This window comes from Sebastes umbrosus, chromosome 1, assembly GCF_015220745.1.
Source record: "Sebastes umbrosus isolate fSebUmb1 chromosome 1, fSebUmb1.pri, whole genome shotgun sequence".
In the NCBI taxonomy this organism is placed as follows: domain Eukaryota; kingdom Metazoa; phylum Chordata; class Actinopteri; order Perciformes; family Sebastidae; genus Sebastes; species Sebastes umbrosus.
In genome coordinates, this window is record NC_051269.1 from 11,704,197 (window position 1) to 11,990,734 (window position 286,538).

General features: G+C 40.4%; 14 protein-coding genes and 3 long non-coding RNA genes across 30 annotated transcripts in view; 6 read left to right on the forward strand and 11 right to left on the reverse strand.

Annotated features, from left to right (window-relative positions):
• Positions 1 to 2,832, reverse strand: part of tnfrsf1b (tumor necrosis factor receptor superfamily, member 1B) — a 7,593-nt gene extending 4,761 nt beyond the window's left edge. Inside the window, exons 1-2 of the mRNA XM_037785831.1 lie at positions 2,648 to 2,832; positions 1,217 to 1,322 (exon numbers count right to left, since the gene is read on the reverse strand). Of these exons, the coding sequence (XP_037641759.1) occupies positions 1,217 to 1,322; positions 2,648 to 2,698 (157 nt within the window). The 5' untranslated portion in view covers positions 2,699 to 2,832. The remainder of the gene's footprint in view (positions 1 to 1,216; positions 1,323 to 2,647) is intronic.
• A 2,822-nt stretch (positions 2,833 to 5,654) lies between these two features.
• LOC119497500 (migration and invasion inhibitory protein) lies at positions 5,655 to 24,915 on the reverse strand. 2 transcript variants are annotated; one of them, XM_037785682.1, is made up of 10 exons: positions 24,835 to 24,915; positions 13,065 to 13,340; positions 10,405 to 10,598; positions 9,603 to 9,708; positions 9,395 to 9,506; positions 9,209 to 9,288; positions 8,986 to 9,112; positions 7,613 to 7,709; positions 7,338 to 7,457; positions 5,655 to 7,096 (listed from the first exon to the last, which is right to left on the reverse strand). In XM_037785682.1, the coding sequence occupies exons 2-10, from the start codon at positions 13,306 to 13,308 to the stop codon at positions 6,965 to 6,967; spliced, it is 1,212 nt and encodes a 403-aa protein (XP_037641610.1). In that variant the 5' UTR covers positions 13,309 to 13,340; positions 24,835 to 24,915; the 3' UTR covers positions 5,655 to 6,964. The 2 variants fall into 2 exon arrangements, with proteins under 2 accessions (XP_037641610.1, XP_037641602.1); XM_037785674.1 differs by lacking the exon at positions 24,835 to 24,915 and having other exon boundaries at positions 13,065 to 13,434.
• Positions 24,916 to 26,715: 1,800 nt separating this feature from the next.
• mmel1 (membrane metallo-endopeptidase-like 1) lies at positions 26,716 to 51,577 on the forward strand. The gene is made up of 24 exons (XM_037780086.1): positions 26,716 to 26,892; positions 32,641 to 32,817; positions 34,048 to 34,092; positions 34,387 to 34,446; positions 34,582 to 34,743; positions 34,849 to 34,929; positions 36,752 to 36,847; positions 37,326 to 37,444; positions 38,566 to 38,631; positions 38,953 to 39,087; positions 39,371 to 39,460; positions 41,596 to 41,732; positions 41,833 to 41,926; positions 42,002 to 42,130; positions 43,526 to 43,624; positions 43,715 to 43,798; positions 43,888 to 43,991; positions 44,335 to 44,393; positions 44,501 to 44,620; positions 44,779 to 44,912; positions 45,044 to 45,109; positions 45,238 to 45,333; positions 45,871 to 45,947; positions 47,119 to 51,577. Exons 2-24 carry the CDS (start codon positions 32,661 to 32,663, stop codon positions 47,216 to 47,218), a joined length of 2,310 nt encoding a protein of 769 aa, XP_037636014.1. The 5' UTR covers positions 26,716 to 26,892; positions 32,641 to 32,660; the 3' UTR covers positions 47,219 to 51,577.
• Positions 32,694 to 41,604, reverse strand: LOC119494312. Its single transcript, XR_005208168.1, has 3 exons — positions 40,528 to 41,604; positions 36,746 to 36,841; positions 32,694 to 32,829 (listed from the first exon to the last, which is right to left on the reverse strand). It is a non-coding gene; the product is annotated as an uncharacterized LOC119494312 (long non-coding RNA).
• A 1,346-nt stretch (positions 51,578 to 52,923) lies between the features above and the next one.
• On the reverse strand, positions 52,924 to 61,424 carry prxl2b (peroxiredoxin like 2B). The gene is made up of 7 exons (XM_037768873.1): positions 61,224 to 61,424; positions 60,112 to 60,316; positions 58,855 to 58,906; positions 58,344 to 58,407; positions 58,135 to 58,210; positions 56,423 to 56,541; positions 52,924 to 53,288 (listed from the first exon to the last, which is right to left on the reverse strand). Exons 1-7 carry the CDS (start codon positions 61,284 to 61,286, stop codon positions 53,262 to 53,264), a joined length of 606 nt encoding a protein of 201 aa, XP_037624801.1. The 5' UTR covers positions 61,287 to 61,424; the 3' UTR covers positions 52,924 to 53,261.
• Positions 61,425 to 64,230: 2,806 nt separating this feature from the next.
• slc45a1 (solute carrier family 45 member 1) lies at positions 64,231 to 73,274 on the forward strand. Of its 2 annotated transcripts, XM_037774898.1 has the most exons (10): positions 64,232 to 64,428; positions 65,355 to 65,799; positions 65,918 to 66,010; positions 67,060 to 67,284; positions 68,086 to 68,957; positions 69,060 to 69,213; positions 69,698 to 69,874; positions 70,009 to 70,214; positions 71,532 to 71,757; positions 72,900 to 73,274. In XM_037774898.1, the coding sequence occupies exons 2-10, from the start codon at positions 65,379 to 65,381 to the stop codon at positions 72,926 to 72,928; spliced, it is 2,403 nt and encodes an 800-aa protein (XP_037630826.1). In that variant the 5' UTR covers positions 64,232 to 64,428; positions 65,355 to 65,378; the 3' UTR covers positions 72,929 to 73,274. The 2 variants fall into 2 exon arrangements, with proteins under 2 accessions (XP_037630818.1, XP_037630826.1); XM_037774890.1 differs by lacking the exon at positions 72,900 to 73,274 and having other exon boundaries at positions 64,231 to 64,428; positions 71,532 to 72,384.
• A 721-nt stretch (positions 73,275 to 73,995) lies between these two features.
• On the reverse strand, positions 73,996 to 76,652 carry si:ch211-222l21.1 (parathymosin). 2 transcript variants are annotated; one of them, XM_037774919.1, is made up of 5 exons: positions 76,455 to 76,652; positions 75,764 to 75,904; positions 75,294 to 75,351; positions 75,010 to 75,081; positions 73,996 to 74,893 (listed from the first exon to the last, which is right to left on the reverse strand). In XM_037774919.1, exons 1-5 carry the CDS (start codon positions 76,503 to 76,505, stop codon positions 74,889 to 74,891), a joined length of 327 nt encoding a protein of 108 aa, XP_037630847.1. In that variant the 5' UTR covers positions 76,506 to 76,652; the 3' UTR covers positions 73,996 to 74,888. The 2 variants fall into 2 exon arrangements, with proteins under 2 accessions (XP_037630847.1, XP_037630838.1); XM_037774910.1 differs by having other exon boundaries at positions 73,996 to 74,888; positions 75,008 to 75,081.
• Positions 76,653 to 76,678: 26 nt separating this feature from the next.
• LOC119491193 lies at positions 76,679 to 78,691 on the forward strand. The gene is made up of 2 exons (XR_005207559.1): positions 76,679 to 76,819; positions 76,991 to 78,691. It is a non-coding gene; the product is annotated as an uncharacterized LOC119491193 (long non-coding RNA).
• A 10,488-nt stretch (positions 78,692 to 89,179) lies between these two features.
• On the reverse strand, positions 89,180 to 96,557 carry odad1 (outer dynein arm docking complex subunit 1). Of its 5 annotated transcripts, none has more exons than XM_037764950.1 (15): positions 96,445 to 96,557; positions 94,569 to 94,641; positions 94,365 to 94,464; positions 94,081 to 94,270; positions 93,866 to 93,991; positions 93,640 to 93,753; positions 93,482 to 93,549; positions 93,194 to 93,381; positions 92,432 to 92,566; positions 92,018 to 92,100; positions 91,499 to 91,667; positions 90,797 to 90,960; positions 90,592 to 90,695; positions 90,381 to 90,471; positions 89,180 to 89,411 (listed from the first exon to the last, which is right to left on the reverse strand). In XM_037764950.1, exons 2-15 carry the CDS (start codon positions 94,627 to 94,629, stop codon positions 89,307 to 89,309), a joined length of 1,698 nt encoding a protein of 565 aa, XP_037620878.1. In that variant the 5' UTR covers positions 94,630 to 94,641; positions 96,445 to 96,557; the 3' UTR covers positions 89,180 to 89,306. The 5 variants fall into 5 exon arrangements, with proteins under 5 accessions (XP_037620878.1, XP_037620629.1, XP_037620962.1 ...); XM_037764701.1 differs by having other exon boundaries at positions 94,563 to 94,641; XM_037765034.1 differs by having other exon boundaries at positions 94,365 to 94,461; positions 96,445 to 96,556.
• Positions 96,558 to 97,257: 700 nt separating this feature from the next.
• On the forward strand, positions 97,258 to 102,517 carry LOC119491491. The gene is made up of 3 exons (XR_005207622.1): positions 97,258 to 97,418; positions 102,138 to 102,244; positions 102,379 to 102,517. It is a non-coding gene; the product is annotated as an uncharacterized LOC119491491 (long non-coding RNA).
• LOC119491478 (taste receptor type 1 member 3) lies at positions 101,391 to 106,453 on the reverse strand. Its single transcript, XM_037775570.1, has 8 exons — positions 106,171 to 106,453; positions 105,757 to 106,057; positions 104,996 to 105,352; positions 104,502 to 104,921; positions 104,191 to 104,394; positions 103,911 to 104,031; positions 102,373 to 102,743; positions 101,391 to 102,286 (listed from the first exon to the last, which is right to left on the reverse strand). Exons 1-8 carry the CDS (start codon positions 106,371 to 106,373, stop codon positions 101,690 to 101,692), a joined length of 2,574 nt encoding a protein of 857 aa, XP_037631498.1. The 5' UTR covers positions 106,374 to 106,453; the 3' UTR covers positions 101,391 to 101,689.
• errfi1a (ERBB receptor feedback inhibitor 1a) lies at positions 102,556 to 148,377 on the forward strand. Of its 4 annotated transcripts, XM_037775596.1 has the most exons (6): positions 102,556 to 102,670; positions 125,507 to 125,616; positions 129,034 to 129,199; positions 144,738 to 144,945; positions 145,125 to 145,216; positions 145,458 to 148,377. In XM_037775596.1, the coding sequence occupies exons 4-6, from the start codon at positions 144,794 to 144,796 to the stop codon at positions 146,576 to 146,578; spliced, it is 1,365 nt and encodes a 454-aa protein (XP_037631524.1). In that variant the 5' UTR covers positions 102,556 to 102,670; positions 125,507 to 125,616; positions 129,034 to 129,199; positions 144,738 to 144,793; the 3' UTR covers positions 146,579 to 148,377. The 4 variants fall into 4 exon arrangements, with proteins under 4 accessions (XP_037631524.1, XP_037631533.1, XP_037631514.1 ...); XM_037775605.1 differs by lacking the exon at positions 129,034 to 129,199; XM_037775586.1 differs by lacking the exons at positions 102,556 to 102,670; positions 125,507 to 125,616; positions 129,034 to 129,199 and adding an exon at positions 140,225 to 140,627.
• A 4,894-nt stretch (positions 148,378 to 153,271) lies between these two features.
• LOC119493170 lies at positions 153,272 to 156,472 on the reverse strand. Its single transcript, XM_037778307.1, has 8 exons — positions 156,015 to 156,472; positions 155,668 to 155,792; positions 155,356 to 155,420; positions 155,053 to 155,255; positions 154,734 to 154,899; positions 154,259 to 154,329; positions 154,088 to 154,153; positions 153,272 to 153,958 (listed from the first exon to the last, which is right to left on the reverse strand). The coding sequence occupies exons 1-7, from the start codon at positions 156,466 to 156,468 to the stop codon at positions 154,116 to 154,118; spliced, it is 1,122 nt and encodes a 373-aa protein (XP_037634235.1). The 5' UTR covers positions 156,469 to 156,472; the 3' UTR covers positions 153,272 to 153,958; positions 154,088 to 154,115.
• Positions 156,473 to 169,051: 12,579 nt separating this feature from the next.
• On the reverse strand, positions 169,052 to 171,345 carry LOC119484856 (mucin-3A-like). Its single transcript, XM_037764002.1, has 7 exons — positions 171,036 to 171,345; positions 170,691 to 170,815; positions 170,380 to 170,444; positions 170,077 to 170,279; positions 169,758 to 169,923; positions 169,529 to 169,642; positions 169,052 to 169,310 (listed from the first exon to the last, which is right to left on the reverse strand). The coding sequence occupies exons 1-7, from the start codon at positions 171,343 to 171,345 to the stop codon at positions 169,052 to 169,054; spliced, it is 1,242 nt and encodes a 413-aa protein (XP_037619930.1).
• Positions 171,346 to 178,243: 6,898 nt separating this feature from the next.
• On the reverse strand, positions 178,244 to 180,537 carry LOC119484863 (mucin-3A-like). Its single transcript, XM_037764013.1, has 7 exons — positions 180,228 to 180,537; positions 179,883 to 180,007; positions 179,572 to 179,636; positions 179,269 to 179,471; positions 178,950 to 179,115; positions 178,721 to 178,834; positions 178,244 to 178,502 (listed from the first exon to the last, which is right to left on the reverse strand). The coding sequence occupies exons 1-7, from the start codon at positions 180,535 to 180,537 to the stop codon at positions 178,244 to 178,246; spliced, it is 1,242 nt and encodes a 413-aa protein (XP_037619941.1).
• Positions 180,538 to 191,388: 10,851 nt separating this feature from the next.
• mrps16 (mitochondrial ribosomal protein S16) lies at positions 191,389 to 197,482 on the reverse strand. Its single transcript, XM_037781800.1, has 4 exons — positions 197,284 to 197,482; positions 195,388 to 195,418; positions 193,840 to 194,106; positions 191,389 to 192,353 (listed from the first exon to the last, which is right to left on the reverse strand). Exons 1-4 carry the CDS (start codon positions 197,464 to 197,466, stop codon positions 192,223 to 192,225), a joined length of 612 nt encoding a protein of 203 aa, XP_037637728.1. The 5' UTR covers positions 197,467 to 197,482; the 3' UTR covers positions 191,389 to 192,222.
• A 15,930-nt stretch (positions 197,483 to 213,412) lies between these two features.
• Positions 213,413 to 264,762, forward strand: pax7a (paired box 7a). Of its 4 annotated transcripts, none has more exons than XM_037780734.1 (9): positions 213,415 to 213,922; positions 215,460 to 215,695; positions 216,526 to 216,655; positions 217,065 to 217,193; positions 238,055 to 238,254; positions 247,330 to 247,495; positions 247,885 to 248,078; positions 260,076 to 260,319; positions 262,034 to 264,762. In XM_037780734.1, exons 1-9 carry the CDS (start codon positions 213,835 to 213,837, stop codon positions 262,147 to 262,149), a joined length of 1,503 nt encoding a protein of 500 aa, XP_037636662.1. In that variant the 5' UTR covers positions 213,415 to 213,834; the 3' UTR covers positions 262,150 to 264,762. The 4 variants fall into 4 exon arrangements, with proteins under 4 accessions (XP_037636669.1, XP_037636676.1, XP_037636662.1 ...); XM_037780726.1 differs by having other exon boundaries at positions 213,416 to 213,922; positions 216,526 to 216,670; XM_037780741.1 differs by lacking the exon at positions 217,065 to 217,193 and having other exon boundaries at positions 213,413 to 213,922; positions 216,526 to 216,670.
• Positions 264,763 to 286,538: the final 21,776 nt, after the last annotated feature.

Sequence of the window (286,538 nt, forward strand, 5' to 3'; positions counted from 1 at the left end):
AGCAGTTTTCTGCCCTGTAAGCTAATCATTAGCATGTGACTAGCTTACCTACTTACTAACCGAGGAACGTTACTTCCAAGGAGCACATCTTTAAATAACTACAATAGTTTGTGGGGTTACAGGTTATGTTAAAAAATCCCTGTTCATGATTAGCACTATACAGTAGCTCAGTGGTTCCCTACCTTTTTTCTTAAGGGACCCCTTTTCTATCAAACTAAGTGACATTTGATGGATTTTCATATAATATTCAGTGCATAACATTAACAGTACAGAAAAATGGATAAACTGATCCAAATAGTGAACGCAATAACTGCAGGAAGTTTGTGTAAAACGAGCGATTTGAATGAATTTTGAGCAGATTATTTCCTGTGAATATTGCATCAGAGATGAGTTTTGCTGTTATTTTCTCTCTATTTATTTTTTATTTTTAACAATCATACCTACTTAATAGGCTTCTTATTTGACAAATTCATTGTTTTTTACTCCCTGACGCTTGGCCATTGCTCTATTATTTCTTCGGCGGTTTTAACTGCGTACTTTTCTCATTTTTAAGTTTATATCTTTAATAATAATCCAAATTTAAAAAAATAACAAATTCATTTAATTTTCTTCACAGGAGTGACTGAAATGCAGAGATATAGGCCAACTGTATATTTTTTTAAAAAGTTGCCTTACACCCTTTAAAATCAACGAGGCCTCTGTATCATGTATGTAGCCATTAAATACATATTTAAAGGGTAACTTTGGTATTTTTCAACCTGGACCCGATTTCCCCATGTTTTTGTGCCTAATGTTAAGTGACTAACAATTTAACAGTTAAACATTTTTAACTTTTCATGTATCTCTAGACTGCACTTTCTCATTACTTATCTGCACAAATACCAATTATGTATGAAATAAGCTAATATCAGAGGATATATTGGCCTGGCTAATTTATCGGCCTACTGTAGCTCTACTTTAAACAAATAATTTTCCTCAAGTGAATAGTGTACATAATAAACACTTCTTGTTATCTCTGAGTATGAAACAAGGAAGCTGATAAATGTCTTGAGCTATTGTAGGTGCTGTTGCTTTCACAGCTTTTACCAACAGGTTTCACGGCTTTGTCTTTCAGTACAGTGTGTACTGTACCTGAGCATTGGTATGAGTCACTTATTATTCATTTTAGAAACTTTACAAATTGCAGTCCTTGCTGTGTTTACAGGTCATCACTTACCAGGGAGGCATTTCTTGCAGCACAGGTCAGAATCACTTAACAGGTACTCTGTTGTTGAGTTGCGACAGTTTCCATCTGAGTCCGCCCGATAGGGCTGAGAGTCGACCTGTGGGAAAGAGAGACAATACTCAAGAGCAACTCATCTTGTGCTGTTCAGATGAGGAGAGCGAAGAACTTAAAAGTCTTTCTCGTAATGCTCTGACACAAATGAGCTGCATTGGGACTGCTGGGGGGCCTTGAGCTTCAGTTGGAAATATTTGCAGCCCACTTTTGTGTCAGCCAGACATTTTTCTTAGTAGTAATTATAAAGTCAACAATGTAGTCATTTGGGGACAGAGAAAACAAGAACAGGAGCTTAAAGTAGTGCTAGCCCACACCTGCGCCCACCTTTTCCTTTCTGGTAATACTGCCAGCCTGAGCTGCAGACGGTCAAACAGGCAGCCATTGTTCTGAATTTGTATTCACCTCTACCGTATCTGTTCCTCTCTGTGGGGCCCTCTAAAATATTCAGGCTTAGGGCACTGTACCCATGCACCCATGCAGTAACTGGTGCAACCTCACACATACCAAAATATCATAAATACAGCTACCAGAACTACAGTATTGGTTTGACACAGTGCACATTATGCTGATACACCTGTTCTGTGCACAATAGAGTTGAAAGTGTCTCACCACAGTGCCCTCCAATGACAAGTAGAAGTTAGAATATGCTGACAGTGGCAGTGTGTTTCTCGTATTACAGGAAACGGAGGCGGCGAGCCCTCGGTTCCGAAGCACACAGACTGCTTCTGTGGTGAGACCACTGGTAGCACGGGATGTGATGATAAAGTTCTGAGGAGCTGCGCATTGTTAATTACTAGCAGCTTATCAAAGAGAACATCCTGTTTTTGTCCTTTTCGTCCAGGCTGCATTCCTAAACTAACTCATCCTCTTTAACAGAAATGCACAGTGGTAAGACAGTAGAGAGAGAGAGATTTAGTCTGAAACTGCATCAGATGCCAAGCAATCGAAACTGAATATTCATGCATGTTCACACCACCACAGTGACACTTTCTACTGTAATTGTCAAACACAGGGCAAAACTGGCATTGATAGGAAAAAGAAATGTTTTTAAAAAAAAAAAGAAATTCTTCTTTTGTTGACTCCATGACAGGTGGCAAAGTTTGACTAGAAACATATTTAAAAGATAAAATGCAGAATTTCATAATCATGACACAAACTTACACGTTTTCAAATACTCTGCCTGCTTAACTTCACACTCCCTTGAGTTAATCCAAGAAAGGGAAACTTGATCTAACAGTTCACATAATGTTTAAGCAGTATGTTGGACATTGGAAGAATCCGGACGCTGGCTGATATCCAGCCTGTCCAGAGTCCCTGATAAACACCGCAAACATGCATGACAGACTTACAGACAGACACAAAGCTTACCTTGGAAGTGTGGGCATTCAGCAGAACCAGCAGTACAAGTATGTCCTTCATTGCCTCTTTAAAGCTAATTGTAGACTATAGAGGATACAGCCACCAGCCTGTGCACTGTACTGAACATTTTAGAAAGGCGGGCCAGCAGTCTGTGCGAGCAGCAGCAATTTCCTTGAAGTGAGCCGAGTGTTTGGAGGAAGGAAACCAGCAGGCAGGCTCTAACCTACATTCTCTGTGAAGCAGCATTATGAGGTTAGGCAGGGTTTAGATGAGGTTAAACAAGATACTGTACTAACACACTTCACACAATTGACACAGGTACACTATTGTGTATACACAACATAAAAATACAATTAATTCATATTTTTCTTGCCCTGCAGCTAATTATAGGAAAAAAATATATAAAAGGTCTTCACACTCTTGGAAGTTTTCATTTTATGTTAATTTTATTGTTTTACAACATGAATCAAAGCAGATTTAATGTGACTTTTTTTGAAAAATCCAATCTCCACAAAGGGATTTTAATTAATTACCTGTTTGCACAAGTATTCACCCGCTTTAACAGGATACACCTACATTTACTAGTTACATAATTAAATAGTTAAAGTGGTCCTATTATGCTTGTGTGCTTTTACCCTTTCCTTTAGTGTGTTATATAGTTATTTGTGCATATATAAGGTCAGCAGAGTTACAAAGTCTTCACATAAGGGAGTTACTCTCTGCCACAGAAACACTGCTCCTGAAACGCCTTTTCTTCCGTAACAATAGTTACGGGACAGGAAACGCAAACAGAGGGTTTATTAGAACAGTAAAGTGTTTTTTGAACATTAAAGCATTTTTTAAAAGGATTTCTATCTGGAAGGTCCAACTTTTGGTGAGTCGGTATTGCAAAACCTATAGTATACAGAAATCCTTTTAATCCAAGGCCAATGACCTGGTCCCACTACTGGAATTAAGAAGCCCTTACATGACAAGTTGTTATCTCATGCCATCATTCAGAAATTTACTTGAATAGTATGAAGGTTGCAGAAAAACGAAACTGTGTGAAAAGGAGTTAACTCTCTATGCTGCTCCCAGTGTGATTCATGCCATTAGTATGAATCGGCGGGAAATGAGTTATGAGACTTTTTGCCAAAGAAAATCAAGTCACGACCAAAACAGGAAGTGGACTTGCTTAGATTTTCTCTCCTTGTTTATGAGATGGAGTTCAGTTCTACAAAGCCCAGCTCGGTGTGCAGCATCAACTGTAATAGCAGTTGTTTTAGTTATGGCAGAATTTTATTCACAATATCAATATAATTCACAAAGTGTTCTTAAGAATCTGTGCTGCTGGGTTTCTAAGCTGTGGCCTGATATTGTAGTTAATAGTTATATAATAAAGGTATCTTCATTCTACATGCATGATTACAGAAATCATCTTTCAACCAGCAGCCCAGGTTAAAGGTCCAGTGTGTAGGATTTGGCGACATTTAATGGTGTGGTTGCAGATTGCAACCAACTGAGTACCCCTCCACTCACTCCTTCCTTTCTAAGACTGAGGTAATGTTAACCACTGAGTGCAAAACCGTGGTAACGCCGTTCGCCTCGCTCAAAGGTCATCCTTACCATAATAACACTACTTTAGGAGCAACAGAACTCAGACGGCGGCTGGTTGTACCACGGTTTTGCGCACTGCATCTCACGTTGCCACAGTTTCACAATCATGTTGTACAACTACGGTGGCCTTCAGGTAACATAAAAACGTGAAAAGCTCTCTCAAGAGCCACTGTTTGGTTTGTCCGTTCTGGGCTACTGTAGAAACATGGCGGACTCCATGAAGAGGATCCGCTCCCTATGTAGATATGAAGGGCTCATTCTTAGCTAACAAAAACACAACGATTCTTAGTTTCAGGTGATTATACACTAATGAAAACGTAGTTATGGATATTGTATTACATTTCTGCTAATCCCTTGAAAACACTGTTCCTCTAAGTTCTCTGTATTTGGCATTGCTGAAGTGTCACTGAGCAAGGCACTGAATCTTAACTCTTTGACCTCCCTTTGAACACATGTCAAAGGCAAAAAGGTTTACTTTACTGTACTCTACCCCCACTACTGACTGCTTTACTGTAGTCAAAACCTGTCTTCTCATAATTCAGCCGCAGTGCTTTAGGCGTGCCTGGTTTAATGCCCCTATGCCTCACTCTGTTTGTTCCTGTGCGAGACGTTGACATTTCATAATAAAGTTTCCCCTCCCACATCCTCAGCATTTCTCTGGTACTCAAGCACACCAGGAACAGCCCTGTTGTCCATTGTGGTCTTGTTATGTTTTGTTTATAATAAATTACTTTCATCATGTAATTCTGAGGAGTTTTTTGAATGTCATACTTTCAGTGTTTAACTGGATAAAGCATAAAACGTGACCAGCAGAAGTGAAACCTTTTATTTATTTAGTTTCATGTTTGACCTACTTGTGGGTTTTGGTGCACCGATCTTGTATACTGTATGCTACTGCTGACTAATCCCCAAAAGTACAGTATAACAGTTAAAGGTACTATTGATAACATTGATAACATTCAGCCACTGGATGCCACGTTCTCCCTCCTCCGTTCCATTTCATTCACGTCACAAACCTGCATATTTTATGGTTGAGGGATTGAGACACAGTGTCAAGTGATGAATCTTTCGTGGTGGAGTAATGAAGTAATTTTGCAACATGCAGCCATAGGCCTATATTAGGTGTATCTGCATTTTTTTTTTTTTTTTGCTGAAGTCACATCCTGAAATTTGTGGTGATGTAGTGCAGATTTTTCACATCACTCCGATGATATCTGTACTGAGCAGGCACAATGTTCGCAGTGATTGATGGATCTTATTGATCTCAAGTAAGCAAGTTTCAGATCCTGTTAATTTCTATGCTGTGTGAAAAGGAAACCAGTGGCTGCCTGAAGGTAGAAACATTTTAATGTAAAATAGTACAGCATGCTTTGAAAAGGGGTTGTTAGTATTCATGATTTGAAAGAAGTGGGCTAAAACATGAAAAAGACTCATTTATTTACCAATGAAGTAAATCACCTGTTTAATCTCCCTTTGATAAATACCAATCATCTGGTACCTTTCTTCAAAATACCATTGCTGTCTGAAAAGTTCATGTAAGCCCTACTTCAACATCTGAAGTGTTGGATTATTGATCTATGACCTAAGTAGGATGTTGTAGTTTCAAGTCAACTAGCGTTGCTGCAGCTCATAATAGCTGTCTAAAGTAAATGAGCAGCAGAGCATAAAAAAAAAACATGCATGCCATATGAGGATTTGAAGATATGATGATATAATTTCCCTTCACAACTGCTTGCGGTAAAAATCAAAGCTTCATCTCACACAAAGCTCCGCTCTCATGTCACGGCCTCCCAGTTCTAAGATGACGATCAACAGTCTGCCTCCCAGATAACGGCACACGGCTGACGCTTTGCTTTGAACAAGCTGTTTGTGCTACAACATCAAAGTATTGCAGCTTCAACACTCAACAGGAGGAAATCATAAATATATTCCAGTTGAACTTGAATCAACACAACCTTTACTTTGAGTTCATTCCATTGGTGTTTTTGGTTGATTTCATTGAATGTGTCCTGACACGTTTTGTTTAAACTATCTAATTTATTCAAATATGTTAGCGTGCAAGACACTATGTGGAAACACTGAGGTGTTATGGCTGGGATTGCTTGCTTTGACATTAAGTATAGGTGGTTGTGGTTTCCTGTGAACCCTCTGTACTGTAGAGCCTCAGTGTTTCTACACGGTTTTCTGTCCCACAGTCAAAAGTGTTAAAGGAAGTTAAAAACAGAAGTATGCGTGAACCTAAGAGCCAAAGCAAACAGCTGACGAGGACAGCCGAGGTGATTCAAAATGACTTCCTTAAGGTTGTGAAATTCACAAAGCAAACTCAAATTTAAACTTCGCTATGTGATTCTAAAAGAGTCTCCAGTGTGGCGTAACGTTATGAGGTCTTGCTTCACGTCTGTGAGGCTGCTGACAGTCACATGTGGAGTCTAAATCTATCCTAACTTTTTTTCAGATCAGAACAAATAAAATGCAACATGAAATATGCTTCTCTGTCATGTAAACTATTCCCATTTCATTAAGCTGGCATGTTATTAATCACATTATTTATATAACATAACATGTGGCATTTAATTCTCTAAGTCATTACATTCTTGACAATTTCCATTTACAAAATTAAAATACAATACAGAGACTTAAAACACGAGCATATAAAAGGAAATCATTTTGGGTGGCGTTATATGGCTCAGGAACTGCAATCATCACTTCAAAATAGACTTTGATTGTTTGTCAGTGCAAAGGGTAAAATGTGCTTCCTAGTTTTCTTTTGGAAGAGAAGTGTTGGAAGTTGTGACGAGCCAAGCGAGACACATCTGAGATCTGGTCAGAGATTTTACCAGACACTCTGGCTGCAGCGAGATCCTGAAAAATATTAAAATCACCATGTGAGAATTGTGGCGTGTTTTGTCCTCACAAGATTCAACATTGATCTTTTTCGTTGACATTGTTCAATAATACTTATTGGGACACTTTATGGAACTGAGCCATCCTTAATATTATTACTTTAACATGTGCTTTTCCTACAATGACGAATCTAAATGTCTGTGAAAAAGGTCTAGAATATTTTAGTTGGAGATACGTTAGGAAGCCTGCAGTGCGTCACCTCCAGTTCCTGGTTCTGTGATTCGGTGGAGCTCTTCATATTCAGACTGCTCCGCAGATCGAGGCTGCTGGGCGGCGGCAGTGTGCTCTGACCTGTGTTCGACCAGCCTGACAGACAGTGCTGGACAAGACCAGGGATTTACATGGAAGATGAAAAATGACTTTAGTGCACTGATTAACTAAACATATAGGTTTACACAATATGTAAAGATCTCAGAGGGGAAGTGGCACAGCTTAGAAGTCATAACTTGTCATGCAGCGGGGTCCCTTACTCACCGATGGTAACCCCAAACTATCAGAGGGGTCAAAACTGCATCGCCGATGAGCTTTGTACTTGTGAGGTGGCAAGAGGGTGGAGCGAGGGATGCTGACCCTTACAAATAAAACAAAAATAAAACTCATGAGACAAAAGATATGCTCTATATATATATATTATATATAACTTAAACTTGACAAAAACATGAAGGAAAAAAAAATTTGTAAAAGGCTTTGCATTGATTTTAAAGTCCTACCCAACCTCTTTCTGCAGGGATTGTTAAACATTTTCATGACCCACAAATAGACAAATTTTAGGCCACAGACTCACGATTTATCCTCATCAATCACTCAGGATTTTTGATGTTTTCAAAGTGTTATACAATGGCTGATAATAAATCCTCAAAAAGGGAAAAGGTGACTCGTATGGTTAGTTACAGCCCTAAAGTAAAGCCAGGAACAAGACTTATTTCAGACTGTAATACATAAACGACAAGGAAAATAACACAGTATAAAAAAAGGTCTCAGCTGCACCCAAGGGTTAAGTGCTCTGTAATCTCAAGAAACAGATTCTGCAATCAAATTTAGAATCTGTAGGCAACGGGATTTTGGTATCGAAAACATTCTGGTTTCCGTTTGTAGTCAGAGTAGTATTGACCAATCACATTTGAGCAGGCTTTGGTTGAATGCAGGTAAACAGTCCATGTGGAGAGCAAAAGAGGCAGAACGCATTGGCTGAAATGCAATCTGGAAACCCGCCGGCTATCGTCTGACGATGATTACGCTTTTTATTGGTTTAAAATTAGCTTGTAAACTGGCTACTTGTGAAACAATCCGGTCGTACACGTCGTCTCTCAACTCCAGTCTCGCATCTCAAGTTGCTCCATCAGCTGACTACGGGCGTTTCACTCTTAGTTGATTCTGCTACAATCTCCCTGAGCCAATCATATCGTTGCTATCAAATTTTAAAACTGTTCTCCTCTCTGCTGCTGTCAGTTGTCATTGCAGTACAAACCGATGCAACCTGCCTCCACCCCATCACCTCCAGTCCTCATCATATTCAGTGCCCAGTCCTGCTCCACATCCCTTCATTGGATCTTCAGCAACGCCCTTCACCACCGTCACCATCAGTGTCTATACTCCGAGGGGAATATTCCTAATCTCACCATGGCGTCACTACTCCCTTTAGTATACTACGTCACGATGGCGTCTGATCGCCAAAGACTTTGCACTCTTCATCTTATCATGCACCATATAATAAATGGTTGTTCAATCGAAATGGGAGTCTCTCCTGATTGAAATATATCCGCTTGCCCGACTGATAGCTGATGGGTTCGAAGAATGAGTGCTCTGTTGTGGTCATAAAAGGCGGTTAAAGTTCACATGATCATTACCTGATGAGAGCCGGTTCAGCAATAGTGTGAGGCCGGGAGGATTTGTGCTCTTTGCACACCGGGCAGCACTCCTGAGAGTGAAGTGGGACGGGGAACAGTCTGCTGTTAATCCTGTAAGAGAACGTACCTGAACAAAAAGGTGAGCAAGCAGAGATGAGAAATATTTCAGCCATCATGAAAAGACAAAGGAGACTAAGCTATTCAAACAAATAACCCCTCTTACATTGATGAGTATCCTTGTTAGCCTCTGGACCGTCCTTGTCAGATAGCAGCGGCAGGACTGAACGGTTCTCCTTAGGAAGTCTATGAGGAAAGCAAATTAATAGTCATTTCATGAAGCCATCATCTATCACAGGTAAACCTGACATACACAATCAGCTGCAAGCGCAATCAAAGGTGAAGCACTCACTCCGCTTGTGGGCCGTGGACACACTCATCTTTATTGAGCGATCGAAACGTGCGCAGGTCATTGAAGAACTCGTCAGAGCGCTCTATCAAGGAGTCTTCAGCATCCAGGACTCCTTGGAGGGTAAAAAATATCACCTGTTAGGGCTCTGTTAGATGATTGTATGTCAATAAGAAAGAGGCATGCAGACAGAGAGAGCAATAAGGCGTACCTGCTATCCAGTCATACCCGAGTAAAGGATGCAAATGATGCCTGTCTGAGGCAGATGTCTCTTCGCATTCATCAGACTGAAATGTGACTCGACTCCGTGCCTCCCTCTGCAAAAATCAAACAAGTGGTGCAGCGTATTAGTGGTCAGCATGTTCTACTTCAATTCTTTTCAGCAAATCTGCTGTTAAAAGAAATAATTCATCCTACTGTAAAACCAACACACAGCGTAACATTGCATGAGTGTTGGCCTTGTTGTTCCACCTGTGCCTTCTCCCAAATTTAAAGGGTCGTAGGTTAACAGCTTGAAAAAAAAAAAAGCTTCAGAATATCATTATTTTTTTCTGAGCAGCTCAACCATGCTTTAACAAATGACTACTGTAGTCCGTGGGAGTGACTAGAGCAGAAAATATAGGATATAACAATAATATTGGACTTTTGAACCCACAGTGCAAATGTTTGGTTTCAAATAAACTGAATTATGTTGAAAAAGTTGTTCCGAGACAACTGCTGAACATTTTATTCTTCCTTCAAGGTGTAAAACATGACGAAGACTGAGCTATAGAAACCATCTCACAGCCAGGTCCTGTGAGTTTCCAGCGACATGGGGGTGAGTACCTTTTTCAGTTTGGGATGAATTATTCCTTTAAGCCAACCAGTTTTGACGATGCTGCTTACTTTAGGAGATAACTGAGATTTAGGGAACATAGTCCGGGTCGTGCTGATGATCTACTTAACATCGTACAGCTAGTTTTAGAAAACAGAGACAAACTTGAGTAGACTGTCCTCTGTTCTTTTTTTCTTACCTGTTCTTTGCTGTGATTTACTAGAAAGGACTTGGTGGTGGCTGGCCTCATATCCTGGATCCTGCTGTGGACAAGAGGATATCTGCTGCTGTCTTTGAACAGGTCTGATGGTGTTGTACGTTCAGCAGTCCCTCCTCTGTGCTTGCAGGTCAAAGACGGTGTTGAAGATGTGCTCTGGATGCCTGTACATGTATCTGATGGAGACACACAGGAACAGATTTCTCCATCAATGCTTTTTTTATTTGTCACATGCACACGACAGACTTGCAGTGAAATTTAACGTGATAAGCAACACAAAGCAACCAAAACTTAATATGCAACATGAAAAGACAGTAAAAAAGGTCAAAGTACAAGAAATATCATTAAAAATAAAAAATATAAAAATCACATATTAGTAGTGTAGTACATTATTATGTCAAGTAGTTTGACAAAAAAAGCTTTTTCCAGACCTTTCAACAGCATTCACCACCTTAACCCTCATCCTACCAACCCATTTAACATACAAGGACCCCAACAATAAACTGCTGTAAGTAACAACCATCACAGCAAAATGTTAACTTATTTCTTCTCAAAACAGTATTAGTTATGTAATTAATGTCATATGAAAAAATGATTACTGATTATTACTTTAGGAAGGTTATAGTTAATTTCCATTTTGTGTAACATGAAAGTAGACACGGCACATCAAGAAATCTGTGTTTGCTGCATCTGTGTGGGACTCCTTCAAAATGACTGACAGACTACCCCTACCCCCCATGATAGTGTGTGATGCTTTAAATTAGGACCCACGGCAAACATCTATCTACAATATCTATCTATTCTATTTTACCTATTAAAATTGCATAGGCTGCAATTGTGTGCTTTGGATTGGGGTCCCCCAGGACCTTCCTTGGTCTTTTTTAAAAAGCACTAATTAAAAAGAAAACAATGATATGAAGTCATTAGGAACAAACTGATTTACAAAGTCATGAAAAGTTTGAATGATAGAATAAATCACCTGTGAGATATGACAAACAGTAGTATACCTCTGGGGTCTGCAGGGACCCCCAGTTGGTAAGATGAGGGTTAATATGTGTCCAAAAAAGTTGTATACTTTACATCTGTGCTATCTCCAATGTTAAGCATTACTCCATCCGCTGAGATACAGCTGACAGGAAAAAGCTGTAAATGTACCTTGAGTTAACTAGTTACCGCTTACAAAGTACTTTACAATGAATTACATTTAGCTATTTGTTTAGTAGTTTTTAAAATACATTTTAGGGAGTTAAACTTGGGTATGGCACTTGGGTTAAACAAAACGTTGCCAAAATATCTCTACGCTTTGAGTTTAATGCACTGAGTGAGTGCATTGAACAAGTCAATAATTGGATGTGCCAGAATTTTCTTTAGCTGAACAAAGACAAAACTGAGGTCGTAGTTTTTGGAGCCAAAAAGGAAAGATTAAAAGTTAGTGCTCGGCTACAATCTGTAATGTTAAAAAGCTCGGAGCAAGCCAGAAATCTTGGTGTAGTCATGGACTCTGACCTGAGCTTTAACAGCCATATTAAGACAATTACAAAGACAGCCTTCTATCACCTGAAGAATATAGCAAGAATTAGAGGACTGATGTCTCAGCAGGATTTGGAAAAACTAGTCCATGCATTTATCTTCAGCTGACTTGACTACTGTAACGGCGTCTTTACTGGTCTTCCTAAAAAATGGATCAGACAGCTGCAGCTGATTCAGGACGCTGCTGCTGCTAGAGTCCTCACTAAGACCAAGAAAGTGGATCATATCAGTCCAGTTCTGAGGTCTCTACACTGGCTCCCTGTCTCTCAGAGAATTGATTTCTAAATACTGCTGCTGGTTTACAAAGCACTAAATGGTTTAAGGCCAAAATACATGTCTGATCTTCTGCTGTGTTCTGAACCATCCAGACCTCTCAGGTCATCTGGATCAGGTCTGCTTAGTGTCCCCAGAGTCACAACTAAACATGCAGAAGAAGCAGCGTTCAGTTTTTATGCACCAAATATCTGGAACAAGCTCCCAGAAACCTGCAGGACCAACTCCAACTCTGAGTTCTTTTAAATCAAAGCTTTAAACTTTCCTGTTTGCTGATGCCTTTTATTAACCCAGATAATGATCTTATACTGCACTAGAGCTTCTACTCTTGTGTGTTGTACTCTATTTTAGCTTCTATCCTAGCTTTTATTTTTAGCTTGTTTTTATTTTCTAATCTTTAATGTTTTATAACTGTTTTAATTATGTCTTAATGTTCTTTTGCACTTTGTCTTAATGTTCTTGAATGTTAATGTAAAGCACTTTGAATTGCCCTGTTGCTGAAATGTGCTCTACAAATAAAGCTGCCTTACCTTGCCTAATGTGATGTGAAGTGAAGTGAAGTGAAGTGAAGTGAAGTGAAGTGAAGTGAAGTGAAGTGAAGTGAAGTGAAGTGTCTGGGTCAAGCTCAAGCATGCCAAAATAGTTTTACCTAGTTACAGAATGTAGTGCAGAGATTTAAAAATAATACAAATGAGGACATCTTGGACGAAACACCAGTGTTGTAAGGTAGGCTTACTCAGCTACCTTTAGCTACCTTTAGCTACCTTTAGCTACCTTTAGCTACCTCATATAAATGTCTCTGGTGTCTTTAGCTTCATGTAAACAAACAGTTTAATTACCTGCAAATCTCACGGAGGGTTTGGAGCGGGCGAACCGGGCAGGACCTCTGTCCCCGTCGCTCAGGGTGAGCATCTCTGTCCTCTCTGTTGTCCTCTCCTCAGCCTGGTCCTCGTCCTCTCTCTCCCTCTTGCGGCTCTGCCTGCAGCCGTCCTGTCGCTCCTCTTCCTCTCTCTTCTTCTGCTTCAGCTGGTTCAGCAGCTCTTTGTTCCGCTCCCGTAAAACGTCCAGTCGGTCCACAGACATGTTTATTTAAATGTATATATATATTTATGTCTCTACAGGGACAAACAGGGACAGACAGGGACAGACAGGGACAGCTTCCTGCTTCTCTTGTGTGATTTAAACCAGACTCCTCCTGCAGCTAGGCTACATCTCCATGACAACGAGCTAGCAACAATGATCTGATTGGCTGAGAGCCGTCTAACCAGCATGCCTTGCAAACGTCCGAGGTTTTCTCTTAAAGGGCCAGACACACATTTAACCTGCAGCACATGGTGTTGACCAACAGGGGGAGCTGTTTACTTAACTAGTGACTCTGGACAGAGGTGATGCTGGTCAGCAGGCTAATACACATAATGCACATTAGTTAATAACATGCTTTAATGGAGTATGATTGTGGTATTTCTTCAACCATAAGTGTGCTAGCCTACATTTACCTTATTGTCTTCAAATCCCAACATTGAATTGAAGTATTGCCTGTGAGGCCAAAGCCTGATATTGAACACGTGCAATGTAAATGTGCAATAACACATTGGTCACTTTTGCAATGTAAATACTGTAAATCTACTTTAACGAATATGTGCAATAACATGCTGATCACTCTGTGCAATAATTATATGATTATCTGATGGGGACTTTGTGCAATAATCTGGCAAAACTGTAATCTGGCAAAACTGTAATCTGGCAAAACTGTCATCTCATCAATATACATATTGTATTTTTATATTTTATATTGTATTATATTTTATATTACACTATCTCTTTTTTTATTGTATTATCTTTTTTAGCACCTATGGGATTGTAACAATCTAATTTCGTTGTACTAGACCATGACAATTAAGAGCTTGAATCTTGAAGCACATTAGTTAATAACATGCTTTAATGGAGTATGATTTACATTGTGATATTTCTTCAACCATGAGTGTGCTAGCCTATATTTTCCTTATTGTCTTCAAATCCCAACATTGAATTGAAGTATTGCCTGTGAGGCCAAAGCCTGATATAGTTTAGTTGTTCATGAAAAGGTGAAACACTGGCTGAAACTAAACCAAACCTGTGATCACTGATTATTGATTGGGAACATACAGTACATATGTAAATTGATTGTAATGTACGATGTACGATTTTTTAAAATGTATTTTCTTTTTCTTAAAAGCCTGACCAGGGACAAGGTCTGCAAATTAGCTATGGCTAGAAGTCCTATATACCTTGCATCGGTTGCACTTTAATTAAGTGTAAGAATCCCTATGCATTGTCCCTGTCAAATAAACTAATAAATACATTTTAAAAAAACCCATTAAAAACGTGGCAATGAGATTTACGTTTCAGTAGGATCCAATGGGCATTGGGACTGAGTGCCACAGACAGGGACAAGGACCAAACCAATGTTGGTTTTGGTCTTTTAATTGGATTTGTTGACAATAACAAAAATATAGGCTAGTATATTGACGGCCTTATATCCTTAAATACTGTACGTAAAGTCCTGCATTCAAACAAAGTTGTCAGATATACATAGAAAACATAAACATAGTATATCAGAAGATCATACATTTTGTTGTGGCATCTGAATCTGCAGAGTAAAATACAGCTGTTAAGGAAAAACAGTGGAGTAAATAGTAGGGAACAATATTTTCCTCTGAAATGTAGTGGAGTCGAGAGGATTAAGTACCTCAAAATCGTACTTAGTATATCTTGATTAAATGTCAATTACTACTATCGGTTAAGGAATGCCACTGTTACCAATAAGAGTCTATCCACAAAATCACGTTGTTTATTTCTATTGTCAGGTCAAATTACTTCATAAAGCCCTTCATAAGGCATCTTTCAAAGAATTTGACAGAAACTGAGCCTAACTAAATATAACTGAAGAAAAATGTCTAAATACTGTAATTTACATTAAAACCAAAGATCAAGATAGTGTGTTGAAGACATAACAAGCCTTCAAAGCCTAGTTGAGCCTAAACAGTACCACTACAGCTGCAGCGAGAACAGGGGCAAAATAGAAAACCATATTAGGTAGAAAGAAGGAATAAACTTCAGGCCAAGAGATTCAAAGAGGAAACTCCTACATGGACATCTACAAGATGTGCCAGGACAAAATAATGAGCCCAGGAGTAACATAAAAGTACGAGTAGATGTCAGCAAGGTTTACAACAACAACCTGTACGCCATATCTTCATAATTCAAGCTCACTCATTTCATGATCAGTTAAGGTTAAAATTGTGAGAACAAGTATCTAAAATCATATTTACTCAGAGATACAGCAATAACAACAAACTCTATATTATCCACTTTTGCACCATATCAGGAGCCAATTGCAACTGTGCCTGCACATTGCCAGAAAGCAACTAAAATCCACTTCAGGGTCTGACGTCGTCCTCATCGGGAGGGAGGACAAATGTCATGTGAGAAGGAACTCAAACTTGAACATCTTGAAATGTCAGATGAGGACCGTTCCCCTACATGCACAAACCTTTAAATGACAGCAGGTCATAGACAGAGGCATTGAAATTATATTTTAACTTTTATCAGAGTAGCCTTTTGAATTTTACACTCAGTGTAAAAATCTAATAATAATAATACGAAAGCTCAGCCATAAACTTCACCGATACAAAGATTATAATGTTCAGTTTTGATTGACACCGTCAGAGAGGTGTTAATTATCAGCAGTGACAGCATGTGGTTACTGTTTTCACATTGTGAGTCTGTGTGTGAGTCATCATGGTCAAATGTGGTCCCGGATACACCTACTGTAGCGGGGAACTACCACAGAGGAGGTTTTGAGTACTTTGTCAGGTGTTTATATGTCTGTGGAAACATTTTGTCACTGTGATAGCGCCATAACAGTGTAAGATGCAATCATGAAACTTTACAGGTGTGTAGTTGAGATCAAAATGAAGGTTGAGTTTTAAGATGGGCATGGTCTGAGCAAGGGGGGCGACTGGTGTGATCCCATTGCAAGATGGTCTCTAGTCTAACTATATGTTTATTGTGGAGGTTGAATTGGACTACATTATATTGGGAGCTCTTGATATTTTGCTCACCCCATTTGCTACACCCCATTTTACCATATACTACCATACTATTTAGTATGCCAGAAAAAAATATTTGGTATGTCCTAATACATAGTATGTCAAATGCAGATATATAAATATTAATGAATGCGGATATACAGTATGAGTAAATGGTAAATGGACTTGCATTTATACAGCGCTTTTTTAGTCTTCCGACCACTCAAAGCGCTTTACACTACATGTCAGCATTCACCCATTCACACACACATTCATACACTGATAGCAGACGCTGCTAAGGTGCCAACTTTGCCCATCAGGATCTAATCTAAATACTCATTCACACACTGCCACATCAGCCTTCGGGAGCAATTTGGGGTTAAGTGTCTTGCTCAAGGACACATCGAAATGTGACCTGGAGCAGCCAAGGATCGAACCACCGACGGTAGAGCCGTCCCAATTGTATGTATACTGCATGCAGCAGTACGTACTTTGTAAGGGCAGCTGCAGTATGTACTAAAAGTAAAAAGTAAAAGTATTGGATTTGGAACGTAGCCATAATTTCTTGCTGATTTCCCTTGTACAGTAGTTATTTGTTGGTAGGTAGGTTATATGTTGGCTGATAGTTGAAGGATCAACATGTTGATTCTCTCCACTGTATCACTCTCAGAGGACAACCTGTGCTTGTAAAAATGTCAACAGTAGAACGTATTCAGCCTCTGCTGGGTGGCCTGATGACATTAGTTTATTTACATTAAACCTGTCCATCCGTGGTGGCACTAATGACAGTGTTGCAGGTGGTGCAGGGTCACAGCCATAATCATATGCCTGGTCCCCCGTGGAGCGAATGGCGTGGAACCGCGTGGGCGAGCTGCTGTTCAGTATTCCAGTCACGGCTCGTTTGCATTGAGAGCCGTCCAGGCCAGTCCGGTATGATTAGTTGACCACAGTAGTGTGGAGTTGCACCCCATTATCATTAAACGGTGGCAGTCATGAAGTCATATACTCCTCCCTGTCTCTCTAATTACACCCCCACTGTTGGGCTCCAAGCAATTACTGCCTGCCGCCAGAACGCTTCATCGTTCATTAGGCACACATAACGGACACATCAACAACAAAAACACAAGAAAAAGCTCATATTTCTGATTAACAACAAACCATCACCTTAGAAAAAATATTTTGAGGAAACGAAAAGATGTGTTTTGGAGAAAGGTGCCAAAAATAATTGAAAAATGAATCACATTGATGATTATTTTTTGTCTTGATATATTGAGGAGGGACATGTCTTTTGTCCTCATGTCCTGATTTGTGACCTGTCTTGTTCAGTGTAATGATATTGTATTGTATTGTACATTTAGGAGGCGAACTGCATCCTCATTTGAAAAAATTGTTAAATAGAGAAAGTATGCTTGATCTGTAGTTTAGGTAGACCTACAGCTGACTTTTCAAATCTACATGCAGTCTGACAGCACAATGTACCGACTGATTAATCCCAACTTTCTTTAATCACATTTTATTTTAACATCCGCAGCCATTTAGAAGAACAATGGCTTAAATATTACTAGAACGAACCATAATCATCTACACCCATGAAGAAGGAAAGTAATTTACACATCATATTGCCTTAAATAAAACTCTTTCTTTGAAATAATTAGGCCTTTTTTTTAACAGTTGAACTCACTAAGTATTTCCCTCTAACTAAATAAGCAACAATCAAAGTTAAAGTTCAGGGGAAAAAAATTCATGTGTATTTTTATTAGGAAATTATTACTTTATCCCTTAAAGTGGCAGTAGGCAGTATATTTTTGGCATCATTTGGGCAAAAATTCCATAATAACCGTTCAGCATATTGTAATACAAGTGTTCTGAGAGACTAGACTTCTGCACCTCAACATGGCTCTGTTTTCAGGCTTTACAAAAGCTAGCCCGTGACGGGAGACTTTGGCCAATCACAGGTCATTTCAAAGAGAGAGAGAGTGTTCCTATTGGCTGTGCTCCGGTCATGTGACTGGAACTTGGCATTCCTTCACCAGATTTCACAATGGCGGCAGCGTCACAAACTTTCTAATTTTACAGCTGAACAATACACTACAAGATGATTCTGAAAACATTTGAGGAGAGAAATAGTCATTACAGTAACATAATATTGATTCATATTTGATCGGCGCTGCCTAGTTTGACCGTTTGGTCGGAGTTCAGAGTGATTGACAGCCGGCTTGACAGTAGATCTCAGATCAGCTCTTACTGCTTGTTTTCCTCCTGTCTGTGAAATCTTGCAGATGCCGTTAGGAGCACCGGAGGACACAGAGGCACATGATTTTTTTCAGGTTACCTGTCCAATCTCGCCTACTTAGGCTTTAATCACAAATCTAATCTGCTTCATCAGAACTGTGCAACTCCACAGCTGCCATCAGATTTGCTTGACTTCACCTTTTTCTAACTGAAACCCAACCACTTCAAAACAAGTGAGAAGAGTTCAGACAGACTGGCAGAAGACAACAAACACAAGGCTTTCATCCAGGAGACCGCTGTTTGTGTCCCGTGTATCACGTTACAATCAGCTGTTTGATCATGTCCCATGTTTACAACGTTCAGCGTCTTTTTCCCTGTACAAACATAGTAGTTTTAAACCCAATCGTGTTGTTCTTTCCTAAACCTAACTATGGTGGTTTTGTTGTCTAATCCTAAAGTGACACCAAGTGGCCGTGACAAAGCGTTGGTATGTGACAAGTTGGCATGAGAATGTGTTGGAAAACATAGGTGAGATTCTCAGATCTCAGATATTCACATGACCATGGTTGTTCTCAGTATAGTATAGTAGTATATTCCAGTGAGAGAAGTTTTCTAAATGTCTGATATTGGAGTAATTTATTATGATTTGAATAAACCGTTAGTGATGAATGGTGTTCAATAGGAAATGATGTTCATGCCGTCAGTTGAAATGTTGTTTTGTCAGTCTGCAGGTGAGTTTGAAAAGTCTTGTCTGACTGTTCACTGTAAATCAATGAGCTTCATTTACAACATTTTTAAGTGGCAATTCATTTAGTAAAGTGTAAATAAGAGCGCTGCTTGAATAAAAGTTGTTTGCCCTGAATGCACCCAAAGATTTTCTTTTAAAAAAGACTATTTAGCTTCCTCATGACACTAAATTACACACAGAAAAACACTAAAACACTGCACGGAACTGGACACCAAATGATCTCCTGAAGAGTTGAGTAACATTTGGGATTTGTATCAAATCATATCTCAATCATCAGTAGTTATTTTAACAGCCATGACACAATGTTTTTGGATCCTGAGGTTTTTCCATTAGACAATGGAATATTTCACCAGTTTCCAGTGGAGGACAAAGACAAAGACATTCTGAGAATTATAAGATAAATCAGTGAAATTGTATTCAGGCAGGTTTATTTGACCTCCGGTTAAGCAACGGTTGAGATTCCTCTGAGTACACAGAGTCTCATTGTACATGTTGACTTTGAAAAGTGCAGTATGCCTGTGAAAACACAATTTCTACACTTCTCTTGAGTTGAGCAATTGTTCGGTGAAACCAGAGTTAGTGGTTATGCAGACCGCGCTGTGTGAGGGCTTAGAAAAGAAAACTTGGTATAACCACATGGTCAGCTGCTTGCAGCTATCTCTGCTTTTTTATCTCATCTGAAGTGTCTCTGTTGCCTCCCCGGTTGCAGAGCGGCCGATGTCGCAGTGGGAATATGAAGAGGCAAAAGGATAATAACCCGGAGCCAAGGTGCACATCCACCCTGTGTTTGTGCATGTGTGTGTGAGATTGTGGTTCAGTGGAAAAACACGGTCCATTAGTCCTTTTCAACAGCAGCCACGTCTCCCAACAAGCTCTTTATATTTTCCTGGAACCAGGCATCTCCAAATAAATACTAGTTAGGTGAGACAGTGACAAAGCACAACGAGATGAGGTAATATCAAGAGAGAAAGAGTCTGATGGAGAGGGAGGGGGGTCTGACGGAGGGGGGTGACCAACAGGATTGGTGAGGGAAGTGGTTTTCGCTGATAAAGAAAGGGAAAGGGTCGATTGTCCCCACCACTCTAGTGATAGAGGTGGATGCCATTAAGATAAGGAGGATTAGACCTGCCACCGTGCTGTCCTAGCTGCTACAACCTGAGGGACAGGTGGAGAGTAAAAGAACCCATCCGGGGGGGTTGATGTCACCTTTCAGTGACCAAAGAGACAGATGCATGCGGAGGTAATAGAATGTTGTTTGGATTAAGAGCAACTCCGTCACAAGCTTGAAAAACAGAGGAAGAAGCATTCAGATCCATCACTTCAGTAAAATAAGCAAAACCACGATGTAGCAATACTCCATTTCAAATAAAGGTTTGGCATTCAAAGTGTTACTGAAGTCAAAGACTGATTTGGGGTTCATGCACATTTTTTTTTCAAGAGTTATTATAGTCGTGCTGAAATATATATTATGCTGCTCTCATCGCTCCCCCTTTTGTTATTATTTTCAGATTATTTCTGAGTAGTTTTTACAAAATAATTTCAGAAAAAAAAATCTTGTTAGTGTCTCTGGGACGCTACAGATAATATCCACAAATGGAGAGCAGCCTTTTTTACACAGCAGTATGTTCCATCTACAATGTGCTTTTCTATTTTGTTGCAAAAACACCAAGTTAATTGAGTAGGCCTAGTAAGCTACAACACATATGCATATAACAAACATGCACTGAAAGAAACACTGACACTAACACAAACTTAAAGCAGCAGTGGGTAGAAATGGAGAAAATATGATTTAAAAAAGGTTATTTTTATAAAACAGTCACTATATCCTGACAGTAGTGCATGAGACAGGTAATCTGAAAAAAATCATGTGCCTCTGTGTCCTCCGGTGGCATCTGTAAGATTTCACAGACCGGAGGAAAACAACTAATCAGAGCCGAGCTGGAGCCTGCCGTCTCCGAGCAGCTGTCAATCACTCGCGAACTCCGATGAAATGGTCAAACTAGGCAGCGCTGATCAAATATTAATCAATATTCTGTTACTGTAATGCCTATTTCTCTCCTCAAATGTTTTCAGAAACATCTTGTAGTGTACTGTTTAGCTGTAAAATGAGAAAGTTAGTGACCCAGCAGCCATGTTGAGAACAGTTGAGGAAATACCAAACACCGCCCACCAGCCGGAGCAAACTTTTTCATTTGGAGGAGAGAAATAGGCATTACAGTAACAGAATATTGATTCATATCTGATATTTGCCTCCGTTGAATGAACAGCAAATAGGAACGCTCTCTCTCTGAAATGACCTGTGTGGACCTGTTTGGCCAAAGTAGATTTTCTTAAGCCTGAAAACAGAGCCATGAGGAGGTGCAGAAGTCTAGTTATCTCTCAGAACTCTTGAATTACAATATGCTGATAGGTTATTATGTTTTTTTTCCCCAATGATGTCAAAAACATTCTGCCTACTGCAGCTTTAACATTTCCCTATAAAAGGCCCTGCATAAGTAGATAAGTCTCTCTTTAAATGGCCTGTTTTTAACTTGTTACAGAGAATTATGCTCGGCCACGCTCGGGTTTGAGCAGGAGTGAGAGTGACATTGTGAAAATGTCCACAGTGACCCTCACGGTCTGCTGCGGTTGCCCGTATTTCAACACATCACAACCTGGAAACGGTGATCTAATGGAGGCTGATTGATGAGACGAGGACAGAGACCATGAGGTTTGCTTCAGGTCCGGTTCCTCGGAGTTAGTCAGCAGCGAGACCTCACATTGGGGCTTTTATGTCATTGCTGTGCTTAATGACCCGTGTGCTTCTCTGAGGCCGATTAAACACATGCAGTAAATCAACAGAGGAAGAACATACCAGTTTATCACAGCCTTTGTTTCGGGGCTGAGGGACGACTATGAATCTAACAGAACGCCACCGAGCTGACGGGGAGCGTGTAAGGACGACTAACTCCGACGTGTCAGACAGACGGACTGTCTCAGCAGCCACCTGTGTGTCAAACAACAATCAATGCCTCTATTTCACCCAGCAAAGCAGCCTTATATAAGCAAGACTAGAACATTGTTAGTGTTTGCAAGAAAGGACAGATGGAAGATAGTATCACCTCATCACAATAAATGAGCTTCTCGCTCGAAGACAGCTTTGCAATTAAAAACCCAAATATTCTGGGCTGGTTAATCTCGTGCTGACTGCTGGTCTAATCCCAGACATAATTAACAGGGAGAGGAGAATGTAAAGCAGTGATTACTACTATTGTCAAGCTAAAAAAATAGTGATTTCAGGCAAAAGCAAAAAGAGTAGAAATGAAAAACTGTAAGTTAAATGCTGAATAGTTAATCTGGCTACGAATAAAAACACTTTCGTATCTAGGTCTCCGATTGGAATCAAAAGAACCATTTGGTCCGTGTTGCGTAACCTGTAATTTGATGTCATTTTTTAGTTATGACACGTTTTTTTTTTTTTTTTACCAAAATATATAACCTGTCATCCAACAACAACATCCTTCTCTTCATTTTCCAAGCACACATTAGGTTTTCTGCCACAGGCTTTTAGCCAAGTTGAGCAGCCTTCTCCATCAAATACGTACAGTAGCATTCATCAACAATAGCCTAATTAAAAAGCTTTCAAGCTTGTTTTTCAGATCCACTAATCACACAGAGACAGTCCAGTGTTTGTTTATGGGCTGTGTGAGAACAAACATACGCTGCCTTAGGGCAAATAAATCTCCAATAATCGAATTTGAAGTTCCCTACTTAAACATAATCAGACTTATTCTTGCAAAAGAAACAGAGGATAATGTCTGCACTCTGCAATATCCACACTGGAAACCGCAGCAAAGTACAGATTTGATGTTTACCAGCCAGCAGCTTGTTTGAAGTTCAGTAATGATCATGACAAAATGAAACAAGCAACACATTAGCTGACAATGCTGCAACACCGAGCAGAAAGCCCCAAACACAGCTGGCAGAAAGCAAAAGGTTGTGACTCCTGGAAATGGGAGAAAAATCTTACCAGCACAGCATCGCTCTGAAAAGGAGAGAGGGGAAGAAAAAACACCACGGCGACCAGCCCTTTGAAAGCACTGATGTTCATTTACTGTGAATGAAATTAGTATAAATATGTTAGTCAGAACCGGTTATCTCCTGCAGACTGGGACAAAGATAAGGCAGCTTTCAGAAGCATAAATCTGACTTTTTATTTTAGTTTATGGCTCTCTGCAGTAGTCACATGGGTCTCCTGTTTGCACTCCATGCTTGCAGAGTGTCTTCATAATTCAGAGGGACAGAAAGATGACCTAACACCGTTATGCTTGATTACATGCTCTCTCTTGGCCTTTTCTGATTCATGTGAGTAAGAGAGGTACATCGCTTTACTTCCCTGCAGGAATAACATCATAGACCTTGACCAGACAGTGCTCACGTGTGAGACAATATGCCGCCTTACCTTAGAAGATGAATGAGTCCACATCATGAAGAGAGAGGAATATGATTCACACTATATTCAAAACCTATATCGCTAAAGCTTTGGCGGAGTATTTCAATTTATTTTGGGACCTTTTGTCAGCTGCAGGATTACAGTAGCCTAATAATCAAAGTTCTTATCCTTTTTAGGCAAAACAGGGCTTGTCCCCAAGATTGCAAAATTGTCAGATGTATGTTTTTGATTGATGTATTTAAGATATTTGTCACAGTTCAGGGAATTAAAGGTTTAGACTGTCAAAGCAAACGCGATAATAATGCGTTAACGCAAATTTGTTTTAACGGCACTAATTTCTTTAAGGCACTGACGCAATCGATCTTTCGGAGGTTGTAGCGGGCTAAATTATTATGATGACATTGGTCTTCATGCCTGTCGTAATAATATGGATAACAGTCTAAGAAATTAAATAAATGATGTGTGTGCTAGAGTGAATACTGGTACAACATGAAACTAGAAAACCTAAGGAATCCATTTGTTCCAACCATGTCATAATAGCTTGTCACGAAAGAGGTTAAATAACGCTCCAAACTTAAGCTACATTTTGGTGAGGAAAAACTGTCATGGCCATTTTCAAAGGGGTCCCTTGACCTCTGACCTCAATATATGTGAATGTAAATGGGTTCTATGGGTACCCACGAGTCTCCCCTTTACAGACATGCCCACTTTATGATAATCACATGCAGTTTGGGGCAAGTCATAGTCAAGTCAGCACACTGACAGCTGTTGTTGCCTGTTGGGCTGCAGTTTGACATGTTATGATTTGAGTATATTTTTTATACTAAATGCAGTACCTGTGAGGGTTTCTGGACAATATTTGTCATTGTTTTGTGTTGTTAATTTCCAATAATAAATATAAACATACATTTGCATAAAGCAAGCATATTTGCCACTCCCATGTTGATAAGAGTATTACATACTTGACAAATCTTCCTTTAAGGTACATTTTGAAGAGATAAAAAATGTGCGATTAATTTGCGATTAATCGCAATTAAATATTTTAATTGATTGACAGCCCTAGTTTAGATAAAGTGATGAGGAGGCAGCAGGGAGCGTTTCAATGAGTTAATGAAAAGATGACTTACAGCTGAGAGTCCAAAAACACCAGGAACACTGAACACTGGAAGAAACAAAACACTAACCAAAGCTGGAACGTTGATACAAGCTACTAAGGCAGATAACAGGAAAACAAAACTCCATATAGCAACGACGAATGAACCATCAAAAAAGAAAGGAACCGGGTTAGTATAAATAATGAGGCTAATGGGGAGGTGGGAACAGGTGAGTACAGAGCTAACGAGGGACAGGTGAACCTAATCAGGGCGGGAAAACCAACACATTCTCATCCCAACTCATCACATACTGACACTTTTCAGTCGCATGTGCTTAATGTCGTGAATTAAACAAAAACACTTGCTCAGGTTTAGGCAACAAAACCACTGGTTGGGTTTAAAACTACTACGTTTGTACAATGAAAATATGACGTGAACACGGGACACGAACGAACAGCTGATTGTAACATGAAAGTGAAACGTAACACACGGGACACGAACAGAGGTAACTACGTCACCGCAGCACTTCCTCTGAGCGTTTACTGTTGGATGGGTTTCCAACGTAGTTGATGGAAAGCCGTCTCATGCGACGCTAAAGGATTGCCTTCTGCATCGGTATCGAACGCTGATGGCCGTGACAGAGCGCCAGTTGCCTATTTGACGTCCTGGGAATGAGAACGGGTGAGTAACAAAACAAAACAGGAAACACAAAACATGAATGAGTAAAACAACAAAGCATAACCTGAGGGAAGGGCAGATTATGACAATATTGTAGGTATAAAATATAAAGAATGACCCTAAAAAGAACAATATATTTGGTTATTTTAAGTAGATTTTTCACCTGAATATTTACTCCAATTATAAACCTTAAAGAATTGAACTTCTCAATGTCCGTGACCCCGAACATCAAGATTCAAGATATGGTGGAAATCAATTATGCAGCACTTCACACAATGACTACATGAGAGGAAACATCCTCTCTGCTAAATAAAATCTATGAATAAATTATTAACTCAGTTGCAAACCTCAACTCCCCGCCGTGTTGCACTCCATCAGTCACATTGTTGTTGTTGTTGTTAAATGACTGCAAGCTCCTTCACTTAGAAACATTTCTGCGACATTAAATCTTCAATCATTTAAATGTTGCTGCATGTGAGCAACAAAGGGGATCTTTAACGCTGTTAAATGCACGCTCTATTCTGGGTTCGATCCACTAAAGTTGTTTACTCCCATCTTGTCCTGGGCAGCAGCAGCAGCCACCTGAGCAACTGGGAGTCTATACGAGCATCAGCCAAACCCACTCTTCCTTTTTATTATCAGCTAATTAGTGTGGTTAATCAGGCTGATAATGAGCCTGGGCGCCGTGCCATTTCAATCTGACACCAGGCCAGGGTTCAGATCCCCACCAAGAAACACCTCGGGCATCCCAGATCTCATAGTCTTCCTGGACGCGAGAGGAGAGAGAGATGACAAGGGCGACAGGGATGAGTGGCGTTTGTTTTGATGATAACAGGAGGGCATAAATCCACACTTTTATGGCTGCAGGGATAATAAAAACAGCCAAAATAGGTTTAGAAACTCTGTGTTAGTGGATGATCTGTCTGCAGAGCGCCTTAAAAACACGTCTGTCTTATCTCTCTGCAAGATTTTCAGATTTTTCTGCCCTTTCCTCTGAGCAGCTGTGGACTCTCCACAGGGAGAAAAAAAGGGAAATTGATGCTCGTAACTGTAACACATCATGTTGACCCTTCAGATACACACACACATCATAATCCACCTAAACACACACATCCCCAACACCTTATCACAGTACTTTAATGGAAAACAATCCAGTCCTATCACCTCCCATCTCCCTCCTCTTCCTCCCTCCCTCCCTCCCTCCCTCCCTCCGTCTCCTTCTCTCCCTCTCTCTCTGCTGCCTCACTCATTCCCTGAGCAGCACACTGAGCTGGATAACGTCTCCCTCAACCCGCAGCACAGACTCATTTCTCCACACACCAGCTCTGAGTGGATGCTCAGCAGGGGTGTTTGAGATATTAGCGCGCTGTGAGGGGAACTCAGCTCAGGGACTTCTACCATCCACATACAAAGGTAAGCCTCTGGATCCTCATAGGTTAGATTCCTGTTTGCTGTCCAGCACCAAAGTGAAGGTGGTTAAAGTTATAGCCACCTGAAACTGCAGCCTTCAGATTCTCAGCAGTCCCAAGACAGATCTGTGAAACATTTTGTGCTGTTTGGACATTTTTTTACATGTGGAAATGTGCTGCTGTCATTCTAATAGACTTGAAGGTACTGTATATATGGTCAGCAGCAGAGCGCTGAACCAGAGAAAGTGTGTTGGCAGTGTGACCTGCGAGGTAATCCTTGTTTTGTTTGGAGCAGTAAGTTTAGAGAAGAACAGTACCAGTCACTGAATGTAATCTTAATGGGCTTAAAACAAGGAGACCTGAAAACAGTGAGTACAGTTTAGTCTCACTTTCAGAGATTTTATTTTGACACTTTTGAACCTCTGACCTGTTAGATTACACCACGCCACTGCTATGTTTGTTTCAGGCATCAGAGACATATTCAGAAAATTGTTATTTGAGTCTCTCAGTACGTGAAGAACCACATTTGACCTGAACTGAATCATCAGTATCACTGAATTAGTAGCTTTTTTTTTGCATTGATGCTCTTCTCACTGTTGATAGATTGTGTTTTTTCTATATAAATCTGTCATAGAAATCAGAAGCAATATGGCCTGTTCTACAGATGTCGTACAGATGTTTGTTCTCAGAGTTAAGACAGAGTCTCCTTTCTCCTGGGGACTTGACATTGTCAGATATGATTACTGTTGGTGAAGTCAATCTGAAAGGATCTGGAAAATACTACTTTTGGTCAATGTGTTTGCTTTTAAATTTCTCATTTTTGCTTTAGATCATTTATGCATCTTAACTGTAGCAGTTGTCTTAGTCTGCTAATGTTGGTATTTATTGTTGTAACAGTGTTTTAACGCTGCCCTCTTGGTCAGACCCCTCGCTGGTTGGACGCATCATCTGCAGAGGCCTCGCTGTGGTGCACCAGCATAAAGCTGGAGGATGTTATGTGTAGTTACAGCTAGAGGACGAGAAGCAGATTCTCTCTGTCACTCACTGCAGCTTCTTATTCTGTTGTCGGCCACTGAGTGGTACCTTGTGCTCACAGCAATGAGCAGCATGGAGATGTTTTTTTGTTTTGGCCCTGCATGGGTTTTGGTTCTCAGTCTACACAGAGGCGTTCCTAACTATAGATATAAAACATATATTCTATTATATCTATGGTCCTAACCATCTGGTTGGTGGACCTCTTCAGGACAATCTGCAAAATCTATTCGAGAAAAGTACCACTCCAGCCAATATTTCTTTAAATTAAATAAATAAATGAATAATTATATACTCTATATTTGTAGCCTATAGCTAGCAAGGTTACAAAGATAAAAAATTGTCAGGTAAAAGAACAAAAAAGAATAAAACATAGAGTATCATCAGGTAATCAGACAGTAAAGGACAGTACTAACGAAGCGGGAAAAACATTTATATTTCAGTTTGCAATCCTTTGTATTCTATTTGTTGTCTTATCTCCTTCAACTAATAAAATAACATGATATTCAGTAAAGGGTTATTGCATTAATGATACAGAAACGAACACACACAATTTATTTAATTACTTCAACTGCCATTATTATTACAACAGACACAAAGACCAGTGTCATCATAATAGTGAAGCCTGAATAATTGCAAGAAATAGCATTAACAAAGACGTGCTCCATGCTTTGATTATTGGCAAACTACTGCAGTTTTGGTCAGAACAACCGACACATTTAGCCAGATTTTGATTCAGTTTGACTAAATTCTAAATAAATAAAAAATAAATAAAATAATAATTCGAATGTGTCTGAAAATCTGTTTAAAATGCTTAAAACTGTTGGCTGAGGTAATGTTTTTCCATTTACCAAAGGCTGATTTATTGTCTGATTTATTGCTTACTTATTTATTTACCAAAGCTTAAAATACTAAGATATTTTAACCACATTGTCATTATTGTCATTTTATTGTTTTGAAATGGAAAGACTTGAAACAAATACATTCACACACCAAATAGCTCCCGTTAGAAGAATTTTAATGCAGTGTAACGTTTCAACTCTGCTTGATATTTCTTTAAACCAGTGCCCACCTTATTTGGTGCCGTGATGTGCGTGTCTTTTTTTATCGTTTTGAATTGTTTCTTCTTGAAATGGAAAAGACTTAATATGAATGGGTTTTGTGGTTGCTTATAGATATAATTTGAAATGCATGTTTCTAACAAAAAACTGCTAAATTTCTCCAGTGTCCTGAAAACAGGGATAAATGGAATAGAAATGCAGCAGAGCTTAACATCTGAGGACATTTAAAGACGTAAATATGTCTTCCCATTGGACAACAGACTTTGTACTGACACAGTAGACCGCACATTATTGCTCAGTTCTCCATAAAGGGATGCAGCATAACAGGATTTTAGCTCGGAGACCGTTCCAGTCTGATGCTGAGGATGTCAGTGGAGCTCTAACAAGCCCCTGCCTGCTCTTCATCACTGTAGTGCCAGCTATGTGCCCATGAGTATTCATCAGGAAAGGCTAATGGGGCACAGCAGTGTGAACCTCTGATTTACAGCCCGTCCCCTGTCAGGCCTAATGATAGGGCAATGGGGCTGGTTATGGAGAAACAGGTGCTGCTGCAGAGTGAATAGATGCAAAGCAATGCTGCTGAAAGCCACGGGTGATTGTCGTTTTGTCCCCTGCACAAATGCTCATTTGCAATATTGTGTTCACACGTACATAATTATTGTGCATAGAAATTAGCTCTCTTGAAGTAGGCTTATGGCTAGAGGTCTGGTGCGTGTGTGTGTGTGTGTGTGTGTGTGTGTGTGCGTGCGCGTGTGAGTGTGTGAGCGGCAAATATATCAAACAACAATAGGCAGTGAAAGTTTCCCAAATGGTTTCCAGAATAAATGTCACATTCAATATACACAACGACCCTCTATCCATATTAACTCCAGATGGAGCTCGATGATGAAGTTAGAAATAATAACGCCCTAAATGAACTTATACACTGAACTAAATGTATTGACTGTGGTCAGGTTATTAAAGCCCCTGGAGAACATTATTATAGTAAACTAATCACTTTAACAACCAAGGCATTATGTGGCATTAGGGCTGGGCCATATGGAGGGAAATAAATATGAGTACAACAGGGAGAACTCACTCTGATATCTGTTTCAAATACAGGATGGAAATAATCTAGAACATCCAGTAGTGTTGAGTGAGTGATTGAACTCACATATTGTTAACTTAGATAACAAATATATAAAGACAGCTGCCAAACTATACCTTTACAAAATGGACAATACATTGTTTGTTCATATTGGTCTACAGCACAGGTCTTCTTGCAGTTGTCTCAGTGACATAATCTACTTATGTAAAGATCAGAAACAGTTTTTACTTGAGGTGTCTTTAAAGTGAGGGAATGACTGAAATGTCTCCAACTAAAACATGTGCATATATTTCAGGATCTGGTGCATCCTTGGGAATAATCATTTTGAATTTAAAATAAGCAGTTTTCAAAAAATGACTGAAAAAAGTGGTCTCTTGGCTCAACTTGCCCCTGATGAGGGGTAAATTGAGCAGTACAGTACACCCATCTGTCAAGAGGAGTGCGGCAAATGTGAACCAATCACGTCCTAGAAAAGGTTAAGGTTGATTAGCCTATATAATCTTTTTATTTATCTTTTATTGAATCATTGCAGTTTACATTGAGATTTACATAACAAGTTAAAACTATAATCTATAAGTAAATGGCTCAACTTCCCCTAGGGCTTTTGGCTTTTTTTATTAACTTAAATGTGCTTACCACTTGTCGTATGGTCCTCGCTCCATCACAGGGTCAGTAAAATGGATGACTCTTCCAAAAAGTGCAGTCACATGACCAGTTTTGTCTATGGTTGCCTAGAAACAAGGGGTAGCTCAACTTCCCCACAGGCTCAAATCACCCCACTACTGTACATCTCCAACCCTCATAACACAAAGATGTGTTCCTTACGTCTGAGGTTCCCAATTTTTTTGGCTTGTGGCCCGCGAAAATAAAAGAATATCTCCTGGTGATGCCAGATGTGAGCAGTGTTTTTATCTTTCTCAGACTGTTTCATTTGAAGGATTTTGAGAAGACTGAGGAGCTAAAAGTGTCCAATATTTCCAGCCCGTTCTCATTCACAGTTCGTCCAACAAACACAAGGCTTCCATCCAGGAGACAGCTGTCCGTGTCCTGTGCATTAAAGTTTCACTTTCATGTTACAATCAGCTGTTCATTCATGTCCCCTGTTCACAACATTCAGTGTCATTTTCACTGTACAAACGTAGTAGTTTTAAGCCCAACCATGTTGTTTATTCCTAACCCTAACTATGGTGGTTTTGTTGCCTGAAACTAAGCAAGTGTTTTTGTTTAATTCACAACATTAAACTGCAGTAGGCAGCATATTTTTTTATCATCATTGGGCAAAAAATCCATAATAACCTTTCAGCACATTGTAACTCAAGTGCTCTGAGAGAAAACTAGACTTCTGCACCTCCTCATGGCTCTACTTTCAGGCTTTAGAAAATCTAGCCCGTGACGGGAGACTTTGACTAATCACAGGTCATTTCAGAGAGAGCATTCCTATTGGCTGTGCTCCGGCTGGTGCTTGGTATTTCCTCAACTGATCTCAACATGGCTGCCGGGTCACAAACTTTCTCATTTTACAGCTAAACAGTACACTACAAGATGTTTTTGAAAACATTTGAGGTGGGAAATATGCATTACAGTAACAAAATATTGATTCATATTTGATCAGCGCTGCCTAGTTTGACCGTTTAATCGGAGTTCGCGAGTGATTGACAGCTGCTCAGAGACGGCTGATTGGTTGTTTCCCTCCGGTCTGTGAAATCTCGCAGATGTCATTAGGAGAACCGGAGGACACAGAGGCACATGATTTTTTTCAGATTACTTGTCTCATGCACTACTGTCATGATATAGTTACCATTTTATAAAAATAACTTTTTTTAATCATATTTGCTTCATTTCTACCCACTGCTGCTTTAAACATGTGTTTACTGCGACCGGAAAGTGACGCCAAGGTGTCTGACAAAATGTCAGTATATGACGAGTTAGGGTGAGAACACGTTGATAAAGCACATGACAAAGGCAAAAGTCAGAAAAAAGTAACATTTTGTATCATAGTAATTTTATTTGTATTTCTTATCCCTGTAATCATCTTGTGAGCCTTCTAAATTATTGTTGGATCCCTTTTTTTGGGGTCCTGCACACCACGTTGGGAACCATCTATTATCTTATCTAAAGCTAAGCAAGACAAAGCAATCATTGTGTCATCTCCCACTGAATCTCCCACTTCCTTTTGAATTCCTGTCACATTAAGATAGCAGAATGTAGGCCCACTTTGTTTTTATCACAGCTATCGTGACTTTTAAAGGTGAGAAGGGAACGACCAAAAGGCTCAGAAAAATAGCAATGTAAGGATTATAAAAAGTAAACCTAGGCTGAAATGTTTTACATCACTTCAGAAAAGAAAAACATGCAGAGTGACATACTGTATGTGCAACGAGACCAGAACAGTTTCACAACTCCTGTCAGTGAAGTTGTTGTAGGTGTTCAGCAGCTGAAGCTCACTCACTGCAGGTCAGCTGGCACCGTTTACTGATGGATCACTGCACAGCCCACACACACACACACACACACACACACAGTAGCTCTCTGCCTGGACCATCCCACACTCCAACGGTGTCTTTTCCCACAGAGCTGGCAGTCAGGAGGAATATGGGCAAATCCGAAAGCCAAATGGATATCATGGAGAAATCAAGTAAACCTGGGAAGCGTCGTTGGACTGCTGCAGAGATCGGTCTGTCCGTGCTGCTGCTGTTGGTCAGCTGTGCCTTGGCCGGGCTGGTAGTCCTCTACACATCGATGGTGAAAGGTAATGGGCTCACTGTGGAAAGATCCAGATATTACAGATGGCAGCAGTAACAACAAGTGTCTCCCTGCTCTGTTTTTGACTGATTGGAATCTGGCATTGACACAGGAAATGATCCTGACTCTATAAATGCTACCAGATATGACTTTGCTTTATGCAACACTGATGCACATATGGTAACCTTTTTACAGATTGTTAAAGGTTAATGTCACTAACCAGAATAAGCACAATACATTTTTATTTTTAAAGAAAAGATCTTTTGTGGACACAAATACAACTCTGCATAAGACATAAGACACAACAGACCAGTTTTTGTCTTTTTTAGGAGGGTACAGGGGTCTTTAGGGGGAGATAGCAGGTCAACAGAAGATATCACATAGAAGGGGCAGCTCAGCACTATGTGACAAGTTGTTCTAGTCATACATCTGTAATAAACATGAATGAATGAATGAATTATTTAAAATAAATTGTAAAAGTGTATAAGGGCTTAGAACATGGTGATAGAAGTATATGATGACCATTTCCATGCTCGTTTATGTCTCACAAGTTGAATAGAACACATTTTCATTCACATATCTTGAGGTCAGAGGTCAAGGGACCCCTTGAAAATGACCATGCCAATTTTTCCACGCCAAAATGTATCCCAAATTTGGAGCGTTATTTAGACTCCTTCCCGACAAGCTACCATGACATGGTTACCAGTGGATTCCTTAGGTTGCTTAGTTTCATATGATATCTGTATCTTCACTCTAGCTCCAAAACTGAACCTGCCAGAGCCTCTAAAAGACAGAAAAGTCGGTCGAGATCGCCCACGATCCCCAGGAATTGCTTGTTAACAGTGACACCTGTGGCCGTTAAGTCAATGACAGTCAGCGTCCTGTTGCCCGTGCTTCTACTCCCAACACACACCAGAACATGATTGACAGGCATCATGTTGGTTAACGTTAGCGACATTAGCCAGCTAAAACCACAATATCACTCTCTGCTTGGCAGTAATGTTAGCTTACCAAACGAAGGTCTGTACGAGGCAGTCTACAGGCTGATAGAGGAAACACAGAAAGTCGCGGAAAGGTCTAATTTTTTTAGGTTACAACCTGTTCCCTCATTTGCAATAAAAAACTATTCATACATGTAAAAAGTTACAGAGTCCCTTTAAATGGTCTGTGATTATTATAATTTAGAATAAAGTCATCCTGACTGTGTCTAAAGATCTGTTTCTTCCAACCATTTCAGAAAAATCTAACAAGACGAGCGTGTCGAGGAGCTCAACAAGTGAAGGTGAGTGATGAACACTGGAAGCAGCGTGTGATGAGTGGGTCGGCATGTGTCATATTGGAGCCTGCACATCTATTGATAGTCCCTGTAATTCCCTTTACTGCCTGATCAGCAGTGGCACACAAAGGTGAAAGAACAGAGTCACTGCTGACATAAACACTTCCCGTCAGACACACAGACTACACCGTAGATCTAGACTATTTACAACAAGCTTTTTCATACAACATCCTCCTCGTCTCAGTCGGGGTGTAGTTTGTCAAATGCTTTCTCATGAATGTTGTCACTGATTTTTTCCAGGCCAGCTGTTTCGCTCCAGCCACAACAGTGTGTGCACAACAGCGGACTGTGTTACTGCAGGTGAGAGGAACTGTTTGTTTCTTTTTGCTCTCCTGTTGTTTCATTTTACAAACAAAGTCAACCCCCCATCCCTGCAAAAAGCTGTTTCCTAACCACATGTGGATCTTGTCCCATCCTGTCCCTCTTTCCCCAAAGCTGCTCGGCTCTTGCAGAACATGGACAAGTCAGTGAAGCCTTGTGATAATTTCTACCAGTATGCCTGCGGGGGTTGGCTGGAGAGGCACGTTATCCCGGAGACGAGCTCCCGCCACAGCGTCTTTGACATTCTGAGGGACAAGCTGGAGATTGTCCTCAAAGGTCAGCTGGGTTTAATCTTTTAGTGGTCAGTGGGCTGCAGCATTCAGAGCCGTGCGTGGGCTTCATTCAGAGATGAAAATGTCTGCGTGTGTTTTGTTGTTGCAGGTGTTCTTGAGATGGAGAATGAGCAGGACAGAAAGGCCATCAAGAAGGCCAAAGTGCTTTACAACTCCTGCATGAATGAGAGTAAGGCTCTCTGTACACCTCATCTAAACATGAGTGCTTTACTTCTAAAAGGAGGCATAAAACACAGTTTTTGTTTCTGGAGCTGTTTATTGTTTCCACCTCAGCCAAGATTTCTGCTGGGTTCACCAAGTTACATTTAAGACTTTTTAAGCTCTATTTAATGCCATATATAGAATGCAATTTAAAACCTAATCACCGTGATCCTACTGGCCAAAGTATGAAGGTATGATAGAAAACCAGTAGAGACGATGTGGCCTAGACTTATTTATTATTATATGATATTTTCAGTACTTACCAGAATAGCAATATCCATCCATATCTATAACCGCTTATCCTGTTCAGGGTCGCGGGTGGGCTGGAGTCAATTCCAGCTGACATTGGGCGAAGGCGGATTACACCCTGGACAGGTTGACAGACTATCACAGGATGTGATATGCTGACAGATATAGACAGACAACCATCTACGCTCACATTCACACCTACGGGCAATTTACAGTCAACAGTTAACCTGCATGTCTTTGGACTGTGGGAGGAAGCCGGAGAACCCAAAGAAAATCCACGCTAACATGGGGAGAACATGCAAACCCCACGCAGAAGGGCCCCAAGCCAGGTTCAACCCTCTTGCTGTGAGGCGGCAATGCTAACCACTGCACCACCGAGCAGCCCAGTATAGCAGTATACAAAATTAATTTCTAATCATACAATATATGTAATTAATGCAGCCTGGACATAATGTGTAACATTTAGGGGGATCTATGGGCAGAATTGGAATATAATATTAATAAGTATGTTTTCTTTAGTGTATAATCACCTGAAAATAAGAATCACTGTGTTTTTATTACCTTAGACTGAGCTGTTTATATCTACATAGGGAGCGGGTCTTCTTCACAGAGCCGCCGTGTTTCTACAGTAGCCCAGAATGGACAAACCACTGTGTTAACTTTTCCTGCTTAGGCCGGAGTCGATAATGTTACTGCGCAAACTGCAACTTCCACTGAACATTCACTTTATTCTCAGAGCTAAACTCTGATTTCTGCTCCACTAGCTCTCTTGTTCGCTCACACACATTCGCTGCCGTTCCCTCTATCTCGCTTCGCCTCCACTTCCCACGTACACACACACTCTACACTCTGCTATTCTCCAAATGACCTACGCTACTCTTACAACAACTCTACATAGAGCCATTCACGTTTTCATGTCGGCCACCGTAGTTTTCCTACATGCTTGGCACACGGGAGAGGCTTCAATCTGCAACCTTACCGCTAGATACTGCCAGATGTTACACACTTGACTTTTAAGTTAATTGAAGTTTTTGCTAAAATGAACACTTGCCTTTTATAAGACAAGGAGCTTCCTATAGCTACTGTAGTAGTGACAGTGTTGGCTAAAGGTCTGATGTTGCAGACTGAAACTCCACAAATAAGGACTGAAGTGCCTCCTGCATCACAATCCACTGTCGAAACAATCCCAGTTTTAGGTGTGTAATGTCTCCTGACAGATACAAGGATATTTTATAACTAACATTACTGCCTACAGCAGAAAAGACGAAATGTTTAAGAGCTATGTAAATTCAAATTTGAGGACTTAAAATAAGACCTGCAGAAACCCTGCTCAGCAGATGGAGATGCTCAGTTTTCATGAAAATTTAGATGTTCAAATTTCCATTTTTTTTCTGAACCCTTTAAGGACTTCTCGTTCATCTTGCTTCAAAAGTAGGGATTGGAAGTTCATTGTTGTGGTGAGACTGATTTTGTCAAGTGCTGTTTCCAAGATAAAAAAAAAAAGTTCAATCTCTTTGTTTTATGTGGTATTTTACCTGCAGGCCTCATAGAGCAGCGTGACTCTCAGCCCCTCCTGAAGCTCATCGAGAGTATCGGAGACTGGCCCGTGGCGTCAGATGAGTGGAACAGCACTACAGGTAGAAACACACTCTGATCAATGTCTACAGCTTAACATGCAAATGTGCACGTGCAATGCATCCACACAAACAACACACTCGTGTTCCTACTCAAATCCATGTGCTCACGCAGAGCTTGTGTAGCTATATTTGAAGCTCAGTGAATTGCTGAGTGTGAGCTTTGTTGTCCGAGGCTCTTCAGCTGGGAGCGTGATGATGAGTGGGTAGAGGAGCAGGTCCTCACTCAGGACTGTGAAGGATGCTTTAAATAGTCCACGCTGCTCTTCCCCAAGCTCTCGCCACTTTAATTAAATGTAATCATGGACGGTGGCTCAAACTGAATTAGCCACACATAGCTGCATCTGCACACAGCCCAGTTATAATGGGCAAGCAGAAGCACAGAGGGAGCCTCATTTTTGCATCCTGCTACATTGAATAGTTCTTTACAGCTAGATAACTGTGTTTAAATGAAGTGCCATTTCGTTTCCTGTCCTCGCAGAGGAAGCATGGAGCCTCGAGGACACGTTGGCAAAGCTTAACGCTCGTTTCCACAAGAAGGTTCTGCTGGATATGTACGTGTGGACGGACGACCGGGACTCTCGGCGCCATATCATTTATGTAAGACCACAGACAACAGATTACAGTCGTAACGTCATTATACAGTCATTATGTATTAGTCTGTCTCTTAATAGCCTACTTTCCAACTTCCCTGCCCTGTCTGTGGCAGTCAGCTCAGGCCCATTCATTTCTAGAAGATGTAATTCAATACGAGTCACAAATATATAGTTTCATTTTAATAAAAGGCTAAATAAGTTCCAACTAGTAGTAGTTTATAGCAAACAGGAGTAAATAGTGTATTTGTTAGGGACTATTTTCAGCGGTGGATTAATACACATTTTGTGTGCTTGGGAGTTTTTAGGACTGTGTAAGTGTGATGGACTCAATATAAACTGCTGTGCCCGTGTTCATGGTAATGAAGGAACATGTCAGCCAGTGTAACATCAATTTGTTTTTAATGGTTGTGTCTGGAAGGTAACCTGCAAATTGCAAAAACTTGCAAAAACTCTCGCGAGACTCGCTGCCCGAGGACCTATCTTAACCTTAACCATTCAAGGTCAATGCCCAACCTTAAAGGAGCTAAATACGGGATTGGGGGCATTACTATTGCCTCTCAACAGCTCTCAACATGGCGGCGGCGAGCCGGCCGCAGTGCGGCGGCAGTAAGCTAGCCAGTGGAGCACGCTGTTTTAAAGGCATGCGAGGCCGGCCCGGCGATGTCAACAAAGCACTGAGAAGCTCAGATTACAGCACACAGAGGGAGTAACTTCATTCTCTGCTCAGGTAGACATTACTCCTCTATATCTTTACATAGACAATAGATGTTTGATGCTATATTAATGCTCTGGATATCGAATTAAGCACCTTTAATCATTCAAGGTCAATGCCTAACCTTACCCATCTCCTGAGAGTATTCCAAATTGTGGGTTATCTTCTATTTTCTTAATTTTTAGTGTTTTTTAGACAACAATGGAGGTGTGTTGCACAAAGGAATAAACTATATTAAGCTTTAGCTACGCAGATAACACTTGTTAGTATGATCAGTTCATTGTTAGTTTTGGTCATTTCACAGGATTTATTGACAATAAGAAAAATATAGAATATTGCCAGCCGTAACCTTTAATTATTCTGTTAAATACACACTAAAATGCTTAATTATTATTCTTGGTTATTCTGGTTAGATTGACCAACCGGGACTTGGGATGCCATCAAGAGACTATTACTTCAATGATGGAAACTACAAAAAGGTGAGGCCTTAAAGGATCAGGTCACCCAAATCACAAAAAAACAACATATTTCAATGCAGATAATTTGGGTTTTATTTGTCAAGATTTTGAGATATCTTCCTCTTGGATTTCTGCTGAAACTGTCCACAGTCATGTCTTAATTATCTCTGGTTTTATTAGTCTCTGGATTATCCTAAATGGACATTTTGAAAAAATAACTTATTCGTTTTCTAATATCCTTTTATTTGAGTGGTACAAATATAATTCATTCATTCCGTTGTCCTGACACAACCTTGATTTTGTTGTGGAAACAAAATGTTACAGCTTGTGATTGCACCATAGGTTCGGGAGGCCTACCTACATTTCATGGTTTCTATTGCGAAGATAACCCGAGAGGACAGGAACTTGACTCAGGATGACGACCGTGTGTGGGAGGAAATGATGCAAGTGCTGGAGCTGGAGACAGACATCGCCAATGTGAGTGCCAGCCACAACAGGAAATGGAATTGTGGGACGAGGGCTTAAGGACAATTAATAATGACAAGATGAAAAATGAGTACCTCCTCTCTGCTTCCAGTAAATGAAAGAACTGGGCTACATTTAGTGTGGAAATCGGAGATCAGCCAGGCTTGTAACCAGTTTTTATTTGTTGGTGTCTGCATGACGAATGAGACTTTGCTGATGAAAGGAGAGCAAAATGTGAATATATATAACCAAGCATCAGTTTATAGGTGGCATCTTCCTTCCTGTTGCTGGACAGGCCACATCACCGGCAGAGGAGCGCCAGGATGTCACCGTTCTCTACAATAAGATGACACTCGGAGAGCTACAGAGCACATTCAGCTTTAATGTATGTATTTCACGTCTTTCTTCTTGTGTGTTACGTAAAGTGCGAGCAGGTCGCTGTACTGTAGAGGCCATCTTTGACTGTCCTGAGTGGAGACACTAAATGACTGAATGAGGATGTTTCCACTTAATAGACAAGTACTGTTGAGGTGCCTTTGAGCAGGGCAGTTGACGGCTGTCCACTTCGTAGTGAACCATGTAAATATTACATTTATACTGTGACCATGGGAAATACTAATTTCCGATTAGCTTACACATGTCCATTTAAAGAAATAGTTCTGGAAAATACACTTATTTGAAGTGTACCTATAGGGGTTGCATGCAATATATCATGTTTATTAGTGAGCTCTAGAGGTGCTTGTAGATTGCTATCTGGTTAGCTCTGGACAGAGCCAGGCTAGCTGTTTCCCCCCATTTCCAGTCTTTGTGCTAAGCTAAGCTAACTGGCTGCTGGCTCTTGCTACATATTTAGCGTACAGACGTGAGAGTGGTATCAATCTTTGTTTCTAATCTAACTCTCGGCAAGAAGGCAAATAAACCTATTTCCCAAAATGTCAAACTATTCCTTTAAAGCTATATAACAGAAATCTTAAAGCGTAGCTAACTACTAGACTGCAGGTAACCGTAGCAACAGTAGTTCTATGTACGTAACTTATGGTGCCGTCAAATGAAGCCCGTGAGCTCGTGTTTACAACATGGGAAGTCGTGTACTCTGGCGTTCAAGTGGGTAAGTCGTGAGGACACCGCTGCTAAGCAACGGCAATATTAACGTTACTTTCGGCGTCCAGAAGCCACAGAGGCTAACAATTTATCAAACTAGCAAGCGAGTAACATAATGCAGGAAATGCAAAGGCATAATGAAAGAGGAACAAGATGAGGCCGTTGGGAATATCAACACTTTCCTCAGACATGTTATAAAATTACGAAGAAAAACAATATACGACTAAAATTACAATATATTTACTTATTGTGCACCGAAAAATTAACTTCCATGGCCTCTGCCATTTCTGATAATGTCAACAAACACGTCACAACTCGTGAACTCTGAGCTTTCAGAAACTTTGCACTTACTATGTCGTGAATACCACACTTTGTATTTCCTGTTGCAATGTTTGTCAATGCAGCAGCTGACAGGAAGTAAACTTGGACCAAAGCTGTTGCCGTAGCAACAGAATGGAAATGACATGGTCGATAGCCTGTGTAAGTTGCCATGCTATTGGTATAGCAGTATTGAGAATAATATAGGAAGTATAATAGGAAACGCCACAGTGTGAAGTGGACTATTATTTGCCTCGGCCCTGCCTGTTATTTTTGTACACAATGACACCTTGTGTGTTATTGTTTGCGTCTTCTTACAGATGGTAATTCAAGGTGCCACTAAGAAGGCTCACTGTACGTGCAAGCTCAATGTGTGAACGTGTTGTTGCTAAAACACACACTAAATGCTGATAATATTCTAATATATTTATGATACACAGCATGTCACACTTTGAGACCATTGTTGTTCCTGGTGTTTTCACAGTTCACCACCCTTTATTAAGACAGAAAAATATTAGAAAATAGGAACTAAACAAACAAAAGAAAATGTAATTGTATATACAACGAATATTTTGTTTAGGAAGCAGACAAGGTCAAAAAAATCATAGACACCCCCCATGATAGTGTTCAAGATGCAAATATCAATGAAATAAAAAGTAAAACATAAAAAGAGCACCTTTACCGTAAAGATCCTACCTTACCTTAATTAAAAGAGCGTATTCTATTCAGTGGCACAGATATACAGAAACTTGTAGAAACTTCTGAGAATCCAAAATGCCGGCAGGTAACAGCACACAGGTAACAAACAAACAAACAAAACTCCATGCACGACAAAATACAAACTGACAGAGTACAAAGGAAGTGAGGTGGTGTGAGCAGTGACTGACTAACTGGGGAAGTGAGAACAGGTGAGGTGAGTGCAGAACTAATTAGGGACAGGTGAGACTGATCAGGGCGGGGCAGACAATCTCAAAGGCAGGAAGTAAAACAAAACATGACACATGAGGAGGGAAGCTACAAAATAAAACAGGAAACAAACTGCAACCAAAACCAAAAGACCATGACACATATTTAACCTGCATCCTACCTTTTGTTTTCCAGGGTTTTAACTGGACACAGTATATTCAAGGTGTGCTGTCCAGTGTGTCCGTTGAGCTGCAGCTGGAGGAGGAGGTGGTGGTGTACAGCTCTCCCTATCTTGAGAAGATGCATGACGTTCTCTCCAAACACAGTGTCAGGTCAGTCCAAGAGTGTTATGCTAACAGGAGTCCGTGAAAATTAAATTGTTACAGAACGGCGACAATTCAACACTTTAACAAAAACAATTTATGTTTGCAGAACTATGCAGAATTACCTCACCTGGCAGCTCATCATCGACAGAGTGAATAGCTTGAGCCGCCGTTTCAAGGATGCCAGAGCCCGTTACAGAAAGGTTCGTTGAGCATGACATAACAGAACAGCACGTATTAACTGAATTACAACGTGTTGACTGTCTGTGTATGGTCAGACTCTCTATGGGACCACTGTGGAGGACGCTTGGTGGCGAGAATGTGTCCGTTACGTCCAGGGCAGCATGGAGAACGCAGTTGGAGCTATGTATGTGCGTGAGACGTTTGCTGGAGAAAGCAAACGAATGGTAAGTCCTTTTGGTCTGTAAACCCCCCTGAACATCACAGAAACAATCAGTTACCACCTCATAGGCAGTCTACGTCAAACAATGAATGCAAACTGTAACTGTCCAATGTATTCTCATACAGAGTCAGCTCAACAGTTCGTATGATATCTTATGAAACCACATGCTGCATTGTTGTTAGAAATTCATGGAGTGATGTGCAGAAAAAATAAAAATGAGGGGCCAAGTGTCACCTCTCAATGTGCCACTAAATCAAGAAAATGGATTTTGAATATTTCTTTCTCTGCCATATTGATTGTTAATACTTCTGGGACTCTTGGACATGAAGTGCACTTTTGTAGCATCAAATGCATTTTCTGCTTTTCACACCCAACTGTTCGTTATGACATGATAGCGTATGTAATGACATCGTAATTCTAATTATTCCAAATTCATTGTCTTCACCGGGTGCATTTTGTGCACATACAGTATTCATTAATAGGGGTGTGAATCACCAGAAGCCCCACGATACGATATTATCATGATACTTACTGTAAGTCACAATACGATTACTGCGATTTTAAACATTTTTGCGATATGCTGAGTATTGCGATAAGATATATTGCGATATAAGTAAGGGATAATGTACAGCGAGCCGGCCATTGTTGTGAAATAAACCCTGACAGGGCGATGTGCCACCCTGACCCGAAGCTGTACATTACCACACGGCTACTTACTTAAGAAATCAATAATTTGACACAGAAATGATCCTCCAGAGTCTGACATCAGAACTACGTCCATAGCAACGGTCTGTTATACATAGCAACGGTCTGCTATAAAGAAATAACAGACCGCAGAACGCCATGATTGACCAATCAGAATCGAGTATTCAACAAACAAAAAAACAAAAAAACAACAAAAACCCCCCCCAAAAATAATGCGATTTATTACCTTTTTCAACTGCAAATTATGCAGTTTGTCAACATCTGTTTTATCTAATAAGATACAGTTTTCACTTTGTTCATCTCAGAGTTTTCATTCACATATCTTGAGGTCAGAGGTCAAGAGACCATTTTGAAAATGGCCATGCTACTTTTTCCTCACCAAAGTTTTGCATAAATTTGGAGCGTTATTAAGCATTCGACAGGCTAACATGACATGGTTGGTAGAAATCGATCCCTTAGGTTTTTCTAGTTTCATATGATGGCCTTCAGATTGTTAAGAGGTTAATAGTTTATATAATAAAAGATCAATACTTGACATCCGTCTATCGATACAATATTGCCACGCAAAATATCGCAATTTATATGCTGTATCGATTTTTCCCTCACCCCTATTCATTATGTGCCATGATTAAAATCTAGGGCCTGATATATGACAGTTTGTTTCTGTATGGGATTGTGACTTTGCTGTTCTCAGGTCAGTGATCTTATTGGTAAGATCCAGAAAGCGTATGTGGAAACACTGGAGGAGTTAAGCTGGATGGATCCTCCCTCAAAGGAGAAGGCAAGAGAGAAGGTAAAGTAAACAGCCAAGCTGAGAAAAATAAGGTTGTATCTTCTCTCCATGTTCTGTGTTTTCACACTATTTGTTCTGCATGTCGTGTAGGCCATGGCAATCAAGGAGCATATCGGCTATCCGGATCATATTCTGCAGGAAAGCAACCAGAAGCTTGATCAGGAGTACGCTCATGTAAGTAAGAACAGAGTCTGTTTCTGAGCCACGCTGGTAATAACTGACATATGTCACTGATCTCTGATTTGTCCTGATTCTCGTTCCAGCTGAATTTTAGTGAGGAACACTACTTTGAGAACATCCTCGAGAACCTCAAGTCTGAAGCGCACAAGAGTCTGAAGAAGCTCAGAGAACCAGTTGACCCGGACTTGTAAGCTTGTTGATACATCTGACAGTAATATCTGTCCCTATCAGTAAAACACAAGCTCTTTATAATCACCATGTGTTCTCAGCACATGACATAAAACGTCATCGAGGGTGACAGCTGACAGTCACACATTTTTGCTCCTCTTTCCAAGATAGTAAACAGGGTCAAAAACATAACAAAAAGGATTTTCTAAAATTGTGCATTGAATGTTCTACAGTAAAAGTAAGAAATATTCTCTGTCTTCATCAAGTAATCTACAAAGAACATTGAAAATGACGGTTTAAATATTGTTGTTTCGTGGTGCAAAATATGCTCTTTTATGAATTATAAACCACCCACTCCTCAGGTGGATCATTGGTGCTGCTGTGGTGAATGCATTCTACTCACCCAACAGAAACCAGATCGGTAAGAGCTTTGCATCTGAGCACAAATAAGAGATGTTTACTAAAGTTCCTCAGTGTAATCCTGTTTAGTGTTGCCTCAACTTATTGTGTTTCTTTTTGTCTGTCCAGTGTTTCCAGCAGGAATCCTGCAGCCGCCTTTCTTCAGTAAACATCAGCACCAGGCCCTTAACTTCGGAGGAATAGGAATGGTTATCGGACATGAGATCACTCATGGATTTGATGACAACGGTGAGACACAAATGACTCATCATGGATATTTTGGGAATAAGAATATTATAATAAACTGTCATTTGATTTTAAGCTTGCTGGTTACACAGGTCACTGCTTTTAAGATGCATCGTGTGTGGCAAACAGTACTTTGCTTAATGCGTTGTGTTTCCTCACAGGGCGTAATTTTGACAAGGATGGTAACATGCTAAACTGGTGGAGTAATTACTCTGCGGAGCATTTTAAAGATCAGTCACAGTGCATGGTGCAACAATATGGCAACTTCAACTGGAAGCTAGCGGGTGGACAAAACGTAAGCACCCGGTGGCATGTATGAAATGAGATGTTTTGTCTTTGGCTATAATCCCCGACAATGTAAACCAAGTATTAAGTGACCACCAGAATGAGTGTTTTCATGTCGGTGTGTGTTTGTGGTTTTGTCAGGTCAGTGGAATCAGCACTTTGGGGGAGAATATTGCCGACAATGGAGGGGTTCGTCAAGCATATAAGGTTGGATGTTAGCCGCACAAAACCACATGTTACTATTTCAGCAACAATGACAAAGCACAAAATGTTTATAATAAACGTTCTGCACACCTGAAATCTGTTTTTAAGTGTGTGTGTGTTTGTGTTTACAGGCTTATCTGAAGTGGGTGGAGATGGAGGGCGAGGAGCCTCATCTACCTGGTCTAGACATGGATCACAAGCAACTTTTCTTTCTTAACTTTGCCCAAGTAAGTAAAAATAATGAGAGAACACTTTGTTTCTGAATGTATTACTTCAGCAGACGAGAGGGCGGATTTCCCCGTCTGGAGTCAAGAGCCAAAGCTCAGAGCTCAGTAGGTGCATTTTTCAGTGTGTGTTTGGTGCTGAGAAGTAAACACTGGGACAAAGGGGGTGAGACGCTGAAGCAATCCCAGAGCAAACCAGTGTTCAGCTACACACACATAGGGGAGGAAGGGAATGTAAAGCATAACCAGAAAACTGTTAAACAGGTCAAAGGTTACAAATGTTTTTCAAGATTCCCCATTTTGATGATGAATTTTACAAGTCAGTTGATACATGAGTAAAATAACGTGTGCCAAACATGCACTATAAAAGCTGTGAATTAGAAGAAGATGCAAAGTGCTGTAAATATATCGTATAAACAGGACTTATATATGAGGTAAAATGCATTTTTAATACAAACAGTGTGCACAGAAACCTTCTTTTAGGGATTGCTTTTGAAAGTAGATTACTCTCCACTCATGTCATCAGTTTTTTTCTTCTAGGTATGGTGTGGTGCTTATCGGCCTGAGTATGCCAGCCAGTCCATCAAGACTGACTCACACAGTCCCTTAGAGTACAGGTAAGGAGCCTCGGTATGCTCAGATATATAGTATATATGTCGTTTGATGGATTTTTGATTAAACTACCACTATATTGATATGTACATTATTGTAAATCAATTTATGCTTGTGCATTTTTGATCCAAATATGCAGTATTATTATCAAACCTCTACATCAAAAACAGAATAAGTAGAATACTATGTTTCACATTCATTAATAAAAAACAAACAGGAACTCTGTTTATGAAGCTATATGATCAGCTTGTTGCTAAATTTACTCACTCTGGTTTAAAACTGTGGTCTGTGGGAAACTTTTATTTTACCAGCATTTATAAACTCAAAGAAGCTCCTGTAGCTTTCATCGTGTGTTTCAGTTTCAAAATAAGATCCATATTGATAGATGTGGTGGTTTCAAAATAAGATCCATATTGATAGATGTGGTGGTTTCAAAATAAGATCCATATTGATAGATGTGGTGGTTTCAAAATAAGTCAAATAAAATAATTATCACCCGACTGCAGATCCTCTGAGCTTGTTTTTGGGTGCAGCAGCAGGCAGCTGTTTTAAGCATATAAAGCTCCAAAAAATATTTTATACACTACCTGCTCAACGCCAAACGACAGCCAGACACAGTTGGTGACTAGCTGGTGAACATAGTGGAGCATTTAGAAGCTAAAGAATCAGATATCTTTGTCATGAGTTGGTAATATTGGACTTATATTCACCAGGTGCCCATAAACACTACAAATGAATGCTAATGTTGCTCTGTAACTGCTGGATGTGTAAGTAAGCAACTGTTTGTTAACAAGTGCATCATATCACCTTTAAAGGTGACAATATGTCAGTGTTGTGTTCACCCTGTTTTCTATTGCCCCCCAAAAAATCAGTTATTGTAGGTTTAACTAGCGTCTTTTCCAAAAGTAACAAGCTAATAATTTTAGATTTTTATTCGTAAGTCGAATTCACCTTTCCTCCAGTCTCAGCGCAGCCAAACACTTCAGCTGGACACAGCTGGCACTTTGCCTCATTAGATTTTAAGATTCACCACACTGTAAATAATAAGCCTAATAAAAAGCAGAACTTGGAATCAGTGCAGCTCCATTCACTGATCCAAATACAAGGACTCACACTAAGCAGCCAAAACATACTTTAGCTTTTATCACTCCGATAACATTTTTCTTTTGTCTTCAGGGTGCTCGGATCTCTCCAGAACTTTGGAGCGTTCTCAGAAGCTTTCCAGTGCCAGAAAGGCAGTCGAATGAACCCCGAGCAGAAGTGTCGCGTCTGGTAGAAAGTTTTACTCTTGAGAAATGTATTTCTTGACTTGGGCAACTCAAATCAAAAGAACAAGTTGTACTCCTTAAACCCACAGAGACATCCTGCTTATTTCCAATTTATTTGGGGCCGAGCGGTGACACAGATATTTGCATAAAATGTAGATTTATTTAAAATGGATGACATCCTGAACTACACCCAACCTGAAGCACATATACTATAAAACAGAAACTTGCTAGAGTTTGTCTCTGGATGAGTAGGTCACTTGTGTTGTTTTTTTTGCTGTGTCCCACGGCAGACGACGAGTGGGTCCATGAATAAAAAGGCCACATAGAAAACAAAGACCTTGTGAAAAAGGTTAAAGCGTATATGGCCGGCTTTAAATGCTTGGCCAGCCTTTCTTGAATTAATCCTTAAAAAAAATCTCTTGTGTAGATCTTTGTGATTTATCATTTGGCGCTGAGTTGCCCCGGTGTCTTTCCTCTGATGTATTAGTTTCAGGACATTGTGCCACTTCAGGAGAAACAATAGTGAACAAATCTAACTCTGACTGAAGGGTATGAAATAAATGAAAGCTCGGGGCTTTGCCGAAGTAAAGCTACAATAGAATTAGTCACACTCAGAGAGTTCAGAGTCATTCACTGTTACATGAAACAAATTACCTAAAGACTTTAAGACTGTTAAATCTTTGCAGCTTTAACCTTAAATTAACATTCTGAGAGAGCCGCGGCTTTCAACATTTTTACACTTGCAGAGTGGATAAATATTAAAAATTTACAAAGCTATTTAGTACTTTTTTGGAGATTATTTTTTAAGTTTCTTTATCACGTCCTGCAAATGATTGTTGCTCACTGCAGAAATGTATGTCATATACATAAACCATATTCCAGATGTTTTGAAAAATCCCGGCGGCCTGCTAATTTTCTAGCTAGTGAGAAAACACCTGTTGGAGATAGAGTGATGTGATAATGATAAAAAAAAAAAAAAAAAGATTATGTATATCACTGTTGCATTATTATTGGTTACTTCCAAGTTTAGATGCAGGTTTGGATCTACAGTAGGTTGCTTATCACAGCTGTGTTGTGTGTTTGAAGCTCGCTCCCTCTCTTGTTTCTGCTTCCAACTGTTACATGGTTTTGACTGAGAGGTTATATAGCTATCAAAACACCTGTTCGATGGCACTTACCTACATTTATACAAAATTATAATGTCTGCTTGTATGATATCTGTACGTTTGCATTGAACTCGACATGGTGAACTGTTATTTCTCCTTGAACACACAGTGATAACAAGACTTTTAGCCTCTGGGCAGAGCCGATTACATGCTAAGGTGAAGGGAGAAGAAACCCACCCTCACACACACTCACACACACACACACACACACACGCACACACACACACACACACACACGCAAACACACACTCACACATGGACAGGCAGCAGATGAAGTGGTTTGCCCTCTGATCTCGCATTGATCAGCGCTGTGTAAGATTAAAGGATGAGGAACTGTGTGCTGAAGCGTTGCGACCGCTGTAGCCGAACCACGAGGCCGCAGGCAGACACACACTGAAGAATGGGGCTTGTCATTAAAGAGATGGCTGGGGCCAGGACTGTTATTTTCTACCTTTATTAACAAGTAATGACCGGAGAATCAAAGCAAAGCCGAGCTCATAAGAGAGGCAGCTACCGGCTGCAGGAAGCTGAGGAGAGCTTTCAAACAAACGCACACATCCAGTTTTTGAATGTTTGCTTGTCATTGGTCTCATTCAGTATGCCTTGGTGAACTGACTGCGACTTTTAGGTCTCCAAAGAGGCCGCCGAATTGAATGTCCATATTGAAGCTTTACGCTGTCTCTCAGTCTTCACATATTGGCAAATACTGTTGTGTTGAGCAAAGGGAGAGGACACATTGATATAAAAAAAGACTGTTTTACTCAGACTGTAAGTGATAGTGAGCATGCATCTTAAAGCAAAAGTTTGACCTTTTGAGAGTTGATAGACTTGGATGAAAACATTTATACCACTCTCATAACTGCTGGTTAAATATGAAGCTACAGCCAGCAGATGGTGTAGATTAGATTAGCATTAAAACAGGAAATGGGGGGAAACAGTAAATCTATGGAGCCAGAACAGTGACTTTACATTTTTGGCATTGAAAATACATGTTGGCATTGAAAACAAAGCCTGAAGTGAAAAATGAAACATTGGCATTGAAACACTTAATATACGTTCCAGTGGCATAACCATCATAACATCAGTTAACAGTAAAGTAACAGTAAGCGTAAAAAAAAAAAAATGTCACTGAAAATGACCGTCATGAGGGAAAAAAATCTGATATTGTCATTGAAAAATCAGAATATCAAAAATACATTAAGATAATAAGATTGTAAAAAATTGGAAGCTTGGATTTGTTTTTTAATGCCTGTGTTTTATTTTTCAGTGGAACTTTTTTCTGTGCCAATACAACTTATTTTCAATGCCAAAATCTAAAGTCACTGTCCTGACTCCATATAGGTCTGGCTCTTTTCAACAGTAACGAAATCTGCCTTTCAGCACCTCTAAAACTGACAAAAACACTCAGCGCTCACCTCCCTTGGCTGTCTAAGGTCCCAGAAAAAGTTTTCTATCAAATTACATTAAGGAGAGCAGAGCGTCCGAGAAATGAAAGCATATCAGTGCAAACAGAAGTCAGGTCTTTGCACACCTGTGAGTATTTTTCGTATGCATTTTTTAAATCCGTCATCCGATAAAAAACCTTATGCACAGAAACCTTGCACACTGAGTCCGATGCATTTTTTATTCCATTTGTGGTGAAAATTCGCATTACTAGACAAAACTGAAGTAATTACACGGGTGCAATGGATAATGCTATTCCTGAACGAGGCTAATGAATGTATAACATTAGCAAGAATCTAGAAATAATGACAAAAGAAAGTTTCGAAGTTGTTGTCTAAACGTGATTGACACAACGTGAGGTATATATTTTTAAACGTCCGACAATTTTGGACGAAAAATATGGACTTGGTGTGCAAAGGCCTTTAGACGGAGTCCGAACGAAAGCAAAAAGGTTATAAAACATCTGGAAAACGTTCTGAAAATTCCTGTTATCCAAGTGTCTTCTGTCCATTCTGGCTCATGGAAATCCAAACGCAACTATTTCCGCTAAACTGCTCAACAAAGCATTTCCCATGAAGGAATTTGTTGTGCATGAAAATGTTATGTGTGGCAATAGCGAAAATAGTTGTTCTTGGATTACCAGGAGGATAATGTTGCAAAAGAATTTTCTAAACGTTTTTCAGATGTTTTATAACCGTTTTTGCCGCCTTTCTTTTGCTCTCCATAATATGGCGGCATATTTGAGAAATTGTAGGTAAAAAAAGGAAATAAATTACGGAACTGGGGGAGGGGGGTAATACTCTGGGAAAAAACTCAGAATTTACGAGATTAAAGTCGTAAATTTACGAGAAAAATGTAATATTCTCTGAGATTATAAATCATAAATGTGTGAGAAAGCAAATCTGAAAAAATTGTGTTTTTTGATTGAAGACTTTTTCTGGGATCATAGTGAGGCTAGGGAGGTGAGTACTATATACAATTTATATTGTTCCTGGGTGAACTATTCCTTTAATATGTTGTATCTCAATTGTTTAATCTGTACAACAAATAGTGTAAAAACAAGAATTTGCCATTCATGCTGGACTGATATAAATGTTACACTTGTGACACCTTCTATTTAACAGACCAACATTCTTTGGAGAGTGGTATCGATCCTCTCATCTCATTCTCCTCCAGAAAGCGATGAAGCATCTCAACCTAAATGTCAAACTATTCCTTGAAACAACGAGGCATATTTATCATGTCTGGTTCAAAGAAATGCTGGAGGATAAATTATACGGTATGGATTTATCCTGCTCTGCCGTTTGAAGGCCAACAGCTCAGACTCCTGAATATTTTGTCTGGTTTTCCTCAAGAAGTTCTTCAAGAGTAAAGCAGTACAAAAAAATGTTAAGTGAACACTAAAAGGTACATAATATACAATGTGCTATTGTAGATACTTGATGTTCTATACTGCAGTATTTACTTGTAAAGGATTCCAATCAGGTAAGAAAGGAAGCGTACGTTTCTTACCTTCGTTCTAACTTCACATTTATGTACATGGTGAAATTGTGTCGTTTTGAAATTACCAGCCAAGTACAACAACCTTTTTGTTATATATGAACATCTTATACTCATCAGAAGAGTTTATTTATCTACATAAATATTTATGAAATAACATTGTTGCTTTGCAAGAATTTAGACGTTAAAGATGTTTTATGAATGTCTCTGCTGCTATGTAATTATCTAGATTGCTATTAAAGTGACTGTCTCAACTGGTACGTTCTCAAGTCTCTACTTTATATGAGTCATTTTAATTATATATAGAAAAAATATTATTAACATTCTGATATATATATATATATATATATAGTCTCTTGAGAATTAGACCCAGTGTCTCAATGAGATTACCTTTCTAACAGTTTAAATAAAGGTTAAATATATATATTATAAAAAAATTAAAAAAAAGATTAAATTCAATCGCATCTGTGCAGAAGTGTTTTTTTTAAATTCTTCTTGACTTTTTAGATCAGTATTAATTCTATTTTGCATTTGTGATACTGTAACTAGGGCTGCAACTAACAATTTTTTTCATTTTCGATTAATCTGCTGATTATTTTCTCAATTAATTGATTAGTTATTTGGTCTATAAAATGTCATAAAATGGTGAAAAATGTCGATCAGTGTTTCCCAAAGCCCAAGATGACGTCCTCAAATGACTTGTTTTGTCCACAACTCAAAGATATTCAGTTTACTGTCATAAAGGAGTAAAGAAACCAGAAAATATTCACATTTAAGAAGCTGGGATCAGAGAACTTTTTCTTTAAAAATGTCTCAATCCTATTTATTGATTATCAAAACAGTTATCAGAATATATTAGCAAAATAGTATAGTAATAATTTAATAGTTGACAACTAATCGATTAATCATTGCAGCTCTATACTGTAAAGCCCTAAAAACACTCAGTCAAAGGCATTATGTTCATCTTCATCTATACAAGTCATCAAGGCTCAGGCTACTTCAGTTTATAGTCAGTAAATGAGAACCATGGTGGCTCAGTGGTTCCAGTACAGTACGGCCCGTAGTCCTGCTTACGTTACTGTGTCAACAGCCTCCATAGACAGAGTCATTATTAGGCTATCTTTCATTAATAACATGCTCCGTCGGGAGTACTTTAGGTACATTTCTAGTTCTAACAGGAAGGATTTTGAGTTCTGATGACACATAGGGATCACTTTCACGTTTCGGGAAATTTGTCTAAAGTTCAATTGCAGAAGTATAATACATTTCAAGCAAATGCGAGGCACCAAAAATTAAAAATGTTATCTTTGAAAACAGAGACACTGGAGGTGACAAAATCCTCCAAAATTTTACGTCTCAGGTCAACACATTGATGGAGAGTAAACAAGGCAGTGGACATAAAGTGAAGACGATTTGTTGAAGGCAAGTAAAAGAAAACACTATGTATAATCCTGTGATGGAGCCATCAGAGTTTTGAATCATTAATGTAGTAAACAAACAAGTGATCTTGCATATAGTCAGTATACCGTAGGTTAGATACCTCCTCATCTTTTATTCAAACTCCTCTCATGTCTGCATGAAACTGCTCATTGACTGTAGCCAAGTACTGATTTCAAACTTTTATTATAATTAGATACATATAAATCATTTATTTTAAAAAGTGATAAGAGTGTTATAAATGCAAATTCACAAACAGACAATTTCAGGTAGGTTCATAATTCACATTAATTACAATGAAAGGAATTGATTACAAAAGGAATGCCACTGTTGCTTTCAGGTGTAGACAATAAAATAATATATTATGTGACTGTCACAAAGAAATTACAAACAATTATGAATATTGGCAGTAGTGTTATGTTCACGTTAGCATTTTGCTCACATTCCACTTCTTTTAGCTTCCCGACGTGTTGATATTCACCTGGTGCGATGGGCAGATCTGTCATCATCGTGTACAAACATCATCATTGCACTGCAAGAGAAGGTACAAGAGAAGTCAAGTCAGTTTTATTTATAAAGCCCGATATCACAATCACAAATTTGCCTCAGGGGGGGGTTTATAATCTGTTCATCTTGTGACACCCTCTGCCCGTTGATCTTCGCTTCAGATAGGGAAAAAATCGTTTAAAGGGTGAGACAGATAACCTTTACTTAATCAGAAGAAACCAATTGAGAGCAAAGTTCTCTCTCACAATGGTGCCCTACATAATCAAAAATAAAAGTTATACAATAAAAAGTGTGAAATCTAATAGCTGACGCAAATGCTTCGAAGCTTCAATAATTGCCATGTTGATCGACCTCCAAATCAGTATTTGAATGCTTAATTGTTGTTGTTTTTGTAAATAAATCCCAAAATAGCCCATGAAATAAGGAATAATCCCACAACAAACATTATTCATTATTCATATTCAACATGAATTGGAAACATGGTGTGAAAGAGGAGGATGGCATGAAATGGAGCTGCAATAATTAAATTGATTAATCGGGTTAGTTGTCAACTATTACATTTATCACCAACTTTTTATATAATAATAATATCTCGGAGGTGTGGAGAAAACAAGACATTTGAGGACGTCATCTTGGGCTTTGGGAAACACTGATGGACATCTTTCACCATTTTCTATAGACCAAACAACTAATCAATTAATCAAGAAAATAATCAACAGATTAATTGACAATGAAAATAATCATTAGTTGCAGCCCAAGGATGAAACAGGATCATTCTGAGGATGTGTCGACTAGGCCTCCATGAAGCCCAATGTTGCTGACTTTCACTACTTATCTGTGAGTTACTTACAGATAAGGTGATGGGTGAGTAGCACTCCAATTACAGGATAAAGGCCCATCTCTAGGTAACTTTGTTTGTCTAGACTGAGTGTCTTGTTTATGGGGCCTCAGAATCGTTGTGCTGAAGTTAAGACAGTGTGTTCTTCTTCAGGGAAATCTAGTGCGAGGGTTTCCATCTCTAGACACAGATAAGAGAAGTAAACACCGTCTATCAGCTGTTTGAACAGGAAGACATTACTTTGTTTTATCCGGATGAGCCAGTGTCTTCACTCAACAACAGCAACGTTTTCAGGGCCTCTCTCACACAATCATGTCATATAGCTCGTGACTCGCACTTGTTTCCGCCACCTTTTGACCCCTCGGAAATAAACAAGGTCGATTCTGTCCCGGGGCTGCAGCTATGACTTATGTTGGTCTTCAGACAGGTCATGGGGAAGCCATACTGTACATGTTGTAAAAGCTCTGACACGCTGGGTTTTGTGGGAAGCATGCAACAGAGCCAGGGGGAGTGGGAGCTTGAAGACCATGTGCTGGATGTCGTCATGCCGAAAGCTCTGATGATCACAGGACAAAAAACCCCTGGTGCTCTGGACATAAGATATCATGTCCATGACCTCTGTGCAATTTGTCTCTAAATGTGGTTTTGTGGTATAGAACAGGGACTACATTTTAAAAGGATAGTTTGGGTGTTTTGAAGTGGGGTTGTATGAGGTACTTATCCATAGTTGTGTATTACCTACAGTAGATGACGGTAAAAAGATTTTAGCCAAACGGCAACCTCCGGTGTGGAGAGGTGAAGCCGCACGGTCACCCGGTCAGAACGTACATAGAAGTGCACAGACTTTTGCGGGTATGTTGGCCGTGCGCTGCGGCATGGTGTGAGACCAGGCTCCGTCCATTTAGGCTACTGTTGGTGCTGCAGTGCTGGGTTAACCTTTAGCCGGCTAAACAGAGTAGCATGTAGCTTGTAGCTCGTTCTCTTCCATGATATAGCCTAGTTTCTTAGCGTGGTAGCTTCGAGCTAAATAGGCGTGTTTCAGTAACCAGACTTCAGGCCACCTATAAGAAAGGCCCAAATGTGAAACTTAACCATACAGTTTTGTCATCTGAACCTGCTGCTTTGAAGAGAGCATGGATGAATTTCACTTTCAGTTACCCGTGGAAAAGGGCTGTCTGACGGCAAGGTAAAGCGGTGACAATTCTAAATCAAGGGTACACTTGAACTGATAATTGATATTGACATTTTTAGGAGGGCATTCCTTTTAGAGGGCTAAAATGTGTTTTGCTGCTGGCCCCGTCCACAGCAGCATACTACTCCTTTCTGTTTCTCCAAACTGTTGGCATGCCGACCGTCATCTATAAATAATGCACCGACTATGGATAAGTACCTCATAAAACGCCAGTTCAAAACACCTGAACTCAACGAATCAACGTGGCTCAGTCTCTCTTCTTAAAGATGGAAAATATAGTATTTATTTATACAGTATGTTGCAGTTTCTAAGTGGTAATCACTTTTTAACATTAGCATGACAATACTTAAAATCCTGCTGTGCACATTAAGTTGTTAAGTTCAGCATAGCTACTACCATAATGTTAAAAACATGGTAAAGGCACAAAACGTGTGCTGACATCTGTATTCTATCCAAATGCCAAAATCATTTTTCTAACTACCTAGCTCTTATGTGTTATGTGCAAAGACTTTCCAATGATATAATAATAACAGTAATCAGCGACACATTGAACCTATTAATTTCTCCATGATACACTTGACATTTAATTCTGTAGAGCACTGCTGAAGCTGCTGCTGACGGTCTTTGTGAGAGAAATGAGAATATATATTTCATAAATCTTGTGTTAGGCTGCCAACACTGATTTTACTGTTTTTTGCTAGACTGCTTCTATGGTATTTGAATAATGACATCTCGGTTTGTGTTTGCAGAGCATTTCTAAGTGCAATTAAGTACAGACAGAGATCATAACTCTAGTTTAAAAGGCTTTTGGGGCCTTTGGCACAGACACAGACAGACCATGAAGATGGAGTAATAAGTGTGAAATTGTCTATGAAAAGGCGACTCTGATGCGCGTGTTGCTGCTGACGTAAAACAGAGTCTGTGGGAAAATAAGTGACGAACTGACATCGGTCCAGTGTGCCTTAGTAAACACAATGATACCATTATATTTAACCCTTCACTATGCAGCTTAAAGTTCATTCAAAGTTGAAGAGGGGGAGCAAAGAAAATAGAGGAAGGAAATGAAAAATGGAACATGGTGATAGTGTGAATCTCATATCTTTTCATGTATATTGATGGGATGTCTTACCACTGGCATCTGTCCTGCTTCTGCTTTGGCTGAGATGCCCAAAGCCTTAGAAATTTCCTCCAGAGGTAGGTGGTCTCCTGGTGAATCCTGGATAAAGTGCACTAGGACCTTTTCTCCACCTTTGCAGAGCAAAATCAGAAGAATCAGAAGAATCAGAGGGATCATCGAGTACGCAGCTTGTCAACTTTATCCATTACAATCAAAGATTGTTGTGAATCTGCTTCAGGGAACTCATGACTCATGAAAAGCAGTAATGAAACGCAGCACAGAGTACTATGACAATGAAAATAATCATTAGTTGCAACCCTAGTGACCTTGACCTTTGACTACCAAAATCTAATCAGTTCATCCTTGAGTCCAGGTGGACGTTTGTGCCAAATTTGAAGATTCTTCTATTTAATAACATTGAGTCGTAAGGAACTAAATAGCCTCTTAAAGGGAGAGTGTGTAGGATTTGGTGCTCTCTTGTGGTGTGGTTGCAGATTGCAACTAACTGAGTACCCCTCCGCTCACTCCTCCCTTTCTAAGACTGCGGTAACTTGAGCTGCTGAGTGCAAAACCATGGTAACGCCATTCGCCTCGCTCAGAGCCCATCCTTACCATAATAACACTACTTTAGGAGCAACGGAAGTCAGACGGCGGCAGGCGGTACCGCGGTTTTGCACTCTGCAGCTCACATTACCGCAGTTTCACAAACGTGTCGGAGAACTATGGTGGCCTTCAGGTAACGTAAAAACGTGAAAGTCTCTCTCTAGAGCCAGTGTTTGGTTTGTCCGTTCTGGGCTACTGTAGAAACATGGCGGAGCAACATGGCGGACTCCGTGAAGAGGACCCGCTCCCAATGTAGATATGAATGGCTCATTCTAAGCTAACGAAAACACAACGATTCTTAGTTTCAGGTGATTCTACTCTAATGAAAACAGTTATGAATATTATATTACATTTCTGCTAAAAGATCCCCCGAATTGTTACACACTGTTCCTTTAAAACATTCAGATTTATGCCTGAACCTCCTTCAAGTGGATAGGTGTCCAAAGAGGAGTAATGCTGGGAGAGAAGTGTGTCCGAAAAGTACTTTTGGTGGAGCCAAGATTTTTTAATTTGAGGAGTGAGACAGGACAGGATGACCTGTAATCTACTTCCTACAGCTGATTCCTTTCCATAAGAACAAGCGGCCCATACCACACCATAAAAGAGAGTATCAGCACACTAATATATATTGTTGACTCTCGTCTTAGTTGTCCTAGAGTTGTGCTGTAAATCATTTTTGGACAGACTGTACCTCTCCACTCCACGTTAAAAAACCTCTCTCCTGTATGCTGATTAATTTCACAGAATTATCAACGCAACACACTATTGTAAATTTGAATAGTTTAATTGAATAGTTTAACCCTTGTGCTTGTGTGTATACACGAAATAAAGAAGTGAGGAAAGTCAGCAGCCCTGGAGAGCACTGACATGGAGGGTTTGGAGAGCTCACTATGAGCATCCAACTTCACTACAATGATGTGGAGCAGCATTGCCCTCTAGAGGAGAGGCTGTAAGAATGCACTTCTTTGACCAGTTATTTACCTTCATTTACATAACAGGACAAACTCCACCGTTATCAATGCAATGCTACAAGCTTATTTACGTGTTCACATCCACGGTTCATTAGGAGTTCACAACACAGACCCTTACTAATCCCCCCTCTGGGTGTATACTGATCGTACCTTTGGCCACAATGAGCATGCCTCCGCTCTGGAGTAGATCTCCTGAGAAGTTTCCCTGGATGCCTTCAGCGTTGGCCTGAAAACATCAGAGAAAAACAGGCTATCAGAGGTGAGTGTGTCAATCTGGGTCCAAGCAACTTCACTCCTGCTCCAGTGACCATGATAGGACCCATGAAGTAATCATATAACCATGAAGCGCTATAGTATACCTTTGAAGCTGCAGCTCGTACTTTCTTCCCCAAAGCAGCAGGTACCACACTTATGGCTGTGTATCTGAGTGTGAAGAAAAACAGTTTCTCAATTAGAGATCATCAAAAGGCATCTAATCTTTTGTAAAGGAGTGAAGATTAATGAGCGGTGAAACCTAATAACCTTATAATTCCCCACAGCCCAAGGAGATGTATCCAAATGTCTTAATGTATTTCAACGACAGTCTAAAACCCAAAGATATTCAGTTTACTATCATATAAAAAAAGCATCACATTTGAAAACTGGAACCAGTGAATATTTGGCTTTTTTTGCTTGAAAAATGACTAAAACAATTAACTGATTGTCAAAATAGTTGCTGATTAATCATTGTGGCTCTTAAGTGAATAATTAAAGTTAAGATCATCCTTGACAATCGAAAACCATGCACATCGAGGTCAAAGCAAACCATCAGTCATATAAACCAAACAGCTTCTCTATTACACGAAGGGAATGTGGATTTACTGAACTCACCTCTTGAAGCCCAAATCCTTGTAGCTTTTCTTCTGTTCGTCAACGTAAATGGCTAAAAGAAGAAGATGATAGATGATTATTTGAACTGTTTATACTGTTGAAAGTGATGGGTTAATAAGCATGTATCCTCGAAACCTTGTGACACACACAATGTTTCTGTTACATAAGTTTTGTTGTGCAAAGGTGACAAAGAGGCTATTACCAAGTTACAATGAAGCTTGTTGCAGCAAAGTTGATGTAAAAATTGTGGCCAGGTGACAGCAAAGTGAAACACACCGTCAGATCCTGTTTCACAGGATTATCTTATTTGTTTGAACCTAACGCAACAACTGGGGAGACGCTTCCATTTAAACAAAAAAACAGAGACAAATGGCTACAAAAGGGACAGATGTCATTAACAAGTATTTGACCTTCATTCCAGTCCAGCGGTGGAAGAAGTATTCTGATCCTTTAGTGAAGTAAAAGTAGAAATATCATAGTCTGAAAATACTCCATTACAACTAAAAGTCCTGAATTCAAAATGTTACTTAAGTAAACGTACAGGATCATCAGATAAATTTACTTAAAGTATCAAAAGAAAGTGCTCTTTATGCAGAATGGTTCCTTTTAAAGTGGAATATTAGTATAAAATATTATATTATTATATTTTTAATCACTAGTGAAGACATGCAAAAGTGTTTTAATGTTGTAGTTCTTCAATGTGGAGACAATTTTAGATACTGTGTATACTACTGGGTAGATTAGCAGTGTAGTATTGTATTATATCATAAAAGCATTTCATATTTTTTTAATGTACAACTGAACATGTAACTATAAGAGACAAATAAATGTGGTGGAGTAAGAAGTACAATTTTTCCCGTTTAAATGTAATGGAGTAGAAGTACCGCACTAAAATGAAAATACTCAAGCAAAGTACAAGTATGTTATATATGTTATTACTAAGTACAGTACTTGAGTAAAGAATAGAAGTATTGGCCCAAAACAGCTGTTAAACTTTGGTCTTTTGATGTTTATCTATGCAATTGGATCATTTTACATCCTAAAATCTTTGGTCACATTCAAAAAAGAATGAAAAGACGGACAGAAAGAAAAGTAATTAGGGCTGTAGTGTAAAAATAGTTTTAGTTGAGCAGATATAAACCTTGTGTCAATATGTGTTTTCCATAACAGTTAAAGCACCATATATTGCCATGTTGTTGTGTCAGCGCAACACAAATATGCTCTTTTGTCTTGGATGAGTAGGTACTGCTTGCTTACATCCTTTAAAAAACCCTCCTTCCTTGAACTCCTTCAGCCCGAACTCCTCTGGTGCGACCCCCACCAGCGCCACACCGCTGGCTCTCAGGTCCGGCTCTAGTTTGCTGACCTCTGTTGCCATCCAGCGACACACCTGACAGCCAAACCTGCGCAGGAAGAACAAGACCACTGGCTGGTCCTGCCACAGAGAATGGAGCTCCACACTCTGAAACACACACACAGAGAGAGGGAAACACTCACAGTGAAACCAGGTGACACACACTCAGTGGGCGGCTCTGGCTCAGAAGGTGGAACAGGTCGTCCACCAATCGTAAGGTCTGTGGTTCGATCCCTTTGCTCCGGTCACATGTCGATGTGTCCTTGAGCAAGACACTTAACCCCAAATTGCTCCCAAAGGCTGAGCCATCAGTGTGTGAATGAGTATTTAGATTAGATCCTGATGGGCAACATTGGCACCTTAGCAGCCTCTGCCATCAGTGTATGAATGGGTGAATGCTGACATGTAGTGTAGAGCGCTTTGAGTGGTCAGAAGACTAGAAAAGCGCCATATAAATGCAAGTCCATTTACCATTTACTAATACTGTATATCCGTATATACTGTATATTCATATTTATATATCTGAATTTGACATACTATGTATTGGGACATACCAAATCATTTTTCTGGCATACTAAATAGTATGGTAGTACATGGTAAAATGGGGTGTAGTAAATGAGGTTGGGGTGAGCAAAATATCCATTTACCATTTACCATATGGGAAATGGGTGTAGGTGGATTCTACTAATCTGTTTTTACTGTGAAATCACACATCATAGATTCAAACTGTGCAATATCATGATTCACAGTCACACGTGTGTTTCCCTTCAGATCCTCATTATGTCACCCTGAAGGCCTCATTTGACACCTATTATATGAATGCTGTGAGGTAATGACAGGGTTAATACAGCAGGTCTCAGCAGGGAGGCTCTAAAGGGAACAAAGCAACCTAACAACACGGCTTTATATGAAACAAAAAGCACATTTAAACACAAACCAGTCAACTGAATAGACATGAAATAGGATGAAAGCTCAAAGGTGCACATGTAGCTTTCTAGCTTTATCTTTATCTTACCTCTCCAGTTTCTCCACTCTTTAACAAGTTCTTTCCAATTTGAACAAGGTCGAGTTTTGCCATTTTCTACGATTGGACCTACACGGACTGTACCGACTGAAAAAAAGTGACAATAAATGTAGTTTTCTACCGCAGTTAGTGTTTGAGTAACACCCGAGCAGCAGCACCACAACAGTTGCAAAACATCTGCATCCTGATACGCCCACTGACCCCTGACGTCCAATCAGATTCCGTTGGTGCTGAAGCGTCATCCAATCACAGGGCGCGGTGTGTGGAAAGGGGGCGGGGCTTCGCAAGGGTCAGCATGTGTATTTTACCTCTAAAGTCAATAAATACAGGATGTATTTAACTTAAAGTGCCTACAGCTATTTGCTCTCACATTTAGTCATTGTTCACACCTTGCACACAACATTAAAAAAAAACGGTTTAAACATGAACTCAAAGAAGTGATGACTGAATATGTTCAGTTTTTCATAATGCAGGGTGCACTAGTGCAGTAAGCTACAGGTGAGCTCAAAGGTAACCCAGATTTATTGCCTGGACTTTGTTTGCTTTTTTTATAGCTGTTAGTTTGGTCCCATCTGTCTGTTTACTATTAACCAGGAACTGACCTGTTTGGCAACAAGTGTTGGAGAATTTACTCAACCACTATAGGTGTACTAATTCAGCATCTTCATCTTCTGCCACTTTATGCTTTTACTCCATTTCAAAAAGGAATCATGTACTTCTTTTTTACTGCACTACATTCATCAAACATATATTGTTAGTTATTTTGATGATCAAGATTTTAGCCTACATTTTAAAAAAGCATATGTTTCCATATCTGTCCATAGCCCAAAACAGAATTCATTTCATACAATTTTGATGAGAAAAGTATTATACCTGTGGTTCAGAGACAATTAATTCAATACATCAGTGCCTCAGCTGTTGTTGCCATCCCTCCAGTATCAAGCTGGACAACCTGCAGGCCAGATCGTACTACGAGTCAATTAGATATAATGAGCCTGCTGTCAAAGGTGGACCTAAAATCACGTTAGTATTTCTATAGGGACCGGTACATCCTGTTAAAGTTTATGAAATAAAATAAGATATCCAGAAGTTTTTTTTATGTTATTAGGCTATTTTTAATGGGATAGAAAAACATTATTATTGTTAGTATGATTACTATCTATCTATCTATCTATCTATCTATCTATCTATCTATCTACTCTGCTGACCAGTGACTGGCCACTTCCCCTTCTCAGCCTCGCCTAACTGGAACCTGCCATCTGCTCAGGTTACCATAAGGTGAGTCAGACTGATTTAACCCATTCAAATAATATAGAATAACAAAGTAGTAATTTAAGATTCCTTTGTTACAGCTGACATTCACAAATTCTGTATTTCTGCACAAACTCACACCCATGAGTGCATTTACTGCATGTCGTAGCAGGACGAGCACAGGTTAAAAACGACTGTACTCTATATTTAGGTGAGCTAGTTCCAGGGTCGTGGTATTTTGCATGCTGGCTCACTGTCAGGGCTTATTGGGACACTTGATGGAGCTGACACCTCGTTAATGACATTTGTTTCACCTGTGCTTTTCCTGCCATGACAAGTCACAAGGTGTATTTGACTCTCACTTCTGCACATTATTGACAGTCACTCACCGCTAATCATGGACCTTATCATGCACACCACTGTCACTGATTGAGCAAAAGATGCACAAATTAAACACGCTTGTATTCTGTTAACCTCATCGGTAAATTACCAGATTCACCAAAACACTAGACTGAAAAATACTGAGACAGGGCCTTGTGAAATATCTTTTTATTCCTCTACAAGCTGAATTAGAAGTGTATTATTACAGTCTGGGATCCTTTCATCTTATTTTACACTTCAAGTTCAGATGTATTTCACTGATCTAGCATGACTTGCACTTTTTGTGTTGTTATAATTTTTATTTATTGAGTGACCTTATCTTTTCTAAAAAAATAATAAAAAAAAGATCACAAATTTAACATTTACAAATTATTTAACAATCCATTGTTTCAGTAAAAAACAGCAAGACAGTGACATAAGTATAAGTGAGAAATGCATGCATAATTTGCATATAGTTATACACATAAAACGAAAAAGAAAAGGCAACTGCAATTTATTCAACCCAGTTTTCCCTTTTAGATCCCTTAAATAGCTACAAGGTTGTAAAAATTCCAATTTTAAATTCTTTGACAATTTTATATTCTATATGCAGCTTTTTTTTGCCATTTCATTGAAGCTCTATGATGTTTAGACAGTGAAATATTCAAACCCAAGACAACATTTTAATGAATATTTGGTATCTTTGAAAACTTAAGGATTGATTGGAGTTATTTTTTATTTTTTTAATATTATTATAAATATAATATATATATAAATTATACTAAATTTACATTTGCTAACATCACAACTTATATAATTTCTACAATGTTTATATATTTTATATTGAAAAAGTAAAATTGATTGAAAATTAGAAAAAAAATATAAAGGAATGGAGAAAGTAATAACAGAGGGGAACAAAATAAAGAATGATAAAAAACAATAACAAAAAATAAGTAAAATTAAATACAAAATATTAATAATAATAGTAAAGTAGGCACATATACATTTTATATAGTCATTGCATGAATGTCCTTTCTGTAACTTAATGTCGTATTGCTGTTGTGTCTTAATCAGGTCTTAATCAGGTTAAATTAAAAAAATATTAAAAAAATATTAAAATGGTGTTCTTGAGGCGTTTCCCCCAACAAGTGAAACATGTGTTATAAAACCTAACATCTAACAAACAGATTGCAACAAAGTGCTTGAAAAAGAATATCTGTGTACCTCGATTAACAAATCATTCACTGACTATTATCATCTGAGGTACACTGTATACTGTACTGTGTAGTATAAACAGACAGATGTGTGTGTTTGTGTCAGTGGTGCTGATGTTGCAGGGAGGGGCGTGACGTCACGGGAGAGACCGGGAGGAAGAGGCGAAGGGGGAGAGGATGGAGAGGAGAGGGGGAAGGAGAAGGGACGGAGGAGAGAGAGGAGAGAGAGCGGGGGGATGACTGCATGAAAAAGGGAAAGAAAAAAAAACACCAAAACAACAATCATGACTCCTGTAATCCATCCTAGGTTCTTTTATAATAATCATAATGCTCGGTGTGTGCCGCAATAAATGACGAGCCTCCCAGATCAGGTAATTATCATCTTTCACTTTGCACGCCTGCCTCATCCTCTTCTAACGCAGCTATAAGTCGATGGTGTGGTCTTCAACCTTAACACCCAAATGTCACGTCGGAGGATAATACCGAGGATCATTAGAAGAGAAAACACTAAACAAAGAGAATCGGTCGTGGCTCCAGAGAGGATCTATATTATATCTATATGTTTGGTTTCAATCTGAGCGATGATGAAACGGCATCCTTGTAACTGCGTTGAAAGCCATCAGTATAACCCTCCATTGTGTCCGATCTGAGCTTCCTTCATGAAATATTAAAATGGAAACAGGTTTTCATGATGCCGCATACTACACACTGCTGTAGTCAGCCACGCCGAGCACATGGGCTTTTGCGCACAACACTAACATGCGCATTGGTTGCAGTGCCTCGTGCCCATCGGTGCTGTCTGCTGATGACTGCAGTGTCCTCCTCCTCCTGGTAGCTCTGTACAGAACCATCAGCACAGCACTAACTTAACTCACATGACCACTATGCTATGATGATCTTGAATGACCTCTAATGTGGAAAATTAACTAGTTTTAACTAATCAGTTAGTCAATTTACTTAAGAAACCCAGGTGGTGTAGTGCAAGCAAGCTGTTCTGTAATGCAGGTGTCAACACTTTCCAGGCTCTGTTGAGAAACCTGATGTATAAATTTATATGTCGGCTAAATGATTCTCAGAACGCCATCATCATGCTAACTGTCAAATCCTTGTTTTAGTGTTATAGGATACCAGTCACCCCTGTGGAAACACTGGTATAACTGTCTTTTATAAAAGTTTCTATTTTAATGTATGTATTGTTGTTTGTGTTGTATGTTTTTTAATGGACTTCGAGTCTGTCAATAAAGATGAATTGAATTGAATTGAATTGAATAATCCCCCCTGTTATGTGCTGCTACAGTGTACACTGGCTTGAGAGAGAGAGATGTCATCTCCGGGCATGGGCACCCCCAGTGACCCCCTTCTGGCCAGTCCAGGAGGGAGGTTACCCACCGCTCAGGAAGGTCTCTGGAGGAGCTCACTCTCCAAAACAGCCAGCTTCCCGACATCCACCACTCGGCACCTCAGTCACCGAGCCAACAACTTCCAAAGACAGCCAAAGCGCCGTAAGCTGATAAGACCCTCGCCGCCTCCGCCGCCCAACACGCCCTGTCCCCTGGACCAGCTGGACCTCAGTGAGATTCCCCCGAGGCGTACCTTCCAAGAGCTGCTCTTCAATGGCTGCGTCCTGTTTGGTATTGAATTTAGCTACGCCATGGAAACGGCTTACGTGACTCCTGTGCTACTACAGATGGGCCTGCCTGATCAGTTCTACAGCTTGGTGTGGTTTATTAGCCCCATACTGGGTAAGTGAGTTGACCACCATGGTGGACAGGGATATGATGTGATCATCACGTGATTGTGAGTAGCAATAATTTTGTGGCAGCACTTTAATAACTCTGTCCTCTGTCTTTGGCCTTGAAGGATTCCTCGTTCAGCCTCTCCTCGGAGCGTGGAGTGATCGTTGTACATCCCGGTTCGGACGAAGGAGACCCTTTATTTTTGCCTTGGCTATAGGTAAGAAATGTGTTGTGCTTAGTAAGTACAATACTAAATGTAAGTATGTTTGTAAGTCTTCTTATTTAAAGTTGGGGGACTTAAAGGGATAGTTTGGGTGTTTTGCAGTGGGGTTGTATGAGGTACTTATCCATAGTAGGTTTATTACTTACAGTAGATGACAGATTCCCAGTTTGGAGAAACAGACAGGAGTACCGACACCGGAGCAAAGCAATACAGTGCTGTAGATGTGGACGGCAGAAAAATGTATTTTAGCCACCTAAAAGAAAGGCCCACCTAAGAAAATTGATATCCATTTAAGTATACGCTATATTTAGAATATTTTCCAATGCGGAACTGAACTAAAAGTGAAACTTATCTATACTATTTTTTTGTCATCTGAGCCTGCTGGCTTTGGAGAGAGCATACATAGATAAGTTTCACTTTCAGTTCAGTTCCCCGTCGGAAAGGAGAAAGAAAGGGCCATCTGACAGCAAGATAAAGCGATGAAAGTATTCTAAATATAGCGTACACTTAAATGGATATCAATTTTTTTTAGACGAGCCTTTATTTTAGGTGTCTAAAATATGTTTTTCTGCCGTCCCCGTCCACAGCATATTGTATTGCTTTGCTCCGGTGTCGGTACTCCTGACTGTTTCTCCAAGCTGTGGGCACACCGACGGCCATTTACTGCAAGTAATACACCTACCATGGATGAGTACCTCATACAACCCCACGTCAAAACACCCAAAAATATCACTTTAAGAGAAACATATTAATGGTCAAAACTGGTGAAACAGAGGCTGAGATATCCTGACTTTAAGTCCATAATATGATGCTACACTACGCTTCCCATAATGCAACTCAATACACATCTTTTGTTAGACCCTTCCTGGTAAAAGTGGATGTCTCTCAAACTCCACAGCCCAGTTGTAAACAGGTCATTTGTAGTCTCCAAGCCCACACTGAGATACCTTAAACCAGTGGAGTGCCTCTTTAATGATTAATACATGCATGTTTTTTTCCCACTTAGCAAGATTTCGGTTGAAGTCTACTGTTCTCCTTCATAGGGGCTCTGTTTGGTCTAACGCTGGTGCTGAACGGGCGGGACATCGGAAGTGCGATGGCTGACACTGCATCAAATCACAAGTGGGGAATTATCCTGACGGTGTGCGGTGTGGTTCTGATGGACTTCAGCGCTGATTCAGCCGACAACCCTAGCCATGCCTACATGATGGATGTGTGCAGCCCAGAGGACCAGGATCGGGGGCTGAACATCCACGCACTACTGGCAGGTAAGAAAACTCAGGGTTACTTTATCATTATACAGGAGTAGACGCTGTAACTTATATTCTTTAAAGCTTCAGTAGGCAGAATATTTTTGCCGTCATTGGGCAAAAATTCCATAATAACCTTTCAGCATATTGTAATTCAAGTGTTCTGAGAGAAAACTAGACTTCTGCACCTCCTCATGGCTCTGTTTTCAGGTTTTTAAAAATCTGGTCTGTGATGGGAGACTTTGGCCAATCACAGGTCATTTCAGAGAGAGAGAGCGTTCCTATTGGCTGTGCTCCGGCTGGTGGGCGGTGCTTGGTATTTACAACCGATCTCAACATGGCTGCCGGGTCACAAACTTTCTCATTTTACAGCTAAACAGTACACTACAAGATGTTTCTGAAAACATTTGAGGCGAGAAATAGGCATTACAGTAACAGAATATTGATTCATATTTGATCAGCGCTGCCTAGTTTGACCATTTGATCAGAGTTAGCGAGGGATTGACAGCTGCTCAAAGATGACAGGCTCCAGATTGGCTCTGACTGGTTGTTTACCTCCGGTCTGTGAAATGTTGCAGATGCCATTAGGAGCACCGGAGGACACAGAGGCACATGATTTTTTCAGATTACCTGTCTCGTGCACTACTGTCAGGATATAGGGACCGTTTTATAAAAATAACTTTTTTTTAATCATATTTGCTCTATTTCTACCCACTGCAGCTTTAAAGATAATTTGGAGAAAACAGACCTAAAATTAAGCTTTAAGACATTACCAGTCATTGCAAAATGCATTTTCTGCTTGTTAATCTTGCTCTGCAGGACTTGGAGGTGGATTCGGCTACATTGTGGGTGGCATCAACTGGGACCAGACACAATTTGGAAGGTCGATGGGAGGTCAACTGCGGGTCATATACATGTTCACGAGTATCACTTTGGTGTTCGCCACAGCCATGACTCTGATGAGTATCCCCGAGCGGCCCCTACCAAAGAACAAAAACTCCGGCAAAGCTCACCTAAAAAGTCCCAGCCTCCCTCTTCCTCCCTCTCCCCCTGTCAACCCAGGGTCAGCTTTTGGACTGGATGAGGAAGATGAGGACGGTCTTTACAGCTACAATTACTCAAAGTCTCACCCGTATAACTCTGACCATCTCGCCCATTCTTGCAGCGCCAACGCACGCCTCTGTGCCGGCCTCACTAGCCCCATATCGCCCCTGAGCCCCCTCACTCCGAAATACGGCAGCTTTATTAGCAGGGACAGCTCGCTCACTGGCATCAACGACTTTGCCTCTTCATTAGGAACCTCCTATATAGACAGTGTGCTCATAAACTGCTACACAGGTCAGCAGACACCACAGGGCCTGGCCGCCAACTCCACCACTGCACCCCTGCCTCCAGGAGACTCCCCTCCTCCTGATGAGTCCACACAGGGAGCAGGGAGCCATCCTGCAGGACAGACCCAGTCCAATGTGGCGCCTCATCCAGCCGGGGAAGCTCAGGATGCAGAAGCGCCACAGCCCGAGGGAGAATCTCAGGTCACAGCTGGGGCTCATCCTGGTGCGGGGTCACATCGGGGCTCTTCTGCTGGCATCCTGAAGCGACCCCAGAGTCTTGCACTAATAGAGGAGCCCATGGCAACCCAGATTGTCGCGCTGGAGAATGGACGCAGGAGAACAGTGACCTTCAGCCAGCAGGTCGGGACACATGTTTTGAAAATGACAAAAAGCTGTTTAGTCAGTAGCCACCACAGCATTTTTTAAACACAGTGTCTTTCTTTTTTTTTTCCTCTAATGAAGGTTGCAAATATTTTGCTGAATGGGGTGCGCTATGAGAGTGATCTGAGTGAGAATGCGGAGACGGGAGAGTCGCAGATGTCAATGAAGCTGCTGTGTATAGCCATCTACAGGATGCCTCCCTCTCTGAGGAGTTTATGCACTAATCATTTCCTGGGTGAGAACTTTGTTGCACATAAAACCCTGCAACACTGTAAAAACTGTGTGTTTTGTATTTAATAGTTGATACCTATTAACCAAAGCTGACCCCCATATGAGAACTATGAGGACTTTAAGAACTGTAAACATGCGCTATCTGCAACCATCTTGGACTCTAACCACTGGCGCACTTTACACTTACTTAACACTCTACATCCTATATACCACTTTATAGACTGCACATACTGTATGTACATATTATATTACATTTATTTATTGCACATACTACATTTATTTATTGACGGACTGCACACACTATGTTCACCCATTCACTCTGTATCTTTTATATCTCTATTATTGTTTTTATAATTTTTGTATACCTTTACCTCTCCTGTGTTTCACTCTGTTTGCTGATGTTGCTGCTTTGACACCTGAATTTCCCTCCGGGGATTAATAAAGGTTCATCTTATCTTATCTTATCTTATCTTATTGGTTCTCTCTAGGCTGGCTGTCCTTTGAAGGCATGCTGCTCTTCTACACTGACTTCATGGGGGAGGTTGTGTTTGAAGGAGACCCCAAAGCACCCCACGACTCTGAGGCTTACAAACGCTACAATGCTGGTGTCAGCATGGGCTGCTGGGGCATGTGCATCTATGCATTCAGTGCTGCTTTCTACTCAGGTAAGCTACAATCACAACATGTCTTAGATATTAGTTCAGCTCAGGACAGAGTCATTTTACCAGGAATTTGTCTTATCTTTCCTTGGCAAGCTTTACATGTGTTTCTTTTGTTTCTCTCTGGCTTCATCTTTCAGCCATATTGGAGAAACTGGAGGAGCGTTTCTCTCTTCGCACTCTATATTTTTTTGCCTACCTGGCGTTTGGTTTGGGCACAGGCCTGGCCACACTATCCACCAATCTCTACGTGGTACTGTCTCTGTGTGTCACCTACGGGGTGCTCTTCTCCTCTCTATGCACGCTGCCTTACTCTCTGCTGTGTGAATACTACCAGAGCCCTCAGGTCAGTATCTAGATATGTAACTTCATTTGTAGTTGCTTTAGGGTATTTTTTTTACCAGGATCAACTTAAAGGAATAATTAAAGGGGAATACCACCTACATTAAGGATTTCAATATGTTATTTTCATGTGTAGTGAAGTTCAATCTCTATGTGTGAACATGAGCTACACTCTCTCTCAAAGCCAGAAACCAGAGGAGTAAGTCTCAAATTTGTGATGTCATAGGGTATAAAGTCTGCAGCTGCTCCATAGGCAATGACAGGGAGACTGATTTTGTTTGTTTTCTTTTTTTATACCCAAATGAGCTTTATTCTACTGTAGTGTTGTCAGTTGTGAAACAGAAAATGTTCCCATATACTCAGAACATTCCCCTGAGAGCTCTCAGTGTCATCTTGAACATCTCTCCCCATTCATTGTCTATGGAGCAGTTAAACACTTTATACCCTATGACATCACAAGTTTGAGTTTTAGCACTCTGGATTTGGGAGAGTTGTTCATGTTTACTAATATTTTTAGACTGTCTTAGACTATAGGAATAACATGTATGAATTTGGAAAATGGGCATAGTTCCCCTTTAAAGATTTTGGAAAGCTAATTTTCTCTTTTGCTTAGTGTTAGATATGAAGATTTATATCACTGTCATGTTTATACAGTAAATATGAAGCCACAGCTGCTTAGCTTAGCTAGCAAGACTGGAAAGAAAATCCACCTATCAGCCCAACTAAAGCTCCCTACTTAGCACGTTATATTTAGTTTTTTCCATTTGTGCAAAAGTGTAACAGTGACACTTTTACGGGGGGTTACGTGTCTGACTATTTCTTGAGCTTTAAAGGTGCTGGTAGCCAGATTTTGTTTCCCTGTTTCAAGTCTTAATGCAAAGCTAAGTTAGCCAGATGCTAGCTGTAGCAAGTGGTATCAATCTTCTCATCTAACGCCAAATTCACACCAGAGCAGTGTTGAAGTGCGGCCTGCGGCGAGCTTCCATGCAACGTCTATGAAAAGCTGCGTGTTGAAAGTCGGGAAAAGTTTCACTTTTAGCGGCGAAGAGTGGCCAGATCAGGCAAACATATCCTGTGACACGTTGACCTATATGTTACAAAGAATTATTTCCCGCCTGAAACACACGAACACGCCTCCTGGCCACAAAAAAAAGAAGTAAATGTTGTGGCGTGCCGCACTTTGCCGCTGCCTGGTGTGAATTTGGCGTAACTTTCAGCAAGAAAAATTTCGAATTATTCCTTCAAAGCTGTCGTGATTTTATGGTGCACTACATACTAGATTATGATCATCATATATACTTGTGTTGCATATGTTCCTCAGTTCTGTGGCTCGTCAGAGGAAGGGACCAGACGAGGGATGGGGGTTGACATCTCTCTGCTCAGCTGCCAGTATTTCCTGGCTCAGATCCTTGTCTCTGTGGCGATGGGACCTCTGACCTCACTGGTGGGTGGGGCCCAGGGAGTGATGTACTTTGCAAGCCTGATGTCATTCGTGGGCTGCCTGTACTCCTCTCTCTTCGTGGTGTACCATCTGCCCCCACCTGAGGGTGAGCCCCCCGATAGCGAGACCCAGCCACTACTAGTGCACATTTAGAGAATCCTCTCGATTTACTTTACCTCACACGCACACACACACGCACACTCAAAGGGCAAACGCTCTCTCGCTGTCGCTTAGTGTCTTAGAGTGTGTTGACCTTCACAGACAGCACTGATAGGACACTGCACACCCTGCCGCACACTGTACAGCACAACTCCATATACTGTTTCACACTAATGGGCGCATGCTCTCCTCAGAGCTAGACAGACAGACAGACAGACATTGGCCACTGCTCTAATATGTGTATACATGACCAGTGTGTTCATACAGTGTGTGTGTGTGCCCATGCATTTTTTTCCTAACTTTTGCAAACAAACGTGTGAATGCCGTGTGGGACAAATGGTGTGTGAGAGAGTGTGTGTGAGTGACCTTTGCTGTAAAATCTTTGCATCATCTTTTCTTGCTTGTTGGTGTTTAGTTTAGAAATGTTTGATCACTACGTACAGGCTAACCACAGCTTTCCCCCTTTCTCTTTTTCTTCCTTTTATCAGTTGCCTAACGTCTGCATGAGCTGCAATGTAATCTCTCAAAGCCTTGTGTTAATGTTTTGTTTTGGTCACACGGCCAAGGGAATGTCTACCTGCCTGTTTCTCTGAGTTGGCATATTAGCATCACACCTTAAAGCAGGATTTATCTGACTAAATGATTGTGCTGCCAGTGTCCACTCACACTCACAAGCTCTTTAATTTAGCAAACACACACTTAGTATTCACTTGAAACGCTTGATCACAGTTACAGTCTTGAAGGGCTTCACATTTTAACAGCAAATAAAAACAACACTTTCCACACAGTCCAGTCATAATGAGACTTAGCGGTGTGCTTTCCCCATATTTCACACTTTGGTGCTGGGTGACTCTTAACGAGTCCCAAGTATGAGTACAAACAATGCCAATTGAGTACTTAATCAGCATAGAGCCATGACTGATAGGATGACACACACACACGCTCGTACACAAACTTTCAAAAACAGAGAAATGTGTGCTGGTGGCAAATTCTGTCTGGGCCCTCACTAAGCCGTGGTGCAGCCGTGAGCCGTCACCGTACTCCCGGCCATGCCATTGTAATAATGACAGTGATTCTTGTCATTATCAGGAAGAGGAGAAGTTGAAACTGGGGTGTGAAAGTCGGAAACCGAACAAAACAGAAGAGCAGCAAACAGGGAGAAGACTCATGTGAACTATGGGTAACCCTGAAGGTGGACGACTTTGAGAGGAAAGACTGTGGGGGTTCATAGAGCCAGCAGCAAGTGCTTATTGTCATCATTAGGGCGCATGCTTAAGGTAGTAGGCTTCTGCTCCACCACGCTCGGACCATCAACTCAGTATAACCTTACTTTTGTTAGCCAGTTTCCTCACGGGAAGTCTCAAACTTCCATTTCCATCCTAAAGAAGCCATCTCCAGCAGCAAAATGGTACATATAATTTATTTTGTACATCTTGTTGTGCCATGGCAACCACTATGCTTTGTCTGTTCAGCCTCAAACACAGGCTCCAAGCCTGACTTCAGGGCTTTAAACGAAATGTTAGCTTTAGTATATAACCGGTTTTAAGTCTACCATTGTGATGGTTTCATTGACTGGCACTGAATACACACACATTACGGCGCCAGTCTTAATTGCTGCCTCAGCAGAATGTCATTAATTGCCTACTATTTAAGCCTCCTGGACTGACTGGATGCACGCCATGCTAACGTTTCTGAGGAAACAGTAACTGTATGGATCATGCTGTTGCAGCTTGCTTGAGAAAAAAAAAAAACACACACACTGAGTTTTTGTGTTATATGGTACCACCTATTGCTCAATATTAGCAGTGTTACTGTAAAAGCTACTTTTATTCAGGGTTCAGTTTAAACTAAAATGATCATTTTGCCATTTTGGACTCCTGTGTCAATTATTGTTGAACTATTGTGGCTTATACCAGTTATCACCCCAGCTGACTTCAGAAATCATGATCTGCAATCTTTAAAGACACCACAAGGGGGAGCCAGGAGACACAAAAAAAGCAATCCCATTGATTCTGTGCACCCTTTTCCATTACCCAGTGAATGAGATTATTCCTGTTCCTTCCTGAATCTTAGCCAGCCATTTTCCATGTTTAGAAAAATTGGGTCAAATGACATCATCTACTTATAAAGCCATGCTTTTAAGAAGCACTAAAACCGGTAACATGCACACACAAAATAGATGTACTTAAGTAAAAAGACAATTTATTTGTTAATCAGAATATACAAAGCAGTGGCTGAAGTAACCGAATGTCATTCTGGTTCTGAAAAAGGCAGTCTTGGACACCAAACTGGGCTACCCAGCCATAACATAAAACTTGTTGAAAATGTAGGAAAAACAAAGTATAAATGGTACAAACTTGCGTGGAATGCATACAGAACAAATGACCAAAGCTTTAAGATTTAAGAGGGGTTAATTAACATTGCAAAATCCTGCCACCATAAAACAAGGTCAAGCAATCTTATCATGGAGGCGCAAGACAGAGCCCCTTTATTTATTTGCACCATCTGTCAACAGGGCAGCCAAGCGAAGGATTAACTAGCAGCTCAACACAAAAAAAATGATGCCTCAACTAATAATGCTAACAACTGTCCATTAGCCCCTGCTTAAAACTTATCTTTGGTCCTTTAAGTGAATCTGAGAGGTCAACATGAGCCTTGGAGGAGGTGAGCAGCTGCCTGTATGTATGAATCATCTGGTCAGCACTGACATCATAGAGATTGTGCTTCTAACATACTGATATAAAACCTCAAGAAATGAAAACAAACTGATCTCATGGTGTGGCCCAATTTGTACAAGTAGAAAAAAAGCTCATTTTAAAGACCAATAAATAACATTTCATAAAAAAAGGATGCAGGGCCACTATGTTTCAGGACTCCAGTGCAATGTGATAAACATGGGAGCAAACGAAAAAGAAATATTCCTCAAAAGGTACAGAAAGCACAAGCTCTACAACACGATGTTGACCAGGCTGGTAGGACGGTGCTGCAAACAAGTAGCAGAGCAGACTAAGCCTTCACTTCTGCCTCTTTTGAATCTCCATTCTCCTCTGTCTTCTGCTTTTTTGTCTCCGCCTTCTCCTATTTCAAAAAAAAAAAAAAAGGAAAACATTTAATGCATTAGCAAAGACTGAAGTTCACCAGATTAGTCAACAAACACATTTAAAAACACTTGATTATAATTGTATATCTCAACCCACCTCCTCCTCTTCAGCTGCACGCTTCACAGGCTGTGCATCAGTCTCCTCAGCAGGGGGCGCCTCCTCTGCTTCTCCTGTAAGCACAGTTTGTCACTTCACAAAATACATCCTTCACATGGAGGAGTGTAATTAAAGACAAGATTCATGGGAAAAAAACAAGGCTTGTCGAAATGGAATTTTGAACTAAAGGCCACACAGGGTGACGGCATTTACGAGGAACGTAGAGACTTTTTTTTTTTTTTTTTTTTAAACACAGTTGTTGGAAGTCTTTCTTTTATGAACGTACCATCTCCATTCTTGTGTTTCTCCTCTTTTTCCACTTTGTCACTGTGATCAGCACCATTCTGAATTAAAAGAGAGAAATGTCAGTCCAGCAACACATCAACATTCAAGATAGTTTTTTTTAAGAGCAATGTTGCACTGAGAGGAAAAATCCCCAAGCATATCTGAAATAACTCTGCCATAGTTGTACATGTCCAGACTCCTCTGGGGACACTTAAAACAAAAGGGCATATGTGTGGAGGAGCTCTTTGCTCCCCAGAGGATTACCCACACACAACCTAGACTGAAGACACCAATGGAAACAAGCAAAGGCTTGCTAGCTAACATCTGTGCCCATTTCACAACCCAAACAAAGCACTGTGAGGAGAGAGAGCAGCTGAGCAGGAGGAGAGGGGGAGGCGACACCTGCATGATGAGAGGGCTGCTAAAGACAAAAGGGCCATGAGGAAGGCTGATCCTCGGCTTCAAACTCACTGTGCCATTGGCAGGTGCGTCCCCGGTGTCGGTCTTCTTCTTCACCACCAACACCTCCTCCTCCTCCTCCTCCTCTTCCTCCTTCTTCTCCTCCTTCTTCTCCTCCTTCTTTGCTTCTACTTCTTTCTTCTCTTTCAGCTCCTACAAAATAAAAGCATGTCTCTTTGATTTTCAGCAGTTTTATTCTGAAGTGTAGTCTGGCTTTAATTAGTTTATCTGGGATAATTACATTGAGACTATGTTATTAGATATAGTTATTTAACGTGTTTAACGCCAGCCCGTAACGTGACTGTGTCTTCCCGCCCACAGCAGCAGCAGCTCTGCCGTTTCCTACGTTACCGCTTTGTCTGCTCTGCTAGACGTGTTTAACTAACCACATCACACACGTTAGTTTCCACACCCACTACACTGCTAAATACGTCTCTGTTGTACGGTGCACGGTTGTCCACAAGTTACATTTCACGGTAAGTCATTTAGGTAATTCACATTTTCAACTTAACATGAAGTAACGTTAACGGTAACGGCTGTTTTAACCCGAGATAACTGAACCAGTTAACACCAATAACTTTAAAACTAAAGTTCCCAACGTCTTTAAACACGACAGTTAAAAACCGTTTAAAAAAACAAGCCGTTAGTTCAACCGTTTAAAAAACTAACCGTCAGTTCAAACCGTTAAAAGAATGTAACGCACCTTGGCTGTAACCTCTGCAGGAGCGGTCTTGTCAACAGCTGTGTCGGCCATGGCTTAATTTTTAATTAATTTAGATAATTATAGTCCTGTTCAGAAATTATTTTTTTGTTTAAATGTTTCTTGTCTCTTTGAGCTTCGTGTGGTGATAGTCCAGAAGCCGCTGAGAGAGAAATGATGTCTGCTTGTCTCCGCTTTACTGTCGAGCTCGTTGAAAATCCACTCACAACGGGGTCGATCTCGCACCTGATTGGACAATGTGAGCCACCGGAGTGTTTGATTGGAGGGGATAGCCTGTCAATCAAGACTAGATGTCCCGCCTACTGGCTATCTCGTCGCTGATTGGCCGGTTGTTTTAAAGCACTGAGGTACCACACTTCTTCTTTCTCTACTACATATCACTTTATGATTTTTATACCTTAATCTTGAACAAATGGATGTAAGTGGTTCAATTTTATAGTAATACACGAGAGTCTGCTGATATTGTGTTGAGTATATGGAGTGTAAAAGTTTCTAAACATATGTTTCTTTTGTCTGAGCGCCCTTTCTCTGTCTGCAGAGCAGAGATGGAGGGGATCAAATTACAAGCAAAAAAAAAAGGAATAATGTGACGATTTGAAAACACTGCAGCCACTCCTCCTTTTCTATATTTAACACTTGAAACAAAATGTGTTCCTGCTTAAGAGTGCTTGCACTTTCACTGTTTTACAAACCTGGTAAATGGAGTCATATACACACTGCAATTTGCACATTAAAACAAGCATAATTAAGCAATTCATTATTCTATTACAAGATAACTTAAAGACACAACATACCTACATATAGCCTCAGAGCTATACATCCCCTTTACAAATTAAAATGTATTCACATATTAAAATTGGCAATTGATAATAGTTTGATATCAATGTACATTAATTAATAAATGTCAATTATACTTATATATTATATTTTTCTTAATGTATAGTCATTGGAGAACAGTCAGTTAGTGAACTATAGTTGTCTGTTTCATTTGATACAAAGAAAAGGAAAAAAATCATGTGCCACACTGGCTGAGGATAGGCTATAGCAATAAATGTGTTGCTTTGTGATTTGTGAGTATCAGAGATAGTAATGGGGTGTGGTGTGTGTGGTACAGTAAGTGTGTGTGTGTAACTACAGTACTGTGTGTAAACCTTTACAGCATGCACTGAATTACAGCTATTGTCATAATACTATTAAATGTGATTTTTTTCCCCCTGGAAAAGTACAAAGTGAGCAAAAATTATAACATGCACCCTATGAATGATGTTTCTGGGGGTATTTGATGACAGATGGAAGTGCTTTTCCAGACCTCATAGACGCTTCTGAAATATATTTCAAGTGTAACTGATAAAACATGATTTAAATGTTATATTTCTCCAAATATTGTTCCCTTTTCCTGTTAATTAAGAATCCCTTTATCTTGTTGATATAGTGTTTTGTCTGATTTCCCTAACCGGCTGTTTCTGTTCTCCTTCGGAAGTTCTTTGAGGTGAACTTTCTTTGCCGTCACTCATCCACTGTAAAACCAGAGGAAGTGGCAACACACAACTTTGCGGGCCCTGAACTCTGTTATTTAAGCCTGCACATGGTCAGAGCCTCAGTTAGAAAGAAGCCAAAAATATGTTTTTGCTTTATCACAGGTAAAATCTACACATTTTGTGCCATGACACTCTGACCTACAATGGAATCCCTCAACTTTCAACAAAACCATTGGAGCGGGAACGACCTTTTTTGCCACGCCTGTCATTGTTTGCGACCACACACAGCTATCATAAAACATTAACCTGCAGTTATCAGCTAGTTGTCAGAGCAACAGAGTAATTTCCACTTGCTTAACTTTAGATTACCTAAACATATTTGCGTGTGCTCTAGATAAAATGGATTTAAATATTTCTAGACTAATGTTTGTGTCCTTAACTTGCCCCAACACTCCCACGGAGGGTATCTTGACACAAGTATGCTTTCAGTCTCTAATTTTAGGGCCTCCGAGGGACATAATCCTACACCACCTCACTTATCTTCTCCATGCCATGAAGAGAAGAAGCCTCCAGGCCCTATTTAGTTATTCACCTCACATTCAGCGGAAATATAATTATAAAGACTGTAATTACTTGCAGAGATCAAAGGGTTGTGTGTCAGTGTAGTAGGTGGTTACTTTGAGTAATTTGAGATTTATTTTCTGTCTAGGTTTTTTTTTTCAACTTATGCTGAAAATAAGTAAAAAAAAAAAAACAAGAAAAAAACCTAGAGAGAAAATTAAGGCTGTCAATTGATTCAAATATTTAATCGCGATTAATCAAATGATTGTCCATTGTTAATTGCAATTTTATTTTCATTAAAAATGTACCTTAAAGGGAGATTTGTCAATTATTTAATACTCTTATCAACATGGGAGTGGGCAAATATGCTGCTTTATGCAAATGTATGTAAATATGTATTATTAGAAATCAATTAACAACACAAAACAATGACAAATATTGTCCAGAAACCGTCACACGTACTGCATTTAACATAAAATGTGCTCAAATCATAACATGGCAAACTCAAGACCAACAGGCAACAACAGCTGTCAGTGTGTCAGTGTGCTGACTTGACTATGACTTGCCTCAAACTGCATGTTATTATCATAAAGTGTGTGTGTTGTGTTGCTCTGGCTCTATCTACAGTATTTGGCGTGGAGATGAGGTTGTGTTGCTCTGGTTCTATCTATTTGGCATGGAGAGGAGGTCGTGTTGCTCTGGCTCTATCTATATGGCGTGGAGAGGAGGTCGTGTTGCTCTGGCTCTATCTATATGGCGTGGAGAGGAGGTCGTGTTGCTCTGGCTCTATCTATTTGGCGTGGAGAGGAGGTCGTGTTGCTCTGGCTCTATCTATTTGGCGTGGAGAGGAGGTCGTGTTGCTCTGGCTCTATCTATTTGGCGTGGAGAGGAGGTTGTGTTGCTCGGGCTCTGTTTGGCGACGCCGGGAAGCTGCTTGACATCCTCCTGGATCGACCTCCTCACATATGTTCACATTATATGTATTCATTTTTGTCATATGGATTGTCTATGTTGTATTTTCATTATGTTGCTACTCTGTACACACGACATCTATTGCACGTCTGTCCATCCTGGAAGGGGAATCCCTCCTCTTTTGCTCTTCCTGAGGTTTCTTCCATTTTTTCCTTTTTCCCAATTAAAAGTTTTTTTTTGGGGGGAGTTTTTCCTTCTCCGATGAGAGGGACGCACTGTAAAGGACAGAGGGTGTCATATCCTGTACACAAAATATAAAGCCCCCTGAAGCAAATTTGTGATTTGTGATTTTTGGCTATATTTTTGACATTGACACGGCACATCTTGTGGTTGAAAGTGAATACACAAAGCAGCAATGAAAGACATCATGTCACTGCACGTGAAGAGAAGGACTCATCTTGGCATTGCATAAAGTACCCTTTTATTTGGGAAATGAAGACGGTGTTGAGGCTGCAGAGCATTGAAGCAGACATCCACAATGTAATGGTCTTCAGTAGATCCACGGGCGGAGCAGACTAAAAGCAGCAGAAGGCATTAGTCACTCTTTTTCTGTAACTGGAAAATGGGAGCAATCAGAGAGAAGGGGAGTGTTTGTGAGATCATTTCCTGTCTTTTTTTTTTCTTATTTGCTACCTCAACATGTTTCCATGTGCCACCAATCTGTTGCAAAGGAAAAAAAATCCATCTATGGGCAGCCTGCTTCAGTCTGCAGGTAGAGAAGTGAACCACACTGTTGCAGCAAGTAGGGCAGTCAAGGAAAAGTTGAAAAAGAGATGCAATTTATGGTGATTTTTGCAAACCTCATATTTGCCAACAACTGGAGTGTTTACCGCACTTTCCACAAGTAAAAACTGGAAAACTTTTTGATGCTATTCAAAGTTATGGAAATTCAGAAGGCAATACTGTATAAAATAAAGACCTCTTTGTGTTCACAGTGACACATTTGTGTGAGAGTAATGTTTTGCATCAGTTCCTATAGCCTGGGGAAACATCTCTCTGAATGTTAAACTGTTCTCTTTGCTAACAGGTCAGAGGATATTGGATGGGAAGTGCAGCACCTTAATTTCACTTAATTTCTTCAGGACAAAGGACTGACCTGACTTGAGGAATGTCAGTGCTCAGAGCAAAGTGGGGCCCATCAAAGAGCAGAGGTCAGGATTAGGCGGGGGAAGGGTCCCGATAATTGGAAGAATCGGTGGGGGCAAACTGAGCTCTTTTGTTTTGAACAGCAGTGTCCTGCACGGTCGGCCTGGCTTTCCCTGGTTTACAGGCAAGTCCTGCAGAGTACAGGGACAACATGAAGTTGACTTCTCACTGGCACTTGAGTCGAATGCACAGAGAGGGAGAAGTTATTGATCTATAATTAACACAATTAAGTACAGTCATTATTGACAATAATGGAAACATGTACACTAGTAGTGCCGTCACAAGACCCCTCATACTGTATTTTCAAATAAAAACTGCAGGGGGATGTTCCTACTATATGGCCAAAAGTCACAGTACATATATAATAACTTTTTTCAAACGAAATTTGCAAATTAATATTGTTTTAAGATGTCTTTATGGTCGTGCAATTCTTTAAACTTTATTTGACATTATGATACAGTTTCTTAACAATAACAGTGTATCCCTATCAATTAATAACAACACAAAGACCCAATAAAATAAAATAAAACAACAGCAAAACTATAATAATAAAAAATAACAAATGAATCAATAAGTACATAAATACAGTATATGGATGGTATATGAAATTAAACAAAATAAGTTTACTTTCTGGGGGGCCGTTCTGTGTGGAGTTTCCATGTTCTCCCCGTGTTAGCATGGGTTTTCCCCGGGTTCTCCGGTTTCCTCCTACAATCCAAAGACATGCAGGTTACTTGTTGACTCGAAATTGCCCGCAGGTGTGAATGGTTGACTGTTTCTATGTGTCAGCCCTGTGATAGTCTGGCGACCTGTCCAGGGTGTACCCCGCCTTCGCCCAATGACAGTTGGAATCGGCTCCAGCCCCCCCGTGACCCTTACATTCCAGGGTTTAATAAAGTTTCCGCTTAAAAGTAAATAAATAGCAAAATGAATTGTTGTAGCATAAAATGTTTACATATTAAAGGTGCTAAATGCGAGATTGGGAGCATTTCTATTGCCTCTGCACAGCTCTCAACATGGCGACAGCTGAGCCGGCAGCTCGTAGCTAACGGTGCTGACAGTGAAAACTACGGTAACAATGCTGACAGAGCTAACCGCGTTAACCTGGGGGGAACCCGAGGATGGCGCCGTCGGTCGGAATGCCGTTATCAGCTGTAACCGCCTTATGAGAGCAGTGCAGAGCGGCAGCCATGAGCTAGCCAGTGGGGCACGCTCACACACACAAACATGCACTAAAAGCACGCACGGCCTGCTCGGCTATGTCAACAAAGCGAGGAGAGTGACTTCATTCTCTGCTCAGGTAGACATTACTCCTCTATATCTTTACATAGCAAATAGTTGTTTACTGTTTTATCGTATAGAGAACTCTTCAGTCTAATACAGAAGAAGAGCATAAACAATATTGAAAAAAAGTATTAATTGTAATGATATTTATTTATTGATCAATTTGGGACTATTATGTCACTGCAGCAGCCAAACTATAGGATTCAACTGATAATGAGAAGAGGAAAAAAAGAATAAATGTTAGCAATAAAAATATCAGCAGTGCATCAAATGTGTATGGATTGAATATTGAATGCAGTTTAAATAAATATATTCTACAAAACAGCAAAATTGAAAACACAAGTCAAGTAAGAAAACAGGAAATCAATTTATACTCAACATGAAAAAAGTAATATGAAAAACTGTATGTGAGTCTAGAGAAACACACATAATGTAAACCAAAGCTCCTCAGCAGCACGGTGCCAACAGATCCTTAAATCCTGCAGCTCTGGATCTTGTTGTGGTTGATATGTCTCTTTAGTGTTGCATGGATTAGTCTGTAGGTGCTTTGAGGATTTGGAAAATGCCAGCTAGTGTTTCCCAAAACCAAAGTCTACTGCTCTCTGTGCACTCGGATTTAACACAATGTTTGTCACTATCTCAAGCCTGTTCAAAATGGGTGTTATTCAAGGACGTGCTCCTTCCCTGTTTGTGTGCAGGATATCAAGGTGCAGCCATAGTCTGGGGAATGTTGCTCTGTTATACATTGGGTTATGAACTCTGTTGTTTCTGGCTCCATTTTTGATGCACAGGAGTCTGCTTCTCTTGGGTGTAAAGTAACTGGGAGGAGGATTACCACCTCCCAAACTGAATTCTCTCCATTAAAAAAGGTGTCTTATCCTATTCAGGTGAGGGTAAAGCACATCAGTAGAGGAGTTCAGATATTTCAGGCTCTCATTCACAAATGTGGGTAGAGTGGTATCAGTTGCAGTAATGTAGCCATTGTACTGGACCAAGGTGCTGAAGAGAAAGCCCGCTTCTTGGCTGTTCACCTATAAGTAGTGACCAAAAACATATAATGAGATTACAAGCAGCTGAAATCTTGGAAAACCTCAAACTCTACACTGAATGGCCTCCCGCTGAAGGACTGGAAAAAGAACCCAGAACAGACTCATGCCACAGGGACTACATCTCCCAGCTGGCCTTATTGATGGAGGTGTTGGAAAAACCTGCTGGGGAAAAGGTCACCTGGGTGACTGTGTTGCCACAGCGACCTTGACTCAGAAAAGCTGGTGGAAAATGAATAGATGGAGGAGCAGATGGATAAATGGATGACAAATATATGATGTGTAAATGTATTATGTACTGATTACAGAAGCCAAGATGCTGCATGTATTCTGTAAATTGTATATATAGGAAATGTAGGTTGAAATGTCAAAGAATGTATCAAAGATTTAAATACAACGGATGATGAAATGTGATCTAATGCCAAAGTGTGTAGATGTATAGAGTGTGTTTGTATTTATTGTTACAACACAGCAATACCAAACAGCAAGCATGTTACAGTCCTTGACCATAAATAGTGTCTGAGTGCAGTGCAACATATCGTCTGTCAGCAAGCACTCTGCCCTCCTAATTGAGAAATAATACATCATACACAGTATTAAAACCAATACCACACATGCATAATTCATTTCTCTGTACATAAAGAAGAAGAAAGAGTCCCATGTAAGCCAACATGCATGATATCTATCTATATTCATATCTGTTGTATCATCTTAACCTGAATTATTTATTGCTGATGAAACATCACTGTATCATCAGGGATCATTTGAGTTTTATCTTATTTTTCTTACACTTCAGATTGCAATGTATCCCACAGATCTTGCCTTTTGTGATGACTTTGGTCTATCCAAATCAGATAACCTGATTATTTTATGCCCACGTAAACACAACAGAACCTGAGAGAATACTACTGTTAATGTTTGCTCTATAATAGAAATGCAGGTGATTAGATGGATACAAGTGAGAAATTAATTTATAATTTGTAGTGTTGTCAAAGTTAACACAATAATAACACGTTAACACAAATTCGTTTTAACACCTAATTTCTTTAACGCATTAACACAACTTGCGATTTTTTGGTTGTAGCGGGCTCAGTTTTAAAGCTACAGTGAAGATACTTGTGTCACATGAAACTAGAAAACCTTAAGAATCCATGTCATACTAGCTTGTAGCGTGAAGGAGGCTGAATAATGTTCCAAAATTACGTTGAATTTTGGTGAGGAAAAACTGTCATGGCCATTTACAACGGGGTCCCTTGACCTCTGACCTCCAGATATGTGAATGTAAATGGGTTCTATGGGTACCCACGAGTCTCCCCTTTACAGACATGCCCACTTTATGATAATCACATGCAGTTTGGGGCAAGTCATAGTCAAGTCAGCACACTGACACACTGACAGCTGTTGTTGCCTCTTGGGCTTCAGTTTGCCATGTTATGATTGAAGAATGAATGAATGAAATCTCCCTTTAATGTACACTTTGAACTGATAAAAAATGTGTGATTGATTTGCGATTAAATATTTTAATCGTTTGACAGCCCTAATAATTTGTTACGGTGAATGAAACACATAAAGTGACTGTAATTAATCAAAGGTTATAATAACTGAGGGCACTGTTATACATATCATTTCCCAATGAGTTCATAACCCTTATAATCAACAAACAGAAGTTTGAATTGTAGCAAACGTTTTTCTTCTGCAGCTGCACTACCTTATTTATTTCACCTCTCATAGCTCCACCCCTGCAACTGTCTTGCCGGAGAAGTGGAAATTTCCAGTAATTCCTTCTGCTTTGCAAGAAACGCTCCTCCTCCTTCCAGTTTCCCGCCTTTCAGTCTACCTGCCCCTTCCTGCTGAAACTGATCCCAGAGCCCTCACGGCCCTCTGCTGCTGAACCGTGTGGTGCCCGGCAGATTTTAATTTGTACAATGAGAAGACTACTATTAGGAATACTTTTAGTAAGAGTGAGAGAGTACTATTAAAAAGAATACTATTTCTCACATACTGTAGACGAAACATAACATATTTTTTATGCTTCTGGCATAACCATTGGTCTATAAATGTATGTATAGTGACACAGAACTGTGATCCCTGCATTGAAGATGTGAAAGATTAGAGTGTTTAATCTCTATTTTATTGATCATGACAGCCACATTAGTAATTAAAAAGTGTTTTTTTTATGTGTGTATTTTGCATTTAGAGAGAGCTTGCCCCTTCTTTGTTTACTATTTTAATATGTTGTTACCCTCTGAATTACTGTGAAGGGTTAAGCTATGTGTAAGCATTGCATTAGCTCTTGAATGATGAACAAGGGTTGGTTGGGGATCACAGAACAGATGGTAGATTTGCATTTCTATTTCTCTGGCTGATCTGATATTCTGCTGTCTGGTTGTTGTTACAGAGATGCTCCAAAGCTTGTTTTCAACTGACACATCAAGAATTAAGAAATGTGATGAGAGCTAGGGGGATTACAAATGAAGGCCTATAAGTGTATGTGCAAAATTTTTGAAAACGAGATGTTTACAGCCTGTGAGGTCCCGGCTATCTCTACTCTACATCTGTGGTTTCATAACTTCCTCTTAATTCAGTGTAACCGTGTACACATGAGCAGCCCTGATGCTTGCTGGAGAATCATTTTGGATAAATAAAGCCACGAGACAGCTGCAGTGGAGAAGTTTGAGTGTGTTGATGGCATGAGGCACACTGACCTTAGACCCATTGTGAAGCACCAACAAAGAGCCATCTGCACAGCAACCAAAGCTGAGATGAGGGACTCGCACACAGGGGGACCGTGGAGGGGGAGGGACACACAGGGACCTGGAGAGTGTAAAAAAACAATACAAATCAGTGATAAAGAAACATTTCACTTGATCAGCTCGATCATGTCTGGAACATCAAAGCAGCCGGTGCTAATATCGCAGAGGTTTGTGCACGAAGAAAACAGGAAGCTGCACAACATATCAGCCCCAGAGAGAGTATGGATCTCTCCTCTGCTGGTGAAGTGGAAGACAAGGGCTGCAGGCCTAATCACTCAAGAGCACATTTCCTGCCTTGCATGATGAGATGAAGTCAACTGAAGGCTAATATTTAACCCAAACCTGCATCTCAAACATGGTGGGTATCTCATTCATTCTGCCAGTAGACACATACAGGCTTCGTCTCTGCACTGATCTGAATTTTAATATAATTTACAAGGTTAATCATTTTTGATGTGATTAGGTTTTTATAGTGCAACTAAAATAGTTTTTCTTTCGAATGCATTTCAAAATGGTGAAAAAAAAGACAAAATGGTGTCAGGGACATCTGTAAAAATCACAAATGTTTCACAGGTAAGACATGAGAGTCAGGATTGCTTAGCAACAGCAGTAAAAAAAAAAAAAGAAAGAATATTGCAGCCTGTGTGGTAACAAGAGAAACTGATCCTGCTGCCACCCAGTGGTGCATGCTGGGGATGGACCGGCACCGAAACCGATCGAAGGCTCACTTCTCTAAAGCGTTTAGCAAGATGAAAACTACCTGTGAGGTGTAGACCTCATAATTGAAGAAGGACTTGATAGGAAAAAAAAGGTGATATCTTCGTTCCTTCCTCAACACTGTTCGAAAAATATGTTCAGCAATCTGATTGGCTGGAAAACGCACCGGCTCTCATGTTGCTTAGCAACATTCATGGAAAGGGTGGGATGTGGGTGGGAGGGTGTGAGAGTTGGAGGGGCGTTCATAGAGGGGAGGGAGCACTGTGGGTGCAGGCAGAATGACTGGGGAAATACCTGGCAAAAGTCCCAAATAAACAAACAAGAGGGAGAGAGAGAGAGAGAGAGAGAGAGAGAGAGCGGGAGAAAGAGGACAGGGGTATTTTCTGGGTCCAGATAACAGTCATGTCTGAGATAATTTGGTGCTAAACACAGTTTGTTCCCAAAGCAGAACCACACTGGGGACAGGAAGTGGAGAGCGTTTAACTGAAAATAATAAACTGAAAACTTTGCCTTCAGTGAGATGAAAGTGAAAGTGAGAAGAACTTGACAATAGACACGAAACTGCTCGTTGCTTGAGAAAAAATGTACTCCAGTAATAGTTTTCGGAGAAATTGAGTGGAACCGGTGTTACACTGAAATCTGTGACCGCAGAGAGCTTTTGCCAGAAAATGTGACCCTACTGTATCTATCTTTTACTTTTCTTTTATTGTTTTGTGAATCTATCTTTAAATTAAAAATATTGAAATACATGTATGTGTGTGTTTTCAGTCACATATTTGCTTAATCTATTATACAGTTAACAGTGTGGTCACATTTTCTGACGAAAGCCATCAGAAAAGGTGACCTCACGTGTTGCTGGCTCTCTGTGGGCACAGATTTGGGTGTAACACCGGGACAAACACTATGATTATAACAAGAAGTTGATAAGGTGTAACCGTCTGACGAGGAACAGATGACTAGTCCAAAGACAGGCGTGTACTGTAGTCTCCAGCAGAGTAAGGAGAAACACTACCTGTGCTTGCATGTTTTTGCTAGTGCGGTTGGGTGTGAGGGTATTTCCAAGAAACTGTTAGGGTTATTACTTTTTTTTCATTAGGATGAGTGAGTTGAACTAAAAGCAACAAACTCAACAGCCTGCAGCGTATACAAAAGAATGAAAAGAAGGACTAAAATGACAAGAGATTATATGACGTGCGAAGCAGAAGGTGCTCTAGAAAATGGGGAAACTGTTAAGCTAAAGGAAGAGAAAAAAGGTGGAAAATGTGCTTATAAGGAGAAGGAAGGGTTCATAAGGCTGCTGCTGCTAGGTACAGCCCGCTGAAGGAGGCGGGCTTTGGAAATGGCTGATGCAGGCGGTCTCTTCAGGCAATGAGGACTCTTTGTCAGGAGTAGGAAATGAGGTTTCTGTTGTGATTAAAAGGAAGGTTTCTATGGCAATGCGGAGAGCCGTGTGCACAGAGAATTTGCTGGGAGTGGAGGGGGGCTAAGTGAGAGTAGAATTTCAAAGAAAGCAGCCTCCTCCATCTCATCTCCCACCGCCGCCACCCCTCTGCCTTTCCACAGCGCCCTTTTATCTCTGATAATCTGTTTTCATAGCCACACAGTTGAGACTGCGAGGGGGATTATACTGAGCAAACCAATGCACTGGTCGATCACTCATAAATGTTTACAGTGTAGCAGTTTCACTTCCCGAAATCGCTGCAGTCAAAACCTCGCTTAGAAAATAACCCTTTAGCAGATAAGCTAATTAAAACCACACAACTCAACTGAATGACCTACATGTCTCTTTCTCGCAAGCACACTTCTGTCAAACCTTTCCTTATGCTGATGAAAAAAAAAGAAGGTATGCTGGCATCAGTGTGACCTTTAAAACCTAAATATAGTAACACCCTTTGTTAATTGTTTCACTGCTAGTAAAAATATGTTTCTTAAAATAAGTTCCCCCGTCCCGATGCTCTCAGAGGAAGTTGCTCTCTGCAGCAGTGACTGCCATCTTTGCCCCAACACAGGCTCGCTCCAGGATGTTTGGATAAGATGACATTTGAAACTCCTGAGGATAAAAGGGAAGTTTATTTTTTATCCTCGCACATTACAAGCCACACTGATGATCCTAATAATACTGGTACATATGAAATGAATATGCTTACACTATGAATAGGTAACTGACTGAGCATGAATAGGGACTGATGTTAATAACTGTGGTGCATGTGAACAGAGAGCTAATTTAATGAAAAGGTCACAGTTTATTTAAATAATGAGACTGATTTGAATAATGAGTGTGATTCACCAAAAATACATCTGAGAAAAAGCTGTATTATTTCACCAACAAAAATGTGTTTCAAACCCAGTGTGTGTACAGTGGAGCGCTAAAAGCTCCTCACCTCTTTTTTGGAAACCCAGACTCGAGGTCTCAGCATGCCAATTAGAATTACAAAAGGTTCTGCTGCCCCCAACCTCTCCGTTTCAGCATAGCAGCAAGTATCATGTAATGAAGCGCTGCCAGTGCTGCGACCAGATTGTGTAGTCGAAGCCAGATGGCAAGTCACACATCAAAAGGACAGCTGGTTACCAGAAATCTGAAAAGGCATCTTTATAGCTCCAAACCTAATTAGTTTCCAACTAAACAAATCACACCAAGATACAGGCATGGAACAGGCCATGCCAATGATTCATCATAAAAGGTGACATACACATAATATAATTAAGCTTTAAATGTTTACATGTGCAAGCTACAGCATTTCAAAATCAGGCTTGTTCCATCAGCAGCTACTGATCTTTATTACGGTAAACAATGAAAGCAGGTCCTTCAACTGCAGAGGAGGAGAATCCCATTCTTAACATGTGCACATTAATAACTACACTGACCAGGTCAATGTGTCAGATTAGTGCGTCCTCCAGCGAGCGCCGTTTGCCATCAAACTGCTGACCGATCTTTGAGGCTTTGGTTGCTGCCTGTCGGGCTGAACTCTCTTTCCTCAGAACCTATAAATCATATCCAGAAAATATTAATAAAGTACTTAAAAATGTATGATGGTATTAAGCATAAATAATCACTTAAAAGGATAGTTTGGCAAGGTGTTCTGAAGAGGGGTTGTATGAGGTATTTATCCATAGTTAGTGTTTTACCTACAGTAAAGATGATGGTCGGCACGCCTCTAGTTTGGAGAAAGAGACAGGAGTTACCGCACAGAACCAAAGTAATGTAGTGCTGTGGACGGGGCCGGCAGCAAAACGTATTTTGGCCACCTAAAAAAATCAATATTAAATTCAGTCTACCTTGTATTTAGTATATTTTCACAGGTTTACCTTTCCGTCAGACAGCTATACACTCTATGTTTCTGACGGGGAACTGAAGCTATCTATGCTGTCTCCAAGGCCACCAGACTCCATTGTTAAAAACTGTAATTTTACTTCACAGAACACGAGAGTTGCTGGTCTACCGCTGCCTCGATCGGTTTGTTTGTTTGTGTTATTGTGTGACTTTGGTTAGTTTGGAGTCACCAAAGTAACACTATAACACAAACAAAATAATCGATCGACCCAGCGGTAGACCAGCAACTCCTGTGTTCTGCGAGGTAAAATTACTTTGTTTTTTCACTGGAGCCTGGTGACTTTGGCGAGAGCATAGATGGGTACAACGGCTTCAGTTCCTCGTCTGAAAGGACTGTCTGACGGAAAGGTAAATGAAAATATTCAAAATATAGCGTACAGTTAAACTGATATTGATTTTTTTAGGTAGGTCTTTCTTTTAGGTGTCTAAAATGTGTTTTGCTGCCGGCCTCGTCCACAGCAGTACATTATTTGGGTTCCGTGCGGTAACTCCTGTCTGCTTCTCCAAACTGGGGGTGTGCCGACCATCATTTACTGTAGGTAATACACTGACTGGATAAGTACTTCATACACCCAAACTATCCCTTTAAGTGTAGGATTGGCATTTTGTTTTGCACTAACCCCTTTCATTATTCTTCTGCGAAGTTCCCACTGTGAAAGTGGCCGTTCTTCCTCATCAGTGACAGGAGACTCTTCTGCATCATACTCCACACTGAGGAGTCCAACCAACACAGACACACTCATCAGCCTGATGTTCAAAGTATTTAAATGTATGTATATATTTACTAATTATAAACACATGGGTATCAAAATGAGCAGATAAAAGGCTGACCTGTTGATTGCAGGTTGGATGCTGACACTCTTCTGAAGCAGCTCTGGATTTTGACCCAAAAGAAATTTGGCTAGGTCTTTTGGATTGTAGTCCTTTTCCAGATCCTGTAAGAGTTACAAATACAGACATACAGACATTCTATTACAGGGCAGAAATACAAGACAGGAGTGTATGTAAGAAAAGGTCAGACAGGTTGACAGGTTACTTTAGAATTGAGGAAAGCTTGTATGGTGAGCAGCTCGTTGGTCTTCTGCTCTACCAGACCCAGGTAGGACATGATGTTGTTCTCACTGATCCCTGAAGAGGAGCCCAGTGTGTCCTCGATCACTGAGCGGTCGCACTCCACTTTAGAGAAGATGCTGTTCACTCCTGTGAGACGGGAGGAATCAGAGTGAGGACTAGCTGGAACTCTCTGTGTGATAAATATCCAGCCAACGCTGCAGCATGTTTGCATGCTTATACACGTGTATTTAAGAAAAATCTGTATTTTGATACTAACTTTAAGGAAAATAGGTTTCGATTGAAAGATCTGCTCAAATTAAACCCATATAAATATTCACTGATCACTCATTTAATATTGAACATTGTTCTTCATATGTGTTGAACAAATTTTACATTTTTGCATGTTCATCTGACCCGCTGTGCACTGATTAAAGGCAGGGTTGGTAAAGATTTTAGAAACATTTTTTGTTATATTAGTTGAAATTCTCTTTACATCCCGAAAGGAATCAATAAATCAAAGGCTCTGACAAAAAAAAATCTGGTATCTGTGGCTGTTGCAGGACTGTAATAAACCCGTCCAATCTATTTGAACACTGTCTCTAGTTCCTCTATAATTACTAATTATTACAACTTATTAGGCGATGATGAGGAAATTACAGACCCGTAAAATAAATTGTCGCCAAACCTGTTTTGACCTCGTCCAGGATTTTGCTCATGATGCCGGCTTGGTTTTCATAGTCCTCAGCTTGAGACTCGGTTTCCTTTTGTTGCTCAACGATATCTCTCAGCAGAGAGCGATGATCTTGCTCCTGCTGCAAACTTGCTACTCGAAACTGCTCAATCTCTGCTTGTGTCTGCAAATTCACACATTTCGGCATAGACATTGATCAAATATAGATAATTGATATTACAAACCAACAGAATTCTCCACACTGAATACACATGCTCCATTTCACTCGCTCTAACTGCTGTCAGACATTAGCTCAGTCTCCTTAGCTTTCATTTAATTTCCTAGAACTTACTAGAACTTTGTAAGAACTCTATGACCCTGGACTTTTGAGTCCTTAATACTGGTTGCTTGTAATCTTTGTGTACAAGGAATTAAGTGTTGTTCTATTGTTGCACTCAATAGGAGTATAAACACATTTTATAAAGGTGAAAATTGAATAAATTAATGACAGGTTAAAAGAGAAAACACACTCACATGGATGATTTGATCTCTTAGTGCCTCAGCCTCATTGTTTTGTTCATTTACAAAGTTGAAGAGTGCAAAGTTCCGGTCTTCAACTACACAGCGAAACAGCAATACAACAGTGAGACACATTTAAATCTGCTTAACTGAGACTGATTGTTCTTATTATCAAAGCGGGACCTTAAATTTATGTAGCTTTAGTGTTCCTCCAAAGGTAGAGGATTGTAAACTAAATTCAAATGCATCATATACATTTTTTTGTCAAAGGAAAGAGATGACTGCAATTATGGCGCCACTGTCTATAAATCAATACAAATAACATGTGATTTTGTAACACAGATCCTAATGAAGCCAAAACAACTGTAAGAAGCATTATCTTTGTGTATGGATGAGTCTGATGAATGAGGTTGTGTTGGTGAGACTTACCCTGGATGAACCTGGTGACCAGCATGTCCAGGTTGTCCTCCCCGGTCACAGTCTGGATCCTCTGGAACACCTCCTCTAGAGTGTCCAGCGACTCTTCCCCAGAGTCCATCCTCCTCTGCTCCTTCAGCTCTGACACTGGGACAGACAAGAACTATTACCAACACATCAGTATCATCACAACTGTAGAAGTCAGCATAATTATTATCATCTGTTACTGCTATAAATGATGTTAACAGACGTTTTTCTTATTCACATATTCCTCCTTTGACAAACTTAAATCAACAACGCCAAATCTGTACATCAGTCTTCTACTTCAGTAATTTATATAGACTTTTCCTTTTGTATCTGTGCTGCTACTAGAGGCTGAAACAAGTTAGTAAACACTGTGAAAAGGATCCTTTTATTTCTATTACAGCTGTGATGACCCCTGTGGTGACATCTAGTTTGCTGCCTGATTCACCTCAAGGAGGGTTAAAAGAGGCGATGTCACGGCTTCATATGGCGTCATATCATTGGGGTACAACACATGCGCAGTCAAATCTGGTCTGCACTTGCCGAAAGGCTCACTAGCCAGCGCATGATCATAGAACATGAGGATGATTGATTCATTGAGGCAGAAATTACATTTCTGAAATTATTGAAAAGGTCTACAATAAAATACAATGAACAAATGTTTTCTATTTGAAAACGTTCTACTGTATATCAGACCATTAATATGGTCAAAACAGCTATATTAGCTACAACACAGTGGCTGTGTCTTACGTTGTCTGTGTCCCATCTCGTGGCCCTCATCCTGCCCGCTCCTCTCGCTGCACTTGGTGGTCATAAACTCTTTCAGGCTGAACTCGTGTGCGATAACCCTCTCCAGCTCCTTCATCTCAGCGTTGTACTGGGCGAGGTCCTTCACAGCCTTCTCCCTCATCATGGTCATCTTGGACTGAGCCTCCACCCTGAGGTTGAAAGGTTTATAAAGAAAATATCCAAAAACCAAGATAATGACATCATGCTGATGATTTTTACACATTATTACACAACTGTCTCAAATCTGACCTGGCGTCGTAAGCAGCGGTGGACAGGCTGACAACTTCCCCGATCTTCTTGCGGCTATCGTAAAGTTCCTGCAACGCACGAGAATCAGTGCAGAGACGTGTTGGAAACCAGTGTAAAAAGTTGTCTCTGAATCATCTACTAATGGTGTGACCTCTGACCTTGTCCAGCCTGTTGTGTAGTTGCTGGAAACGGACGCGCTCAATATGAAGAGTCTGCAACTCCTCTCTCAGGTGGCTGTTTTTGGTCAGCTGCTCATTGAAGCGAGTCAAGGACTGGGCAGGACATAGAACACGAAGAAACAAAGAACAATATAACTTCTACAGGATCATATTTAAAGATCTGACTGTTTTTAGGTATTTTGTGGTGATAACTTTCACAACTCACTCTGTCCAGTTTGTATTCCAAAGTGCGTATGGCCTTCTGAGTCCGCCGTGCCTCAGACCTTTGTGTATCCCCAGTACTGACCTTCCCTTTTCTCAGCCCTGCCAGCTTCAACTCCATGTTTGCAATCTACAGACATAAACATGTGGTTTATCACCAAAAATATCAGTAAACATGACAAGTATAGTATCATATAGAGAGAAGGGGAATTAATTCACCTCCTTCTCTTGCTCTTTTTGACACTGCTTCTGTGTTCCCAGCTCCTCCTCTAGCATGTCCCTCTGCTCCAGCAGAGCACGAAGACTCTGGGTGTCCTCACTGTCCTGCTGTTGGCGTGACAAGCTCTTACATGCACCAAGGTTTCGATGCAGCTCTTCCTGCTCCTTCAGCAGCTTCTCAATCTCCTGCCTTCATCCACATCACACAAACAACCAATCAGGCGAATAACAAAACTCCACGCATACATTGTTGACAATGTGATGTAAGCGTAGTGCTTATTCACTGTTGTTTGCGGATCTGTTCCCGGGCCTGAATGCTGTAGGCCTGCCGATCTCCTTCCATGATCCTGAACTGTCTCTGCAGCTTGGCTATCTCTGATTCTGCTTTTAAAAAAAATCATATGCAAGTTATAACTGTTTCAACCATGTAACTGGAAAAATAACTTTACTCAACCTAATGATCGCAACATAACCAACATTACCTGTACCATCAATATCCATCTCACTGCTGTCTGAGCGGGCACTTGTGGTCGTTCTTCCTCGAGGCATGGTTACACGGGGCTTTACCGGATAAAAAGTAAAAGTTTACAGAAAATATTGAACTTTCTATACTAGTGTAAATGTCATTGTCCTCTGACTACTATGGTAAATCAAACCTAGTCTCATATTAAGCTTTGAAACCTAGATTGAAAGCTGAATATGAGACTAAATAAATTAGAAATGTTTGCTTTCAATTCAATTCAATTCAATTCAATTTGCTTTATTGACATGACTGTCAGGTGAATAATATTGCCAAAGCGTCAATTCAATAATAAATACAAATTAAAAAAAGAACACAATAAAAACAAAAACATATATATACATATATACATTCATTAATCAAATTACAATATATAGATATTTAAAAAGAACATACATGTAAATGGAAGAAAACAATAAAGAAGTAATTAATGTTTGTTGTGTCAATAAAACAAACAAACAAATAAAAAACAATTAATAACAATATATTGCAATATCAAAGGATAAATGTAAATGTAAATGCTTTCACTGATTGCCTGTAAGCAGCACTTGATTGTCATTGATCTTGTCTGCATATTACATCACTAGAGTAAGACTTAAAATAGGAGGGAAACATTAAATCATTTTTTCCACTTACATGGGTTTTGAAGTGGTAATTTATGTGAGATAAATTCTACATAGACATATTTGTCTCAATCATTTACTTGAAATTTGAAAATACAGTTTGATTATTGAATATCTTATGATGTTGCATCTTATAGAACAATAAAATAGTTTTACATTGAACACATTTATCTTCACAAACCTTTAAGTGTGCCCTGCTGCAGGTTGCTGTATTTACAGTAAAGCTGTGATTAATCAAACCTCTATAATCTAGGTTTAACATCATCTATCTAGTGTGGCGACCCCTGCTGTTGCTTGTATAGTAAGGTTAGAAGAACCTTGTCATTAGGGCCTTCTGGGAGCACCTGGGTCCATTGCTCCCAGACTATAAAGCCAAGGCTCATGACTCATTCATGTCTCTCTCTCTCTCTCTTTTACCCCCACAGACACCATCGCTGGGCATGTGGCAGCCTTAGGTTTTCCTTAGTTCATCTTTTGCTTGTTTTATACATCTTATACAACATGCACACACCATTTACACTCTCCATGCACACCTTAAACTACTAATAATACTGATATTCACACTCCATGCCTTGGGATCCTTTTGTTAAGCATAATTTACTTCATTTTTGTTAAATAAATTAATTGATTTAACCTTTATCACGGTGTATCTCTGTATTTGTCATTGCCCTGAGAGCCAGGTTGTGACACTAGCAAAACAGTTAATCCAAGGCATCATATGCTTCTATCTTCTGCACTTTTTAATAGTCCTGTATCACAGCTGTTACCCTGCACTACTTATATTCAGTTTCAACAGGTTTTCTTCATCTCCTTTTATTTTTACATCTGGTATATTTTTTTGTACTTTGCACTACTAACTTTTTTACTGCCTTTTTACTAACATGTTTTGCACTATGGAGCTGTGATGCTGGAAACTTGAATTTCCCTCGGGATCAATAAAGTTACTATCTATCTATTTATCTATCTATCTATCTATCTATCTATCTATCTATCTATCCATCTATCTAACTATCTATTTCTGCATTTAATGGACAGATAGGTCATCAAATCTAACACACCCACAACACGCATGAGTAAGTTAACGTTGCATTAGCTAGTTAAAACAGAGTTGCCATGGTTCTTGCTGGCTGTTATTGATATTTAGTTTGGTTATAGTTAGCTAACATATTAAAGGTATCGACAAAGTGTCTACTGTTAAGGAAAAATAAGAATTAATCTCACCAGTTTAAAGTTTAAAAAGTAAAAACAAACAAACAAAACAGTGTCAACTCCTCCCAGGACACACAGCAGGCTCAGAGCAGCCGGAGTTGTTAGCAACCGTTGCTAAGTACGTGTATATTCTAGGCATTACGGTAAGAGCGTGTAGGACTTCAAAATAAAAGCACCGTTCTGATGAACGTGATAGGCCTTCAAAATAAAAGCACCGTTATGATTAACGTGATGGACCATTCAGATTCCTTCAAGAGGTCAGTCAGTCTGTCAATAATAAATAAATGAATGAATAAATAATTAATTAAACAAATGAATAAATAAGTAAAACAAATAGATGAATGAAACAAATAAAATTAATACATATGAAATGAATGATAATGTAAAGGAAAAACAAAATGTAGTTCAGAGAATAATGTTATTCCAATTGTGTAAATACTTTAGTCAAACTTCATATCAAAGAATACATTTACAAAAGACTGATCTGACTTCTAAATTACAGTATACCACCTCACACTCAGCACCTCCATGTTACTACTAAGTGACTAATTTCACTTGCGATAGATAGAATTGATTAAAGGAAACTGTTCCCTATCAGAGACTAATTTCACTTCAGAATAATAGTAGACCACCTCAGAGTATCACTCAGACAGTATCAGGACATTCTGATGTAGAATTTCAAAATTAAAGCCTTTAAGAAATCTCATATATGGGCTATCTTCACTCTATATTCAGTTTGGAATTAAAATGAAATTGTCCACTATCACACACTAATCTCACTTCAGGTTGACAGTAGACAGCCTCAGAGTATCACTCAGAGAACATCAGGACAGTCTGATGTAGGATGTCAAGGTGCCCTGGGACCAGCAGTCCCTCAGTGTTGAGTAAAGAGGGCCCAGTCTGCTTCAACATGACCAGCACATACACACACCTGAGAGGAGGAGGAGCTGCCTGACCTGGTAGAGCTGCAGCTCTTTGGGACAAAGGTGAGCTGGATGGCAACAAGAGGGCGCATGGCTACCTTTAGTTAGCTGAACGAGTAGCGACAAGACTGGTAAGGTAGCTAGCTTTAGCTAAATTAGCTTTAGCTTTAGCTTTATTAGCTTTAGCTTTATTAGCTTTATTAGCTTTAGCTTTATTAGCTTTATTAGCTTTAGCTTTATTAGCTTTATTAGCTTTAGCTTTATTAGCTTTAGCTTTAGCTTTATTAGCTTTAGCTTTATAAGCTTTATTAGCTTTATTAGCTTTAGCTTTATTAGCTTTATTAGCTTTAGCTTTATTAGCTTTAGCTTTAGCTTTATTAGCTTTAGCTTTATAAGCTTTATTAGCTTTAGCTTTATTAGCTTTAGCTTTATTAGCTTTAGCTTTATAAGCTTTATTAGCTTTAGCTTTATTAGCTTTAGATTTATTAGCTTTAGCTTTATTAGATTTATTAGCTTTAGCTTTATTAGCTTTATTAGCTTTAGCTTTATTAGCTCTATTAGCTTTATAAGCTTTATTAGCTTTAGCATTATTAGATTTATTAGCTTTAGCTTTATAAGCTTTATTAGCTTTAGCTTTATTAGCTTTAGCTTTAGCTTTATTAGCTTTAGCTTTATTAGCTTTATTAGCTTTAGCTTTATTAGCTCTATTAGCTTTAGCTTTTTTAGCTTTAGCATTATTAGATTTATTAGCTTTAGCTTTATAAGCTTTATTAGCTTTAGCTTTATTAGCTTTAGCTTTAGCTTTATTAGCTTTAGCTTTATTAGCTTTAGCTTTATAAGCTTTATTAGCTTTAGCTTTATTATCTCTATTAGCTTTAGCTTTTTTAGCTTTAGCATTATTAGATTTATTAGCTTTAGCTTTAGCTTTATTAGCTTTAGCTTTATAAGCTTTATTAGCTTTAGCTTTATTAGCTTTAGATTTATTAGCTTTAGCTTTATTAGATTTATTAGCTTTAGCTTTATTAGCTTTATTAGCTTTAGCTTTATTAGCTCTATTAGCTTTAGCTTTATTAGCTCTATTAGCTTTAGCTTTTTTAGCTTTAGCATTATTAGATTTATTAGCTTTAGCTTTATAAGCTATATTAGCTTTAGCTTTATTAGCTTTAGCTTTAGCTTTATTAGCTTTAGCTTTATTAGCTCTAGCTTTAGTTTCCCTCTAGGCTAGCTAGGTAACGTTACTAGCTACTACTCCACTAACGTCAGTGGCGGAAGAAGTACAGTACCAATACCACAGTGCAGAAATACTTACAAGTTACAAGTAAAAGGTTTAAGTTTAACATTTTAAGTTTTTAAAAGTCAAACATTTAAATTTGTACTTAAAGGTCCCATATTGTGCTCATTTTCAGGTTCATACTTGTATTTTGTGTTTCTACTAAAATATGTTTACATGCTGTAATGTTTAAATTTCTTTGTTTTATTTTCTTCATACTGTCTGAATATACCTGTATTCACCGTTTGTCTGAAACGCTCCGTTTCAGTGCATTTCAACGGAATTGCAATGGAACTGTGTTGCTATGCCTAGCACAGCTTGGGTCCATGTTTACTTCCTGTCAGCTGAGGACATTCACATCCACTGCAACCAAGGCCTACAGGAAGGAGGCTGGGTCATGCGTCAAAAATCTGGTCTGCACTCGCCGAAATTGAGCCAATCAGAACGCACTACCGCAGCTTCAGTTACACTGTGCATGTGTTATACCCCATGTCCGCCCGTGACCCAGACTCCTTTCCATAGGCCTTGACTGCAACCAGGATATAAACTGGGACACATTTAGAATTTTTACGTTTAAAACCATGTAATGGCCTAAATATTGTATATTTGTGACATCACAAATGGACAGAGACCCGGCTTGTTTCAAACGCACAATTTGTGAATACAGGCTGTGTGTGTTTCTCTGTATATTGAGGGCTTCGATACTTTCACTGTATTTATAAAGCACTTAAACCTGCTTTATAATATAAAAGACAGGAAAATCGTACTTTTTACAATATGGGACTATTAAGTAAAAGTAGCCAAAAAGGAGCCTATTAGCATCAAAATATCAAAGTAAAAGTACTCATTCTTCAGATTAGCCCGTTTCCGAATAATTATCATTATATTATTGGATAATGGTTATATTTATTGATTATATTTTGTATTAATAAACAATAACTAATAACTCAAGTTACCAAGTAAATGTATTGGAGTAAAACGTAATTTTTTACCACTGAAATGTAGAGGATGAAGCAGCAGAAAATGAAAATACTCAAGTAAAGTACCTCAAAACTTTACTTAAGCACATCACCTGAGTAAATATACTTTGTTACTTTCCACTACTGACTTAAAGTATAGTAAAAAGTAGTCATTTTGCAGAATAGCCCATTTCAGAATAATAATCATTATATTATTGGATTATGGTTATTGTTGTATTAATGTGTACATCACTGCTGGGTAGCTTGATAATTCCCCCCTGGGGATCAATACATTCTTATTGATACAATAATATCATAGTATTTATTGATTATGTTTTGTATTATTAAATAATAACTAATAACTAAAGTTACCAAATAAATGTAGTGGAATGAAATGTAAAATATTTCCCTCTGAAATGTAGTGGAGTAGAAGTATAAAGCAGCAGAAAATGGAAATACTCAAGTCAGGTACAATTACCTCAAAGATACTTTGTTACTTTCCACTACTGACTTTAAGTATCAAAAGTAAAAGTACTCATTATGCAAAATGGCCTCTGTCAGTGTTAAATTATGCCTTAATGGTCCAGAAAGATATCTTTTTATTTTTATTTTATGCAACCAAGATAATAATTTGTACACACAAGTTATGATCTTGAGCAACACGATAAAAAAATTCTGGGGCTCTCCTTTTAGTTTTGTTCCGGGGCAATTTATAACTTTATCATTCTTATAAGTACACGATGACCTCACGTAAATCCCAGCATACAGTAACTAAGCACAACTCCAACCTGAGTAGGTCTAATCTAATGTGGGGCATAACATGATAACAATGCATCATATTTAATACGCTGATCACGTGTTTTGTATGTTAAATCAAAGTGACTAACTATAGCAGTTAAATACATGTAGTGAAGTAAAAATAGCCGACAATATTTCCTTCTTAAATGTTGAGGAGTAAAAGTATAGAGTAGCATGAATGGATATACTTAAGTAACGTACACGCACCTCAAAATTGTACATCAGTACAGTACTTGAGTACATGTACTTAGTTGCTTTCCACCACCGACTAACATTACATGTCAGAGGAAGATATTGGAGGCCTACTTTTTACTCTTTTACATTTTTCAGATGGCGCATATGAGGAGCTTAAAAATGCATTTTTGTTGATTAAACTACCTCATAGGATGTGTAGTTAAAATTGACCAGCCACATTAAAATGCTGTTTACATGTTGCAACATCAGTAATAACAAAACAATAGTAAAACATATGCCTGCATAAAGAGTGATTTCAAATTTTGAACTTTAAGTACATTTTGATAATAATACTTATTTTGAATGCAGGACATTTCTTTATTAATTTAAAGAATCTGAATACGTCTGCACCGCTGATAGATTGTGCAATTTCAGTGCTGCAACTAACAATTATTTTCATTGTTGATTAATCTGTAGTTTATTTTCTTGATTAGTTGTTTGGTCTATAAAATGTCAGAAAATGGAGAAAAATGTCGATCAGTGTTTCCTAAAGTCCAAGATGACGTCCTCAAATGTTTTGTTTAGTATAGAGGAGTAAAGAAACCAGAAAATATTCACATTTAAGAAGCTGGAATCAGAGAATTTAGAATTTTTTTTTCTTAAAGAATTACTCAAAACGATTGATTATCAAAATAGTTGTCGATTAATTTAATAGTATACAATTAATCGATTTATCGTTGCAGTTCAAGAATAAGCAGTGCCTTGCTGAATGATATAAGGGAAAATTTAAAGAAAACAAAATCTTACTTTTTTTTATTGCCCCTTTATTTTTATATGTTGCATAAATGTTAGCAATGTTAACAAGAAAATGTCTTATATTGAAAAATTACAAAATGCAAGTTTAAACTGTAAAATGTACTGTTTCTATACTTTGTACATGATAAATATATATGTGTTATGTTTTTCATGATTCGTATTACATTATAGAAGCCTGTACTGTAGGCCTAAACTAGTATATGACACTCACAAACATTCTTTGTTCACATATTAAGCATGCAAATGTACATTTTACAAGATATTTGATTGTTACAGATACTTTCTTTGAGTTTTTAATCAGAAAACGGCACTTTAGTTTATTTCTCTGATTCTTTCAGTGGCTGTGGTTCCTCCTGAGCTGGTGTTAGTGGGGCGCCCTCTAGGAAGGTACAGAAGTGCTCTGCTGTATTGATGAGCTCAGGTTTTCTCAACAGGAAGTAGCATTTTGGGAAGTAGTAGGCTACCACCAGTCCCGCGTTGCTTGCCAGGGTGAAAACCACATGGACAATAGACCTGTTCTTGATACTCAAGCCTATGTAGATGGGAATAAAGCTCACCCAAATCACACAGTAGATCAGGGAGGAAAAGGTGATGTCCCTGGCAAGGTTGTACTGGTGAAGAGGCTTTGCTGCCATGAAGGTACACATGAATGATACAAGGGCCAATGCACCGTTGAAACCTTGTATTATGGCAAATCCCATCAAGGGCAACACTGGACATGCTAGAAATGCTCTCACAAAGTTTATTTTCATTTTTGCCACATAGTCAGACAGCGAGGGCTGTTGCTGAACAAACCAGCCACAGAGACCAGCTTGCACGGCACAGCAGACCAGCACAAACAGCCAGCTTCCAAGGCCTCTCAGTATATGCAGGTGAGAGGCGGCCGTCTTTGGGAACTCTGTCACGTAGAGTATCTGTTTAAAAAGAAGGGTTTGCAGCCTGATCACAATGTGCGCTCTTTATTTTGTCCCACAGTACCGTAATGTATTTTATTTCTTACCTGTAGTGAGATGGAAGTGATAATGGAGAGGGCCACTGTTTGGAAAATGGAGGTGAGGGGAAGCTGAAGACGACACACCACTTCCCCTGGCTGCCCCAGGAAGAGCAGCAGACTGAGGCAACCTCCCATCAGGCTTAACAGAGCCGCAAAACTGAGGATTCCCCCCGAGGCCGCTACCAACAGGGTACCCCGATGTTTCAGGAAGACAACACCCACTGACACCTGAAATACCAGGAGCAGCACCCCGGCCAGCGTCATCTCCAGAGCCTCCGGCGTGTCCCAGGACAAAACGTCAAAGGTGGGTTCAGTGCAGTTAGTGCTGCGGTTCTGAGACCATTGATGATCCGGGCACTTAGTGCACTGGATGTCCTCTGTGAGTCAGAAAGCACAACAAGACATTTGGTTTGATTAACAAGCACACAATCTAGAAATCAAATCAAACCATGACTGTATGTGATGCATGTTTTGATTGCATTACCACTAAAGGAATATTGGTAGGTTGACTTTTTGGGAAATACGCTTATTCGGTGTCTTGCAGGAGGTTAGATGAGATCAATACCACTCTGTGCCAATGTCTGTGCATTAAATCTGGAGATACAACCAGCAGCTGGCTGGTTTAGTTTAGCTCTAAAGACTGGACTTGTTTTTAGGTGTTTTTTGTTACCTTTGGGCAGAGCCAGGCTAACTGTTTCTTCCCTTTTCCAGTCTTTATGCTGAGCTTAACAAACCGGCTGCTGGCTGCAGCCTTTATTTAAAGACATGAGAGTGATATGAATCTTCTCATTTAGCTCTCGGTAAAACGAATAAGCATATTTCCAAAAATGTTGCACTATCTAACTATAAAGTGAGGAATCTCTGTCTGTCTGGACTTCACACTTGGCGGGTGTATTGCTCAGGACCCAAGGGAGTGCAGTGTCGAATGAGGGGCAATTTGGCCATATGGTGGCGTTATAACTATGAACTTTATGTTTTGGCCTGTAACTTTTTAACCATAAGTCTCAGAAAACAAAATTCTAATACTAGATTGATTTTCCGGCATTTTATATTGTGTCCAAATCGGACTCCTTCTACACGTTTTGAGCAGTCATCACAAAATTGGAAATAGCTGGAAAAAGTTACTAGTTACTAGTTCTTTGGATTTTTGGTGTTCCACACAGTTTTGCTACAGCTGGCCCTCACAGTTTGCCCAAATGCTGTGGGCAAGGCTTATATTACAAAAAATGTCATATCTCCTGAACTCTTTGTGCTGTTGTGACCACATTTGGTGGACATGTGTAGGTATGATGTCTGAGTGACCATGCCAAACTTGGTGCCATTTGGCCCAAGGTGACGCTGTCGCAGCATCATCTAACTATAAAGGAAGGAATCTGTCTGTGTATGTATGACTGCCCTTTGCATATCTCAAGAACCGTTCATCCAATCAACTTCACACTTGGCGGGTACCAGCAGTCATATCGCCATGCAAACAAGCAGGACTTCTGGGGGCCACTAGTTACTTTAAATAAGGATCAAGTATTTGACAGATACCACCACATTACCCTCATTTTTCTGGTAAGTGCCTGCCAAACAGTCGATACAATCAAAACAGCAGGAGTGGAAGCCTTTGACTCTGCGGACTTGGCCTTCCTCACATGCTGCCGAACAGGTGGACTGAGGAACCTGCAAAAGTTGTGGCATTACAGTTAGGATGTTAGGTTATGGTAATAATGACAACATTTCAGGAACTGCTTTATGATCAGGTGGAATTTAACCACAAAGCTTTTAAAGTATACACGTTCAAAACTTGATATCAATTTCTGATTAAATTGCTGAAATTACCTCAGAGTTTTTGGTGTGCCATTTGAAGAGGGTTTTGTTGATGGATAGTTGTTTATAAAAGGCTCCGACAGTTGTGAATTCTAAATCCGAAGCTTTCCAGACCCACTCAATCATATCGTATCCCCTGTTTGGGTTGCCATTACTGTCAAACTCTAAATGTGTGCCATTTATATCTACAGAAGTATTCCTTAAAACCTCCAACAGCTGCAAAAAAAAGGTTGTATTCATCAATTAATCTCAATGTTAGTAAAAACATTTTAATTTCAAATCACAATCACCTATATAGCAGACAAAAAATGAAAATAAATCACCTTCCAGGGATAGATTTTGGTGTCAGATCCGTACATACAGGCTGTTGAATTGCACTCCAGCAGGTCGTGCAGTGCCTGTGCCACACTGTAGATGGCAGCATACACACTGAAAGCTTTGCGCTTCACTTCAGGGTCTGTCACCAAGCTTATATTAGCAGGTGACAAGTACCAGCATTGTGGGCACGGATTGTCATGATTGCCTTTGGACTTTGGTGCTGGAGCGGACGTCTTCTCCATCTCCTCACTGATTTTGGTGAAGAGCTCCTGTGTGTAGGCAGTGAGCAGATCCAGGGTCTGTGTCTTGTCGATGAATCCAATGATTGTGCCGATCGTTTGGATATTGGGGAGGGAAATCATTAGATTACTGAGGGTCCAACTTGTGCTGGCAATCCACACGGCTGTTACATTCCTCCTGATGACCTGGAGTAGATTGCATTGGATTATTGAATATAATCTATCCACCAATAACATGTTGTCTAAAGTGCTTCACTAACCTCTTTAAAAAGGATCTCAACTTGCTCTGGAAGAGAAAAGACCACTACCACTCCTACTTTGGTTGCTAGGATATTGTTGATGATGGTGTTGATCGCTTGTTCAGAGTCAGTGTAGACTGGAATCAGCCCCTGATAGGCCACACAGATAGACATATTTTCTGCTACTTTGGAGAATTCCTGCACACCTCGTTGTCCGTACTCCTCCTCACTGCCCACCACCGCCACCCAGTTCCAGTTGAACTCCTTCATCAGCAGTGCCATGACATCCACTTGCCATTTGTCACTGGGCACCGTACGGAAGAATGACGGGTAGAGAAGATTGTTGCTGAATTTGTCACTGGTGGCACTGTAGCTAACCTGAAGGGAGAAAAGTGATATTATACCACTGCTCCATTATTAACGCATAAGGCCTAATGCACATTTACTGAGGCTGCAGGATAATTTGCAATACAAGTGGGCAGTTGTTTTCTATGTTACTATACTGTAAAAAATTAAAGGCAAAGCAATTAATGATTGACAATAATTAATGAACAAATGAATACTTTTCTGTGATACAGCTTCCGTTGTAGGACAGCGAGTATTCATCTTTTTCTAACAATTTAAAAAGAATCAACTTCTTGTGGGACGCTGTAGAGGCGAATGTTTAGCCTCACTTTGAAGATTTACTCTCAACATTAGGAATATTTTTGGAGGAAATGTCAAATCAGGTCAGGACGTGAATGCATGCGGATGTATATGACTAGACATGTTTGTGACCAAACCTGTGGCATCAGAAAGAATCCCAGGAGTTTCCCTATGACCGACACCATTTCCGAGCTAGAAGGACCGATCACGGCTGATACGCTGGTCTCATAGTTGGTGTAATTACACTCCACAGATAGCGCTTTGTTGGATTTCGCAGTGAGGAAAGAGAGGGTGGGCTTCACGATGACGGCAGATTGTCTGCACGTGTCGTAGATTTCATAACCCAACTTGATGCCAGGGAGAATATTTTGGTTTCCGTTGATCTCATCCACTGCATATTTCATCACTATAGCGAGGCCCAGTCCACCCTCACTTAAACTGTGGGGCCACAGGCAGAAAAACAAAACAAAGTTAAAGCCTTGTTAACCAGGTTAAGCATACATATTGGTGCAGAATCTCAAATAATAGGGTCATTATTTCCCCAAAAATACCTTTCACAGCTGATGTTGTTAGGCTCCCTCCTCTGGCTGAAGTTGCTGGAGACCAGGTTAATGGGAAAAAGCCCTCCGAGCACGATGTCCCCAGACAAATTGAAGAGACTGGTAGAAATGTTGTGGAACCATTCAGGCGGATTCGCACCGCAGCTCAGTCTCAACGCCCAGCACAAAACCAGCAGGGTGAAAGGTGCAGCCATGATGCAGATAAGCCGGAGACTGAAGCTAGACTAATGAGAGCAGTGTGCATATGTGTCAGTGCATCAGTTGTTCTATGCAAACTCACCTGAAAGCCTCAGAGTGAAATTGGAGCAATTGGCACCTCCTTTTCCCGGCCACCTGAAGGTGTAATTCCAAGTAACTGCAAATCATGTTAAATGGTCCTTATAATATTCAGCCACATTTCCATTTGTGGTATAAATGGACTTGAAATGAAAGATCAGCAGCACCCTTTAACTTTTATAATGAAGATATTTGCTCTTTGTTATCAATAGCTGTAGTATTAATTGCACTAGTATTGTGATTTTGCCTAGATCAATAGAACCTGAAGGAACTGTGAATGGTGACATCTTATTTAATGGCATTGTCTTATTTGTAAGGCACTGCATGTAAGAAGGAAAGACTCACTGGTGTGTATGTACAGTATATGTGTGTGTCGTGCCAGTGGTGTTCATCCTTCCGGATCATTTTCCTGACATTTGCTTGTGGTTTGCTCTCAGATTCTCTTTGGTGTAACTATCTGTCGGGAGATGAGCACATCAAACGCAGTAGATTCCTTTTTGCCTGCTCACACTGATGTTGTTATCACTTTGCAAATGTTACCTTGTGTGGGTGGCTTATCATGTCGTCTTAGGGAAAATGTATACTACATTAACCCCGTCACTGCAACCAGTGTGCCGTAAAGAAACCAGTAATAAGTCATAAATCAACCTCAATACTGCTAATGCTCCTCATACGATATGTGTTAAGCTCTTTTCTATTGAATGTTTTTTTTTTTTGTTGTGTCATGTTTTGCATTCACCTCAGTGTTGCTTTTGCATGTACATTTGCATGCAACACTGGATCGTTTGTCATCCATACAAGGACATTGACATATTTCCTCCCAAGATATTTGCATGAACCTACAGTAAGCAGACATAATGCTCTTTTAGATGGTTCTTTACAACAACAACAACGACATATTGACCAAGCCTTAATATATTGTTCTGGCTACTTGTTTTCAAAGCTGTTGGTCACAAAACTTTGAAAACCTCATAGCTTCTTTGTTTAAATGTTTTATTGTACTATAAAGCACTTTAAACTACTATTTGTATGAAATAGCGCACTGCATATAACTGGAAAGGGGACAATAGCTAAGCTTGATTGAAGGCAGAGAAACACCACCTGAGAGTTATAAAATGTAAAAATAAAATAAAAATAATTTTCATAAATGTTCCCTTAGGTTCTTCTGAATTGATACAAGTTTAATTAAAATGTCTCGCTCAAACTTCAGAGGCATGTACAGTACACTTTCTCAATTGTTTCCACTGTAAGCCCTTGTGACTTTTCCATATTTCAAGCAAATATTTAAATTTGAAAACTGCACTTTCAACTGCTTTTCAGAGTCTGTCAGGAACGAGTGAAACATTCTCCCTATGGGATGAGATTATTTCACCTTTTTGTAGTGCGAATCCTCTTGTAAGAATATTTTAACATTAGAACCGCCAGGGGTCGCTGTATACCTAAAACTGCTGACGGGTAAAATTGACCCGCTATTAGAATGCATTGATTTTCAAGGTACAAGGTTGATTTATTTATTATTCTACTACACAGGGTTGTATAAGGAAATGCTATAGTTGTAGTCCCTTTATGCTACTCACAGCAAGAGTCACAATCAAGCCAGGACACATCGCTCAGTCCTGAATTCTCCCCATCATCATACTCTTCTTCACTCAATGCACTGAGCAAGTACAATACCTGACACATAGAGATGTGTTGATAATATTTTTATAAAATTATTTTAATTTTTTTTTACCTGGCTTTATCTTGACAATTGTTACCAATAGGGGGTGCTACATAACACTTTAAGGAAAAGTAACAGAATGGGGGACTTGAATATTTCATTAAAACAAAGTTACATACAAACAAAAAACAGCCACACGTAAATTTGATCCGTTTTCGGTTCTAATGTTAAATCTGCACGGTGAAGGCTGCACTGTCTTGAACAAAGAATAAGTATGCGACTAATCTTGTCTGTTATTACATCACTAGAAGACTTCAACAGGGAGGGGAAATTAAGTTAACCACATGTCACAGGCTAGAAATATTACAATATTTACTTAATCGCAGCTCACATTAATTGACAAAACGAGATCCGGAAATGAAAACAGAATTAAAAGAAGACTGATTCTAAACTATGAGGAAGAGTTGGGTTTTGTCAGTCTAGTTCCTGAGAATTTCTCTTTGATGTCTGCATACTCACTGTAGTCCCAAACAGCGTCAATGGAGGGAGTGGTTATTATATTGCCTCACATGGCCAAAAGTATTCTTCTGAATCACATGTGAACATCAGATCCTCATTTGATTAATAGGTCAAGAATTAGTTGCCAAACCGGACAGAGAAAGCCACAGTGCAAAGCAATTACCACACACACCTTACAATACAACCACTTACAGTTTTAGATGTCATTCATTAATGATTTGACTGTATGGTGTAATTGGTTCTTATGGTCATTATTTTTCATATTTACATGAAAGTGTTAGTTTATGTGGAAAAATGTCCTGACAAATACATTTGAAAAAATATTTTTTGTTCATTGATTGTGGCATTTTGCATTAGATTTCATATCATATCATAATATAGAGTGTCAAGTTTCCCCCCAATGCATTGAACAATACACATTTATCTCAACAAACCTGTAGTGTGCACTGCTGTAGGTTCTTGTAATTATACATGATTGCAACTTTTCCGTACTTGCATTATCATTTTTCTCATTCATGTGTGTTTATCTTTTGAGGTGAACAAGACTGATTTGAAGTATCAGTTACAGGAAGGGTTTGTTCCGGGACATAAAGGAGCTATTCTGTTGCCTATCTTGTTAGTCATCTTGACGTAAGAAGGCCGGTAATGACACTCAGTGTTTTTCTTTAGCACAGCCTGTCTACTCGTTCCACCTCAAGAGCATTCTTGTACAACAAGTCTCTGGGAACAGTCAGAATCACTGTATTTGCAGAAACATTTAAAATTGCTTCCATGTCTCTGACTAAATCTTATGTTGGCTCAGTGTTTCTGCTTTGTTGTTGTGTGCAGACAGTGGAATCAGATTAACATCTTGTTTATGTTTGAGCAGCTTTCTTTCTCAACCATGAATTCACCTTTTGCCTAGTTGTGCATCGCGTAGCTAGGGAAAACTTTCATTGATGATCTGCACCAGTGTCGCACACAAATACAAACACGTCTGTCTGTTTTGTCTCCAGGTATTAAATACTATCTCAGTGGCCTGACACACGCTAAATAGAAAATGCAAAAATCACTATCATTATTGCCACTTGATGGTCATTCAAGTAACGTGCCTCTGGGTTATTCAGAGCAGTAAATGCATGATAATAATGTTGTGGTTTAGAGCTGGTAGATGTAGCGTCTCCAGTAGGATGAATGCTTGTTAAACCTCAGAACAGGGTCATTTAAAAAAATGCCATTCAAATAGTTTTGGTTTTATACAGTATGTCTGGGTTTTGTGATATTGGTTGAACATTGATTTCTGCTTCAATCGCAATACAATGGAGGTGAATGGGATTTTGTTTGCAATGCATCAACATTGAATAATTACAACAGCACCCTATTTTTCATATGCAATGTCCCAGTTACTCTGGATAATCCACATATGTTGCTGTCAACTGTTTTCATTCAAACCTTCTACTGAAAAGTAATCCAGATGAAAACCGCCAGAATAAAAATGTAGGCATTGTACGTTTCTGCAAACCATGGATACGTTGAATCTCACGTGAAACACGTTTCATATCTTTTGCCTTTTCGAAACTGCATTCTCAATGACGTTTAGGTTTAGGCAACAGAACTACTTGGTTTGGTTTAGTAAAAGATGTAAAAGAAGATCATGTTTTGGGTTAAAATAAGTTGCTTTTGGTTTCACACATTTGACCCATCCATCCACTCCAGCCTCCTCCATACGCAGACTCACACGGACATTGATTAAACATATTTGTGATACGTCAAATACAAACGTAATCCGGGAGGAAAAACGTTCCCTGGAAATGTAATTGACAACGCAGCTTCGTTGTAGGGGAACTTGATTTGTAGGAGACCAGGCTAGAAATACATTAACAGTGTTCTGTGAATAAAGTAAAACCATAATAGGCTGGATACCATTTGTCATTCTGAATTTCCATATTGTAATTTTAGTTAATTCGGTCTATTCTGTACAACATCTACCAAGACTGATACTACTAATGATCATCAATTAATCTGCAGATAATTTTCTCCATTAATTCATGAAAATTGTACTCCACCTATTTAGCGTTGCATTTACTCTATTCATTCTGCTTCCTTGTCAAAACATGGCACCTACAATACCCACAATGCAACTAGACCACACCGCAGACAGTTCCATGAGATGAGAGACTAGCGGCTACTGTAGCCTCGAGCCTCTGAGCTCACTTCTTTCTAACTCCACACCTCCAAATTTTTTTTCGTTTTCAAACTTCCGACCCGACCAACGCTGACTGATGTAACATCCCTTTAGGCGATTTATTAGCTCCCTCTGGAGCCACAAAAGCCTTTTATACAGCACCTTTTCACATCTCCAAAAACCTGTTAATAGTTTGGTCTATAAAACATCAGAAAACAGTGAAAATATTCCAAGGTGTTGTCTTCAAGTGTCTTATTTTGTGGGAGCAACAGATATTTCGATAATTTACTGAGAAGAAGCAACAAAGTCTCACAATTTAGGAACCTGTATCCATCACATTTGTGGCAGTTGTTTGCTTGAATAATGACTGAAACGATGAATCGATTATCAATAGTTGTAGATTAATCAATTAAATGTTGCAGCTCTAATATAAATATAACTGACTTGACTTGATAGCACTAGAGATAACACTAGATAGCAGAGATAGCACTAGAAGACATTTAGTCCTCCGACTCTGGCTGCCTAGATACTGTACAGCTTATAATATGTCCACCACTCCCTGAGCCTGGACATTTACATAGCTCAGCCACTAGATGTCAGATGTGTGTATTGTATTGTCTTCAGCTATTGGACTCACACAGTCTGCTTTGCCTGTGGGGCTGTTGAAATCTGGCACTTAACTTGTAGATGGGGAATATGTATGTTACGAGGAGCTGGAGGTGAGAAAACTCAGAACGGGATGTCTTGTGTTGCTGCTGATAGAGGTGGAGCTTCCTGCAGCTGTGTGGGCAGCAGGTACATTGTGTAGCAAAGGGCTGTTTGAATAAACTGATAACAGAGGGGAGTCAACCTGCGTAAATGCTGAAATGATTTTCTTGGTACTACTATGTTTTGGTTTGGAGGCACGTGTTTTTGTCCTGTAAGCCTGCAAACCATTTCCCCAGTGTGTGTCTGTAGATTTCCGTGGGTTGGCCTTATGACCTGCAAAGGAGGGAACATTGTTGCACAACAGCTTCTCAGATTGAGAAAAACATAGACGTAGACATTGCATCAAAGGAACGCCATGTGTGATGTGAGGAAATGGATACTCTCGCACGTAAGGCTGCTTTGTGCCAGTTTTAATGTACTGTGGCGAGTAAACATAATATGCCACCAGTGCCCCCTCTGTCCGTCCCAAATGGCCGTGACTGTTGCAAAACATGGTCTGAGCTGCATTCCCTCCCAGAGAGAGACCCAGGAATACCACCCTCTCTCTCTTGCTTCCTCCCCCCCCCCCCTTTGCCTGCACAGTGGCCGGATCAGCCCCGCTCTCTAATCTCCATCGCTGGCCTGAGAAACACTGGGCCCGTTGTTGACATGCTGGCCTCATACCCCACAGGGGCTGACAAATTATTAGCCAGCCTCTCCGTGCAGAGCGAGGCCAGCCAGCCAGCCAGCGAGTCTGTGCAGCCAGGCAGCAGAATACTAAACTGTGCTGCCGGACATCTGTCTCGATCAGCTCTACTGTGGCAATGATGCTGGAGGAAAATGTGGGAACGACGAGATCCTGTTGTACGACGGCGGGGGCGGTTGGTCGGGGTTGAACCAGCTGTGGTGGTGCAATATCGCTCAGTTTACAACATCTTGCAGAAAAGCTTGTTATCACAGCCTGAACACGTGTATTATGGAGGTGTTTTTACCGCACCGTGAAGGGTTAAATAAAGGATTCATCCTCCCCCCTTCCAGCAGTAAAACTCGTTCTTCTTCGTGTCTTCATCCTGTGTGTGTGTGTGTGTGTGTGTGTGTGTGTCTGTGTGGCGCTCACAAGTGTGTTGCAACTCATATTTGTACATTCATTCACATGTGCAGGGATATATAAACAATGGGACACATTATTGTGCATTGTTTTACTGTCAATTGACTGTTCAGGCCTTTGCTTTGTTTCACATCTACCGATGCTTAAACTTCGCACACTTCTCTATGGAGGTTTATGCATACATGGCTACAGCATTTTACCGAGAAAACTTTGATAAAATCAACAAAGAGTGCCTACAAATTAACCCGATTGTTAGAACTGTGTTACCTCTGTCCAAGAACTGGAACAACAATGTTTGCACTCTGCGTTGACTGACCTTGCACGTTAAAATTAATGGTGTTCGGCTCTGAAAACCATTTACAGTTCAAACCAGGGACAAGAGTGTTTGGCTTCATCTCTGCCAGTCTGCTCTCTACTTACACAGCAGTGAATGAGCGACTCGCAGCAGCTCATGGGCTTGAAGCAGTAGGGATTTTATGAGCTTGTTTAATAATCTGAGTAAGGAAGAGAAAAGTGTTTCACCCTTGTTCTGGAGGCTCGTACTGTGTTCTGAAATGACATGAAAAAGGGATTGGCAAACAGCTGACTTGCACAGTTGTCACGCAAAAAGTCGGATTCCTATTTGAAGTGTTGGAAATGTTGCATGATTTATTCAGACTGTAAGGGCAGAAAGTTGCAGGGGGGAGGAGAGAGCGAAAGAATGGCCGAGGACCTTGAGTTTCTGACATCAGTGTAACGATTGATTCGGTTATCTTTCAGTTTGTGCAAAAGCACAGTGTTTACAGATCCAGTTTGTCACAGCTGTGTAAAGTCTGGTGACATTATGGACCAATGAACTGGAGAGAAGTACAGTTCATGTTGCACAAGACCTGCACACAGTTGAATACTGTAATACTCACTGTATATGATGAATAGAAAAAGTTGTGCTCAGTTGCGTATAACATGTCCAACATTGGAGTTATTTGTGATCATAGAATACAAACATATTCAGACATAATTCTTCACATGTCAGTTCTTAGAAAAAGATAGAAACAATTTAATAGTTTGTGAATTGCATCAGCCAGGATGTGTGTAACTGATCCATTTTACTGTGGACTGTGGATATTTCAAATGGACGTGAGTAATGCAGCAGAAAGCTCTTAATATCTGGCTTTATATCTGCCACTGTTTGACTGTGTGTGTGTGCGTGTGTGTGCGTGTGTGTGTGTGTGTGTGTGTGTGTGCTGTGGTGGTGTCGTGTTACATCCCAAAGCGAACTGATAGGTCTCATCTGTCATCCTCTGGTCTGTGACTCATCAGGCGAGTTATCTGTGATCTCTGAGTTAGTCTGCAGCTCTCCCGCTGCGGTTTTTACCTGCTGGAACTGGTGATGTGAGACGTTTTCTAAAGTAGAAATCAAATCAAATCTGCTCAGCAATTAAAAATCGAAAAGATGATGTGGCACAACGAGGTCAGAGTGAAACTAAAAATAAAACTAAAGTGGCTATGAACTATATTTTTATTATAAAAATATATTAAATGACTGTGAAAACAACAAAACGTGATAATGTTAAAAAGGTTGTCCATAGTGATGAACCTACAGACAATTATTACTTGAATCTGCAGCTACCTTCGGCTTCATGGAGCTCTACCTAAACAGGGTTTTTCCATATGGACATGCTGTCTTGGCTCGACTCGGTTTGACTCGGCACGTCAGCCAAGCACGGCAGAGATTAACATCTCCATTACAACAGGGCCACCCACTTGAAGGTGTGTGTTGTGGGGGTCAAAGGAGTGACATTTAATTTCCTATATTCTTCACAAGAAAAAAAAGAGGCTTTTTTGCTGCTTGTTCTCTTCCTCTCTGCAGTATTGGTAAACTTGTTTGTATTGAAGAATAGCCGCTAACAAAGCTCCGCTAATTAAGCGATAAACATATTTAATGTCCTATGAATTCTCCCACCTTTATTTTGTTATTTAAAAGCTTTTATTATGAAGCAACAAATTAACATGACTCCTGTACAGCTGAAAGCGAAAGAGTAAAATAAAGCAGATTTCTGAAAGCTCAAGCAGGGACGCAGGAGAGAAATTAAACTTCAAACCACAGAGATTCAGTTAGAAACTAAAAAAGTACTGATAGCTGAACACACAGAGACTTCTGACTCCGGAGACGGTCCATCTCGGGCGCTGCGTGGCACAGCTCGGCACGCTAAAACTTGTAATGGAAATGAAAATCAGCGTGGCGTGATTTGACTCTACGCGGCCAAAAGTGCAAATGGAAAAGCCCTTCAAGTTTCTGCTCATTGTTTAGTTTTCCAGCCCAGAACTTTACTGTTGTGGTTCGTTCTCACCACTCTCATAGTGTCATGTGCCACCTGTCCAGCACCAAACAGCAGATAAACAAAGCTGGTGAACACAGTGAAGCATTTAGCAGCTAAAGAGACATATTCTCCTCAGGAGTTGGTGGAGACCAAAAACAGAGCTAAAAGAGATTGGATATTGGACCAGAAACACAACTCCAAAGGAATGATAATATTTTCTCCTTAAAGGAACAGTGTGTAACACTTCGGGGGATCTATTGGCAGAAATGGATTATAATATTAACAAGCTTGTTTTCTTTAGTGTATAATCACCTGATAATAAGAATTGTTGTGTTTTTGTTACCTTAGACTGAGTCATTTATATCTACATAGGGAGCGGGTCCTCTCCATGGAGTCCACCATGTTTCTACAGTAGCCCAGAACGGACAAACCAAACACTGTTAACTGTTCTTGCTTGTGCCAGAGTCCATAACGTTACTCGCTCCCGTCGACGCTGCTGCTCTCTCTCTCTTGCTTCACCACTCACTTCCCACGTACACACACACTCTAAAAAAGGGAAACTTTGTAAACCTTAGAAAACATTTTTTAAGAAGACTAAACTATATATAGTAAAATAAATAAAAATAGTATTACTGCCATACAGCATCTGATGCTCGCTGTGTGCACATTTAGCCAAGCGTAGTTTAAAATTCCCTGAAAATGAAAGTGCTGTTCCACGTCCTTGAGATCAGCGGCGGCCAAAGCGTCCACCAGTACACACGAGTAGCTTCAGGAGACTCTCGAGAGCGGGAGGCAAGACCACTCACAACAATGACACACAGTGTTTTCAGATGATGGACTCTCGTAAAGTTACCGTTCAAGCCTCATTTAAAGTGAGGTGGCCTGTTTGTGAGCAGCTGGAAAAACATCCTACGAGTGGGCGGCTGGGTCTGAACAGTACGAAATTGTTGTCGCTATGGGGTGAAACACTTGGAAGTTAGAGGAGCAGGGAGCAAAGCGAGCACTGTGGAATTTTACCAGGTCAACCTTATGCAAGAGGCTGAGCTGACTTAGGACAAAGGATAAGAGTTGTACAGTCAGACGGAGAGACTGTGGCAGGGTCACACTGCTGTTTATGAGGAGAGAAATGAAAGGGGATGAAAGCGTGGGACTGGTGTCTGGCTCTATTAAGACCTCTAATTCAGTCTTCTCTTTGTCATTGTTGAACCTTTTCACTTCCGTCCAACATGTGAGTCACGCTCCGAGGCTGTCAGTCATCAGATGATTTGATGTGGGTTTATTAAAAGGAGGCGCGTCTTTCCCTCTGACTCAATAATTGCTTCCTGTTGAAGACAGACAGAGATCAGCATCTGCTGTGAAGAATAGAGGAGGAGGTGAGGGAGGGTAAGTTGCCTGTTTTTAGAAACATACCAGCTGCCACAGTCCAACCCTCGGGGTGTCTGTCCGCCTCGGTGCAGGTTAGGAGCTGCCCCGTGCAGCCACATGCCCAGCCAGGGAACCTGACTCTGTCTCCAGTCATAGTCCTTTTCATGTTTCACACCACAAACATATATGTCATCATTGCTAAGTGAGTGAGGTTGGGCTTGTGCTTTCAGTTGCATTTTCTTGGTAAATGACTCTATCATTGTCACTGAAATCATACAATGCACCTGAAGATATAGGAATAAATCCTACCTTTTTCAGTAAAAGTGGCAACATGAAATATATACTTTACTTTAACATTTAATTCATTATTTGTCAACACTTAGCCTATAATTTCTCTCCTATGAAAGCATATTTTATATTATCACAACTGTGTTTTACTACATTGTCAGCCCATTCGCACGAAAAGCCGATCATAAATAATGCGCAAGGCATTTAGCGTGCAATAACAATGCGTCTCTTGCGTTTGGCGTGTCATTTGTGCACCACGTAGTCTGTAGACTGCAATGTAAACGCTCCATGTAAATATGCCATGATCAGAGGTAGTGACGTAGAATAAAACGTGACAAAGACCGCTTATGGCGGCCAGGTGGGGAGGTGGATGGGTCCAACAAAGACACGACTTTTAACCAGGAGACCTGTGTTTTGTTTTGTAGTGATGTTTGTGACATATTTTCCGTACTTATGTTACGTTGTTTCCGTACGTATTTTACTTAGTTTACGTACTTATTTTAAGCCCAACATTGATGTTTTTCCTAAACTTAAGTGAGTGGTTTTGTTTCCTAAACCTAACTGCCGACGTTACCGTAGTTTTGTTGCGTGTCACACAAATGATACGCGAAAAGCCTAAAAGTGCGTCCTCATGACACGCGGAATGTTCGTGTATTGTCGTGCTATTTATACGCCTTCCTGTGGCCCGGGTTGATATTGTCATACATTGTCTCTTTATACTGAAGCCTCCACTTAAGTGTGTCCACAGAAAGAGTTGTAGTTGTTAACAAATACATTAATAAACATGTATACTTTTTCCAGCCTCTTTTTTTAGATGTAATGGAAACACTGGCAGCCAGTTTCTAGTTAGCAAGCAAAGCTGATGACCCTGAACATCATTTAACGAGAGCAGCCTTCACATTACTGTTATCACTCCATCACTGGCCCAAATTTTCCAGCAATCACTGATGAGTTGCCGTACCTCTGCAGTTTCCAGCTGCTCATTAGGGCTGCTTGACAGTGTATCACTATTTCAATTATTTTTAGTGCCGCCAGCCCAAGGGCAGCCGCGTGGGTGAGAGGAAGGAGGGAGAAACGGGAGACAGAGAGGGGGATGAAAAAGGGAAATAGGTAGAATGATTTATTATTTCAGGAAGGAGGAAGGTTTTCAGGTGGTGTGTTTACTGTATTAAACCAGATGAGCCTACTATATATTCTAAACTCCTTTCAATTCTTTCACCATTATACAGTAATCAAGCTTAAGCTGTAAGCAAGACACTGACATATTATCACCTTAAATAGCAAAGTTGTTAGCAAACAGTTGCCTATTACAAATCAAGCAAATACAGAGCAACATTAGCATTCATTTGGACTCATGTTTCTGTCCACCTATATACAGTAGATACTAAATTCAGCTTTTTGCTCTCCACCGACTCCTGAGGGAAATATCTGGTTCCTAAGCTGCTAAATGCTCCACTATGTTCACCAGCTAGTCACTAACTGTGTTTGTCTGCTGTGTGTTGCTGGACAGGTAGAGTGCAGTGGGTTTTAAGGGCTTCTTTTTGCTGAAAACAGCTGCTTATGACACTATGAGTGCAGTGAGAGTGAATCAAAACATTCAGGTGGAGCGCCGAAAAATGAAAACAAAAAGCTGAAAGACACTGGGAATCTTTGTAGAGCTGTCAGAGATAATGCTCTTTAGTTTCGTCACTACGAGCAACTGCTTTTACATTACACATAGTCACTTGAGCCATTGTTATAAAAATATTATAAAAATGTATATCATGGTCGCTTTAAAGGATAGGTTCATATTTATTTCAAGTCTGCCTTAAAACAAACATACAGATCAACGTTAGAGTCTTTTGTTTAAGAAATTTCTCAGGACTGTTTGCTAGCTGAGCAAAACAAAGAGGAAATGTTGCACTAAAAAGATATTAGCCGTGTTTCCATTCACATATTTTTATGAACATTTTGAAGTGTTGCATTAGAAAAGCTGGAAACGGCAAAATTTGATAAATCTTCCTCAATTGCAGAATTTTTTTTTAACGCTCGCTTAAGGTGGTTTTTGCCTTTGTCAAAAAAGCGTTGATGCGCTAAACGGCTTATGGAGAAGTGTGTGAATGCTTGTCTTTGTGTCCGGACAGCATGAAACATTATTTTATCGTAGATTGTTAGATGGCCAAGTCGACTTGTTGTTTTGTTACTGGAGGATTACAGCCATGCGTAGCCTATAGCGCCAACAACTTCTGGCCAAACTACGCTGTAGCTGAGTTTATTCGCTCCAAACCAGTTGATGGAAATGCGCCTAATTTGCATTTCTTTTTTGCGACATTTCAAAATTTTGCTTAAAATTCGCTTGACAATTGAATGGAAACACATCTTGTAACTCTTACTTGATTAACTCTTTCCAGAGACCGTTAACTCTCTCATACACACATGTATCTTTCATACATATGTGCTTGTTAATACTGTATTATAATGTAATCCTATCCTTTAAGATGTCCTCATTTCCACAGCACTTACTCATGTATGAGCTTGACACATTGTTGAAGATGTGAAACAGATCAGTATCAGTTCATCTGACCAGTGGGAGGAAAAGTGGAAACCCATATAGAGAGATCAGGTAAACTCCACACAGAAACACCCCAGTCTAACCTGGTCAGGTTGCTAACCACTGAGCCATGAAGATTTCAGGTCCTCTACACGAGCTGAACACCCGGAGAAGAGGGCTGCTGTTATTGTGCCTGGTGTACACACCAGATTTGGCACAACATGTTTCAAACACAAGGTGATAGACGTGTGAAAGGGTTGTACTCACACCAGGTATATTGCATTTTATTCGGAGAGATGACTCGGTTTGTGCTCTTGAGACACGGGCTTTGCGTCACTCTGGTGACCTTACAGGAAAATCCACATTGCATTACTCCAGGCAAGTGACAATACCAGTCACCACCATCATCATACATTGGTAATAGCCCTTATGATGACAGGCTAGCACGGTGATATAGGGCAGGGCTCTGGGTTGGATTGAAGACCCCAGACTCTTTTTAGATCCTCATTGTGTGTGTTTGTGTGTCTTATCCTAATTTGACCCCGTTTTTCTCTTTTATGGTGCTTAATACAACCGTTATCAGTGCTTGTTATCCTTAACCATAGGAAGTGTAAACTCTACCTGTGTCTGCTATCGACTTGCCTCCCTAGAGAGAGATCAGTCATATCTAAGCCCGGTCTAAATCTGTCAGCGTGTAAACACAGACAACCCAGCTGCAGACCCTCCGACTGTCTCCAGTCAGTGTGATGAATGATAACCTGCGCGCCGCCGAGGCTCCTCCTGACTGACAGCAGGCTTGCGTGTGAAGATGCAGGCTGCCTCATAACTATAAACCTTAAAAACCTGGGGAAGGGGGGGGTTGTTGGAGGCCTCCCTCAAATTGCAAAACACCTGTATCTGACTCACACAGAGTTAATCACACACCTTTACGGTGCTACAGAACAGCCCTGCGCTGTTGCTCACTGAGGGAACAGAGAGAGAGAGAGAACAATGAGACTGACTGGTCTGTTTGATCCATATTAGACTTTTAATTTACTTTAAAGATAGTATTTATTTAATCATTCTTTAGCCTATTATTATTATGTGCTTACTGATATACTATACAAAATAAATTTCTCTCATGTTTCTTTCTATATATATATATATATATTTTTTTTTTTTAAATTTATTTTGGGGGGCTTTTGCCTTCATTTGACAGATAATTAATTGAAAAAAATAATTGAATTTAACATATCGGCCCCATTGTCACCGATATCCGATCCAGCTATTTGAATCAGTGCATCCCTAAAATTACTGTTGCATCTGTACTGTTACTATAAAGCAGTACTGACTGGATTGATGTGGCAGTCTGTGAGCAGATGACTCGGGGCAGCATCTAGACATCCATTAGCAGCTGCGTGGGATATGCTGTACTGACTGACATGTCCACAGAGAGATGCGTTTACATCATTTTACATCAGGTGAGCAGTCGGCCTCTCTTCCTGCCTACTGCTGTATGGCTGCTGTTAGTCAGTGTGAGGAAGAGCACAGTGTGAAGCACCCAGACCCAGCTATTGCTATTCACCACTAGCGAGTGTGCGTATGTGCGTGTGTGCATGCGTGCGTGCGTGCGTGCGTGCGTGCGTGCGTGTGTGTGTGGAGGGAGGAACTACTCTTCATATCTAAAAGATCTCAAACCTCATATGTTTACTTTTGGTTGGCAGCAACAAGATTGAGACAGTATTGAAAAGAGTGATGTGCATGTGGCATACATTGTGTATGTGCACATGAGCGAGACAGACTGCGTGAGTTTGGATCGGTGCAAAGGGGAAAGGTTTTGTCAGGGTAAAGTGGATGGTATGAGCCTGGTACACCTATAGTGTACAGAATGTGTGTGTGAGCAAGAGAAAAAAAACAGTGTACAGCGTTGGTGTGTGTGAGTGTGTGTGTGTGCGGGGAGGAGTGCGTGTGTGGAGGGTAAAGTGGATGGTTGACTCCACTGGAATGCGGCGCTGACTCAGTCCGTCTGTCAGCCACGACCATGTTCGCTCTGTGGACTTATTCACACTCTGCGACCCTTTCAAGGGGGCGGCCTGTTGCCTCATGTTGGATTTCCGGCAGGACTCTTGGAATTTCAGGGAACAGAACTCTAGGAAGCTCTCGGATATGACCTAGTTTGGGTTCTGGCTTAAATAAAACATGTCTCATGTTTTTATTTAACATATCAGGTTTCTTCAACTGGCCTGTAAATCTGAGTAGAATATATAAAAGTTGATTTTTAGTAATTTTACTATGGGACAAATTGAGTTCTAGTAAATAGGTTAAAACTAAGTTTGAGCCTAAAGGTACGATGGATATGATGGGCATGAAGGGTAAAAAGCAGTATTTCAGCTTGACTTTCTATCAGTAACTTTGATTTCATTCACAGACTGATGTCGATCACTGATCTATAACTGATCATAGTAGATCAGTGCAATGAGCTCAACCTGTCTACACTTTTTTTTAATCAAAGTAAACAAGTGAGTGGTAACTACAAAACTAAAGCACTAACCACTGGCTGCACTGGAGGACTCAAGTTTTCATGTTCGGGGGAAAAAAAAAACACTGTAAAAGTGCCCTCGTAGATGCCCCGTTGGTAGATAAAACATGATAAAATGTAGTGACCAAATGTGCAAGAAAATGTGATAAAACCCTCTAGGGTGCCATTCTAGTGAATAAAACATGATAAAGTGTCCTCTAGGGTGTCCTTCTAGTGAATAAAACGTGGTAAAGTGCCCTCTAGGGTGCCCTTCCAGTGAATAAAACATGATAAAGTGTCCTCTAGGGTGTCCTTCTAGTGAATAAAACATGATAAAGTGTCCTCTAGGGTGTCCTTCTAGTGAATAAAACGTGGTAAAGTGCCCTCTAGGGTGCCCTTCCAGTGAAGAAAATGTGATGTGCCCTCTAGGGTGCCCTTCCAGTAAAGAAAATGTGATGTGCCCTCTAGGGTGCCCTTCCAGTAAAGAAAATGTGGTGAAGTGCCCTCTAGGGTGCCCTTCCAGTAAAGAAAATGTGATGTGCCCTCTAGGGTGCCCTTCCAGTAAAGAAAATGTGGTGAAGTGCCCTCTAGGGTGCCCTTTCAGGGGAGAAAATGCTATGCAGTGCCATATAGAATGTGCTACTATACATTATGAGAGATGAAGTTTGATACAGACTTTTAAAGTACCCAAAAGATAAATCTATATTGCTGACTTTTAGTCCGAATTTCCACTTGTCCAACACTTTTGCTGACACTGATGACTAAATTATTTAGTCTTTTTTACAGTAAAGTCTGACTGCAGCCACGGGGGGCATTCCTGTAGAGCTTGACAGGAATACCCACATAGATCATTGATTTACGTAGAACAGGAACTTCACTGTCCTGTTCGTGTCAGTCAAATCAGTGGCTATGCATTTGGTTCTTTAGCTACACAGCATGATTTTAATGGAAGGCGCTGCCTCGAATACTGAAGACAAATCTTGGGTATGGCTGTCCTTTTTGCCGAAGACGAGGTGGCTATACAGAAATTCACAACATCCAAATATGTGTGCTTGAACTGCCTTGAACCTCCATATGTCCTCACATAGCCTACACAAGATAACCGCTGACCGTGTCATAACATATCAATAAAACTCATCTTGGTTTACTGTTATCTGCTATCATTCTGTGTTTGTTTACAATGAAGTACGTACGGTAATAAAAGTCAGAACCAGCTGTGCATTGAGAAAGTAGAGAAGAAGAAAAAGTGGGCGTTCCTGTAACACACAAACCAATCAAAGTAGGGTGCGTTCCCATCATGACCTATCTCCTTTTTTATAGGTTTAATTATTTTCAAATCGGAGATGTTCATCAGTCTTATTTGAATATGTAGAATGATAAAAGTATAAACACAAAGTCACAGCTTCACTGTGAGCCATAACTTGAAAATCTGCACCTGTTTTTAATAAAATCAGTTAAGTCATCCAACAAATCCCCTCACAGCGCTGTTTGTATTTCGTCTGTCTGTAGCAATCAGACAGGTCTCATGTTACTGGTTGACTGGTGTTGTCATGTAATCACAGTTGTTGCAGGAAAAAAAGGCTTTGTCTTGGCCTCCCATGCCCCACGACCTACCCTCTCCAGACAGTGTGTGTGTGTGTGTGTGTGTGTGTGTGTGTGTGTTTGTGTGTGTCGTCCTCTGTGGGCTCATCAGTAGAGCTCCTCCCTTTCCAGATGCTGGCCAGGGAAGAAAACAAAACCAGGACAGTGTGTCTGTCATCTTGGGATTACCTGGGCCTCCTCTCCCTCTCTGGGCTATCAAAATAAACACGTTGGTTCAGAGGAATATCATTTCTGATACTGTGTGTGTGTGTGTGTGTGTATCCAGTTAAATGTTGCTGTTGGAGAAATTTTGTTTGATTTGCATGGGATTATTATAGTATTTTATACTATGGTATTAATACTTTTATTTACAAAAAGGATCCGAATCTGAAGGGAATTTCTAAAAACAAGTCATCTCTGATCCTGGTTAACTATTCAGTAGTCCTGCACTCAATATGAAAAAACTAGAGCTGTCAAAGTTAACGCGATAACGTGTTAACGCAAATTCGTTTTAACGCCACTAATTCAATCAATCTTTCAGAGGTTGTAGTGGGCTCACTATGGTATCATATGAAACTAGAAAACTTATGGAATCCATCGGTACCAACCGTGCTATACTAGCTTTTTGGGAAGGAGGTTAAATAACGTTCCAAAGTTGCGCTAAATTTTGGCATGGCATGGCCATTTTTAAAGGGGTCCCTTGACCTCTGACCTGACGATTTGTGAATGAAAATGTGTTCTATGGGTACCCACGAGTCTCCCCTTTACAGACATGCCCACTTTATGATAATCACATGCAGTTTGGGGCAAGTCATAGTCAAGTCAGCACACTGACACACTGACAGCTGTTGTTGCCTGTTGGGCAGCAGTTTGCCATGTTATGATTTGAGCATATGTTTTATGCTAAATGCAGTACCTGTGAGGGTTTCTGGACAATACTTGTCATTGTTCTGTGTTGTTAATTGATTTGCAATAATAAATATATACATACATTTGCATAAAGCAAGCATATTTGCCCACTCCCATGTTGATACTTGACAAATCTCTCTTTAAGGTACATTTTGAACAGAAAAAAAACAGTGATTAATCGCGATTAATCATGGACAATCATGCGATTAATCGCGATTAAATATTTTAATCGATTAACACCCCCTAGAAAAAACATGTTTATTTCTTGCCTCTAGTGGATCTCTATGACTGTATTTTTTCAGCTGCCTAACTGTGTTGAATTTCTCACTCTATAGTGCTGCGCTGACTCTCTTCACTTCCGCTGGTGTGCTCAAGTGTCAAGTGCACAGAGTCTAAATCAACCAGATAGACTTAAAATATGTCTATCCGCAATTGATCCTGACGGATCAGTGTTCACCCCCGAGCAAACAGCAGTTTCTCATAGCGCTCACCTCCCAGCCAACCAGAACTGTTGAAAGTGTGTGTGGAGACAGCCACATTAATCACACTCCTGTATAACAAGTCCTTTTAAAGCTTGATATTTCAAATACAACCTCTCTGTGTGTGTGTGTGCAGCTCTATCTGTCACCAGTGCAGAACTCTCTTGCAATGCCTCTCCTCTAGCAGAATGCAGTTTGTGGCATGAAAGACAAACAACTCATGCACACACACCGCACAAACACACATGCGCAGGCACACACTTCCACACTACTTGAACCCTGGGGCAGAATGCCAAAGAGCTGGAGGAATGTGACCCGGTGACCTTGGCTTGCAGACTTCCACATGGAGACCGGACACTAGGATGGTGTGCATCGGAAGAGGAGGCTAGAATAGCTCCGGTGTCCGGTAACGGGAGACTGGCTCTGTTTGTAAACTGTAGCCATATGACACACTGAAAGCACTGCAGTGCACATGTACTGTGTATGCACAGACCCACAGGTGATGGAAACACATGTACTCATGTCCAGAGGTTAGGAGGCGGGCGATGATGGGTAACATGAAAGGGGGGGGTGCTCGCTTTGACGTACATTTTCTCCTGTACAACACTGGGTTAACCTCGCAGCAACACATTTTTCTGCCTTCATGAATCCTGACTTTCCTGTTTGACGTTTTTTTCTTTTTCTTTAAATACGCGCTCAGTACAGAGAGAGAGGCCAAGTTTGACTCACGCAGTTCAATCTGCAAAAGCTGTCAGCGTAAAACAAGATTGAAAGTATTCAAGTAAGAGACATAAATCTATCAACCCACAGTATGTGGGTGGATGTAGTTTGCATGTTCAGATTACAAAATGCAATTTATACATGTGTTTCTGCACACTTGCATGGCCTGACGCACAGCAATCTGTGCCAAATGGTTGCACAATATGCTGACCTGTTTTTTTTTTTTTTTTTTTTCTTCCTTCAGTGAGTGAGTGAATGCAGCGGGGATCCAAGTCATGCATCAAAGATGGTGAAGATAGAAGTGCACCACAGCTGCTAGAAATATACGTGACACTTTTTATAAACTACATACCGGTAAGTGTATTGTCAGAACATCACAGTAACAAGTGGCCTTCTTTTCTCAGAAGCATGTTGATATAAAACATGATATGCTTTTACTAGTTACACAATCTGCACACTCAACTTAATATAATTTGTTTAATCAAAAAAAGCTTTATTTTTACCAGTTTACTTTGGGAAAGTGAAGAGACGCTATGCTTTTCAAAACAGAGAAATTGCTAAACTATATGGACCGAGACGTTCAGTTTTTTTTTTTTACTCCTCTGCACAGAAAGGCCAGGGGTAAACCCCACCCTCTGTGCTTGGAGAGAGGACAGAGATACAAGTGACAGATCAGGTCCAACCAGTCACAGATGACAAACCTTCACTGTTGCCCCACGATTATCTGACAAACATTTGAGCCCTCTGCAAGAGTCTTTCTTTGAAGAAGTTTGATTTCTCGATAACGCAACCAACTTATTTGAATTTCCTGCGTTATTTTTTTGTAAATTAGTTGTTGAAGGGAAAATAATAGGAGGCTCTGTAACTGAATACTTTGTCGCTGAGCATATGTTTATGTTCATATTGACACCACAGTAGCATCAAACTCACTGTTCCCGTGTGTGACATTATGGGTTCATCCCACTCATAAAGTACCTGACTGCTCTGATTCAGGAGACAGTCAGCTGTCTCCAGACCTGTGTGCAGTTTGTTTTTGTGCCCTATCAGTCTTGCTGAGCACACAGGTGCAGATCCTACCTGAGGCAGACGGTCTGGTGCCAAAGGGTTGTAAAGCAATCAGACGGCAGTAATATATCCCTCAGCCTATCAAATAGCTAACAGAGCAGGAAAGGAACAGCGTGTTGATCCAGAAACAAACAGCCCCCACCCTCTGTTTTGGTCTCTCTCCATCACTGTCACTCCACAAACAGACTCCCAATGCCACATTCAGACACTCCAGCCTTCCTCCACTCTGGGTAGAGCTACCAATCATACTCTCAGCACTGAGAGCGACCATCTAATTTTGAACTTAACTATTGGAAAGGTCTTATGTAAGACAAAGTGTTGTGGACAGCAGCACTGTATATATCAGCAGCTGAAAGAGACTGTATACTTTGCTACCGAGAGAAAACAAGCAGCGGTATAATTTATTTGATTTCCATTATAGCAGACGACAGTAAGTTGGATCTATTTCTATTCTTATAAGTTTAGCAGAAGCAAAGCAAATCAAGCTGTGCCCGGCGCTACCCATCTATTCAGGTCAACTATTGAGGGATGCCACTATCACCAGGGCAACAAGTAAAACAAACAATGTGTGGGTTTTGTATGCGTATGAAACACTAGACTCGAACCAGTCAGCCGCACAGCTAGGAGGTCTGCGCCCAGTTCAAGCTGTACTCTCAACCACGTCCTGCCTTTATGAGACAGTGTGGGTGGTGGGAGTTTAAAAGCTGTCAGACTTTTTTTTTAATCCATGTTTACCATAATGGGGAGCTCTGTAAACACTCGGGTTTGCCACAACATTATTCCAACAAGCCGGCATGTTCGGATCCAGCAGGGTTTCTCCAATGAGGAGTTGATTTGACTCAAAGATGAGCTGGCTCCTAACTGTTTAACTTTTCCCAGGCTTTTTGGTAACATTGTGGCTCGGAACAATGACAGGTCATAATAACTTTGAGACTTTGTAATTCAGTAATCTGTTTAAGATGGCCAGGAAACTTTTCACACAGGTGTTTAAAATCAAAATACCTCTCCAGTGCTGTATGGTTTCTCGTCTGTAGTTTTCTGCATCTGGCCTAGCTGACTAATACTAGAGCTGGTACCTGCTCTTAATTCAGTATAGTGGTGACAAACACAACTTGGCCTCTGGGCGGTTGAGTAATAAAGTCATACAGTGCACACACTCCAGGAAAGTTTTTACGTTGTGTGTCACTGTGTGGCTTCCGTAGGAAGAGAAGATTTCAACATATTCAATCAGGAAACACCCATGAGCCCCGGGAGAGCTGGTAAGAACAGATTAATACACTCCACATGTGTGTTGTGCCCCGGTAAGAGTGCACGCTAACTATTACTAGATGTCGTAATCACAGGCTCTTATCTTAGTGTCCGTAGGAGGGAGGGTTTTATCAGCTTGGCTATATAAGCCGGAGAGAAACACAAAGTGACCAGGGACATAGTGAGATGAAAACAGGAAAGAGAGGCCAGGTGCTAAAACAAACAAAACATCAGGTGTTATATATGATTAGAACCCCTCATGTTGATAGCTAACAAATATTCTCAGAAAGGAGACTGACCACCACACAGAAATTATGTTATGCAACATGAATATAGCTGATTAGAGATTGCAGAATATGAGCAATAACAAGCACACAATGTGCCAAACGGTGTGTTAAACCTGCAGTAGGCAGAATATTTTTGGCATCATTTGGCAAAAATCCTACAATATCCTTTCAGCATATTGTAATTCAAGTGTTCTTAGAGAAAACTAGACTTCTGCACCTCTTCATGGCTCTGTTTACATGCTTTAGAAAATTTAGCCTGTGACGGGAGACTTTCGCCAATCACAGGTCATTTCAGAGAGAGAGAGCGTTCCTATTGGCTGTTCATTCAACAGAGGCAGATGTCAATCACTCACGAACTCTGATCAAACAGTCAAACTAGGCAGCGCTGATAAAAAATTAATTAATATTAATTTGCTGTAATACCTATTTCTCCCCTCAAATGTTTTCAGAAACATCTTGTAGTGTACGGTTTAGCTGTAAAATGAGAACGTTTTCTCCGGCTGGTGGGTGGTGCTTGGTATTTCCTCAACTGATCTCAACATGGCTGCCGGGTCACAAACTTTCTGATTTTACAGCTAAACAGTACACTACCAGATGTTTCTGAAAACATTTGAGGAGAGAAATAGGCATTACAGCAACAGAACATTGATTCATATTTGATCAGAGTTAGCGAGTGATTGACAGCTGCTCATATACGGCAAAGCTCCAGCTCTGCTCTGATTGGTTGTTTACCTCCGGTCTGTCAAATCTTGCAGATGCCATTAGGAGCACCGGAGGACACAGAGGCACATGATTTTTTTCAGATAACCTGTCTCATGCACTACTGTCAGGATATAGTGACCGTTTTATAAAAATATTTTTTTTTATATCATATTAGCTTCAATTCTACCCACTGCTGCTTTAACAGTGTATATAAACACAGTGCGAAACATGCAGTTATACGTCCTTTTTCACACAAAGGATGCTCTTTTAAATGTGAAAAATTAAGTGACCAGACTGACAGAATCAAAAGTGTTGCAGAGCTCTGCAGTTATTCATTGCTGAAGCATGCTACACACCCTCACTGTAGTAGGAGTGACACTCACGACAGCGTGCATGACCACAAGCTCTGACATTGTGTGCTCTCTGCAGGGTTGTATGTCATGATTAAGATAATTGTGTGTCTAATCAGTCTCCAGTCACTGTGGCTCCAGTCCTGGGAGCTGCTGTCGGTGATTTGGACGCTCCGCTCCGTTCTGGCTCAGGGGGCAGGCAGCACATCTTGGAGAGGAGACCCAGCATAATGTCCCTGTCCCACTGCCGTGTGCCAACCGAACCGCATGAGTCAAGCCTTCGTGGTAAGTGTGGGTGGCTTCCCTCCTGTGACTACTCCCTGAACCATCTTTCTCAAACTCCCTCACACTCTTCCTCTCTATTTTCCATGTGAATCATCGAGCCGATTTTTAGGTGATGAATGTTTGGCCCCAGAAAACTTAACTTCCTGACCATGATTTTGCCTGAAGGTGTAAACATCACCAATACTACACTGGCTTTGGAGCAACATGACACAGATCTGTTTGCCGAGCTACAGCCGTGTCACATGAGAGATCTGCATTACATCACAAGGACACGTGCCTATGCAAACACAAAAGGCCAGAAGACAGCAGGGAGTGGTGTTTGCGCTCTTGTACAAGTAAGGTGTTTGGTGCAGGCCAGCACGTCCATCAGACTTAAGTCTGTCCCGTTAAAAAAAACATTCTCCCCCGCTGTGTGTTGTTCTGAGTAACAGGCAACCGGGGACTAGGAAAACACATCCAGGGTCGCGTCTGCTTCTTCTCACACAGAGTGCCAACAACATGCTGACATACTCCCATAAAGTGCAGACTGTGCTCTGAGCTCTGCTGTTCATCCCGCGCTGACGTTATTCGTCCCACGCTTACGTCTGCGATGACTGAAGTGCATGTGGACAAACTGTACGTGCATCATAAACAACAAACTCAGTTCATTTTCCTAGGATGCTTTATCTACTTCCTATTAGCTCTGTTTCCCAGGGCGGGGGGAAAAAAGCCAGAGGAAGCAGAGCTGTTGTTGTCTCTCTCGGCTGGGTGCTTCCTGTCCTGATAGAGGGCCAAGTAGAGATATCCCTGAAAGGAGCTGTTGGAGCAGGGGGGAGGGAAGAGCTGGGTGTTTTGGACCCCTTTCAATGACTTACAATCTTATCTGGCCCGAGTTTGGTATGCATCCACTAGTTAGAGCTGGGCACAGTTTGAGAGAACACGCTAAAGCCTTCCCGCTTCCCCTCTCCATTACAAATAGTAAACAGTTTGCAGATAGCCCTTCATCAGCAGACTTTAATGTAAAAACTTTACATCCTGGCTTTTATCTTGCTTTCTCACCACACAGTGTGCAGACATTTCAACCTTTGATTGTTTGTTCTTAATCTGAAGAGAGACTGAACGTTATCACAGGGATTTGTTTGGTGTTTGCAGCATTCCAGACAGTATAATTCAAAGTACTTTCAGCACTTTAATGAGCATGAACTTAATTAGTGGGTCCCGGTGGGAACACTTTGCAAGCTCACTTCAAGAGAAAAGATTGCAGCTTTGTTGGATAAGCTCAAAGCACTCACTGTGCAGCATCATGCGGTTTTTATATAAACATCACGAGTCTTCATCCTGTTGGTGCGCCAAACTTCTGTTTAAAACTTGATATTTTTCATATGAACTGTAACTGTGACTTTACCCACTTTCTTTTGCTTACTTTCAGTTTGAACTGTATTCTGAGTAAACATTCAAAGACAGGCCACCTCCCCGTCTGTCTGCTCTGTCTATCACCCTCTCGTATATGATAGGATGGCGGCCCGAGAGGCTCTATCTGTGGGAATCACATGTGTGTTTGTAGTGGGACTAATGTAAACATTATGCTCTCATCCCGTCTGCAGATAAGAGCTACGGAAATGGATATGATTAAATAATGAAGTGAGGAGCAGATGCGTCAAGACCATCATCGGTAGTCAGGATATAGCCAAGCTTATCTTTGTCAAGGAAACCTGATTGGTAATTGGATGGCCGGCTATTGTCGCCTACAAATGAAGGACACAGATACTGATGTCTCAGACGTCACAGACACACATGCCCGTGGAAAATTACTTGAATCTGAAGCTTTGTGCTCAAGTGTATTCAGGGTATTATGGCAGCATTTTAATTAAGGCTAATTATCAGGTCGGAGTAAGTCAGAGAGAGACTCCTTAAGGGCCGTTGTCTGATGTCTGATATGTTTGATCTCCCTAAAAACTCACAATGTAAACTTTACATAAGCTGAGGATTCACAATACTTCCACCAAGTTCTGAGAAAGTAGTATTGCCAAATGAGTGCTGTACTAAACAGGATGCCATTTGTTCGTTTTGCACACCTAGAGGAATCGCTCCTATCTTTAATTCTTTTGAAAATGTCCCCTGAAGACAGACACGTTCGGGGCCTGGTTTGGCTCACGAGAGATAACACGCAAGGCTCTTTAACGCAAGCAGAGTGTCACAATGTGTCTTAACCACTTCGACATGAGCCCCTATTTAAAGCCAGTCCTTCAGCAAAGGCAGTGTGAGGTCAGAGGCACACGTATGTGAGTGCGATATCTCTTCGAGAAGTGTAAAATGACACTCTTTTCCCGTGTAGCGGATATCTCACAACGCTTGTCGGTAAAGGGGATTCAGGGAAGGCTCCAGATGATGGAGTAATTATGTCAGGAGCTTTACAGTAAATATAGTTTCAGAGGGAGGTTTGTGGGTAGAGGGTGATAAGTATAGACTACTGCTCTCAAAGTGTTGTTTGGAGTGCGGAAAAAACCCTGAAAAAGAAAATGTTTGACTTAGGCACGCGCATGTGCATGCCTGTCTGTATGTCTGCCTATGTGTAAACTCAAGCGTCTCTATGTGCACACATTTTTTCATGAGTCAATATGAGTTTATGTGCACCGTCTGTGTATACAGCAGTCTGTTTTTTTACTTGACGAGGAAGTAACAAGCACATTGTGCCCTGTGAGCTCGGTGCACACCTCCCACACGCCCTCAGGCTCCAGAGGCCCTTGCAGTGTTTGGTCTGGGGCGGCTCCCCGGCTGATTTACTTCCTGCCAGGGACCACAGCGGTGCAGGGAGGACATTGTCTGCAGGGTTTGCCAGAAATCAGAAAGAAGGCAAGGATAAACTGAGATTTATGTTAAATTTACATAACAGCCGTTAATTCTACATTTCATCGCCTCTTCTAAACAGCAGCTGTCCGTCTTAGTGACCCTAGAAACAGTTAGTTCACTGAATGCACAGTAAAGGACAAAGCATGAACTGTGTTTGAGAGGCTTAATGAGAATTAGACTGTTGCACCCAAGTAAACCGACCTCGAAAACCATCAGCTTCACGTGTTACATGATTTAAAAATAGGGTGTGCAGCAGTGATAACTCATTATTTTTCTGCAGAGCTGAGAATAATCTGCTGGCTCCAACATAATTACAGTCCTTACTTCAGCTTGACTTTGAATGTTCTCTCCTCCCAGAGCTAAATTTACAAAGCAGTGAAGGTGGCTCCTGTGAAAGCTCTATTTTGCCTTCGGTTTTGTCTTGGCAGGATGAAAAAATGGTATAAATATGATGATGATGATGATGATGAAATGGAGGAATTTAAAATAGTTACCAACATGTCTTAATAAAGTCAAGTGTTGGGCAACTTTGAGCTCTCACAACAGCTGTTTTCATACTCATCAAATCGTTTAGTGACTTCCTGCCCTGTATGGAAGCATCTGCATTTGTTATGTTTCTTCGTTCATTGTATAGTTTGCCTTACAGTTTTACATTTCTATAAACTAAAAAAATTGCACAACCCACCTACATACTCAACCAATATATGTGCATTTTAATACTTATTGTATTGGCAGTGTTTTATCATTTTTATCCTCTATATGTTTCCCTTTATCATTTTCTTGTTATGCCTCTGCGCTGGCCAACGGGCGATCCGTCCATCCGTCCGTTGGTATCATTCTCGTGAACTTGATATACCAGGAACGCCTTGAGCAAATTTCTTCAAATTTGGCACAAATGTCCACTTGGACTCAAGGATGAACTGACAAGACTCCAACACAAACTACACGGAAGCACCAAAACCGCAAAATTATATCTAGTGAAGCCCGTCTGTTAAACAGTGTTGGCCGCGGTCAGAGGACGAGGGGGAGACCGTAGCTTTGGTCTCTGGGGCCGGAGTCTCTGCTGTACTCTGCTCCTCTGCTCCTCTGCCTGCTTGCCTTCAGTCACACACCGCGCTCGTTCTCGCTATTTCGCTCCACACGTGTATGCGCGCACACTACACACTGCAGAAGAGTTAGTTTAGCTCTGAGAATATCTAGTGAATGTACAGTGGACGTTTGTTCAGATATAACTGCTGCAGCTCCTCCAGACCAACAGAGGTTTCCCGTGTCTTGTGAAGTGACGGGGCTCCGCAGCGAGAAACGTTATCGTCTCCGACCAAAACTCCGGTGTCTCCCCTGTTCCCTCCGGCCGCGGTCGGGAGGCTGAAGCAGGAAAAGCCAACACTAGGATCAGCAGTGATTCATGGAGAGACCTTCATCTGGTCAGCTAACATTACTGCCAAGCAGCTGAAATATAGAGTGATATTGTGGTTTTAGCTGACGTGTGTCGCCTCACTGTGTTGAGGGATGCTCGTTCATGTCTATGTAGAGCGAGCACAAGCGCGAGCCCGACGCTGACTTTCATTGACTTAACGGCCACAGGTGTCGCTGTTAACAAGCATTTCTGATTCTTACAAACAGTCCCTTTAAGAATTCATCTGCTAATTATGACACTTTCACACAAATGTCTAATAGGATAAAATGATGAGGTGATGACATTTTGGACAGACATGGATGTAAACTGCAACTTGGTTGGCGGAGGCATACAACCACGAGATGGTAATTCTAGTTTTTACTCTTATTTCAATTATTAGTATTCATTGCACTCGTTTTTTTAGCTCAGCCTTAAGAGTAGGCCACCCTGCATTTCAATATATATTGTTTGTGTATGTGACAAATGGAACCTTGAAATTCCTTGAGTCCTTGAATTTATGTTGTTTTTTTCACCACCTGTCTATATACAGTATATTGTTTAATATAACGTGAAACAGTAAAATGATGAAAAGGAATAGTCCTGTATACTATGCATGAATAACTCTAAGGGACCTGTAACAAACACATTGATGAAGCTGTGTCTTTCCAGAATTCAGTGTTGTCTGATATAACACCATAGGTTAGTGTGACTTTGCATTCACTCTGGAGAAAAGCTACAAATGATGTTGTGGTGCAGAGTAGATGGCGGTTTAATTATTCATCTGGCTTAGCTTTCAGCATGTAGCCCCAAGGCCATTACAGTCCCCGTACCCTGGCGATTGAGTTCAGGACAGGACTGCATTTCCACCCACGCACAGTTCTTCTCCCCCTGGAGCGCCACGTTTTGCCCCAAACATATGCGTCTGCACAGCCAACCTGCTCATATACGGGATGGAAAATGGGAGCTGGACCTCATCTGCATTCTCCTGAACCCTTCGGCTCGCTCGTTAAGAGGCTTGTGTGAGCGGTGATCCAGAGCGTTTCTGTTGTGAGGAATTAATGTGGCTGCTGGCTGCCCAGCGCCGGATCAGGTAGTCTGGCTGACTTCATCAGGGGCCCTAAATCCATGTGTGAATGGAACAAAAGGCGCTCTGACAAAGCACATACTCTGTCCCGAATGACTCAGTCCCTGTCATCAGACCTTGCCACACACACATACACAAATGGGGAAACAGGACTTGTTCAGCTCACTGACTGTAGCTCATCTGTGGACTGCATCCTTCGTTACACATGTGTTTTTCTGTCCTCATAGTGCACCAAGAGACCAATGCTTTTATAACCCCGTGGCTACTGATTTATACCTTACTCCATTGGAAGTGCCCCCTTTTGACGGCAAGCCTGCTGATCTTCTTGGTGGACAACATCTGAAATCTTTATCAGCAGAGCCGTGGGCCTTGAGCCCTGCTGTGTGCTGTGCTGTTAATGTCCCCTATGAGTGAAGCTGAGCCAGGAAATCAGGGGAAGAACCAATTCCCCCAGCAATCAGTTGTTACTTAAGATTAATAGATTGCTACATTAAGCAAAACCTAAACATTCTGCTCTATACGCCGACATCAAGAACTCCGGAAACCTGGTATACTCATCGGCCACATGCCAGAAACTCCTGTTTTGGATGTTTGAAATACAATACAGGCATTACATTGCGGGAAACAGGTAATGGATTTCTTCATGAGACCCTTTAGGATTCAATAATGCAGCCAGAACAGAAAATGAAAATGTAGCCAAAAGATAGCTGATGTTCTGTACACTGAATATCAGTTGTGAGACCGGAAACAAGGCATATTAGGAGCCGGTTTCCATCTGTGTCAGTCAATCCTGTAGAGCTCCAGTGGTGCAGCCTGTGAGCAGAGTTGGCTCTGAACCAGCGACAACCAGCGTGACGTTCCCCATCACACCACAGCTGTCGATTTCACAGCTTCTCCCCAAACACCAGACACAAATGAGGGCGTTTGTGTGGGTGTCTGTGTCGGGGATTAGGTGTGACTGTGAGTTTATGTTCCCTTTGTTTTTACTACTTCCCTAAACCACAAAAAATGAGAATTATTACAGCCTCACTAATAATCAGCCTCCATAATCACTAACATGACTTTGATTCAGTCTCAGTCATAGGATGAGCTCGCCAATAACTCCCCCGGTCTATGTCTAATGTGATCCTCGGGTCATGGAGACTAAACACACCCTGTCATCATCAAGGAGGCGGTGTGGCTCGCTCCACCCATTACTAACAGCAGGCTGTGGCGGCACTTGAACCACTCAACAAAACAATGTAGAGGAGTGATGCAATGATGACTCGTTATTGCTGCTTTTGATTATATTTCGCTCCAAAATAGAAAATACCTGCGTGTGAGGCAATTTACTCTAAAGTCCCTCCATTTTCCCAGAAGTCTTTGTAGCAATACAGGAAGTGATTAATAAGTGAAGCAGCCGGAGGATTCTCAGGAGTTTGGTATGGTTAACAAGTAGAAGTGCTTTAATATGGTCGTATTTACATTGTAGTGAGAGATGACAGCCCGTTGCCTGGGGACTTGTGTTTTGTTTCCACGGCGGGAGCCAAGTGTGTGTGGGTCTGCCAGACGGAACCACGATCCAGCAGTAATACACGGCGATGTGTCAGACTGAGCCTCGGCTGTGGCGCTCACAGCTGCACCGGCTGGACGCGCAGCTCATCTGCAGTGTGAAACGGAAAGTGGGTTTTTTCTGTGGGCTACTGTTGCATTTCTCTGAGGTAATTAGGGATTGATTGACACTGTTAGTTAATAAGCAACTTTCTGGAGTCACAAATTATTTTACAATTAACAACAACATAAAAAAAGGCAAGGACAAATCAGTTCATTCCAATTACAAAAATCCATATTTTTCTTACTTTCCTAGCTGTGCACATAGTTTTATCTTTATTTGTCGTGGTTTTGAGATATAATTTCTCCCACAATCCAAAAATAATGGATGTAAATGTGATTCCTTACCTAAAAGTTTTGAAGGGTAGAAATATACAAAATGCTTCAATTTAAAGGGCCTTCTATCAGTACAGAAACTGGCAAAACAAGCCTGAACCACTACGGTCCTGGTCCTGAAAACATCTGCAGGCCAAGCTTAAACTTGAGACCCTTATCTCTTTAAATGATTTTAAACATAGAATAAAGGAAGTGGTCACTGCAAGCTGCAGTTGCTTCAATTAAATAACAAACACATGACCAACATGTTGCCCTGTTGATGCGCTGTATGAGCTTTTAATCTCAATGTGACTTCCTAGTTAAGTAAAGGTTATGTATGTATATTACTTAGTTTAAGTACTTATTTTTTAAACCCAATTATGACGATTTTCCTAAACCTAACTAAGTGGTTTTGTTGCCTAAACCTAACTAAGTGGTTTTGTTCCCTAAACCTAATTGCGGACGTTACCGTAGTTTTGTTGCGTGGCGTACAAATGACACGCAAAAAGCGTAAAATGCGTCCTCATGACACGAGGAATGTCTGTGTAATGTCGTGCTCTTTAAACGACTTCCTGTGAGAGCGGGTTGCAATATAATAAGATGTATGCAGATTATATTTTTCTAAATATTTTTTTTGTAATGAGGGTGAACTGACTCTTTAAACTGCTTTTTAAAGGTGTCAACAGCGGTCACAGTTCTTGTGTTTAAAGGGAGGAAGTTGCAGACTTTGCAGGCCACACAATGCTCACAATAACCTTGCAGTTTTACGGAGGGATAGCCAGCAGACCTTGGTCTAAACCAGCCTTTTGTTCAAAAGAAAACAGAGCAAAAGCAAACACAAGTTTAACACTTATTCACTGAAATCAGAGGCTTGACGTCATCTTTTACTACAACACCGAACCTTCTGCTGGTGATCAGTGTGAACTTTGGACACAGGCTAAATATGCACGTAATTTAATTACCTCAGCAGGCAGGAGCAATCAATGCTGTGACCTCCATAGTGAATAAATCATTTACAGTGATGATACAGGTTTTTTTTTTTTTTTCATTTCCAGCTAAACTCCACCCTTCCTGTTGGTGAGGGATTCATAATAATAAGCCGGGGGACTGAAGCGTCACTCCATGAGTATACCATTGTGTTGGAGTGTGAGCCACGAAGGGAAATTCCTTTCTGCTCCAAGTGCAACTGAAAGGAAAAGGAGCTGAAGGTGTCACTTTATTCGGGGGTGGGAGGATGCTGGATGTGGCGGATAAATCTCAGCGTGAGTCATGGAGTAAAAAGGCAGAGTAATTTTTCCTGAGAAGGATTGACATAATTTCTTCTCTCAAACTCTCATCAGAGCTTGCCTCTGGCTTGTGGGTGCTTATCTCCCTCCCTGACTAACTTTTTTATTTTTTTCCCCTCGCTGACTCACTTTATAAGGAACTTCCTGTGAGTGATGACATCACGATGTAGCTCACAAGCAGGGAAGGGAGGGAGGGAGGGCTGAAGTGGGAGGAGAGACAGTTTGAACTGAAGTCACTGAGTGTGTCTGTCTGGTAAAAACATGGAAAGAGTTTTACCAACCGATTCAGAGATGAAGCAGCAGTAAACATAAACACATGCTTTACTGAACGATTACATTTCATTTCTCTCAGTTTTGAAAATGTACCATTATCATTATGTGAGTATTCCCTGCACCATCCATCACATCAAACCTGTAAATCATTTATAATCCAAACTCTGATGCTCATGTCAGAACCTAGCAAAACCCCTTCCTCTGCTGGTCACAACTGGCCCAGGGAATCCCAAAAATGTGCCTGAAATTATAAAGGGGGATTAGCGATAGCCTGGTCCATGAAGGGGCCAAATATGTCATGATAAGCCTTTTGGGTTTGGGGGGGCCTCCTCCGTGCACCAGGCTCTAAAGGCTTTACGAACTCGGGCACAAGAACACTCTGTTCTCTCTCCGCACACACCTCTGCTTTCTGCCACTATTGATTCAACACACGAGTTGTTTGTAGCCATTGTATCTCTGTGTTTGGTTAGCGTGCATGTCAGTGTTGGGTTTGTATAGCCCGGTTAGGTTAGGTGACATAGTTAATACAACACCACTTAAGATCTAAGTAGGCTAAGCGACTGGAAATAGTGTCACATTTTAGATTTTCACAAAACTGAAACAAAAGACTATTTATATCGACCCTGTAGCCTGGGTTGTCTAACTACACTGGGTTTAAGTTAACATTATGGCAGGTAAACAGAGAACAGGTCCAGCTAAAAGAATCTGATCTGATATGCAAGCAGCTAAACAATCTGGGCTCCATTCAGCTACCAGTTGTGCAGATAAGAGTGTTTCTGGCTGTGTTTCTTTGCCTGTTGTCTGTGTTATCTACCCCGGAGCCATCCCCATTACTGCCTCCGTCTCCCTGCACATCTGTGCAGTTCACTTTGGACTGCAGCACGTATGCGACCTGCTGATAAAACCACAAAGGAGACTGATTTGAAGTATAATATAGGTCATAAAATGAAAAGTTTTTAAAGGCTGAGCTCACCGGATGGGGTGTCACCTTCTAATTACTACTTTGCTGCAAAAGAACAGGACATAATTATGCATCAACCAATCCCCAATGAGTTGTATTATAATGTAGCCTATTAACAGTTTAATTATTAGTATCCTTTATCCTGCATGGCCACCATCCATCCCACTGCAACAGTTTATCAGCTGACCGCATCCTTGTGTTCACACCTGCTCCGTCCTCTAACGTTAAACCTTGATCACATCAAGTTAACTTAAAGCAGCAGTGGGTAGAAATGGAGCAAATATGATTAAAAAAAATGTTATTTGTGATAAAACGGTCACTATATCCTGACAGTATAGTGCATGAGAAAGGTAAAAATCATGTGACTCTGTGTCCTCTGGTGCTCCTAATGGCATCTGCAGGATTTCACAGACCGGAGGAAAACAACCAATCAGAGCCGAGCTGGAGCCTGACGTCTATGAGCAGCTGTCAATCACTCACAAACTCTGATCAAATATGAATCAATGTTCTGTTACTGTAATGACTATTTCTCTCCTTAAATGTTGTCAGAATCATCTTGTAGTCCACAGTTTAGCTGTAAAATGAAAAAGTTTGTGACCCGGCAGCCATGTTGAGATCAGTTGAGGAAATACCAAGCACCGCCCACCAGCCAGAGCACACTTTCTCATTTTACAGCTAAACAGTACACTACAAGATGCTTCTGAAAACATTTGAGGAGAGAAATAGTCATTACAGTAACAGAATATTGATTCATATTTGATTAGCGCTGCCTAGTTTGACCGTTTGATCGGAGTTTGAGAGCGATTGACAGCTGCCTCCGTTGAATGAACAGCCAATAGGAACGCTCTCTCTCTGAAATGACCTGTGATTGGATTATTTTTAAGGCCTGAAAACAGAGCCATGAGGAGGTGTAGAAGTCTATTTTTTTCTCTATATGAATCAATATTCTGTTACTGTAATGCCTATTTCTCACCTCAAATGTTTTCAGAAACATCTTGTAGTGCACTGTTTAGCTGTAAAATGCGAAAATGGGCAGCCATGGTTGAGACCTGTTGAGGAAATACCAAGCACTACCTGTTTTGAATGAACAGCCAATAGGAACGCTCTCTCTCTGAGATGACCTGTGATTGGCCAAAGTTTTTTAAAAGCCTGCAAACAGAGCCATGAGGAGGTACAGAAGTCTAGTTTTCTCTCAGAACACTTGAATTACAATATGCTGAAAGGTTATTATGGACTCTTTCACCCAATGATGCCAAAAACATTCTTTCTACTTTAACAGTTTAACACTTGAATTAGACCTGTGTTGTATATCTTCAAGGGGTAATTCCCGTGATGCACCCAGCCAGCCAGCCAGCCTGTCCTGCTGCTGCTGCTGCTGCTGCACGTACGCTGCTGCAGAGGGTGTAAAGACGCGTCCTGCGCCTTTAAGAGCAAGTGTTGGAGGCGGATCCAGCGCGTTTCTCTGTGTGGTGGAGCTTATAAGACATTGCTCACTACAATACAGGACTTATCTAAAAAGTGACACAGTTTAGCCGGAACGCCACCAATTCACTGGCGTCCTATTCCTCTGATGCAATCACAAGATTAACAGACTCTAAGAAACCGAGGAGCTATATATATATATTTATATATATATATACTTCACCAAGGAGGAGTCTATAGGAGGGAGTCAGCGCAGGAGATCTGTTATTTAGGTGAGTTGTGATATATGAAATGTGTGCTGAGCTGCTGTGTCTCTTGTCTATTGTTTTGTATGCTGGTGCCAGCACGACAGACACCACTGATTGATGCAACTCTGTGATTAAGCCTATTTGTGTGTGTATTTTATTATATTATATTTTGTTTTGTTTTTTATTTTAAAGCCATTCAGATTTGTCTTCAAGCTGACATTATGAGGATCTAAAAAGTTAAAAAGAAAATTGTGAACACTTTTTCTATAGGTCTATCTTGTATATGATAGATAAAACAATATTGGATCGCTTAAATGACTTTTTGGTGGATTGCAAACTGTGTGTATTGTTTTTAATTATAATATTTTATTTTTATTTTAAAGCCATTCAGATTTGTCTTTTTAGCCAACACTATATGAGGATTTAAAAAAGTTCAAAAATAAATTGTGAACAATTTTACTATATGTCTATCTTGTATGATAGATAAAACAATATTGGATCCCTTAACACAACTTTTTTGGTGGATTGCAAACCTGCTTTGATTCTTTTATTGAATCCATCTATTTGTATCTATATATATATATATATCTATATATATATATCTATATATATATATATATAGATATATATTGCTCTTTTAAACTGAAGGGGAAATAATCCATTATGTATCATCACTACCTGGCCCAGTTGCCAGATAGCTGACTGTGTGTTGTGGTGTGAGTCACCTGCTTGCTACAGGGCTTTTAACCATTATTATCTCAATCCGGTAAGGTGAGGGGGTGTGCGCGCTGTTTGCTTGCCGCACAGGTAGAGCGGGTATGGTTGCTCGGAAACCGCTGCAGGGGTGTCATGAGCGGGGTGTGAACTCCTTCTCTTCAGGTCTGAGTGACTACTACACTCCTGAATCACTGGCAAGCTATCTGCTGTCTTACATCACTGCTAACCCCAGCAGACCTCTTCCTCTTACCAAGCAGGCCTCCTCTGTGTTATATTTGTCTATTTGTTTATTTGTTTTGCACAATTTAAAGGTCCCATATCATAAAAAGTGAGATTTTCATGTTTTTTTTATTATTAAGCAGGCTTAAGTCTTATTAAAATACTGTGAAAGTATCGAAACACTCAATCCACAGGGAAATACACACAGCCCGTATTCAGAAACTCTGCATTCGAAACAGGCTGTCAGGATTTCTGAGCCATTCGTGATGTCACGAATATACAATATTTAGACCCTTGAGACAATTTTAAACGTAAACATTCTAAATGTGTCCCAGTTTATTTCCTGTTGCAGTGTATGTGAATGACATCAGCTGACAGGAAGTACACATGGACCCAAGCTGTTGCCTAGCAACGCAATTCTGTTGCAATTCTGTTGCAATTCTGTCAAATTGCGCTAAAACGGAGCGTTTGAGACAATACAGGCATATTCAGGCTGACAGTATGAGGAAAATAAAGTGTTTTTTGAACATTACAGCATGTCAACATGTTCTATTAGAAACACAAAATACAAGTATGAACCTGAAAATGAGCATAATATGGGACCTTTAAGACTATACAACATAACAAAAAAAATATAATATACAGTGCAGGAAGAGGCAAAAAACTCACTGGGCTTATCTGAAGCCTCCACCTAGAGACAGGATTAAGATAAAGAAATAATATGACTATATAATAGTGATAACAAACAATTAGGACAAGATATATATAATAACAATAAGTATACAGTAAATATATAAAAAAAGACAAGTGTGTGTGAGTGTGTGTTACGTGGAAGTGTATGGTTAGTGTTTGTGAGGAGGATATTGATTTAAATATCTATAGAGACTTCTGGGAAATCATAACCAAACAACATTGTGAATGGGAAAAATTAAAAAACATGAAAACAGATACATGGACAGCATGGGGGAAAAGCAATTAAATTACATGACCCTTCAAGCGACTTTTGAAACATTTGACAGATGAGCAGTTTTTTGATAGATGTGAAAAGCTACTCCATAATTTGGTTCCCCTAAATCTTATCAAAAAATTGAACTCTACTAGTGAGGAATTTGGGAGGATGAAGATCTAGAGATTGACGGGTTGAGTAAGAATGAACCTGAGAATTTGTTTTATAATATCTCCACAGTCACACTGAGCCTGTCCACCTATTGTACCATATAAAGACTCCCATTCTCTGGTCCAAATGATCTGAATTAAGTGACTTAAAAGTAAATTCCCCCTCTTAAGAGGTTTTAATGCTCTGCATGACACATCATTTGTTTTAATCCTGTTGCCTGTAAATGCCCCCCGTGGTTAACTGCCAAGGATGAACTGTCTTTGCACCTGTTGCAAGAGGAAGCACAAGCCCCTTGGGGTTCATTATCGAGGATCATGTTGCTTCCCCATCCCCGCCGAACCGAATCGACGGCCCCCGGGCGAGGGGATTGCATGCCTTGTTGGGCAGTTTGGCTCACGCCTATGCCCCCAGTGCTTCCTGTTGTTTTAGAGCTTTGTTTCTCACCAGCTGTCAGGGCAGCACATAAATATGGCTCATAGGAGACCAGGAGCGAAGAGGCCGTGTTCCCTCTCAGTCATCACTCCAACATTATAAGGAGGACAGCGTGTCTCTCTGGGTGTGCACGCACCTCGTCTTGTGGTCTCCAGAAGAGATGACCACCAGGCTGATGGATGGATGCACCTGTTTTGCTGCATTCTGACAAATAGGACTTCTGATAGATTTGCTGCAACAATGCAAGGCTCAGACATGGTGTGCAACAAAGACACCTATAGTTACCCATAGAAACATAAAAGGCTCTGCATACTTTAATATAACACTTTCTAAACTCACGTCTCCAGAGATTGTGACATACTGAACAGGTTCATCCAGTGTTGGATCAGATTTTACTTCCAGCGTATCGCTGACCCCCCAGAAATATCAATACGCCGCCGGGTTTCCTCCGCTCTGTATATTGTACGCATTGTTTACTCAGCCCTGACGCATACTTGACATGACACGAACATTCAGGTCATTTGGCTTGAGGAGTTCTTGCAACATCAGGTAATATCTCCGGTAACTGGAGGAGCGCCTTCCTCTGCTGTTCAGGACAAGCCAGATTGCAGCACAGTCGAGTTTAAAATAAACCGTAAACTTATGAAGAGTGGAGGCAAGGCAGGTCTGTAGAAATAGAAGTCTTGGTTAATGAGCTCAACCCAAGATCGCTATGTTGCATTTAAGGCTTATATAGGTTCTCTGGCTATAGTTGAAATATAAAGATCATTCAGTAAGCTGGTGAAAAATAAGATTTGTATTTGTTTTCAATTTCAACACTTTAGGTAGCACCAATTATTCTCACTGTTTCCTCTTTATATAACTCAACTTTCTAACTTCCATCTACTTCAGGCCTGGTGTTAAATAAAGTAGACTAGAAGAACTAACAAACAAACACATGCGCTAGTGTCACAATACTGGAATTTCTAACTTCGACAATGTCTTAAAAAATATGGATATTCAATACTATACCGAGGGGGAAAATTGACCTAGAGGGCATACAATTTTAGTTTTTTATTAAAAATAAATAGTGTGTGTGTGTGTGTCAACTCGCTGTCGGAGAGAGCGGAAAGCGCAGGTGGTACCTGTGTATCGATACTGCAGAAAATGAGTATTGAAGCTGTTTCAAATTTTCATTATCCATGTATAGATATGATTTAGAAAACACTAATCCGCACATTATAGCGACACTTTTAGATTGAGATCTTTGTTCATTATTTTGGTCGATCTACTGCTTTTCTACTTTCTTTGTAAAATACTCTGACCAGAACATTATGAATGACAGAGTGCTCTATCGGGACATACGTGTCCTAAAATCTTGTCAAACTGAGCTTTTGTCCTTCCTCTGTCATAGAGGATTGTTGTCCTCTTAGAGGGAGAAGAATCACAAGGCTATAACTAAATATTTGGTTTGGTGGGCAGCAGATTTGTGTCATTTCTATTCTAATACCAGGACTTTCTCTCTTTCTTGGCTCCAGTAGAGGATGTGGCCTCTGCTTTCAGAGAGCATTTCTCAATGTGCTACCACATGTTCTGTTTCTCTTCATCTGCTTTTGCTCTCAGCGTCCCTTTCACCGTCATTCATGGCTTGTGTCTTGGCTGTGTTACAGGTACACCAGAAGCGGGGGCAGCCAGCCGGGCGATCTGAGTGTTTCCTGACTTTTTGATGCGACCCGAGTGTGCCTGGAGCATGTCCACAGTGGGCCTGACTGCCCAGGAGATCTCTTTTCCCATAGAAAACCCCTTCCTGAGGGGCAGCTACTGTCACAGCATGGCTGGATCCAAACCCTCCTGGAGCTACCGCCATGAGCTGGACAAGTGAGTGTTGACGTGCCACAACTAGAAGTCCGTTAGGGGAAGATTTATGAGAAAGGGATGGTTTATCAAATCTGCATGAAATGCTGCACTTTTATGGTTCAGGTCAGTCTGAGATTTATTGATGAAATGTTATGTGGTTTATTTAAACTGGTACTAATCTAATCTTCTTCTTGTTTTAGCAGCTTCTACTTCAGTATGGACACTGCACACTCAGATCACAGCGCTCGTGCTCAACATAAAGGGTCACCTGCACCGTCTCTAAGCTATGAAAGTAAGTGCATGATCTGTCATCTGCACAGTGCACGTCTTTGCTGTTTTGGATGTTGTTTCTTTGAATCATCTGCTACATACATTCTGGATATAGTAAGCGGTTTTCCAGAAATAAAGAGAAAGCTAGTAGTTCTTTTTTTACAGGATGCGATGAAGTTGAAGTAGTAAATTGTGATTGTCGTTAACCAGCCTTAATAATTTAATACCGTGCCATTAATGTGATGGTTATTTTTTCTTGACAGGACATAAACACATTCCCAGCTCACAGAGATTACCTCCAAAGAAGTCCCGGCCCTCCCATCTCTCCCTGTCCTGCAGCGCTGAACCATCCACCCCGAGTCCCGCCGATGACGACCAGGTGGTGCCCTCCTTCCAGAGGCTCTCTGTGTACGAGTGCAGCAGTCCACCACAGACACCAGGCAGGTGCTCCAAGCCTCTGCCCCCCATCCCTCCACAAACAGACATCTCTCCTGAGCAGGCTATAGACAATGAGGTAGAATTTTTCACGAGTTCGGACGACAGCCGCTGCCTGGTGTCTGATCCCTGTCCCAAATCGTCTCCTTTTCGATACGGCGTCCCCAGTCGAAGGAGCTTCAGGGACTGCGGGCAGATTAACTACGCTTACTACGACGGCCCATTAGGACCGCAAAGCCCGAGGCAGCCCCAACAACAGCAGCATCAGGCACATCCTCACACACAGGAAGTGCGGGAACATCACGAGCAGCAGCGACAGGAACCACCTGAGCCGGTGGTCTGTCAGAGACAGCAGGACAAAGCTCAGAGGAGGCTGCGACGCTCGCACTCCGGCCCAGCTGGATCCTTTAACAAGCCCGCGTTGCTGCGCCTTTCGTGCCACAAACGCCACACCCAAAGTATGGGTAAGCACGAGGTGCCGCCCCCTATCCCTCCACGAACAATCAAGACAGGAGACTACCGCCGCTGGTCAGCAGAGGTCTCGTCCGGGGCTTACAGCGATGACGACAAACCACCCAAGGTGCCCCCAAGGGAACCTTTGTCCAGAGGCGGCTCCCGCACCCCCAGCCCCAAGAGCCTCCCAACATACATAAACGGAGTGATGCCCACAACCCAAAGCTTTGCACCAAATCCTAAGTACGTAAGCTGTCGGGGTTTACAGAGACAGAACAGTGAAGGTTCCCCCTGCATCCTCCCAGTTATGGAGAATGGCGAGAAGGCTAGCGCCACACATTACTATCTCCTGCCTCAGCGGCCCGCTTTCGTGGACTCCCCTTACGTAGAGAGATTTCTCCGAGTCATGGAAAGCCCCGCATCTCGCAATACAGATGCATCAGACTCAGAGTGGGACTGTCACACCAGGAGGAAAGCACAGGTGGATTTAGTTTGAAAAGTTTTAGTGGAAGTAGCAGAGGACTCTACTGTACATGAGCAAAAACCACTTGAAACAAAAATGGTGAAACTGGACGCTAACAACCGTCAAACTGCTGCTTTTACTTTGTTTTGTTTTTTAACCCCCTATGTATTCTGAACACACAGGGTATGTGCGCACTGTATTCAGTTACTGGTAATGTTGGACTCTAAAAACCGTATCTCTGACTATAGATTGTGGGCAAAAATTCCACATTATGTAGAGCTTATTTTTTTATATGATTTTTATTTCATGACATTCAATGTGCTGTTTTTGCCGACGACGTGGTACAGTCAGAAGGTACAAGCGGGCCTTGAACCTCGCGCGCTCAGTGTTTTCTGTGTCTGGAAGGTTCGAGGATGTTTTGTGAGATGCATTGACTCTGCTTTTTGTATCTCACAAGGGGACAAAAGGTCAGTAATGTAACCGTGTACCACTTAATATATGAAGTCTAAATACAATTAATGTTTAACGAAATGAAGGATGCTAGCACACAAAATCTCTTTTTCTGTTTGCTATTATATATCAACACCGATATATTTTCCCCGCCTCGATGAAGTTTAAGTCTTACTCAGGCCGCTATATCGTATGTGTACATTTATGTTTCCCACATGGTACATTTTGTACTAAGCGGTGGGTACATTACTGGTAGCTACGCATGTTTCCATTGGAATGTCTAGTGCAGCTTATATGGTGTCTGTTGATGAGTGTGTCTGTTTGTATGTATAGTGCGTGGACGTGTTCTGGTGAGACTTTATAAAAAAACGACTTTCTACACTTGGTAGAACCATACTTGTTACTGTGCTCTGCTTATTTGCAGCGGCCTGCTTTTTGAGTACAGCCCTCTAAAGAGTGATTCAGTGTCCAGGTCTGTTTTGTTGCACAGAAACCGGCCTGTTGAACATGAAGTGAATGTATGCTGTTCTTACTGAAATCCCATCAAACAGTTGGAGGAGCTTATTTTTGGTCAAGCTGTGAGACATTGCTTGGATTATTTGCCTCGAGTACTACCTCCCTTTTGATATTAATCCTATATTTCACACAATCCCCATTAATAAAAGGCCAAATCTGAAATTATAATCTACAAAAAGATGAGGAAACCAGCTCCATATATGTGACCTGACAGTAAGAGTAACACAAAGTCCATTCTAACCGGATATCCTTAAATAGAGCTCTTAGATCACAGAGATGTCAGGCTAACCTGTTAATACAGACGCATTACAAAGACAGTGCAGGGTTTACCTACCTGACACAGACTTTCCTGTTCTGCTCATGCATTCCTGCCTTACATGATTGCAGTGGGTGTGGTCTGAGAGACCTTGGCTGCTGGCAGCCTAGAAAATATATGATTTTTATTGTTGTAGATTATTCAGAAGGCGTCAGGATGATATAGTAAATGTAGCACGTGTATTGAAGTAACCCTCTGTGTTCAGTTTGGGAAACACATAACTGCTAAGGTCAAACGCTCCTTGAACTACACTTTTTCTCTCCCTCCTGCTCACAGAAACTTGCCAACACAATGTTGCTTTTGACTTAAATGTCTAAAAAAATGTTTACATCATACACTGATACTATTTAATCTTAAGGTATTCATATGTCTTATTAGAAATAATAAAACTGAATGAAGACTAGTTTTTTTAAGACTTCTCTGCTGTGGTGAAGACATGCACTGGGAGAGTACAGTATGCTGTGTACAGTATTTAACAATTCCATTTTGTTGTTATGAAAAAGTATATAGTCTTTAAAAAGAAAGCAAAAATAAAATGACTTATTTATGAGCCTGCTTCTTTCTGTTTCTTCAATCTGTCAAACCCTGAACTCTCAACTCAGCTGTTTGGCCTGTTTTATCACCCACACACCCTCATGCTGTGCCTTATTGTGACTGGCCTCTATCCAGAGAAAGAAGAGTGATTTACAATGGTCGACTGACAGGTGTATAACACGGCCTCCTCCTGCATGACTGCTCAGATGCTCTGTGGCAGCCAGCTTCGCGCCCACAGGTTTTTTGTAAGCACTTAACAATGTTGCAAGTGTTTTACTCCTGACTGGCGTCCATGTGGTTGGGCATGGAGCCGAAAACCACAGTGAGCCACACGGAGCATTAGAGGTCAAATAATTACTAAATAAGCTACGATTCGGCTGCAATTACAACATCAACCGTAACCTCTCAGCGAGACAGTGACCATTTTCTGTGTGTTTGAGGTTTTGTTTCATAGCAATTGATTCGCCGTTATTGTCTTAATCAAACAAAAGGCGTCAGTTTTAACTATCCTGGCCACCTGCGAACCCTTTCACCTGGTTCGCTTATAGGTCAGCTGCTAGGCGACAGTGTGGGTGGTGACCATAGCAACTGAAGACTCAAAGCTCATTTTGAACGTCTGTTGGGGGCAAGAAAGATCCAGATGAATTAACAGAGCGTGTTTGTGATTAGCTTCTGAGTGAAACACATATTGCAGTGCTGTGGCACTAAAGACATTGTTGTGCATTGTCAGAACTCAGACATGTCACTTACTTAGACACGATTCTCTGTGAAATCCAGTCACTTTGTGCCACAAACTGTTTCTGTGGCTGATTCTCTCTTCTTAAACCTTTTTGTTTCCTGACTGAGCTTTACTTTGTCAACACAACCTGAGTGTTTTACTTAAATACGCCATTGGATTTTGACCCTTACTTAGATTCAATCCAGGCATTGAGTATGTGGGACTTTACTTCCAGTTGTAGCGGCTCAACTATATCCAATTTTTTACAATATTTTTGGCCTCAGTTAATTAGATACAGGTCCTTGGCTGGCACTGCTGATGGATTACCACCAGGAACAAACTTGTTTTAATGATTAGAATTATTACAGTAATTATGATTACTGCCTCCTTAATTGCTATACAGCCTCTGCTGATTAGTCTGCAGTTGTCTGAGTGGAAGAGAGTCTGTTTTCTGGGACTGGCTCTTAACACATGTCTGCAGTGCTGCAGAGATGGCTACAGATATACAATTAACATTTGATAGGCAAATAAATAATCCAGAAAATGACTTCAAACTCTGCTATAAACAAAAAGGTATGCTAAGTAGTAATAAAACGTATTGTTTACCTCTTAAACCCTATGCCTCTGGCTCAGGCCTCTGCTCAAACATGACATGCCCAAAATATCACTGCAAATCTTGGTATTATAATAACACTTGTGAGATTTCTGCAGAGGTGTAAGCATGATGGAATACAGCGCTAATGAAATGAAATCAATACCATTTAAATATACTGTTTTTGGCCTTGATTTGAAAAATCAATCAATCAGACCTCTATACATGTTCCCATTCAAAGAAAATACATAACCCATTGGTCTATTTGACCAGCTCAGGCCTATATTGAAGGCCAATAGGATGAGTGCAGTACCACAATTCATCCACCAGATGGAGACACAGACTGTGTTTTCACATGGAAGGCTGAGGAGGCTGTTTGATGCTGGAGGATGTCAGACTGCAAATACACCCCAAGTGCAAACACTTTTGATCACAACAGCAAAAGAAATACATAATTTATGGTTATGGCATAGAATATGTGGAGTCTCAGCTGTCATAATGACATATAGCATATAGCATGATTCTAGCCTCACAAATGATGCTAGCATGAAGTAGCATAACTATAATAGCACCACTATGCCCATGCACTGTTGCCGTGTTTTAGCTGTGTGCTCATTTAGTTGCTTAGTGTTGTAATTAACTGTCGTTTTGGTAAAAATGGTTATCATTGGCTTTTAGCTTCTTCCCGTTATGTGGGTGTGCAGGATAAATATGTTGCTACAAGTTTAACAAGTCCTTATCTGGTGTTTGTTGTGATGTGAGCAACTATCCCTGGTGCTGGGGGCACTTGGTTCAAGAGGATAATTATGCAGAAATTATTATTACACTGATGAGAATTGGGACCCCGGGAGGAAACCGGGAGAGGGCAATGAAAAACGTGAGTTTCTCGGGAAAATCGGGAGGGTTGGCAAGTATGGGCAGCCAGTCTCACTACTGTTTAGTTTAAAACCTTTAACCATAGTTGAAACAAGGTTCAGGTTAAATCGCGTTAAATGGGGCAACTACGCCACCTGCTGGTGTAAAACTGGGACCTGCATTGAGTAGTAATAGCAAAGCATTCTGGGTTATCAGATGCAGAGGATTCACTGCTACAGGTGGGTACCATGGATGTATTAAAAGAACGGTGATTACGTTTTCAGTGAATGTCCGTCCAAAGTATATTAACTAACTAGAAAAGCATATAAAAGTTGAGCTGGCTTCATTTGGTTGGATATTATGTGTTTTAGATTCAATTCACCATGTTTTTGTTAAGGTACCTATTCGTTTTTATGTCTCTTATTGCCAGTAAAACGCTAGCTAGCTAACATTAACGTGATGTTGTCTTTTCAGACAGAGCATGCCAGAGGTGACTAGTGGTCTACTCTGTGTCCTCTCAGACCAAAAAAGTCTGAAAGATGTCAAAAAAAATGTCCATAGAAAAAAGTCTGAAAGATGTAAAATAATAATGTCGGAAGAAAAAAAGTCTGAAAAAATTCTGAAAAAAAAGTCTGAAAAATGTCAAAAAAAAATGTCGGAAGAAAAAAAGTCTGAAAGATGTCAAAAAAATATCGGAAGGAAAAAAGTCTGAAAAAAAGTCTGAAAAATGTCTGACAAAAAAGTCTGAAGATGTCAGAAAAAAATGTCAGAAGAAAAAAAGTCTGAAAGATGTAAAAAAAAAAGTCCATAGAAAAAAAGTCTGAAAAAATTCTGAAAAAAAAGTCGACCGCTTTATAGAGTGTGGTAATATTTCAAGAGAGTGGCCTATAGATTTTCTAATAAGCAACAGAGGATTTACCCCGAGACAGAGCATGCACTGTTTGTCCTCAAGAGATGACCATTCTACTCTGTGTCCTTTGTCATACATGCAGATGTGGAATAAAACCTGCTGTTACCACAAGCCTGACCAGCTCCAGATGATTCCTTTAGACAGGAGACATCTCGCAGAGGTCACATCTGCACACGGTTAGATTTGGTTGAAAGACACCATAATCTTTCAGGTTTAAGGCAATTCACACCAGATTTCATGTCAAATCTATCTGTAAAACATCTGCGATTTTATTCTACATTCAACTGTGTGCTATTTTTAGAAAGTCTTTTCTCATAAATTTGTGCCCAGTTTTGGGCAATGTATTGTGCTTCATTGTGAGTGAAAGGGATAGTTAATGTTATCAGGCTTTTGTGACAGTGTCACAGGATATTTCTCAACAAATAAGGAGAATCTGAGCTGGGAAAAAAAAAGCTTTGGGGAGTTAAAATGTGGGAAAGATGACATATATATGTCGACAAAATGTGGAGAATGATATCATTCTTGTCATAAATTGTGTAGGCTAGTAAAATATTCTTAACAGTGAATCTAAATTTGCTATTCTTGGAATATTCCTTGTTATGCTCACTCGTATCTGTTATATACAAATATACTTTTGGATATAGCAAGAAAATTAATATAGGCAATCTATCATATTTTCAAAAGGCAAGAGAAGTAGAGTTTGTATCTCTGTAACTCTGTAACTACTTTCCAAAAAAACACGCAGATAAATAATCTGGAAAATCTGCTAATTAATTCCATTGTGTGCATTGACTGTTTCTTCCGGTGTAACTTTTCCTATCATTTGCTGTGAGGGTTAGACTGAGTTGTAAATATTTAACTTAGACTGAGGTGCTGCTTGTCAAATTTTATTTAGGTCAGAATACTTGTAAAGAAAATATAGTACATCAAGAGGCGGCAAAGAAATTGGTCACAAGTGTGTCTTCTGAGTCAGCCACTAGGTGGACAGAAAAAGCCATCAATGGCTCGGGTGGAAAGACGATCTGTGAACTGTATATTGCTGTTGAGGACCAGCAGCATGGATGTGTACAAGCATTTCGAGGTACAGTGGCACAGCTTAAAAAAAACTCATGCCAGTATGACAACTAGTAAGATTGGACTGTTACAGTACTGATAAAGCTGTTATTACCTGATGCTGACATACTGACAGTACACAGTCCCAATTCTACAACATGACAGAGATGGTCACTGCTGAGGTTGATTAAACGATGACACATTTTCACTACACTTTTATTTGATTTATAAATCATAAAAATGTATTAGACTCCCTCTGTGTCGGTGCCTCTCTAGTCACATAGTGCAAAGGCAAAACATCATCAAAAGGAGTGTGTGTGCCATCTAGTGACAGGATATTGTACTGACTTTGAGGGATGTCGACGAGCAACCATTACCTTCTCAGGCTTAGGGGGATAATCAACATGTTTTGCACTAATGGACACAAATACAGGAACCTTAGATGCTGACTTAAAAAACAACAACAATACATCTCTGACACGGTCAAAGAAGTATTTTACATGGCGTCTTTATTGGATTGCGTAAAATTGGACGGATGTTTCAGTAATTGTGTTCAACCCATGTATTTGAATGCTATAGATTATTGTATGTGTTACTGAGAGTTATCGATAATTGTCACAATTGGCAAGTGCATATTGCAGATAATAGACAAAGTATGAGAAGTTGGCAGCCCATTGCATTTTGTTGAATAACACCAAAAACCAAAAACACTGATATCTCAAAATCAACTTGCTCCAAACCCCATGTCAACACTGATGAAAACTACACTCATTTAAGACACCTTGAAAATGTTCAAATCTTATTTTATTACTGTAGGTTTACTCATGGTTCCTTTTACATCTACTTGAATTCAGAGCATTTTATACAATTTTTAAATGATTTTGTGCATTCTTAATAAATACAGACATACAGTACAATGCTTACAGCAAAAGCCACCAGGTCAAAAATGTGAGTGTACTCAGTGAGGTAACGGCATGTTCCTTAAGACAACAGCGCTGAAACAACCCCTGGGCAAGAGTTTCAGGAAGCGACAGAATTGTTTTTTAAATGTTACATTTTTTACCTTATGTTTCTCAATACTGCAGGGCAGCATTGCTCATTGACAACAAATACAATAAAATATTTAAACAAATATTTGAGGACAACATTTTAAACACTAAAACAAATTCCGGTAAAAACAAAAGGCTGTAGTGTGGTGTGAATTAACTGGAGTCTGAATTGACATGTTAGTTTTTATATAAGGGCACAAGAGGCTACAATGAATTCCAATTAATATAAATAAAGTCATAAATATCACAACAACAAATTACGAGTATATTATATCATGTGCAATATAAAGTTGGTAGTTCATACTGATCTGTAATGTTCTTTATTGCTAGCATAGAAAACCATTGGAATCAAAACAAAATGTCTGTCTGTAGCCTTCATCTAGGGTCGATGTTCAAAAGCACTGGGCGTTTTGTTGCGACCTGGAAAGACACAAGAATGATCACATATTAATATCAACAATTTAACAACAATCATTTATCTGTCCATGTACTCCAGAAGACTTTCATAGGTACTGTATGTAATACTAGAATAGTAAACAAGAATACCAAATTGTTTTAGATGTGGCCCAAAACCCTCTCATGTGTAAGTGCCTGCAAGTCCCAAGTTGTGATCTCCTGGGGAAAAGAATATGATCATATTGAAACTGCAAATGTTAGAGTCCTTGCTGAGAAATTGTTGCCATTTTTAAAAACAGGTCAGTGATTATGACCGGGCCACACCTGTATCAGAGAAGTCAAAGAAATCTTCCTCAAACGCAGACAGTCTTCTGTTGTAGGAGTTGCTTCTTTTCCTAAAATAGAGAGACAGTTTCATTAGTTTCACATGGCAATATTTGTAACTTTACAATTAAAGACAGCAAGAAACAACATTTGTTGACAATTTGCACATTACTATATCGGAAGATCATAACCCACCAAATGCCCATATGTCTCTTTTTGACGGTGACAGCAATGACAATAATAATCACGAGCAGGAGTGCCACTGCCAATGATCCAAACAGTGCACCGTAGAAACCTGGACCCCGACGGAAGAGGTCACACTGTGGGCCATAAAACTGCTCAAGGCTAGAATTGAAGCAACTAGATTGAAGAGCCACAAGAGTGAATTATGTTAATAAAGTTAACTTTACGAGAAAAAATACAAGTCATATTTAAACTCCTTACAGTTAAGGTAAAAACAGATGTTTTTGCTTACCTACAGATTGGCCCTTTGTGAATTTCATTTTGACATTCACCATGTTGATGACAATAATCAGGGTTTGTTTTGCAAGGTCCAGCACACTGCCATTGACCATTAACAAGCTCAGCAGTGTAATTAGCAAACCCAGAGCAGTTTACAAAAGGCTTCAGATCGGTGATATCTGATTAATGAAAAAGTAATATATTTAGTATTTTGTACAAGTACCATAATACAAATATAGAAATGTTGACATATATTGAATTGAGACAACACTGACTGTGCAAAGCAGCAAAAAGTCAAATACATGTTTAGAACTGACATAGAGTACACTTACTTGTTATCTCAGGTGTGTGGAAGATGAGTTTATTTAATTTCACAGCTGAATTATTAAAGGCTTGAGAAATATTAATGAGTTTACTTGAGTCATTCAAGATACCAGTCAACACCCCAACAAGCTGATTGTTGACAAACTGGATTTGAGTTTCATTGTTTGGATAGATGTACTCCGCCACGCTCTCTGCAACAACACTTCCTTGTCTACAATAGAAAAATAGAAAGATATTACCAAAAGAAAACAGCTTGTGATTGATTAAATAGTAATTTAAATGATTTTATCAGTAACGTTTAATGAACCTACGTTAACTTGATGACTTTTACTCTTTTAAAGGTTTGTGGATCTGCTTCTTTGCATAGGGCTTCAAGCTACAACACAGGACAGATGTTGTTATAGCATGGTTATAACAATAAATACAATTTTTGGAGATTTACATCAAAAACAGCATAAAGCAAAACACAAATGATAAACAAAAGAAGATTTTTATATAGAATACGTTATTGCAATATTGCCTGGTAAATAATTAAGTAATAAGTTATAAGACATGAATGAATATTAATAAATACTAAATACTACTAATCATGAAATCGTGCAACAATTAAAGAAATTATCTACCTGCTGTTCAAATTTCTTGATGAATTCTAATGATTGAGGTGAGTTTAGATTATTAAAAGCCTTAAGAAAAGTGATGTCGATTTCCAAAGTCACAGTTGCATTTCGAGTTGGTAATGCTCCGGTATCTGCAAAAAATGATGACACCCTTAAATTGACATTGCAAAAACATTATAGACATTGCAATACAATTTTACATTCAACACTGAGGTAATAGGTGTCAATGCAAAAATCAAACACATTTAATTTTAACATACTGCTACAATCCTACAACTCTTCTCTACATTAAATGTTTTTCTTCAGTTTACAGAATATTTTGAAGAGCTGTATTTGTGTATGAAAAACCTCACCAACATGAGCAGGGGTGTCATTATTTCCAAAAGAGCAGGAATCTCCATAGACAAAATCATGGGGGCAGTGGCAGTGACATCCTACAAGTGTTGCATTGAATGAACAGGTACCTCCGATACACTCAGTCAGGCACTTCTCACACTGAGGAGTTGTAGGTGATATTATCACAGTGACAGTAGTATTTGAAAGGGGAATAATGGTAGATGTTGAATGACTGACTGTTGTAAATTTGTTTGTGCTGATGATTTCCACTGACGTCAAAGCCTTTGAAGTTGGTATTGATTCATTATTTACAGTCGTTGTTGCCACAGTTAGTGGAGGGAATGTAGACAGTGAACTTGGTGAGACCGTTGTACTTGGGGTAGAGTTGATTGTCGTTGTGGAATGACCAGTGTTGGTAGTGCTTCTTCCTCCATTTGAGGTGAGAATTGATGTTGACATTGTCGATTCCATTTTTCCTGTTGGAGTCATAGTCGTGTCAGATGTAGATTGTTGTTCTGTCGATGAAGACGTCATTGTTGTAGATGTTTCTTGTTTATTTAATGGGAGCTGAGTTGTGCTGGTACCCGTTGGTGTTGTTTCAATTTCGTGTCCAGGAGATGTTTGAATTGACGGAGTAGTTTGTGGAGGAACTGTAGACAGTGAACTTGGTATGACCGTTGTACTTGGGGTAGAGTTGATTGTCGTTGTGGAATGACCAGTGTTGGTAGTGCTTCTTCCTCCATTTGAGGTGAGAATTGATGTTGACATTGTCGATTCCATTTTTCCTGTTGGAGTCATAGTCGTGTCAGATGTAGATTGTTGTTCTGTCGATGAAGACGTCATTGTTGTAGATGTTTCTTGTTTAGTTAATGGGAGCTGAGTTGTGCTGGTACCCGTTGGTGTTGTTTCAATTTCGTGTCCAGGAGATGTTTGAATTGACGGAGTAGTTTGTGGAGGAACTGTAGACAGTGAACTTGGTATGACCGTTGTACTTGTGGTAGAATTGATTGTCGTTGTGGAATGACCAGTGTTGGTAGTGCTTCTTCCTCCATTTGAGGTGAGTGATGAGGTTGACACTGTCGATTCCATTTTTTCTGTCGGAGTCATAGTCGTGACAGATGTAGATTGTTCCTCTGTTGATGAAGATGTCATTGTTGTAGATGTTTCTTGTTTAGTTAATGGGAGATGAGTTGTGCTAGTACCCGTGTGTGTTGTTTCAATTTCGTGTCCAGGAGATGTTTGAGTGGAGGGAGTAGTTTGTGGAGGAACTGTAGATGGTGAACTTGGTATGACCGTTGTACTTGTGGTAGAATTGATTGTCGTTGTGGAATGACCAGTGTTGGTAGTGTTTCTTCCTCCATTTGAGGTGAGTGTTGACGTTGACCCTGTCGATTCCATTTTTTCTGTCGGAGTCATAGTTGTGACAGATGTAGATTGTTGTTCTGTCGATGAAGACGTCATTGTTGTAGATGTTTCTTGTTTAGTTAATGGGAGCTGAGCTGTGCTGGTACCCGTTGGTGTTGTTTCAATTTCGTGTCCAGGAGATGTTTGAGTTGAGGGAGTAGTTTGTGGAGGGACTGTAGATGGTGAACTTGGTATGACCGTTGTACTTGTGGTAGAATTGATTGTCGTTGTGGAATGACCAGTGTTGGTAGTGCTTCTTCCTCCATTTGAGGTGAGTGTTGACGTTGACCCTGTCGATTCCATTTTTCCTGTCGGAGTCATAGTCGTGACAGATGTAGATTGTTGCTCTGTCGATGAAGACGTCATTGTTGTAGATGTTTCTTGTTTAGTTAATGGGAGCTGAGCTGTGCTGGTACCCGTTGGTGTTGTTTCAATTTCGTGTCCAGGAGATGTTTGAGTTGAGGGAGTAGTTTGTGGAGGGACTGTAGATGGTGAACTTGGTATGACCGTTGTACTTGTGGTAGAATTGATTGTCGTTGTGGAATGACCAGTGTTGGTAGTGCTTCTTCCTCCATTTGAGGTGAGTGTTGACGTTGACCCTGTCGATTCCATTTTTCCTGTCGGAGTCATAGTCGTGACAGATGTAGATTGTTGCTCTGTTGATGAGTCACACCGTGGGCCATAAAACTGCTCAAGGCTAGAATTGAAGCAACTAGATTGAAGAGCCACAAGAGTGAATTATGTTAATAAAGTTAACTTTACGAGAAAAAATATAAGTCATATTTAAACTCCTTACAGTTAAGGTAAAAACAGATATTTTTGCTTACCTACAGATTGGCCCTTTGTGAATTTCATTTTGACATTCACCATGTTGATGACAGTAATCAGGGTTTGTTTTGCAAGGTCCAGCACACTGCAATTGCCCATTAACAAGCTCAGCAGTGTAATTAGCAAACCCAGAGCAGTTTACAAAAGGCATCAGATCAGTGATATCTGATGAATGAAAAAGTAATATATTTAGTATTTTGTACAAGTACCATAATACAAATATAGAAATGTTGACATATATTGAATTGAGACAACACTGACTGTGCAAAGCAGCAAAAAGTCAAATACATGTTTAGAACTGACATAGAGTACACTTACTTTTTATCTCAGGTGTGTGGAAGATGAGTTTATTTAATTTCACAGCTGAATTATTAAAGGCTTGAGAAATATTAATGAGTTTACTTGAGTCATTCAAGATACCAGTCAACACCCCAACAAGCTGATTGTTGACAAACTGGATTTGAGTTTCATTGTTTGGATAGATGTACTCCGCCACGCTCTCTGCAACAACACTTCCTTGTCTACAGTAGAAAAATAGAAAGATATGACCAAAAGAAAACAGCTTGTGATTGATTAAATAGTAATTTAAATGATTTTATCAGTAAAGTTTCATGAACCTACGTTAACTTGATGACTTGTACTCTTTTAAAGGTTTGTGGATCTGCTTCTTTGCATAGGGCTTCAAGCTACAACACAGGACAGATGTTGTTATAGCATGGTTATAACAATAAATACAATTTTTGGAGATTTACATCAAAAACAGCATAAAGCAAAACACAAATGATAAAAAAAAAAAGATTTTTTCATAGAATACGTTATTGCAATATTGCCTGGTAAATAATTAAGTAATAAGTTATAAGACATGAATGAATATTAATAAATACTAAATATTACTAATCATGAAATCATGCAACAATTAAAGAAATGATCTACCTGTTGTTCAAATTTCTTGATGAATTCTAATGATTGAGGTGAGTTTAGATTATTAAAAGCCTGAAGAAAAGTGATGTTGATTTCCAAAGTCACAGTTGCATTTCGAGTTGGTAATGCTCCGGTATCTGCAAAAAATGACGACACCCTTAAATTGACATTGCAAACACATTATAGACATTGCAATACAATTTTACTTTCAACACTGAGATAATAGGTGTCAATGCAAAAATCAAACACATTTAATTTTAACATACTGCTACAATCCTACAACTCTTCTCTACATTAAATGTTTTTCTTCAGTTTACAGAATATTTTGAAGAGCTGTATTTGTGTATGAAAAACCTCACCAACATGAGCAGGGGTGTCATTATTTCCAAAAGAGCAGGAATCTCCATAGACAAAATCATGGGGGCAGTGGCAGTGACATCCTCCAAGTGTTGCATTGAATGAACAGGTACCTCCGATACACTCAGTCAGGCACTTCTCACACTGAGGAGTTGTAGGTGATATTATCACAGTGACAGTAGTATTTGAAAGGGGAATAATGGTAGATGTTGAATGACTGACTGTTGTAAATTTGTTTGTGCTGATGATTTCCACTGACGTCAAAGCCTTTGAAGTTGGTATTGATTCATTATTTACAGTCGTTGTTGCCACAGTTAGTGGAGGGAATGTAGACAGTAAACTTGGTGAGACCGTTGTACTTGGGGTAGAGTTGATTGTCGTTGTGGAATGACCAGTGTTGGTAGTGCTTCTTCCTCCATTTGAGGTGAGTGATGAGGTTGACACTGTCGATTCCATTTTTTCTGTCGGAGTCATAGTCGTGACAGATGTAGATTGTTCCTCTGTTGATGAAGATGTCATTGTTGTAGATGTTTCTTGTTTAGTTAATGGGAGATGAGTTGTGCTGGTACCCGTGTGTGTTGTTTCAATTTCGTGTCCAGGAGATGTTTGAGTTGAGGGAGTAGTTTGTGGAGGAACTGTAGATGGTGAACTTGGTATGACCGTTGTACTTGTGGTAGAATTTATTGTCGTTGTGGAATGACCAGTGTTGGTAGTGCTTCTTCCTCCATTTGAGGTGAGTGTTGACGTTGACCCTGTCGATTCCATTTTTTCTGTCGGAGTCATAGTTGTGACAGATGTAGATTGTTGTTCTGTCGATGAAGACGTCATTGTTGTAGATGTTTCTTGTTTAGTTAATGGGAGCTGAGCTGTGCTGGTACCCGTTGGTGTTGTTTCAATTTCGTGTCCAGGAGATGTTTGAGTTGACGGAGTAGTTTGTGGAGGGACTGTAGTTGGTGAACTTGGTGAGACCGTTGTACTTGTGGTAGAATTTATTGTTGTTGTGGAATGACCAGTGTTGGTAGTGCTTCTTACTCCATTTGAGGTGAGTGTTGAGGTTGACACTGTCGATTCAATTTTTTCTGTCGGAGTCATAGTCGTGACAGATGTAGATTGTTCCTCTGTTGATGAAGATGTCATTGTTGTAGATGTTTCTTGTTTAGTAAATGGGAGATGAGTTGTGCTGGTACCCGTTGGTGTTGTTTCAATTTCGTGTCCAGGAGATGTTTGAGTTGACGGAGTAGTTTGTGGAGCGACTGCAGATGGTGAACTTGGTGAGACCGTTGTACTTGTGGTAGAATTTATTGTCGTTGTGGAATGACCAGTGTTGGTAGTGCTTCTTACTCCATTTGAGGTGAGTGTTGACGTTGACCCTGTCGATTCCATTTTTTCTGTCGGAGTCATAGTCGTGACAGATGTAGATTGTTCCTCTGTTGATGAAGATGTCATTGTTGTAGATGTTTCTTGTTTAGTAAATGGGAGATGAGTTGTGCTGGTACCCGTTGGTGTTGTTTCAATTTCGTGTCCAGGAGATGTTTGAGTTGACGGAGTAGTTTGTGGAGGGACTGTAGATGGTGAACTTGGTGAGACCGTTGTATTTGTGGTAGAATTTATTGTCGTTGTGGAATGACCAGTGTTGGTAGTGCTTCTTACTCCATTTGAGGTGAGTGTTGAGGTTGACACTGTCGATTCCATTTTTTCTGTCGGAGTCATAGTCGTGACAGATGTAGATTGTTCCTCTGTTGATGAAGATGTCATAGTTGTAGATGTTTCTTGTTTAGTTAATGGGAGATGAGTTGTGCTGGTACCCGTGTGTGTTGTTTCAATTTCGTGTCCAGGAGATGTTTGAGTTGAGGGAGTAGTTTGTGGAGGGACTGTAGATGGTGAACTTGGTATGACCGTTGTACTTGTGGTAGAATTGATTGTCGTTGTGGAATGACCAGTGTTTGTAGTGCTTCTTCCTCCATTTGAGGTGAGTGTTGACGTTGACCCTGTCGATTCCATTTTTTCTGTCAGAGTCATAGTCGTCACAGATGTAGATTGTTGTTCTGTCGATGAAGACGTCATTGTTGTAGATGTTTCTTGTTTAGTTAATGGGAGATGAGTTGTGCTGGTACCCGTTGGTGTTGTTTCAATTTCGTGTCCAGGAGATGTTTGAGTTGACGGAGTAGTTTGTGGAGGGACTGTAGATGGTGAACTTGGTGAGACCGTTGTACTTGTGGTAGAATTTATTGTCGTTGTGGAATGACCAGTGTTGGTAGTGCTTCTTACTCCATTTGAGGTGAGTGTTGAGGTTGACACTGTCGATTCCATTTTTTCTGTCGGAGTCATAGTCGTGACAGATGTAGATTGTTCCTCTGTTGATGAAGATGTCATTGTTGTAGATGTTTCTTGTTTAGTTAATGGGAGATGAGTTGTGCTGGTACCCGTGTGTGTTGTTTCAATTTCGTGTCCAGGAGATGTTTGAGTTGAGGGAGTAGTTTGTGGAGGGACTGTAGATGGTGAACTTGGTATGACCGTTGTACTTGTGGTAGAATTGATTGTCGTTGTGGAATGACCAGTGTTTGTAGTGCTTCTTCCTCCATTTGAGGTGAGTGTTGACGTTGACCCTGTCGATTCCATTTTTTCTGTCAGAGTCATATTCGTCACAGATGTAGATTGTTGTTCTGTTGATGAAGATGTCATTGTTGTAGATGTTTCTTGTTTAGTTAATGGGAGATGAGTTGTGCTGGTACCCGTTGGTGTTGTTTCAATTTCGTGTCCAGGAGATGTTTGAGTTGACGGAGTAGTTTGTGGAGGGACTGTAGATGGTGAACTTGGTGAGACCGTTGTACTTGTGGTAGAATTTATTGTCGTTGTGGAATGACCAGTGTTGGTAGTGCTTCTTACTCCATTTGAGGTGAGTGTTGAGGTTGACACTGTCGATTCCATTTTTTCTGTCGGAGTCATAGTCGTGACAGATGTAGATTGTTCCTCTGTTGATGAAGATGTCATTGTTGTAGATGTTTCTTGTTTAGTAAATGGGAGATGAGTTGTGCTGGTACCCGTTGGTGTTGTTTCAATTTCGTGTCCAGGAGATGTTTGAGTTGACGGAGTAGTTTGTGGAGGGACTGTAGATGGTGAACTTGGTATGACCGTTGTACTTGTGGTAGAATTGATTGTCGTTGTGGAATGACCAGTGTTTGTAGTGCTTCTTCCTCCATTTGAGGTGAGTGTTGACGTTGACCCTGTCGATTCCATTTTTTCTGTCAGAGTCATATTCGTCACAGATGTAGATTGTTGTTCTGTCGATGAAGACGTCATTGTTGTAGATGTTTCTTGTTTAGTTAATGGGAGATGAGTTGTGCTGGTACCCGTTGGTGTTGTTTCAATTTCGTGTCCAGGAGATGTTTGAGTTGACGGAGTAGTTTGTGGAGGGACTGTAGATGGTGAACTTGGTGAGACCGTTGTACTTGTGGTAGAATTTATTGTCGTTGTGGAATGACCAGTGTTGGTAGTGCTTCTTACTCCATTTGAGGTGAGTGTTGAGGTTGACACTGTCGATTCAATTTTTTCTGTCGGAGTCATAGTCGTGACAGATGTAGATTGTTCCTCTGTTGATGAAGATGTCATTGTTGTAGATGTTTCTTGTTTAGTAATGGGAGATGAGTTGTGCTGGTACCCCTTGGTGTTGTTTCAATTTCGTGTCCAGGAGATGTTTGAGTTGACGGAGTAGTTTGTGGAGGGACTGTAGATGGTGAACTTGGTGAGACCGTTGTACTTGTGGTAGAATTTATTGTCGTTGTGGAATGACCAGTGTTGGTAGTGCTTCTTACTCCATTTGAGGTGAGTGTTGAGGTTGACACTGTCGATTCCATTTTTTCTGTCGGAGTCATAGTCGTGACAGATGTAGATTGTTCCTCTGTTGATGAAGATGTCATTGTTGTAGATGTTTCTTGTTTAGTTAATGGGAGATGAGTTGTGCTGGTACCCGTGTGTGTTGTTTCAATTTCGTGTCCAGGAGATGTTTGAGTTGAGGGAGTAGTTTGTGGAGGGACTGTAGATGGTGAACTTGGTATGACCGTTGTACTTGTGGTAGAATTGATTGTCGTTGTGGAATGACCAGTGTTTGTAGTGCTTCTTCCTCCATTTGAGGTGAGTGTTGACGTTGACCCTGTCGATTCCATTTTTTCTGTCAGAGTCATAGTCGTCACAGATGTAGATTGTTGTTCTGTCGATGAAGACGTCATTGTTGTAGATGTTTCTTGTTTAGTTAATGGGAGATGAGTTGTGCTGGTACCTGTTGGTGTTGTTTCAATTTCGTGTCCAGGAGATGTTTGAGTTGACGGAGTAGTTTGTGGAGGGACTGTAGATGGTGAACTTGGTGAGACCGTTGTACTTGTGGTAGAATTTATTGTCGTTGTGGAATGACCAGTGTTGGTAGTGCTTCTTACTCCATTTGAGGTGAGTGTTGAGGTTGACACTGTCGATTCCATTTTTTCTGTCGGAGTCATAGTCGTGACAGATGTAGATTGTTGTTCTGTTCGATGAAGACGTCATTGTTGTAGATGTTTCTTGTTTAGTTAATGGGAGCTGAGCTGTGCTGGTACCCGTTGGTGTTGTTTCAATTTCGTGTCCAGGAGATGTTTGAGTTGACGGAGTAGTTTGTGGAGGGACTGTAGATGGTGAACTTGGTGAGACCGTTGTACTTGTGGTAGAATTTATTGTCGTTGTGGAATGACCAGTGTTGGTAGTGCTTCTTACTCCATTTGAGGTGAGTGTTGAGGTTGACACTGTCGATTCCATTTTTTCTGTCGGAGTCATAGTCGTGACAGATGTAGATTGTTCCTCTGTTGATGAAGATGTCATTGTTGTAGATGTTTCTTGTTTAGTTAATGGGAGATGAGTTGTGCTGGTACCCGTGTGTGTTGTTTCAATTTCGTGTCCAGGAGATGTTTGAGTTGAGGGAGTAGTTTGTGGAGGGACTGTAGATGGTGAACTTGGTATGACCGTTGTACTTGTGGTAGAATTGATTGTCGTTGTGGAATGACCAGTGTTTGTAGTGCTTCTTCCTCCATTTGAGGTGAGTGTTGACGTTGACCCTGTCGATTCCATTTTTTCTGTCAGAGTCATAGTCGTCACAGATGTAGATTGTTGTTCTGTCGATGAAGACGTCATTGTTGTAGATGTTTCTTGTTTAGTAAATGGGAGATGAGTTGTGCTGGTACCCGTTGGTGTTGTTTCAATTTCGTGTCCAGGAGATGTTTGAGTTGACGGAGTAGTTTGTGGAGGGACTGTAGATGGTGAACTTGGTGAGACCGTTGTACTTGTGGTAGAATTTATTGTCGTTGTGGAATGACCAGTGTTGGTAGTGCTTCTTACTCCATTTGAGGTGAGTGTTGAGGTTGACACTGTCGATTCCATTTTTTCTGTCGGAGTCATAGTCGTGACAGATGTAGATTGTTCCTCTGTTGATGAAGATGTCATTGTTGTAGATGTTTCTTGTTTAGTTAATGGGAGATGAGTTGTGCTGGTACCCGTGTGTGTTGTTTCAATTTCGTGTCCAGGAGATGTTTGAGTTGAGGAGTAGTTTGTGGAGGGACTGTAGATGGTGAACTTGGTATGACCGTTGTACTTGTGGTAGAATTGATTGTCGTTGTGGAATGACCAGTGTTTGTAGTGCTTCTTCCTCCATTTGAGGTGAGTGTTGACGTTGACCCTGTCGATTCCATTTTTTCTGTCAGAGTCATAGTCGTCACAGATGTAGATTGTTGTTCTGTCGATGAAGACGTCATTGTTGTAGATGTTTCTTGTTTAGTTAATGGGAGATGAGTTGTGCTGGTACCTGTTGGTGTTGTTTCAATTTCGTGTCCAGGAGATGTTTGAGTTGACGGAGTAGTTTGTGGAGGGACTGTAGATGGTGAACTTGGTGAGACCGTTGTACTTGTGGTAGAATTTATTGTCGTTGTGGAATGACCAGTGTTGGTAGTGCTTCTTACTCCATTTGAGGTGAGTGTTGAGGTTGACACTGTCGATTCCATTTTTTCTGTCGGAGTCATAGTCGTGACAGATGTAGATTGTTGTTCTGTCGATGAAGACGTCATTGTTGTAGATGTTTCTTGTTTAGTAAATGGGAGATGAGTTGTGCTGGTACCCGTTGGTGTTGTTTCAATTTCGTGTCCAGGAGATGTTTGAGTTGACGGAGTAGTTTGTGGAGGGACTGTAGATGGTGAACTTGGTGAGACCGTTGTACTTGTGGTAGAATTTATTGTCGTTGTGGAATGACCAGTGTTGGTAGTGCTTCTTACTCCATTTGAGGTGAGTGTTGAGGTTGACACTGTCGATTCCATTTTTTCTGTCGGAGTCATAGTCGTGACAGATGTAGATTGTTCCTCTGTTGATGAAGATGTCATTGTTGTAGATGTTTCTTGTTTAGTTAATGGGAGATGAGTTGTGCTGGTACCCGTGTGTGTTGTTTCAATTTCGTGTCCAGGAGATGTTTGAGTTGAGGGAGTAGTTTGTGGAGGGACTGTAGATGGTGAACTTGGTATGACCGTTGTACTTGTGGTAGAATTGATTGTCGTTGTGGAATGACCAGTGTTTGTAGTGCTTCTTCCTCCATTTGAGGTGAGTGTTGACGTTGACCCTGTCGATTCCATTTTTTCTGTCAGAGTCATAGTCGTCACAGATGTAGATTGTTGTTCTGTCGATGAAGACGTCATTGTTGTAGATGTTTCTTGTTTAGTTAATGGGAGCTGAGCTGTGCTGGTACCCGTTGGTGTTGTTTCAATTTCGTGTCCAGGAGATGTTTGAGTTGACGGAGTAGTTTGTGGAGGGACTTTAGATGGTGAACTTGGTGAGACCGTTGTACTTGTGGTAGAATTTATTGTCGTTGTGGAATGACCAGTGTTGGTAGTGCTTCTTACTCCATTTGAGGTGAGTGTTGAGGTTGACACTGTCGATTCCATTTTTTCTGTCGGAGTCATAGTCGTGACAGATGTAGATTGTTCCTCTGTTGATGAAGATGTCATTGTTGTAGATGTTTCTTGTTTAGTTAATGGGAGATGAGTTGTGCTGGTACCCGTTGGTGTTGTTTCAATTTCGTGTCCAGGAGATGTTTGAGTTGACGGAGTAGTTTGTGGAGGGACTGTAGATGGTGAACTTGGTGAGACCGTTGTACTTGTGGTAGAATTTATTGTCGTTGTGGAATGACCAGTGTTGATAGTGCTTCTTACTCCATTTGAGGTGAGTGTTGAGGTTGACACTGTCGATTCCATTTTTTTCTGTCGGAGTCATAGTCGTGACAGATGTAGATTGTTCCTCTGTTGATGAAGATGTCATTGTTGTAGATGTTTCTTGTTTAGTTAATGGGAGATGAGTTGTGCTGGTACCCGTTGGTGTTGTTTCAATTTCGTGTCCAGGAGATGTTTGAGTTGACGGAGTAGTTTGTGGAGGGACTGTAGATGGTGAACTTGGTGAGACCGTTGTACTTGTGGTAGAATTTATTGTCGTTGTGGAATGACCAGTGTTGGTAGTGCTTCTTACTCCATTTGAGGTGAGTGTTGAGGTTGACACTGTCGATTCCATTTTTTCTGTCGGAGTCATAGTCGTGACAGATGTAGATTGTTCCTCTGTTGATGAAGATGTCATAGTTGTAGATGTTTCTTGTTTAGTTAATGGGAGATGAGTTGTGCTGGTACCCGTGTGTGTTGTTTCAATTTCGTGTCCAGGAGATGTTTGAGTTGAGGGAGTAGTTTGTGGAGGGACTGTAGATGGTGAACTTGGTGAGACCGTTGTACTTGTGGTAGAATTTATTGTCGTTGTGGAATGACCAGTGTTGGTAGTGCTTCTTACTCCATTTGAGGTGAGTGTTGAGGTTGACCCTGTCGATTCCATTTTTTCTGTCGGAGTCATAGTCGTGACAGATGTAGATTGTTCCTCTGTTGATGAAGATGTCATAGTTGTAGATGTTTCTTGTTTAGTTAATGGGAGATGAGTTGTGCTGGTACCCGTGTGTGTTGTTTCAATTTCGTGTCCAGGAGATGTTTGAGTTGAGGGAGTAGTTTGTGGAGGGACTGTAGATGGTGAACTTGGTGAGACCGTTGTACTTGTGGTAGAATTGATTGTCGTTGTGGAATGACCAGTGTTGCTAGTGCTTCTTCCTCCATTTGAGGTGAGTGTTGACGTTGACCCTGTCGATTCCATTTTTTCTGTCGGAGTCATAGTCGTGACAGATGTAGATCGTTGTTCTGTCGATGAAGACGTCATTGTTGTAGATGTTTCTTGTTTAGTTAATGGGAGCTGAGCTGTGCTGGTACCCGTTGGTGTTGTTTCAATTTCGTGTCCAGGAGATGTTTGAGTTGACGGAGTAGTTTGTGGAGGGACTGTAGATGGTGAACTTGGTGAGACCGTTGTACTTGTGGTAGAATTTATTGTCGTTGTGGAATGACCGGTGTTGGTAGTGCTTCTTACTCCATTTGAGGTGAGTGTTGAGGTTGACACTGTCGATTCCATTTTTTCTGTCGGAGTCATAGTCGTGACAGAAGTAGATTGTTCTTCTGTTGATGAAGATGTCATTGTTGTAGATGTTTCTTGTTTAGTTAATGGGAGATGAGTTGTGCTGGTACCCATTGGTGTTGTTTCAATTTCGTGTCCAGGAGATGTTTGAGTTGACGGAGTAGTTTGTGGAGGGACTGTAGATGGTGAACTTGGTGAGACCGTTGTACTTGTGGTAGAATTTATTGTCGTTTTGGAATGACCAGTGTTGGTAGTGCTTCTTACTCCATTTGAGGTGAGTGTTGAGGTTGACACTGTCGATTCCATTTTTTCTGTCGGAGTCATAGTCGTGACAGATGTAGATTGTTGTTCTGTCGATGAAGACGTCATTGTTGTAGATGTTTCTTGTTTAGTTAATGGGAGCTGAGCTGTGCTGGTACCCGTTGGTGTTGTTTCAATTTCGTGTCCAGGAGATGTTTGAGTTGACGGAGTAGTTTGTGGAGGGACTGTAGATGGTGAACTTGGTGAGACCGTTGTACTTGTGGTAGAATTTATTGTCGTTGTGGAATGACCAGTGTTGGTAGTGCTTCTTACTCCATTTGAGGTGAGTGTTGAGGTTGACACTGTCGATTCCATTTTTTCTGTCGGAGTCATAGTCGTGACAGATGTAGATTGTTCCTCTGTTGATGAAGATGTCATTGTTGTAGATGTTTCTTGTTTAGTTAATGGGAGATGAGTTGTGCTGGTACCCGTTGGTGTTGTTTCAATTTCGTGTCCAGGAGATGTTTGAGTTGACGGAGTAGTTTGTGGAGGGACTGTAGATGGTGAACTTGGTGAGACCGTTGTACTTGTGGTAGAATTTATTGTCGTTGTGGAATGACCAGTGTTGGTAGTGCTTCTTACTCCATTTGAGGTGAGTGTTGAGGTTGACACTGTCGATTCCATTTTTTCTGTCGGAGTCATAGTCGTGACAGATGTAGATTGTTCCTCTGTTGATGAAGATGTCATTGTTGTAGATGTTTCTTGTTTAGTTAATGGGAGATGAGTTATGCTGGTACCCGTGTGTGTTGTTTCAATTTCGTGTCCAGGAGATGTTTGAGTTGAGGGAGTAGTTTGTGGAGGGACTGTAGATGGTGAACTTGGTATGACCGTTGTACTTGTGGTAGAATTGATTGTCGTTGTGGAATGACCAGTGTTGGTAGTGCTTCTTCCTCCATTTGAGGTAAGTGTTGACGTTGACCCTGTCGATTCCATTTTTTCTGTCGGAGTCATAGTCGTGACAGATGTAGATTGTTGTTCTGTCGACGAAGACGTCATTGTTGTAGATGTTTCTTGTTTAGTTAATGGGAGATGAGTTGTGCTGGTACGCGTTGGTGTTGTTTCAATTTCGTGTCCAGGAGATGTTTGAGTTGAGGGAGTAGTTTGTGGAGGGACTGTAGACGGTGAACTTGGTATGACCGTTGTACTTGTGGTAGAATTGATTGTCGTTGTGGAATGACCAGTGTTGGTAGTGCTTCTTCCTCCATTTGAGGTGAGTGTTGAGGTTGACACTGTTGATTCCATTTTTCCTGTCGGAGTCATAGTCGTGACAGATGTAGATTGTTGCTCTGTCGATGAGTTACACTGTGGGCCATAAAACTGCTCAAGGCTAGAATTGAAGCATCTAGATTAAAGAGCCACAAGAGTGAATTACGTTATTAAAGTTAACTTTACGAGAAAAAATACACGTCATATTTAAACTCCTTACAGTTAAGGTAAAAACAGATGTTTTTGCTTACCTACAGGTTGGCCCTTTATAAATGTCATTGCGACATTCACCATGTTGATGACAGTAATCAGGGTTTGTTTTGCAATGTCCAGCACACTGCAATTGACCATTAACAAGCTCAGCAGTGTAATTAGCAAACCCAGAGCAGTTTACAAAAGGCATCAGATCGGTGATATCTGATTAATGAAAAAGCAATATATTTAGTATTTTGTACAAGTACAATAATAAAAATATAGAAATGTTGACATATATTGAATTAAGATAACACTGACTGTGCAAAGCAGTAATAAATCAAATACACGTTTAGAACTGACATAGTCTACACTTACTTGTTATCTCAGGTGTGTGGAAGATGAGTTTATTTAATTTCACAGTTGAATTATCAAAGGCTTGAGAAATATGAATGAGTTTACTTGAGTCATTCAAGATACCAGTCAACACCCCAACAAGCTGATTGTTGACAAACTGGATTTGAGTTTCATTGTTTGGATAGATGTACTCCACCACGCTCTCTGCAACAACACTTCCTCGTCTACAGTAGAAAAATAGAAAGATATTACCAAAAGAAAACAGCTTGTGATTGATTAAATAGTAATTTAAATGATTTTATCAGTAACGTTTAATGAACCTACGTTAACTTGATGACTTGTACTTTTTTAAATGTTTGTGGATCTGCTTCTTTACATAAGGCTTCAAGCTACAACACAGGACAGATGTTATTATAGCATGGTTATAACAATAAATACATTTTTTGAACATTTGCATCAAAAACAGCAAATAGAAAAACACAAATGATTATAATAAAATATTTTTAAATAGAATACGTTATTGCAATATTGCCTGGTAAATAATTAAGTAATAAGTTATCAGATATAAATGAATATTAATAAATACTAAATACTACTAATCATGAAATCATGCAACATTTAAAGAAATTATTTACCTGCTGTTCAAATTTCTTGATAAATTCTAATGATTGAGGTGAGTTTAGATTATTAAAAGCCGCCTGAAAAGTGATGTTTATTTCCAAAGTCACAGTTGCATTTCGAGTTGGTAATGCTCCGGTATCTGCAAAAAATGATGACACCCTTAAATTGACATTGCAAAAACATTATAGACATTGTAATACAATTTTACTTTCAACACTGAGGTAATAGGTGTCAATGCAAAAATCAAACATTTAATTTTAACATACTGCTACAATCCTACAACTCTTCTCTACATTAAACGTTTTTCTTCAGTTTACAGAATATTTTGAAGAGCTGTATTTGTGAATGAAAAACCTCACCAACATGAGCAGGGGTGTCATTGTTTCCAAAAGAGCAGGAATCTCCATTGACAAAATCATGGTGGCAGTGGCAATGACATCCTCCAAATGTCGCATTGAATAAACAGGTACCCCGGATACACTCAGTCAGGCACTTCTCACACTGAGGAGTTGTAGGTGATATTATCACAGTGACAGTAGTATTTGAAAGGGGAATAATGGTAGATGTTGAATGACTGACTGTTGTAAATTTGATTGTGCTGATGATTTCCACTGACGTCAAAGCCTTTGAAGTTGGTATTGATTCATTATTTACTGTGGTTGTCGCCATTTTTACAGAAGTAGACTGTTGTTCTGTCGCTGAAGACATCATTGTTGTAGATGTTTCCGGTCTGGTCAATGGAAGCTGAGTTGTGCTGGTAATTGGTGTTGTTTCAATTTTGTGATCGGTGGATGTTTGAGTAAAACCAGCAGTAAGTGGAGGGAATGTAGACAGTGAACTTGGTGAGACCTCTGTACTTGTGGGAGAATTGATTGTTGTTGTGGAATGACCAGTATTGGTAGTGCTTCGTCCTCCATTTGAGGTTGTTGAGGATGACAATGTCGATTCCATTTTTCCTGTTGGAGTCTTAGTCGTGGCAGATGTAAACTGTTCCTCTGTTGATGAAGATGTCATTGTTGTAGATGTTTCTTGTTTAGTTGATGGGAGCTGAGTTGTGCTGGTACCCGTTGGTGTTGTTTCAATTTTGTGTCCAGGAGTTGTTTGAGTTGACTGAGTAGTTTGTGGATGGAATGTAGACAGTGAACTTGGTGAGACCGTTGTACTTGTGGTAGAATTTATTGTCGTTGTGGAATGACCAATGTTGGTCGTGCTTCTTCCTCCATTTGAGGTGAGTGTTGAGGTTGACCCTGTCGATTCCATTTTTCCTGTCGGAGTCATAGTCGAGACAGATGTAGATTGTTCCTCTGTTGATGAAGATGTCATTGTTGTAGATGTTTCTTGTTTAGTTAATGGGAGATGAGTTGTGCTGGTACCCGTTGGTGTTGTTTCAATTTCGTGTCCAGGAGATGTTTGAGTTGAGGGAGTAGTTTGTGGAGGGACTGTAAATGGTGAACTTGGTATGACCGTTGTACTTGTGGTAGAATTGATTGTCGTTGTGGAATGACCAGTGTTGGTAGTGCTTCTTCCTCCATTTGAGGTGAGTGTTGACGTTGACCCTGTCGATTCCATTTTTTCTGTTGGAGTCATAGTCGTGACAGATGTAGATTGTTCCTCTGTTGATGAAGATGTCATTGTTGTAGATGTTTCTTGTTTAGTTAATGGGAGATGAGTTGTGCTGGTACCCGTGTGTGTTGTTTCAATTTCGTGTCCAAGAGATGTTTGAGTTGAGGGAGTAGTTTGTGGAGGGACTGTAGATGGTGAACTTGGTATGACCGTTGTACTTGTGATAGAATTGATTGTCGTTGTGGAATGACCAGTGTTTGTAGTGCTTCTTCCTCCATTTGAGGTGAGTGTTGACGTTGACCCTGTCGATTCCATTTTTTCTGTCAGAGTCATAGTCGTGACAGATGTAGATTGTTCCTCTGTTGATAAAGATGTCATTGTTGTAGATGTTTCTTGTTTAGTTAATGGGAGATGAGTTGTGCTGGTACCCGTTGGTGTTGTTTCAATTTCGTGTCCAGCAGATGTTTGAGTTGACGGAGTAGTTTGTGGAGGGACTGTAGATGGTGAACTTGGTGAGACCGTTGTACTTGTGGTAGAATTTATTGTCGTTGTGGAATGACCAGTGTTGGTAGTGCTTCTTACTCCATTTGAGGTGAGTGTTGAGGTTGACACTGTCGATTCCATTTTTTCTGTCGGAGTCATAGTCGTGACAGATGTAGATTGTTCCTCTGTTGATGAAGATGTCATTGTTGTAGATGTTTCTTGTTTAGTTAATGGGAGATGAGTTGTGCTGGTACCCGTGTGTGTTGTTTCAATTTCGTGTCCAGGAGATGTTTGAGTTGAGGGAGTAGTTTGTGGAGGGACTGTAGATGGTGAATTTGGTATGAGCGTTGTACTTGTGGTAGAATTGATTGTCGTTGTGGAATGACCAGTGTTTGTAGTGCTTCTTCCTCCATTTGAGGTGAGTGTTGACGTTGACCCTGTCGATTCCATTTTTTCTGTCAGAGTCATAGTCGTCACAGATGTAGATTGTTGTTCTGTTGATGAAGATGTCATTATTGTAGATGTTTCTTGTTTAGTTAATGGGAGATGAGTTGTGCTGGTACCCGTTGGTGTTGTTTCAATTTCGTGTCCAGGAGATGTTTGAGTTGAGGGAGTAGTTTGTGGAGGAACTGTAGATGGTGAACTTGGTATGACCGTTGTACTTGTGGTAGAATTGATTGTCGTTGTGGAATGACCAGTGTTGGTAGTGCTTCTTCCTACATTTGAGGTAAGTGTTGACGTTGACCCTGTCGATTCCATTTTTTCTGTCGGAGTCATAGTCGTGACAGATGTAGATTGTTGTTCTGTTGATGAAGATGTCATTGTTGTAGATGTTTCTTGTTTAGTTAATGGGAGATGAGTTGTGCTGGTACCCGTTGGTGTTGTTTCAATTTCGTGTCCAGGAGATGTTTGAGTTGAGGGAGTAGTTTGTGGAGGGACTGTAAATGGTGAACTTGGTATGACCGTTGTACTTGTGGTAGAATTGATTGTCGTTGTGGAATGACCAGTGTTGGTAGTGCTTCTTCCTCCATTTGAGGTGAGTGTTGACGTTGACCCTGTCGATTCCATTTTTTCTGTTGGAGTCATAGTCGTGACAGATGTAGATTGTTCCTCTGTTGATGAAGATGTCATTGTTGTAGATGTTTCTTGTTTAGTTAATGGGAGATGAGTTGTGCTGGTACCCGTGTGTGTTGTTTCAATTTCGTGTCCAAGAGATGTTTGAGTTGAGGGAGTAGTTTGTGGAGGGACTGTAGATGGTGAACTTGGTATGACCGTTGTACTTGTGATAGAATTGATTGTCGTTGTGGAATGACCAGTGTTTGTAGTGCTTCTTCCTCCATTTGAGGTGAGTGTTGACGTTGACCCTGTCGATTCCATTTTTTCTGTCAGAGTCATAGTCGTGACAGATGTAGATTGTTCCTCTGTTGATAAAGATGTCATTGTTGTAGATGTTTCTTGTTTAGTTAATGGGAGATGAGTTGTGCTGGTACCCGTTGGTGTTGTTTCAATTTCGTGTCCAGCAGATGTTTGAGTTGAGGGAGTAGTTTGTGGAGGGACTGTAGATGGTGAACTTGGTGAGACCGTTGTACTTGTGGTAGAATTTATTGTCGTTGTGGAATGACCAGTGTTGGTAGTGCTTCTTACTCCATTTGAGGTGAGTGTTGAGGTTGACACTGTCGATTCCATTTTTTCTGTCGGAGTCATAGTCGTGACAGATGTAGATTGTTCCTCTGTTGATGAAGATGTCATTGTTGTAGATGTTTCTTGTTTAGTTAATGGGAGATGAGTTGTGCTGGTACCCGTGTGTGTTGTTTCAATTTCGTGTCCAGGAGATGTTTGAGTTGAGGGAGTAGTTTGTGGAGGGACTGTAGATGGTGAACTTGGTATGACCGTTGTACTTGTGGTAGAATTGATTGTCGTTGTGGAATGACCAGTGTTGGTAGTGCTTCTTCCTCCATTTGAGGTAAGTGTTGACGTTGACCCTGTCGATTCCATTTTTTCTGTCAGAGTCATAGTCGTCACAGATGTAGATTGTTGTTCTGTTGATGAAGATGTCATTATTGTAGATGTTTCTTGTTTAGTTAATGGGAGATGAGTTGTGCTGGTACCCGTTGGTGTTGTTTCAATTTCGTGTCCAGGAGATGTTTGAGTTGAGGGAGTAGTTTGTGGAGGGACTGTAGATGGTGAACTTGGTATGACCGTTGTACTTGTGGTAGAATTGATTGTCGTTGTGGAATGACCAGTGTTGGTAGTGCTTCTTCCTACATTTGAGGTAAGTGTTGACGTTGACCCTGTCGATTCCATTTTTTCTGTCGGAGTCATAGTCGTGACAGATGTAGATTGTTGTTCTGTTGATGAAGATGTCATTGTTGTAGATGTTTCTTGTTTAGTTAATGGGAGATGAGTTGTGCTGGTACCCGTTGGTGTTGTTTCAATTTCGTGTCCAGGAGATGTTTGAGTTGAGGGAGTAGTTTGTGGAGGGACTGTAGATGGTGAACTTGGTATGACCGTTGTACTTGTGGTAGAATTGATATTCGTTGTGGAATGACCAGTGTTGGTAGTGCTTCTTCCTCCATTTGAGGTGAGTGTTGACGTTGACCCTGTCGATTCCATTTTTTCTGTTGGAGTCATAGTCGTGACAGATGTAGATTGTTCCTCTGTTGATGAAGATGTCATAGTTGTAGATGTTTCTTGTTTAGTTAATGGGAGATGAGTTGTGCTGGTACCCGTGTGTGTTGTTTCAATTTCGTGTCTAGGAGATGTTTGAGTTGAGGGAGTAGTTTGTGGAGGGACTGTAGATGGTGAACTTGGTATGACCGTTGTACTTGTGGTAGAATTGATTGTCGTTGTGGAATGACCAGTGTTGGTAGTGCTTCTTCCTACATTTGAGGTAAGTGTTGACGTTGACCCTGTCGATTCCATTTTTTCTGTCAGAGTCATAGTCGTCACAGATGTAGATTGTTGTTCTGTTGATGAAGACGTCATTATTGTAGATGTTTCTTGTTTAGTTAATGGGAGATGAGTTGTGCTGGTACCCGTTGGTGTTGTTTCAATTTCGTGTCCAGGAGATGTTTGAGTTGAGGGAGTAGTTTGTGGAGGGACTGTAGATGGTGAACTTGGTATGACCGTTGTACTTGTGGTAGAATTGATTGTCGTTGTGGAATGACCAGTGTTGGTAGTGCTTCTTCCTACATTTGAGGTAAGTGTTGACGTTGACCCTGTCGATTCCATTTTTTCTGTCGGAGTCATAGTCGTGACAGATGTAGATTGTTGTTCTGTTGATGAAGATGTCATTGTTGTAGATGTTTCTTGTTTAGTTAATGGGAGATGAGTTGTGCTGGTACCCGTTGGTGTTGTTTCAATTTCGTGTCCAGGAGATGTTTGAGTTGAGGGAGTAGTTTGTGGAGGGACTGTAGATGGTGAACTTGGTATGACCGTTGTACTTGTGGTAGAATTGATATTCGTTGTGGAATGACCAGTGTTGGTAGTGCTTCTTCCTCCATTTGAGGTGAGTGTTGACGTTGACCCTGTCGATTCCATTTTTTCTGTTGGAGTCATAGTCGTGACAGATGTAGATTGTTCCTCTGTTGATGAAGATGTCATAGTTGTAGATGTTTCTTGTTTAGTTAATGGGAGATGAGTTGTGCTGGTACCCGTGTGTGTTGTTTCAATTTCGTGTCCAGGAGATGTTTGAGTTGAGGGAGTAGTTTGTGGAGGGACTGTAGATGGTGAACTTGGTATGACCGTTGTACTTGTGGTAGAATTGATTGTCGTTGTGGAATGACCAGTGTTGTTAGTGCTTCTTCCTACATTTGAGGTAAGTGTTGACGTTGACCCTGTCGATTCCATTTTTTCTGTCGGAGTCATAGTCGTGACAGATGTAGATTGTTGTTCTGTCGATGAAGACGTCATTGTTGTAGATGTTTCTTGTTTAGTTAATGGGAGCTGAGCTGTGCTGGTACCCGTTGGTGTTGTTTCAATTTCGTGTCCAGGAGATGTTTGAGTTGACGGAGTAGTTTGTGGAGGGACTGTAGATGGTGAACTTGGTGAGACCGTTGTACTTGTGGTAGAATTTATTGTCGTTGTGGAATGACCAGTGTTGGTAGTGCTTCTTACTCCATTTGAGGTGAGTGTTGAGGTTGACACTGTCAATTCCATTTTTTCTGTCGGAGTCATAGTCGTGACAGATGTAGATTGTTCCTTTGTTGATGAAGATGTCATTGTTGTAGATGTTTCTTGTTTAGTTAATGGGAGATGAGTTGTGCTGGTACCCGTTGGTGTTGTTTCAATTTCGTGTCCAGGAGATGTTTGAGTTGAGGGAGTAGTTTGTGGAGGGACTGTAGATGGTGAACTTGGTATGACCGTTGTACTTGTGGTAGAATTGATTGTCGTTGTGGAATGACCAGTGTTGCTAGTGCTTCTTCCTCCATTTGAGGTGAGTGTTGACGTTGACCCTGTCGATTCCTTTTTTTCTGTCGGAGTCATAGTCGTGACAGATGTAGATCGTTGTTCTGTCGATGAAGACGTCATTGTTGTAGATGTTTCTTGTTTAGTTAATGGGAGCTGAGCTGTGCTGGTACCCGTTGGTGTTGTTTCAATTTCGTGTCCAGGAGATGTTTGAGTTGACGGAGTAGTTTGTGGAGGGACTGTAGATGGTGAACTTGGTGAGACCGTTGTACTTGTGGTAGAATTTATTGTCGTTGTGGAATGACCAGTGTTGGTAGTGCTTCTTACTCCATTTGAGGTGAGTGTTGAGGTTGACACTGTCGATTCCATTTTTTCTGTCGGAGTCATAGTCGTGACAGATGTAGATTGTTGTTCTGTCGATGAAGACGTCATTGTTGTAGATGTTTCTTGTTTAGTTAATGGGAGCTGAGCTGTGCTGGTACCCGTTGGTGTTGTTTCAATTTCGTGTCCAGGAGATGTTTGAGTTGACGGAGTAGTTTGTGGAGGGACTGTAGATGGTGAACTTGGTGAGACCGTTGTACTTGTGGTAGAATTTATTGTCGTTGTGGAATGACCAGTGTTGGTAGTGCTTCTTACTCCATTTGAGGTGAGTGTTGAGGTTGACACTGTCGATTCCATTTTTTCTGTCGGAGTCATAGTCGTGACAGATGTAGATTGTTCCTCTGTTGATGAAGATGTCATTGTTGTAGATGTTTCTTGTTTAGTTAATGGGAGATGAGTTGTGCTGGTACCCGTTGGTGTTGTTTCAATTTCGTGTCCAGGAGATGTTTGAGTTGAGGGAGTAGTTTGTGGAGGGACTGTAGATGGTGAACTTGGTATGACCGTTGTACTTGTGGTAGAATTGATTGTCATTGTGGAATGACCAGTGTTGGTAGTGCTTCTTCCTACATTTGAGGTGAGTGTTGACGTTGACCCTGTCGATTCCATTTTTTCTGTTGGAGTCATAGTCGTGACAGATGTAGATTGTTCCTCTGTTGATGAAGATGTCATTGTTGTAGATGTTTCTTGTTTAGTTAATGGGAGATGAGTTATGCTGGTACCCGTTGGTGTTGTTTCAATTTCGTGTCCAGGAGATGTTTGAGTTGAGGGAGTAGTTTGTGGAGGGACTGTAGATGGTGAACTTGGTATGACCGTTGTACTTGTGGTAGAATTGATTGTCGTTGTGGAATGACCAGTGTTGGTAGTGCTTCTTCCTCCATTTGAGGTAAGTGTTGACGTTGACCCTGTCGATTCCATTTTTTCTGTCGGAGTCATAGTCGTGACAGATGTAGATTGTTGTTCTGTCGACGAAGACGTCATTGTTGTAGATGTTTCTTGTTTAGTTAATGGGAGATGAGTTGTGCTGGTACGCGTTGGTGTTGTTTCAATTTCGTGTCCAGGAGATGTTTGAGTTGAGGGAGTAGTTTGTGGAGGGACTGTAGACGGTGAACTTGGTATGACCGTTGTACTTGTGGTAGAATTGATTGTCGTTGTGGAATGACCAGTGTTGGTAGTGCTTCTTCCTCCATTTGAGGTGAGTGTTGAGGTTGACACTGTTGATTCCATTTTTCCTGTCGGAGTCATAGTCGTGACAGATGTAGATTGTTGCTCTGTCGATGAGTTACACTGTGGGCCATAAAACTGCTCAAGGCTAGAATTGAAGCACCTAGATTAAAGAGCCACAAGAGTGAATTACGTTATTAAAGTTAACTTTACGAGAAAAAATACACGTCATATTTAAACTCCTTACAGTTAAGGTAAAAACAGATGTTTTTGCTTACCTACAGGTTGGCCCTTTATAAATGTCATTGCGACATTCACCATGTTGATGACAGTAATCAGGGTTTGTTTTGCAATGTCCAGCACACTGCAATTGACCATTAACAAGCTCAGCAGTGTAATTAGCAAACCCAGAGCAGTTTACAAAAGGCATCAGATCGGTGATATCTGATTAATGAAAAAGCAATATATTTAGTATTTTGTACAAGTACAATAATAAAAATATAGAAATGTTGACATATATTGAATTAAGATAACACTGACTGTGCAAAGCAGTAATAAATCAAATACACGTTTAGAACTGACATAGTCTACACTTACTTGTTATCTCAGGTGTGTGGAAGATGAGTTTATTTAATTTCACAGTTGAATTATCAAAGGCTTGAGAAATATGAATGAGTTTACTTGAGTCATTCAAGATACCAGTCAACACCCCAACAAGCTGATTGTTGACAAACTGGATTTGAGTTTCATTGTTTGGATAGATGTACTCCACCACGCTCTCTGCAACAACACTTCCTCGTCTACAGTAGAAAAATAGAAAGATATTACCAAAAGAAAACAGCTTGTGATTGATTAAATAGTAATTTAAATGATTTTATCAGTAACGTTTAATGAACCTACGTTAACTTGATGACTTGTACTTTTTTAAATGTTTGTGGATCTGCTTCTTTACATAAGGCTTCAAGCTACAACACAGGACAGATGTTATTATAGCATGGTTATAACAATAAATACATTTTTTGAACATTTGCATCAAAAACAGCAAATAGAAAAACACAAATGATTATAATAAAATATTTTTAAATAGAATACGTTATTGCAATATTGCCTGGTAAATAATTAAGTAATAAGTTATCAGATATAAATGAATATTAATAAATACTAAATACTACTAATCATGAAATCATGCAACATTTAAAGAAATTATTTACCTGCTGTTCAAATTTCTTGATAAATTCTAATGATTGAGGTGAGTTTAGATTATTAAAAGCCGCCTGAAAAGTGATGTTTATTTCCAAAGTCACAGTTGCATTTCGAGTTGGTAATGCTCCGGTATCTGCAAAAAATGATGACACCCTTAAATTGACATTGCAAAAACATTATAGACATTGTAATACAATTTTACTTTCAACACTGAGGTAATAGGTGTCAATGCAAAAATCAAACATTTAATTTTAACATACTGCTACAATCCTACAACTCTTCTCTACATTAAACGTTTTTCTTCAGTTTACAGAATATTTTGAAGAGCTGTATTTGTGAATGAAAAACCTCACCAACATGAGCAGGGGTGTCATTGTTTCCAAAAGAGCAGGAATCTCCATTGACAAAATCATGGTGGCAGTGGCAATGACATCCTCCAAATGTCGCATTGAATAAACAGGTACCCCGGATACACTCAGTCAGGCACTTCTCACACCGAGGAGTTGTAGGTGATATTGTCACAGTGACAGTAGTATTTGAAAGGGGAATAATGGTAGATGTTGAATGACTGACTGTTGTAAATTTGATTGTGCTGATGATTTCCACTGACGTCAAAGCCTTTGAAGTTGGTATTGATTCATTATTTACTGTGGTTGTCGCCATTTTTACAGAAGTAGACTGTTGTTCTGTCGCTGAAGACATCATTGTTGTAGATGTTTCCGGTCTGGTCAATGGAAGCTGAGTTGTGCTGGTAATTGGTGTTGTTTCAATTTTGTGATCGGTGGATGTTTGAGTAAAACCAGCAGTAAGTGGAGGGAATGTAGACAGTGAACTTGGTGAGACCTCTGTACTTGTGGGAGAATTGATTGTTGTTGTGGAATGACCAGTATTGGTAGTGCTTCGTCCTCCATTTGAGGTTGTTGAGGATGACAATGTCGATTCCATTTTTCCTGTTGGAGTCTTAGTCGTGGCAGATGTAAACTGTTCCTCTGTTGATGAAGATGTCATTGTTGTAGATGTTTCTTGTTTAGTTGATGGGAGCTGAGTTGTGCTGGTACCCGTTGGTGTTGTTTCAATTTCGTGTCCAGGAGTTGTTTGAGTTGACTGAGTAGTTTGTGGAGGGAATGTAGACAGTGAACTTGGTGAGACCGTTGTACTTGTGGTAGAATTTATTGTCGTTGTGGAATGACCAATGTTGGTCGTGCTTCTTCCTCCATTTGAGGTGAGTGTTGAGGTTGACCCTGTCGATTCCATTTTTCCTGTCGGAGTCATAGTCGAGACAGATGTAGATTGTTCCTCTGTTGATGAAGATGTCATTGTTGTAGATGTTTCTTGTTTAGTTAACGGGAGCTGAGCTGTGCTGGTAGCCATTGGTGTTGTTTCAATTTCGTGTCCAGGAGATGTTCGAGTTGACTGAGTAGTTTGTGGAGTGACTGTAGACAGTGAACTTGGTGAAATCGTTGTACTTGTGGTAGAATTGATTGTCGTTGTGGAATGACCAGTGTTGGTAGTGCTTCTTCCTCCATTTGAGGTGAGTGATGAGGTTGATAATGTCGTTTCCATTTTTCCTGTCGGAGTCATAGTCGTGCCAGATGTAGATTGTTGCTCTGTCGATGAAGACGCCATTGTTGTAGATGTATGATGTTCAGTTAATGGGAGCTGAGATGTACTGGTACCCGTTGGTGTTGTTTCAATTTTGTGTCCAGGAGTTGTTTGAGTTGACTGAGTAGTTTGTGGAGGGACTGTAGACAGTGAACTTGGTGAGAACGTTGTACTTGTGGTAGAATTAATTGTCATTGTGGAATGACCAGTGTTGGTAGTGTTTCTTCCTCCATTTGAGGTGAGTGATGAGGTTGATAATGTCGTTTCCAATTTTCCTGTTGGAGACATAGTCGTGCCAGATGTAGATTGTTGCTCTGTCGATGAAGATGCCATTGTTGTAGATGTATGATGTTCAGTTAATGGGAGCTGAGATGTACTGGTACCCGTTGGTGTTGTTTCAATTTTGTGTCCAGGAGTTGTTTGAGTTGACTGAGTAGTTTGTGGAGGGACTGTAGATGGTGAACTTGGTGAGACCGTTGTACTTGTGGTAGAATTAATTGTCATTGTGGAATGACCAGTGTTGGTAGTGTTTCTTCCTCCATTTGAGGTGAGTGATGAGGTTGAAAATGTCGTTTCCATTTTTCCTGTTGGAGTCATAGTCGTGTCAGATGTAGATTGTTGCTCTGTCGATGAAGATGCCATTGTTGTAGATGTATGATGTTCAGTCAATGGGAGCTGAGATGTACTGGTACCCGTTGGTGTTGTTTCAATTTTGTGTCCAGGAGTTGTTTGAGTTGTTTGAGTTGACTGAGTAGTTTGTGGAGGGACTGTAGACAGTGAACTTGGTGAGACCATTGTACTTGTGGTAGAATTTATTGTCGTTGTGGAATGACCAGTGTTGGTAGTGTTTCTAACTCCATTTGAGGCGAGTGATGAGGTTGACACTGTCGATTCCATTTTTCCTGTTGGAGTCATAGTCGTGCCAGATGTAGATTGTTGCTCTGTCGATGAAGACGCCATTGTTGTAGATGTTTGATGTTCAGTTAATGGGATCTGAGATGTACTGGTGCCCGTTGGTGTTGTTTCAATTTTGTGTCCAGGAGTTGTTTGAGTTGACTGAGTAGTTTGTGGAGGGACTATAGACCGTGAACTTGGTGAGACCGTTGTACTTGTGGTAGAATTAATTGTCGTTGTGGAATGACCAGTGTTGGTAGTGTTTCTTCCTCCATTTGAGGTGAGTGATGAGGTTGATAATGTCGTTTCCATTTTTCCTGTTGGAGTCATAGTCGTGCCAGATGTAGATTGTTGCTCTGTCGATGAAGATGCCATTGTTGTAGATGTATGATGTTCAGTTAATGGGAGCTGAGATGTACTGGTACCCGTTGGTGTTGTTTCAATTTTGTGTCCAGGAGTTGTTTGAGTTGACTGAGTAGTTTGTGGAGGGACTGTAGACAGTGAACTTGGTGAGACCGTTGTACTTGTGGTAGAATTAATTGTCATTGTGGAATGACCAGTGTTGGTAGTGTTTCTTCCTCCATTTGAGGTGAGTGATGAGGTTGATAATGTCGTTTCCATTTTTCCTGTTGGAGTCATAGTCGTGCCAGATGTAGATTGTTGCTCTGTTGATGAAGATGCCATTGTTGTAGATGTATGATGTTCAGTCAATGGGAGCTGAGATGTACTGGTACCCGTTGGTGTTGTTTCAATTTTGTGTCCAGGAGTTGTTTGAGTTGTTTGAGTTGACTGAGTAGTTTGTGGAGGGACTGTAGACAGTGAACTTGGTGAGACCATTGTACTTGTGGTAGAATTTATTGTCGTTGTGGAATGACCAGTGTTGGTAGTGTTTCTAACTCCATTTGAGGTGAGTGATGAGGTTGACACTGTCGATTCCATTTTTCCTGTTGGAGTCATAGTCGTGCCAGATGTAGATTGTTGCTCTGTCGATGAAGACGCCATTGTTGTAGATGTTTGATGTTCAGTTAATGGGATCTGAGATGTACTGGTGCCCGTTGGTGTTGTTTCAATTTTGTGTCCAGGAGTTGTTTGAGTTGACTGAGTAGTTTGTGGAGGGAATGTAGACAGTGAACTTGGTGAGACCGTTGTACTTGTGGTAGAATTGATTGTCGTTGTGGAATGACCAGTGTTGGTAGTGCTTCTTCCTCCATTTGAGGTGAGTGATGAGGTTGATAATGTCGTTTCCATTTTTCCTGTTGGAGTCATAGTCGTGCCAGATGTAGATTGTTGCTCTGTCGATGAAGACGCCATTGTTGTAGATGTATGATGTTCAGTTAATGGGAGCTGAGATGTACTGGTACCCGTTGGTGTTGTTTCAATTTTGTGTCCAGGAGTTGTTTGAGTTGTTTGAGTTGACTGAGTAGTTTGTGGAGGGACTGTAGACAGTGAACTTGGTGAGACCATTGTACTTGTGGTAGAAGTTATTGTAGTTGTGGAATGACCAGTGTTGGTAGTGTTTCTTCCTCCATTTGAGGTGAGTGATGAGGTTGACACTGTCGATTCCATTTTTCCTTTTGGAGTCATAGTCATGACAGATGTAGATTGTTGCTCTGTCGATGAAGACGCCATTGTTGTAGATGTTTGATGTTCAGTTAATGGGAGCTGAGATGTACTGGTACCCGTTGGTGTTGTTTCAATTTTGTGTCCAGGAGTTGTTTGAGTTGTTTGAGTTGACTGAGTAGTTTGTGGAGGGACTGTAGACAGTGAACTTGGTGAGACCATTGTACTTGTGGTAGAATTGATTGTCGTTGTGGAATGACCAGTGTTGGTAGTGCTTCTTCCTCCATTTGAGGTGAGTGATGAGGTTGATAATGTCGTTTCCATTTTTCCTGTTGGAGTCATAGTCGTGCCAGATGTAGATTGTTGCTCTGTCGATGAAGACGCCATTGTTGTAGATGTATGATGTTCAGTTAATGGGAGCTGAGATGTACTGGTACCCGTTGGTGTTGTTTCAATTTTGTGTCCAGGAGTTGTTTGAGTTGTTTGAGTTGACTGAGTAGTTTGTGGAGGGACTGTAGACAGTGAACTTGGTGAGACCATTGTACTTGTGGTAGAAGTTATTGTAGTTGTGGAATGACCAGTGTTGGTAGTGTTTCTTCCTCCATTTGAGGTGAGTGATGAGGTTGACACTGTCGATTCCATTTTTCCTTTTGGAGTCATAGTCATGACAGATGTAGACTGTTGCTCTGTCGATGAAGACGCCATTGTTGTAGATGTTTGATGTTCAGTTAATGGGAGCTGAGATGTACTGGTACCCGTTGGTGTTGTTTCAATTTTGTGTCCAGGAGTTGTTTGAGTTGTTTGAGTTGACTGAGTAGTTTGTGGAGGGACTGTAGACAGTGAACTTGGTGAGACCATTGTACTTGTGGTAGAATTTATTGTCGTTGTGGAATGACCAGTGTTGGTAGTGTTTCTAACTCCATTTGAGGTGAGTGATGAGGTTGACACTGTCGATTCCATTTTTCCTGTTGGAGTCATCGTCGTGCCAGATGTAGATTGTTGCTCTGTCGATGAAGACGCCATTGTTGTAGATGTTTGATGTTCAGTTAATGGGATCTGAGATGTACTGGTGCCCGTTGGTGTTGTTTCAATTTTGTGTCCAGGAGTTGTTTGAGTTGACTGAGTAGTTTGTGGAGGGAATGTAGACAGTGAACTTGGTGAGACCGTTGTACTTGTGGTAGAATTGATTGTCGTTGTGGAATGACCAGTGTTGGTAGTGCTTCCTCCTCCATTCGAGGTGAGTGATGAGGTTGATAATGTCGTTTCCATTTTTCCTGTTGGAGTCATAGTCGTGCCAGATGTAGATTGTTGCTCTGTCGATGAAGACACCATTGTTGTAGATGTATGATGTTCAGTTAATGGGAGCTGAGATGTACTGGTACCTGTCGGTGTTGTTTCAATTTTGTGTCCAGGAGATGTTTGAGTTGACTGAGTAGTTTGTGGAGGGACTATAGACCGTGAACTTGGTGAGACCGTTGTACTTGTGGTAGAATTAATTGTCGTTGTGGAATGACCAGTGTTGGTAGTGTTTCTTCCTCCATTTGAGGTAAGTGATGAGGTTGACAATGTCGTTTCCATTTTTCCTGTTGGAGTCGTAGTCGTGCCAGATGTAGATTGTTGCTCTGTCGATGAAGACGCCATTGTAGTAGATGTTTGATATTCAGTTAATGGGATCTGAGATGTACTGGTACCCGTTGGTGTTGTTTCAATTTTGTGTCCAGGAGTTGTTTGAGTTGACTGAGTAGTTTGTGGAGGGAATGTAGACAGTGAACTTGGTGAGACCGTTGTACTTGTGGTAGAATTGATTGTCGTTGTGGAATGACCAGTGTTGGTAGTGCTTCTTCCTCCATTTGAGGTGAGTGATGAGGTTGATAATGTCGTTTCCATTTTTCCTGTTGGAGTCATAGTCGTGCCAGATGTAGATTCTTGCTCTGTCGATGAAGACGCCATTGTTGTAGATGTATGATGTTCAGTTAATGGGAGCTGAGATGTACTGGTACCCGTTGGTGTTGTTTCAATTTTGTGTCCAGGAGTTGTTTGAGTTGACTGAGTAGTTTGTGGAGGGACTGTAGACAGTGAACTTGGTGAGACCATTGTACTTGTGGTAGAAGTTATTGTAATTGTGGAATGACCAGTGTTGGTAGTGTTTCTTCCTCCATTTGAGGTGAGTGATGAGGTTGACACTGTTGATTCCATTTTTCCTTTTGGAGTCATAGTCATGACAGATGTAGATTGTTGCTCTGTCGATGAAGACGCCATTGTTGTAGATGTTTGATGTTCAGTTAATGGGAGATGAGCTGTGCTGGTACGCGTTGGTGTTGTTTCAATTTCGTGTCCAGGAGATGTTTGAGTTGACGGAGTAGTTTGTGGAGGGACTGTAGACAGTGAACTTGGTGAGACCGTTGTACTTGTGGTAGAGTTGATTGTCATTGTGGAATGATTAATGTTGGTATTGCTTCTTCCTCCATTTGAGGTGAGTGATGAGGTTGACACTGTCAATTCCATTTTTTCTGTCGGAGTCATAGTCGTGACAGATGTAGATTGTTGCTCTGTTAATGAAGACGTCTTTGTTGTAGATGTTTCCTGTTTAGTTAATGGGAGATGAGCTGTGCTGGTACGCGTTGGTGTTGTTTCAATTTCATGTCCAGGAGATGTTTGAGTTGACGGAGTAGTTTGTGGAGGGACTGTAGATGGTGAACTTGGTATGACCATTGTACTTGTGGTAGAATTGATTGTCGTTGTGGAATGACCAGTGTTGGTAGTGCTTCTTCCTCCATTTGAGGTGAGTGATGAGGTTGATAATGTCGTTTCCATTTTTCCTGTCGGAGTCATAGTCGTGCCAGATGTAGATTGTTGCTCTGTCGATGAAGACGCCATTGTTGTAGATGTATGATGTTCAGTTAATGGGAGCTGAGATGTACTGGTACCCGTTGGTGTTGTTTCAATTTTGTGTCCAGGAGTTGTTTGAGTTGTTTGAGTTGACTGAGTAGTTTGTGGAGGGACTGTAGACAATGAAGTTGGTGAGACCATTGTACTTGTGGTAGAATTGATTGTCGTTGTGGAATGACCAGTGTTGGTAGTGTTTCTTCCTCCATTTGAGGTGAGTGATGAGGTTGACACTGTCGATTCCATTTTTCCTGTTGGAGTCATAGTCGTGCCAGATGTAGATTGTTGCTCTGTCGATGAAGACGCCATTGTTGTAGATGTTTGATGTTCAGTTAATGGGAGCTGAGATGTACTGGTACCCGGTGGTGTTATTTTAATTTTGTGTCCAGGAGTTGTTTGAGTTGACTGAGTAGTTTGTGGAGGGACTGTAGACAGTGAACTTGGTGAGACCGTTGTACTTGTGGTAGAATTGATTGTCGTTGTGGAATGACTAGTGTTGGTAGTGCTTCTTCCTCCATGTGAGGTGAGTGATGAGGTTGACACTGTCGATTCCATTTTTCCTGTCGGAGTCATAGTCGTGACAGATGTAGATTGTTGCTCTGTCGATGAAGACATCATTGTTGTAGATGCTTCCTGCCTAGTCAGTGGGAGCAGCGTTGTGCTTGTACCCATTGGTGTTTTTCCAATTTTGCGAGTTAAATGGGTGGCTACTGAAGGGATTGCTGTTGTTATACTGGATGTATCCTTGGCCTTTGTGATCCAATTGTTGTTAACTGATTTTTTTGTATGAGATGAGGACATCTTATGAGAATCAGGAGTAACTGATATTGTGGTTTTCACAGTTGACGTTCTATTAATTATGATTTGCTGCATTTTTTGGAAAACCTCTGACAATTCATTTATTGAGACGTTTATGTTTGACAGAGTCTTTCCGTTATGGTTGTCCGCTATCTGTGGTTTTCTCCGTGTTTCTTCCAGCTGATCTTGTTTCTCATTTTGATCACCTGTTAAACAAGACAACATTTGTGCATGATGAATGTATTGCACTGCACATTACAACAACTTGTATCCTTATTAAAGTTACGTCACAACTTGAAAAATTAATTCAACACTTTCTTCTGTATTTTCATTGTTTACTACAACGTTTCCTTGGAACTATCCCCAAATCTTTAGTCAAGTCAGTCTGCAAAGTTAACAATCATATCATCTTGTTGAATCAGGTTTTTTTGTCAGCATTTTTTATTTTCAGCTGTGTAGAGGCTGGCTTCTGGACTTTGATAAAATAATAACTAAGGTCACATAATATGAAAATCCCTTCCTCCAATGTTGAATAGGCTATATTTTACTTATCTCAGCTAAATATCTAATGGCTGTGTAATGTTTGTATTATCACACCATTCAGTTTCTTCAATTATTAAGTGAATATGCCAGTCAATCTACACTCAGTGTCAGTTATTTCCCTATCATGTGAACTGTATTGCTTTCTTGGAATTTAGATTGCACCCGTGAAAAAAACAAGTCCAAACCAGATGAAGTATAGTTATTAATAATTAACTGAAAACTGTAAGAACTAATATAAGCATTAATTTGGATGTTAGACAGGTTTAGGAGTAAGCTTCCTAAAATTCATCCAATAAAACATTACTCCATGTGAATTATAAATCAAAATAAATAAGTCACATTTTTACGAACATTAATGTTCCAAAAATATATCATATATTGAGTACAAAAAAGCTTTAAGTATTTAGTGAAGATTAGTGTGGATGTTAACAGCAAGGAGCAGAGTCATTCTATTTGTACTTTCTGCATTAATTGCAGTTATTCTTGAAGGATTATCCAGAATGAAATTAATCATGTCAAAATTTCATGGCAATACTGTCAAATGATATCAGTGTGAAGAGGGGTACATTCAAAATAATTCTTAGTAAATTGATAAGAGTATAGGCTCACCTGGTTATGCAAAGAATTACAGAAATCACAGACTTACCTCTTTTTTGTGTAAAGAACACACAAAATGCCATGAGCACGATGACCACAAAAGTAAGGATTAGAGAACGCCTCCTCCAATTCCAGGATCCCAAATTAATCCACTTTTTCATTTTCCCGTGCATTCAGGTAATCATCCAAAAAAGTGTAAAGTTGAAATAGTTCAACTGCTGCAACATGTATGCAGTACAATGAAACAGAATAATTTAGATGTTCTGCAAATTTCAGTCTTGCAGTAAACATCCAATAATCTCTAGTAATAAAAGTCTGCGAATTGGCAGTTAAGTCTGATCCTGTTGGCAGGTGTATGCCGTATAAACATTTGTCTATCAGTATCAAATCTACTCTGTGTCATCAATGATCAACTGGTAAATTTAGGTTGCTGATACAGTTCCCTCCCTAGGCAAACTTTTTTATGTGTTGTGGCATGGCGCTACATTGATTTATGAATTTCGCTCACGCCTTGTTTACAAAGGTCCAAATCACAGTGACATTGAAGTGGACAAGGACTAAGGCGTGAGTGGGTGAGGTGGGGTTTGGGTGGCTGTAAGAAAAGCATTATTATCCAATATTATATTATGAACCATTATTAATTGTCAATGACACCAGTGATATTTAATTTACACGTGTCATGTAATTGCTGGAATTTTTCCTACACTAAGTGCTGGCTAAGGGTCACCATGTATGAACCAAAATGATCACTGAGAGCAAAACTATATACTGTCTATATATATATATATATATATATATATATATATATTCTAATATTTCCAAGTGAATTAAATAATAAAAACATGCATTCTTTGGCATAAACAATACGTTATTCCCCAAGGTACTTGTTCCAACAAGCCATTTGTTTTGTGTTTACTGAGTTAAGCACAACATAGCATTGAGGTAGCCTAGGTTTATACTGAAATTGTATTTTATCCATCGGTGGTGTGGCATTCTCTACATTTGTCACAGATCTTGTGTAAAATCAACAACAAATAAATTGTTCCATCCTGTAAATCTAGTTACAAAAATAGTCATTAATAGAATGTTATTAGTTATATCAGAATCAGAATTTGCTAAGTACATACATACAAGGAATTTGACTCAGATTTTATGCTTTTCTCTAAAATCACTACACAGAAATAAAAAAGAAAACCCAACTAAGGACAAGAACAACAAAGCTGGACAAATAAAGGTAAGGAATAGACAGAACTGTTATGTACACAAGTGGTGATAAAATAGGTGTATATATAAATATTATATAAATATATAAAAAGCACCAATGACCAACAATAAAATAAGAAATAAAATAAAACGTCTATTATCTATATTATATAACTATGCATGCATTGTTTCACTTTTCATACACACTTATTTAATTAGGTTTTATATTGCAATAAATCTGGCAAATAGTATTTTATTTGCTTTGTTGTTGACATTTACTTCTATGATGCAGAAGGTCATATCACTGTAACTTAAGGAATGTTACATTGAGCAACATATTGACAATATGGTCACTTGAATTGAACAGTCATGCTATATATAGACTGTTAAACATGGTTAATGCGGTAACGGTCTCAATAGCACCAGAAATAAATGAGCTGTGACGAGGTTAAACACAAATATATGTTCTCTTGATCTTGAAGCCACAAAGGTTTTTTGTAAAGCTCTCCACACCCCTGTTTGCTTATTAGAAAATCATTTATGAAATGCCACGCAACAAAAAAAAAATAAAGAATATTTCCTGCTCACTATGTCATGCTAGATTGCACAAATTGCATAAGAGCTGAGATTATTTGGGACCTTTTACACAATTCTGTTTTTGACATAAACCCATAAAACCAATCATATGCATTGACATGTGACCATCATTTTTTCAGCAATACCCTACTGCTTTATAATTACAGTTATATCTGGGAATGCTCAGTACATTAACATTCTAAAGAATCAAACTGACTTTTATTCCACAGTATTTATTTATTCCATTTTATAGAAATGAAGCAGTATGAACAGCAGAGCTATTTTAAGTGTTGGTAGTTTCTGCTGGACTTTGAAATGTCACCTGGGTGTTGTCAAGTGTGTCTTGGCTCAAATTAGTCTTTTTATCATTACCTGATTGACGCAAGGCACACTTGTGGTTTGAAATATGGACCTGTTCAAGATAGAACAAAAAGCATTCAAGGAAGCATGTGACAGGCACAGACAAGCAGTTTATATATACTGAGGAAAAATCTTCATCTAAATATGAATTAGATTGTGTTTCAATTAGTGTTTATAGTACTTCATTAAATGATCCGTCCCCAGAGCTCATCTAAGAGTTTTTGTGAACACAAAGCCAAAACAAAGTATAGAAATGAATACACAGTGTGTGTTTGCTTTCTCTGCAGTAGGTTTAACAAAAGACAACATGCACGTGGAGTTGTCTGTATGCTTTTTTGTACAATATGACCCGTTGATGATGAAGACATTTTCTGCTTTAGGTTGTTACTACACAATTATGTATGGTGTGATTATGTTTTAGAGAGATCAGTATGTTACCGTTCCTTTTTTCTAACGTAATCAGGTCAAATTTTTTCTGAAACCGATTATTTACGGTCTATGATTTATTATGCATTTTGGTGGTCATCAATACAAGTTAGAGCTTACAACATGATTGATGGTACCTGAACTTGATCTGTAAATGTTGACTCTAATGAGAAAAAAAAAACGGCACTCAGCTTTGTTTCCTTTGAAACAGTAAAAACATGAATTACAGTACTGTATCATGATTCCAAAAATGTTGTCAAACATTACGTGACTTCTGTAAGTGAACAATAAGTTTCTAGTTTACAAAGGTTTCCATAACACACAGTTCAGCATACAGGTGGAGAATTTGCTAATGAGCCAATAAGGAACTAAGTATTCGTATCAGCAAACCAACCCACTTCTGATTTCTTTCTTTTCTTGTGTTTGACATTACTGACGTCACTATTGATTCATGCGTGCACATTTAAATATATGCAGGCCAAAAAAAGAAAGAAGACAGACAAAAGAAACGATAGCACTTATAGATATAGCAGTTCATGAGTCAGGTTCAAAGTAAAGCAAACTAACTGTCTGTAAAGGTCTGAAAAAGCCTTAACCGCAACCAAATGCAATAATATTGAAATACTTTATTTAAGTCAAATAAAACAGTAAATACAAACTGCCTGTTATGGCACTACACTCTCAAAAACATAACCTGAAGCTATTGAGTTTATCGAGAATCAGAGAAGTGTCCATAGCTGCTATTAAAAGCAACTAGAACTACAATATGCCATATCTGACGCTGCTACAGTAAGAGCAGTCCACCCAACAAGTTAGGAAACAAATCAATCAGTTCCTTCTATACTGTATAACTGTGACCTCCTTTTGTACTGGACAGTCACACATAGTCCACAGCTTTAATGATCACACTTCAGCCTCCTTCTGTGCCTCCTGCAGATCATCTTCTGTTCCTGTTGCTGTCAGCTCCGTTTGGGCTCTTCGACGCTCTGCCTCTGTTATCGTCATCGGGTGCAGAGGGAAAAATCCTGCCAACCCTGCAGAAAGAGAGAGAGTAGGACAATATCTTTCACTACAAGCTTTTCCAACAAACTATTGCAGAGACATTGCCTGCAGTTGCCAAAATCTTTTGAAGCTGATGCTTAAAGGACCAATATGTAATATATTTACTGTAATAAATCATAAAATGACCATGATATGTGATCAGAGATTAAGGTAATTTAAATACTGGCTTCTCCGACAACAACACTGCAGTCAGTATGTTCTCCTTGGAAATTTCCATTCCGGTCCGGAACGTCTGTTGTTTTGGCCGGTGTTATCCAACACCCCGTTGCCACACATATGAAACATATTGGCATGCAAACAACAGCCTTCTACAGCTGTGGAAGCAAGCTAACGAACTGGATCAAGAGAGATAACATAACGTTAGATTCTACCCGACCTGAACACCCTCGGCTCATCTCTCTGTGGTCTGTGTGTAGTTGGGTTATCGGGGCAGTATTTGAGATCATAGACTATATAAGAAGTGAACGTAGTATTCGTGATGTCACCCATTGGTTTGTGGACTACTGTTTTATAGCCTCAAGTTCGGCATTTCAGCCATCGCCATCTTGATTTTTGGCCGTCACCATGTTGGTCTTTTGCAACCAGAAGTGACACGAGAGGGTGGAGCTAAGTACAACTGAACGTTGAATAAGACATTTTTAGGAGACCAAAAAGGTTATAATTCACCTTCATGAACTCAAAACACACTGTGAAAGGGTTAAAGACTAAAACACGGAAAACTCCCAGTCCGGACAACGCCGTGGTAGCGACCTGTTAATCACAAGGTAGACACGCCCTAAAGCATCCCCTGCTTTATGGTCTATTTGACTGTAAATGGGACCGTAATTTACTAAATGAACATCATGCTGTATTGAAGAAGACTTGAAACTAGTGATTGAGACCATAAACTCATGTTTACAATGTTTACTGAGGTAATAAATCAAGTGAGAAGTAGGCTCATTTTCTCGTAGACTTCTATACAATCAGACTTCTTTTTGTAACCAGAGGAGTCGCCCCCTGCTGGCTGTTAAAGGCAAGGAAAGAATTCAAGTTAAAGGCGCTTCAGCATTGGCTTCACTTTTCAGACCCCGAAGTTGCCCAATGTTTGAGACACACATCCGGTGAAGTGATTCCGACTACTGCTGGCCAGAGACTAGCGCAGTCGTGTAACCGGTAACCCTCAAATTGCAATCCCAGAGGGCATGGATGAGGTGCTTGAGGGCACAGTGTGAACACATAATTGTACAAGCAGTCATCATTTATGGTAGCAGATAATATAGAAAACAAGATTTCAAAGAATAGTCAACACAGAGAAGTATATCTACAGATATTGTCTAAAAGGTGTGGGCGCTCATAAAAGTCATGGATGGACCTCCTTGACTAAACAAATCACTATGAGCAGCGCAATTCTTTGGTAAGGCAGACAATAACATTGTGCAATGTTGATCCACTTTAATGAAACATGTAGTGAATACACACCTAGAAGTTTGGCCACTGGCTTTGTAGGGTGTGCGCCACAGCCGATCCAGTACTTGATCCGGTCAAAGTTGAAGCTGACAAGTTTCTCGTTGTAGGTGTTCGGTAGGGGGTCGTAGGAACCCAGCTGCTCTAAATATTTACCATCTCTTGCCCTTTTGTTGTAAGCTGCCACAATGCGATAAAAGGGTCTGTTGGCTTGTTTGTGTCCTGCAAGAGCCAATCGGATGACGACGTAACCCCCGTGGTACTTCTTTAGCAGGAGTGATGCTGTAGAAGGAAATGAGCACAGTAAACATGGTCAAAGAAAAAATAAAATTTGTTTCTTGTATGTGGTTAATGCACATTTTTCAGTAAAGGCTGTACCGTCAGAGGCTTTAACCACCTTGTTTAAGTAATTTACTGTAAAGCATATTTCATATCAGGAAATCTTGTGGAAGGAAGAGAAGTGAGGGGAGGAGCAGTAGTGAAATGTTCACTGCTTGCTTTTATTTAGTGCTTTATGTATTATCTTAAATTGTGTCCGTTGCTTTTCTCTTATTGTAAAACACTTTGTGACATCTGCTCTATAAAAGGTGCTACACACACACTCTGTTGCCAGTTTATTACGTACACATAACTAATACTGCAGTCTACATCCTAGCTTTATGATGTTCAGTTTTTGTTAACACTGTTTTAGAGAGGTTCTATTATTTAGTCTACCATTACTGATGTGAATGGGGTGGACAAAATGTAAGAAACATCTCTCAGTATACAGCAATACAAAACAAAACAAAAGCACCTGAAACTGCCATCTTCTAAAAATCAGCACCTCTCTAAAACTGTTTAATTAAAAACTATTTATTGCAGGACTGTTGTGTTAGACCACATTTGTTTTAGCTAGATGTACTTATTAATGTGGCAACTGAATGTATATGTATATTATAAATTCATATTGTGTCAAAAACAATTTGAGTTGATTTATAGACTGACAGAAAATTAATCAATAATAATTTAACCAATTACTTAATCAAGCAAAAATAGCAAATATTCTTCTCAAATGTATAGATTTGCTCCTTTCAAAGTTTTATATTATTGCTAATTGCATATCTTTGTGATTGGAAGTGTTGGTAGGATTAAAAAAAAAAGACATTTCCAGATGTGACGTTGAGGTCTCTGAACTTGTGATGGGCATTTTCACTATATTTGGCAATTCATAGATTAAGCAACTCAATCAATCGATAATGGAGACGAATTGTTAGTTGTAGCCTTACAGTCATATTGATAAACTTCACATTACTTTACTCTACAATACGCCTACAGTAAATCCAATATGAGAAGCTAATTCTGTTTGCTGCTGAGGAAGCAGCAATAGTTACGTGAGGAAGCTGTAGAGCTGATTATGCTAAATGTATTACTTATTACAAAATAAATGTGAAACGTGTGACTACACATACTCTAGATGTTAGATTTACTTGTCTTGCTAAAACTCTGCCCCAGTCCATGCTGCTACAAGAACAAAAACATCAAAAAAGTCCAGATGTGCCTGTTGTGTTCACACAGTATACTCACATAAATGAACCATGGTGTTGGCTGGATTATCCTGCAACAAACAAAAAGTCACATTCAAACCAAAGTGTATACAAGTAGTAAATCAGTCATTTATTTTTCAAAGCGTCACGCACCAAAAGGTGCCCAGCCCATATGGGCTTACAAGACACTACAAACATGAAAAAGCAGGAGCAATAACATGATGAGAGAAAAATAAAAAATATAATACACTTCAATGCATGTTAAATAAAGTCAAACAATGTCAACGCAAATATGAACACAATCTATCTCCTTAGGCATTACAGCTATAAACATAATTTAGAGCAGGGGTCAGCAACCTGCGGCTCCGGAGCCACACGCCTTTCTTTAGCTCCTCTACAGTGGCTCCCTGTGGATGTTTAAAAATGGAAATGAATAACTGTTTTTTTGTTTACATTTTCTTTTGTATTTATCATTGTTGTAGGTCGATTGTATGACGGTACCATAGAGTATTAGGGCCACATTAAGGAAAAAAATAAATCTGAAATTTCAAGAATAAAGTCGTAATATTACGAAGATAAAGTCAAAGGTTTACGTGCAAAAAGTCGTAGTATTATAAGAATAAAGTCATAATATTATAAAGTAGTAATTTTACGTGTTATTTTCTTTTTTTCTCATAACGTTATGACTTTATTCTCGTAATATTACGACTTTTTTCTCGTAAAGTTATGACTTTATTCTCGTTATATTACGATTTATTTCCCTCAATGTGGCCCTAATACTCCGTAGTACATTTGCACTTGAGCCCTAACTGCATTAGACTTGTATACTATATACTTAGACTATAAACTGCGTTACCTTCATTACAATGCTCAAATGTTTTGCGGCTCCAGACAGATTATTATTTTATTTTTTTTGCCTAAAATATCTCTTTTGATAGTAAAGGTTGCTGACCCCTGCCTTACTTATTACAGCTATAAACATAACTTAGAGGTACATCTGAGTCACAGACTGTGCCTTTAACACATCAAGGCAAGGCAGCTTTATTTGTATAGCACATTTCAGCAACAGGGCAATTCAAAGTGCCTTACATAAACTTTTAAGAGCATTAAGACAAAGTGCAAAAGAACATTAAGACATAATTAAAACAGCTATAAAACCATAAAAACATTAAAGATTAGAAAATAAAAACAAGCTAAAAATAAAAGCTAGGATAGAAGCTAAAATAGAGAATAACACACAAGAGTAGAAGCTCTAGTGCAGTATAAGATCATTATCTGGGTTAATAAAAGGCATCAGCAAACAGGAACGTTTGAAGCTTTGATTTAAAAGAACTCAGAGTTGGAGTTGGTCCTGCAGGTTTCTGGGAGCTTGTTCCAGATATTTGGTGCATAAAAACTGAACGCTGCTTCTTCTGCATGTTTAGTTGTGACTCTGGGGACACTAAGCAGACCTGATCCAGATGACCTGAGAGGTCTGGATGGTTCAGAACATAGCAGAAGATCAGACATGTATTTTGGCCCTAAACCATTTAGTGCTTTGTAAACCAGCAGCAGTATTTTGAAATCTAACACATACATTATTTAATTGAACACAACCCGAGCCAGGTGAGACACCTTGTCAACAGGTACTGCAGTGACATTCATCATCAGACATAGAAGACAAATCAGGACAGTCTGCACACATGTTAAGGAAAGGCCTGTATCTAAGATTGTGATATAGCCTGAAGGACAATAGAACAAAAAGTGCATTTCATAAGTAGCTTTCTTTCTAGAGTCTCTACTGTCACACATGCATTATATATCCGATGACCCCTGAACACATCATCGAATGGCAGTAGCATGTTGCTATGCAGCTGTTGCTAACAGTAACAGTGAAGAGCAGCTCCTGTTTGACGTTACGTTACGGGTTAAAATGAGCAATAAATGAGCGAAATACCTCGTCTGATGTTGAACGAACTAAAGCTAAAGTCTTCCCAGATGTGGCCTCCTCTATATCCGCCGTACAGATGATATAATGAACGTTAATAACTGAATGTTTCAGCAGCAGAAGCAATGTGACATTTGTCAGCGCACGGCCATGTTTAAACAGGAAGTGACGTAGTGACGACCTCTGCGTCATTGCGTCACCGTGACGCTAGATGGCGATGTTGCCCTGTTCTCCACTGAACCACAGGAAAACTGAAGGCCTGCAATACTTTGCACTGTTAAAGTTTATGCTTCAGTCTGGAATATTTTTCGGACACATTAAAACTATTTTTTTGTCAACCTCGAAAAAATTGAAATTTTTTTTATTATTATGTTTGTTTGTTTTTAATTAGAAAAATATGTCATCACTCATTGACTTTACATTCAAGACCTTATGCTTTGGTTTTATAATGTATAACCATTTTTGGTTCAGAGGTGGTAGAAGTACTCAGATTCTTAAGTAAAATTTGTTTTAACACACTGTAAAAAAAAAAAATAAGAGATTTTGAGAATAAAGTCATAGTAGTACGAGAAAAAAAGTAATAGGTTTACGAGAAAAATAAGTCGTAATATTATGAGAATAAAGTCAGAAGTTTAAGAGAATAAAGTCATAATATTATAAAATTTAATTTTACCTGGTATTTTATTTTTTTCTCGTAATATTCCAACTTTCTTTCTCACAAAGTTATGACTTTATTCTTGTAATATTACAACTTTTTTTCTCATTACATTCAAGATCTTATGCTTTGGTTATATAATGTATAATCATTTTTGGTCAGAGGTGGTTGAAGTACTCAGATTCTTAAGTAAGCATTTGTTATAACACACTGTAAAAATCCTAAAATATCTTACATGTAAAAGTCCTGCATTCAAACTTTAAAGTAAAAGTACACCAGTAGCCATCAGCTAAATGTACTTATCAAAAGTAAAAGTAGGCCTTCTCATTATTCAGAATTTCCCCTTTTGAGTGTCATCGGCTAATATTTTATATGGCTGCTACTACATTATATTATTGTATTATTATTATTATTATTATTATTATTATTGGTAGGCCTATATTAAGCAGCATTTTAATCGTTTAGCAGGTTGTGGTGGAGCGAATTTAAACTACTTTATATACTGCTATCTTGTAAACAGATCCTATGTTTTGTATGTCAAATCTTAAACTAGTAACTACAGCTGTCAGATAAATGTAGTGGAGTAAAAAGTGCAGTATTTATACAATGTATTACCCTAGAGCCGCAACAATTAATCGATTAGTTGTCAACTGTTAAATTAATCGCCAGCTATTTTAATAATCAATTAATTGGTCTGAGTGATTTTGAAAGAAAAATTGTTCTGGTTTCTTTACTCCTCTGTGACAGTAAACTGAATATCTTTGAGTGGAATGTGTAAAAACAGCAAACAAAAATGCTAAAATCACATCACTTCAGTGCAGTCTTTCAGTAAATGCAATGGAAATTTAATTATACCTCTGCTTTTGTTGATAAGTAAAACCCTTATTTCAGTGCCTCTTAATATTTTTCTACTATTGCACTCGTAGTAGGTCTCAGTGGTTGCATGCATTAGCTATGAATGCAGCTAAATACTTAAAATATGTGATTATGTAAATGTACTCAAATATAGCTTTTCCTAAATGCAATGCTTTAAATACATGAATAATACAGTTTCGCATTTTAGTAAAGGTCTTTGAGCTGGTACAAAGATAATATCATAAGCATGGTAATAACACAATAAAATAACAAAACCAGCTGTTACCTTTATAATTATGACTTTGTAAATATCATGATCTGTTGCTGGAGATTATAGGCTCTCTGGTTACAACTGTGCTGTCAGGTGATCTTTCCCACTCTCTCTTTTATGTCATTTCTATTCTACATGTATTTTGTGTCTTACATCAGCAACGCATTGAGTTTTAAATCAGTTTCCACTGTTGACCCCAGCGGAGATGAAACACTGATTTCCTGAGAGCGTTCATGAATTCAGGGGTCATTGCTTTGCCTGATGTCGTCTGAGTGCACAGAGATTTCTGCCCACTGGGAGCCCAACTACCCCCCCAGCCTTGGAACATGGTGATTTCACACTCCTGTTGTGCAAAGCTTGTTTTTCAGTGTGTGTGTGACAAACACATGGTTTTCTGCGAGGAGAGGTCACTGAAGACACACAAAAGAGATAGGCCCTCGTTTGTAATTCTGAAAATATCCTTCTGTCCCTGCGTGACTCCTCATACATAAAGCCAGTTATGACTTACAAACAGATAAAAGAGGCATTACCTAAGAAAGTTTATAAAATGTTGTTGTCTTTATAAAAATTGATATAATCTTGTTTTTCATTTAATTGATTAAACTCTTATTCAATCAAATGTATTTGAAAAGCTTTCAACATGGTTGCCACCTTGTACATTACAATTTCTTTTGTAATGTTGTCTCACTAACTTATCTATTTACCTCTCTCTCTAATTATGAACTATTATTACAGAACTCTGTAGCAGTTATTGCAAATGATTTTACCATATTTTAAGGGAAACATGAAGTATACTAAAGACAAAATGCCAGCAAGTACTTCCTAGCACACAGTATTTAAATCTAATATAATTGATTTTTTTTTATATTTTTGTCAGTTCAGTTTGTCACAGAAATAATTTCAGCAACCAAACGAACAAAATAACACAAAACACTTGGTTCTCAACAGCCAGGGCTGAAATTGCAAGAGGAAAGCGTCATTATTGAGTTGACCACGTTTTTTCTGCGGAAAAATCTGAAAATGAATAGAGGCTTTACACAGTTAGGAAGCAAACAAAATTCATCTTACATGGTGAATCGGCAATGCGTGATTATCTGAACGGTGACATTGATTCTAGTAGTAGCTCACTCTCTCGTGAGGACCCCATGCTCTTTGGGATACCAAGACAAGTTGTTCCTCCTCTAATCATCTGTGACAGCTCAGTTAGAGACGCTCAGATGACCAGATATTTTACTAGGAAAAAGCAAGAGGAGTCTGCTTTAAACGTAGAAGGCTGCTCCAGACATTGTAGGCAAAGATGCCTGAGTCTAATTTGATTATGTGAAAGAAGAAGAAAATGCCACTAATATCTTCTAAACACACACTGAGCTTGATCTTACATTGTGCATTTAGAAGCAACTCTCACTGTACCTGTAAGCTGAATTAAAGCAACATTTAAATCATTGTGAGGCCATATTGTCCTAAACGTATTAATATATTTTAACATAATACATATATCCTTGTTAACCAACTCAAGGTTAGAATAACAAAATTGTTTTGAATCACTTCCGGCTGCTAAAACTGCAGAGATTTATCTTTTGGGATATGTGTTCAAATAATTAGAAATAAGTGGAAATGTTGATTGATGCAGAACTTTGGTCAGACTTGTGTCACAATAGTGGGTCAGCTGCTATTCGTGCAAGGTTCAGATTTTTACATTCATTAACTCACACCTCAGGAGTTGCATAAATCCAAATTGAAAGTTCACATTTTCTGGCATGATTAGTATCTATGACACACAGGAATTAGAGGAATACTTTGACATTTTGGGAAAGACATTTATTCGTTTTTTGGTGGAGAGTTAGATGAGAAGGTTAATACCACTCTCATATGCTATTTAACATGCTATTTATTACGCTAAAACAGCATGTGAGATTTTTTTTGTATTTCTGAAACCTTAGTATGAAACCAATAGTACCCAAATTGCATACTGTTTCTGGTGAAATATTACAGTATGCAAACACTGGACACTATGGCGGCATAAATATCCCACAATGCAATGTGGTGGTGACCACAACATTCATAACAGACGTTGACAGACAGCTCTGTAACATCAATAATGCTTCAATTTAATCATTTTTTGTCAAAACTGTATATACTGCTCCTATTTTTATATGTGTTGCTCTATATGCTATATATGCTCCTATTATTATATTGTTCATATTTTGCCTAACTTTGTTTTGCTTATTTTACTGTGTTAGCTGATGCTTCTTGTTTTTGCACTATCCCCTTTGCTGCTGTACACTGCAAATTTCCCCACTGTGGGACTAATAAAGGAATATCTTATCTTGTCTTATCTGAAGTGTAAGTATAAGATTTCACTTTGCTAGGCGTAACTTAGTCTTCAAAAGTCATCGTTTTGGTCACATGAGGTTGGCACGGGTTACCATGGTTACTGCTAAGTGTGTCCGAAAAGATACATACTACCGTTTATTCACACAAAAGGATGTTGAACGATAGTACACATATTGGGTATGTAGTGCAAAGTATTTGGCAGCAGCTATAGTTGAGTAATACCTGAGCAGAGAATGAAGTTGCTCTCCTTCTGTGTGTGTTGTAATCCGAGCTTCTCTGTGTTTTGTTGACGTAGCCCTGCGTGCTTTTAGTAAATGTTCGTGCATATGAGTGTGCCCCACTGGCCAGCTAACGGCCACTGATTTGTCTATCTTTTAAAACCTCTCTTTATGGTGTCTCTTCTTGTGTATTTGACCTTTTTTTCCTGTTTCACATGCCGGTAGGTTGGGGGGTGGGCAGTGTTTAGAACGGTGTCTGTTTGGTGTGTTTTGTAGGGCTGTCGATCGATTAAAATACTTAATCGCGATTAATCGCATGATTGTCCATATTTAATCACAATGAATCGCAAATTAATCACACATTTTTTTATCTGTTCAAAATGTACCATAGAGGAAGATTTGTCAAGCATTTAACACTCTAATCAACATGGGAGTGTGCAAATTTGCTGCTTTATGCAAATGTGTGTATATATTTATTATTGTAAATCAACTAACAACACAAAACAATGACAAATATTGTCCAGAAACCCTCACAGGTACTGCATTTAGCATAAGAAAATATGCTCAAATCAAACAGGTAACAACAGCTGTCAGTGTGTCAGTGTTCCGACTTGACTATGACTTGACCCAAACTGCATGTGATTATCATAAAGTGGGCATGTCTGTAAAGGGGAGACTCTTGGGTACCCATAGAACCCATTTTCATTCACACATCTTGAGGTCCGAGGTCAAGGGATCCCTTTGAAAATGGCCATAACAGTTTTTCTTGCCAAAATGTTGCGTAATTTTGGAGCCTTCTGTAACCTCCTTAATGCTACAAGCTAGTATGACATGTACCAATGTATTCCTTAGGTTTTCTACTTTCATATGATGCAAGTACCTTCACCCTATCTTTAAAACTGAGCCTGCTACAACCTAAAAATCACAAGTTGCGTTAATGCGTAAAATAAATTAGTGGCGTTGAAACAGATTTGCGTTAAACGTGTTATTATCTCGTTAACTTTGACAGCCTTAGTGGGTTGTTAAACTTTGAAAGAAGGAGCATATACATGGAAGGGAAGAAGACAACCTCAGGACATCCCAACACAAATAGTGTATAGACATTAATTTATACAGTTTGAGCAATGTTGACTATTCAATTTGAAATGTTAATGAAGCCATTGGAGTTCCCCATGGAAACCCACATGAACACTGGGAGTGCATGCGAACACTGAAAGGTCCAGATCCCATCATGAGCCAGATCACAGTACGGGAGGCCATGAGAAATTTCTCTGACCCGAACAAGAAGTGAAAGACACAGCAAAAGTGAATTTTCATTTCTTGTCTGTGGAACATTGAAATACCACATAAAAACCAACAAGGATCAAACCTGAGTCCTTGTGTTAACCGCTGAATCACCCCAAGACTCTTGAACGCCTTAAACCATTTTATGCTACTTACTTCTGACCACCATTTCTGCACCAAATAATACATTTCCTAAGGTAGATTATCAGTAAAACAGCCATCCAAAACTGAATGACAACCAACGTTTGTGTTGTTTTAAGTTTATTTTTTGAAAGGAACATCATATAAGATTCTTCAGCTCTGCTAGTCAGAATAATGGATCTTTTCAATCACAGGCGCCGTGTGACTTCTCGTCTGTGAGCTCTTTGTGATGCCCCGTGCTTTTTTAAGCATCTGTGTCCAGCTTGAGCAGAGATAGACGTTATGGTTGCGAAGAGCACCTAATGGAAAGGCAGGATTTGGTCACAGATGGGGGGTCAAGTGATCTCGCTTCTCTGGAAGGATCTTTCAGATGGTTGTGGTGAGACTAATTGTGATAGCATGCAAAATGGAGGCATTACTTTTATCTTCATTAACAAAGAGACTTTTTCATTTTCAGTTACTTTTTTTCTTGAAGAGTTCTCTACTCTTGCAGCCTCTGATTAAAGCAAAAATGTTGTGTGTGCTTTCGAATTGAGAGGCATGTGGTTGCTTCATGCCTCGATCAACAAAGTAGTGAATGTTGTGGGTGATACATAACCTCATTTCATTAGACAAATGTGTTAAATACTCTGATTTGAAATAACTAATATTATTACTTTGATTAGCTTTTATTTGTCTCTAATTATGTAGTAATCGTGTTAATTTACCAAAGCAAACTGTTGGCACAATGGTTCTCTGGTTCATTTTTCAAACATTTGCAAAGAATAGGTGAATATGCTGTATTTCAACCTGGACCATCATACAGTAAAATGTTGTTTTCCATCATTTACATCTTGTAGAACACAACCTCTTTAGCAGCTTTAGTTTACGTCTAAACTAGAAAACTCTTGGAGGGCTTAAACACGGTCTAATGGGATATCATGTAAGTCTATCAAAGACCAGGTTAACATTACGGAAACAGAAAGCTCATGATCAACTCATTGAAATGGGGTTGTAAACTACACTTTCTATTAGGTTTTGATGACTTTATATCTTCTTCAGCACCGGAAACAGGAGGTTGTGCACCAAAAAAAAGAAAATACTTGTAGAACAAATATGTCTGTGTGATTAAAATCTGAGCTCCCCATTCAAGAAAATTACATTTTGAAAACCCAAACAATTACACATTTGACAGTTTTTATAATCAGTGACAAGCTACATCGGAAGGGTAAATTTATCTACACTGAAGCTATCAGAGAAATTGTACATGTGCCATGCAGGATTATTAATGATGGGAAACAACATTTTGATAAGATATGGGTTGAAGAGAAAAGATTGCGCTCAATCATAGACAAAAAGAGAGCTGAGGCACGTGTAAATAATTTCACAGTCCAATGGTGGAATGTGTTTTGAGGTACTTGTACTTAACTCAAGTATTTCCATTTTCTACTATAACATATTTCGACTGCACTTCATTTCAGAGCTTTTTACATCTCCGCATTTATTTGACAGCTACATTGCAGATTCAGATTTACATACAAATCACGCAATCAGTATATGAAATAAGAAGCATTAAACCGCCAGTATATAAAGTTCTTACAATTAGCTTCATCTCAAACAGCTACAACACTAAAATGCTTCCTACATGTTCATGCATCAGTGATGCTGATTAAATAACATAATTGGTAAGAAGTGTAGGAACCAGGCTTTTATTACTTTGTGTATTTGTTGCTGATAATACTTCTGGACTACATTTTTAATCCAGGACTTTTATTTGTAATTGAGTATTTATACACTGTGGTATTTCTACTTTTACCTTAATAGAGGATCTGAATACTTATTCCACTACTATTCAAATCTGTTTTTACAGAACAATGGAGTTGCTTTTAACAAGTGTTATTATTTTTGCCTTGATTATTTGAGATTATGTGATTCCTGTATGTCTGTTGTGGTTGTTTTGGTATGTTTTTCATTGTGATGTTATCTGTCCCCATTTGTACTTGTATATGAAACTTTTTTTTACTTGCTGCCCATCTTCACCAGGACTCCCTGGCAGAAGAGATATAGTATCTCAATAGGAGCTCTCTGGTTAAATAAAGGATGAATTAGTCCAGCTAGTACAAAAGGAGTTCACTAAAGGCTGGCTCACACTAAAAGATTTTTTCGAATCGTAACAAATTTTGAAAATGTGAGAGACCCACACACATAACGACATGTTATGTGTTATTTAACGATTTGGCCAAAACAGCACACCACACAATAACAGATCACAATCACGAACAACAAGAGTCCTGACTAAAAAAAAACGGAAATCTCGCAAAATCTCTTGCGATCAAACGTGACTTTAGTGTAAACAAACATGGCAGAAGATTAAGCGATGTTGGTTTTTGCACTACTTTTTACTGAAAATTCACGATGGATTCACGAGGATGGATGGATGAAGTCATGGAGACACGTTAAATAAACATTGTGGTGTGACTGTGTCATCGGCTGTCCTCGGGGTTCCCCACACACGACAGGATATCCGATCGAAAATACTGAACATGTTTAATATTTACAATTTGAGATCGGTGAGGCCGGAATGGACTTCTGAGCCAATCAGGGATGTAAAAAACACTCTTAACATACCTCACACCACAGGAATATCTGAAAGGATAATCGTCAAAAAATGGGGCATTGCTGACGATTGTCGGTAAGGGGGGGAATCGGGCCCAAAATCGGCTTGATTCTCGTGTCGTGTGTACCCGGCATTACCCATTGGTTGCTCTTTTAATTCTATTTATGTCTAATTACTTACTCAATTTCTATGTTCAGCACAAGGGAGTAAAATGTCTCCGCTATGCCTTCATCATTATTGCACAATAGTCATTTAATTATATAAACTCGGAAAAAAAAGTTTGGAAACTTGTGTTTGGTGGATTATTTCTCTGTTGTTACAATGATATACTATAGACATATAGACATAATATAGTATAATATATATAATAGGAACTGCAAACCTCTATTCAAGAATGATAATGCTTATTGAAAATAAATATTTTTTTGAAGAGCAACTAGTTTTTCAATTGACGTTATGAAACAATTAACCTCCGGTGAGAGCCGACAGGGTAACTATAGCCAGTTAAAGGTAATATTTGGTCCGATTCAGTCAGCACATCACATTGTGATTGCTGCTCTGAGGGTTCGTGACCTGCTTCCTGTGCCGCTGCTCTCCCCAGACCTCAGCTGGCAGAGCTGAAACGGCAGAGCCACACTGGTAGGTTGTGTGAGAGGACAAGTGGATTTGGCATGCACATCAGAGCGTGATACCCAAGAATTTTGGTCCTATCACATGCCACACACACACAGACACACAGACACACACTCACACAAGTACAACACGCACACAGAGCATTCTTGGTCGTGTAAAATGGATTGTAACACTGGCCGCTGTAATGAAATGATGCCAGCAACCCACAGTATTCCTTTACAGACAAACTCTCTAAAGGTTTCAGTGTACTCTCAGTGTCCAGTGTTGTTACAGCATTAAAAGGAGGTTTTAACATCTGTATTTTTTATAAATAATCTCTGTTTCCTGTTCTTACTATGGAGAGGGGGAACTGTAAGGAAGCTCATTTCCCTTATGTTCAATTTACAGGAATGAGCACAAACAGGTTTACATTGGACAAACTTAAAAGTGGATTTTAGTTTCATTTGACCAAGAAAAAAAATGTTTCAATTAATAGAAAAGGCCTTCTGGTTGTTTTCTAGTCAAACCTTTGAAGGGATTTTGAGCAAAGTGACAAATATCGTCGGGGACAAATTCTTCCAAAATACTCGTTCACTGATTTAGTCTCAGTCGTGTTCATGCATGCTTCAGGGAAATCTGTTCATCTGTGATCTTTCACATTTAGGTGTTGGTGTAACCTGTTTATTGAACACCCAGTAGCAACGCAGAGATTACTCCTTGTGTAACTGTAATGATGCCCCTCTCTTAGCAAACTGACACTAAACCAAAAGGTGCCTTATCTTAAGGACATCGTAGGCGGCCATGACAAGTTAAAATGTTGCATTATCTCAATGCGTTTGTGCCGGTCGGAGGCGAATCATCAAAGACACGAGATCAGCGGTTGGCTATGACATGGTACCTTGTTTATGCACGACTCGGAGTAGCAGGCATCGCGTTAAACTCTCACGACCAACACCATCCTTGCATAAACAAGCAAACTGGTGTTGAGGTTAAAGTGTGACCTCGGGTGACAGTAGAACAGAAAGAGGTGCTTTATTGGTTTTCGGTTGTGTTAAACAGAAGAGGACAGGTGAGCTCTGCTGCGGGGTGATAAGAGCCTCGGGGATGTGCAGACAACAGGTTTCTTAACGCATTGTTTAAGGAGGATAAAGGAGCGCTGTTGCACCTCCGGAGGAGACAACAGCCATCGTCATGGCTTTGTCATGTGCCTTGTAGTTCGTATTTATTTGTTCACATGGCTTCAAATAGTGAGATCGCTCTCATTTGAAGACTTCAGGTTGTCTGTCTTTTGTGCGGTGAATTGTCCACCATCTCTATTGTCCTCCACCTGTTCCTCAGTGATCAAACTACACTCTCTCCTACAGACCTCTATCTCCAGTGTGGCATCACTAGTTTGTTCTGCTTGTGCCAAGTGAAGGTGCTATTGAGGATACACAGAATTCACACTATAATGAGCAGTGACAGGATGTCAACCCCCCCAAGCCGCCGCTGCCACCCCTGCACCCACCTGCACCCATCCAGCTGAGTCTGAATGTTTATGTGATGTCACCTCGCTCGTTTCCACAGAGTTGTTCTCTCTGCTGAGCCGATCGGCCTGTTGATGGTGTTGCAACAAGGAGGCAACATCCACTCTTGTCTGCCCAGCTTCGCCTGATACGACTGATTTGTCTCCTCAGTTTTACCACAGTTGTTGTACCATCGTTTGGTATTTTCCATGTCCACTTTGTCCTCCCTCTGATACCTCTGATCTCCTTGGAAATCCAAAGAGAGCTGCCGTCTCTATGTGGCCTTTGGCTGTGTTTGATCACTGGTTGAGTTATAGATGTCTGCATGACTCATAACTCAGACGCCAGACTCAGATGTCAACATAACATATGTTGTTTTCCCCGCTCCCCTACCACACGTTGTGTGTGAATAGAGTACGTGGTGATGTAGGAAAGACTAACATCGTTGCGGGGTATCTTGTGCTCTATACAGCAGACGTTTCCAGGCTTTTTTTTCATCAAAATTAAACAATATCCACTTGAGATCAACCAAAAGAGTGATTTTCTCTCCGCTTTGTTTCATTTTTAAGGATTTTTGCAGCTAGAAGAGGTAAAAGATTTCAGTAGGTAACAAAAGAAAAAGAAAAATATGACAAAAAATTGTGTAACAGATCTTTTATTCGGTTATTATCCCGTCGGTCCTCAGATTCAGGGTTGGGAACCACTGCCTCTCTAAAGCAGTGGTTTTCAAAGTGGGGTCTGGAGACCCCCAGGAGTCCTTGAGGGGGTCCACAGCAAAAGGAGGAATCATTTATTTTCACTATAATTCCATCCGTAAATAACACAATGACTATTTTGGTTGTGGGTTTGTCTATAATAAAACATCTAAAAGCAAAAATCCTATCAGATGGGGGACCCTGGGACAAAATCTTATCAAATGGGGGTCCGTAATTTGTGACAGTTTAGGGATCCTTGATGTGAAAAGGTTTGGGATCCACTGCTCTAAAGCACCATTTCAAAAAAGGGTCTGTAATACTGAATTGTTTAAGAGTCTTTATGGTTGTAAGAAACGGAGTTATTAAATTTTCCAGACTAGCTGCCTCGCCTTTGCTGACCTTATTTTATTATGCCTCTGTGTTTCTTATATATGTACTGTATAGAGCCAGCTAGGAGGAGGCTGAACAGTGGGAGTTCAGGCAAGGTTCACACGTAGGCTAACTTGTTCCAAATGAGTGTGAGGAATGCTCCTTGCTCTCCTTATTAACCAAACATCACCTTGTCAGACCCTACATGCCTGTTCAGAGCTCCTCCCTGCGCCACACATAATGAGATGAATATCTCAGATCAGCTTTCTTTAGTTAAAGTTACAACACTAAGTAAGCGTCTCCTCCTAAGAGCACATTTTATACGCTCTCTCTCTATCGTGATAAAATGATTCCCATAAGGAAGTGATTACACATTTGGGTGATTCTGAGCAGATGTGAAAATATCTCAACAAGTTAACAAGGCTGTGGTGGAAGTGCAGATCTTGTCACTGTTGTAGCAGCGTGCCGCAGCAGTATATAGAGGTTAACTATGAGGGGATGGAAGATGATGGAAAAACAATTGTTTGTACTTTTTGAGGCTTTATGCACTCAGAAACTTCCTCCTTGAAATCTTTGGGTCACAGTTTATCACTGTGTTGTTACACGCAGGCAGATTTCACATGCAACACTTTCAAATTTCAACAGGCCAGCCATCTTGGGAGAGAATAAGTAGCTTATGATTCATGTGTTGGGTGCAGATGTTAGATAATTTTTGAAAACAGAATTTGCCTTCAGCATTAATGTGCCCACCAAATGGAAAAAGGCTTCAGGAAACTACTGAATTAGATTCATGAAGTTCTTTTATTTTTTATAGTTAAAGGCCAGCAGGGTTTGTAAGACTGCAGGAGTTTTTTTTAACCCATTTGTGCCCAAAACTAAAATTTGTATTTTCCATCGGTGGCAGTGTTCTCTGGGCTTGCATAAGCACAAATGGGAAGAAATTTTCAAAATCAAAAAAGTGGGTTTTTCTCATTATACTATATCCAGTCTTTGGGCACATGATGGGACTACTGTTTTTGCCCAAATACTAGATATAGTATGATAAGAAGATGGCCGTATCTCCCAAACTACAAGGAACTCAATCAAGTATTCGGTATCTATGAATTCATAACAAGTTGAATGTCAAAGATATGCACACATATGCAGTGTAAAAAATATATTTCATATGGAAAACATTTCATAAACACAATGTTGGTGTTTTTTTCCGCATTTTTCAAAAATCCTGACTTTGACTATTATTAAAAGTGTGATTTTTCATGTGATCTAAACATTGATCTAATCATAGTTGTACTGTTAGATACTTGCCCAAAGTATGTCCGAACCAAATTTCAAGACTTTTGACCAATCACAACAAATTTTTCCTTATCATACTAACTAACTAATTAAGAACTAAATTGTGTACCATACCTGCTTAACATCCTGTTTTTTAGACTCCAGTGTTTTATATATTTCAGTCTATCTTCTCCCCTTTAAACAGGGGCCAAATTTGAAAACAAAAAATTGTGTGTGTGTATATATATATATATATTTTATTTATTTTTTACAGTACGCAGACAATGCAGAACAAAGGTCTATCAGCACAGACATCTTTCAGAAAGTGGATTGTCTGTTGTAAAAACATATAATTTAAACATATTCTGCACATTATTCAGTAAAGACAAAAAGTGTTTGATTGCATTCAACACTCCCCCCTCACTTACTAAAAAAAAAAGCACAATTTAAATACAGTAAAAAATAATGTTTATATACACTTAATGCCTGTGCTTCTCGCCTTTGTTCAGCTCAGACAAAGATAAAGCCTGAATTGGTGATGCCTCTCATCAAAGGTGTTTTCTCTTTGTGCTCCTCAATGTGAATAGCTAAACGTTGTGTATAGAGAAAATACATGTAGATAGGAGAGAGGGGGGAAGTGTTCACCTACAAGCAAAAAAGAAACTTTGGTAATTGCCATAACACAAATAATGAGAGGCTATGTAGGAAAGTGTTTGAAGAGCGGTCCTGATCAAGATAAGATTGGAGACAGTATCATGAGAGAGAGAGAGAGAGAGAGAGAGAGAGAGGAAGTGTTTTTCTGTCTGCTGCATGCAGCTGAAAGGAAACTTAAGTGACAGAGTTACTTATATGAGCCAGACGCTGAGCCGAAACCCTGCAGAAACAACCAGGCTAAATGGAGTTTAGGGTGTGATGAGGACGAGTGGAATTCAGACTCCACTTGTGGTCAGATAAGACAGAAAGGTAATGCCCAATGTGGCTTTTTTTCTCCACATAAATCAATTGATTGAAAAAGTGGAACAGTAGTCGCCCACTAGTGGACATGGTGCCACAACAGTATTAATACACAAACACTAAAAAAAAATATATGAAAATATAGACCAACTACAGGCCTTTGCAAAATTGAAATCAACTGTTTATGCTGCAGTGTTGACCTCCTGTTTTTTTTGTTCTTAATGAAAGTAACACATTTAAAGAAGAGGCTGTAATTGTTCTATTCAGCTCCTCTGGATTCAGTTCATTGCAAAGCTGAAGTTATCATAAATTTAAGCAGGATTTTAAATTCATCATCTGGCCTCTTTTGAAAATATCCTTGAACAGTGGTGTTACATCAAGAAAAATTTGAACGCAAACAAACAAACAAGTGTATAATAAAATGCCATTCAAGCTCTGCAATAAATGCTGCCTTTGTTGAGCTTGTGTAGTGTGATGCTGTCATTCAGCTGGAAAGAAAGTGGATGGTTTTGGTTTTAAAGGTTGTTGTAGTTCATGTCCACCTCCTGCATGCCTGTGTGGAAAAAAAGAAAATATGGTAACTGATCTATAGTATACTTAACTTTTTATTGCAACAGCACAATACTAGATCAATATTCTTGAAATACCTAAAAAACAAACAAAAACATTTCATTTCATAATCATGTAAAACGGTGCATTCAGCTGTAAAGTCCATGGTTTTGGTTTTAAAAGGTTGTGGTAGAGGCATTCATGTCCACCTCCCGCATGCCTGTGTGGAAAAAAGGATAATATGGTAACTGATCTTTAGTACACTTTTTATTGCAACAGCACAATATCAATATTCTTGAAATACTTCAAAACAAACATTTAATTTCATAATCATGTAAAACGGTGCAACATTTCTCTGCAAAGACTCTTTTTCTTTTTGGGTGTAATTATCAACAGCTGCGTATCAAATGAATAACAGGCTAATAATGATTAGGATAACAGAGGCCAGACCTGATGCTGGTGAACCAATGCAGACAATATTATAGCTTTATTTGCGTGTCTGTGTGATTTAAAAAAACAAAAACATACCTGTTGTATAGCTTCAGTGAACTGTGTGCGTAAAAAAAGACCCATGTTTTTTTTCCATGTGAGAAATGTGCCATTGTTTGGCTTCCACATGATTGATGCTTGACTTAATCCAGTGCTCTTTGCTTCTTCCCAGGAGGCTGAGTCGGTCTCTTTGTGCTCTGCTGTCCCATGTGAAGCACACCAAAGCTGGAGACTGAGGGTCAGAGCTGTTCGGCAGGCTACCAGATCCTTCCCACCGGCACATCTGCATGTGAAATCGCCATTTCACCCCTCCACACTCCCTAATTGTTGCAAAAATTATTTGTGAAATTGCCTTCCACCAGGAGTGTTTTCCACGGCAATTGTCACACAATTTTATATGCACGGTGGGCCCACAGAGTTGACACACGCACCTCATGCTTTTTCTGCCATATGTGCTCCTTTTATTCCACTTTAATAGTAGAAAATTATTATTATTATTTTTTTTTTAACAATTACCTTTAAGCAATTATACTCTTATACTTGGAGGGTATAAGTCAACCTGTTGTCATCAATAGAAGGGTCGATCCAAATGTTGTAATTACCACCAGAGCTTTATAGGAGCGATTTAGATGTTCATGCTGCGCACATTGACTTAATTGAAAGGTTAACAAGCTGAAAGCATCTTATATAGTCCAACCTTCAGCATGCAGGCTGCTTTTGTCCATTCACACACCAACAGCAGCAACTCCTGATTGTTATTATGGGGCCGTGATTTTTTTATTCACATGAAGCTATGTGTGATGCACATATGGAGGAATAACTTCGGACATATATATATTCACACTCGGGAAGTTTTATGGAACCGGATGGTGAATTAATTCATTTTTTCTAAATATGATTTTTAATCGGAATTTAATGATTTATCTGCTGACAATATTAACTATTATTACCAACTTGCAATTTTTTTTTTAAAATTAAATTATTTGTTTGAATTTCGTTGCCATATAGAAGCAGATTTTAAACTATATATTTTTTTAATTTGTTTACTTTCTTCTTATATCAATCAAAAAAAGAAAGAAAATAAGTGATAATTTTAAAATAATTAATATTCCCCCAGGTTGGAGCATGCTGAATGTCAGGGAAAGCAGACCCATTTTTGACTTTATAGAATAACATTTAGATATAATAACATTTTGAAATGCTTTTTCTGGTGTATGTGGTCTCATGAGAGAGGCAGCAGTGAATTAAAAGTGGAGAGTGTGTGTCTGTGATTGGTCGGTGCTCTGCTGGCTAAACCCACTCTCTTTCATCCATAAAAGAAAGGCCAGGCAGCCTATGGGAGCGCTCCTCTGTCTCCTCCTACGACATGCACCAAAGTTGTCCACTTAAACTACTTCCAACCAGCCAGCAGACATTATACTGAACCCAAAACTACACCAAGGGGAAAAAAGAATAACATTTATTCCTCCAACTCAGATAACACAACTTTAAGCGCTCCATTTTTTGCAGACGTCCCTGTGTAAAAGGGATTTATATTTTATTTGTAGCAGCTGTTATTTTTTTTTAATATATATATTTATATATATTTTGGCACGTTCATCGAGGAGAGCATCACTTATTTTTCCCCTGGTGGAAGAAGGGCTCGTCCAGTTGGGATTTGGGATTTGACAGCAGACTGAGCATCATATTGATCATTTTTGAAGACATCCCGTTTTTTGACTTTGGACTGGAGTCCGTTTTGTGGTTCGTCCAACCGGCCAGATGATGGCTGCACTACCAGGAACGATGCCTCGGATGATGCGCCCTGCTCCGGGCCAAAACTACCCGAGAACCGGCTTCCCTCTGGAAGGTAAGAGACATCACAACAACCTGTCTGTGTTTCATGTGTTTGAACTTGTGCTGCATGTGTGACAAAACTCATCAGTCCTCCACTCTGTCAGCGTGATATAGTCTCACACATGCTGGGAAATAAAAAAAGGTGCATGGGTGAACAAATGCGACCTCCAGTCAGTGATGATTAAAGTTAACAACCTGAATCAGAAGTGAATTATAGTTGCAGAACAGCTCGTGCCACAACCTTTTTAAATACATTATACTACGTGTGTTTTTATTCAGCCTAATATTATAATATTTTTATTAATTTATGTGAATAGAATATATTTATTTGTAAGTGATTATTTGTGTTTAAACATATCTCAGTAATTACAACTTATTATATAGAATCACTCTGAAATATTTGTATGAAATGCAATTTTTATTTTCTTATTTTATGTTTTTTGATGCTTTATATAGAGACTTGTATTAATAATAATTATAGGCCCAGAAAATGTTTTTATTTTGTATTATTCTTTGTACTCAAATTTAAACCAGCTTGACATTAATTTATCTCCATAATACTTGAGATGACAGAATAAACAGCTGTTTATTATTATTATTATTATTATTATTATTATTTTAAGAGACATTTATATTAGTCCAGCTTCATTTGTTAGACACACACACACACCAAAAAAAAAAAAAAAAAAAAAGCAATCTAATTGGTAATTTTTTTTTCTGAAAAACTTCGATGCCCACACTCAAGTCGTCTGAACATATGGGGCGGAAAAAAAGATCACTTTGTATTTGCATGCATTTATGGGAACAGTTTTCCCATTACAGCCCAGTTCGTGCTCAAGTGCTCTGGACTGAAATGTACAAAAACCACGTAGCTCGCGAGTTCCTCGAGCCGAGGGGATTTGTTCAAGTGTCCTGCTGCTGCAAATGGCAATAACACACACACACACAGCAAAGAGACGACTCAAAGGATCACATCAATATTTGTACAGCATGACTAGGAATAATCAAGGTCTGGAAGTGTCGCCCTCTTTAGTGTCTCTTGAATGTGAAATTGGATGCTGAAGTGTCCTCGGATACACAGAAACTGACGCTGGATGAATCTGGCACGACGCGCTCTTGAAAATGTCTAATATGATAATGTGCGTAAACTGCGCACCATTAAAAAGTCAGTAACACAGCAAACAACGCCACTGTTCAACAGGAGCTGAATCATATTGAATCATCTGTTCCCATTACAGTATTTGTATGTTTTTATATGTATTAAACTAGTTTTCCAGTGGTGTTAAATATGTCGTTTATATAGTGTCGTTCAGACCTTTTAATGGTTGTTCTCTATAATATTACCATTAATGCATATTTTACAGTTTTGTCTTTTATTTTCAGTATCTGTTTTGTAGCCTACATTTTCTTAGGATCACAGTTTTTGTTCATTTCTAAAAAAAAATGCCTCTCCATCTATAGCTCACAGTGAAGTGGACATGTTAAAGAACAGGTTGTTGTCGTTTGTTTTGTTTTTGAGACTTTGTTGTTGTTTATTATTGTGTGTATAGTGTCCACTCCTCTGGGCCAGGGCAGAGTGAACCAGCTCGGCGGTGTGTTCATCAACGGGAGGCCGCTGCCAAACCACATCCGACACAAGATAGTGGAGATGGCCCACCACGGGATCAGACCTTGCGTCATCTCGCGACAACTCAGAGTCTCTCACGGATGCGTCTCCAAGATCCTCTGCAGATACCAGGAGACCGGATCCATCCGTCCAGGAGCCATAGGAGGCAGCAAGCCCAGGGTGAGTGGAGGTCCATGAACACACCTGGGTCTGTGGGGGGTCACTGCTGGACACCTGAGTGAGCTCAAACCTGCATGTTGTATTACAACACAATGGAGGTGCACGATCAATGCATTAATCAATTTACACTATCTGTTTATATCATGTTTATTTTTGTTTATAACTTATTTTGTAAATTGTATATTGGTAGAATCTCAATTTTTTTTATTCTTATTTTATTCTAACGTTTTTATCTATTATTTTGTTATTATTATACTGTTTGACTTGCACCAACAAAACCAAAGCAAATTCCTAGTGTATACCTCATACACCTGGCAATAAACACCATTCTGATTCTGATTCTGATTCTGATTCTGATCAAGACCAGACATCAAGACTTTTTTTTTTGTAACTCTAACTTTATCTAACCAGTGACTTATGGCTCCTAAAATGTGTAATTATATTTACATTACAGCCCACCTGTAACATCCTTACTGATCTTATAACAAACTTTGCAGCTGATATTTTGTTCTTCTTAAATAATAATATAAGAAATAATAATAATAAATAATCTACAAAAAAAGAAAGAAATTAAAAACACTGAGAAACCAATTCCTATAATTTCAATTTTATAGTCTATGTGCTCAGGATTGATTGATTATTGTATATATTTAATACTAAATAAAGGGCATCTGTTTTCATTATAGTATTTGTATTTGTTTAAATTATATGTATTAAACTAGTTTTCCAGTGGTGTTAAATATTTCGTTTATATTATTATTCATCTCTAAAAAATGCCTCTCAATTAAAACTGAAATTTCTTCCCTTTACACACCATTTCCAACCTAAAGCAGGTGGCAACTCCTGACGTGGAGAAGCGGATCGAGGAGTACAAGAGAGAAAACCCCGGCATGTTCAGCTGGGAGATCCGGGATAAGCTGCTGAAGGACGGGGTGTGCGACAGAAGCACAGTTCCTTCAGGTGAGGCTTCATCTGGTAAGCTGCACTTTTTTTTTTTCCTTATTACGAGCGAACACTGCAGCATCACTTCTGAGCATCACTTTGAATCCAACATGTTTTAAGCCCGTTACTGATAATAATAACATGTTTGAGTGTAGCAGGAAGCACACCTACAGCTGTGTGTGACCCAGAAAAAAATATCACTCTATTGGGAAAATGTGCCTTTAGTGTCGATAGTTAATTTTCATTGTTGCATTTATTTATAGTTTTATTTTTCCTTTAATAATATAGAATTTTATTTTTTATGTAAAACTTTTCCTGTGCTTTTTTTTTTTTTTTTTTTGTCCTAAAAAAATGTATGATAGGATTACATATGGTTCTTTTATGGGTTTTAGAGCTAATCACCCATTTACCTTTTTGTTGCCATTAGTGAGCTCCATCAGCCGCGTTTTGAGGGCCCGATTTGGCAAAAAAGATGACGAGGATGACTGTGATAAGAAGGATGAAGATGGAGAAAAGAAAACAAAGCATAGCATCGATGGCATCCTCGGTGATAAATGTAAGTTAACAGCAGAAACTATATGGCCCTTTTGCATATGTCTGAAATAACAAATTATCATTATTATTATTATTATTATTATTATTATTATTATTAGGGTAAATTACAGCCTTGTAAGCAGGGACTTTACTTTCCTCTTGGGAAATAGTCCCACATCCTATCTGCAGCTAAACGCAGAGAATTTATTCCTGCTTTTAACTCCGAGCCAGCAGTTGTTCATTCACTCAATTATTTATGAGAGCCTTGGCAGAAGGTATTTAACTGCAGAAAATTAATTTGTGTAGCGAATTCCTCCTCATTCATTCATTCAGTCATTTAACGACCTCTAAACGACAGCTGACAGTTGACCCATTTCACAATCGATGTCAGCTCGCTGACATTTCACCACTTGTCAGTTAAAGTGGAAATCAATGTTCATATTATTATTTGCTCTATCAGTAATTAGCTGCGAGGAGGGGAGAATAAAGCTTTGACGCAGGTATTCGCTCTCAGTGTTTATCAATAGTATTTATAAGCTTTATAATAGCCTTAAATGTAGTGTGGTGTATAATATCTTTGAAGCATATTTTATATATATTTTTTACAAATCAAATATAATAGTACACTTGATAAATAACGCATGGGGGAGTTTGGAAGGAATAACTTTAAATTAGAAAATGTGAGATTTAATTTAATTTTACGAGATGAAATTAGGTAATAAGAAGGAATTACTTTAAATTAGAAGATTTGTCTTATTCTAAGTTATTTGATTTTACAAGATGAAATCCTGATTTTATTGTCATATATTATTTTATTGTCACATTATGTTTAGTTCTTCACTGTTTTTTTTGCTCTGGAGTGAAAAAAATGCTTTCAAAACGGCTCTTTTGATGATCAAATATGAGTGAATGGGAGTTTAGATAAGAGTTCACAAAAAGCCTCCCCTTTTTTTATCCTCAAAAAACACACTTGCCAAAAAATTTTCAAACTTGAAGATGAACTTCACGAGCAAACCCTCCTCATCCATTGAGCCTTTTCTAGAGGAAGAGTCCGAGGTACAAAAGCAAATCCTGGAAAGCAGGAGAGTATGTGGACTCCTCCATTCTCATTCAAACACATCGGGTAAAAGAGAGAGAAAACTTTGGACAAAGGGCGAGCAGAGACATAAAAGGAGATGAATTATTCAGTGCGCCCCGCTGCTAGATAGTTTTGTAATTTTATATAATGGAGAAGAATCAGTTGATAGCGTGAAAACGGTCCTTTTTCCTTCACACCACTAACGCAGTAATGTTAGGAGAAAAAAAATGTCACAATTTTTGGTGGAAATGTTTCAAGTGTCCATATAGATGGTTTGTAAAAGCTGCTGGCTATAAATGAGCTGCTCGTTACGCACAAATGTGCCGCGTAAAAACTGTGCGTAATGTGATATAGTTTGACTTGTAAAGTGTTAACTACATTATAGAATAGAATAGAGACTTTATTGTCATTGTCATGGAAAAAAACGAAAAACAGTTTAGCAGCTCTTGGCAGTAAAAGCAAACATTAATCAATCAATCAGTCAATCAATCAAAATGTATTTGTATAGCCCTTTACAATAACCAAAAGGTACCCAAAGTGCTTTACATTAACATCAAGAAATAACAGGAATAAAATCACAACATATCATAAAATCATAAAAAGGTGCATAAAAAGCACAGGAAAAATGTCACTGCATGGGCTACTAGGTATTAAAAAGCCAATCTAAATAAAAAAATATTGAGTTTAGATTTAAAAAGTACTAGGTCAGTGAGAGTGCGTATATCATATTAAAAGCAAACATAAAAACATTCAAATCAAAATGTAGACAAATAAATGGATCATAAAGTGTCATAAGGTGCCATGATTATGGTTCAGCAGCTAGTGTTAACTACATTATCATTGCATTATTATACTGACTGTCTACTGTTGGTACAGCATATCTACATAATGTTCCTGCTTCTGTTTTTTTTTTCTTGTGTTTTAAATTGGGACTCAATTACGTTTCTATAAAAAGAGACGCACCCTGCATGTGTGCGTAAAGCAGTTTATTCTACCGGCATCCGGATGGCACTTAATAATGTTAATACTTATTAGAGTAAGCGCTGGAGACGCTGGTTGCTGAATAGGTGTCTGTGTTCGTGCCGGGTGTAATAGCTCCTAGGCATGGTAAGAAATGTATTTATCCCCAATCAGCCGCTCACTCTGCGAGTCTGAAGCGCAGCTCTTATGTGGAGAGGGGTTTTAAAGCAGATTAAATACAGCCTTTTATTTCTTTTCACTTTCATCTCTGAGCGGAGCTCACAGTGGCTCGCCCAGGGCACAAAATTCATGAGATTTTTTTTTTTTGTCGTTTACTTATCCAGATTTTTAAGACTTTATTTATTTATCTATTTGTTTATTAGGCCCCTTGTATTTGATTTTCTCAGAAGGTTACATCACGGATTTATCCCAGCTCTAATCTAGCTTTATTGAACGTGTATTCAAACTGCTAAACCATATTACAATATTGTAAATTTCATTTTGTTGCTGGGAGTCAACTGTTATATTTCTGAGACGGATGTAGTGGGAAGCTATACACCAACCAAACTTAGCTGTATATATGATCCGAAATTAATAATAATAATTATAATAATAATAATAATAATAAATGTATTTTTATAGCACTTCTCAAAACAGATGTTACAAAGTGCTTCACAAGACAATAAAAGCAGATAAATAAAGTAAAAGATATGGTTACTGCTAAGACAGAACACCACAGAACATATCAATAATAATAGAAGTGGTAAAATGGTAGGACAAGTTGATAAAACAAATATACAGTATATATACATAAATGTGTATAAATGTACACATGCGTCCAGAAACGGATATATACATACATATATTTATACCATTCAACTTATAGGAATGCTATCCTAAGAAAAAAATGTGTTTTCAAAAGTTTTTTAAAAGAGGATACAGAGTTAGATGATCGTATCTTTTTAGGAAGTGCATTCTAGAATCTCTATAGGAAGTGCATTCTAGAATCTCTATAGGACGTTCATTCAGGAGTTTGGGAGAATATAGTTCCACCTTTTCACGCTGCTGTATATTGGCTCTTTTTTATTCTGATAATTGTTGATCACCTGAGTGGAGAGCTTGTTCTGTTTTGCGCAGAAATTATTTGTTGGGCACTTTAATTTGTCATATGCGTCTTTTTAAATTCTGTGCCAAAGTTTAATTACGCGCAAGGAATTTGGGGAAAATGTTGCGCCACATCTGTGCAAACTTGGACATCCTTTTGTTTTTGCGCCACACCGCTCAGAGAGAGAGAAGAAGGTGAATCATCTGCCACACTAACACAAACCAACCTGACCGTCACATGAGCTGCAGACAGGAGATGGACACTTCAGCAAATCGCAGGATTACCTGCAGGTCCTCAATCTAATTAAACAGATGTCAGGTGGGATTATTTCCGAGCATCAGAGAGAGGAAGTGACAGAGAGGTGTGAGGATGTCACACAGACCAAAGATACAGGTTAGGGTTGGCTAAAAGGAGGCTAAATATATATATATATATATTTAGTGGAATGAATGTGATGCGTAAATCATGACCTATACACTTTGTTTGAAACATAATTGTCTCTAGATTTTCCTTTTTTCAATTTCTGTTTTTTAGTGTGTTCATTTACTTTATACATCAACCAATTATGCAAAAAAATATGTTTTTCTTTTTTAGTTGGCATAGGTGATAGCTATCTGTAGTCTTTCTCTACTGTTTGTAATAAACATGATGACATGTTTCTGGGAGCATATACAACAGCTGCTCAATAATACTATAAATAATATCAACATTGGATAAAATAGTGAGCACATTAGTTATTTTAAATTACATTTAGTTCATTAGCTGTGAGGTAACTGCAGTTATCTCAGTCAGTATAGGCTTCTATTGGTGTAACAAATTAATATTTTAATGGGCTAAAATCATAGTTTTCGTTGACACTGAGTAGACCTGTTCATTTTTTTTTCTCCAGTCATCCATTTTTGCACTACAATAATTAAGGCTTAAGATGAAAAAATAAAATAAAGAAACACAAAAAGAATATTCCTGCTGTTAGTAAGGATAAACTGGGCCTATAGTGATGAAAAGTGTGAAAATCTGCCCCCCCCCTCCCCCCCCATACCATGCGCTCCACGTCACAAACACGCACGGATACGCACGCACACACACACACACACACACACACACACACACACACACACACACACACACGCACACACACACACACACTCCTTTAGCGCACGCACGCGCAGCCAGTCTCTAAGTGTATGGTAATATAATGTAGCTATATTTCGGGTCTAAAGCCGTGCTGAATGAGAAGGACAGGGGAATGAAGCGAGAGACCACTTCAAACAAATCCATCTGGAACAGTGTGTGAGAGAGATTCAGTGAAAGTATGGGGAAGTTATTTAGCTATTAATAACGTTTTTTCCTCAGGCATTGAGAGTGACTCCATCTGCACTTTCTCGCAGCTATTTGGCTGGGTGGAAATTGAGGGAGACCCAAATGTTGGGCAGAGATAACATACCCATCATAGCCCAGACCCTGCGCTGTGCTTCACTGCATTAAACTCGGATTAACCTCCATGTCCCTGCAGCCACTCCAGCCACATTTCACTGGAATTTACATCGGTAGGCCTACATTTCTCCTTATAGAGGGGCAGGAGCTGAAAGACACCACATTAAATACAAATAAAAAATAAAAATAACAATGTATAATAATAATAACAATAACTCATAATAATTTATAACAATATAATATAATAATAATAATCTTAGGGCTGTTTTTTTATATAAGAATTAATATTATAATATTATATTAAATAATACATATATAATATATATAAAAAAAATTATAATATTAAATTAATAATAAATATTGTTTTTTGGACATTTCCATTTTAAAAATACAAATTCATAGAGCCAAGTGTGTTTTACACTTTGCTCAAATATTTTAGTTAATAAAAATAAAAATAATAACGCATATAATTTATAATAATAATAATAATAAACATAATAACTCATAATAATTTATAATAATAATAACAATAACTCAATAATTTATAACAATGTAATACAATAATAATAATCTTAGGGCTGCTTGTTATATAACAATTCATATAATAATAAACATAGTTTTGTTTTGGACATTTCCATGTTAAAAATAAATATTTATAGAGCCAAATGTGTTTTACACTTTGCTCATATATTTTAGTTTCTTCTGCACCTTTAGCTGTCATACCATCTGGGTATTCAATAAAGTTTTTGTTTTGTTTTAAGATGATGTTTAGTTGTCATAGGTGATAGCTATCTGTAGTCTTTCTCTAATGATTGTAATAAACAGTGGCATGATGACATGTCTCTGGGAGCATACAACAGCTGCTCAATAATACTAGAAATAATAACAACATTGGATTAAATAGTGAGCACATTAGTTATTTTAAATTGAGGTAACTGCAGTATCTCAGTCAGTATAGGCCTCTATTGGTGTAACAAATTTATAATTTAATGGGCTAAAATCATAGTTTTTGTTGACACTCTGGGCAGAATAGACCTGTTCATTTTTTTTTCTCCATTCATCCATTTTGCACTACAATAATTAAGGCTTAAGATGAAAAAATAAAATAAAATTCCACCTGAGAGAAATGGTGACATAATATTCAAATATCTCTACAATATTTAAGGCTTAAAGATGAGAGAAAAATGTATTCAAAATTCAAAAATGGTGGTCTAATTGGTCGTTTAATGACCCATTGAGATGTTTTATGGTGAAGAGCTATACTACCAGTGTAACAAATTAGCCTATTGGTTCCAGCAAGGTAACATGAAGCAAACCGTGCAACATAATAACATGAAGTCCATTGCTTATATGAGTAATGAGTAATGCATCAATTTGAAGGAGTGCAGTTTAAGCTTGTAGGCCTACCACACTGCAGAGAGTGTCAGCAGCTTTAAGTGTCTGCAGCATTAGGGCTAAATAAGAAAAAAAATGGAGTAGGCTTAAATTCATTCTGTGCTGGCATTTGACTTTGATCACATCAGAAATATTCATGGAAGCACAAACACTGGCTCTGCCACCATTATCCAGGCTGACAGTGATACCTCTCAAGGCTGTCTATTAATTAAAGTGGCTCTTACCATGTGGGACGACTCCCTATCTGGGCACAAAAATGGTTTTTCCATCTCTTGTGGGGCTCTTGAAAAGGGGGCAATCTTTCCTCTCCAGCTTCTTGTGGGAAATTTAAAAGTGTACAGAGGAAGACATGGGGATTTCTAGCTCATTTATAAAGACGAGTTTATAATCCTTTCCTGCTTAATAACTTAAAAGGATTCAATTTCTCCCCTCATTTATGGGGTTATGATCACACATTGTTAAGTGCAGATAGTAGCATTTCAAGGTTAACATTTCCTGCTCTAAAATATCAGAATATAAGCTGTAAGCCCATAGGTGCCCTTTGTTTAGCCTGCAAATTCCCCCCACAAATGCTGATAGGCCCATTCTAGATGTTGTTACTATTAATGTGATAACAAGGACGAAGCAGATGAAGACCAAGTTGATAAGATGCCTCTATATGCCACAGAGCATTTTTTTTTTTTAAATGATATGATATTTAATTATAGCATATAATTTCACCATCGAGAATTAAAGTCAGTAGGCTTACTCAGACTCTGAGGATTGGATGTCTGGTTGGGGGTCTCAAACCATACGAGACAAATTAAAGAGGAAGCGTTGCCCTGCAGGTATCCTGTCACAACAGTAGGCTGCTTCAGCATGTCTCTCATTTCTCTCTGTGTTTTATTCCGCCAATTTTCACTATGGAGCTCCAGGATCCTGCCTGCAGGGCTGGAGTCCTAAATAAATAGAAAATCCACATTTCTCATCTTTTTTTCTCTTTGCTTAAGTTTGACTGCCTCCTTCCTCTCTCTCTCTCTCTTTCTTTCTCTTTCTCTCTTTCTCTCACACACAATATATAGCCTTCTCCTGTGCATCACACATTCATGTCAACAGGTGGGGGTATCAGTAACAAAATTGTACCTTTTTTTACGTAGCTGAATTTTGTGTAACTTCATTTTTTTGGTTTTATTTGCCACATAATTTGTTCTTGTTGTGATTCATCTCAAAAGTATGGATGATCTAAATAGCTCTGATATAATTTTTAAACTTCAGTTTATTCTAAATTTAATGCTTCAAGAGGCAAATTAGTTATGTGGTATTTTTTTTACTCATTTTTATTTAATTATATTTGTGGTGGTGTTTTTGTTGAAATAGGGTCAATGTTTTGGGAAATATTTTTAGTGTTGACAGTTGATATTCTTGGAAATATTTCTTCTATTCTTTTCTTTTTACCTTATATATTAACTATTGTTTTTGTGGCAAATATCATCAACAACTCCAATTTCAACATCAGATATTGTGCTCTACACAGGCATACACTGCAGACTCTCCAGTCCTTTACAATGTCATTTTTTTTTCAATCAAGGATAAATTATTATTATTATTATTATTATTATTATTATTATTATTATTATTATTATTATTATTATTAGTAGTAGTAGTAGTAGTATTTTAATTTTATTTTAATATTATTATTACACATTTTGATATTAATATCATTATTATTTTACCATTTTATTATTATTAGTAGTAGTAGTATTGTTTTTACTATTTTAATATTATTATTATACAATTTTGATATTAATATCATTATTATTTTACCATTTTATTATTATTTATTATTATTATTATTATTATTATTATTATTATTATTAATATTAATAATATCATTATTAATTTACCATTTTATTATTATTATTATTACCACGTTAGTGTTACCAGCCTACTGACATCGCACCTCAAACATTTACATTTCCACTTGAGGCGTTTAATGTATTCCCCAAATTGCCATCGCTTTGTAAGCAGTGCTGTTTAATTGGCTGGAAGAAGATGAATGAGGCTGACAGGAATCAGCTGTCCACAGATTCCCCTGTGAGTCTGACTCGGAAATCATAACCTGACCGGCTTTTCCTCCTCTGAAACCAGCTCGTTGAACTTGTCACATCTAATTAGGGTGTTAAAACGCACCGAGTGCATCGGTGGGAAACAGTAGGTGGTTGGTCCAGGGCAGCCAATAAGGCCTTTTTGGGTCAGATGGTGGAGGTGGAGGAGGAGGGTGATGCTGCTGGTGTTGAATTGGACCGCTGCGGGGTTTTATTTTCTAAGCAGGCCTTTTTTTCCGCTATTACTTCAATTATGGCCATCCAGCAGGCTAAACAGGGCGGCCTGCATGGACTGTAGCCTTGCTTTAATTAGGTATGAAATTAATTAGAGCAGACATCTATTAAAGACTTTTAAGTTTGGCTAATTTTTTTTTTCTGCATAGAGTTTAAAGGTATAACAGTGGATTAATGGCTTACAGCCAAAATTACATTTTATTGCATCCCATCATTTCTGCCTGTCTAACAGGTGTCAGGCAATCTTTGAATTTACAGACTCAGAAGAGAAAAATAATATCTTCATATTAATTTTCTCTGTTTTTTCACCTCAACAGTATTTTGATATTAAAAAAAAAAAAATTAAATCTAAATATTTTTATCTACAATTTCTGCTAATTATTGATGCTATATATAAATATATGGATGCGCATTTTAATTTTGTAAACAACTTTTTAACTTCTTGTGCTGCTTGAGTTATAACCTTATACACCTCCTGTGCAAATGTGAAAATGCAATTGTCTTCGATTCCCATTTTAAGAGGCCGCATTCTCCTTTTATTGAATACTTTTTTTTTTACTTGTATTGGTACAAAAAAAGCCCTGTGATGTCTGACAGCCTACTCTCACCATTGTTAGATGAACAGCCACTAGAAAAGGACGAGAGAAAGAAGAGGGAGGAGAAAAGGCCCTTCTGTTATTTTCTGTCTTGAGACTTGCTGCATAGGCTATTCAGGCGAGTTGATGAACTCCTCCAAAAAGTTTATTAAGGGGCTGAAAACAATAAGAACTAAAGCCTTTGGGTGCCTGGGCAGACAGTTTATAAACTAGCTGCTATTGTGCCTCAAAGGCAGATGCATGAATACTTTTGAATAGGGGCCTTCAAACTGACACGATCAGGCTGGACAGCAGCAGTTTTAAAGGGAGCGAGGGTGCTTCTGCTGCAGCTCAGATCTCTGCCTCTTTCTGCATTAATGTACATCTGCAAAGAAAAGAGGGAGGAGGAGGAGGAGCCGGGCACTGTCTGTCATGGCCACGCTGGTTTTCCCCCTAGGGCTTTACACTATATGTGTGCTTAAAAAAAACTTTAAAGAAGATATATGTGTTTGGGTAAACGAGCACTTTTCTTAGACTTTTCTCTGAGGAAATTATAGGTTATAGAAACAGATGTATATTTGGTGAAATGCAAGCCACAGAAAGTCTGTCTTGTGAATCATCATAAAAGCAGATAGTTTAACACCTTGCATCCTATTTTCTCTTACTACTAATGTTATATTTTGGGTGTGGAAATTGCACAACCTGTGTGTGACAATTCCTGTTCCTGCACTGAATTCCAAACAAAACACTTTCAAATATGATCATTTATGCACCCAAAAAGGAGACAGAAAAGCAAGGCAGAAAACTGTTGTGTGTGCTTTGCAGACGTGGATTCACTGTTGATTTTTTTTTTGAATGGGGCACACTGGCTACGCGCACTCAAGAAGATACATTATTCCCCTCCTTTTCAGTAAACAATAGACTGTCACTCTTTATCCCTCTTCCCTCCTCTGTCCCTCCCTCTCCAGCTTTCTCTTTTAGTCCTCTCCGTCTCTGGCTCTGTGCCTCACTACATCAGAGGGAGTCCAGTGATTTGTGACCCCAGCAACCCACACTTAATCTCGCTAAAGAGGGGGAGCATCCAGTTTGCAGCTTGGCGGGCCCCAAATAGACCAAGCCTGCTCTGGCAGGTGTCAACATTAGCAAACAATTGGTCCCCGGTCCCATGCCCCGTACCCCAGCGCGACACTGAACCTAAACTATTTGAGGCGCGCTGAAAGGAGCCACATAATAGGGAATGTGGAGAGGGAGGAGAGGAGGGGGAGGACAAGGGAGAGATTACACTCTCAGACAGCTATTAGCAGGGATGAGGCTTTTCTAAACAAACAAAAAAAAAAAAAAGAAGAAGACGATCAATACTGTGTTAGTTTACCAAGTGGAGCCATCATTGTGGCTTTGGAGTATTTATTTTCTGCTCCATTGTTTTTCTCGACTTCTCAAACGTCTGTGGGTCGTATTGGCAATCCAATTTAGTTTGCAGGGGGGTCCCGGGGAGGCCTGTTTCTTCTCCCGGGCAGTTGTGTGTGTTAGTTGCGGATTTCGCTTGCAGTGGGCAGTTTCATTCATAGATTTGGTGTTGTAATGAATCCTGATTGGTGAGTATTACCTTGGATAGTGGACGCCGACTGGGGCTGTCCGGAGGGAAAACAACACTCAGGGATGACAGAGCTCTGCTTAGCCCTGCGGGATTGCAGTCCCTCTACTTCATTAGTGTCTTAGCGAAAAGAGCAGAGGAAATGGGAAGAAGAACGAGTTGACATGTGGACTGCTGCTGCTCTCGAGTGGATATGTGTCTTGACAAGAGGGCCAATGTTTTTTTAAAAGGCCATTTATTTATCTCTCACTGCTGATTCCCGGCCATGCCACGAGGAGAGACAAGTGTTCTCAGCGGGGGGAGATTAGTTTCAAAGGTTTTAATGGGAAAAAACCTATAGTTATTTGACAGAAATCTCATTTAATTGCTTTGAGATGTCCTCTTGGACCTCTTTCCTCCTGGCAACAACCAGTTCAATTCAGGTAACATCCACTAAAACAGTCATTAGAGAAGCTGCCATCATTTTGCTGCAATAAACAAGCGTAATTAACTGACCTCTTGACCTCTAGAGACAATGCTGCCTGTTGTCAGAAAGCACCAATAACAATGTCAACGAGCTATAAAATGATTCTGAGCACGACGGAGAGGAGAAGCCCCAAACATAGACTGATCAGGCTGTAGGTAAAATGTAATGTGGAGTCTTTGTTTTTGTCTCGACTAGGTGCATCGCCAAAGGGGACAGACTGTTTTTCAGAGTAATTTCAGCTTTAAGCAGTATCTAATTAACCATGTAATTCCACAAATCGTCGTCATTTTGCCTAATAAGTTATCTACCAAACAACATAAATGTTGTTGTCGGCTGTCAGATAATGTCAAACAATGACAAAGGCCTGTTAATTTGTGTAATTCTTCAGTATATTTATGTAGGCCATATCGGTCAGGAGACAAGTATTAGTGTGCTTCTTTGATTTCATCCAAATATAATCTTACAGCTGATAAATCAGTACCATCTTGCATATATGGTTAAATTGGACTAAACACTGTCTTTTTTTACTGAATCTGATAGATTCTTTTTTAAACTCTGTGAAAGCTAGTTTAGGTAATATATAGGCTCACATTTAACATAGTCTTATATTTGTTTCCCTTCTGTATTTTACAAATATTAATTGTCATAATTGATTATAATTGAATCAGTAAAAAAAACGATTGAATTTAGTGTTGCAGTCCTGTCATTACTGCTATCTGTTTTGGTTAAATGTAGCATTTAAATGTTATGTTAAAGCCCACTCTTAAGATGTTTCTCTTTAGCTTGAGGAATATAAAATAAATTATAGAGTGTAATTGAATTTCCTGCCTGTCTGAGGTAATCTTGGTAAAAATTTTAAGATGAACAGTGTAATAATAAGCGGGACCTTTGGCAGGAACAGATCTTTGTCTTGGTGATTAAACCATTGTTATCCTGCCAAACAATAAAGCTGAAGGGTCACACAAATGAGTATACAGTACGTCTCAAGCTGTATTACGTCCATGTTAAATTGCGCAATGGATGAGCAGGTCAGAGCCACGTAATTTATTGAAAGAAATGTAGTTTCCTCCAATTCGCCTTGCCACCTAAGGTTGTCAAACTCTGACAGCTGGCACAGATCGAGGACAGTGTGTTGCATTATGACCATCCTCTGGTTACCATGGTGCTGCATTAGAAAAGACAAAAGGCATTTCTGGCTAATTTTATTACAATACAGGAATAGCCCACATAATGTGCAACAGTAATTACGTTTAGCACAGTGCTCTCCCTCAGTGATGAATGAGAAACATTGACCATGGTCTGCTAGTTTAAAAATCGCCATTAGCCTATGCTACTTAGGGCCAGAACATTTCACATTTTATGCTCTTGATCTGCTTCACCACTGAAATATTCATTTGTTTTAATTGTGCATGTTTTTTTTTTTTCACAACCACAAAGACAATAAACATGTTCCCTAAGTGTTGCAAATCAGAAATGTGTTTTTTCCCACCAAGTTAAATGTGTAAGCGGTTGTCCAAACAGTGGGGTGGAGCTCCTGTCCTTGTCCACAAAATAACAACTTCAAATGTTGTCCGCTATTTTCAACTAATGGGCTTATTTCTGCATCGTCAGTCATTCTCTCCTTGGGGAACATGTAGTCTCAGTATAAAAAGCTTTGCTACTGTGCCACATTACAACAAGCCCTCAATATGGAGGGATCTCAGAAATGAATGCTTCACTGTGCCCAGAAAAAAGCTCTTTAGAGGCAATATTCATTAAATTGTTGAATATAAAGGAAACAGTTTGTGAGTTCACTATAACACAGTGGAGTATAATAGTATTTTTTTGATGATTTCACATTGCATATGGAGATTATGGAGACATTTTTCTGAGGTTTCAAAACAGGAATAAAGTAATATTCAGACATATAAATCAGTAGCCAAAAGCCAATAATAGCTCTAAAAACAGTCAAGTAAAATGTAATTTCTTTCTGTAAAAGATAAACCTTCCCATTAATTTAATATATGCATTGTTTTTTGGGGCTTTATTCATGTCAATCCTGAGTTTTTATTAAAGTTTCCATCATTCTTCACAACTCTTCTTTCCTTCCTTAGTGTCCTCTATATCGCACAAACTTTTCCACAATATTTGCTGCCCAGCCTTGTCCAGAAAATTAGGAAACTTCCCTTGGGCACATAAAAATGTCTGCTGTGCATTCCTATACTGTGCCCAGTAATCTCTCTTTGGCTTTGTTGAGAAAATGATTTGTTCCTCCAGGAGACCTCGGCTCATAGCCCTGAGACGTTACTGTTTGATTTCCTGCGTAGGTTTTTAGAGCTTTTTGCTGGGGGACCGAGGCTCTGGCTTCGGTGCCATTTGGCAGAGACCCCCATGGGCTCCTTTTTTTTTACTTTCTTGTGCTCTCTGTTAATTTCATTACTTTCGCTGTGACCTCAATTAGCAAAGACTCGAGCTCAGGCGGTGACATTCTGCTCGACAGAAGAGGAAACCCGGTGCAAAGCTCAGTCTTAGTGAGAGGAAAGTGTCACAGGACAGTCTTCCTAACAAGGTCCACATTTTGTGTCCTCTGAAGTCTTTATGGGTCCATGTGGCTCCTTTCTAATCTGGCTTTGTTCTGCCACATTAGGAAATGATGTGATAATTGAGCAAGTAAATTCATACATGCTCATAAAATGTGGGATTTTAAATTGTGTGAATGATGAAAACTAACATATTTGCAATTGTTAAAAGTGCATTTTCCCTGTACATCAAAAGAAGCATTTTCAAAACAATAATTTATATATTAAATTCTGGAGAACAACAGTATTTGTCTCAAAGTTTATCTGAAGTGCATTTTCCCTAATATCTACATCAAAAGAAGTATTTCAAAACAATAATTTATATATCAAAATCCGGAGAACAACAGTATTTGTCTCAAAGTTTATCCTAAAAACAAACAATCTTATTGTTTAATATCCTAGTTTTTAGTCAGTAGCATATTAAAGAAAAAGAATCCCACCCTTCAAGCCCTTCACGCTTTCACACTCAGGCAGCGCAGAGGCATGGGGAGTCAATATGTCAGCGTTTATGGATGCCCTGCGGAGCTGCACAGGGCTGTCAGGCCCCTATTCATGCTCTAATGGCCCCCCGAGGAGCTCGTCTCTCTGGGCTGAAAAGGCCGGGAGGCCCAGTGGACGCCCTGTTGTTGAAGGTGAGCGTGCGCTCTCATGGACGCGCCGCGCCTTCATCCATATGACAAGAGCCATAAAAGAGCATCGCTCTCGCTGCTTCTCCCTCTCTGTCTCCTCTGCTTTCTCTTGTGTCTCCCCCACCCTCCCTCTCCCACTTTCTCCCCACCTCAAACACAGAAAAGGGGGCTAATTGTTTGTTGTGAGAGCCAAAGATTATAGAGCCTCCCATCTTTCTTCCTCCCTTGCCTTTTTCTCCTCTTTTGCAAGCCCTTTACTCCTTTTCTAAAGAATGCGATGCTGTCCGAGAGACAAGGGGAGAAAAGTATTGGTATTTTCTTGAGGAATGTCGACGTAAAAGAGCCTAAAACTCTTGACGCTGGCAGTGAGAGGTTGTGCGTTTGGCGGCAAAAGCAAAGCGGCCTTTTCTATTTCCATCAGGAAGTTGTTTCGTCTGTTTGAACTTTTTAACGTATGTTAAAAAGTAAATTAAAAACTTGTGGTGGTACACACATTTTAGAGCTCTTGTTCACATCTGATTTAGATTTAAATAGATTTTGGGACAAGTGCCCTTGGCTCTCGGCCACCAGCTATAAACTGGTAATTGACATGATAGGCATGAGACGAAGCTGAATCCAATGACATCTGTCCATAAAGGTGAACTGAGAATGATTTTATTTCCGATAAATGGTGGATTTTTTAATATCCTTATGTAAAGTTACACATCTCATCCAGATTCAATTTCAGCTAAATGTCAAATTACGGCCCAGAGAAGGTCACTGACAACCAGAGGAAATTGATGGTGCATTTTGGCACGTCACCAAACCCAAGTAAACAGTTAACTTGATTTTGCCTCGTATGCAGTCTTTTTTACAAATTGTTTAGTATGTTGATCTGAATATTTTAATCTAATATATATTCCAATTATGCCGCGGCTACGCTCACTTTTAGAGTTTTGTTTTTGTTTTCCACTTGCAAGGGAGATAACTACAGGAGGAGATTATTCATAGAGAATTTGTCTTTAAACCATTCCGGTTATCGCTGTCGTCTATCTTGTATTCACATAAGGTTCCTATCTCAGATACATCCTTCGGTAAATGCCTTGAATCACATGCCTCCTTTAACTTGGCAACCCCTTTGGGATGAACAGGCAAGTGCATTAAGCAGAGATGCCGCGCCATTCTCAGAAAAATGCAAATTGGGAAGTTGTTAGTTATTTGATGTTGCTGCGCCCCCGAAACATCCCTCCACTCCAGTGTTGGTGGTTGAATCGCATGCAGTCCTGGGGACAGGCAGGGCTGTTTATATGCAGGCCTGGAGCAGCGAAGACAGCACAGAGACAGATGCATGTCAGAGATAGCAGATCCCATCTCAGGCAGATGCCTCTTATCACAGGCCTGTTTGCATAATTAGGCCTTTTGATATTCACCCCCTCTGACTGACAAAAAGTATAATTGCAGTATCAACTACGACAAAAGGTAGGCACAAAATAAACAAGTCAACATAAATAGGGAGAAAAGACGCGGTGTTATTTTTGTCCTGTGGGAAAAAAAGAGGGAGGAAAAACAGCATTTTAAACTAAATCTGCTGTCAGTCACAGTCAACTGGTGTGACTCGGTGCTCAGAGGCTGGTCCTGTGAATGCCTGCAAAACACAGAGCGTGAGGCCTGATTGTAATTATGCTGGAACTAATATGCTTTTCAAAATGAGCCATTATGAGCTAATGCTGCACTGCCAAAGCCCTGTCTGTTTTTGTCCCTCTGTCTTGGATAGTTTGCAAAGGTATGGCTGATATTGAGGCCATGGGTTATGATATCACAGACAGTCTGACTAGGATGAGCACTACTTAACTTTAGGCTAATATGGCTCACAGGTGAGTCACAGATGAGGGATAAAACACCTGCACCGCCGCAAAGGGATGTTCTTTAAAATGTTTCTAATAGAGAAACCCACCATTTCTGTTTATTTTATTATATTTCTACATTTTATTTTGCACAAAGAGAGAGTAATTTCTTTCTATTTTATCGTCTACATTTGCGAAAAAGTGTTTGATTTCTGTTATTTTGTTTGTTTTCTTGGTGGATTTTACTGTTTTTTCCCCATTATTGATGTAACTCTTGGTGGAAGTGTAGATATTTACCCATTTTTAGTTTTAGTTTTTTAGTTTACCCATTTTCAGAATAAAGCTTATTCACATTTTTACCCTTTTTCTTGGTGTAATTCATACAAGGACCCAATTTTATGCATTTTTTGATAATTTCATAGATTTTTGCACCTACAATTGTAAAGCTTCATTTAAGGCCTTAGGTTTTTCACTCAAAGAAACAGAAGCACGTATTTAGCCAACATTTCTCAACAACCTGGTAGACATGCAGTTTATTGCTGTTGTTAGCCCATGTATCATAAATCTGTAACCTTACAGATCACTTGGCTAATTGCCGGCATTGAGTGGACAGCTGTCTGTTTAATCGGCATTACCTCAGCGTCTCGGGGGTAAAGGTGAAGGACTGGAGGAGTCCGAGGGGTTTTGGGGGGGGGGGAGAAGAAGAGAAGGAGATGGGGAGGGGGTCGATAAGAGGAGGGGACGGGTTTAGAGGAAACTGTGGTGATGATGAGGATCCCATCTGCCTGTAGTCTGAGGAGTCTGTCTGCGGGGTCAGCAGAGGAGCAGCAGGCTTTCAACCTCGTAGTAACCTTAAAACTATTAACTAGCAGCACAAGTCCTTCAAGAGCAAGAACTCTGCTAAAAGGTCTGGTCACAATTAAAGCATTATTAAAGCAAAGTCACACCAGGGCGGAAGAAATTTGTGGTTCTCTTTAGAGATCATTTCTAGTATAGAATCAACGACATCAATTTAAACATTGTTAACCTGTTGAAGGTTCTCAATTTGAAAGTTAAAGCATTAATATAGCAGCAATCAACTATTTGCTAGGTAAAGATGTAGCTAGGTAATGTCTACCTGAGCAGAGAATGAAATCACCCTCCCTCTGTGTGTGTTGTAATCCGAGTCTCTCTCTGCTTTGTTTATGTAGCCGGTTGCCTTTTAGAGCATGCTAGTCTCTCTGTTGTGCCCCACTAGCTAGCTAATCGCCGCCGCTCTGCACTGCGCTCATACGGTACGTGTCCACAGCCTTCGTCCTTTCCACGCTTCCCATTCATTGTCAATGTCAAAGGAGCCTTGCAATGCATTCTGGTAGCGTGGTGGCGCGATTCGAGACACTGGGCATCACGTTGTTCGCTCCTCATTTGCATAAAGTTGAGGTCTAGGCTACTTCATGTAAATCACGGGCGTTCGACGCACCTCGCTGCCTCTGGAAACTTCCGAGAAACTTTTTTAACTAAGCTTTGTTGATCCAAAATAAAGACAGATTCAGCAACTGCTTGGCTTATTTCTCGCATAAAATGTTTTCAGAAACACATTTCGGTGAACTATTTTCATGATATAAGAGGAGAAAGTTTCCAAACGGTCCGCCATGTTGGTTCCGGTTTGAAAACTGGGAGCAGCAGCCCACGGAGGGAGAGCATTCGTCCAATCAGGTGCATAGTGCCTTGTGTCTAGTGGCAGCCCATCAACCGTCCAATGCTGGGAAGCGAGGCGATCCCTCGCAATAAAAAACTGCGGGTGTCGTACCATAATGTCTAACGTTACCTGAGCAGAGGATGAAATCCCCCTCCCTCTGTGTGTGCTGTAATCCGAGTTTCTCTGCTTTGTTTACGTAGCCGGGTGCTTCTTAATGCATGCTAGTCTCTCTGTTGTGCCTCACTAGCTGGCAAGCTAATCACCGCCACTCTGAACTGCGCTCATACGGCGGTTACAACTGATCACAACGTCGGTTGACGTGGAATTGTAGAGCCCAATGTTATAATAAGACTGTTAGCCACCCATCGTTGAGCGTTTTTTTTGCACTGTTTGTGCTTTGTGCCATGTTGAGAGCCGTGTGGAGGCAAGTGTTCATCCACTGTGCAACCATAGTTTGTTTAGTAAGCTGAGTTTTCCAGCACAATGCCCCGATCAAAACACTTTAATGCTACAAGTCGTTAACAACACCTTTATATTGTTTTGTCAATTATATGCAGAACAGTCTTATTTTAGTCCAGGGATTGATCCTCTTCAATTAAACCTTTAAACTAGTTCCTGTATTGAAAACATCTCTTTCACAAGTCATTACAATTTAGGTTAAGGTAGCTTTTTCGCCAACCATACCCAGTGTTATCTCTAATCTTAATCAAGCACTTACCTGGAAATAGCAATGTGTGAACCTGATTAATTCCTATTTATAATAGGCGCAATTTTAAATCAATATCTGGGAAAAAGCTCAGAGGGCCCCTGGAGGAGAGTACACGGCGGTAATCGTGCCCACTGGATGGCACATAATTAGATTCTAATTGGATGATAAGTAATGAGACAAGGCATGAGTGGTTTATCAATATCCCATGAACCTGTGAATGGAATTACCACCGTCGTATTATAGGAAGGTCTAATCAGAATGTACCTTTTTGTGCCGAGCGGACCATTAAGGAATTGACTTCGACAGCCCTGCAGGGATTTTGCTCGCTGAGTCCTATTTTGCCTGTGATTGTTAACATTGGCACATGTGTGAGGGGGAAAAAGAGACATGAAATTAAGATTTTAAAGTGCTTTTGTTGGGAAAAGAGACTGAAAAATGGTTGTTTTCTGTCTTTAAACCTACTTGTACCTACAAACAAGCCGTCTTCTCTTTGGACGGACTATTGTAACAACCAGAAATCAGTGTCAGGCTCGTGTCTTACATCAACATGGAAAGCAGCCATGTGTTTTAATGTATTTTCTGTCTTTGATTCGCCAAATGTAGTCACCAGCATATAGATGAGTTTTATGTCCAACCCCAATCCCAGTTGGCCCCATGCAGCGTGTGCCATTTTCCATTTTCCCTTGCTCATTACAGGCAGGGCTGTTGACCTTGTGCTTCTCGTTCATGTACAAGAGCAGATGTGTTGGCTCTGTAGGGCTTAATGGAGAGCAGACGTACAAGCTATTGTCTGTTGAGGTTTATCAGTCATTAGCCTGATAGCATGCTAAATGTGACACAGATTGCCACAGCGGTTTACTCGCAAAATAAAGTCTGTGAAAGCGCCTCAAACAAAGGGGAGGAAAAGAAAATAATTTAAGGAGGAGAGGACTTTAGTTGTCTTCCTCGGAGCCCCTCGAGTATGTGTCTACTCTGGCCCCCACGTCTCCCTGTAGGACACAGAGGTGACTTTGGAAAGTGATCTGCAGACTGCCGGGCTGGTCTCGAGTGTCGTCATGGCAAGTTAACGGGCAAATGGATATACGCATCCTCATGAAAACCAACAAAGGGATATGTGGTGTATGTACATATTCAACTTTGTATGTTCAAGGGTGTTCTGCCGCGGAGTGAGCCTGTGCTTCAAGAATCAATCTTTATTAAAAAGGATAAGACTGAAGAATTGATTTAATGAATGCGGCCTCATGTCCTGCAGCCACATGTAATCCGCAGAGAATCATTGAGCATGAGCTCAGGGGGACAAAAATGTTCGTAGAAGACTCATAGAGTGGCCTGTAATGATAGTCTCCATATAATCCCATAATTCCTTGTTTAATTAAACTCTGGAGCTGGCCTTGAGACTCCGCCAGCTCTGTTGCTCTTTTGTTCTCACAGTTGTTATTTGGAGGCTAGGTTTGAGTATTCTTTTGTCCACTTGTGTTGAAAGATTTGACTGGAGTGAGCTTTAAACAGAGATCGAACCTGTAAAACAATGAATTAGACGGTAGGAAGTCGAGACATTCAGGTGAGCATTATAGTTTTCATTTGAGCTGAATAGCGAAAGGGGCCTCTGTCAGAAGCAGAAATCTCTTCATACACCCTCTCCTTCAATATCTCCCTTTATTTTCCCTCTCCCACACTTTCTGGACTGTGCATGATGCAATCCAACTAGGCCTGGAGCAACACTGGCACATCACGCCGCCTTGTCAATGTCTCAATGAGGAAATTATGAAAATATGAATTTTATGACATGAAATGAAAAGGGCCATGTAGTTTGAATAGACATGCAGAGGAGGTGAAAATGATGCAATTTTCTAAATTCAGTTATAATGGTAATGTGCAATGGTAATGCGTATTTGCTGTCAAAAATTTCCCTGTCGGCCCGGATTGTACAGCTTTGTGCTGTATCTATATTCCTCGAGCAAAAATTCAGCTTAGTTGAATGCCTAAAAAGTAATGTAAAATATGTTCTAATTCATTTAATGACAGCAGATGGAAACACACGGGACTGAATGGTTTTGGTGTGATATTGTGCTCTATTTTATACACTCTGGCTGAGCTGTGTATGAGCAGTGTGCCCTGGGCCAATGAGAGAGAAAAGCAGGGTGAGGAGCAGCAAGGTGGCCTGTGCAGATTAACCCCTCTACCCACCGACACCCCCGCTCCCTCTCAGCCCTCTGCCTTCACAGCCTCTGGGGCCCCTCGCTGAGGCAGGATTGTGTATCAGGGCCTCCTCTATATTAAATAAATATCCACAGATTAAGATAATATTCTCCCAGTTGTACATTCAGAGAGGAGTAGCTGTCACTTGAATCCTCTGTGTTGCCGGTCCCGCTCTCCGGAGCAACAAAAGAGGCTCCAAAAATGCAGATAATGCTGTTAGAGCTCCTGCTTGATCAGTTGCAGCTCAGATTTGATGCTATTTTCCACAAAACAGCCTTCAGTTAATTCACATAAAACACTATTTACTTGATTTCATTCCATGATCACACAGATGGCCCTGTGTCTTTTTCGTTTCACCTCAGGTAACCGCACAGACGAAGGTTCAGATGTAGATTCGGAGCCCGACTTGCCCCTGAAGAGGAAGCAGAGACGCAGTCGCACCACCTTCACCGCCGAGCAGCTGGAGGAGCTGGAGAAGGCTTTTGAAAGGACACATTACCCCGACATCTACACCAGAGAGGAGCTGGCTCAGAGGACGAAGCTCACAGAGGCCAGAGTACAGGTACAAGTGAGACCAAACGCTGTGCTGTCAACCTAATTATTTAAACATATACAATAGGGTCAATTGATTAAAATATTTAATCACGATTAATGGCATGGTTGTCCATAGTTAATCTGAATTAATTGAAAATTAATCACACATTTTTGATCTGTTCAAAATGTACCTTAGAGGGAGATTTGTCAAGTATTTATTACTCTTATCAATGCGGGAGTGTGCAAATATGCTTGCTTTATGCAAATGTATGTATATGTTTATTATTGGAAATCAATTAACAACACAAAACAATGACAAATATTGTCCAGAAACCCTCACAGGTACTGCATTTAGCATAAAAAATATGTTCAAATCATCAAATCAGTGTTCTGACTTGACTATGACTTAACCAAAACTCCATGTGATTATCATAAAGTGGGCATGTCTGTAAAGGGGAGACTCGTGGGCACCCATAGAACCCATTTTCTAATCTTCTAATATACTGTACATACATATGGCGATACCTAGCTATGCAGAAAGTTTGAGTTTAATTTGTCCAGGTTTTGAAATATCTGTCTCCGAGGTTTCTGCTTCCACCCCAATGCAAATCGAAGAATTTGCATGTTAAAAAATTGACAGCAACATCATCAATGTCTCTGTTTCTCTGGAACACTGTAAATCCTTTCATGGGGACTATCTCTTTGGTAGTAAAAAGTGTGTCATGTGTTGATCATCCTAAATAACCAAGCCGTTGAGTCTGGAAACATAGATTGCTAATGACCATTGCAAAACCTGGACAAATAAAAACTGAAGCTATCTGCAGTGGGTGAAGTACCTTAAAAGCCACACTTGAGTAAATGTACAGATATCGAACCAGAAAATGACTTTTGTAGAAGTTAAAGTCACCTATTAGAATATTACTTGAGTAAAAGTCTTAACATGTTTGATATTTACTGTACTTAAGTATCAAAAGTAAGTTTCTGATATTAAATGTACTTAAATATTGAAGGTAAAGGGTAAATGCAGTTAATAAAAAAGCAAGGATTTTAAGATTTGTGAAGTTTATTCCTCTGAACATGTACGCCACCTTAAAAATGTAGGCTACATTACACTTGAAGAAAAACAAGGTCTTCACAACTTAAAGTATTTAAAGAACAAAATCAGTTTTTTCTTTCCCTCGTAGCCGCAAGTAGCATGATCTGACATGCAGCCTGCCTGGACTTGAACAGAAATCGAAACTTAACTACGGCTTTGAGAGCACTTTGTTGGCACTAGTCCATCACGTGAATGATGCATCTTGCAAGCTAGGACCACTGATTCACCAAACCTGCTTGCTTGCAATAGTTACGAGTAACAAAGACGCTTAGGGGGAATGTATCGGAGCAAAAGTACACATTTTATTTAGGGAATGTAGTGGAGTAAAAGTAAAAGTTGACAGAAATACGAAAACTCAAGTAAAGTACAGATACTTATATATTTATATTATTTCGTTACATCACACCATTGGCTATCTGCGTGGCTAGGGGTAAATAAGGAAATGTGTTTTTCGTAGGCTGTTTTCAGGTGATCCAGTACTTTAAACATGTGTAATTGGACTTAAACTAACCCTAAAAACACCACCTGCCAACACCAATGTGCAGGAGTCACTCAGTGCTGAGACTCATGAAGAAAAAGAGGCTCACGCTATGTTTCACCTTGTTCAGGCCTTGCGGGGATCTGTGCTGCCTGAACAGCCTTTCCCCTAAACACACAGCAAAAAGCATCCCGTTTGATGCTCTGAAAAACGTAATTTTATTGCCCTTCTTTTACCCAAAGCAATAGTTTACTCATCAGTCAGGAGGTAAATGCACTTTTTTTTACCACATTGTGCTGTTGCATGTAAGGGAGTTTGCTGCTTATCATTAGCCTTCACGTGTGAGATAAATGCTCCCCATCTTCACACCTCGGACCCAGAGAGCTGTCAGACAGCCCCGGTGCCCTGCAGTTGCATGTAAGATTGAAGGAAGATATGTACAGTAGAGTTATAGCAGCAGCTGTTCTTCCACAGACGGAGAGAGGGAGAAAAAAAGAGGAGAGGAGAGAAAGGGAATGCATTCCTGATGGATTTCTCATTTCGGCCTTTGGCCAGGATCTCATCCCATCACTTTCAAGCTCGCCGCTGCTTGTAAAACCCTCCACATATCACACAGGGTTCCTCATCCTCTCCAGGGACCCAGTGCCCCGACAACAACATTAATCAATCAGCCGCTAGTAAAAAAAAATGGTCTGGGGCACCCCTCTCCTCTTACCACAGTCGTTCACACTCCCTCTGAACCCCCCAAACTCCTCACCGCATGCTAACTGTTCATCACACTACAAACATGCAGTTGGGGTAACTAATTCCACACATGTCTTTGTCCATCTTGAAACCCCCCAACACGCACGGATGTCCTATATGTCCGAGTGTTTAATGCCTCACTCAAGGGAGGAGAAATTTATCTCATGGCTGTTATAAGGCAATATATTAGTTTTTCTTATAGGAGGTAAGGAGGTGGAAGAAGTGAAAGCATCAATAATTTCCATTGGAAATCTACTCAAACATCAAAACATTTTGATTATAAATATCTAGAAAGTAAATTCAATTTGGCATTTTGTAAACCAACAATCCTAATATGGTTTAATACAGCCACATAATTGTACAAACCACATGTTTTACTCATTTTATTAAAGCTCATAGTTAAAGCCATGCATAGATCCAGTGCAACTTAAAGTCATCATGGAGGACAGTAACACTTCAGGTTTGACAAACAAAATCCATTCTTATATTAGCACCTGTGTATTTCTGGAGCCTGGCAAAAATATCTAAACATGAAAGCAAAAAAAAAAAAGCAAGAAAGAAGACGGAGTGACTGCTGTGTGTTTGCTGTTAGATAATAGACTTAAATGATGTCATGTGAAAACCTGAAGAATTTGAGTCATGGCTATAATTTGTTAATGCTGTTTTCCTCTTAATCTAATTCTGAAAGTCTTTGAAAGTTTCAAAAGGTCAACTCAAACTTAATTTTCAGAGAGGGTTACGAAGAAAGGGGCTCTGGTAGCCAAAATAAATAATGCCCAAAGTTGCACTGCAGTTTGGTGAAGTAAGATTTAACTGCAATACAAGTCTGATAGTTTTGATGTAGAATTTCCCAAATGCTTCTCAAAGGAATCGTTGTCCGAAATGCCGCACAAACATCAAGAGCCAACCCCTTTCATGAAGAATTAGATAATAAAGATAAACTAGATCTGGAAGTATTTTGTTTAAATGTGAATTTGATGGTGTGTGCATGTGTGTGTGCGTTCTGAAAATGTCCACCAGCTGGGCTTTCACATAGGTGCCCAAAAGGCCCATCACAGGGCAGCAGAGAGGAGACCCTTTGGCCTGAGAGCAAAACTTCTCCAGCACAGCTGCAATGACGCATCTTCCAGATGTTGTTCGCAGACAAAACTGGTGTTGGGGTCGAGAGAAAAAGTATAGGCAGGGGGTGTCGGTGCTCCCACAGACTCATATTTTAACTTGAATATGTGTCCGCGGTCATGCTTCACTGTTCCCCATTAGTTATTAAACACGGTGATAATGTGCAGAGCAGTTCTTTTTCAGGTAAACTTTACATGTGAGGTGCAAACATGGCCGCGCCGGCACTCCACCGCCAAGCTGTGTTGTAAATTAAACTGCTAGATTCTTGCGCTGAGTGTTTGGCTTAGCGCTGACTCGCAACCTAAACTCATAAACAGAGCGAACTCCCTTGTGTCTGCCCTCGCCTGCCATTTTAAGACCCTTTCACCATCCATCTTTATCAGCCCCGCTGCCCCTTTCAGCAGAGCTACTGGCGCTCCTTCACCACCACGAGCCCCGCAATGGTTTTATCACCCCAACTGACAAATTGTGGGATATGATCCGTATCTCTCGGCAATTAGTTCCAGGCTGTCTCAGTGTGAGAGGATAGTGCCAAGTCTACCTTCAGTATGCGCTCCGCTGGTGCAGTGTGCACTGCCACTTTCCATCTGATAACCGCTCAGTTTTAACAGGAGCAGCCTTTCCATGAGCTATTATAGAGAAGAGGGCGCCATTTGTGTCCGCTGCAGAGCGGACCAGGTGGGGGGTGGGTGTGCAGGCAATAGGCTGCGGGCTGCTGTAAATCAGCGCTCTCAGATGAAGCAAATTACATTCTCCTCCATTTAGACGGAAGTTTTTAAGAGAGTGACTCCTGAGTCTCGGCTGAGGCTCATCATCTCAGCACGCTGCCCCCGGCTCGCTTTCCCGAATCTGTCACATAGATCCTCTTTCATTACCAATAAACATTCTGCATGTAGCTATTATACTTAGTGGAATCTAATAAGGTATAAGCATTGCTTTTTTTACAAAGCGTGCAAATCAATTTGGTAAAAAGTTTCTCTCTTTATCTGTGGCTTGTGCTGGCCTGTTGATGCAACGGGATGAGCACAGGGAAAAGACCAATATGGAGACTGGTCTTCTATAGCTTTATGTGACAGACCAGCGCAGGCAAATTCACGCTGGCGCTTTTAAACAAGTTTTTCAGCACCGCTAGTGAGAATATAATCCCATAGGGAGGTATCAGGAGGTACTACACAGTTTCCCGATTGTTATAATATCAGTCGAGTACCAGCGGCAAGAGAGAGAATCACAATGGAGCTGAGTGGTGACAACCAAACCCAACAGGCAACTGTATTCCCGCCAGTATGGGTTTATGTTTCATAAAGGAATAAATAGGATTTGTGTAGATTGTAGGGGAGAAATTGTTGCAATGCATCAGTGTGAATGTTCTAACAGTTTCTTATTATTAGAATTTAAATGACTTTGGTACAGTGCTTCTGTACTCCTGATACTTATCAAGCTAATCCCACTCTCCTCTCAAATTCACACTCCTAGCTACTTTAATTAGCATAGTGCCAGTCTGGAAGGCAAGCAGGGAGGGAATCAGAGAGAGAGAGAGGGGAAAGAAGAGGGGAAGGAGAGAGGAGGAGGAAGAGGAGGAGGGGGGTATTGCGTGGTATGAGACAGAAGAGGATTTGTATGTTGAGGCTGGTTGCATCACCCCTCTGTGTTTTTGTGGATATGAAGTCAGCAGCACATTTTGTTTTGTCATTATCTCGGCTCTCGGTATTCATCTACCGAATGTTGCAAATTGGCTCCTGAAAGGCGTCACACATTCAGTGGCTCGTCTTTGACAAAATAATTCATGGAGGATTGTCTGAACGGGGAATTCTGAAATATGAGTGATCCTATTTAAGAGAAACAACAGAGAGAGATTTTACTGCAGTGCAGTGTCACACGTTTACAATGTTTGCGAGTGCGTATTATCGCCAATCAGCGATAAGGAAATGCCACTTGATCGCTAGGATGCGATTCTGTCGGCTGAGAGTGAATGGAAGATTAGAGGCAAGCCACCAAACTAGAGACTAAAACTGTGAATGTTTGTTATCCGATTGCAGGTTTCCTCTTCCAGTTGTGCTCTACAACAACCTTCACCCTCTTCCAGCTATGTCTTCCTCCAAGCCTTCCTCTTTTGTTTCACAAGCAGGGCTCAGCTTGACTTCTGTAAGATGGGTTACTGCTCTTCCATCCTCCCAAAAAAACCTTCCCCACAACCAACTCAGAGATGCAGTGCAGACGCATCCAAGTGCACTGGATGCAGGGAAACCTTTTAGTGCGTGAAAAGGAAACAGAAGTGAGCCACATGAATTCGGCGGCACACTTGTAAGGTAGATAGGGGAGACATGGAGGAGCGCTGCAGCTCTCTGTACTGCAGAGAATTAAACCGGATTGGGGAGAGCAGAGGAGAATCTGTGGTCCAAGGTGACTTTGTGATCAGGTTCCAGAGCGCAGCCTCAAATCCTCAGCTTCAGGCTGTGTGCTAGTCTATGCGAGAGCGAATGTGAGTGTACGTAATGTATGCATGTGTGTGATAGCATATGGGCACTCGTGCACATGTGCATCGCCACTTGTGTACATGTTTATCCCAGCCTGTGCTGAGAGTCTGACAACGGTCCACTCAGTCAGCGGCATATGCTCACGTATTAAAGTGGACACATTGCACCCGGGTTCTGCGCTCACTAACTCAATAGAGCTGCAGCCTGTTTGGTAGTTTACATAAGTTTAGTGTGTTGATGTTGAAGCAAACCTGTTCAAAGCTTGAGAATACGGTAAATTCCAATAAATTACGAGGATACCCGTCATTGACGTTCCTCTATGTGAGTTTTTCTGGCTACACGACACCGTGGTTCCTCTGTTACTGATGGATTTATTCATCTTAACTGCACCTCAGTCAACATCACTGTCATCAAATCCACCGTGTTCAAAATACATGACAATGTGCAGAATAATTACATTCACATCACACACACTGTAGAAATGTAACTGCAAATATACAAACACAGATAAACATACCGCGTTGGCTGCACGCAACCAATGAGTCCACTTGAATACCACTAAATCTTCAAAAACAGACAATGCAGTATCACCTTAAACTTAAATCTTTGAGCGCAGTATAAAGACGTGTTCTTGGAGGAAATTGCCACAACTAAATGTGTCCCCCTGCACAACATAGGACGTAAACATTGTTCCTAGGTAGTGTTATAACAAACAAATCAATAGTCAGGAAAATATATTGTATAAATAATAATATGTAAACAAACATATGAAATAATGACAAATAATAATCATGGTTAAGTTAAACTGGCAGCGAAGGGATTGTGATCACACATCCGTGTCCCCTTGAAATAATGTTTATAGTCTACTAATTTGCAACAGCAAATACATTTTTGAAAGAAACTTAATGCAGGCTGGATCACATTTTCTATAATAAGGAAACGCCGCAACATGTTTATTGACAACTTATTGCATTTGTCTTCCCCACAGTGTAGCAATTAAAGCATGATTCAACTTTTTATCGTTATGTTTAGCCACTCACAGCACCCAGTCAGGGTTAAGGTATGATCGGGGTCTTGGTTTAATATTGAAAAAATCAACAGTGACTTGAAGTAGGAGACACAAAGTGTAACTAAAACCACAATCTTTATGCAGTTGAGAAGCAATTGAAAAAACAATTTAGTAGTATATAAATGTACTTTCAAGGACACAGGGTCAGATCAGGAAGGAAACACCCTGACATAATGACACATTCCTGTGTAATGATTTTCAAAACAAATTTCAATTCCATGTCTTGTATTCTCGATGGATTTTATTAGCCATCTTGATACATTTATAAATTTACATTCAACCTACAGTGTTAAGAACCATCATATTTGTTAGAGAAATCATTTTTACAAATGAAATGTCTAACATCGCGGCGGAGCGGCTGCAAATCAATCTACGTACGCACTGGAAACATTAAGTTAGGAGTGGGAGAAAGAGCTGAAAATGCAACAGGGACAAAAGGAAAGTGGCAAAACGTTTAAGTGTTTTGTGTCTGCCATGATGGAACACCTCCTTCCTCAGCTTTTGGATGACAACGGGGGAAGGAAGTTAAAGTGAACATAAAAGAGGGGTGGGGTGAGTGGATGAGGTCGGAGGTGAAGTGGCACCGCGGGGTGGGGTGATGGGGAGTGTGTGGAAGAAAGGGGTGTGCCCCCCGTGCCCCCCTCCCCTGGGCCAGGCAGCTGTTTGTCTGGCCCAGTAGGAGCTTAGTTCAGACCTCGGACCACGCTCCACTACATCCCAATAGCAGAAATCTCACTGGAGCCACTCACCACATTTGTTTTGTAATAGCTGATTGATTCAAACGGGGTCTTCAGAGGCAATCGGGCTTGAGATAAAGATTTCCTGTTGGTTTTCCAGTTGTGTGTTTGAGGTTCGTCCGTCACAGTCATCGCCTGTTGCATCCCATTTACTTTCTACTGAGCCAAACCAAACTATAGGCAAAAAAAAATCACCTGGTTGACTCTTAGCAGAGGCAGCGACTGTGTGGGAAAAGAACCACATTCAAATTAAGATCTCCGTTGGGCTGAGATCCCTTGTAGGCCTATACGAGTTTATATGTATGTTTGTGTGTACAAAAAGAGGCAGCCCCCCGAAAAGCAGTGAGTATTTCGCTGTGTAAGTCCCCTTGAAAGTGTCCCTCTTTAAGACCTGTTTAAAAGGGACGCCCCCTCTTTGTGTCCACTGTTCTCCGTGGCGTATGGAGGGGCTTTTGTCCCCCTCTTTCATGTGCTCTCACAATGGCCCGGGCCGTTTGAAACACAACAGTAGATGAACTGCGCTGACAGTGTATTAAACTCTGATGAATTGCCTGTGCGAGGCATAGATCAATGTCCTTCAACCCTTAGCACACAGTGAAGCCCGGGCCTTGTCTTGGTTAAATGGAACAGGTTGCTGGCTCTTTTCAAAAGGGCCTGATTATATTCATGTTTTGTTGAAGCAGAAGCCTTTTTAAAATGTGTAAATCTTTGCGGTTCAAAAGAGTCCTATTTTTCCCCCTTTTCATTCAGGGAATTGACATTGTGTGTCTGCGCTTTGGTCCTGCTCATTTTGTGTGCGTTTTTCGCTATTTTGCAGCCACAAAAGTCTGTGTCTCGACTCTAAAGTTAAAATCGTTCTCTTTAAATGGACTTTTAAAGCTTTAAAAACAACCATACGTTAAAACAGCACAGCAGTAGTTAATGTTTCTCTGCGTCTCCAGAGAAGTGATGGCCTCTCTCAAAGCATCCAGTAGCTTCACAAACATACTTGAGGTGTGTGATGTGGAGGCTAGTGGCCTACCTCTGACCTTTAACTGACTTCTCCCCTCTGAAGAGGGCTTAGGGCAGCCTGTTTACACAGATCACAGCTTCAGCCACTTAAGAACAACAGGGACGGACCACTGAGCCTCTATGGCAGCTCCCACAGGGACTCTCTCAACCACCACCAGCACCACCACCACTCACGCTAACTGGCAGATTAATCACAGGTGGCAGGAACCGGCAGACTTTACTGGGAGTCGACCGCAGTCAAACGCTCGCAGCACAAACACAAATAGAGTTTAAGTGAACAAAAAATAAAACACTTGTAACCTGCAGGATCTCAACATTCAAAGCTGAAAATGAGTAAAAACAATTTGATTTGAAGTCGTGTATTCCTCTTCTCAGGTGTGGTTCAGCAACAGGCGAGCTCGGTGGCGTAAACAGGCCGGGGCCAATCAGCTAGCGGCCTTCAACCACCTGCTTCCTGGAGGATTCCCGCCAACAGGGATGCCAAGTTTACCCACATACCAGCTACAAGAGTCCGGCTACCCCGGCACCACGCTATCGCAGGGTAAGACCGCCACAAAATATTTCATACACACAGTAGCCTATGATCTGTACTTTGGTTTAATCTAATTTTGGTACATTAGTCCTATTTATTTGTGGTATGCATTTATATTTTATGCTCATGTTAATAAGATTAAAAATTATATATGAACCATGTGCAGCATATAAGAAGAACCGTGCAGCAAGTAGTTATGTTTACAATCACATCTTTGTCACAGTGGGGCATAATAAAGAGACATTTTTTTCTATGGTAACCAATTTGCAAGAAGGACACTTAATGTATGATTTATGACTTAGTGGGCTTAAATTTTGAGGCCTGCTTCTTGTTTAGGATTTTGAGTGTGTTTCCCCCCTCGATTCTCTCTTACCTGTTTGTGTTGTTCTCGGTGTCAGAGGGCAGTACGTTGCACAGACCCCAACCCCTGCCTCCGTCCTCCATGCACCAGGGAGGCCTGACTGCTGACGGAAGCTCCGCTTACGGTCTCTCGTCCAACCGCCACGGCTTCTCCAGCTACTCCGATACTTTCATGAGCCCCTCGGCGTCCGGCAACCACATGAACTCCGTTGGCAACGGGCTCTCCCCACAGGTCAGTCCAACAAGTTTCACCTCCACACATCCTCCCAGTACATATAATGTTCCCACATATAGGTCTACCACCCCGCACCTCCCCCTCCTCCTCCTCCTCCTCTCACTGTTCAGAATATTTAATTGTATTTGACTGAAATTAAAATTCAGAAACAGCATGTTCAGCAAAATAACTGCCAGTGTGGGCTTTTATGTTCGCCTTCTAAAGCCCGGGATTTATTTTAGCTACTCTAAATTGCTACATTTGTAAAACAATTGGATTAACATCAACAAATTAAAATTCATCTTGATAGCACCGCAAGTACTCCAAGCTGCTCCAAACAGCGATTTCGACTTTCCTGGGACGTCTAAATCCTTGCGCAGCGCAGTGAGAACACATGCAGATGAAATAATTAGCTAAAGCTTATAAATGTAGACCCATAATCTTCTTCACGTAATTGTCTGCAGCTGGAAGACTCCAGTGCTATGTAGCGATTTTCTTCATCTCTTTTACTGCATGATTTTCAGGCAGCTTCATGTACAGAGTAACAGAAGCGATGTGCTCTCTCTCTCTCTCTCTGTCTATGTGTGAGGTTTTCTATCCTGCTGGCCACTTCACATGCTCTCGTGCACTCTCATGTCACGATAAAGAAGAACATTACCCAGGCTACTTAGGTTTCTGGGCTTCCTAATTGCAGTTTAAATCCCTAAAATATCTTCTTCACCCATCCTCCTCTGTGCCATCTTAACGCGTGACACACTATGTGCAGGTTTCCTCTTGTGAAACGTGCCGGATTTCACATGTTAACCTCTTTGGACACCTCCATTAATGAGCGTTTAAATGCGACTCTATGGTGAGGGTTGAGCTTTAAGTAGCACAGAATGAAAAATGATTTGTATTGATGCAAATCGTGTGTACGGAGTGAATTATACACAATTACCCATCAATACTGGCCAGTCTTGCCCACCCTCACCAACAAGATGTGGTTAACAAGCAGAAAATAAGATTGAAATGGTGTGTAAAGAGTTGAAAATGAATTTCAATGCTGCATTTGTCCACAATTACCCCGTCGTTCACACATGTTTTATTGGGAGTTTTTTTTTTTTTTTCTTCAAATATTTCTCAAAGCAGATTGGAAACATTCTTGGTATTACCCTCTTTCTTCAGAGAAGAAAGAATTAAGGATTTTGTGACAAAAAAGAGATTTTCTCTCCTGCTGGAGCGACGGAGGATAACATGGAGGCTCACAGCGTGTTTGATTGTTAATCGTGGCACAGGGGCTTTAACTGCTAATGCTCTCACTGCAAACCTGCAGAAAAACACCAGGAACATGGAGTCGTTTTTTTCTTTTTTCTTTTTTCATTAATGGCTCTCTCTAATACTGGCATGGGGTGCACTGTCGCTTTCTCTCCCTCTCTTCACAGGCATTCAAGAATGTGTTGGGATATTAAACATTTCCTGTCATAGTGAGGATTAGGACAGGAGCCTTTGGGCAACTGTACAGCATGGATTTTCACTATTCAATTACTCTATCAAGTCTTTTAAAAAACCCACCTGAAATGCATTTTATTTGTTTTTTGATTCATTTATTTATTTAGAACTTAAATTCATTTTTTTTTTCTGAGGGGCAAATGCATGCGGTGTAGATGTTTTGACATGTCACACCGTGTTTGCAGTGCACAGAATTGAAATGTATTGAATGCATGCAGAATGCTGTGTGGCATTCCTATCAGTCTCTCAGCATGGAGATGAATGTTCCCACTGACAGCAGAATCAGAGTTCACTCTGTGGTGCAGCGTCCTGCTGGGCTGGGCAGCCCCCATCTCCCTCTCTCTCTCTCTCTCTCTCTCTCTCTCTCTCTCTCTCTCTCTCTCTCTCTCTCTTCACAAACTATCCACATAAAACTCACAACACAGAAAACAAGTCACACAATAAACACTAAGTTTACCTCGACTAAGTATTGTCTTTGCATTTAAACAAATTTAAATCAAACGGAAAATCGGTTTTGGAAAATTATCGACACACCAGGTGGTTTATTTTCCATGATTTACAGCACGTTTCCTGTTTTCCCCTCTCTGTAATGGAAAAAAAAGCAACACAAAGAAACTCTCTATCGAGATGGAAATGAGAATTTGATATTGTAAGTTACAGACAGCATCTGTTTGCATGAGATATGCTTGTGCATTGGTATGTGCAAGCTATTTCTTCAAGTGTCTGGCATTGATGGCCTAGCGGTTGCTGTAAAGATTGACAGAAATTCTCTGATTCCCAGTAAATGGGCTGCGGTGGCGCGGTGCCAAGTCTGTAATGGAATCCTGCAACGTTCAGCAGTCCCGACAGGAGCCCGCGTCCATCCCAATCCCATAACCTATCCCGACAGCACACATTTTCCCATTACAGGCGGTGGAAAAGCCGTCCGCACTCAAACTGGCTGCTGTCATTGTGGGATATACAACGTGTTTGGCTGGTTGAGGGAGGCAATATATTAGGGGTGGTGAGAGTGAAGCTGTGCATGGCTGGGCCAAAGGTATGAAACCAGAAGTGTGTTTTGTTGTTGGTCTTGTTTCATTTAGCGGCACAGCAGGTGTTGGAGAGAAGGAAAGGGCACGGAGGACAGGCATTCCAGTATCTATCTCTACCTAAAGATTTAAGCTTGTATCTGCTTTTTTCTTTGTGGTCTTTTTCGCTTTTAATATTCCTTTTGAAACAGGCCTTTGTCTCGGCTTCATACAAATTTGAATTTTGCATACTCTGACTAGAAAACAACAGGACAGGCAGCCTTCCTATAACTGAAGAGGGCATGCTTTGACAGCCAACACAGTCATCTATTAAGAATATTGTATATTTCCAACAAACCCTGGTAATATGAAACGCTAAAGAGCCTTTTAGATACTTTTCAAATGGTTCTTTGAAGCGGCGTTCATGGGCATTGCATTTGTGGGGAGACATTTGGGCTGAATTCCTCATTATTGCATGACAGGGACACCTGCTGGGAGAGGAAAGAAAACAACTGCACTGACTGACTGACTGGAGAGCTGAAGCCATGCGAGAGGAGCTCAGTTGCAGCGCTAGGGTTTCACTCCTCAGAGACATTTCTAGAAATAATCAGGGAATAATAGCATTTCTATTGCAGAGTAAAAGTGGGGAAACTGTTGAATGCTTTTGCAGTGATGTTGTACGGTTATTCAGAATGATAGGGAGACGTGATAGGGAGAGTGGGAAGTCAAAGGTGTGACGGATGGAGATTTTATTTCTGTTTTAATGAAGGAAGTTTGCAAAGTTTTGTGAGGAACTTTTTTTTTCTGTTTTGCAGTTTTTATGAAAGTGTTGTGTGTTTTGGAATGACAAGGATGTGTGTGTATCTGAGGAGGGCCTTTGGGCTGTGTGAGTGGGCCGGGCCTCCACACACACACACACACACACACACACACACACACACACACACACGTACACGGGATCAGAGGCAGAGCGGCTCTCACCCCTGCCTCCCTTTGATCTGTGTCCCCAGGCCTGCCTGCCCGCGCGGCGCTGCACCGTACCACGCACGCTGACACCATGCTCACCAGCGACTCCCCACAACTGTCTGAGAGAGATAAGCCAGGGGAGACTCCAAACTGTGCTGCTGCTCTTCCATTAGCTAGCGCAGACGCTTCTTTTAAAAACGGGATGAATTATTTTTAAGAAGCAAGCTCCGCCGTTGCCAAAAAAAAAAAAAAAAAATGGAGAGGGGAAAATGTACGGAACAATCTGGAGCTCTGGCTTCATTCCGCCTCCCTCCCTGACTTCTAACAAGACATCCTGCACCTGAATACCAATGAGAGGGGGAGATTCATGTAGTCCCCCACATTATTAAAACTTGGGCATTAAGCCTCTCACCGGGCACTGTGTCAGCTGGCAGGCTCCACTGACAACAAATCAAAGGGGATGAGCACATAGCCTGCATTCATAGCTCAGCCACTCGCAGAGCAAGAGGGGGAATACATACTGGTTAATTAGAACTCCCATTAAAACAAATACTGTTTCAATTTGGCAAGTATAAAAAAAGATGTAAGAGGCTTTCAGAAAAAAGAGACCTGCTGTTGGCAGCTGCCAAGAAAATCCAAGGACTGTAAATCATATCCACTGGCTATACTGTTTCTGCACAGATTATTAGTGTTTGCTGTTGTTTTGCAACACTCTTGAACTCTGAGGAAAGATTCAGCGCGTGTGACACCAGAAATGCACCTCTGCACACATCGTGGTCGTCGTCGTGTTGCGTTGGCTCTTTGTCCTCTGTGTGATGATGTATCTTGGTTTCTCTCTGCAGAGACTTATATCTGCATGGACTGTAGTTTATATGAAGTATGACATAACTATTAATATGGTTTCTCTTTCTAAACTCAAAGACACTTTACATAACCACAGAGCGCCACTCATGGAGCACATCATGGTCATAGCTGCAGCTTTACATACATGCAGTGCTGCAGCTTACTGGCCGTCTGTATACCTGAGCCATTTGTTGCTCTCTTTACGTCTCCTGAGCACCCGAGTGAAGCCATTTTCTTCACCATTCCAAAATATTTTTGGTCGGAGCTTTATGTATTCATAATCTATTTTTCACCTACCAACCTTCCTTCCCTCCATTTGGCTTTTTGTCATCCCATGATGCCTTGCCAATAGTGCTTTGCTCTCTCTTCCTCTCTCTCTCCCCACCTTCCTCTCTTGCTCCAACTCTCTCCCCTGGAGAGGCAGCTCTTCTCCCTACGCCCAGATGAAAGGCTATGGCGGACAATAAAAATGCTATTTAAATGCAAGGGTGTTTGTGTGCGGGTAAGAGATATTTCCCGCTGAAAGTGAGCTGCTGCATCCTGATAAATAGTAAATATAAGGGAATGTGATTTACATTTATCTTGCAGAGGCAGCCAATATGAATTTCAGTAAATCCTAGAAGATGGGGATTTAAAGAGGAAAATGACTGCGACTGATTCACATGCTGTGTGTCCCACGCAGTTGAAATGCCTATAAGGTGGCGAGTGGTACTGCCTTTTATTAAAGTATAGGCGCAGACACCGATGCTATCTAAAATACCTATTACACACGGACGTGCACTGTGTCACATGCTCATCTGCGGAGATTTCCAGCCTCATACATACACAATTTGAAGGTGACTTGGATGGAAATAATAAGAATAATTATAGCAGCAGTGGGTAGCGATGGAGCAAATATGATTAAATAAAAGTTATTTTTATAAAACTGTCACTATATCCTGAGAGTCGTGCATGAGACAGGTAATCTGAAAAAAATCGGGTGCCTCTGTGTCCTCCGGTGTCCTACGATGTCCTCCGGTGTCCTCCGGTGTCCTCCGATGTCCTACGGTGTCCTCCGGTGCTCCTAATGGCATCGGCAAGACTTCACAGACCGGAGGAAAACAAGCAGTCAGAGCTGACCTGGAGTCTGCCGTCTCAGCTGTCAATCACTCGCTAACTCTGATCATACGGTCAAACTAGGCAGCGCTGATCAAATATGAATCAATATTCTGTTACTGTAATGCCTATTTCTCTCCTCAAATGTTTTCAGAAACATCTTGTAGTGAACAGTTTAGCTGTAAAATGAGAAAGTTTGTGACCCGGCAGCCATGTTGAGATCAGTTGAGGAAATACCAAGCACCACCCACCAGACGGAGCAAAGATAGATTTTTTAAAGTCTGAAAACAGAGCCATGAGGAGGTGCAGAAGTGTAGTTTTCTCTCAGAACACTTGAATTACAATATGCTGAAAGGTTATTATGGAATTTTTGCCCAATGACGGCAAAAGTATACTGCCTACTGCAGGTTTAAATACAGTCTGTGATAGCAGGCCGCTGGGCAGGTGAAGTGTCTTTGGGGCATATACGCTGGGTGACCTATCTCTGGGGTCGAGGGTCAGGGCGCAGGGGGTTATGGGACGGCTGGGGAAGAAGGAGAACCTGTCCTGCTAGCCGGAGGTCTCGGGTTGTTGTCTAGCTGCATGTGGTTCCTCTTAGTTCCAGATGCCACTCTGACAGGTGCATAGCCGTGATTAATACTCTTTCTCTCTCTCACGTTTTCTCATTCTGTCCCTCTTTTCCTCCCCTGTCTCGTTCTGCATGTCCCTCATTGGTGTCTCGGTCCCTGCTTCGCTGTGGACTTCGCTGTGCTTGTGACCCCTTTGCAAAGTTGATCTAACACTCACAGTTTGCTTAGTAAAAAAAAGAAAAGAAAGGCTTGAAATATGAGTATCTATTCCCAGTACGGTTCATTGCACGTGTCTCTTTCTCTCGCCTCCTCTCTTCCTCCTGACAATGAGATGAGAATATGGGATGTGGTCGGGTCCTCAGCTGGTTGTCTCATGCAGCAGCTCGCCCCTCTCAGTCTCCAGCTGAGAGCTATTTCACTATTTATTTACATGTAATTATGGCTATGAGGTGCAGATATTAACACTGTCAAGAACAATTTGACCTGACATTTTTCACCAGACCTGGCCCCTGCTGTTTTTAGCAAACAACCCCCGCCCTCCTCCTCCTCCTCCTCCTCTTCCTCCCCCCTTTTTCTCCTTCACTCCCTCGATCCGCCTCGCTTTCCACACACACACGGGCCCTGCCTCGCTGAAACCACTCTCCTGGAATCAGAAAATCTGCCGTTTAATTTAGAAGAGGCGTTGGTGCAAGGTGCGGAGAGTTGAAGTCTGTGTGTGTGCGTGTGTGTGTGTATGTGTGTGTGTGTGTGTGTGCGTGCGCGCGCGCTTTGAAGGGGCCTCTCTTGTTCCCAGTGGCTGAATCCATCCCATAGTTACTCAAGCATATCACTAGCAGAGAATAGAGGATTGCTCCCCACACGTTCTCCAATTGCAGTCCAATAGACGGCATATTAACCTCTGGTTAGCGCAGGGCCAAGTTTATAGCTTATACTGTGGGATGTTTAGGAGCGGAGGCTGGGGGGGGGGGACCTTCCTCGCAGCTTGAGCAGCTGTGCTTTCTTCAACACTAAAACTAGCACGAGCTAAAGTGGGCTGGAGAGGATTTAGCTTAATGAAATGAATGAGGTATGGACAACCTTAAAATAAATATTCCTTTTCCACTTGTTTCAGCTTTTCTTTGTACGCATGAACGGCTTCACAGGGAGAGGAGACACAGGCGCAGGATGGCTAACATGTTGTGAGGAGTGACAGCTTGTTCCCGTGCCCACTAATCGTCCTCATCTGTGCCTGACTTGTCAGTGCCCAGATTCTGTCACTGCCAATCAGCCAATTAATTGAACACAATTAGCACCCCACCACCACCACCACCAACCCCCCCCCATACGGACCACATTCTTCAAAGGCCCATTCCTCTCCCTCCAGCATCCCCCCACCCTTCCTCCCATTCCACCTCTCATTCTGTCTCTTCATCCTATGGCGCTGCATGGTGGAAGACACTTTTCAGTTTTTATTAATGTGCCGAGGCCAATTAACGCAGTGGCATGCAGGCCAGAGCCCGTCATCTGCTGCCTGCCACCGTCCCGACTGTCTGCTGCGGCCCCACGCCACCCCTCGCGCCACCTCCACCGTGACCAAAACGCTTTAATTCAATTTATGCAATCACTGTTATTTTTAAATAGTCATTTTGTCTGCTCAGATGAGGGGCCTTACTGCCCGCTGGGCCGGCCCTCTCATGTGAGGGATGGGGGAAGGGTGGGACGCTGTGGGAGCAGGAGTCGACTGACTTGGGAGGGGGGGTCCCTGATATTTTCATTTCTTATTTATTCCTTCATGTTTGTTTTGTTTCAGGTTATTAGATGTTGGATTCAGATTTTTTTAAATGAAGATTTGAAGCAATGAAAGTTTTATTCAGCAAAGCCATTAAAGAAAATATCTATATTTTTTCTGCATATATACATATGTATATGTATATATATATATATATATATATATATATGCATGAATAAATATATTTGTTTTATTTATTTTGTATTATATATATATATATATATACCATTTATTATATTCAAATGTAAAATAAATACTTTGATATATGTTTAAAATAATATATATTTATTTTATTTGTGTTTTTAAATAAATAGTTATATATATATTTATTTTTCTTATAAGCATAGTATATATATTTATATTAAAATATAATATAACTATTTTAATATCTATTTAAAGTAGAATATTTTTACTTTTATTTTGAAATGTCTATATTTCAAATTTTTGCAGTTGTCAAAGTCAGACACTTTCCAGACACTGGCTCTGTGTGACTCCTGGATGTCAGAATTAAACAGTATATATTCTCGTCCTGTAATCACACCCTCAGGACTGGCCTTCAAATATTGATCTGAAATTCAGTGTCATCACTGTGGATCTTTAATCACTCTCTGCTGAAGCGAGTATATCAGCCAGGCAGATCTGCTAAGGTGCAAGATGCTATTCTGTACCACTCAGATAACTTACAGACATTTGGAGGGCTCATTTTTTCCCAGCCTGCCCCGGTGACCTCTGCCTAACTTAAAGGTACATCTTGGGGGCATTTTGATTTGGGCAGAACAGGGTGCTATCGGTGACAGAGGAACTAATCCAGTCTTGCGCAGATTAAGAGTATTTGTGGAGTGGGGTGTGTTGGCGCTGGCGCCGGGGATGGAACAGAAGGGGCTCCTATCAGCTCTCCAGGCAGGCTAGCCCTCAGGCCAGCGCAGTCCTACAGGAGTCTTTGTACTTCCCAAAGCCTCCACTTTCCTCTCACTCACTCTGTATCACTTTCTCTTCCCTCTTCTGCCCCTCTCGCCCTCTTTCTATAGGCTATCATATTTTCACTGCTCCGTTTCCTTTTTCACATTTGTGAATTTGTGTTGTTTTAGTTCACGTGCCCACTTATTATCGCCAGGTGCTTGAACAAGAACAAACACTAGATTTGAGGCGCATACTGCTAAGTATAAAAAGGCATAAATGCTGCACATTTAAATATTATCAATTATATTAGAACTAAACTGAAAAAGTGCAATAACACCAACAACTTTGAATAAAACATAGTGGTGCTGCAGCACATCTGCTCTCTATTTCTTTTCTGCCTTTTCCCCCCTTCTTTTTGTTTTTATTTTTTCTTGTATCACTCACAGTGTTTCTCTCAGCTCTGTCTCCGTCACATTGTTTTATTCTGGAAAGAAATCCAACAAAGAACATCTCGTCAAACATTCACGCAGACAAAAAAAAAACTGTAATTTGACTGTTGAAGAAATTAGGGAGGTATGAAAGGGTCTCTTTTTGTGTTTCAAGTGCGCTATTTATTTATCTGAAAGGATGCACATTGTATCAATTTACACTCCCTCCCCCCCACACCCCCCTTCACTTCGCCACAGGCTGGAGGGCTCAGAAGTTGAGAGAATTAATTACTTTTTTATTATTATTTATAAAGTAATCTATCTGTAGAGAGGGAGCGGAAAAAGGAGAAGGAGAGGGTGAGGGGAGGGGGGGTGAGAGAGAGGCAGGGAAGGCCCTGGAGCATTGTCCTTTAAACTAGGTCCTGGCTCACATTATCTCCCAAACCAGCACTCACACAACGTCAAACAACAAACGAACTCTGTGGCTGCTGAGGACGCTGTATGCAAGAAAAGAGAGGGAGGTGGGGGAGAGGAGAGGAGAGGAGAGAGGAGGAGAGGGAGGGAAGCAGGGAGGAAGTCTTCTCTGCAAGAGTGTATGTTAGGAAAAAATAATGTATTTTTTTTTCTCAGCTCTAAAATTTGACTCTAATTCAAACTCCACAAGTCGTGTTTAATGCACCTGTGTGTACACTGAGAGGTGTAATTTAACACTTGAGGGACATCCTGGTGCACCAGACCCCATTCAGCGAAACTCCATCAATTAATCCATCCATTAATGTCTATCAAGCTCCATGCATGTAATATATATATATAAAAAATCTAACAAAAAGCTTTTTATTCCTCTCTGAGAGTAAATTCACTGACGTTGTGCCAGATCTAATATCTATAAAGTTTAGTTTTACATCACATGTAGCAACAGAAATATGTGAAGGCTGCAAACGGCTTTTACAAGCTCACGCGACGAAGTATCATTTAACCCCTGCATGTGAAGTGAGAGGACTTTATGGGGACATCAAAGTAGCAAAGCCATGCAGTTAAAATTAACCCGCGGAAAACATAAAATACTGTAGATGTGGGTGGAAGAAGACAACTTTGGTGAGAGGCTGAAGTTACTCCCAACACCTGGCACTTGAAACATACGTTCATCTCCATCTGCACCTTCATCAGACTGAGAGGACGATGTTGAAACAGCATTGATTTTTGTTATAGTGAACAAAAAAAACTAGCAAAATCATGAAGACAGAATCCTCTTCCGGCGGAAGGACGATTGACGGATGGCGACGTCCTCACAGATGACAACACTCGTTAGACTCTCTAAAGTGGTCGTCTCATCCTAATTCGCTAAAATAGCAAAAAACTGCCACAATGTCAGCGATAAGAAGTCATTTTCTTTTGAAGAACTTTTATGAGCATGAATAATAATCGGGCCAATTGTTGGCTATTCTATTTCATAAGGAAGCGATGTAATCAAGCTCCAATTAACCAATGACTAAAATGGACTCGTGCCCTGCAGCTGTCTCTCTCAGGACACTTAACAAGCCTCCCCCCCACTTCACTCTCTCCACCATCAGGACACACACTCCTCCTCCTCCTCCTCCTCCTCCTCCTCCTCAGAGTGTGCAGCTCGGCTCCATATGGGAGGAAGCATCACATGTGTCCGGCATGAAGAGAGCCATGAATCTCCCTCTTATGGATACATGTCACATGCTTTGTCCGCAGATGTGGAGGGGACGAGGGTTGTGGGGGGGTTCCCATACTGATAGAATTAACATGTGGAAATGACTAAACAGCCTTTATGTTTCTGATGCTTCATATTTCCTGGGAGGCCTTTTTCTGATTAATTTCAGAATACAGTTAATTCTCCCTCAGTGCGGTACTCCTGGCGTAGTGCATCATTTGCGGACTGTTTGGCTTGCCCCTGCGTCGCCTCTATGTGTCCGTTTGCATGCAAACGTATGTCTGCGTGCGTGAATCACCCCTGTGTAACCACCTCCATGATGGGCTAATTGGTTTAGCAGCCAAGGGGCCAAAGGCCAGTGCAGCATAGCAAAACTCAACATGAACCTGATGTTGAAGGGAAGGCTTCCCTGCCTATAGGAGGGAAGCATGTGTGGGACAATTCCCCTTTTTACCACCCGCCCCCCCTCCCACACACACGCACACACTCCACTTTCCTTTTTCACTTAAAGAAACTCGCAGCATAAGAAAAGTAAATTCTTCACAGTGTTCTGGGCCGCTGTGCTCCAGACTGGGCTAGCACTAGAGGTAATCTCTTCCATTTTAACATATTTTGAGACCTTCTTCTGACGAGTGTCACATGCTATTACATTAATCTAGAATATTGAATTGGAAGCTTTTATGCACTATGAATAATATACACACTGTGATATTCAGGCGAGCCTCAACCTGCAGTATCAGCGGGCCCCTCAGTAAGGTTTGTGGAGCCTACTTTGTGTGGGGATCTGAGGGGATCATTTACCAGTTCCAACTCCATTACTATTCATGAGATGGGTAGGCTAGGGGCGAGGGATTAGGGACTCCCTTGGTGCTTGTTGTGCTGTAGGCTCGGGCTCAGGCCTGAGGCTCCGGGACAGGGGCTGTCTGGCACGGATGGTGGGTCTATTATCACCCTGGGACCCTTCTGTCCCACAGCAGAACACTTACTGGCAGTGCCAGCTAATGGAAACAGTCTCTCTTGTTCCCTTTCTCCTTTTTTTAACCTCATCACCCTCCTCGTATCCTTCCCCCTGCTCTTTAAAAAAAAAATGGGGAAGTTTTTCCGTTTCCCTATTTCAAAGTTGAAATGGTGTATTTCTATTGGCATCTGTACCGTGAAGTGCTAGGATGGCACTATATTTGCAGAAAAAAAGTACTTTCCCTCAACTCTGTCAATGCTTTGATCCTCAATTTTCCAAATTTCTAACATCCTCCGTTCCCCCTTCCCCCCCCAGGTGATGAGTATTCTGAGTAACCCCAGCGCCGTACCCTCCCAGCCCCAGCACGACTTTTCCATTTCCCCCCTGCACGGCAGCCTGGAGAGCTCCAACCCCATCTCAGCCAGCTGCAGCCAGCGCTCTGACAGCATCAAGGACAGCCTGGCTTCCACCCAGTCATACTGCCCCCCCACCTACAGCGCCACCAGCTACAGCGTGGACCCCGTCACTGCAGGCTACCAGTACAGCCAGTACGGCCAGAGTGAGTAAACCCTGCCTTGACACTTATAAACTGTATGTTTGTGGTGTTGTGCTATTTATGTGTCCAAACGAGAGTCATTCTTTTATATCCTCCTCTTAAATTAGGTAGATTTGGAGCAAATATGATTAAAAAAAGTATTTTTTATAAAACAGTAATCTGAAAAAAATCATGTGCCTCTGTGTCCTCCGGTGCTCCTAAAGACATCTGTAAGATTTTATAGAACTGAGGAAAACAACCAATCAGAGCTGAGCTGGAGCCTTGCCGGCTGTCTGTCAATCACTCGCTAACTCTGATCAAACGGTCAAACTAAGCAGTACTGATCAAATATGAATCAATATTCTGTAACTGTAATGGCTATTTCTCACCTCAAATGTTTTCAGAAACATCTTGTAGTGTACTGTTTAGCTGTAAAAATAAGAAAGTTTGTGACCCGGCAGCCATGTTGAGATCAGTTGAGGAAATACCAAGCACCGCCCACCAGCCGGAACACAGCCAATAGGAGCGCTCAATAGAAACGCTCTTTCTCTGAAATGACCTGTGATTGGCCAAAGTCTCCAGTCACTGGCTAGATTTTTTAAAGCCTGAAAACAGAGCCATGAGGAGGTGCAGAAATCTAGTTTTCTCTCAGAACAATTACAATATACTGAAAGGTTATTGTGGAGTTTTTACACAATGATGCCAAACATATTCTGCCTACTGCAGGTTTAAGTTGACTAAATTTAAAAAGCGTATGAAGTGATGCCCAACTCCCAGGCAAGAGAGCCTCCTGACCTTTGCCCCTTGGTTGGAGGAGGCAGACACGTGCTCTTGATAAAGACCCCCCCCCCAACACCATCCTCCTAGAGAGCTGCCTTAGTCACACCCCACTCCACTTGGATGGGAAAGAGGAGAGGGCCACTTCAAAGAACGGCACACCCTCAGGGGCCACAGTGTCCTCTTGCCCACCTCTCCCTCTCTTCTTCATCACACACACACACACACACACCCTCAGGGCAGGAAAGAGTTTGCTTTATTAGATTAGCATAATTGACTGATGCTGTCACAGCCATTCATAAGAGGTAAAATGAAGCACACTTCCCCAACAAGTCAGTCAGCGCCAGCTAGCCCACATTTGTTTGTATTTATATGCAGCTTCTAGCAGCGCACCGCTGCATTGTGCATCTTTCTTTTTTTCTGTTGTTGTGCGTGAATGCACGTGAGCGCGTGCCAATCCGTCACGTTTTGTGTGTGTGTGTGTGCGCTCCAGTGTTTTGTCAGCGAGCAAAGAAACTGATGGCAGTGCGGATGTGAGCTGATGTGAGGTTAATTAAGATGGTGATTGAGCACAGTAGATGGGTAATGAATGGAGGAGAGAGGAGAGAGCTGCTGTCTGAGGATGAAAATGATCGGCCATGTGGAGTGTGGAGGGCATGAAATCAGAGATGCCAAGTGTAATGAAGACTGGCACACAGAACACACACGGGGAGCCGCCTGAGTGACAGCATGGAGACTTTACCAGGATGCACATGCTCCATGCCAGCGGCGTGCCAACCTCAGACAAGGGACAGGGGAGGGGTTTTTATCTTTCACTCTCTCTCTGTGAATTGTTTTCCCTTTGACTCACTCGCTTCTGCCACAACTTATTTCAGCCTTAATCAGAGGAATGAAATGAGAGTGAATGGGACGCACGTCACCTGTCTGACGTGTGCTTTTTTTTCCTGTCGTTTCTGTGCAGCTGCTGTGGACTACCTGGCCAAGAACGTGAGCTTGTCCACCCAGAGGAGGATGAAACTCGGAGACCACTCGGCGGTGCTGGGACTGCTGCAGGTGGAGACGGGACAGGCCTACTAAAGCCCTCCCACCCCACCCCTAGGTCGCACCCTGCGCCACTCTCCTCCGCCCTCTGCCACCCTCCTCCATGCTCCATCAAGTCTGGACTCCCAACTCCAGCTCGCTCTGCAGCCGGGCCATGACATCAGCGCACAGACACGCAGCCTCGCTGAGAGAAAGTGACGCTCGCGAGTGTGACAAAAGCACATCGGGGGAATGGAACTAAAGTTTTCACGCCATTGTCAACCACCAGGCGGCTCTGCACCCTCTCTTCTCAACCTTTTAGGCGTCCCTGCCTGCTCCCTGTACTCTCCTTCCTCCAGCCCCAAACCCTGCTTTGTTTTCCCCCAGAAGGCCAGACGGGACCGAAGATCACCCGAGGATGGTCGGCCGCCTTGGCCCGGGTTCCTGTTTGTCATGGCTGCAGTCCAGCACACATTTAGAGCCATCAACAACATGTACTTTGACCTTGCTGTTCATAGTAGTTAACAAAGCCAATATCATTTGAACGACTCTTATTCTTGTTCCTTTTTGATATTGTTAAGATTATTGTTGCTGTTATATGATTATGGTTAATGTGATTTATGTTGTTCTTTGATTCCATTCGTATCTCTTTTCTCTGTTAGATGTCGGTGTGTAAAACACGACTGGATGATGAGTGTCTGTTGCGTGTGCATGTTTCGCGTGTCACACTAAGAGAGGATGATTGTTTTCCAAGCTGCTGCTCCTCTGCCTGTTCCCTGGGCTCTAATGTTCGTGAGCGATTTGACCTTCCCACTTTTCATATTCATCTTGACATTCCTAAAGAACTTGGCCACTCTGTGGGAAGTCTGGCTGGATGGATTCTGCAGGGAATTAAAGCAGCGTTTTGGCCGCCAATAGCTTTCCCCTTCTAACCTCCATCCCATCCTTAGCCGCGGTCCATGGGGAGGGCGGCATTGTTTGCAAAAACAGGATTGGGGAAATTAATGTATTTTGTTTAGAAATATGGACCTTGCCAAGGAGGGCTAACTCAATCCCTCCCCCCCTCTACTCCTCTCAAATCCCATCTGCCAGGAAACCCTGTGTGACTTTAACAGTGTAAAGCAGATTAAAATCACACAAACATAATGTCAAAGCTAATTCACAGTGACCCTTCCCATTTACCAGCCAGTATTTCTGTTTTTATATAGTGATTAGCTCATTTTGTAAATGCACCTTCAGTTGGTTTCCGCTCTCTCGGACTAAAACAAGCATTCCTTCGAAACATTCCTCCGTCTCCATCTACGAATAAACTACAGGCATTCCAGCGCTTTTCTGTTATGAGATTAAAAAGTACACAAGCTGTGCCATTCACATGCACTCTGGAAAATCAGATAATCCAGTCAGTCGTGAAAGGGCACAGGTAACACCACTGATTGGCCCCCCTCTCTGGTTTCGGACCCCCTCTAATCCTCCGCTTCGACGTACTCACTGAAATGTACAAAAAGAAGAAAAAGATTTAGTGGACGAGACGTTTGTGTAGCACTCATAGTTGACTTTTGACACGATCCAGGACCAGTTTGTTCCCTTGAGATGTGTGTGATGTTTTCTTTGGCATCAGCGTGACGATGATCTGGTCCTCAGTCGCCTTTCAAAAACTGTACAGTAGCTGGAGCAGATTGTGTATTGTTTGTTTATAAAGAGTATGTTTTATACTAAAACAAAACTATGTCGAGTGGTAGGTAAGCAAGGGATCTGTGGAAGTAAATGTTTGATTTGAGTTTCCTTAACTGGCTTGTTTTCTGTTGGTTTTGTTTTTAATTGTATTTAATTGGTTTATCTGTTTTGACCAAAAGTTTTGTTCCTGTTTTTGGGCCCAGGTCAGAACGAATTTGTATAAATTAGTAAAATATAAATTCCATAAAAAAAATGTTCCAATTAAAAAGTGTATAAAAGAGGATCAAACTGAGCTGAATGGAAAGTGAAAGCTTGGATAGACTCCCTGGACCACAGGACCGCTGTATATTAGAAGTGGTGGTTGAAATGTGTGTTTTTGACCACCTGATCTCACAGACTGAGTATTAGTGCAGACCAGACTTGACTGGACCATGGACCTGACACACCTGAACCCTGAGACTTTGGGTGTGGGACTTTACCAACGGTTCAGGACGGCGATGAAGCTGGCGAACGCGGCCTCTCTGCTCTGGGAAACTGAATCGAGTCACGTTTGATTTGTGGACCAATAAGACTTCAGGAGAAGAAGTCGAAGCAACGCTGACTCCGCACTGAATCGCAGCAGCTCCGTCTGCTCCGCTTAGACGCCTCACTCATGTGTATATTTTAAAAAGGAAGAATTTTAGAATCGTCTTTAGTGTATCAAACCCATTTCTAACACTTGCGTCAATAAACATTTGGATATTTAAAGCATACGACTCCTTATCCCCCCTCCCCGTCTGTTTGACCCTTAACCTGTTTAGTTGCTTTCTGACATCTGTGCTTTGCTTTACTCCTTTTTCTGTTTCGCATGTGTGTATATTATCATGGTATAATTTATTCTGCTGTATGAAGTATTAGAGTAGTGGGAAACTTGTACTGGTATTTACTACCTTCAGCCTGTTGGTGTGTTTACTGTAACACTGGCGTAACTGTTATCAATTAAAGATCCAAAACTGATTCTGACATCTGTCTCTTTTTTATTGTGTGAGTTGTTTTTCTGTCCAACTAAAATGGAAGGAGTCTCTGTATGTCTGTTTGTTGTTCATCCGATCAACTTCACACTTGGCAGGTGTATTGCTGAAAACCAAAGGAAATGCAGTGTTGAGTGTGAAGTTGTTTGGATGAGCGGTTCTTGAGAAAGCAGCAACACCGGAGACTAAGCAATCTGCCAAACACGCACCGCACTAGCCTCTTTAAAACTTATTACATTTTGATTTCAGGTGGTTTCAACACGTGTGAGTTTGTGAAAGAGTGTGATTCGTCAATTAATTGATTACATTAAACAAATCTACAGCAATATCTATAACTGATAAATCATTTAAGTCATTCTTTAAACAAAAATGACAGAAATTCTCTGCTTTCAGAAAGCTTTCACCTGCCCAGCGGCCTGCTATCACAGACTGTATTTAAAGCTTCAGTAGGCAGTATATTTTTGCCGTCATTGTGCAAAAATTCCATAATAACCTTTCAGCATATTGTAATTCAAGTGTTCTGAGAGAAAACTAGACTACCGCACCTCCTCGGCTCTGTTTTCAGGCTTTAAAAAAACACAGGTCATTTCTTTGAGTGAGCGTTCCTATTGGCTGTGCCCCGGTCATGTGATGAGAACTTGGCGTTCCTTCAACAGATCTCAACATGGCAGCCGCATCACAAACTTTCTCATTTTACAGCTAAACAGTACACTACAAGATGATTCTGAAAACATTTGAGGAGAGAAATAGGCATTAACGTAATAAACTGAATATTGATTCATATTTGATCAGCGCTGCCTAGTTTGACCGTTTGATCAGAGTTCGTGAGTGATCGACAGCCTGCTCTTATGGCCACAGACCTCAGATCAGCTCTTACTTCTTGTTTTCGTCCGGTAAGTGAAATCTTGCAGATGCCGTTAGGAGCAGCGGAGGACACAGAGGCACCTGATTTTTTTCAGGTTACCTGTTTCATGTACTACTGTCAGGATATAGCGACCGTTTTATTAAAATACCTTTTTTGAATCATATTTGCTCCAATCTGGCCTACTTCAGCTGTAAGTCATTTTTTAAACAAAAAACAATGCTTTCAGGAAGGAGTCTCTGTCTGTCTAACTGTATGTCTGTTTGTCCTTCGATTTGCCCATCCGATCGACTTCACACTTGGCAGGTGTATTGCTGAGGACCAAAAGAAGTGCAGTGTGGAGTGTGACGTTGTTTGGATGAGCGGTTCTCCAGAAAGCAGCAATACCGGAGGCCAAGCCATCTGCCGAACGAGCACTGTACTAGTGCCTTTAAAACATATTACATTTTGATTTCAGGTGGTTTTACCATGTGGGGAGTAGTGTGATTGGTTAGTTGATCTATTACATTAAATTAATCTACAATAATAATAATATACAATATCTATAATTGATTAATCGTTTAAGTCATTCTTTAAACAAAAATGACAGAAATTCTCTGCTTTCAGCTTCTCAAATGTGAGAATTTTCCGTTGTATATCATGGTGAATTGAATATCTTTATATTTTGAGCTATTGCTCGGACAAAAAAAGCAGTGTGAAGACATCACCTTGGGCTCTGATAGGTAATTTTCTGTATCTTCTGACATTTAATAGACCAAAAATGTAATGATTGATTAAATCGAGTTGCAGCCCTAGTGTGAAATTTCAAGATTCTCTGTTCATCATATGCACAACAATTACAGCAAGCAGTCGTTGGCAATGGAAATCTTGGGTCTCAGGTATACCCTTCAATAATGCTCATTAAAAAATGTATAAAAAAGGAAAATCACACAAGTAAAAGCAAGTTTATGAGTGCACCTGTGCACATACTGTATACATATACAAGTATGTATATACACATAGCCTGTGCTTGTGTGTGTCCTCCATGTGTGTTCAAGTCCATTAGTGGAGGCCACCAGTAGACTGTTCCAGTGCTGGTGATGTGATTAGGGAGTGATGAGAGCTCAGACAGCCCCGACTCAGAGACGCAGACCGAGAGCGTGTCTGGTTGCAGCTGTAGGAAGTCATTCATTGTGCCCGCTGACCAGCAGCACTCTCCTCTCCCGCCGCTGACCGAGGAATGTTGTCTACAAATCTCTGTGGTATGGTGTGAATGCAGGGGAACTAACCGGTGTGCTGTGGAAGCATCCGCTGTGTTTTATATTACACTTGAGCTCATTCACTTTTTACATCAGCACTGCTGGAGGTATGTCAAAGGTATGTTCATTCAGTCCTGACACACACTTCAAACATGTTGGATATGCAGCTATAATCTGGTGTAAATTAGTAAAGACAGCACATCATGCCAAGTTGCATTTACATTTTACATAGTGCAACATAATCACCAATACTTTACTGTTCATTTGCAATTCAATGAAACCAATTAAAGGCATCACTAATCACAAGTATTAACATCATTAACATCAAATTGTATTAGGAGATAGATTTTGATGCTAAATAAAGTGAGGACTCATCTGAATAAACTTCTATTCAGACTGTTATCGTGAGGTAACTGCCATTCATGTTTCATACTTGAGAGATTTGAAGAGCCTCAGCTCGTATAAATAGACGCAGAATATTTAGTATTCACTTTAGATGTACAGATTCAAATCAGCCTCAAACTGCAGCGTTATCACATCATCGAGGCTCAGTTCAGTTTGACGCAAGCGGAAATTCTCTTCAGTGTCTAATTACAAAACACATATTAAAAAAAAAAAAACAGTGTTGTTGGGCTCTGGAAAAGCATGTCAATAAGACAGGGTCAACAAACTAAATTGATATTTTTCTGTATGAGTTCACTCTGAAGGGTTTCAGTGAATCCTCTCAACTTATTTAATATGCACTGTCAGGTGGCTCTTTGCCTGCTGTGTGTCATCCCTCACATATTCCTCTAAAAGTTTGTGTTCTGGTTGTCCAGATTAGACCTTGGCATGTGCTATGGTTGTCCCCTTTGCTCCAGCTCGTCTCCTGAGGTGCCGGCCCGGGAGTTTTGTCTCCCTCCGGTCTGCTGTCACTCAGACTGGACGAGGTGGCAGCTCAGGCGCTGGTGTGTGGGAGAGCTTTGTGACACTTCCCTCATCTCCCCCTTTGATCCCCTAATTGATTGACTACAGGAGCAGAGGATAAACAGAGCCCACAAGAGCCGATTCCACTCGCCTCTCTGGAGTGGTTTAGATAAAGTGCAGAGGCCCGAGCTCTCCGCTCCTCCTCTCCCCTCTCTCTCTCTCTATATGGACATAGGGCCATTGAAGGTGGCTCTGTGCCACGGTAGCTTAGCCGTGGGGCTGTGTCCTCAGGCCCGGGGCTCGCGTACTGCCCCTGTGCATAAATGGCTGGCGGTAATGGGTTTGTTTAGATCACAGGGATGGAAATGAAACTCCTGAGCCTCGCCGTCGAGACCAGGAGGCCCTATCGCTCAGGAGGAGTCACAGCCTCAGCCTGGTCATACTCACTTTCAAATTGAGCCATGGAATAGAGGCCCTGATTCAGATCTAATTTAGGAGCAGGCTCCTGAACCTGGCCATGCTGTGATAAATAGCCTGCCGCTGCTGAAGACTCAGGGAAGCCATGAAGAAGAAGAACCAGCGAGGGCCTCCAAGTGAAGAAAAACAGGCCAAAAAAAATATGTCCCCATTTTAAAGAAAATATGTGTTTGAAAACATGACTTTAGAATGATTTACAGCAGATATGATAATTATATTCTAATTTTACAAATCTGTCTTCAGAAAGAGAGTTCAGAGCCGTGTGCAGGTATGCTAAGAAATGATTAAGAGATGCTCTGGGGGTCTTGGTTTTATTCTTTGAGATTATGTGTCACGGGGAGTAAAAAGCTCCCAGCTGTCGCCATGAAAGCACTTACAGTATAATAATCCCCCAAATCCTGTAATTATGCCAGCATACGCCGTGTACCTGAGCCTCAGCTTTGTGCTCGTCACCTCAAGGATCCCACTGACACAGACACAGACGCACAGCTTGGTGTGCATATATCTCCCACCCAACTGAGTGCTTTGCATAGGGAGGGGATCTTATTTTCAGAACATTTGAGGTATTTTGAATTTCATGGTTACCCCTCTCAGGTATTACAGATAGACAATCTGTCATGTATAAGGAAAAAGCAGGAGCTCAAATGGGGCATTGTCATAGCTTAAAGTCGTCTGATTTGCCAGGAACTGATTCCCAATTATAACATATTTTACTTATGTTGCAGTTTACATTTAATCTAATGAGATATAACTTATTTGTCTAATATTGCAAATACAAGTGTGCACATACTTGTACACACACACACAAACACACACAACAATGCACACCTCCCTTAAAGTAGTTTAAAAAAAAAAAAAAATGGAGAAGAAAAAAGTCCAAGTAAAGTTGTAAATCTAAGAAATCTGAGCGAGATAAAAATCACTGTGAAGCCGAGCTTGATTTACATTTGAAATCTGAGCTGTGCTCTCAAACTAATTAATATTAATAACAAAATGGAAATGAGTGCAGTGGCGGCCCTAAGTGAAGAACAAGCTGGGTGCATTCAGTCAGGAGATTCATATATAAGCTCTTTCTCAGGAGAGGTGGGCTCCAAACAGGCGTGACGGCGGGGCATAGACCGCCATACACAGCGACAATTTTTCTAGATAATAGCCTATCACGCAGGATACAATTTAAATTAAAAAATGCAATTTTCACCTTGAAATGAACAAATGATTACAGTTTCTACACAAATTAAGGCATCCAGGCTGCGCCTCAGTACTGTGCCAGGGCCATGAAACCTGACATAATTACCATGAAATACATTTTCAAATATTTGTATTTTGTCCATCGCTTTAAAACATGCCACTCTGCCTTCTGTGGGTTTGTGATCTCACCTTCTGGGGGAAATACATAAAAAAGGAGAGAAAATCATCAGAGATGAAAAGCTCTTCAACAGGAGAGATAAAAATGTGGAAAAAAACAACCTCCCATACACACAGTAAATCAGCACGGCTCTGCACAGCAGCCCCCGGAGCTATCTCTAAAAGCCAAATTACTGCTCCTTATCTGAGGAATCATATCTACTAGTTATCTGCTCCTGAGATAGGCTCCTCTCTCTCTCTCTCTCTCTCTCTCTCTCTCTCTTTCTCTCTCTCTCTTGTGCCTTGTGCTCATCGCTAGAAATGCTATTTATTTGTGATTACAGACGCCCTTTGAATAAAAGATGTTTGTGTTTGAGATCCAAAGTTTCGGCAGATTGTGAACTCCTCAGATTCTTCAGAGAGGAGAGTATTGAAGGCAGAACACCTTATTTGGGCAGGGCTGCTAGGGGTGGTCTGCTGCAGAGAGAGGGATGAAAGTGTAGCCGATGGGAAATATGAGACAAGACCTCAAAACTTCTCTGACGCTTCATATCACACATGCTTTCGGAGGGGATTCATACTGAGATGAGGTGTCGAATTGACTTTAAATGCAGAACCTTGTGTTTGAAACACATGGAGACAGGAAGTTCTGGCATGTGTTCTGCAGAAAGCTGCCAAAAGCTGCAAAGTTTGGAGTTTTTGGAGTTTCTCTACTCAGAGATATATTAGTGCCCTTAACAGTGAGGGGAAATATGAAAGTAAAACATAATGTTTCTAGCAAATCAATGTTGATGTAACACATGTCGCGAACTACCACAAACTAGAAGGAGAAACAAACACGGTATATCCAAATATTGAGCATGACCTTGAATGAATGGGAACCAATTTTCATTGTAGTATTCAGATTCATAATCACATATTCTCTTCACTTCTCTTCAGACTAACAAAGGCTCAGACTGTGAAATATATATGTTTTAAAGAGTATATTTATTGATTTCCAAAGGGTCAAACAATCAAAGATTAAGGAGCATAATACAAATATGTACCCTCTTTTCCAACGTACTCTCAACACAGAACACGTTCTCCAAACACAAGAGCCAAAAACAAAATAAATAAAATAATATCTCTCTATATATATATATATATATATATATATGCTTAGAGACCACTCCTAAGCGCCTGTGCCCCGTTATCTCCGATATAGAGCAGAAAGGGGTCCCACACTGATAATTTTGCAGGGTTATGAAGATGTTCACTTTCCCACATCATCTACTCTCATGGTTGCTCTTAAACATTTTGATTTCCTTTCAAAGAATTCTTCTAAAATGGAAACAAACCAAGAAAATGGCTCCTGATCCGAAAATCAGCAACTACTTCTCACCCCACTGACAGATTCTTGAACTTGTTTTGAGCAGAGTAACTTTCTTAAGACGTAGTGCCGTAGAGTGGACGAGATGAATCTTTTTTCCTCCTTCCATTTCTCACCTTCCCTCTCTCTTTCCCTCCATCTGTTGAAGTCCCTCAGCCAGAGAGGCTGCACATCAGATTTCAATAGTTGACCTCTTAATGCTGAGGTCAGCGCTGCACCGGCAGCGATTTCACACTCAAGATGAAAGGGAAATGAACACTGAGGATGCTGGGGGTGACATGGGGGCCCTGACCACGCTAGCCATTGCCACTCTAACCGCTTCACTGCACCGGGCTGAGATCTGAGAGGAGCCTGAGGAGGAGGTTGTGCTCAGATTGAGGTTTTGCCACCTGTATAACAACGGTTCAAGCCTCTGACCTAAGACAGATATGCACTGATTGGCTTTCAGCGATGTTCAAAAAATCCTCTTGTGCTATTGATTTCTGATGAAACTAACAGGAGCAGACGCACGTCAAGTACCGCCAGGTCTGGAGAGCTCAGCTCCCATGTGACTGAATCTCAGTGTCTCTACGAGCTACTGAACCCTGACAGATTTTTCTTTTCCACCGATGAGCCGGGGCCATCTTAAAAAACTCTCCTGATGCTTAGCGTCAGACATCCCGGGCCTGGGCCTGCCTGCCCAGTTACAAACCGCTCGTTACTGGTGCATTTCTCTGAGGCCATTATTGAATGAACAGTGAGACAAGGCTAGCACTGAATGGACAGTTTGGTTACACCGCCGTGAGGCTTGAGCTCCTCAGAGTAATGTACCGCTTAAGTACCTGTCAGCTTTATAAAGGAGGGAGTCGACTGTGTAAATGTGTGTGTAAATAGAGTGTCAGATCAGGACCCCAGGGAGCGGAGGTGGGGAGTGTGCATGTGTGTGTGTGTGTGTGTGTGTGTGTATGCTCTTTTGTTCACTGATGCATACGTGTGTGTTAGTGTGTGTGCATGTGAGTGTCACAATAATGATCATTTAACCCTCCTCAGCATTCCCCAGGGCTCCACGTTCCCCTTTAGACTTCACAGTGCTCCCGGCTCCCTCTCTCCTCTCTCTCTCTCTCTCTTTCCTCTCTCTCTCTCTCTCCTCTCTCCCTCTCTCTCTCTCTGCCTCCTCTGTCTGCTCCTCACGGCTGGGCACAGTTGGAGAGCAGCTCCTTATTCATTCATGAGAGAGGCACCGGATAAATAAAAAGGTTCATTACTGTGCTAAAGTGTTACTAATGACATGTACCTGCCACTGAGCACCTCCGAAAATCTAATGTGACACACTAGAATGGAAAATCTATTCTGCCGCGCCGAGGCCTCCAATGGCGCCAGCACATACTCTATGGAAATTTCTCCCCGCTTGCCCTCCAATTGTGTCTCTCTAAAACCAATATTTACAATCCCATAGCCATTATGTCCTACTACGCCCTCTGCGCCTGCTGTTGCGACCTCCGTATTAGCTGAAAATTGGACTTTGCAAACTTAGCAGGGGGGGAAGAGACTCTTCTCGTAGATGAGAGGGGGCAGCACCAGGGGACTCAGCATGAGGCCCGCGGTGCCGCTCAGCTCCCTGCCACCTCAACCCTGCACCGACAACACCCACCAAATGGCAAACACAGATTCAGAGAAACGTATCGTGCCACATGACATCATCTAGTCTCTTCAATACAAAGTGTGTAATAATCAAATGCTAATGAAACACTAACTGGCTCTTAGAAAGACATCTTATGTCTGAATTTAAATCATGGAAACACTAAAAATCTACTTTGTGTTGTTTCACTCGAGAATGTGTCACTTGATCACGTTCATTCTGCCACTGGTTTATAAGCGACATGCAAATTAGCACTTAAGCAGCAAGAATGCTTTTGCAATTGTCTGATTACAACGCGTTCTCATCCCAACTCGTCACATACTGACGCTTTGTCAGACCCCTCGGCGTCACTTTTGCGGTTTTCACTTTCTTGTGAATTAAACAAAAACACTTGCTAAGGTTTCAGGCAATAAAACCACTAGAGTTAGGTTTAGGAAAAAGCAACATGGTAGGGCTTAAAATGACTACGTTTGTACAGTGAAAATGACACAGAGCATTGTGAACAGGGGACATGAACAAACAGCTGATTGTAACATGAAAGTGAAACGTAACGCACTTGACACAAACAGCGGTCTTCTGTTTGTTGGACCCATCCACCTCCCCTCCCATCCGCTCTTAGAAGCTACGTCACCACACTCCCAGGGCACTTTCCCTCAGCGTTTAATATTGACGTGGATGGGTTTTCATTGTAGTTCATGGAAAGCCTGGTGGGTCTCATAGGGTGCCTCATGCAGCGGTATCTAACGCTGACGGCCGTGACAAAGCATCAGTATTTGACGATCTGGGAATGAGAATGGGCTGCTAATTAATAAAGACAAACAATAGGATTGATAGTAGAAAGGCTGTATGAAGAAGCCCCCGTAGCACCTACATTAACAGCGCTCAATGTCTTTGATGGCACAATTCAGTGCTGTTTAAAGCAACGTCAGCAATGTGTTCTATTTAAATCAGATACATATACTGTGTGGTTCTCTATAATAGCAAAACATAGCAGTTGTTTTCTTATTCCATCACAATTGTATTTTATTTAACAATATAATTTTGATATTTTTGCAGCACATACAATCTAATACATTAATTGACTGGCCTGTGGTTCATAGAGGTGAATATTTGTAAATAAGGGGAATAAACTACTGTAATGTATGTCAAGCAAACTAATTGTTCTTTTGCAAACTTTAAGGTGACATAGGTAGGTAAATTTTCATTGCATATTGCAATCAGAGAAAATGTTGCTGAGTTTGCCAAACTTCCCCGTCCATCTGTTCCCTACATTTTTTAGGAGCCGTTATAAGTCAGATGCTCACCCATAAAAACTGAATTTAAGCTTTTAAGCAGAATTGAAGCATAGATAGATAGATAGATACTTTATTCCTCCCCTTTTGGAAATTGGTTTGCAGCACAATCACAAGGCCTATACCTACTCGTACCCATACTTTGCACATTGGAACAAGCGCAGACACAAAAAATATCACGATAACATTTCCTTTACATGGTTATACAGGTTTAATGCCAGTTTCTGGTGCAATGCAAATAAGCTACAAAATGTGCTGAACAGATGTGAAATGTAAAATGTGCTCGTGTACAAATTAGTTTAAATTATGAACCAAGTTGTCCTCCTCCTGGGTCCTCTAAATGATAAACACAGTACCACAATGTTAATTTACATAGAAAATAAAATATCTGAATACACAATGTTTGCCTATATTATTAGATTATTATATTTTGCAGCCCTTATCACTTGTCGTCTGCATCCAGAGGAGGTTTCCAGAGGTGTGAGTGTCAGTCAGCTGTGTGTCTCTGTGGTTGTTGTCGAGCTAAAAGACTTGTTGCATCTTTAAAGAGCTCAGTATCTAATTGAATCACGGGCTCCATCAGTGTCTCAGCAGAGTCTTAAATGACTCTTTGCTCAACATGTCTGCCCATTTCCACTGATTAATTCATACGAAGCCAAACGAAATGTTCTGCCTTGTTTGTCATGTTACATCCGAGCCCTGCAGTCTTTCCCCCCATCAGAATGAGTGTTTTTAGACTGCAGCAAAAACAATGAAATATAAAGCAGAGGATTCTTATAAATAATAATATAATTCAAGTATTATATTCAGAACACAAATAGATTTGCAGGGTGATAAAATTCGAATTAATTTTTAATAATTTACTAATAATTTGCACATCATTATATAACATCTACATAATTTCTATATATCTACACCTGAAACCAAACCCTAAACTGTAAACTGCAAACACAAAGCACACACTGGTATATCCAGATGTACGTAAACAAAATGCATAATTTCACACAATCTTCGCTGTAAAATTGTATTCCAAATGAATGGATCTCGAAAACTGTAATTATTCTCCTCTTGAGTTTTTTTTTTTTTTTTAACTAAAGGTCACTCACTGCCATTCATGTTGAAAAGAATGAAATAATAAAAAAACCCTAGTGGGAATTTCACAGGGCACAGGTAGACCCACGTTATTAGACACGACGCAGAAAAAGGCAACATCAAGAACAGGAACAATTTAATACCCAACATCTTCCGAAGCAGAACAGATTTAGCATCACTGCACAAATCTGCCTGTGTTGTAGTACACTAATTAAATGAATTATTCAGATTATTTAACATTAGTGATGCATGGACATTTGGTCAAGCTAAGAGTCCAGAGTGGTTATAACCTAACAGCAGATGGAAATGAAAACAGAAAACCAGTCCAGTTCAATTTGATGTTTTTTTTTTTATAATTATTTAATTTTTTTAAATAATTCCCTCTAACCATGATTAAGCTGTGTTTTTGCCACAACTAAGATGACCCAACAATTCTACTGATGGTGAGTCTGATCCCAGACCTTTTCTGGACAAGTAGCCTATCACTCCTCAGTAACACTTAATTTTACAGGTCTGCAAATTTCATAGTAATTACGTGATAATAAAGTAAAGATAAAGTAACCTATTTGAAATTTCTATGGAAATACTGCCAAATTCCCCCAATATTTACCTAAAAAATTATCAAAAATACACTTTATTATAAACATTATTTAATAATTATAATCTGCTTCAGCTATTTCCCAATAGCTGGTAATTTATTTAATACATTTCCAGGAAAAGAATGCAAAGTTGATTGATATGCTTTATTTCCATGTCTGCTGATAAATAGATAATAATTTAAAAAATAACTTCTTTGAAATTTCTTTAAAAAACTCCCTGAATCATTACGTTAGTTACCAGGTTACATTTGTGTGGACAATAAGTCACACAATGGTGAGATTTGTGCCTGATCAGAAGTGTTTTCTACTAGTTTTGGTAAGTAATTTTCAATAATTTTTGAGGTAAATATTGGGGTAATTTGGCAGTAATTCCAAAGAAATTTTCAACAGGTTACTTGCTAATTATCACCTAATTACCATAAAATTTGCAGACCTATAAAATGAAGTGTTATGTGGGAGTTATAGGCTACTTGTAGTTGAGGCCACAGGCTGTGAGAAGGAGGTCTGGTTCTGTAACCAGCCAGCTGTTACTGGTTACATGTGGGTGGGCTGTTGTTGTTTGGTTTTACACTCAAAAACATGTGTTCGTTATTGTGCTGAAGAGAAATAAAAAAAACCCAGCCCTGACTCGCTGCGTGATGCAAACCGCCTCTAAAAACCACAGAAGAAGAAGAAGGCTCGCAGTGCGCCTGCGCAAGCATTAGACGTTAGAGCAAGGCCTATGGAAAGGAGGCTGGGTCACGGGCGGACATGGGTCTTGGGGTATGGGGTATAACACATGCGCAGCGTAATTAAAGCTGCAGTCGTACGTTGTGATTGGCTCAATTTCGGCGAGTGCAGGCCAGATTTTACTGCGCATTTGTTATACCCCCAAAGATATGACGCGTTGATGACGCGTGACCCAGCCTCCTTTCCATAGGCCTTGCGTTAGAGGCGGAAGTTTTTTATATAGTAAGATTTTGGTGGAAATGCATGGTTTTGGGAAATAGTGAGCATACGAATGGATAAACAAGACTTGGAATATACTGCACGAGTTGTGTGAGAGTTTGTAAACAGGTTTTGATATAGTTTTGCTGTAGTTAAACGTGGCCTCCATTTACTTAAATTCATCAAGGATTTACTCTGTTGTCGATTCAACGGAAGTTGTCATTCCGAAAGTTTTCTTAAAGAATTAAAGCTAACAACGTGGTGAGTAATTGATATACTTATTATTATACTAATGTTGTCAATATGTGTGTGAAGTAGGCTAAGACAGTGGTTCCCAAAGTGGGGTCCTTCAGGGGAGTTCCAGGGGGTCCCCATTAGTAACATGATGACAGATTGTATGACTATTTTGGTCATGGGTTTAATACTTTCTGTAATAACTAGGGCTGTCAATTGATTAAAATATCTAATCATGATTAATCACATGATTGTCTAGAGTTAATCGCAAATTAATTTCACATTTTTATCTGTTCTAAATGTACCTTAAAGGGAGATTTGACAAGTATTAAATACTCCTATCAACATGGGAGTGGGCAAATATGCTTGCTTTATACAAATATATGTATATATTTATTATTGGAAATCAATTAACAACACAAAACAATGACAAATATTGTTCAGAAACCCTCACAGGTACTGTATTTAGCATAAAAAATATATTCTCAAATCATGCCACATGGCAAACTCAAGACTCGTGTGTACCCATAGAACCCCTTTTCACCCCTTTGAAAATGGTCATGCCAGTTTTTCCTTGCCAAAACTTAGCGCAAGTTCAGAGCGTTATTTAACCTCCTTCACGACAAGTTAGTATGACCTGGTATCAATGTATTCCTTAGGTTTTCTATTTCCATATAATACCTGTATCTTCACTCTAGGTTTAAAACTGAGCCCACTACAACCTCTGAAAGATTGATTGCATTAATGCGTTAAAGAAATGAATGACGTTCAAACGAATTTGCGTTAAGGTGTTATTATCGCTATAACTTTGACAGCCCTAGTAATAACACAACTTAAAGCAAAAAAAAAACAGATGGGGGACCCTGGGACAAAATCTTGACACGGTTGGGGGTCCTGGGTCTAATTTGTGTCAGTTTAGGTGTCCTTGACATTGAAAAGTTTGGGAACCACTGGGCTCGGCTACTCCTTTAAATACTCTTCGGTGTTGTTAGATCACAGACCTTTTGGTAGCCAGCCACTATAATGACCCCCTCCCAATGCTTCCTAAGTGAAACCTAAGTGACCTAAGGGTCCTATAAAGCACATTAGCCACTCTAGCAGGCAGATCATTTAGACCAATATGAGGGGCCTCCATCACTCCACCAGTCCACTGAAGCAGCTCCATCCAGGATTCGACACAGCTGTAAATATTCATATATGATGATTTCATGATGACACATGGAATATGTGTATATTGGAGTTAGTATTTGTTTTAGCTTTATTTTCTGTCGCTTTCAAACACCAGGCAGATTTGTCATTTATGTCTTCATATTCTGAAAGTCTAAAATTAGGACTTGATTGAGCGTACATTTGCTGCACTGTGTCTCTTTGAAAAGCCAGCTCAGTTCCTTATTCAGCAGCCTGTTCAGTGAGTGATTGACTTTTCCCTGAGCAGCAGCCCTCCAGCAGATGAAGGAACAGAGCTTAAACCTGTTACTGTCAGCTTCTCACCTGGATCATAAGAGCTCCTGCTCGGAGCATGCAAACCAATATCCTCCCATTCTTCGCCCAGCCGCCCAGGATTCACAGCAATAGCTTTTCACAAAGACCAGGGCAGAGCGCGGCCCGTGTTATCTTATTGAGTTACCTGTAGCTAAGCTCTGAGCGAGCACACACAATGGCAGCCGGTTAATGACAGCGCAGGGCCTAACCCTTGTCCCCGGCCTTTCCCTGAGCCTCATTTCCGCGCGGCGGCTGCCATTTCACAGCTGTTAGCCACAGACTCTCTTTGTCATGATTAAGGACAAATTAATAGATGCCTCCTGGTAATCAACTTTCATTAGGGCTGTCAAACCGTCAGTGGCGTTCACTCAGCGCGCTGGACACGGGATGATCACCTCCCAGTTGAGAGACACTACAGCTGGCTGTGGCGCTGCCTCTCTCAGCTGCCGTATTTGTGTGCTTGCCTGGTGTGGCTAAAGTGTGGGTAACCAGTGCATTAGCACGCTCCTTCGTGGCACAAGTGCTTGTAGTTGGTGCATTAACAGTGCTCCGTGTGGAGCTGCGAGATGGAGGTCATCGTGGGAATGACATAAAGAGTAGTCTTTCTGCTGGGTGTAATTGGCCCCAGCATGCTGAAAATGGACTGTGAAATGTAAGGGGGGGTCAAATAATTGATTTTCCCCCGAATGCAGAATCCAGGGCAGGGCTGTTTAGTGAGTAATTTACAAGAGCAGTTCAGCCCGGGCTGACTGGCATATCTGTTGAAAGTTCCCAGGGGCACAGGAGGAGATAACACACACCTGAGACCCTGGAGCAGATGGACAGCAGTCACTGTGCTACTCAGAGGGCAGAGAGGATTCACATCAAACTTCCCTCCACACATCTATGTATGCAGAGGGGATGTACGTGCACACACACACACAGACACACACACACACACGTACTCCGAGGATGATGGACACACGCTATTGTATGTAGAAATAGACTCTCTCCTCTCACTCCGTCCACCTCTCTCTCCCTCTCTCTCTCTCTCTCTCTCTCTGCAGCATTTCTGGAATTGATGAAATAAACTCATCAGACTTCCAGCAAGTTTGGCATTGTGCGAGAGAGCTGAAGTCATTTCAGTATGTAGATTTCAGACTTAAACCCATAACCGTGTTGCGTGGTGCATGACCACCCCCACCTACTGGAGAGAGAAGGCTGGGGTGTGCATGATGGGATAGGGACGTCTGTGAGACAGGATATAGCCTGGTCCTCTGTATGTTTAGTGATTTTTTTTTCCCCTCCACCGCAGCCTAAGGGAATTAAGACAATAGCCTTATGTCAGATAGCATAATCTAGTGACAAAATGGCGTTTTATTTGCTGTGCCAAAATTGGGCTGAAATACACGTGTAAGCTAATTGAGAAGAAGCAGCCGCTTATAGCCGTCTGCATTGGTTTCATCTGCGATTTGGAGAATTTCTCGTTAAGTAAAAAGATGAGTGACGATTGTCAAGATCCATGATCTCCGTAATTTGGATATATGGAAAACACAATGATCGGCTATTGTTGTATTGTGGCGGAAAGTCATAGCTGTCAGAAATGTAGATGAGCCACCTAGAGCTCGTACATTGTGCTCATCACAACAAGGCATTTGTATGCCGCGCAGTCAGCGCTCTTCAATTTTCTTAAGCATCTCGGTAAATTGCACCAAACAATTTTCAAGATCAATTCCGGCGTCGAAAAACAATGCACACAAATCCCAATCTTCAACCCATATTGTGCTGGAGAGGGCCCCTGTGTTTGCATGAAGGTAATTACAGTGGGATTTGATGTTGTGGTGTGCCCAGAATTCTCCAGCTTTAGATCAGGCTCAGGGTGCTCCACCCCATTAATACTCCATATGGGGAACCCAGCTGTGATCAGAATTGGAAGAGCGGGAGGGGAAATCGATTTCATTTGCGGGATTATTGATGTAACCGAGATGCCGTTTGTATGAAACATAAAGTCTCATTTCAGAGGTTATGGATAAAACTGGATTGAGGGGGCTGTGCTGTTTGTTTTATTCAATGAAACATTACAGAAACAGAGGAGTCAATATACACACACTGCTGTACAGAACATCACCCGCATTGCACCACATTAAAGCTTCGGAGCGAGTTTTTCATATCTGTCTGCCTATACTGAAACTACTGCGTACAGAGCATGTGGAGAATCTATGCATTAAAGGTGGAGAAATCAATGTGTAGTTTAATAGATGTTAATGTGGAGAAATAAAAGTGATTTACTGCATTGCAGGAGGTAAAAAAGAAGAAAGGGGAGGGAGGGTGTTTCAAAGCAACACATAATGTTGGCAGTGAGAACTGACCTGGCATTCAGCCCTTTTTCACCCTTTGCCAAACTTCCCCGTCCACCTGTTCCCTACATTTTTTTAAGGAGGCTTTATAAGTCAGGCTGATGTGCTGGCGAGCACCTCGCCTATACATTAAAAACAGTATCGGACTTTCCCAGGGTTCGGATGGCCCAACAGCTGGATCTTTCAAGTGAATCCATCCCTCTCTTCTCCTATATTCCTCCTTCTTCTCTTCTTCCTCCTCTGTGCCCAGTGCGAGACCATTGTAATTCCCACACGCATAACAGCAGCAGTTGGAGCGATGGCGAGCCAGATGGGAACGCTTTTTTTCCGGGTTCGCAGCATTCCTCTGATGACGACAGCGGGGTCAAGACGAGGTAAAGTCTTTTAGAAAATATTTCCTTGTACCTTTGATTAAGCTGGGCATACACTTTACCATTTTAGAAATGTTAGTTGTTGTGTAACTCCTACTGTATGAGTAGATCGTTTGCGACGCAAAGCCAAAGGTCACGATTTATGTGCTCACACTGTATGGTCCGAACGTCAGCCACGACCTGAGTGCTCACATTGTACGATCGTCGGCCGGCGTACCATTCTGGCTGTTGACATTTGTCAATAAAGATTTGTTTGAAAGCTCCAAGGCAGATGACGTTTGTTTGCCACAATGCTAACAAGGCAGAAAAGTGCTGCCTTCATCATATGTGCTATCCTGTCTGCTGAAACATCTGAAAAAGATGCGCTGGCGTATATGGACTCGCAGGTGGCTAGGAAGACGTGTATGGCAGAGAGAATGGAGGTAAGTTAGCTACGTTTTACTATATCTATAGTACATTGTTATCTTGATAGCTACGCTCTGATTACTGTAAAGAAAGCATAAATAAGGCGCTGACGTTGGGGAAATCAGCCCGTGGTTCTGCTTCAACTGTGCGAGAGCCTTTGGACGGCCAACCAAAATTTCTGACAAGTCAGAATTTCATCCGACTGTCCGACGGCCGGTCTAATCGGTCCTCGGCCCGACAAAGCTGAAATTCGATCCGACTCTAAAATGAGTCGTGCGGCTAAAACTTGGGGCAGGAAACGGGCTAAAATCATACAGTGTGCCAGCTTTACACTTTATAGTCAGAGAAAGAAATTCTGTCACACAAAGATATAAAACTTCTGTAACATTTGCTGTAAGATATATAAAGTTCACATAAAGTTCTTCCATCAAAGAGTTTTGTTAACAACTGTTCCTGGTCATCAAATTAAGGGACGGAGGTGTTCGTGGGCAGTCTTCTTCCTCCCAGACTTACCGTCCTTGTTCGGAGCAGATGTTCAGAGTGTTCTGGTGTCAGTGATGGGCAGTGTAAAAGCAGGCTTACACATGTCACCATATCGTTACAAGTAGAGGAGGAAGTTATGTCATCGGGCCAGCTGGCTCTAATATGTGCTGCAGCATTGTGTGGAAGAGCAAAAAACCGGAGGGTGGAGCCAAAAAGTCAAATCTGTCTGCAGTTGCCCACCGTATTCTTTATCTTTGGATTCGGAGACGCAGACGCACAATAATAAAATCTCCAGCAGAGTTTCACAAGTTCTCACAAGAAAGTCATTAATTTTACACACGCAAGGACTGTCAATCCTCCCTGTGTAGTTTTGTTTTCAGTGACAATAATTAGGGGTTTAACAGTGGAGAAATGGGCTTGTTGCAGATGATAAAGGAAATTGCAGAATTCCATCACAGAGCATTTTGTATTTTGACAGGGAGAAAGCTGAGCCAAGTGAAAAAAGAGAACATTTTTTTGAGTGTCTGGTGTTTTGATATGTGTGCCTGTGTGGAGCGAGGAGGGAAAGTGGGCCCCTGTCTGGGAGAGAGCGGCTGAAGCTCTGTTATGGAGCTTAGGTCTCCATCTATCCTAATAAAAAACACTTAAGTCAAACAGCCCCCTCTTGCTCTCCCTGTGTCTGATCCTGGGAGCTACCTGCAGGCCCTCCACAGAGCACATTTAATAATGGCCGTCACCCCGAGCGATGGGCAGTCCGTACGACTCGAGGCCTGAGGCTAGGCAGCACAGCATTCTGGGAGGGCTTGTCGTATACCGCCGTGATGGGTGTGTCCCTGCGGTGTCTGTTTCACAAATCTAACAGCGCTTTTCAATGATGACATTTTTTTTTCCAAACGACTAAAATGTAACCACACGTTAAAACTGACACATTTGTGTTTATTTTTTCACCCAGGCTTTTCAAGACGCCATTCTTTGATGGTGTTTCTGGAAGCAGTTTGAAGTGGGTTTTTTTCTCCCTTTGCCACCGTAATCCCTGTTCCTGTTCCACAACACAGACCCTGACGTGAATGAGCAGGGAGCGTAATGAAAGACTTGTGCTTTCGAAGGTGTTAAAGCAGAATAAAAAGTGGCATTTTTTATTTGTTTTTGCCTCGTGTTTGATTCTCGGTAATGCAGACAATCAACAGGGTAGAGAGGAGTTAAGTGCATTATAAATTACTGAGAGGGGAGCCACCTCGCTCTTGGAGCTCATCCTGATGCTGCCGCTGCCACTTTGGGTTATGTGAGGAGTAAAGTACTTTAGCGGGGACCGTGGAGCCGCTCCACAGCACTCCTTTGCATATCAAATAAACAGCAGGGCATGATGGCTGTGCCAACCCAGACAGCTATGTTATATGTACGCGGCGGTGATGATGCATGTGCAGATGTCTGTAAAGGTGCCATTGAAATCTATTGAATGTCTCCCGTGATACAGATCATTGTGACATAGTGACTGAGGTTGAGGTGGTTTGTATGTATGAGTCCCGAGGAGATGTTTCAAACGGCGAGCTTTACCTTCAGGGTGACACGTTTGCTTTGAAGCATCACAGGTGAATATGGTAATTAAAACAAACCCTTTCACAGAGAATATCATTTTACACAAGAGAGGTTTCATATTAACGCTAACGCGGCTCCTGATCAGTCTACTGCTTTCATGTTTTTGAATTAGATGTATTTTAATAGTGTATGCTTTTTACTTACAGTAAAAAAAAAAAAAGTAAAATAAATAAAAAAGATCAGGCTTTCCATGCTGAGATGCCATGTTTACGGTGCCCTTTTCTGTGTCCTCAATCCGTAAGGAAAAGATCCATGACTCTTATTTTCATAACAAAGCGTCCCAGAGTCCAGCAAACAAACTGTTGTACGGATGTACTATTGATTTCACATTCACACGTCCAGACTTAAAGGGACTATGGGATTGCCCGTGAATCCCAAATCTGTGTGCGACTCACAGTCTGTCAAGTTGACATCCACTCTCTTCTGTAAACTGGCAAGATTATTCACTCAACAGGATCTCTCTCCCTTTCATCCTGCGAACTACAGGCCAATCCGGCCGCTGACAGCCAAGTGATAGCATACAGATGGAAATGAAGGCGAGCGGGGGAATGGTGCTGTTTGTCAAACACTGGAGGGAGCTTCTGGGTTCAGGGAGTATCGGCTGCTGTGCCAAACTGGGTCCTCCGACTGTGAGGTTTCAGCACCCGAAATCCAACGCAGTTATCACACATGTTGTATGTAGACTCAAGTTATACGATCTGATTACCACAAGATATGTTGTAGAGCCATCAAAGTGACACAGGAAATCTCACTTTTTAACCACAGGCTTGTTGCAAGACAGCACGGCCCCCTTAAACTTCCATTTGCTACCATTAAACACATACAGATGTGTGACACTTCATTATAAACAATGTTAAAGACAGCCTGTTCTCATTCCCAGTAGAGATGTTCGTATACAATTTTTTCCTACCCAATTCCGATACCTGAACTCGAGGTTTTGGCTGATACCGCGTACCAATCCGATAATAGTGTGATTAAAAAAAATAATAATAATTTTTATTATTTAACAGCTGTTTACTTCTGACCATGTATTAATGTGATATGATTACTATCTCTGTTGTATGGCCTGACTCAGGTTAAACATTTAAAACATGAACAAATACATACAGAGAATGAATGCAATAGAAGTTTATTTTATTTTATTCAGTTTGTCAGTTACAAAGAACATAAATAAATGAAGCTAGGAATAAATCACAATTCCTTATTCTCTGTCTCCTCAGTGGACAGCCTGTGTGCCAATTTGTCCTGCAGGGTGTAATATTCACACACACCCTACCAGGGTACCGCCACCTCTGGAAAGCTTCACGTACTGTACATATCGCCATTTTATTTGTGGGATTTTCAACTGTGAAATATTGCCAAATGGCTGACATTTTCCTCGCTCTGACTACCGTTACCGTTACACTCTCCACTAGCACCGCGCTGTTGTTGTTTACTATGTGACAACCTGCAATCTGTTCTTCTTCGCTGCTCTAAAACAGTAGTTGCCAGTGGCAGCCATGATACATCCAGGGCGACAGCACAGTGAAGGCTACTGTTTTGGAGCGGCGAAGAAGAATTGATTTCCTGTTAAACAAGTATTTTTTTCTGGGGTAATAAATGATGGTGCATAGACTGGTGTACTCGCCGATACCCGATTCCAGAATTTTGATCAGTATCGTACCCAACAACTCTAATTCCCAGGGCGTCAAATATCAATGCTATGTCACGGCCGTTGGCGTTAGATACCGACGCACAAGGCACCCTTCAGCGCTGGTATGAGACGCACCGGGCTTTCCATACTCTACAATGTAAACCCATACGCGTAAATATTAAACCGTCAGGGAAAGTGCTGTGGTGACGTAGTTTAAAGAGCAAAAAGACACACTAAAGGGAGGAGGGGAGGGCAGGTGGATGGGTCGAACACAAAGCTTTCATCAAGGAGACCGCTCTACGTGTCCTGTGCGTTAAGCTTCACTTTCACATCACAATCAGCTATTCGTTCGTGTCCCGTGGTCACAACGTTAAGTGTCATTTTCACTGTACAAACTTAGCAGTTTTAAGCCCAACCACGTTTTTAACTGAACCTTACTAAGTGGTTTTATTGCCTAATCCTAAAAAAGTGTTTTTGTTTAATTCACAACATTAAGGATGTGTTTACTGCGACCAAAAAGTGACACGGAGGGGTTTGACAAAGCGTCAGTATGTGACGAGTTGGGATGAGAACGTGTTGATAAAGCACAATGTCACAGTGCCAGTGGTTTTTGGCCTAAAGGGCCCGCTGATGTATGCACAAGAATTATTTTCTCCCTCGGACGTCCTCCATTCGCTGAACAACCTGTTCTGAGCCGAAAAGGAACATAAGTATACGAGGAGGAACTCCCAGTGTGCTGAAGGGATGTCATTCATGTCAGTTATTTGTGGAAGTACATTACCTACAGCCACTACATTGATAACAATCATATAACAACTAAACTGGTCTCAAAAACGGATATGAGCAATGTGTGCTGTGAAATTTATTTCCTTCTCCTTGGGCAACAGATAACATACATTCTTCCCTGAAGTCCACCGAGCAACACTGAGAGCGTATTCTGCCCGTTCTCAATCATAGTGTTCTGCTCGGAGATGGTCATTGTGCTCTCTGGATCACAATTCACAGTCGCTGGGATGAAACCAATTTGAGCTCCTTTCAAGATAATGCAAATAAATATCAGCGCTGATTTACCTGTTTTCTTTTTTTCATAACTTTCCTCTCTTCACTCCCTTATCAGCACACAGAGCGTCTCTCTCTTTCTTAAGGGTCGAATGAAAGGTCCCTCTTCTCTTGAGAATCAAGGCAGAGGAGAAGCCTGGTCCAGGACTGATTCATGTCGCACACACTGCCGGGATGTTATGCATGGATAATTGATTGTCGAAGCAGCATGGCCACCGTTGGATCTTGATGGTGCTGCCGAAATGTCACCTTACTGATGTTACAGCGGCGCCGATATTAAAAAGGCCGGTCTCAAAGGCTTCCATCCGAGCACACTCCTCTCCCACTGTGTCTGGGAGAGACGGCGCTGTTTGTCAGGCTTCTATTTCAGAGAGACAGATCTTGCATTTGCAACCTTATCTGCACAGGACAGTGCACCCACTTCCAGAAGTGCATTGAA

What these genes read in the sequence shown, in the direction of transcription:
- LOC119497500 (XM_037785682.1), bottom strand. Translation starts at nt 13,308, where the DNA reads ATGTCTGTGGACCGACTGGACGTTTTACGGGAGCGGAACAAAGAGCTG. An exon ending in TAAATCACAGCAAAGAACAG is followed by an intron (nt 9,709 to 10,404) that starts GTAAGAAAAAAA and finishes TGATTTTTGCAG; the next exon opens with AGGGAGGCACGGAGTCGAGT. An exon ending in CACAGAACCAGGAACTGGAG is followed by an intron (nt 7,097 to 7,337) that starts GTGACGCACTGC and finishes AATATTTTTCAG; the next exon opens with GATCTCGCTGCAGCCAGAGT.
- mmel1 (XM_037780086.1), top strand. Translation starts at nt 32,661, where the DNA reads ATGGGCAAATCCGAAAGCCAAATGGATATCATGGAGAAATCAAGTAAA. An exon ending in CTACACATCGATGGTGAAAG is followed by an intron (nt 32,818 to 34,047) that starts GTAATGGGCTCA and finishes CAACCATTTCAG; the next exon opens with AAAAATCTAACAAGACGAGC. An exon ending in CAACTCCTGCATGAATGAGA is followed by an intron (nt 34,930 to 36,751) that starts GTAAGGCTCTCT and finishes TTTTACCTGCAG; the next exon opens with GCCTCATAGAGCAGCGTGAC.
- prxl2b (XM_037768873.1), bottom strand. Translation starts at nt 61,286, where the DNA reads ATGGCAAAACTCGACCTTGTTCAAATTGGAAAGAACTTGTTAAAGAGT. An exon ending in AGGAGGGTTTTTTAAAGGAT is followed by an intron (nt 58,907 to 60,111) that starts GTAAGCAAGCAG and finishes TTCTTCTTTTAG; the next exon opens with CCATTTACGTTGACGAACAG. An exon ending in CATGCTCATTGTGGCCAAAG is followed by an intron (nt 56,542 to 58,134) that starts GTACGATCAGTA and finishes TGCTCTGCAAAG; the next exon opens with GTGGAGAAAAGGTCCTAGTG.
- slc45a1 (XM_037774890.1), top strand. Translation starts at nt 65,379, where the DNA reads ATGTCATCTCCGGGCATGGGCACCCCCAGTGACCCCCTTCTGGCCAGT. An exon ending in CATCCACGCACTACTGGCAG is followed by an intron (nt 67,285 to 68,085) that starts GTAAGAAAACTC and finishes CTTGCTCTGCAG; the next exon opens with GACTTGGAGGTGGATTCGGC. An exon ending in CAGTGACCTTCAGCCAGCAG is followed by an intron (nt 68,958 to 69,059) that starts GTCGGGACACAT and finishes CCTCTAATGAAG; the next exon opens with GTTGCAAATATTTTGCTGAA.
- si:ch211-222l21.1 (XM_037774910.1), bottom strand. Translation starts at nt 76,505, where the DNA reads ATGGCCGACACAGCTGTTGACAAGACCGCTCCTGCAGAGGTTACAGCC. An exon ending in ACGCACCTGCCAATGGCACA is followed by an intron (nt 75,352 to 75,763) that starts GTGAGTTTGAAG and finishes CTTTTAATTCAG; the next exon opens with AATGGTGCTGATCACAGTGA. An exon ending in GTGCAGCTGAAGAGGAGGAG is followed by an intron (nt 74,889 to 75,007) that starts GTGGGTTGAGAT and finishes TTTTTGAAATAG; the next exon opens with GAGAAGGCGGAGACAAAAAA.
- odad1 (XM_037764701.1), bottom strand. Translation starts at nt 94,629, where the DNA reads ATGCCTCGAGGAAGAACGACCACAAGTGCCCGCTCAGACAGCAGTGAG. An exon ending in TACACAACAGGCTGGACAAG is followed by an intron (nt 93,550 to 93,639) that starts GTCAGAGGTCAC and finishes CGTGCGTTGCAG; the next exon opens with GAACTTTACGATAGCCGCAA. An exon ending in GCAGAAGAATAATGAAAGGG is followed by an intron (nt 89,412 to 90,380) that starts GTTAGTGCAAAA and finishes TATGATTTATAG; the next exon opens with GTTCTGAGGAAAGAGAGTTC.
- LOC119491478 (XM_037775570.1), bottom strand. Translation starts at nt 106,373, where the DNA reads ATGGCTGCACCTTTCACCCTGCTGGTTTTGTGCTGGGCGTTGAGACTG. An exon ending in GGCACACCAAAAACTCTGAG is followed by an intron (nt 104,032 to 104,190) that starts GTAATTTCAGCA and finishes CAACTTTTGCAG; the next exon opens with GTTCCTCAGTCCACCTGTTC. An exon ending in CACTTACCAGAAAAATGAGG is followed by an intron (nt 102,744 to 103,910) that starts GTAATGTGGTGG and finishes TCTGACTCACAG; the next exon opens with AGGACATCCAGTGCACTAAG.
- errfi1a (XM_037775596.1), top strand. Translation starts at nt 144,794, where the DNA reads ATGCGACCCGAGTGTGCCTGGAGCATGTCCACAGTGGGCCTGACTGCC. An exon ending in TACCGCCATGAGCTGGACAA is followed by an intron (nt 144,946 to 145,124) that starts GTGAGTGTTGAC and finishes TTCTTGTTTTAG; the next exon opens with CAGCTTCTACTTCAGTATGG. An exon ending in ACCGTCTCTAAGCTATGAAA is followed by an intron (nt 145,217 to 145,457) that starts GTAAGTGCATGA and finishes TTTTCTTGACAG; the next exon opens with GACATAAACACATTCCCAGC.
- LOC119493170 (XM_037778307.1), bottom strand. Translation starts at nt 156,468, where the DNA reads ATGGAATCGACAATGTCAACATCAATTCTCACCTCAAATGGAGGAAGA. An exon ending in GTAAAAGTCATCAAGTTAAC is followed by an intron (nt 155,256 to 155,355) that starts GTAGGTTCATTA and finishes TTTCTATTGTAG; the next exon opens with ACAAGGAAGTGTTGTTGCAG. An exon ending in CACAAAGGGCCAATCTGTAG is followed by an intron (nt 154,330 to 154,733) that starts GTAAGCAAAAAC and finishes TCTCTATTTTAG; the next exon opens with GAAAAGAAGCAACTCCTACA.
- LOC119484856 (XM_037764002.1), bottom strand. Translation starts at nt 171,345, where the DNA reads ATGGCGACAACCACAGTAAATAATGAATCAATACCAACTTCAAAGGCT. An exon ending in TGACACCCCTGCTCATGTTG is followed by an intron (nt 170,816 to 171,035) that starts GTGAGGTTTTTC and finishes CATTTTTTGCAG; the next exon opens with ATACCGGAGCATTACCAACT. An exon ending in GTACAAGTCATCAAGTTAAC is followed by an intron (nt 170,280 to 170,379) that starts GTAGGTTCATTA and finishes TTTCTACTGTAG; the next exon opens with ACGAGGAAGTGTTGTTGCAG.
- LOC119484863 (XM_037764013.1), bottom strand. Translation starts at nt 180,537, where the DNA reads ATGGCGACAACCACAGTAAATAATGAATCAATACCAACTTCAAAGGCT. An exon ending in TCAAGAAATTTGAACAGCAG is followed by an intron (nt 179,637 to 179,882) that starts GTAAATAATTTC and finishes CCTGTGTTGTAG; the next exon opens with CTTGAAGCCTTATGTAAAGA. An exon ending in TATAAAGGGCCAACCTGTAG is followed by an intron (nt 178,835 to 178,949) that starts GTAAGCAAAAAC and finishes TCTTTAATCTAG; the next exon opens with GTGCTTCAATTCTAGCCTTG.
- mrps16 (XM_037781800.1), bottom strand. Translation starts at nt 197,466, where the DNA reads ATGACGCAGAGGTCGTCACTACGTCACTTCCTGTTTAAACATGGCCGT. An exon ending in TTCGTTCAACATCAGACGAG is followed by an intron (nt 195,419 to 197,283) that starts GTATTTCGCTCA and finishes TGTTTGTTGCAG; the next exon opens with GATAATCCAGCCAACACCAT. An exon ending in CAACACCATGGTTCATTTAT is followed by an intron (nt 194,107 to 195,387) that starts GTGAGTATACTG and finishes TTCCTTCTACAG; the next exon opens with CATCACTCCTGCTAAAGAAG.
- pax7a (XM_037780726.1), top strand. Translation starts at nt 213,835, where the DNA reads ATGATGGCTGCACTACCAGGAACGATGCCTCGGATGATGCGCCCTGCT. An exon ending in TTCAGGTGAGGCTTCATCTG is followed by an intron (nt 216,671 to 217,064) that starts GTAAGCTGCACT and finishes TGTTGCCATTAG; the next exon opens with TGAGCTCCATCAGCCGCGTT. An exon ending in TCACAGAGGCCAGAGTACAG is followed by an intron (nt 238,255 to 247,329) that starts GTACAAGTGAGA and finishes TCCTCTTCTCAG; the next exon opens with GTGTGGTTCAGCAACAGGCG.